The following is a 220,166-nucleotide window of genomic DNA, read 5'->3' as shown; positions in this document are numbered from 1 at the left end:
GCCCCTAGCACCTCCATGTGCTCCCTACCTGGGAGTTCTCAGAACCTAGTAGGCAGAGTTGATTAACTCATTGGCTATTGGCAGTTGGTTCAACCCCTCCAGTCCCTCCAGGGAAGTCAGAGGACTGGAACCTTGAAGTTCCAATCCTCTAATCACATGATTGTTCTCCAAGCTACCAGTCCCCTCCTTACGTGTGGTCCAAAAGTCACCATTGGTCAGTGCTGGCCCTCGAATGCACATGACATGTTATTATAGTCCACCCGGTCCTCAATTAACCTAGGAAAAAGATACCTTTATGGATTTCAATTACTTCGGGAATTCCAAAGTTTGTTATGTTAAACTTTTTAAAGATTTATTTATTTATTCAAGAGAGAGAGAAAACATAAGCAGGCGATAGGAGAGGGGCAGAGGCAGTCTCCCCCCTGAGCAACGAGCGAGACTCCAGGACCCTGGGATCCTGACCGTGAGCCAAACGCTGATGAGTTAACCCCCTGAGCACAGACCGGAAGGCACCCCCAGAAAACCCCAGTGATTTTAGGAGCTTCTTTTACTAGACCCTTCACTAAGACCAAATATATATTGCTTATTGTTTGTAAGGCATAGTTTTACATCCATTCATTTTGCTAATTCCATTTAATGAGTTACAACATTATAAGTAAACATTAACCACAATGCTGAGCTCTCATTATGCTGTTCAGAGAGCTCAAAAAAAAAAGTTGATTTTGTTGTTGTGTGTTGTTTGTTGTTTTGCTACCAGAGACTAAGGGAGCGGGTAGGGTATTAATTGACAGAAAGAAATGTATATCTTATCTTATTTAAAGGCTGGGAAGATCCAGGTCAATATTGCCCACTTGGTCGCGTTCTGATAAAAACCCTCCACCGGTTTCCATAGCTGAGTTACCTTCCTTGCTATTTTCCTCCTCACTTGGTTGAAGGGGCTTTGTGGTTTCTTATAAGAGCACTATCCGATTTTGAAGGCCACCTTTGCTACCTAAGTATCTCCTAAAGGAACCCTGCCTCCTTCCTAATAAACCTCATCTCTGCGGGATTCTTAGGGATGTGCAACATGTTGGAATTTGGGGGGAAAACAGGGGGGGGAACGGGGACAAAAAAATTTGAGGACCCATATCACTGGTCTAATGTGTGTATAACCATTTTTGTCATTGATCTTCGTATTCTACTTTTATCGATGATTGCAGTTGGTTTTTTATTTTTTTTATCAGCAAACATGTAGGTTTAAACCACTTTCCATATTAAAAAACGGAGTTTATAAAAGATTAAATAGGGGGGGTATGGGATTATGGAGAGGCGTGGTGTTGGGTTTTATTGGACAATTGGGGAAGGTATGTGCTTTATGGGTTGGGTGCGAGGGAAGTGTTGTAAACCTGTTGTAAAAAACCTGCGATTAACAGCTTTGTACGCTCTGGGGGATAATAATATGTTGTATGTGGACTTAAAAAATTAAATACTTTTTTAAAAAGAAAGATAAAATATATGTGTTCGTGCCCTCATAGAGTTTATATTCTGTAGAGAAAAATAGAGCAAAAGCAAAAGCTACACCATGAAATGTATTTAATTTCTCTGCAGTTTATAAATACCTCAAAGGAACATTTTTTTTCTAGGGTGTGTTGATATAATTTTGCTATGTCCTAAAATTCAACAACAAAAAAATAAACCTAGTTCAAATGGCATCTGGAAGGCAACACACAGCCTTTATATTCAATATAATCTTTTATGTATGGTATAATTCCACTCATTATACCCCACCACAACACCACACACACACACAGAGGGATTAACAGTGAGCTCTAGTGGCTTGTCTCAAAATTGAGGTCAGTTATCACATGTTTTCAAAATGTGAATGCCATATTGCTTTAGCCATCTGGGGAAAAATTGGGGCATCTTTTGTCTCTTAGCTTATAAACGTTTAAAATATAAATTTCTTTTTGAAGAAAAAGATAGTGAACTAATTCTGTTTATAAGATAGCAGTTGAGTATAAACGAAATGTGTAAATATGACCCACTGGGGCAAGGCCCTAGTAAAGATTTGTGCTTCAAGGAATTGAGTAGAGAGTCTGAGAGAGAAAGAAAGAAAGAGACAAAAAAGGTCAGAAGAAGAAAGAGACCACAAGGTGGTGCCAGTGTAGAGGAGAGAAAAAGAAATGGCACCAGTTCTGAGAGAAAAGAAACACGGAAGTTTTGCTGTCTTGATCAGGGGAGTAAGCTACTTAAACTTAACAAGGAACTTAAAGTATAAATCCTCTGACAGAGCCGGTTGGGAGAAGAGCTGACATGGATAACAGGGGTTTCCTTTCTTATCCTCTCCCGCTTACTGACTTTGAATAAACTCAGAAAATGCAACACAAATGATTTATTCCTTTTAAAGTCCTCTGTGCACGGCTTGAGGTCAGCCTGTCTAACAAGGCTAACTGGTTTGTTTGTAAACTATTACTGCGAGGCAGTGTTTTTCTAGCAGTCCTTTTAGGAGCATGTGATATCTGGATTACTCTAAGAATGATCCCTGCAAGGGTATCAAATAAGACTATGGACTTTTAATACCAGGTGTGAACTTTCCCCCTAAATACAAAGACTGTTTCCATGGGCCAGAGTATAGGGTTTTAGGTATTGTGAATTATTGACTATTAAGTTTGTGTACCTGACAACTTAATCATTGGGGAATCAGGAACAAGAGTTGGAAACCCTTGCAAAAATCGGGTACTAAATTCTTTAAATGTAAATGTAATTCTTTTATGTTATTTTTTAATCATTAAACTTTAAACATTAAACATTAAAATATTGGGAGTATCTTCTTTGTGCTCCAGCAGTACAATGCCTACCGTTGACAGAACTTTTTGATTCTGACCAAAAGCTTCTGAGTTACTTGTGTATTTTGACAGTGAGGAATGTATTTTATATCCTTTTGGTAGTCTTGGTCCTTCTACCTATAACTTAACTTGCAATTAAAAAATTTGGTCAGATTTATTTATATATTAGTTTATATGTAATATTACATGAATATTGGATGATACACATGATATTAAACAAAAATATCTATAAAAACCTACTGCATTCCAGGTACCCCAGTGCTAGGTTCTAGAGGTACAGTGATTAAATAAATAAATACACACATATAGCCATGGTTTCTGCCTTCATGACATTTTTTTATTGGCTATCTAGAGGATTCTTATTGGGGACTTTTATCGAGAGATAAAATCAGGTTCTTTGGTAAGAATTTGGCTACAGACATTTAAAAATAAATTGTAAGCTGAAAACGATAATAATTTTAAAAGACTTCAACTTCAAATGACTACCCAAACCTAAGCATTGATTTTTCTTACCCCATGAGATCCCATAAAAATGAAGAAAAAGAAGTGAGCTATGAGCAGATGAGATGATTTTAGAATGGAAAGAAAAAAGAAAGTAGCCTACCCAGCTTTATTATTTTGTGTTTTTTTATTTTTTTATTCAAGTTTTTATTTAAATTTAATAGTTAACATATATGTGATAAAATTGGCTTCAAGTGTAGAATTAGTAATTCATCACTTACATATATCACCCAGTACTCATCACAGCAGTTGCCCTCCTGAATACCCATCACCCACTTAGCTTAGCCCCCTACCTCTCACCCCACCTCCCCTCCAGCATCCCTCAGCGTGTTCCCTATAGTTAAGAGTCACTTCTGGTTTTGCTTCCCTGTTTCTCTCCCTCTCTTTTCTCCTTCCCCCCTATGTTCATCTCTTTTGCTTCTTAAATTTCACATATGAGTGAAATTATGCAGTATTTCCTCCTCTGACTGACTCATTTCCCTTAGCATAATACACTCTAGCTCCTACCTTTTAGACATAAGAGGTTTTCAAGTGAACGCGAGTGTGGTAGTGAAGAAGACTATTTGCCACGAAGCACCTCACGAAAACCTGAGACCCAGATGCCAGAGTCTGTGGAGCAGGAAGTGAGAAGGAGAGCTTCAGACTGGCAGATGCATTCAATATTTGTTGACAGAGCAACTGCATCACTCTGTTTGTTCTCCTTACCATTCCCTCCTCCTCTTTACCCCCCCTACCCCGACAGCAAGAGCAGCCCCTCACTGAAGTCCCAGGTATAAATCCAGAAGAAATCCAGTGAACCGCCTAAGCAAAAGCCAGAGAATCTGGAGTTGTTGCCCCCACACCCATATGGCTTAATGCGGAGTTCCATATGTTGTTTACCCTAAAGTGAAGGCTGCCAGCTTCCAAGCTCCATTCATTCACAGATGCTGGAGATGCTGTTAGTGTCCATTACAGCAGCGTGGCTAAAAAGACCTACGTGGAAATTCTCACCAGCTACACACAGAAATCCAGCCAGGAGTCAGTCTTCAACATGATTGAACAACAAAGGCCACAAACTATGAAGAGCGCCAGCAGGAGGAGCTAAAAAAAAAAAAATCAAGATGAGTAAGTAGACCCTACAAGTAAGAAGTTAGTGCAGGAGCAGAAGGGTGCTTAGAAACCAAACAGTATGAAATGCCACATTCCTGGTCAAGTTTGACACATCCCGAAATGCCTATGCCCCACCCCCAGGGCAGCTTCCTCGCCCAACACACAGATACTCTGTGTAAAATATTTTTTGAAAAATTCAAGTTATTAACTAAGTTTATTTATTTATTTATTTAAAAATTTTATTTATTTATTTGTAAGAGAGAGAGAGAGTGAGAGCGAGCACAGGCAGACAGAGTGGAAGCAGAGTCAGAGGGAGAAGCAGGCCCCCTGCGGAGCAAGTAGCCCGATGCGGGACTCAATCCCAGGATGCCGGGATCATGACCTGAGCCGAAGGCAGCTGCTTAACCAACTGAGCCACCCAGGCGTCCCTATTAACTAAGTTTAAAGGGAAAACCCTGCGTACCAAAACCCTTAACACTGACGTGCTTGGACAGGGATATCTGGACAAGATATGAGACTATATAGCCGGACTGAAGATCCCAAACTTGCCGCAGGTATGAGTTGATTCTCCTAGCCAGGAAGTGAAATAACTTGATCTGAGATATTAGAATAACAGCTGATGCAAAGCCTGTAAACCTCTTTCGGTTCAAAAAAAGAAGTAAACGTGAAACTGAAACTGACCCATGAGGAAACACATAGGAGCTCAGAGGATGAGTCCAGAGATTATAATTGTGAAACATAGGAGAAAGTTTAACACCGTTAAAAATGCCAAGGAATAAGGGGAAAAAATCTACAAACTTTTAGAGGTTAAGAAAAAAAAAAAAAAAACTAGGTCAATTACACAACAGGAAGGGTTAAAACTGGCCTTAGACTTCGATCAGCAGTAGATTCTAGACTATAACTGTTTAATACCTTTGTATTAAGGTATATGGATCAAAACCCTTTGAAACTAAAAATCCTGTGCACAGCCAAACCATCAGTCACCTCCAGGTTCTCAGGAAACCTACTTTGCAATTTCCTTCAGAGAAATGGATACATCTATTTAAAGATGTATCGATATTCAAGAAAACTTAGAATAATAATTAAAAAAAGTGGGACAAATTAGAAACAAGAAATAGCAGAGCTATCCCAGGAATCCAGTGCAAAGAAATCTCTGAATGACATTGTGTGTAGAAAGCGAGCCGTAAAAATTAAAACCAGAGACCATTTCCAGGAGGCTCCTCAAAGAAAATCTTTATTAAGGATAATGTCATGGATTCTAAGAAATATCCAATGACTGATGAGTTACATGACGTTATTGACTAGGTAAGGAAAAGGCTGTCTCTTTTTCAACAATAAAAGGAACAAAGACTGAGAATAAGAGAAAAGTAAACAAACAAAAAAAACTGTTAAGGAAAATAAAGTTTCAAATATGAAGCAAACAAAAATATGACATTATTAATTAAAATAATTGATACATTCAAGTATTAACCTAGGCACAATTCCTCTGAACTGATAGTTCATACCTAAAAAAAGGAATTGAAACTTCTGTACATTATTTTTACCTGGTTCTGGAGTATTTATATGTAATAATATGGTAAGTGCCCCTTACTGTTTTTCAATTTGTAGAATAAACTCCATTCTACATTGAATACTTATATATGTTTACATAATTGAATAAATATTCTGTCTGCATTGGGGTGCCTGGGTGGCTCAGTTGTTAAGCATCTGCTTTTGGCTCAGGTCATGATCCCAGGGTCCTGGGATGGAGTCCCACATCGGGCTCCTTGCTAAGCAGGAAGCCTGCTTCTCCCTCTCCCATTCCCCCTGCTTGTGTTCCCTCTCTCACTGTGTCTCTCACTCTCTCTCTGTCAAATAAATGAGTAAGATCTTAAAAAAAAAAGTACTGTGAAGTGTGTAAACCTGGCGATTCACAGACCTGTACCCCTGGGGATAAAAATATATTATATATTTATAAAAAAAATAAAAAAATTAAAAAAAAAATTTTTGTCCATGTCAAAGTAAAGGTAAAACTGACCAACATGGGGGGTGAAAGGATTTGGACAGGGGAGAAGTGCAGTTAACACATGAATATTCTCATCTAAAATGTTCAAAAGTTAAAATAGCCTGTTCAAATTTTAGGACAAGAAATACAGGATTATGTATATTTAAATACAGAAGTATAAAAGGAGAAATAAAACTGTTGGCTTTTGAAAGCAAAAGGACATAAAGTGAGCTAAGGGCTCTAATGAGGGACATCTGGGTCACTCAGTCAATTAAGCATCTGCCTTCCGCTAGGGTCATGATCCCAAGGTCCTGGGATTGAGTCCCAGATCAGGCTCCCCGCTCAGCAGGGGAGCCTGCTTCTCCTTCTGCCTGCCTCTCCCCCTGCTTCTTCTGTCTCTTTTTCTCTGTCAAATAAATAAATAAATCTTAAAAAAAATAGTCTCTAAGTTTTAACCATAAGTATTATCTTACTATTAGAAAGCAGTAGATAATATCTCCAATAAGGCAGTCAACATATAGAGAAAATTATTTCTAAAAAAATAGAGTACTTTGAAGGACTAAGAAAATAAATATTTGAAAATAATTTTGAGAAGTGGAATTGATAGCGTGGGCTGAAGGTATGTGAGGGGAAATGAATTATTGTAGCTATGTATCAAGCCTTTATTTAATTTTCATCTTGTGTATGCATTAATTTGATACCCATTTGAATAGGAAAACATAAACTGCTATTTAACATCCCCTTTATTAAGTTGCAAATAACCAGTTTTGGTATCTTCTGGGGCCTTTCATAAATGGCATTTTAGCTTCCAGAACTTCAAAACAGCGATAGATCCACATAGAATTATAAGAGAATTGGCTTCTCTTTTAACTTTTATTGAGTTTCTACTATATGATAGGCACTTATCAGGCGTTGGGACAATATGATTAGAACATAACCCCTGCCCTTAGTGGGTCTCTCAGAAGAACCCACCTCATTTCTTTTGTCCTGTTTCCTTTTAGGTACTTCGGGTCGACCCATTTCACACAGATGCTGATGAAACACAATTCTATAGACCTCTGCCTCTACTTCTTAACTTTCAACCCAATGCTTTCTCTAACATCTTTTTAAATTTACCCTCTTAATCTATTCAGAGGAAAGAGATTGCTGTAGGGCCAGCAGTTGAACAGGATGACATTTAGTACCAAAGCCCAACAGTTTTACCTGTCCTGGTTTTCTTTGGTATTAGAGAGGGTAGCAAAGAGAATTATCACAAAAGAGAAGGGAGACTACTATCTGCTGTTGCTGAGGGACAGATGAGTTTCTTTCTCCCTTTCAACTAATGAAAGAGGCATGATTTAGGCTGTTAGATGCTACAGTTTATATGCCTTACAGGGATTCTGAGGACTAATTTCTTCTTACAGTAGATATGGAATGGACATTAGCTGTTTTAACCATCTGTGCAATATAAATCTTAGGAAGAGATTGAGAGGACACAAATAACTCTGTGTGTGTGTGTGCATGTGTGTGGTCTGAGCCAACAGGCTAATTCCTAATTTCTAAGAATATGTGTTAAGCAAATTTTGGAAGTCATGGTGAGAAGCTGGCTTTTTCAGAGTTACAATTTTTGCCCAATATATAACTACTAAAAAAATCGCCTTGATTCTAAAACAAGAGCTGTGATTAAAAGGAAATTCTATAAAAAGAAAAGAAATGAAGTCTGTAAGTCTAACATGATTATACCCAATAATATTTCTCCTAAAATAATCCATAGCTGGAAATATTAGTCATTTAGTTACATCTAAAAGAGATTCCTATTCTCGAATCAGGAAAAACTAAATTAAAATCTGGGCTACATTTTCAAAAATAATCACACAAACTTTATATATAATATATGCTTACAATTTTAACATAGAATATTTTAAAAGATTTATAACTAAAGGTCATTTTAAGGGGAAACATTTATGTTTCAAAGTATATTTAGAAAAAGACTTGATATTGAAGATTTTAGTGCCACTATTTTATCTCAGTAAGTTGTTCCTCAGTATCCTTTTAAAATGCAGAATCATACTGCAGTGTTTTTGACCCATTTTATCCAGTGAATGAAAAGGTTGTTCTTACTTTTGGTTCAATTTAACAGAATAACAGAATCTTAGACCCGGGAGAAACTTCAGGAGGAAAAAAAAAATCCCTCCTTTCCCACACTAATGAACAGAGAAGGAGACATTATGGGTGTTGAGGTCTGCCTGATTTCCTAGCCCCTGTAGCCATCTTCTCTTTGTATCTGGAAGAGCTTGGAACTCATCTTGTCCCTAGCTCCAGCCAGACCTTCTGAGGATTAGCATTTAGCAGTCCAACTACTTGTTCTTTCTGCAGTCTAGACCCAGTCCTAACAATCTGACTTCTAACAGATTCCTGAGCCCAAGCGCTACATTTTTGCCATGTTTTGGTTATGTTCTTGGATCTAATTCTGCTGCCCAAGTCCGTCTAGAACAACCTTGCCTTGCCCTCACCAATCCCTGTCCAGTAATTAGAAACTGAATGTCTAGATACTGACTTCCCTGAGGCCAACTGCCGTCCTGGAAATATGGATATTACCTCCTACATCATTCTTTTTCATACATTGTGGTATTGGTATCTCTAGTTTTTATTACTATTCTGGATTTAATTGTTATTGCCTGTAACCATCTTTGAGTTCTACCAAGCTGAACTTCTGTAGTTAGGTTGTTTTTGTGTTTTGTGGGTTTTTGTTTTTTTTTTTTTCTTTAAGCACCTGTCCCTTGCCAAAGACCAGATTAATTTTAATCCTAATAAACTCTTCTGAGGCTGAGATAATAGTGTACTCTTTAACTAAGACTGTCATAAAAGATACGACTTGATGGCCCAAACAACAGAAACTTATTTTCCTCATAGTTCTGGAGGCTAGAACTCCAATATCAAGATATTGGCAGTGTTGGCTTCTTCTACGATCCATGATAGACGGATATGTTCCAGGACTTTCTCCAGAGCTTGTAGGTGACCATCTCCTCCCTGAGTCTTCACATTGCCTTTCCTCCGTGTGTGTCCAGATTTCCTCTTCTTATAAGGATACCAGCCATATTGGATTAGAGGCTATCCTAACAACCTCATTTTAATGTTTTTTTTTTTTTAAGATTTTATTAATTTGAGAGAGAGCCAGGAGTGGGGGCAGAGGGAACAGGACAAGCAGACTCCCAGCTGAGTTCAGAGCCCACCTTAGTGCTCAGTCCCACCACCCTGAGATCATGACCTGAGCTGAGGTCAAGAGTTGGACTCCTTACCTGCTGAGCCATCCAGGCACACCAGGACCTCATTTTAATTTAATTATCCCTTTAAAATCTGTGTCTCCAAACATGGTTACATTCTCACTTGGTTTGAGGACTTTAACATATGAATTGGGCAGGGGGCAGGGCACAGTTCAGTTCATAACAGTAACATTCAGAGTAGGAAAGAAACCAAGTCATCTGTATACTTATGTGCATACATGATAAATAGTAATGTTTGGCATTTGTCTCCACTGTTTTCCACACATAAAAAACATAAGAATATCAAGAATTTTGTTGAGGGGGAACCTGGATGGCTCAGTTGGCTAAGGGTCTAACTCTTGGTTTCAGCTTGGGTCATGATCTCAAGGTCTTGGACTCTAATCCTATGTAGGGCTCCATGCTCAGTGGGGAGTCTGCTTTGGGATTCTCTCCCCTTCTTCCCCTCCCTACCCTGCTCTCTCTCTCTAAAGTAAATAAATGAATCTTTTTAAAAAAAGAGTCTTATCAAGTACCTACTTTATGAAGAGAACTGATATCCAAGGTGATGAAGACACAGTTTTAGGCACAGCCAGAGACCAAATACAGTGTGCTTATTTCTTAACCTCTGTAAGCCTCCATTTCTTTCACTGGGAATAACTGTACATACCCCATGAAGTAGTTGTTGAGATTAAATTAGATAATTTCATATGGCTCCATATACCTAGTACCTGACACACAGCAAGGGCTCAACAAATACTTTTATTTCTGGTGGCCTGGGTGGCTCAGTTGGTTAAGCATCTGCCTTCGACTCAGGTCATCATCCCAGGGTCCTGTAATGAAGGCCCTGGACCTGCCTCCCTGCTCAGCCGGGTGTCTGCTTCTCCCTTCCCCCACTCTTTTGCTCTCTCTCTCTTTCTCCCAAATAAATACATTAAAAAAACTTTAAAAAATACCTTTATTTCTATGATACCATATAGGAGCTATAGATAATACATGCTACAGAAAATCAGAGGGAAGCCAGAAAGCTTAAGTTTTCATGGTGGAACTGGGGTAGAATTGGGGCAGGAAGATTCAATGTGGCATTCTAGTTAGAGAGCCTAGGATGAAAAATGAGAGACATACAGAGTATTCTGGGAACCGTTAGGCTTACAGACTTGTGGAAGAAAAAAAGCCTACAGGTTACAGGTCATGTGAACAGTTTCAATCCCAGTTTGTTCAAGAATTGAGTTACCTTGGACTCTAGAATGAGAGGGATGGATTATATCCGTGATCCTCATCCTTGGACATACCTTAAAATATGCTATAAAAATTGTCAGAGTAGCACCAGAAAGGATTCTGACTTAGTCATTGTGGAGCCATGCCCCGATTTATTTTAATGTGTGCAACTAAATTGAGAACTACAGGACTAGTTGAATACACTTTATAATCACTTGAGAAGCTTCCTACAAATGATACCAGTGGTTAAGCCCCAAGCACACAGATTCTGATTTAATTGTTCTGGGTTATGGCCTGAGGATCATTAATTGTTTCTTAAGGATCTATTATGCTAATTCCAGTGTGTAGTCAAGGTTATGAATGGCAGATCTTGACAGTTTTCATTCAAGGACTTTTCCAAATCTCAGCCCTGGCCCTTTATAAATTATGAAGTGCTGGCTCTTCCAAGAGAATTTTAATTTTGTATCATAATGTGAGAATCCCATTTTAAAAAGTTGCTTATGTATATGAACACGTATTTGATGGGAAAAGCAGCCAAAATGACACAACTTGTGATCTGAAATAATTCAACTTACGTTTTGGGGACAGAATAAAAAGAAGTTGTATGTATCCAGATACATTTTAGAACTCTGACCCTGGTACTTTAAATTTATTTTGTGTCAGACGAACAGGTATGAATTCTGTAGGCGACTGTAGTGCTTAGGAGCCCACAAATGAGAGGGATTGAAGAATAGAAGAGTGACCTTGCAAATGTCTAGGACAGAAACCAGAAGCCATGCCTAGGTAGAGACAATAGATAGGAAAGTAATTCTCAGAGTCTAGAGTATTATACAAATGAGAGTAATTGTGACTCTCCTAATCTTTGTCCCAGTTGCATTAGTGGTAAAGCTCTTACAGATTGGGTCATTTCATAGAGAATGAAATCCAAAACCCAAGCCAAGCCTGTCAGTCCTCAGTGTAGCACCAATTTACTGTCACAGACTTACTTTCTCTAACCCTGTGGTCTTCTTCTTCTTCTTTTTTTTTTTAAGATTTTATTTATTTATTTGACAGAGATCACAAGTAGGCAGACAGGCAGGCAGAGAGAGGAGGGAAAGCAGGCTCCATGATGAGCAGAGGAGCCCGATGAGGGGCTCCATCCCAGGACCCTGGGATCATGACCTGAGCCGAAGGCAGAGGCTCAACCCACTGAGCCACCCAGGCGCCCCACCCTGTGGTCTTCTTGATTAGCATCTACACCCTGCCCTTCATGCCTACCATATACTTTTCCATCTCTGTTCTTTGGCATTTAAGTGCCTTCCTATCTCTAGTTATGATTTGAAACTTAGACCAAATTTCAGTTCCTCTCTTGTTCTCTTGAACCAATTTTATGTTTAATGTTTGCAATTTTGCGTCTTTTCCTGAAGGAAACTGATTGTAAGTGTAAGTAAAGACAGTATGTTTCTGTGTTTATATAGCGCTTTATGCTTAGAGTAGTAGTTTATATTTACATACATAGAATGTAGTTGTTGGATTAAGTTGTGCACTGCTAGATCTTTCTCCATTTTTTAAATTTGTGGAGCTAATTATAAAAGTAAGAAGCTAATAAATTGTATATTTGAGTAGAGAGAAAAGACATACCCAAAAGTATAGTTAAGGATAATTTAGTTTGAAAAGGGGTAGCTTTTCTTGTCTTCTAATTCTTGGTGCAGCCCTTTAGTTTATTGAATTAATGACTGTGCATTTGGTAAAAGTACGTCAGTCAATAAGTACCTATTCATGCAATGGCAAGAAATTCTTTATTTCTTGTGTGATTACAGCTTACTTCTCTGTGCTCAGAATTCTATTTCTTTATTTTTAGTAATTTGGACATTACTTAATTCTTTAAACTATGAAAAGGAAACCACAATATTACTACCACTAGATATTAACTTACTGTATGTTTTTTTTTATATATAATTTTTTATTTTTTATAAACATATATTTTTATCCCCAGGGGTACAGGTCTGTGAATCACCAGGTTTACACACTTCGAAAGAAAAAAAATCAGTCATCTGAAACGGAGAAATTATAGTGTGAATTACAGTAAGGAATTGCCATTAGACTTAAAAAATAAGTAAGACAACATCAATAACATCAGCAATAGTAGTGAAAAGCAAAAGCAGTTAAAGGAGAACTAATAGTGGTCAGAAAGGACAGAGCTGAGAATTTATAAATTATAAATTATAAATTAGAGAGAATAGTTTGTCTAGGAGTTCATGAATTAGGTTAGAGATTAAGAACCTCTGGGAAACCGTGAGGTACATTAAGTACCATCATCCAAGACCTGGTATTTTTCAGGGTTAGGGTGCTTGGGATACTGATTGGAATTTCTCAAACTCAGTCTAGATGGCTGGAATCAAAGTCACATAAGAAATTATAGCCCAATTAATGAGTAAACTGTCAAATTTATTTAATAGCCAGGATCCTTACCTCTAAGTGACCTATTTGTGTTTTAAGTTTACAAAATATGTTTGCATCTCAAAGAGTATCTTGGCAGAATAAACTCTTCATGATGGATATGGATAAATATTTATTTATGTAATGTATAAATGTATAATGTAAAAATTGGAAGCTAGCTCAATTTTCTGATTAAAGGGCACTGTTTAAAGAATGCAGTGTAGCCATAAAACTTCTATTATGTATTCTCATGTTTACTTATAAAAATATATTTGTAATGACTGAGAGAAAGACATTGCTAATTGTATATATACTATATGTTTTTGAAAAAACATTTATGTGCACAGAGAAGGAACTGAAAGGAAATGTTGATTATACTTATATCTAAATGATAAAATAAGGTATATTCTTCATTTTTTTGTCTTCCTTATATTTTAAAACTCCTACCATAAACATATTCCTTTATACTAATTTAATTTGGGTTTTCTATTTACTCTTTCTTGCTTTGCTTTTCTTTTTCTCCTTTCATGCCTTCTGTTATATTGATCAAGTTATTTTCTTTCTTTCTTTTTAAGATTTTATTTATTTATTAGAAAGAGAGTACAAGTCAGGGGGAGAGGGAGATGCAGACTCCTCATTGAGCCAAGAGCCCGGTGTGGGGCTCAATCCCAGAACCCTGAGATCATGACACTTAACCAACTGAGCCACCCAGGCGGCTCAGTCTAGTTATTTTCTGAGCCTATTCATTTATTTTAGATCTTAGGACACTGTACCTCTTTTTTTTTTTTTTTCTATCCTTTAATTCAAACCTTAGCTTTTCAGTGCAGTATTTAGTTTTACAGTTTTTTAGCAATATCTAAAAGTTCTTAGAGCCCTCTATGAAGGAAGACTTTAGTATGCTTTAACTTTCTTCCAAAATTTACTGTTTTCTTTCTAGCCCCAATATTACTATTACCTGGAACAGGCCTAGCATGTTTTTGAACATTTGAATAAATAAATATTAATTTTATTTTTATTTTTAATACTTAGGTTTACTAACATGTTTACCATGATTTATTGACTTCATTGTTTATAATTACTTCCCATATCTCCTTTTTTTTCTGACTTCATTTTTCTTTTTATTAGAACTTATCTTTTATTAATTCTTTCTGTGAGAGTCTAGCAGTAGGAAAATACCACTAGTTTATCATTTCTTGAGTGGTAGTTCAGCTGAATATACGGCAGAGGCTTTTTCTCTTCCACGGTTTCCTCTGCTTCACCTTCCAGGCAGCAATCTTGGGAGGCTGACTGGAGTTGCTCTGAGCCGTGTTACCTGGGGAAGCGTTGGTCAGGGGGACAGGCCATCATGGTGGCAGCCGCCTCTACCCAGCACTGGTCTCCTTGTCAGCGGGTTCCACAGCTTCACCTCTGTGGTTTCTGTAAATTTCAGCTCTACACTTGTCTTATTTATGCTTTGTAGCATAGCATTTATTGTTTGGAATAAATATTGGACTGTGTTTGAGTAGAGGGAGGATTTTATGTGTGTTTTACTTGGACATGCAGCACACATACTGTTTTTAGGAAGGTCTTCTTAAAAATTAATTGAGGAAGGAATAAACAAACCAGTACTACTGTGGTCCTTTAGTCATAGTAGAAACCAGGGAAAAATGCTGCCCTTTTATATGGTTTGTTTGGAAATTTTATTGTGGTAGAATTTAGGGAGTCTCCTGTTCTGGGAAATCACTCATTCTGATTTGTTTCATTCCTGAAACGTTTTAAAAGTACTTCTAACAAAACAACAACAAATAAAGACAACAAATGGATACAAATAAATAGAAAAGGGAAATAGAAATAATGAAGTGGAAATGCAAGTTTCTATATAGCATTTAGTTAATTAGCTTATACATCATGTAAGTGATCATCTCTCTCTTTCCTTGACTTTGTGTCTTCTTTTTATTTATTTATTTATTTATATTATTAATTTTTTATTTTTTATAAACATATATTTTTATCTCCAGGGGTACAGGTCTGTGAATCACCAGGATTACACACTTCACAGCACTCACCAAAGCACATACCCTCCCCAATGTCCATACTCCCACCCCCTTCTCTCAAACCCCCTCTCCCCAGCAACCCTCAGTTTGTTTTGTGAGATTAAGAGTCACTTATGGTTTGTCTCCCTCCCAATCCCATCTTGTTTCATTGATTCTTCTCCTACCCACTTAAGCCCCCATGTTGCATCACCACTTCCTCATATCAGGGAGTTCATAGGATAGTTGTCTTTCTCTGCTTGACTTATTTCGCTAAGCATGATACGCTCTAGTTCCATCCATGTTGTCGCAAATGGCAAGATTTCATTTCTTGCTGTTTGAAGTCTTGTCATATGTGGCCTAATGTTTCTACTTAGCCTTTTTATTTGTTGTTTTCTTAGTGAAGTAATGTCCATGATTGTAGGAAGCTAGGTGTTTGGGCCACAGTATAATAAAAAAGTCATTACTACTCACTAGATAGCAGTACTTGAATTATATCCTATAAAGACAAATACATATATACCTTTGATGGCTTTTTGAACTTATAAATGGGACTTGAAACTGCCAACATATCAAAAGGGAAAAGTTACACAACACACTATTTGAAACTACTTCCTGTTTATGATTATATGGCTGCCTAAATTAAAGAAATGGAAAACAAGCAAAACTGATTTCCACTAAAAGAAAACCTATAAATGATGAAAGATAATGTTTATTTAAAAAGGTATACCTGAGTTTACATGAAGAGAAATCTCGGGAGTCAGAATAGAAAGGAGAAAGCCAATCCTGAAGTATATAGGGTGATACTTCAGCAACACCTCTGGTTCAATTAAGACTTGTAATGTCTCAAGGTTTGGGTTTAAAAACACAGGGCCACCAGAGGCAATTTTGCCCTTGTAAGAAGCAGGTAACTGGAACTGACATCTGTGCATAAGGTCATCACCCTCAGAGTGCTTCCCCCACAAAGAAAGGATTAATATTAAATTTTATACAGCTCGGATAGATGAGGAAACTTTTTTCTGTCTGAACCCTGGGTGAAAAATCAACAAATGTCTTGTAAGGAATTGAAACCTCATTGTGTTCCTTAAGTAGATTTTGTAGACTGAATTTATATTGCCTGTATTATGATTTAATCCCAGGACAAGAAATTAACATTAACTTTGGTCCTTGATCAGTGATACCTCATTCTGTAATACCTTTCCTATCTAGCTTCAAGTTGAAAAGCCTTCCCATTTTGCTATAATCAATAACTTAAGTTACAAAGGACACACAAGTGCTCAGAAATGGCACTCAGTATTTTGGCTTTGTCAGTTGGATTCCCTTTTCTTTTAGCATGTTTTTTTCTATCTTATACAGAGAAGTGCGGTAAATGGCTAAAGCATTTGTACCACGCTTTAGGCTGAAGGGGTCAATTTTTCACTATACTTCAAATATCTCAGCACCATGAAAACCACTCAGTTTCATATTGCCCTACTTTGCTAGGTCTCCTATAGAAAATGTGTAGGATCAGTCAGAGGGTATGAGTTGGAGAAACATTCTGGATTGGTGAGTCAGGTTTACAGGGTAATCGCTATCCTTAATACCAACCTGCCTTTACTTTCTGCTCCTCTCTTTAATCTCCCTTTCATCGCCCACTCACCTTTCCCCCTCTTCTCCTTAAAAAGGTCCTCTCTGAAGTGTTCCCTACCTCACCCTGGCCGATATCCTTCTACTCTCTGACATTTTGGCATATGTGCTATTCTTTTTTTTTTTTTTTTTTAAGATTTTATCCATTTACCTGAGAGAGAAAGAGAAAGAGGGACAGAGATAGTGAGAGAGAGCATGAGTGGGTAGGAGAGGGAGAAACAGGCTTCCTGCTGAGCAAGGAGCCTGAGGCACGCTCAGTCTCAGGACCCTGGGATCATGACTTGAGTGGAAGGCAGACCTCCACCAACTGAGCACCCAGACGCCCCCACATATGGGCTATTCTGATACCCAGTTTTGACTCAGTTTCTCCATGTGGTTGTTTCAGGGTCTGGGAGATAGCTAGCTTAGAAGATAGTCTCCCTAGCTTGGAGGATAGTGCAGATCAAGGCAGGTTGTACTGACCAGTTCTTCTTCTTCTTCTTCTTCTTTTTTTTTTTTTAAATAGATTTTACTTATTTATTTGTCAGAGAGAGGGAGAAAGAGCAAGTGAGCACAAGCAGGGAGAGTAGCAGAGAAACAGACTCCCCGCTGAGCTGGGAGCCCAGTGTGGGTCTCCATCCCAGGACCCTGGGAACATGACCTGAGCCGAAGGCAGCTGCTTAAACGACTGAGCCAGCCGCCCAGGCGCCCCTGACCAGTTCTTCGTGAAAGATTCTTTTCATGCATTCTTGTCCTCTAATACACCGTGAGACAAAAGAATAGTAACATTCACAGGGTGCTAGCATTCATTTATATTGCAAATGGTTTCGTTACCACAGCTTGAGATTCCCATACCTGTATTTCAGAATTTCAGAGCAATAAACTCTTTGAGTGTTTTTATTCTTTCAAACTTTCTCAGGCAAGGCATTATATAACCAGAGTGTCTTCTAGTATCCAACACAGCCTTGTAGGAAGCATAAATCCTGATACAAGATAGGTTGCAGCCTTATGACTCAGGAAATTGCAGGTATGAAAGTAGCTCTCAATCCTGGGGGGGAAAAAAAAGTTAATTAAATATATTAATCTCCCAAATCCTAATACAGTTCTTCCTTTACTTAGGATGGGGTTGCATCCTGATGAAACCATCATAAGTTGAAAATACTTAAATTGAGATGCATTTAATACTTAACATACTGAACTTCATAGCTTCGCCTAGTCTACCTTAAATGTGCTCAGAATACTTACATTAGCCTATAGTTGGGCAAAATCGTCTAATGCAAAGCCTATTTTATAATAAAGTATTGAATATCCCACTTAATTGAATACTGTACCTAAAATAAAAAGCAGAATGCTTGGGCACAGAATGGTTGTAAGTGTATTTTGTTGTTTACACTGGTGATCACGTGGCTGACTGGGAGCTGTGGTTCACTGCCAAGGTCTAGTATGATGACAGGCTATCATACCTTGTGTTTTTAGTCCAGGAAAAGATCAAAATTCAAAATTCAGACTGTGGTCTGTGTTGAATGCATATTGCTTTCATACCATCCTAAAGCTGAAAAATTATAAGTGAAACCATTGTAAGTCAAGGACTACCTGTATTTTATTCATTCTCATGTCTTTAGGACTAACCTTTTTTTGTTACTCCACAAAGTCCCCTAGTTGTATTTTGAATATTGGTCTATTCTATGTCCATCATATATACAATTAGGATTTCCCAGAATATGTCATTTGGACTTTGTGTTTTGTTTTATGTTTGTTTGTTTTGTTTTAGCTGAGGATCCTTCAGAACAGTTGCTTTAGTATGGTTATGTAGAAGTAAATAAATCGAAGACCTCGGTCCAGAAGCATATCTGTGTGGGTCAGGAAGGAGATAGGGGAGCTGGTGCTTTGTGACAGCAGAATCACAGATAGCACAGTGACAGAGGAGGACACAGAACAGCGCCTTTTACTACAGAAAAAACTACCCAAAAAAAACAACATGGTCCTCAAAAATCAACTCTGAATCTATAAAACAGAATGCAGTACTTCCCTCCCTTCCCATCTAGCATCTCAGCAAAGCAATAATAGTTTTAATAAGTGTGCTGCCAAAAATGAGTGTGATCAAGTTTGGCCAGTGCGAACTTTGGGCAAAATTTCTATAATTAAGGACTTCTTACCACCTTTAAAGGTAATATGCCCTGTGATTGTTCTAGAAAATAATACAATACACAGTGTGTCCTGAATACATTTGATCAGGGTACTTTTGATTCTGAACAATCCCTTAATATCTCTATAAACTAGTGTTCTGAGGTCAAGGCAAGGGCGCGCCATGCTAAAGTCTCGGGAAGGACCTCAGCCTGTAATATCCTATGCATTTTACCTGGTGTAGATTTGCTTGCCTCAATCACGAACCCCCAAGAACAGTTTTGTACTAGAAGCTACATAAAAGTTAGTTCCCATACTTAAGGATGTTGTGACCTAAACCAAGATTAGCTTTGATTTTTACTGTTATTTTTAAATTCAGATTCTTACTCTGCCATGGACTAGATATGTCACATATCATACTTAAGCCTCAGGTTCTTCATCTGCCATATGGGAATAATAATAGCACTCAAACCTTCAAGGAAGAGACTGGGGTAGCTCTTTTTTCTCTTTACTCTAGTGCTTAGCATATCCAATATTCAGAATTTTTGCTAGGTGAAAGAAATTATGAATGCATGCAGGGATCAATGAAACTTTTGAGAAATAATAGAATAAAGTCCAATATGGAACTCACCGGTTAAGACCTGAAGAGAAGTGAAAAACAATGAAGAGAACCACATGGATTGTTTAGTCAGTGAAAATGTTTCAGAAGAGGTACCTTGAAACTGAACTTGCATTTATGCCATAACTTTTTACAAATACTGTATTCTGCTACTGGTTGTAAAGATTAAGAACTGTGATTTTTTACTAAGATGGTGTAGAGTTTACACATGCATAGACTGAAAAACAATATATTTACCCTGTTTCCCCCAGAGTTTGTCCTGCCCTGGATGCCAAAATATTAATACAATGCAGTGTGGCTCACAAAGTGGCAGATACAACACGTTATTTCCACGTGGACAGTCTTCAGTTCGTAGTCCCACAGGGAATCAGATGCTTTATTTACATCCCACTGAGATTTTATAACCTAGACATCCCTGTTATGTACAATTACTTGATATGTTTATCTTTGTAGAGGTATACCCTATTTTTTTAATAAGATAATGATTGTGACCAGCAGAGGACGTTTACGTAGATGAGTCAGCTATAGATGAGCAGAGACGTTTTTTAACTTTTTAAGTATTTGAGGAGAGTTAGGAAATAAGTATATATTTACTGTATAGCATTTCAGGGCCATCTCCTTAATATGTATTATATGAAACTTAGAAATTCAATACAGCATTATTACTTCAAAGTGTACTTGTAAGAGATTTGTGATTTGAAATCAGTCTCTTGTTTTTTGTTGTTGTTGTTGTTTGGTTTTTTTGTTTTTTTGCATCAATGGTTAGGACTGTGGAGGGAAAAAAAAAAACCCGTAATTTTCAGGTTACTGTATATAATTAATATTTAAAGCTTAAAGGTACTGTCAGTTGATTGTAATAAGTTTTATCTATACTTTCTGGCTTTTCTCTTAGTACTGAAGTTTAATTAGAAAATAAAAATTTGGGGGAGGAGTCAAGATGGCGGAGAAGTAGCAGGCTGAGACTGCTTCAGCTAGCCGGAGATCAGCTAGATAGCTTATCTAAAGATTGCAAACACCTGAAAATCCATCGGCAGATCGAAGAGAAGAAGAACAGCAATTCTGGAAACAGAAAATCAACCACTTTCTGAAAGGTAGGACCGGCGGAGAAGTGAATCCAAAGCGACGGGAAGATAGACCCCGGGGGGAGGGGCCGGCTCCCGGCAAGCGGCCGAGCAACCGCGCACAAAATCAGGACTTTTAAAAGTCTGTTCCGCTGAGGGACATCGCTCCAGAGGCTAAACCGGGGCGAAGCCCACGCGGGGTCAGCGTGGCCTCAGGTCCCGCAGGGTCACAGAAGGATCGGGGTGTCTGAGTGTCGCAGAGCTTGCGGGTATTGGAGCGGGAAGGCCGGCTACAGAGACAGAGCCGACAGTAAGCTCGCAGCTCCGTGTTACCTTGAACCGGTCGCAGGCTCGGTGAGCTCGGAGCGCGGCCGGAGGTCAGGCCGACGGGAGTAACTGGGCGCGGTTTCTCTGAGGGCGCACTGAGGAGTGGGGCCCTGGGCTCTCGGCTCCTCCGGGCCAGAGACCAGGAGGCCGCCATTTGTATTCCCGTCCTCTGGAACTCTACGGAAAGCGCTCAGGGAACAAAAGCTCCTGAAAGCAAACCCGAGCGGATTACTCACCCCGGCCCGGGTAAGGGCGGTGTAATTCCGCCTGGGGCAAAGACACTTGAGAATCACTACAACAGGCCCCTCCCCCAGAAGATCAACAAGAAATCCAGCCGAGACCAAGTTCACCTACCAAGGAGTGCTGTTTCAATACCAAGGAGAGCAGCAGAATTCCAGAGGAGGAGAAAGCCAAGCACGGAACTCATGGCTTTTTTCCTGTGATTTTTTTTAGTCTTGCAGTTAATTTAATTTTTTCTTTTTCATTTTTTTTTTTTTTTCTCGCCTTCGGGTAAAATTTTTTTTTTTTTAACTGTTACCTTTTTCTTTTTTTAACGATTTTTTTACTAGTTTATCTAATATATATATATATATATATATATATATTTTTTTTTTTTTTTACATTTTTCTTAGGTGTTTTCTTTTTATAAAATTCTTTTCTTTTCTTTTCTTTTTTTTTTTTTTTTTTTTTTTTTCTCTCTTCCTTTTTGAACCTCTTTTTATCCCCTTTCTCCCCACTCACGATTTTGGATCTCTTCTAATTTGGTTTTTTTAAAGCATATTTTCCTGGGGTTGTTGCCACCCTTTTAGTATTTTACTTGCCCCTTCATTTACTCTTATCTGGACAAAATGACAAGACGTAAAAATTCAACACAAAAAAAAGAACAAGAGGCAGTACCGAAGGCTAGGGACCTAATCAATACAGACATCGGTAATATGTCAGATCTAGAGTTCAGAATGACAATTCTCAAGGTTCTAGCCGGGCTCGAAAAAGGCATGGAAGATATTAGAGAAACCCTCTCGAGAGATATAAAAGCCCTTTCTGGAGAAATAAAAGAACTAAAATCTAACCAAGGTGAAATCAAAAAAGCTATTAATGAGGTGCAATCAAAAATGGAGGCTCTCACTGCTAGGATAAATGAGGCAGAAGAAAGAATTAGTGATATAGAAGACCAAATGACAGAGAATAAAGAAGCTGATCAAAAGAGGGACAAACAGCTACTGGACCACGAGGGGAGAATTCGAGAGATAAGTGACACCATAAGACGAAACAACATTAGAATAATTGGGATTCCAGAAGAAGAAGAAAGTGAGAGGGGAGCAGAAGGTATACTGGAGAGAATTATTGGGGAGAATTTCCCCAATATGGCAAAGGGAACGAGCATCAAAATTCAGGAGGTTCAGAGAATGCCCCTCAAAATCAATAAGAATAGGCCCACACCCCGTCACCTAATAGTAAAATTTACAAGTCTCAATGACAAAGAGAAAATCCTGAAAGCAGCCCGGGAAAAGAAGTCTGTAACATACAATGGTAAAAATATTAGATTGGCAGCTGACTTATCCACAGAGACCTGGCAGGCCAGAAAGAGCTGGCATGATATTTTCAGAGCACTAAACGAGAAAAACATGCAGCCACGAATACTATATCCAGCTAGGCTATCATTGAAAATAGAAGGAGAGATTAAAAGCTTCCAGGACAAACAACAACTGAAAGAATTTGCAAATACCAAACCAGCTCTACAGGAAATCTTGAAAGGGGTCCTCTAAGCAAAGAGAGAGCCTACAAGTGGTAGATCAGAAAGGAACAGAGACCATATACAGTAACAGTCACCTTACAGGCAATACAATGGCACTAAATTCATATCTCTCAATAGTTACCCTGAATGTGAATGGGCTAAATGCCCCTGTCAAAAGACACAGGGTATCAGAATGGATAAAAAAAAAAAAACCCATCTATATGTTGCCTCCAAGAAACACATTTTAAGCCCGAAGACACCTCCAGATTTAAAGTGAGGGGGTGGAAAAGAATTTTCCATGCTAATGGACATCAGAAGAAAGCAGGAGTGGCAATCCTTATATCAGATCAATTAGATTTTAAGCCAAAGACTATAATAAGAGATGAGGAAGGACACTATATCATACTCAAAGGGTCTGTCCAACAAGAAGATTTAACAATTTTAAATATCTATGCCCCCAATGTGGGAGCAGCCAACTATATAAACCAATTAATAACAAAATCAAAGAAACACATCAACAATAATACAATGATAGTAGGGGACTTTAACACTCCCCTCACTGAAATGGACAGGTCATCCAAGCAAAAGATCAGCAAGGATATAAAGGCCTTAAATGACACACTGGACCAGATGGACATCACAGATATATTCAGAATATTTCATCCCAAAGCAACAGAATACACATTCTTCTCTAGTGCACATGGAACATTCTCCAGAATAGATCACATCCTCGGTCCTAAATCAGGACTCAACCGGTATCAAAAGATTGGGATCATTCCCTGCATATTTTCAGACCACAATGCTCTAAAGCTAGAACTCAACCACAAAAGGAAGTTTGGAAAGAACCCAAATACATGGAGACTAAAACAGTATCCTTCTAAAGAATGAATGGGTCAACCGGGAAATTAAAGAAGAATTGAAAAAAATCATGGAAACAAATGATAATGAAAACACAACGGTTCAAAATCTGTGGGACACAACAAAGGCAGTCCTGAGAGGAAAATATATAGCGGTACAAGCCTTTCTCAAGAAACAAGAAAGGTCTCAGGTACACAACCTAACCCTACACCTAAAGGAGCTGGAGAAAGAACAAGAAAGAAACCCTAAGCCCAGCAGGAGAAGAGAAATCATAAAGATCAGAGCAGAAATCAATGAAATAGAAACCAAAAAAACAATAGAACAAATCAACGAAACTAGGAGCTGGTTCTTTGAAAGAATTAATAAAATTGATAAAACCCTGGCCCGACTTATCAAAAAGAAAAGAGAAAGGACCCAAATAAATAAAATCATGAATGAAAGAGGAGAGATCACAACTAACACCAAAGAAATACAAACTATTATAAGAACATACTATGAGCAACTCTACGGCAATAAATTTGACAATCTGGAAGAAATGGATGCATTCCTAGAAACATATAAAACTACCACAACTGAACCAGGAAGAAATAGAAAGCCTGAACAGACCCATAACCAGTCAGGAGATTGAAACAGTCATTAAAAATCTCCAAACAAACAAAAGCCCAGGGCCAGACGGCTTCCCGGGGGAATTCTACCAAACATTTAAAGAAGAACTAATTCCTATTCTCCTGAAACTGTTCCAAAAAATAGAAATGGAAGGAAAACTTCCAAACTCATTTTATGAGGCCAGCATCACCTTGATCCCAAAACCAGACAAGGATCCCACCAAAAAAGAGAGCTATAGACCGATATCCTTGATGAACACAGATGCGAAAATACTCAACAAAATACTAGCCAATAGGATTCAACAGTACATTAAAAAGATTATTCACCACGACCAAGTGGGATTTATTCCAGGGCTGCAAGGTTGGTTCAACATCCGCAAATCAGTCAATGTGATACAACACATCAATAAAAGTAAGAACAAGAACCATATGATACTCTCAATAGATGCTGAAAAAGCATTTGACAAAGTACAACATCCCTTCCTGATCAAAACTCTTCAAAGTGTAGGGATAGAGGGCACATACCTCAATATCATCAAAGCCATCTATGAAAAACCCACCGCAAATATCATTCTCAATGGAGAAAAACTGAAAGCTTTTCCGTTAAGGTCAGGAACACGGCAGGGATGTCCATTATCACCACTGCTATTCAACATCGTACTAGAGGTCCTAGCCTCAGCAATCAGACAACAAAAGGAAATTAAAGGCATCCAAATCGGCAAAGAAGAAGTCAAATTATCACTCTTCGCAGATGATATGATACTATATGTGGAAAACCCAAAAGACTGCACTCCAAAACTGCTAGAACTTATACAGGAATTCAGTAAAGTGTCAGGATATAAAATCAATGCACAGAAATCAGTTGCATTTCTCTACACCAACAGCAAGACAGAAGAAAGAGATATTAAGGAGTCAATCCCATTTACAATTGCATCCAAAACCATAAGATACCTAGGAATAAACCTAACCAAAGAGACACAGAATCTATACTCAGAAAACTATAAAGTACTCATGAAAGAAATTGAGGAAGACACAAAGAAATGGAAAAATGTTCCATGCTCCTGGATTGGAAGAATAAATATTGTGAAAATGTCTATGCTACCTAAAGCAATCTACACATTTAATGCAATTCCTAGCAAAGTACCATCCATCTTTTTCAAAGAAATGGAACAAATAATTCTAAAATTTATATGGAACCAGAAAAGACCTCGAATAGCCAAAGGGATATTGAAAAAGAAAGCCAACGTTGGTGGCATCACAATTCCGGACTTCAGGCTCTATTACAAAGCTGTCATCATCAAGACAGCATGGTACTGGCACAAAAACAGACACATAGATCAATGGAACAGAATAGAGAGCCCAGAAATAGACCCTCAACTCTATGGTCAACTAATCTTCGACAAAGTAGGAAAGAATGTCCAATGGAAAAAAGACAGCCTTTTCAATAAATGGTGCTGGGAAAATTGGACAGCCACATGCAGAAAAATGAAATTGGACCATTTCCTTACACCACACACAAAAATAGACTCAAAATGGATGAAGGACCTCAATGTACGAAAGGAATCCATCAAAATCCTTGAGGAGAACACGGGCAGCAACCTCTTCGACCTCTGCCGCAGCAACATCTTCCTAGGAACAACGCAAAAGGCAAGGGAAGCAAGGGCAAAAATGAACTATTGGGATTTCATCAAGATCAAAAGCTTTTGCACAGCAAAGGAAACAGTTAACAAAATCAAAAGACAACTGACAGAATGGGAGAAGATATTTGCAAACGACATATCAGATAAAGGACTAGTGTCCAGAATCTATAAAGAACTTAGCAAACTCAACACCCAAAGAACAAATAATCCAATCAAGAAATGGGCAGAAGACATGAACAGACATTTCTGCAAAGAAGACATCCAGATGGCCAACAGACACATGAAAAAGTGCTCCATATCACTCGGCATCAGGGAAATACAAATCAAAACCACAATGAGATATCACCTCACACCAGTCAGAATGGCTAAAATCAACAAGTCAGGAAATGACAGATGCTGGCGAGGATGCGGAGAAAGGGGAACCCTCCTACACTGTTGGTGGGAATGCAAGCTGGTGCAGCCACTCTGGAAAACAGCATGGAGGTTCCTCAAAATGTTGAAAATAGAACTGCCCTATGACCCAGCAATTGCACTATTGGGTATTTACCCTAAAGATACAAATGTAGTGATCCAAAGGGACACATGCACCCGAATGTTTATAGCAGCAATGTCCACAATAGCCAAACTATGGAAAGAACCTAGATGTCCATCAACAGATGAATGGATCAAGAAGATGTGGTATATATACACAATGGAATACTATGCAGCCATCAAAAGAAATGAAATCTTGCCATTTGCAACAACATGGATGGAACTAGAGCGTATCATGCTTAGCGAAATAAGTCAAGCAGAGAAAGACAACTATCATATGATCTCCCTGATATGAGGAAGTGGTGATGCAACATGGAGGCTTAAGTGGGTAGAAGAATAAATGAAACAAGATGGGATTGGGAGGGAGACAAACCATAAGTGACTCTTAATCTCACAACAAACTGAGGGTTGCCGGGGGGAGGGGGTTTGGGAGAAGGGGGTGGGATTATGGACATTGGGGAGGGTATGTGATTTGGTGAGTGCTGTGAAGTGTGTAAACCTGGTGATTCACAGACCTGTACCCCTGGGGATAAAAATATATGTTTATAAAAAAAAAAAAAAAAAAAAAAAAAAGAAAATAAAAATTTGGTGAAGTAGAAGCTTTATTTAGGTTGATGGGTTAGGAATTTAGTTTCGAGACAAGTCAATCTTGGAGTATACTCTCATGTCTGTTTCTATAAATGGTTGATTATTTTATAATGCCTTTTATCCTGGTCACTTCTCAGATTTGTTTTAAAGCACATGAATATGCCTTAGGAAGTGTGATATACATGATATACCTTATTTTTACATTTTGCAACATTCTCTGTATTAAAATCCAAAAAGTAATGATTACTTGCAGAATAATATGCTTAAATTAAAATACACATTTCTGTTTTAATGAAAGGACTACATTATGACAGAGGAAAAGTATAACTCCTTTCTTTCCCCCATAAATTAAGAGTTTGCATTCTATCTGAAAGAAGGTACAGCTCTTCACAGTCTAGAAATGCACCAGATCACATATAGTAGGAAAAAAGATCCATATATATATTTAAAATTATTTGCCTCTACTAGGAAGATACAGCAATAAGAAGAGGGAATCTACCTTTAATAGTTTATGTAAATAGGAGAAAAATAATATATAAAGAATTAGTACATATGTTCAAAGATAAGCTAATTTCAAATATGTCTTCAGGAAGAAACAGACCTTTTTTTTTTTTTTCACAAATCAAAGATATAATAATAAGAAACTCTCTCATTTAATTGATTTTAATAGTACTAAACAAAAGAAGAGTTATGTTTTAAGAAATCATCCTATGGGCTAATGGCCATTTTGTTGTCATAAAAATCCTTTATTTAGCCCTCTCCACAAATAAGCTCACAGCAGGAGAAAGGCCACTAGTTAGAGCAATTTGGAGGATAAGTAAACAGAAGGAATGGCTAGGAGCAGAGTGTCATCTGGCAGAGAGCTTATTTCCTGAATCCTGTGGATCTGGTTAAAACCCAACAGAGATGCCAATATGCTTCTCCTCAGTAAATGCTACCAGTCTCCACACCACCAGGCCCACTGAGGCTTATGCGTGGCATTTTATCCAAGCAGTCCTTTGCATAGCTGCACAGTGCCTGCAGTGACCTGAGTCAGTCATGCAAAGAGACTTTCCTAAGCTCACACCAATATTTTCTTTTAGTTTCCATTTTCTGCTGCTCCTGACCCACGGGTTGGTGCTCTTGTTCAATGATGTAAGAGGAGTGGTGGAGGAAGCACTTTGTGCTCTTCTTAGATACGATCTTGACTTTGTTTAGAAGCAAGGCTGAAAATCCCTAGGCTGAATTTCTTTACAAGGTTGCTGTCATGTGTGCACCTGGGACACCCATCTCGTCAGAAGGGTGGGGAGAAGTGAGGTCCCTTGATTCCGAAGAGGAAAGAGTCAAGGCCCGAGGAGCTGGTGCTGGTAAGCGACAATGAGTTTGGGGCACGGGAATCCCACTTCATTATTTTTAAGAGTTGGACAGAAACCTATATTTTAAAAAAAAAAAAAAAAAAGAAAAAAAAAAAACCTCTATTTAACACTCCCTCTGTATCTGTTTTTCTAGTGTAATTATTCCCATTCTGTGTGTGTCAGGTATGGTGTGATTTTGTTCCATTTTCTCAACAGAGTAAAGTTTCTAGTTATCAACTTTATCTTCATTTCCTCTGGAAAGAAATTACTAGATTTGTAATATAGCTCTAGGGATTGTAAGATGATTAATCACATTCACAATTTATTTTCTTGTGTAATAGCCAGCCCCAAAAGATACAAAGATTAGACCGCCAGTATTCTCTGAAAATAAGGAAAAGCAATAGCAAGTTGTTTAATTGTGCATGAGTTTTGTTTTGTAGTCAGTGGATATCATGCTTTGGTTCATGCTAGTATGGAAAGTAAGAAATACTGGACAAATAAGAGTCATCATTAGTGGATAATTCAGCCCCAAAATAGGAAGTTTGTGTCACTTTTTCAAAATAATGGATCCCAGTTCTTGAAAAGAGCTGAAACGCTTCCACACAGGCCTTGACCTGGACCATAGTAGCACAAGGTCAAATGGCGTATGTGAAGCAAGCTCAAAATTGCAATTGATGTTAGGCTTTATGTGTTCTCTCCCCAGGGAAATCAGTCTGCTGATCTTTGAAAGGCTGTGGAGTCACAGCTGAGTGAGAGCCTATGAGATGCTATGAAATATATAACCCCAAGTTGGGATATGTGTGGTTCAAAATGGACAAAGGGATAGAAATGCTCTACATAAGTAAATATTGTAAATACAAATTTCTGAATTGACCAGATAAAAATGGAAGGGTTTTCTTTTTCTATGTATATGTGGACAGTGTCTTAGGTGACTGACACTTGTTACTGTGCATAAGATCTCAAGAGTATGTGGTACCCAGAAATAAGTGAAAGGATATTTTAAAATGAGGTCGATATTAGCCCCTTCTCATATTGATTCTGTATTTTAACTCTAGTTATGAAATCTATGTGTACCATTTCAGAGAACTTATTTGGTTTACCAAACATCTTTTGTTAGAAATACAATTTGTTACCATTTGATTAATTTCCTCATATGGAGACACTTCAGGGAATTCAAGATAATTCTACCAAATTAACATAAATTCATGACATGGAATGAGAGGAAAATATTAGATTAATAGCATTCAGAATGACTTTATAATCTCAAATAAATTCATACCAGTTAATGAGAAAAAGGGAAATATGAGAAAATACAAAAAAGAATTACCTCAAAACTCAGATACAATAATAGTCCCATGCAGTGAATTAAGATATTTTACTTCAGTTGGCTTAGCCTGCATAGGTCTATAAAGTCCATAGATTCTTACATTTCAATCAAACAAAATTGTATGGTATCACTTGGACCTAGGGGAAATTGGTGAATTGATTTTTGAAAGTTTGACTTCCTTCCATAGATTATCTTGAGTATACTTGCTGGGTCAGCAGTTCAGTTTCTAGACCTTGACATGTGTATGTGTTCTCTGTGACAGGGCCATAGAGAAAGAAATGTAAACTCAACAAGGATAAGAGTTCAGCCCCACAAACCGTTCTGGAAAACCCTCCCTGGCTTCAGATGTAGGAAATAGAGGTAGATGACTGTAGGCCCCTGCATCACCATGGTTTTCCACACCAGGTCACAGGCACCTCAGCTCTGAGGTAATCCATCAAAATAATTAACTCCTACTTACCGTAGTGTAGTGAAAAGCCTTTGCATGGACATTTAAGTCAGACAAAGTCAAGTCCAAATTCCAGCTCTCCTCCTTATAAACCATTTGACTTAGGGCAAGTTAATTAGCGATTCTGACCTTCATTAGTAATATGGGTTAAGTAATACTGATTTTGCCATACCTATGAGAATGACATGTAGTAAGTAAAATAACGCAGCACAATATTTGGCACATAACAATTATTCAAATAATATTTCTTTCTCTTTTCTCTTTTCCAAGCAGCAGTTTGGCCAGTCTTTAACTTAAGCCAGTTTAGGCATACTTATTTGGGGTAAAGAAAAGGCAAAGATTCTAAATAGAGACTAAAGACATGTTTCCTTAAGAGGTTGAAAACGTTGAGATTTGCTGATTTGTGTGAGACTGATATTTTGCAGTTCATTTGGTGTTGGTGAGATGATCCATGGTTCAATATTAATTTTTTTCTCATCAGATAATTATTTCTGACAGGTATATATAATTTAATTAAACACAGTGCATTTAGTTTAAATAAATGAAACATGGTTCTTAATTCTTCCCCTATTATCATTTGATCATTTAATCTTCTAAAACAAACTAGAAACAGTCTGCCTCTACTTTTCAGTAATATTCCCCAGTAATTAGAGAAGTGTATCATTGTTCATTGTTGTCTCTGGAACCTGAGTGATGTACCATGATAAAAATGAAATTTCAGGAGTGACATAATTTCACATCAACTAATATTTGTTGTTATTGTTGCTGTTGTTCTGTAATTCATGATATGGGGTTGATAGAATAAATATAGTGACCTAACAGAGAATGATTCTGTGTGAAAAAGACTATGAGTTTGTGACTCTACAATCATCAAAAAACTGCATCTTTTAATATAATATGACACCCCCCCCCCCCCCGCCCGCCCCTGCCACCGCCAAATCCCTGGCAAAACCTATTTGGAGCTGTCCTTTTGCCCCCTGGAGATGAGCCACTATTAGCACTAGGCTGGCTATACCGGAACACTTTTGTCTTGTTCTCAACAATCACTCCTGTACTCCTGGTTGATGCCTCCTGGTGCCGGTTGTTGTCATTGAGCTGAGTAAGACCTCTCAGGGAAACTGCAGGGGAAATGGTCTGTTACACAGAGCTTGGCAGAACCATTGCCAGTGACTGATAATGGGACCATATCATTTCAGGTGAGTTTTCTGTGGTCCACAAGCCAGCAGGGGTCTGCTTGACTTTGTAATCTTAGCTTATGGATATCTCAGTGCAGTGTCACTGGGGGCATAATAGGAAGAGCTCTTTAAGCATATGCCCGAGTCTTTTCTGTTGTGCTGGTTTTAAGGGACCACAGCATTTCATTTTGTTTCGTTTCGTTTCTCTGCCTATGGGAAGGTAACATCTTCGGAGCATTGTTTCAGGAAATGGTTAATTACAGACTTACCAGAGCTTTGGTGTTTGCTACAGTGGGAACCTCTTTAGTACAGCACAGAGCACTATAGATTAATGCGGTAATCAATGAGAATCTGTACACTGCAGAGATCTGTTTTGATGACAGCAGCACTTATGGCCTTGCTTAGTGTCACCGTTGTATAATGTTGGACACTGCAGCCTTTTTTTTTTTTTTTTTTTGTTTTGATTTAGAATGCAAGGACCATAAGGAATTTTAAAAGTTCTTTTGCATTTTTGGCGGATTTTTTATTGTGCTGTGGATTTGCTGCCTTTGCTAGCTAGAATTTAGTGCTTTGATGCCAGTAGCATTTATTTAACCACTCCGATGCTGCTGTTATGTTTGCTGGGTTTCTGCAGTTTCTCCTACTTCATACGTTGCACTCAGGAGCAGGTAAACTAAGCTATATTAATCTTATACATAAATGTAAAATTCATGGAATATATTGTTTAATTATCCCAAGAGTAAGATACTAAAGTGCTTCATTCAGAGCCTATCAATATAGAATAAGGAATAGTTTGCTTTTAATGTGGCAATTACACAAATATATCATCATTTTAGAATATAGTGGTGATCATCGAGCTGCATTTTATGAAGTTATTTTCATGTTTCAAGTGACTACTTGAAGCGTACATTAAATTGTTTGCTATTTAGTATTTAACTTCCAGCTTGATGTGTGTGTGTGTGTGTGTGTGTAGTACACAATTCAGAAAGTATATATTGTCCTTTTCTGATGGACAAAAGACAGTTGTTTTCCCTGTTTACTGAATTTCACTAAAATTAGAAAGCTTCAGAACTTAATCTTCTTAAAGAGAGAAAGATACCAGTTTCTGCATAGATTGTTATTTTGAAGTGTTTAGACAAAGGCTGCCAAGGCCTGGTTTCTCCTAATCGACAGTCTTGATTTTAGAGCACAGCATGGAATTGCCTGTGTTTCTGTGATGTTCAGCTGTGGATTAAAAGGAAAACTGTTCAGATATAATGAATAGAGAGCCCAGACAGAAAGAAAGAAAAGAAAATGCAGTCTTTGGGTCAGAGGTTTGGGTGTATGACCTTGAGTAAAAGAGTAACCAACCCCTCCTGACTCTTGTTTCCATTCTGCCTGTTTGAAAAGAGACGACTGTTACTCTCAGTGTGAATGACATAACGTTTTTCAGGTCCTCAGGATCCTCTGATGATGATTTCTGTGTAGAAAAAGACACTATTCAATTTTTTTTTAAAGATTATTTATTTATTTGTTTGTTTGTTTGTTTATTTATTTATTTATTTGATAGACAGAGAGATCACAAGTAGGCAGAGGGGCAGGGGGAAGCAGGCTCCCCGCTGAGCAGAGAGCCCGATGTGGGGCTCGATCCCAGGACCCTGAGATCATGACCTGAGCTGAAGGCAGAGGCTTAAACCACTGAGCCACCCAGGCACCCCCACTATTAAATTTTTAAAAGCATACATTTTTCTTAATAAAGGGAAGGGATAGTGCTCTTCCTGTCTTGTCTTTGCAGGGTTATCGCAGCTGAGGCTTTTTGGAAGGAAGATTATGGCTCTTTTAAATTAAACTGGTAAATCTCTTGGCTTCATTGTAACTCTTTTGCCAGACTGGCATTGAGCAAGTTTGAGGTGTCCTAGGGGCACTTACTGTTAGACTGTATTCCTTTGGGGAGAAGCGGCATCTCCAGGTATGCAGCAGCAGGGTAAGGTCCTGGATGCAGAGGCTCTGGGCCTCTCTGAAAGCCTGCCAGGGACACAAGCTCTCCTGGCTACTCCTTGCTCCCTCTCAGGTACAGCAAGTACTGCTGAGAGCAGCTGAAGAAAGCGCCTGCCTGCTTTTCCCAGCAAATAACTTTCAAGAGGTCCACTTTTTGCTGAGGACAAGCTTAAAATCCAAGTGATCAGAGGCAAAAGGAAAAGAAGAAGCCAGCCACCTCCTGCTTGTAAAAGTATGAATCAGATTGCTTGTCTATCAAATGATAGTTAACATTCATGATAAATAACACGTTCTTTCAAGAGGATAGAGGATTTTATTGTGAATTGAGCCATGTGCTTGCAGAGGGCTATAGTTGCTAGCTAATAAAGATCATGAATCTCGTGTTCTTGGTCACGCTTAATGTGTCTTCTTAATGATAGACATCCACTATTTTGAGATGAAGACTCAAGCAATGATGGTTCATGCTCCCATACCACTGCACCTGAGAGGTGAGAGGAAAATAATGTGATTGATTTCTTGTTCTCTAGCTTTGAGGGAGCAGTCTGAGTTTACAGTCTCTACAAATATATGTATAAAGGCAGTAACTTCATTAGTGAAGCAATTATCATACAGAAGATCGCCCACTCAGTTCTCTTTGAAGTTTGTGATATTGTTGGTTATTAACACGTGGTCGATGGGCGCCTGGGTGGCTCAGTGGGTTAAGCCGCTGCCTTCGGCTCAGGTCATGATCTCAGGGTCCTGGGATCAAGGCCCGCATCGGGCTCTCTGCTCAGCAGGGAGCCTGCTTCCCTCTCTCTCTCTCTGCCTGCCTCTCTGTCTACTTGTGATCTCTCTCTGTCAAGTAAATAAATAAAATCTTTAAAAAAAAAAAAAGAAAAGCTTTTCAGGAGAGGGAGATATTTTCATTCTGAATTATTGCCCGTGAATGGCCCTGAGGAAAATTCTCTTAGATGATGGAATTCATTTGGAAAACAAAAAACAAGACAAAATTAATCTCAGTGAACAGCAAGTATATATTCTGGGTAATCCTGGCATGTTAGGGAGAAGAAAATTTCTTTACCATTCAGAATTCTTCTAGCTGATTTAAGAATTAAAGTGACATGAACCAGAATAACATGGGGGAAAAAGAAAAGAACAAGATTTGATTACATGTGCATAGAGGCCCAATAAAGAAATTGAGACCTAAAGAAATGACCAATGCAGGCAGTTTTTATGCCTTTTAAATAATTTTTTCCCCTAGATGAAATGCTTTTATTTTTGGATCAGTCAAATATATAAAAATTCTTTAATATACAAACTCCAATCACAACAGCATCTGTATAGCAATGAAGGAGCATATCAGGGGTGGGTGAGAGAAGGTTTCCAGGGTCCCTACTGCTTCCTATACCTACACTAACTCTGTGACCTGTGGCCTCTGAGAGCGAGTCTTAACAGAGGGCAGATCAAAGCAGCCAGAGGCAAAGAGGCCCTGATGCTGACACTGAGACAGACTGAGCACAGCAGGCCCCTCCGCGATGCCATCTTCCCACTGTGGTGTGGCCTCCAGGGAAAACCAGATCCAATTAGGAGATAACAGGAAAGTGACTGTGAGGAGAGTCAATAATGAATAAAGTAAATATTTCTTCTTCTTGGTTTTCTAAGAAGAAGATTAAAAAGAAGCATATCTAATTATAAAAATAGAGATCAGTGAAGATTTACTCCTTATCTTATAGTAATATTAATAATCATCTTATTTTACTGTATTCAGTTTCACACTGATAAATGGTAGACTAGTGACATGGATTTAGATTTTGGATAGCCTGCTTCGAGTAGGCCGACTTTCGTCTTTAAGAAGGTAATTTTTCATAATCATATAATGAGTTGGTTAGTTTGTTGCAGAATTGCAGCCAAAAATTGTAAATGCCTACTTACTATAAATCACTCATTTTAAAGAAGGTTTTATGTGAGTTGCATGAGTTTTAAAGACCAGGGAGATAAATTCTTATTCTGACAAATTGTCAATATTGAATAAATTTAAGCTGACTTCAGAAAAGGGGGCATATTGATTGTAACAGATGTGGGTTCTAGCAAACATGTTTTCAGTTGTATAACATCTGTCAGATATTATAGACTTATTAATAGCTTTTGAACTTTTTTGTGGTAATAAGAAGCTGTTAACCTTACAATATTTTGCTTTTTGTTTTATTTGTTTTTCTCTCTCTACAGAATGCTTAGCCCTTGAAGCTTAGTCCTAACTTCTAAGTAGGTCCACATTGGAACAATTGTTTTATTCACTTTGAAGTTTTACTTTTATTTCAAGATTTTGTTTTCTAATAGTTTACTTAGATTACATAAAGTTTATTTTTTTCTAGATTTTCCTTCTTCATCAATGTCTTTGAAATTGTTTAAGGGACTCATCAGGAAAGAGATATTAGCACATCTGTGTATAGTATTTCTCTTGCCTGTTGATATTAAAGTCTTTTCAGAAATATGATTCATTAGACTCCTGATAGCTCATGAAGGTGCTTTTTGAGATGAATTTCTTTGCCCTCTCTATGTAATCATAAAGCTTATTTTCTCAGGGTATGGTTTCTTGATTTCCTAAGCATAGGGTTCTTAATGAAAGCATACGGCTGAGGCTGAGGCCCTGCAAGAGAGGATAATTCCGGAAGCTAAAGGTAAAACACCAAGGTAGTATACCAGTGTCCCAGTCACCCCTTCATCCAGTGACCATTTGTAATTTGGAGAATGATGATAGGCCCATTAGAGAAATAAAGGAAGCAATGGACTCTCAGAAAAATATTTACTGTGCACAAAATTTTACATACAATTTTAAACAGTATATGAATCCCCAACTCTAATTATTGGTCATGTAAAAGGACTCACGTAACTCAGGTTTGCCTTAAAGGTCACAAAAACAAAACACAAGGACTTGGCATTCCACAATAGAAAAAAGTCTTGCCCTATATGAAGGTAAGCCATTTCTCAGTGGTTAGTGAGTAAACCCAAGACTCACTTCAAAATGCTCTTGCTTCAAAACTTCATTTGAGATTTTCATGAGATTTTTATTCCACATCATAGGAAAAAAAATCCACCCCAAGCTTAACTTTCCAAAGGGTATATAAATGATAAAACACATTGATATAAGCAAAGAGATTAGAAATGATAGAAAATTCAAATGTGACGTATAGTGCTTTCATTTAGAGGAATGGGGAACTGTACTTCATAGGGACCCACATTATTTCATCTGCACCTGAAGGGCCAGCTAGGGCTATTTCTGTTCAGAATGGCTTAACAGACACTAGGCTCTTTTTCTGACATTAGGCTTCTTTGAAAAATATCCCTGATATCAGAGGCTAGTCTTGTTCCAGCAGCCATTTACTTATAGAGATCTCTTAAGGTTTGTTTTAGTGTATGAAAGTATGAAATGTTGCTGTAGTTGGAGCTATTCAGTGTGGACATGAAGGTGCTGAAAAAATTGGGTACAGAAGAAGAGCCCCCAAAATATCTAGACCCTTTAGAGTATTGGTAAGAAACCTATGGCTTATAATGAGGGGAAGGATCTGTTTGGGGACTTTTTGCTTGAAATTGTCCCTTTTGAATTTGCCATCCTTTGAACATAGTCTCCACATTTGCCATGGCTAGCTTATAAGGCTAAATTAAAATGGGTACAGTTTTCATGCCTGTGAACTAAGGGCACATGTGGATGTTTGATCTAAAGTATGATGCAATGTTAATTACATTGGACAAAGACCATAGTAGGCCCAAAGATCTGGAGTGTGTGTGTGTATGTGTGTAATTTTTTGTCATCAAAACTATTAGTATATCACTTTGGAAAACAAATGGAACTATAGAAATTATTGGTAATAAGTGCAATTTTAAAGGCTAGAAAGTTGTGTTTCATTATTTTTATCCCCTTCAACAGTAAAAAAAAGGCAAAATAGCCAGGCTAGAGTCATAAAGTTTCTCATTCGAAAAATAAGTATTTAGTCATTAAAATACAGTTGCAACAATTATCTTAATCTAGTTTCTTTGAAAGTGTATTTCAAACATGATAGTGTTTTATACCTAAAAGTAAAAGCTACTCACAGTCTTACCATATAGAAGAAAATGAGGTTGAGTTTAGGAGATCCCTGTCAATGGACTCTTTCATTTTTAAATGGAGATAAGCCTTTACTTTGAGTTAAAGTATATATAAAATAAATATATCCTTAAGCCATCAAAAAGAATGAAGTCTTGCCATTTGCAACAATATGGATGTAACTAGAGGGTATTATGCTCAGTGAAAGAACTCAGTCAGAGAAAGACAAATACCATATGATCTCACTCATATTTGGAATTTAAGAAACAAAACAGATGAATATAGGGGAAGGGAAGGAAAAATAAAAGAAAAACAGAGAGGGAGGCAAACCCTAAGAGACTTAAATTAACCCTTAGGAAACAAACTGAGGGTTACTGGAAGGGAGATGGGTTGAGGGGATGGGATAATTGGGTGATGGACATTAAGGAGGGCACTGGATATAATGAGAAGTTGGTGTTATATGCAATGATGAATCAGTAAATTCTACCCCCTAAAACTATTAATACACTGTATGTTAACTAAATTAAATTTAAATTAAATTTTTTTAAATAAAATAAATATCTTTTTATTTTGGGAAAGATTAAGGTAAATTATTTTTCTTTTTTTTTTTTTAAGATTTTATTTATTTATTTGACAGACAGAGATCACAAGTAGGCAGAGTGGCAGGCAGAGAGAGAGGGGAAGAAGCAGGCTCCCCGCGGAGCAGAGAGCCCCATGTGGGGCTCCATCCCAGAACCCAGGATCATGACCTGAGCCGAAGGCAGAGGCTTTAACCCACTGAGCCACCCAGGCACCCCAAATTATTTTTTTCTTAATATTGGAACTATTATAATTGCATTAATAATTTTATATTTCTCATGGGTTTTCTTCCATTTTCCCAGCTCATTCTTGCTGTGATCAGTAAGACACTCTAACTAAAGTTTGTGTTGATATATATCAAAATCAGGTGCAGTGTAATCTTATGTTGTTGTTAAAATCATTAGAATTTTTCAACCAATCTCAAATGTGCTCGTATTTATTATGAGAAATTACTTAAAGATATTTACCGTCTTTGTGAGTGAAATCACTATATTTTCATCAGGAAAGGTTTGTTATACATTTATGAAATTTGCATTAGAGAACACGTTAATTTGCTTGATTTAACTTTGTTGAAATAGCAATTTAATTTTTTTTCATAGAATGAATTTTGGAACACTGAAAAAAATAAATTAAATTTAAAATAATAAAGTAAAATACATCAGCATTTAAAAAAAGAGTTCAGAGAATAATTGACAGATTTAATGTCACTGGAAATTTTAAATATCAGTGAAAACAATATTGTTTCAATTTTTTTCACCAAACAGTTGTTAATCTCACAATTTAATTCAGTTATTTTACCAATCTCCTAGAAGAGTTTTGTTCACTTTACTCTTACTTTAAAAAGGAATTAATTTTGATTGAGAATATTTAGAAGATATTTCATCCACTCTGTGTGTAGGATATTTTGCAAAGAACAAGTAACTCTATATTTCCCATTTTTTTTTGTACTGCATTTACAAAATGTGAAGAAATAGGAATGTTCAAAGGGAGAAAATAAGAATTACTATTTATCATTCACTGAATCCTTACTTTAATACTCATAAATCTAAAGCAATATTGGATGAAAAGTTACTGCCATGTCTGTTTTTCGTTGCTTTTATGAGTAATGATTTAATTTTGGAATGGTGAAAACTCAGCTTCAAGTTGCTACTTCTCGATAGCTGAGTTTTCTGATAATGCCAAATATTTGCCAGCCAGCTGGTGGTTATTGATGCTATTTGTTTATGTTATTTTAATTAAAATCTTTTTCATCAGTATTATATATTGTGCTTTCATTTTTAGTTTTAAAGTAAACCAGGAAAGCTGAGAAGGAGATTTCATTCTGTTATCTTAAAAGTTCATATGTCACAAAGTAATTTTTTGGGGTTGTTCCCTAATGGGTATTGTTTTAACATCAGTTATTATGTTGCCCATTAGTACTGGGTATTGTTTTAACATCAGTTATTATGTTGCCCATTAGTACTGCTATGTTCATAGTGCTACTCAAGTATCACAGTATTGAGGACATGTATACCCTTAACTAATTTGCTTGATTTAAGTTTTGTTTGTTTGGTTTTTAATTTCCTTGTCCCCTTCCTTGTGAATTCTTACTGCTGTCAGTATGCTTTCCAATACCAACAAAATGCATCTTCAGTAGTCCTGTGGGGTTGAGTAATAGAAAAACTCAGGATTTTGACTGTAAAATTAGTGAGGATCTAGTGGGTTTTTGGAAGAATAAAGTCTAGGAGCTCAGATTTGTGGTGTTATTTATTGCTAAGTTAGAAGCCTTTTTTTCACTTGCTTTTCATTCTCTGGCAAGATTTCCAAATGATAGTTTGCTGAGATAATTTGCTCTTTTCTGAATTCTGCTGTTTAATCTATGGATAAGTGAACACCTGTACATTAATTGCATTTTAGTTGTTTCTTATTGCATCAAAGGTATTTTGAGATTGAAGGATGGAAAATGCCATATTTTAATGAAAACAGAAGTTATAATAAATTCGTTGAAACATGCTTTGTGCCTATTCTTCTAATTTTATTTTGATTTCTGCTTTAAAGTCTACCTTAATATCAAAAGTGACTTAAGGTCATATGAAATAAGTTAAAACGTTTAGAAAAGATTGACAAGGAAAAATAAAGGAAGAAAATTAGGCTGCAGATTTAACCATGAACATTCTAACACACGTGCTTTGAGAAAAGTACCATTAGTCATAAAACCTCAGCTTCCATAACATGAAAATAAACCAGTTAAATAACACTAATTTTTCCTGACACTGACATCAGAGAGAAATTTCTTTTGAATAGTTTCACAGAGAAGATAATCACCATCAGAGCATGATCTGTATGAGTAACACCATTACCATGATCCGTATAGTCCAGAACAATATCTGAAAAGAACTGTGGAAGCAGGGAGAGGGAAGGGACTATCTGGAAATGTCATGTAGACCAGGTGCATGGTTGTGTGATACTCTGGCTTAATTCAGAGTTAGATTTTTGAGTATCTAAGTTGACTACTGCATATCCCTCACAAAGACCTCTGTAAATACTTTAAATGCTTTAAGATAACGCATTCCAAAAAATAGTGAGAGAAACGTTGTATTTCAGAATATATTCTCTCTGAATTGCACTTGGGAGTAGTTCAGTGCCACTAGGTAATGGTGGAATCATGGATTTAAACAGCCAGGCACACTGGCCGTGAGATTGCCTTACATTCCTGAGTAGAAGACCATCCCGTCTTCTCTCGAGAGCACCTGTGACCCAGCCAAGAAACCCTATTGGGCCCATTAAGTCTAGGCCAGTGAGACTTATGATTTTTTTTTAAATAACAGTTTTTGTTATGAAAATGTTATCTAAGATGAAGCTATTTTGAAATTATTATATTGGAAACAAATATTTTTCATTTATCCAGCCCTTAAATATTTAGGAACTCTGGTAGAGAAGTCCTTTCTTGAGTCAGTAAGTTAATCTTTGATCAACCTTAATGTGGTTTGCTTTATAAAAATAAGTGTATATGTGATCTAAATGTATTGTGAGTATTGGTCCTTCCTTTTGTGCTTTCTCTTGCCTGATATATCTTCCATCATGTGCAGTTTGAGTAGAGTTAGAAGCCTTATACAGTCTGACCACTTTGACACTGTGACAGAGATTTAGATAGTGACCATGCAATATTTTGCAACCTGGTTTCCTGTGGCTATCATTTGAAAGTTTATGAATATGGATACTTGTTCAGATTTTTCTCTAGGACAATGTTGAGGCATAAAATGTTCTCAAAATTTCCCACTGAGAGTACAGGAATTTCCAAATTAAAAAAAAAAAAGTCTTTTAATACATAACTATAAATTGTTTGAATTAAATAAAATAAAACAAGCAAAAACAAAACAAAACAAAAGGGGGGGAACCCCAATATTTACCGTAACTTTTCTTTGCTAGAGCTCTGGTTTTAAAATATCTATTTAAAATATTTGCTAGAGTATATTTATTTCCTGCTATTTTTTATAACTTTACTACATACTTTTAAATGCTAAACACTATCAGTCCCTCATAAGTACTTCCATTTTGTTCCGTGTGCCCTTGGAATTCATCTTCAGCATCATCTATTGTTCTTGTTATTTATATCCCTAAAACCGTGATAATGTATCAGTCTCTGTATTTTTTCATTTCCATGTCTTTGGGATGTAGAGAAAGGAAGAACTTGATTTGACATTCAGAATTATTATTGCAGATTAATATTGTTTTGCTAGTGTTGCCGAGGTGTGAGGTCTAGATAAGGATTAACATTTTCCTTTATCAAAGATATTTACAGCTAGAATGCTTTCTTGTAATGTCTCTGCTGTGAACTTGCCCAGCACTACCATTTCTTAAGCCTGTGGTTAACATCCAGTCCCCAAACAATGAAAACATATAAACCCCAATTTTTTTCCACAGGGTTTCCTGGCTGGTTATTCCGAGGCTTTGCACATGACAACCTGTTCTCCCACGTGAATGGAATACTCAGTCTCAATGTGGAAGCCTGGTCAGTTGGAAAGTTGCAGTAAAATATTTCCCTCCTGTGTGCAGCACCTCCAAAATTCTTATTTATGTAGAATCATTGTGTTAGAAAAAAGAAAAAAGTTTCCCTAAATTTGTTAATTTTGTGCTTTGTTATTCAGGGTACTTTACTCTTTCATATTTAGCTTCTGGGAAAGAAATTTCTCCATCATTAGGCCTCAGACCATATTTACACATGAAAGGTATTCCTCTCTAAGCTATTATGTGTAGACATCTTTTTGCCTTATCATCAATGATCTTAACACTTTTCTTTAGATACATTTTTATTGTCATTTAATATAGATAATAAATACAACTTGGTCTAGATGTCCTGAAGACCCTGAACATCCTTATGTATTCTAAGACACAAAGGTGTGTGTGCGAGTATGCATGTGTGGTTTTTTTGTTTTTTGTTCAGAACTTTCAGCAATTTTAATTAATCTTCTTCTGAGGCCTGCAGCATGAGGTCAGTGCAGAGATAAAGAATAAGGGTATAATTACTCATCATGGTGTTTTGAAAGTGTTTCTGAATTCTGAAGCTTTGTATCGTCTCAAAAATCTAAGTTTATATACTTTTCAAAAACTAGGAAAAATTAAGCTGATGACCAATGTTAACGATCTCAAATAGCTTTTTACTTCTCAATGTCTTTTAGCTTACTGAAAGTAAATCCATAAAATTTTCTGTGCTTTTCCAAAATCCCATAATTTAGGGTGACTTAATATATATTTAAACTTCTAGTTGTTTTTTTAAGACCATCAATCTTGTTATTATTTAGATGATTTGGCTAGGAATATAAACTGAAAAAAAGGAATCTTAGGAAGTTAGGATGCTTATAACCTATTAAGATATAAATATTAAAATGTATTCCATAGCTCATATCTATACCAAATAATTTTTAAGGTATACTACAAGCTGGTTTCAAGGAAACATTTTCAAGGATTTCTTGAGTCATCAGGAAAAAAGATGAAGGGATATAAGAGCCTACTGGTTTCATAATATAGAGTAATTCAGTCACAGATATTTTGCTGATAGATGTGTTTTATTCTCCCACATTAAAACATGATCCTATAAAGAAGAAATGACAAAAATACCTATTTTTACATTGGGGATACATTGTGCATTCTGATAAAAATATTTCACAGTCCAGGTATTTTTAGTTGGGGTTAATCTAGATACTAATGTATAGATCATCTGACTATACTATAAAAAAAAAACCATTTTCTCATTATCTTAGGCTCCCCTTGGCTTTATGGAAAATTAACAGAAAGATGTATGTTACTTTTTTTATATGTGATGGCCCTTTCCCTCATCCTTTAGCAATTGGGATTAAAGAAATACTCATTCATTCTGAACACTTGAGCATTGGTTTTACACCAGGCCAATTAATAATTTCTGTAGACAAAGTGACTTTAACATTTTTCTAAGCCCATTTCAGAGCATACTTTGCAGAGATTACTGATACTACATATATTTTAGTTATGATAGCTAATTAACGATTAATGTGATCTCTAACACCTATGATTTCATATTTTTTATAAAGATTTTATTTATTTATTTATTTATTTATTTATTTGACAAAGAGAGAGAGAGATCACGGTTGGCAAAGAGGCAGGTAGAGAAAGAGAGAAGCAGGCTCCCCACTGAGCGAGAGCCCGATGCAGAACTCGATCCCAGGACCCTATGATCATGACAGAAGGCAGAGGCTTAACCCAATGAGCCACCCAGGTGCCCCTATGATATCATATTCTTCATTTCAGTTGTGTATTTATAAAATAAAATCTGTTTCTGAAGTCCTTTATAATTTAAAAAGCTGGCATATCTCATTTAATCCTCATGAAACTTTTGCAAGAAAGTGGCATTAACCCCCTTTTATAGAGGAGGACAAGGTTTATAGAGATTTATCAAGAATATGGCAGAGTTAGGGATAGAGTCACAAATCTCTAATGTCAAGTAAAATGCTCTTTTTATACAAAAGCTAGCTTTTATTTTTTATAGGGAAAACATAATTATTAGTTTCAGATATAATATAAAGTTATTAATAGGGGAATTAAATATAGAGTGAGGTTCTCTGATTATTCAAATTTTCAAATAAGTAAACTGTGGGAGCAATTCCTTAATTTTTATCTGGCATTAGAACTGATGGAGGTGCTTATCAGTATTATTATTGGAAATACTTTTCAGTATATATATTTACACTCTAATGACAACTTACATTTCTGTGGCACTCTACAGTTTGTAAAGCATCTCATGTGCTTTATCTCAGACTACTCTTGCAAGAGCAAGGGAATACTGTGGGAGTTTCCTGTGACATTGAGGGATAATCTGAATGCCTGAGCTCAGAGGTTAGTCAGATTGATTTTGATTCCACATCACTGCTTTGTAGAATTGTGTGGTCATAGGGTTGATGTTCCATCAGCACTCACATTCACCAAAAGGACATATAATAGCCAGAAAAGAACTAGCTCTAACAAATATGTTCATGAAATTCTAGATCAGCTACCAAGCCTCTGTTCACGTGCCCTAGCAGTATTAAACAGAGATGGCATCACAGGCCCTTACATCTTTCTTTGGAGGTAGTTCAGCTCTGGAGGTTCTATTGAGTATCAGCAATTTCTGAATATAAAAGTCCTTGGCACCTCATTAACTTAATAAATCATAGTGGATGCATTTACTTGAACATTTACCCCGAGAGAGAGAACTTCTTTTCTCAGTTCTGTTCTGTTGGTGGTTCTCTCGTAGAAGCAGAGCACATTGCTAACAAAGGGGAATTTTGAAAGTCAAATTTCTAACAAGCATTTAGAGAACAGCCACTCAAGTGAATCCCTACGGGCTGAATATATTGTAATTCTTCCATCAAGTGGCACCTTGTGTTTGTGTGTATTCTCAATCAAAACCAGAATTTGGAATTTTTAACACTTAGAACTTTTGAAGGGGTTCTTGCTGAAGACTACTGATTTGGAGATGTCTCTAACCATGCCTCAAGGGACACAAATTCCTTAATTATGCAGCATATGCTGTCAACTTATGGAATGAACCTTAGTGTATATATTGAATGAAATCACCAAGAAGTGTTTGGGGGATAATGTTTTCCCTATTCTAGGGACTTAGATAGTAATTCAGTAGTGAATGATAATTTATTGATTTTACATACACATAGTATTTATAGTTATTTATGACTTTAATATTTCACTGATTATATGATTCATGATTAAATTTAGCAAGTATAGCTTCCCATTTTATTTTAATGCCTGTATTCTAAGACCTGTCAAATAATATTTGTTTCTTATTCCTGACTGCTAATTTAACTTAAGTAAAATCAGGCTTTCTGGGACTTCGCTGTACTGTATAGCAAATTATGGCTTATTTCAAAGTTAGCTCCACTATAATTTTTAATTTAGGGGTGGGGGCAGACACACTTGACCTTTGTAGGCATGGGACTATTTGAAATAAACTTCTAAAATAAGAGGAAGTTATTTCAAAATGGTATTTTTATCATATTAATCAGAAGTTAAGAACTTCTTTTCTCAGTTCTTAAACTTTGGATTTTAATTCTTATCTATGAAAAGAAAGCCCTTGTAAAATATTAAAATGAGTTAAAATGTATAAAGTTTTTAATCACATTTTAACCAAAGCAATACTTACTAACTCATGTGTGTTGACCATGGTGCTCAGTGTAAAAAACACCCTCCCTTCTCTCAAATTAAAAACTACTTAGAACTTGAATTGGTTTTTTTTGTGCGCATGTATGTCTATTCAACATGAATGTCTTTTCAACAAACATAATTTTACTGAGTATTTTGTTTATGTACTATGCTATAATCAAATATATGAGGATTTATTTAATTTTTCTTAGTCCCAACATACATCCTACTATAGAGGATAAACAGAAATAAAAGAGGGAAGCAGTTTAAGAGGTATAGAAAACCTCTGGTAAAGATGATTCTATTGATTTTTGGTCTATGAGTTTTATAAGTTCTTTGGATATCAACAATCGATACTATATAGGAAGAATAGTTTTCTTTGAGATGACAAGTAGCACACTTATGGATATGTATTTGGAATTGCTCACAGTTACTGGGAGTCAATCTTGGAATCCATTTCAGTCCCATCTTTTATCACCAGTCATTATAATGAGGTTAAAAATCTGCGGTGTATTTCTTCTGCAAATGGAAAAGAAGTTCAAATTGTTTAATACATAAATGCTTTGGTGTGGATAACCTTTGCTCTACTACTTACACATTAGATAGCCATTCCACTTGGTCAAGTGTAATTATCATGTATTGTTAGATATTTATTGTGTGAAATCAGAATTATGGTTTTCTCTTTATGGTTTTAACATACTCACACACAGTCATGTGTCTGTATGATTTAGAAAGCATTTTTGTTCCAGTGACTTCGGTCTTATTGGAATCCATTGTGCTTTGACATTAAATATCACAGGATACAAAATTTTAAATCATAGAGGTGCATGTTTATACATTGTTACATTCTCTAGTCACCATGACCTGGGTTAGGAAAAGCTAGTTCTCTTTACAGAAGGCCCAGGGGTCCTTTAGCTGACTTTTATTCATTCAGTGAATGTTGTGTGCTTGTTCATTAAGTTTAATTAACTACTTTTTCATAAGGGATAGGATAAATGTCTATTTTTAAAGTCTTAACAAAAAATAATACTCAAAATTACAAAACTTCATTGAACTTTGGCTGTTTATGAACTTGAGCCATTTCAGTAGACTCAGACATCTGATATATTCCCTGGATCTAAGTTAATGCTAATAGTAAATTTGTTCTTTTATAGTTATATTGAATATTAGAACCAAAATGGTTTTGTATTAAGTCCATAAGAAAATACCCTGAATTTATCATTTTGTAGCCATGCTACTTGGAAATCAATTCCTTTAATTACCTGTTAGAAAAAAATCAAGGAAAATGATTTATATTAATGAAATACTAGATTCTGAATATTTTAGAAGAAAGTTTTGTCCAGTGTTGCTTAGTCCATTAATAATAGAGAAATGTGAATTATAAAGATAAATTACAGGGCTTTAAAAGTCAATAATATCTTTAAAATTTAGTGATTACATGGAAAGAAGAAAAATAAGTTTAAAAAATACATATTTAGATCTTAGAATTTATTTTTCATAAGTCTTTAATTAAAAATACTAGATTTTAATAGATGATAATGAAATTTGTGGTAAGAAAACTATTAGGAACTGTTCAGAATGTGAAGGAAGTATAATTGTATACTAAAATATGTACAAATATTATTGTATTTTTAAAATATTGAATCCCCTCTTAATTTACATTTAAGTAGCAATTTTTAGTAGGTATCAACAATACTATGCATGAACAAAATTATCCCATCTTAAACCATTTAAATTAGACTCTCCATTTGAGATCATTATGATACAAAGCTTATAGATGGTAGGATACCATTGCTTGAAAGCATTGTTTTTATAATAAAGTGCTCGGTATCATCACCAAAATGTACCAGAAACATCAGCTTTGGGTCCCTTGTATATAAGGAGCACTTTTTACACAGAGGATATTCATCAGATATGTATAACCAGATTTATTTAGGACAAGGGGAGTGAAACACAGGGTTGAACCCCACCATACAAGGAATTGGTACATGAACCAGAGAATGATCCCAATAAGAAGTTCCGTTTTTAAGAGCTAAGTTATTGAAGAATACAAAAAACTTCCCTTGAAATCTTTAAAATGGGATGGATTTTGTCATTTTTTTTTAAATCTCAAAGACTTCTCAGAGCAGTTCAGCTATCAACTTAATGACTAATTTTCTTCTTTAAAGCCCCACAAATCCCAGATTCTATTAATCTGTCACAGTATTTCAGAATGAGTCAGCATTTAAAAAGTCATCAGACTTTCTTACTCCTACATATATGAAAATTTAGGGAAAAAGCTTTATGAATTATTTTAATCTTTTGAATGAAATTTGTAGTTACTACTTAAAAGTACTTAACAGTTTTATTTTATGCTACATAGTTTTTCTTTCAAAATGAACAGTGTTATAATAGTAAGGACAAAGCAACTTTAAAAATAAGTATGTGGGCAGGGGATGGGCAAAATGGGTGATGTGGAGTGGGAGATACAGGATTCCAGTTATGGAATGAATAAGTCATGGGAATAAGAGGTACAGCATAGGGATTATAATCAATAATATAATAGTGTTGTATGGTAACTGATGGTAGCGACACTAGTGGTGAGCCTAGCACAATGTATAGAGAAGTTGAATCACTATGTTATATGTGTAAACCTAATGTTAACATTACCTGTCAGCTATAGTCAAAGAAAAAAATTAATTAAAAAGTAAAGTTTTTCAAACAGTAAAAGTAAAAGGGGGGAAAAAAAACCTGTTCTTTTACTACTTTCCTTATGTTCCATTAAGTGAGATGATCCAGAAAGAAGAGTAGAAATAGATAGTCTTCGACATCAAGGCATACATTATAAAGTATGTGATTTTGAAAGGGGTAGAGACTCTGTCCAAAACAGAAACAGAAACAGAATATAGTTTCTGCTAATGCAGTTTCTAATATTCAAACCTTTCCAGAATATACTTTCATGTCCATGACGTATTTGAAGAACATTTTAGTATTTATTGCACTATATATAACAATCTCCTTCAGCTTTTCTAAGATACTACCTAAAAGGAAAAGAGAAGCAACTACTAAGAAACTTAGGTGCATGGATTTTTTATGCCTGTAGATTTTAAACATTTTTACATTTCCTACCATATTTCTTTTATAGTGCCTGTATCAGCCATGCCTTTCATATATATACAGTTCTTTACTTATGACCTTCACAGATACCACCCAAATGCATTTTTTCCAACACTCAGCTAGATAGCTCACTTAGTGGGCATGCCTGACTCACTTTCTTAATATTTTTCTCTTTAAAGATCCATCAGGAGAAAAATATCCATTGATCTATTTAGTATTTAAAATGTAAAAGATCATTTATTCTCACATTGACCCATGCTGGCCTTTCTCCTATGCAAATACTAAACGCAAAGCACTGCGGCTTTCCACTATTTTTTTTCTTTTTTCCCTCAGGTGCTTTCTGTAGTATTTTATTTTTAAGCCACAAAAATCAAAATTAATGGTTCATAAATTCATGCTTATGAAATTAGGATTTTTAAAGTTTTTAAAGTCTTTTTTATGGCTTTAATAAAATTGAATTTTTTGTTTGTTGTATGGTACTATTGCTAAAAGTTATTCATGGTACTTAATTTATTCAACACTGTGCTAAAAATGTATGCCGTATTGTCAGCTGTTAAGGGAAGAGGATAGAGACCAGAGACTGATTATGAAAGGATATGATAACAGAAGAGGAGAAAGAGAGACACTAAGTTTTAGTATTTATTTCAGCTCAGTGAATAGATTTTTTGCCAGTATCACTAGATGGCAGGCTTTGCCTTGGAATGGTTCGTCTTTTGAGGGAAGGTTGAGTAGGTTAATCCAGCTCTTTCAGCACTTTTTATGTGTGTTTCTAGACCGATTTACGAGAATAAAAAGTAGTATATACTATTAAGTGCATGTGTAACACACATTCATTGCAAGGATTCAGGTCACAGCCTTTGCAATGCAAGGGTGTATCATTCTGGGATGTGCACAGTCAAGATTATGATATTTATAACCCTTTATTTTATAGACTGAAGAAGTCATACTTACAATGATGCATTTTCCACTTTAAATCATTGCACTTTTCATTTTTTCCTGTGGTGCAGGTGATTTGGATTATTACTGGTTGGATCCTGCCACGTGGCATAGCCGGGAAACATCACCTATTAGTTCGGTAAGCTTTTTGGAGAACTAAAGTTTGGAGCTTAGGAACAAAATGTGCTGTGTATTGTCCTATGTTCGATGTATGATAGATGGCAATCTTACTCAGTTTTAAGAGAGAAAATGTTCATTTAATTTAAGGCAGTGCAGTTTAGAAGAGAAATAGAAAATAATTATTAAATGATGAGTGTATATAAATGAGATATTATTTGTTAAAGGTATCAACATTAACAACTCATCATACAGATTCAGTTTTCTTTCTATTAGCAGATATATTTAATTCACTTATTTATTTATTTATTTTAAAGATTTTATTTATTTATTTGACAGAGAGAGATCACATGTAGGCAGAGAGTCAGGCAGAGAGAGGAGGGGAAGCAGGCTCCTTGCTGAGCAGAGAGCCTGATGCGGGGCTGGATTCTAGGACACTGAGACCACGACCTGAGCCGAAGGCAGCGGCTTAATCCACTGAGCCACCCAGGCGCCCCTAGAAGATACATTTTAAATTTCAATTTATTTCAGAGCAGTTGTCGAGAGATTCACTAAGTTGCTGACAACTTTTTGAACTATTTAGTTTAAGAATCTACCACAAATAAAATGTAGCTGTCAATGCAAAATTGTTGTAAGCCTACGATAGAACCCACCAGAATAAAGAATTCCCTCGAGAGTGCCTTTAACTGAGGAAATCACATCATGCTACAACCAATGATTATGTGTTTATAGGAAAGAAAACAACTTATCTTTTTTTTAACTCTGTTTATGTTTTAATAGCATCCTGTAACGTGGCAACCATCTAAAGAGGGGGATAGATTAATTGGACGTGTTATTCTTAACAAGAGAACAACCATGCCCAAAGAATCAGGTGCATTACTGGGTCTGAAGGTAAGTATGCTGGTTTAAAGTGTTTCTTAAAACTGGAGCACAGTGTGGGCTGCGTTCAACAAAGTTTCTGACAATGATTTTTAAATATCTTCCTCTCTTCTCTAGAATACAGTCCTCCTAGTGAATATATTTGTTTATATATTGATATCTTATGGTAGATTTAGTGTTTTTATCTAGGTTAATATTTTAAAATCATTGTATTAATATGGCATACTAATGTGTTAGGAAACTGCCATAAGAAGGAGGAAAATAAAGAATTTTTATCTGAGTATAAAGTTCAAGGACGATTTTTACATTAAAAAGGTTTTAATGGATGGTAGTAAAGTTAGATAATGTGAACTGCATAATTTTATTGTAACTTGATAAGCAACATAAAACATCATTAAAGAGATTGTTTCCTAAGTACAATAGAATTTATGGTAATACCAAGAGAGTAAAATGTATCTTTTAAAACTATTAACTGACTTCCAACAGATATAATGAAAAACTAATTAATTACAAAAGATTATGTTTTATTATAGGAAAAAAATACACATACATGTTTTATTTTACTATGTTTGTGTGCATGTGTATGTTAAATCACATGGTTTTGTTTGCATTCAGATCTTAGAGAAGCATTCAAAGATGGGCTTTAAAATTATTTACCAAGCAGGCACCTGGGTGGCTCAGTTGGTTAAGCAACTGCCTGGAGTCCCAGGATCAAGTCCCACATCAGGCCCTCTGCTCATCGGGGAGCCGGCTTCTCCCTCTGCCCCTTGCCCCTTTCATGCTCGCTCTCTCTCTCTCAAATAAATAAAATCTTAAAAAAAGAAATTATTTACCAAGCTATTGTATTATAATTGTGTGATAGTTTTGACCTCTTCAAAACTATTGACTGTTAATCTAACTAAAACCTCTCTTCAGTTAATGCACTTAATAATATCACCTTATTAACTGAGGGTTGCCGGGGGTGGCGGTAGGGAGAGGGTGGTTGGGTTATGGATATTGGGGGAGGTATGTGCTATGGTGAGTTCTGTGAAGTGTGTAAACCTGGCAATTCACAGACCTTTATCCCTGGGGCCAATAATACATTATATGTCAATAAAAAATAAAAAATTATAATATCAACTTATTGGTTATTGCCATTAATTTTTCTTGCTGTGAGATAATTCTGATCACCTCCACTAATGGGCATGTCCTAAAGAATTATGGATTAGCCTCAAGCTTTGAGAATATGCCTTGCACTTTTAATTACATATACTTAACAACTGCATTGGAAGAAATTAAACTTAGAAACTTTCAGATGTATTTAATTTTAGTTACAATGAAAAAGCCACATAAAAGTGTTAAATATTCAGTAATATAACTCAGACTTCATGAGTTAGATAAAATACATATATATTTCGGATAAAGTCAGTCAGATGGTTGTAGCAGGGATAAACTTAGGCTATTACTCATTGTATTATAGTAAATTGCTTCCCCAAAGTAGCCTATTCTTGGTTTGAATCCATAGTCTTTATGTCTTAGACCTGTATTCTACTAATGTTATACACAAGAGATAACTGATGTAACAGTGCAGCATCATGTGCATATGGAACTGTAATTCAAATGATAGGTATGAATTTTGAAGATAAAGGAAAGTGAACCCTAATGTAAACTGTGTCACACAGTAAGTAGGGAAGACCTGGCACTTCTCTTGTAAGAATATATGTTACTCATGGTCCCCCTGCATTGTTAGGTCAATATAAGTAATTAGTATATGAACTTCGATAGGACCTATGGTCATCTCAAATACAATGAGGAGTTTTCTTTTTAAAACTACACTGCCACTCTGTGGGGTGCCTGGACGGCTCAGTTGGTTAAATGTCTTTTTTTTTTTTTTTTTTAAGATTTCATTTATTTATTTGAGAGAGAGAGAGAGAACAATACCAGGGTGAGGAGAAGAGGGAACCTGCCACAGCTTGATCTAGGACTGATCCCAGGACCCTGGGGTCACAGCTTAAGCCCAAGGCAGCCACTTAACCATCTGAGCCACGCAGGCACCCCAAATATCTGTCTCTTGATCTTAGCTCAGGTCTTGATCTCAGGACCATGAGTTAAAGCCCTGTGTTGGGGGGCTACCTAGAAAAAAACAAAACAACAACAACAACAAACCCCAAAACAAACAACAAACAAACATACTGCAACTTGTTTAATCAAAAATATGTTTCATGTGCTTCTGGTGAGTGCTGTGAAGTCTGTAAACCTGATGATTCATAGACCTGTCCCCCTGGGGCTAATAATACACTGTATATTTATTAAAAATTTTTAAAAATTATAAAAAAATATGTTTCAGTTTATTAATACACCTACACTCAATCCTAAATACATTGTAAAAGACTGTAAGAGTAATTCCTCAAAGTAATAAACTTATGTTCTGATATGAGTTTTGGGCACTTATAAGTTTATTATTATTTAGGTTGTTGGAGGAAAAATGACCGACTTAGGACGCCTTGGTGCCTTCATCACCAAAGTAAAGAAGGGTAGCCTTGCAGATGTAGTTGGACACTTAAGAGCAGGTAAACTTTCTTTTTAACATTTAAACAGTCTGTACTCCTTGCATGAATTGGTGGTTTTCAATTTGGGGTAAGTTACATATGAATCAAATAACTAATTTTAGTGCATGAATAAAGACTTTTGTCCTGATGTGGGTATTTACTGATTGCAGTAATAGGCAATGATACATCAGTTTGGAGATACATCAGCAGTTTGGAGAGAGTAAGTTTAGGAATCTTTTTTTAAATTTTATTTGTTTAAAAATAGATACAAATGCTGCAGGATTCCTAGTTTTTGTAGATAACTACATAATGTTGCTACAAAAATCCAAAGCAATTTACTCTTATAGAAAAAATAGTATCCTACTTAATTCTTTAGTTTATATCTTAAACTATTAGAATTGCTAAAGGTTTTCACAGTGGTCCCAAACACTTGCAGTAGTAGTTTTTAGTAAAATACAACCATCATCACATTTCTTACACAGATGATGTAATAAAATATTTGTTAATTTAATTGTGGTGTGTATTGAACTCATGCAGGTGTGCTAATTCTTGGTATTTGGAAATTTACCTCCTGTTGCTCTGTAACCTTAACGTGATCTAATAAAATCATTTAATATATTCGGATATACCATATTCAGTAGCAACATACTTTAAAATCTATTTTGGTTAACTTGTTTATTCTTCATTTTAGTTAAAATCATATTAACTTTTTTTTTCTGGTTTACTTCACAGTTTAGTAGAAACCTTTTGGTTGGCGTGTCTGCTTATGCATTTGAAAGACAATTACAGTGAAAACAGAACAAGCTAAACTGTAGAATTGAGGATCAGTAACCCATAACACACAGAAAGAGAACATTTCTTGGCTGATTTCAATTTTTATAACTTAAGACTGTAATAACCGAGACCTCTAGAAAAGTGTTTTGTAACTGTTAAAGACATTTTTGTTGTAATCAATTACCAGGCTATCAGTTCAAAATCATTTAGGTTTTTTTCTTTGATTGAGACTTCCTATGCAGGTGTTGTATAGGGAGAAAAATCAAATCAAAGAGTTTATCCATCTGCAGTACATATGGCTTTGAAGATGTATAGAGGTACAGTGCACTGTTGTTTACTATTAGGGACTAGTTATGAAACTAGTTAGAAAATAACTCAATCAGCAGTGACTATGTCAATAAACTGAGTCTTTGCTTGTTCAAAGACTGAAAAATCAGCCTTAGAAAGTGAAAATCCCTTTAAAAAAAAGTATAAATCCCTTAAATCAATGTAATGCTCTAATTTTACTATAGAAATCTGAATTTGTTGGGGTTCCTGAGTGGCTCAGTCATTAAGCGTCTCCCTTTGGCTCAGGTCATGATCCCAGACTCCTGGGATCAAGCCCCATATTGGGTTCCGGGCTTGACAGGAAGCCTGCTTCTCCCTCTCCCACTCCCCGTGCTTGTGTTCCCCTCTCTAGCTGTGTCTCTGTCAAATAATAAATACAATCTTAAAAAAAAAAAAAAGAAGAAGAAGAAGAAATCTGAATGTGCAAATCATATCATAAACATATAGCTTTTGATTTTGTCTTTGTATTTTAATTAAAGATTATGTAAGAGAGTCAGTAAAGGGTTTTTTTCTGAAAAACCCTTCTAGGCACACTTAAATAACCCTTAGTGTGCCTAGAGCCTGAGAAACTTAAATCTAAATGCTAAAGCTCAGCTTAAATAAGTATAAAACATACAAGTGGACTTTTCACTTCAAGCAATTGATGCATTTGAAAAAAGTATTTTAATAAATTAAGTCATATATTCTGTTTGATATACATTGTCATTTAGGGATGGTTTTCCTTCTGTTTGCATATAAGCACCATTGGCCTATGCAATGCTGTATTTATTAGCGTGACCTTTGCTCCGCATTTGCATTGTTGCTTTAATCTTGCCTTAACTTTCTGTACTGCTTCTTTCCCTTAAATCCATGCACTGTGCCACAATTTGTTTAATCATCAAAAGCACAAAGTTGACGCTGACATGCACCTTATTAAAGCCTTTCACTGTCTCCACCTCTTCATCTGCTTAAGTCAAAGCTCTGTAGTTCTGTTCTCTGCTATCCAGCCATTAATCCATTCACCTTACCTTCTGCCAAGGCAGTCTGCCTACATGTCGTTGGCACGCTGCCTGTCTCTGAGACCTGGTCCATGCCTCTTGTCTACCTGGCTGCTTCTCTGCTCTGTGCTGTGTGTGTTGAAGTCCTTTTCATCCTTCAAAAGGCATCTAAAGTTGCCTTAATTCTAAAGTGTTTCCTGATACCTCACCTGGAACAGTAACTCTCCCTAGCTCTTACCTTCTACTTCTATTACTCCTATCATTGCATATGACATTTTAGTAAAGATAATCATTCCTGTTTCTCCCCCACAAAATGTAAGGACAGAGGAAATCTCCTTTTCATCTTTCCATCATCGTATTCTACGTCTCTGCCTGAAGAGATTATCCACATAAAAATACATATTGTTTAAAAAAACCCACCCACCTTCTAGTTTAGGAGGTATTGATTTGTAAAGAAACGCATGTATTAAGTTAATATGGTGTTAAAAGTTATACTTCCAGGTTGCTGTCTATAAAGAGGAGAATTTTATAATTCAGTGCTTTTGCAAAATGTTGACTGCAGCTCATTACCGGGTAGTTACATTAATTTAATGGTTTGTATCCATTTTTTTAAAAAAATTGAGATAGAACATGATAAAATAAGGGATATCAGGGTAAGTACTGTTTCAGAAAATATTTTTTCGTATACACACACACATACATATATATACTCACATGATGTAAACTTTATTTCTTTTCTCGGTCAAACAAATTTAAATGACTGAATATATTTTAAATTTATAATTATATTTTATTTCTTTTTAAAAAATGAAGTATATTCATTGCCTATTTAAAAAACCTTGCTGGATAACTTCTTAGGACAAACTATTAGATGTCATTTAACTGTTGATACTAAGCATACTCTTACAAACCAAAGCAGCATCATATATGCTTTAAAAAAAAATTTTTTTTTTAAATTTTTGAGTAAGCCAGCATTTGGGAAAAAACAATTTTTTTCTACTTCCTTTCACAGATGGACCTAAAAACAAAGTTTTCATGCTTACAATTAGCTTCATATGTATAACAATCATATTGATTCATTAGTTCAATCTACATTTCCTTACCTACTGAAATGTTACAGGCACTGAGAATAAAAAAATGAGTAGAAACAAAACAAATTAAAACACTTCAAAGTATCCTTAAGTTTGGGATATTTTGGTAGAGCCTACCATTGTGAATTGATGGGTACTATTCAGAGAACTATTTAGGATCTAAAACTGCTCTAAATATTCATGAAAATAAATAATTTTTCCCAAATGATCTATGGTGATATGTCTAATTAAAATATCAAAAATTAGCTCATGTATTTTAATATCATATTATTCTCCTTGATCAATCTTAGAATATTTAACCAATTTTAATAAGTACTATAGTTTTTATTATTATAAAATATTTCTTCATTTTATTTTAATGCTCACAATATATAATATGTATAGAATGTGTGTGTTATGAACATCTGGAAGTGGGTTAACTGTCATGCAACAGTTCTACATCTGCTTGCTTTGTAACTTTGCCATAGCTACCTGCGTTACCCTATGGGTATGAACTCAAATCCTTTCATGCATTTTTATTCTGTTGTGTGTCTGATAAAGACAATGAAGCATGACTCATAATTGGAAAATTCATGCTAATAAATGTTAATTGCTATTTCAACCAAAAACAAAGCAGGATTTATGCCGAGTTCAATAAGAATCTTTCACATATAGAGCCGCCTGCATTTATTATATGGAGGACATGCTGCTAATTATTATTTTTTAATGTTTCCAAATAGGCTGTGCTAATTCCATCCCATAGCATGAGATTATTTTTTATATTATTTCTGGTATATTTCAAAAGATAAAGGTAGTTTTGTAATGTACTGTTTCCTGTGACCAGTAATATTCTATGGAGGAAAGAAAAAAGGGAAAAAAAAAAAAGAAGAAAAGAAAAAAGTGTTTAGAAGAACCATTTAGCTGACATTATATGTCAGTCAATTTGCTTTTGAGAGCAGGGTCTAGACAATTAAACTATTTGTATATGTTTTGCATTTCTTTGTTAAAAAAAAAGAGAAAAGATAAGAAAAAAAGAAAGAGAATATATAAGGTAAAAAAATACCCTTTTTTTTAAATTCAAGGGGATGAAGTTCTAGAATGGAATGGTAAACCCCTGCCGGGAGCTACAAATGAAGAAGTTTACAACATTATTTTAGAATCAAAATCAGAACCTCAAGTTGAAATTATTGTTTCAAGGCCTATTGGGTAAGGCTAAAAAAACTTACTTCTTAAGTTTAGTAAATTACATGTATTAGCAGGGTTTTAAAAAGAAGTTTATACATTCATACAGTACATGTTAACATGGATAGTTTTTTTTTCAATTATGGGCATACATTTTAGATTTTTAAAATTTCTTAATTTTTTAAACTTGAATGCTGAATTTTCTTCACTACATTTTAGAAGCTCCACATTTAACACTTGTAATATCAAAAAATATTGATACTTTTTTTCAGAAGTGAACTATAAACTAAAATTATTTTCTTTTAATGACAAAACTGTTTATTTTTAGTAACTCTTACTTCATGAGTAGTATTTCCTTAAAGAGAGTCACTAACTTGTCTTTTTATGGTATTTAAAATAGTAATTGTTTCATATCTACATGAACTTTTTATTATTTTACTAAGAATAGAATTTTTTTTCTATAATTTTTACCCATGGGTAGTGCCAATTTTTATTTAGAATCAAGCAAGTGTGAAATATTTTAACCTTTTAGTTGGTCATAATAATTGGCATAATATTTTTTTAACTTTAATTTTTAGCATAATTATCTCTAGCCAATGGGATATTTTTTATATTTGTACATAAAGTTCCCCACATCATTAGCTTTTCCTGAATAGTCCACAAAGTCCAAATATTCTTTTTGCCAGGCTGTCATTTTTTGGAAGGCATTTAAAATTGTCTCATTATAGTTGGCTTGATGTTTAAATATATTTTTGGAAATAATTCCCTCTTTCCCTTATTCTCTAAAATATTGTAGAGCCATTAGTTCAAGACATTTTTTGTTGAAAAAGTAGTAGCCTTAAATTTTTGTTGTCCTCATGTATATATGTCAATGCAAAACATACAAGAAAATATAGTTATCCTAATTTTCAAAGGACTGAAACTGTATTATCATATATTTCAAAGAATAATATATATAAACTCTAAAATAAAAGCAAGATTATAAACAATTTTAAGTGGTGATTATTAATAATAAACATTGAAGACATTTGCAAAAGTATTGTACATTTCCATGCAGATTTTTTAAAAATAGCAACACTATATAATTTATTCTAGTTTTACATGACATGTGTTCTAGTGCTGAGGTAAATATGAGGCTGGAAAAGAGGTAAGTAAATTGGAAAATTAATCAAAGTATAAAAATAAATTAAAATCAAGCATTGTACACATTGCCAAATACTTGCAGATATGTAGAGGTTTAAAAGTAATCAGCTAAAATATTGATTCATGGTAACTTTAAAAAAATTAACAGACAATTAAGGTGGACTGGAATAACAATTTCATTATTTTTACTTTTGTATGAAAATAATTTAAAAGGTAATAATCTGCATAGCCAAATCCTAAATTGTCGTGGATTATGGAATTCAAAGAAATATGGAATGCAAAGATTATATTTAAATAAAAATCAAATTTTATATCAACCTTCCAGTTAATAGAGAAATTATTAGACTCCTAGAAGAACAATTCTAGCTGTACTTAATAATTATGTTTAATATAGTTCTGTGACTAATTTAAAACAGAAAGCAATATTTATTCATAGTTTAGTGGCATAGTAATTCCATAAATCATTCCTAATATAACCTATGTGCACATTGATCAACATGGTCTAAGAAACATCAGCCATCTGCAGTATTGACCAATTTTACCAACCTACCAATTGTCTTGGCATTTGTGCTTATAATTGGTATCAGAACTATTCTATTATCTTACTTATGAGTAGAATGAGTAGAACTAATTAAGAAGTCTTTTTTGTAAACATATAAATTTATGCCTAAAAATATTACTGAGGTAATTAACATTAATAAATTTGATTCAAAATCACCTTAAAGTGTGTTTTTACAACTTCTCCATCTTTCTTTCACAGACATATAAAATCCAAAGCTTGTGCCTGGTTTTAGAGTTCCAAATTCTAATTTCCATAATTGACTTCGGGGCTGGTTTAAAAAGTTGTACTATCTAAAAAATTATTCTTTCTCAGGGCATCTGGGTGGCTCAGTGGGTTAAGCCTCTGCCTTCAGCCCAGGTCATGATCTCAGGGTCCTGGGATCGAGCCCCACATTGGGCTCTCTGCTCAGCGGGAAGCCTGCTTCCTCCTCTCTCTCTCTGACTGCCTCTCTGCCTACTTGTGATCTCTGTCAAATAAATAAATAAAATCTTTAAAAAAAAATTATTCTTTCTAGATTTTCTTAAAAATATACTTTTATTTGCCTGGATGAATTTAGAATAAGGTAACAGAAGATAAGCCGTTGGTTTCTTGGGTCATACGTATTGAAGATTAGTTTCTTAATTATCATATGAAATGCTTTATATAAAACATTAGTTGTTCAAAAATTTGTAATAAAATGTATTTATAAAATACACAACACAGGATGTATTATCTTTGTAAGAAGTATAATATTATAGGTATGAAAATTACTTTGCACAAAACAAGTGAAAATGAGAAGTCAGGAAAATAAACTTGTTTTTATTTGTGTTCCCCCCCGAAAAAGTACAAAGAAAAGTCAAAGTGAAGTTAGGTCACAGGTAAGTGTTTAGAAATTCTTAAATAATACTCAAACATTATTGTAATAATTCTGTCAGTCCTAGCTAACTCCAGTCTGCTTTAATATGTCATATTAATACTTGCATATTATTAATCTCCTTAAACTGATATTAAACTATCTTTGAAAAACCAGAGGTAAAGTAGTTCTTTGTAGTACACTTCCCAAACCAAGCTGGTCCAGGGTGCTTAAGGTCACAGTGGATAATGGATTAAGCTGAGGTTATAGTAAACATTTATTCAGAGTAATTTGTGAGTGTGACAGGAATGGGTGTTCTCACAAGTCACTTTCTAATCATACAGTAAATGGCCATATATTTAGCTAACTTCAGTATAGAGATATAAATCTCTATATAGGGCTATATATGTGTATATGAATTATGTATTCACATATATAAAATATTTTAGCTTTTTTGTTGCAAGCTTGAACCATTTTTAATTTCCAAAGCAGCTCATCCTTTTTATTTTATTAACTTTGCCCATGATATTCACCTTATTATTTTATTATCAAGAAATGTTTTCATCCCTTTCATTCAGTAAACTCTTTCAGATGTGTTTGTAAAACATATTACTGATTTGTAAAATATGTGTCATTTTGATTTTCTAGAATTGAAATAAAATATTACCTTTAACATTTTTTTATTTCCAAAACTTGCTGTTTTGGTAGTAAAAATATTGTGGTCATTTTAGCCACAATATTAGTCTGATTGTTGTCATGTTGAAGTGTTTTGCTGTTAAATATATAAAAACTTATTTTTACTACAGTTTGTGTGTGTGTGTGCATGTGTGTGTGGTATTTGACATCTATGCACATTAGTAATTGCCTTGATAGTGACTCCTGTCCATTCCCACCTGTAAAGACCCAAAAGGATTGTTCACACCACTGAAATAAAAAGTGGTTGTGATTGCCTCAGGCAGGGTAATTTAGCTAATGGGATTTTCACCATACCCTATTTCTTTTAGTGACATTCCACGGATTCCTGAGAGCTCCCATCCTCCACTGGAGTCCAGTGAGTATAAGATTTATTTGTTGTTATCATATGTACTGAATGAAATTGAAGAATAAAGATTTATCATTTGCTTTAGTTATTTGATATAAATGAATTGGTATTAGTATAGTAAGGTTATCTTCAATGATGTCTGAAGGTGGCAACTGTGACAATCATTGAAAACCCAAAGTTCTACTTTAAGATTTTTTTTTTAAGATTTCTTTAAGATTTTTATTTTTTTAATGGCTATCCAAAAATATTAACTGGCAGTACCCTCTGCATCATAACAGGACCCTCATAGAGCTCAATTAATAAACCAGTACTAGCTATGTTTGCTGTAGGTAAAAATGTATTGTGGTACCGGATTATTCATTCTGTTTGGTAATTAGGCTGAGCTAGACTTTCTAGTTAGGAAATGAGCACATTAATAGATATTTTAAAAGCAGCATAATATAAACACTGGTATTGTATGTGAGTGATGAATCACTGAATTCTACTCCAGAAACCAGTAATGCACTGATGTTAACCACCTAAAATTTAAATTAAAATAATAATAACAGAATTTTAAAAAATAAAAATAATAAAAAATATTAAACTGTCTGGTAGGGTCATGGAAATGAGTGAGTGGAGTAGAGGTGAAGTTCAGTGGGCATAAGAGAGTCAGGAGACAGTGAGGCTAGAGGGTTGCATTATCTACATAGCCATTAAAGGCATTCCAGGTGATGGAAGATGACAATGTGTGCAGTGAAGTCTAGACAGGTAAGGAGGTGAAAGTGATGCAGATATTTACTCTGCAACGGATTGGCATTAACTTCACAATACCTTGGGCTTGATGAGCAAGTGTTCTTATGTAACCCATTTATGGAGATATAAAATACAAGTGATTTGAGAGGAAAACAAGTGTTCATAGTTATAAGGAGGTAGAAAGTATGTGAATGGGATAGACAAGGATCTGCATATCAAATGCAGACCAGTATGCATACTTGCTGGAGATGAGCCCATATTTGGATTTGAGCTTTCTGATAACTAATACAAAGAGGGAAATGGGACCTGTTGCATAATTTATAGCTGATACTATTTAAAAATAAACTGTTATAGTATTACAAACAAATTGATTATTAGAAGCAACAGTATTCTTGTCCTAGGACCCAAGAAAAAAATTATTCTAAGGATATTTGAAAAGAGAAACATAGTAACAAAGAATTTTATAGAATTCTATCTTGAAGGCTTTGGAGAGCACAGAGTGATGGTATGTGGCTTAACTTAGACTTAATTTGTGTGTATAGGAAAAAGTGTGTGGATCATACTCCATGTGAAGGTGAAGTAGATCTCTTGTGGAGAATCACTGGAGACAGCATTCTCAGCCATTCAAGAGATTCATTTTTAAGATCAGAACTGAGATAGATGGGGGCAAGGGGTTGCATAGGTTGTTCCATAGGTTAATTGTCTTACTCTTGGTTTTGGCTCAGGTCATGATCTCAGGGTCATGAGTCAAGCTCCATGTTAGGCTCCCCACTCAGTGGGGAGTCTGCTGGAGATTTTCTCCCTCTCCCTCTGCTTCTCCCCCAGCTCCTGCACACACTCTTTCTCAAAGTAAATAAATACATCTTAAAAAAAAAAAAAAAAACCTAAAATAGATGGTAAATCTTATTTTAAAAGGAATGAATTCTAGGCTTAGATGTAGCTCATAAATTATATGTGCATTCATTTTAATTTCAGCAAGGACAGTTCATAATAGATGATACTTTAGCCAAGATAATTAAAATAACAGGCATCATCTTTCTTAATCACTAAAGCATGAAGCCTTTACCTACATGGGAGGTTATGCCAGAACCTAAACTGTACAAATACCCCCCAGAAATATATAAGACCAATATTACATTGGAGCAAAAAAATATAAAATTTGATTACATCTTTTAAATCCTTTAAAATAGGCAATTAACCAAAGAAGACCGTATGATAATTTTCTGTGACTATCCAATTAAAAGTTGATTCTACTCTTATTGATGGTATTGAATTATAGTTTTATAAAAATAACAGGTACATTTAACATTTCGTAAAAAATATTCTCGCATGCTTATTATAAATGGGTCACTAAAAATTACTTAATTTTTTTCTCATTTTAGGTTCAAGTTCCTTTGAATCTCAGAAGATGGAAAGGCCTTCCATTTCTGTTATTTCTCCAACAAGTCCTGGAGCCCTAAAAGATGCCCCACAAGTCTTGCCAGGACAACTTTCTGTATGTATTTTTCACACATGTTGGAGACCACTAGTCTTTGCTCACTGTTCTGAATCTGTCCTTAAAAATGAAGGGATATTTGTCCTTTAAATGTTCCCCCAAATTTGAAGTCTGTCCTTCAGATATATGTCTTATATTTAACACCGTAGTCTATTTCCAATTTTTGCATGTATTTATTAAATTTAGATGAGTCTTTATTTATATATTTATTTGAAAATATTTGTTGAGTGCCTGCAATGTACCCAGGTGTTGTAAACAATCAATGATAAATGACAACATAAGTAGATAAAACACCCATTATGTTTTGTGTGCTGTATAAAAGTTTCTAAGGTAGGTAGTTGGTTCAACATGATCAACTCTGAAGGTCATGTTCCACTCACTTAACACCCTTATGAGCCTGGAGCCTGAAAAAAATTCTTTTAAAAATACCTATTTTAACTTCTTGAGTTATTTGGTGAAATACTTCATTTCTGGTATCAATCCAAAAAACTATAGTTTTTCTTACTGTTGCTTAATATATGATGTGGAGAAAGCCAGAGTAAAGAAACTATGGCAAACAATTACAAAATGCCACATCTATGCAGATTATGGTAGAAGACGGGACATTTATATTCATAAATAAAAGAAACCTTGCTTTCAAACTATTCTCTAAATAGTTTACTTTTTCTCCTTTGGTAACATGTGGGTTTCTATAATCTGTTCTTGCTACTTTCCTCTTGGCATTTAATTAAACAAAGAAGGTAACTGTAAGCTTGCTGTTATTTTTAAAACCATTCCTGGTTTTAACTTCTATTTTTAGTAAATTAAATACCTTTTTATAGTCCTTTCTGTTTATTTTATCTGCACTGCCCCGTGTGTGTGTGTGTGTGTGTGTGTGAATCTCTTATATACTCCACCAGTATTTTAGGAGGGATAAAAATCTGTTTTAGTTTTATGAAAAACACATCTCTGTTATTAATTGAGAACAGAGATATGGATTCATATGGATTCAGGTTTGAATCTTTAATCTGCCCTATACTATGAAAGACCAGTCATGCATGTTAAATTAGTTTATTTTTTTATAATAACTTTTAAATATGTTCAGTATATTCCCTTTAGATAACTTTTGCTCATAGTTCTTACTCAACCATAAAACTAACTTCTAAATTAAAGAAATAGTAATCTTAACATTGATCACTGCCAGCACAAATACTATATTGACTGCTGAAGTTCTGGTTTTTAGGAGTTTGCTGATATTTTAGTGTGCAGTTTTCCCATTTTTTCTTTATTCAAACTATTATGGAATCTTAGTAGAAATATCATTATTTGGCCTTCACTTTGTCAAAGGTATATAATGCCCCTTTCTTGCCTTCCTTGTTCTTTTCCTCTTTTCTATTATAGGTTAATTATAAAAATTAAATGAGGGGGGGGGAAACCCAGAAAACAGCAGTACCTGGTGTAAAGGAGGCCCACAGTAAATATGTTTCCTGACTGCTACCAAATCACTTGTGTAAATTGCTTATTCATTAAACCTCATTTCAACACATATGGTACTACAAAATGTATTTAGCTACACCATAATCATTAAGTCATTTATAATCACCAAACACTGGCACTTAGCACTTAAAGACAAGGATAATTATGTTAATATCCCCTTCTTCCTTTTTTATAAAATTTATATCAGTGTTATTTTCATAACCTGATATGAGAGAGTATAACACTATAGGCTTGCCCACTGTAAGTCATGTTTAAAATACATAAAGAGAAAAGTCACGTCATAAGTAGTTATGCTTTCAATTTGGAATTCTTTTCAGAAATAATATTTATAGTTGTAATTTAAAAGTTCTTCAAAAATGGTTTTAGTATTTTTTTTAAGAATTGTAATACTTCATGATTTTACCAATAATTCCTTTCTTCATTGATCATAGGTGAAGTTGTGGTATGATAAAGTGGGACACCAGCTGATTGTAAATGTTCTTCAAGCAACAGATTTACCGACTAGAGTAGATGGGCGTCCCAGGAATCCCTATGTGAAAATGTATTTTCTTCCAGATAGAAGGTAGTGAATAATTTCAGAAAAAATATGCAAAAATTCTTAGTAATAGAAAAAGTACAATAGCATCTCCTGTGATATAGTTTTATTTAGTTTTAAAGCCTTATCAAAGTAAAATTGTTATACAAAAAATTGCACATAATTAATGTGTATATTTTGATGAGTTTGAAGATATGCATATGCACACCTGTGATACTGTTTTAAAATATAGCAAATCATTCTCTGTAAGGGAATAAAGTATGTTCTCCCTGAAAAAAAGAATCCCTCAAGCTTTATATATGTTTAAAAAATAATGTTACCAATTTAAAAATTTTTCATTAACTTGTTTATACACCTATTTGCCTTGGATAGCTATACATCATTTAGAATGTACCTTTGTGTATATATACCTATTATCCTAACTACCGCTTACATTATAGGTAAAATTAGAATAGTGTTCAACTCTAGAGTCTTTTTAGACTTAGGTTAAAAGTTGTGGATTAAAAATAGTAAAAAAAAACAAAATCCCAGTAGCAGTACTACATGTCACTACAGTAGATGGCAGCAGATACTTCATTTTGCTGTTTCATTTACAAGACATACTTATTTTTCAGTGATAAAAGCAAAAGAAGGACCAAAACAGTAAAGAAAGTCCTAGAACCCAAATGGAATCAAACATTTGTCTATTCACATGTACATCGTAGAGATTTTAGAGAACGGATGTTAGAAATAACTGTGTGGGATCAACCAAGAGTACAAGAAGAAGAGAGTGAATTTCTTGGAGAGGTGACGTATGCTGTACAGATTAGCCAAATGCTTATTGAAGTTTCTGTGATATGTACTAATTACAGTTGCTTTAAAATTTGCTTTGGTCAAGACACTTGATTTAATTTAAGAACTGCCCTTTCAGATCCTCATAGAATTGGAGACAGCACTTTTAGATGATGAGCCCCATTGGTATAAACTTCAGACACATGATGAATCTTCACTACCTCTGCCTCAGCCATCACCTTTCATGCCAAGGCGACACATTCATGGAGAAAGCTCTAGCAAAAAACTTCAAAGTAGGTTAAAGTTATTTTTAGTTAACCAGAATTAGTTATGTTGCAATGATCCAATTAGAGATTGATATTCCAAATATTTTTCAAATGTTTATTAGAGATCAAAATATTGGAAAATTATTTATTTCTTTAAAGAGACTTCGCAAAACTATTTTCTCTGTTTCCCTAATGAAATGTATGTATGGTATAGTGGAGTGGTTCCAGAGCTGAAAGTTTAAAAACTCTGAATTACCATTCTTTGCCCAATACCCATTGAGTTGTTTTTATTATTAATGAGTTGCTAAATATATGGTTCTTGATAACTTTATAGTTGCTGGGTATTTGTAGTATTATTATTCATAAGAAACATTTTTAAACAAATATTGTAAAGTATGTTTATTGTTACTCATCTGGCGATTGGGGAAAAAAGAGTATTCTTTTCTGCATGTGTCCATTAAATTTTGAGATATGACTAAAAAATCATCTGAAACTTGGGAACTACATTTTGGTAATCTAGAACCAAATTGTTTTGTTCTAATGATTGAATATTTCATGTTAGTACCTCTCTGATCTCTCATTTTCTCAAAGTTAATGTTTCATGCAGTATAATGGCTAATTTTGAAGAATAAACATAAATATTTTATCCAGGGCCATGATGTCCTTTTTAATAATATGAGCTCAATAGATTTCCAGCCAAGAAAGTCTTTCACCCTTCCCCCATCCTCCCACCCTCCCTGAACAGTGGAGGAGGGCACCGAATTGGGCAGGAAACTGTATACACTTCACTGTAGGCTTATATATATATATTATATGTGTATAACGCATTAATTAAAGAAAATATGAAAATTTAAGTGATTAAACAGAGCAAATACTGAGAAAATGTTATCTTTGGAGAACAAACTTTTTTTTTTTTTTAATCAGCTTAGCATTTACTTTGTGTTATTCTTGTCCCAAATGTACTTAGTAGTAATGTCATTAGCCTTTAAAAAGTTTTTTTGACCATGTCCTTTACATTTCATAAACCAATAAGACACAGAGGTATCTGTTTGCCTTACTGTTGTGCAGGATCTCAGCGAATCAGTGATAGTGACATCTCAGATTATGAGGTTGATGATGGTATTGGAGTAGTTCCTCCAGGTGCGTGGGTGAAGAGCATGGCCCTGCTTCACTGTGCTTCTCATGCTTGTGTTCACTGTCAATTTCCAGACTGACTTGGGATACTGAGCTGGAGATTCGTAGCACAGAGAAATCAGTATTCTTTTATTCCATGGTGACTTGTGTTCCAAATTATTAAGAAAGTTTAAAATGGACTAGTAACTATTCATTAATAGTCCCACATATTTAATTCAGCCAGATTCTTTCTTAGAAGCTAAGATGGCTAGCCAGGTTGAAATCATTCTTTCACAATGCTCCAAGCATAAGCATAAATACAAATTTCATTTTGAAAGGATGTGGTTCATTTTCTCAAATAAAAATTCCATTCTTCTATGTTTTATATTATATGCCTATGATTTTTCCTTCCTCTCTTTCTGAAAATAATGTAGCCTTCCATGGAATATACTGAGAAAGGTGCATGGCAGGGTTTAAAATTGCATGTGGCATGGCTTACCTTTTAATGCTTTTGTGATGTGTTTACCACTTATTATACCTAGAATGTGTATGTACGTATTGAAGTAAGGAAATGCCTTAGAAAGATTCAGTATTCGTTTTAAGTTAACATCTTTTTGTCACTGTCCAGTTAGTAAAATTTTTGTGGCTTGTGTGATTCAAATCTATGTTTCTCATCTGACTCTTGTCAGAAAGTGAGTAAAACCAAGTAGTAAAGACTTATTTTCCTGGTACTAATCCTGTGCTATTTCCTTGACTTACTAGAAAAAATTAAAAAGTAAGGAAATATCAGTGCTTGCTATGGCAGCCCATATACTAAGAAGTAAGGAAATTTCAAATAAGAAGTAGAGAGACAATCTTAGAACATATTAATATGAGTTATTAAAGGCATTTCTTTAGGACATTAATGATATATGACCCCTTAATTTATGTGATTTTTCAGCTGAGATGCACTTAATTTGAGGGCAGTGATTTTGGGAAAGTCAGTGGACAGATTCCACACAAGTCACTAAATTCACAATTCGAAGAGATACATAACAACTTCTGTAAAATTAGGAGAAATTATGGAGAGTTCTCTAAAATTAGGTTTATTTGCTTCCTGTATAATTCAGAGAAAATATTGTATTTAATCACTATATGATATTAGCAAATATTCTTAAAAACAATAAGCCTAGTGCTGTTCATATCTGTATTCTTAGATAATACTCTGATATCAGACTGCAAGAGTTTTAAATATTAGTGGATTAAATTTCATATTTTGTTTTGTTTGTTTTTTAAAGTATCATAATAATTAGACGCATTCTTCACAGAAACTTTAATATTACATTCAACAGAATATTTGTTTTTTTTTTAATTGAAAGTGGAAGAGTGATTGTACATTAAATCCACTGACATATTTAAATAGGAATCAGATGAATCATGGTAGGAAAGTCATCAAGCCTTTCTAACAAGAATCGTGGCCATTAATCTTAATGTGGTCATTACCAACTCATCTAAACAGAATTTACTTCTGTGTGTGGTTCTCCAGTTTTATTCACCCAGAATTTCACATTTTTTAATGATGAGGCAAGAGCAAATGGATGAAAGAATAAATGGCCAATTGAATAGATACTGAATTACTAAAATGTTAAGTTTCCTGTCATTTTCCTGAGAGATCACACAGATAGAGGCCAAAAGGGGAGTTACAGGATCCACTACAATTGGAATTATTCATCTTTGGATACCACTAAAAAACACTGAGTTTCAAAAATGTTTGACATTCTGTACTGAAACAAACAATATTATGATTTTTATAAATATATGTAATCTTTTATCATGTGGAAGCAGTGCCTAAATTTTCATTTCAAGTAATATTCATTTTTATTTAGCATTTAAAAAGTAATGAGGCAGGACTTTTAAAAGAATATAACAAATCAGGGGTGCCTGGGTGGCTCAGTGGGTTAAAGCCTCTGCCTTTGGTTTAGGTCATGATCTCAGGATCCTGGGATTGAGCACCACTTCAGGCTCTCTGCTCAGCAGGGAACATGCTTCCCCCTCCCCCTCCGCCTGCTTCTCTGCCTACTTGTGATCTCTATCTCTCTCTGTAAATAAATAAATAAATAAAATCTTTTTAAAAAAATAAAAGAAGAATAAAAATAACCATATGCAGATTGCCCTTATATGGGCAAAACATGTGGTGGTAACCCCAATCTTTCTGAGCATTACTACAAATTCAGAAAATGAAAAAACAAACAGATAAACACACTCTAACTTTGAGTTAACCAAAACATTGAAATGAGCATAAATTAGCAATTTCCTTCCCCCTTTTTCTGAAGGTAAAGAATATGTGTTGTAAGCAGTAAATTAAACATAATACAAAGAAAACCAAATTCTTTTGAAAAGTGTCAAAAACCTATGTATACGAATTAGGATAAGATAAAAAAAAGATATCACTCTCTAGATATCACTCTCTACGTAAATACAAAGAACCCATGGGAAAAATCAGTTATACCCTTCTAACAGTAAGATATCTAAATTCTCTAAGTTATTTCTTAGTAGTTAATTATATCAAATATGAAAGGGTCATTTATATACCTTGAATTCTCATTGAAATCTTGAAATGGTGCTCCCAATTCAATCCTGACCTTCCATAATTATTGTATGATTGAAGTTATAAAGTGACAACAAATGGTAATTGAGATCTTGCATTAATTATCGTTAAAAATAACCATGATTTTTTATAATGAGCTGTGAAATAAATTTACTGTATGTAAATTTACTTGGTTTCTTTCTAAATTTAATATTACAGTTTATACACCTGAACAATGACAAAGAAACTTTCCTATGTGGAATTCAAAATAACAGCTTAATTGCTATGATTTTTGTTATAGAATGAAGTATATGAAATTATAAATTATAACATTTATGGTTACATTATTTGGTCATTATACTGATGTTCTTAGAATGACAGAATTGTTGGGCATCTCTGATCATGATATTGTCATTTTGAATTGTCACTCATAAACATTTATGAAATGTTTAGATACCTTTCTTTAAACTTAGTTAAAATATACAGTCACAGCAAATAAACTATTGGAGAATTTTACTCTGCCTTCAATAATGATGTTTCATGGCATATTTTAATATAATGTAGGAGTTACTAAGTAAATAAATGAAGAAAAGTTCAAACTACCCAGTTAAATTTAATGTTTTCATGTTTCATGTACTTTTATGTAGTTGTAAATATAGTTATTTTTCCTTTGGCCTCAGAATTTTTTATTTTCCTTTCAATAATGGCAAACAATGATCCTTGTGGGAAAAAAAATTAATTAAACCATTACTTCGATTTGAGATTGAATTATGGCTTTGTCTTAACTAAATCAGAGATGATATAAACCTTTTTGTTTCAGGGGAGAATGAATTTAGAATTTATTTTTAATTTTTAATTGCGATTATCTTAACTGCATAAACTAAATTATGTTATCAACACATTTGTGGAATAGTTTCAGATGTCTGAGGTAGATTTGGTGATTGGAGAGTTAATTTTCTCTGCATTATTGCCACAGTCATCACCATCCATACACTATATTCATTTGAAAATTACAGTATTATATGTAGTTTGCAAAATTCAGTGAATATTTGTAATAGTGAAGATCTAGTACTCTTCTTTGTTAACTAAAATTGATAAGATAACATTTTCTTTTCTTTTTTTTTTTTCTGCAAAGCCACCTGAAATCCAGCTAAAATAGTTTATCCTTCAGAAGAAAAATTCAAATAACATTTAAAAAGACCCCAGATTTCTAAGCATTGACTTATCTGTTAACTATAGTTCACTGTCAATGAAAAATCACTCACTCACTCACTTTTTAATTTAAAATAGTATCCCAGCTCATCCTAACATCTGAGACATCAGCTTTATTATTCATATGCAGTATCTCCATGGGCACCTTTGAACAAATCTGTAACCTGTTTTTATGCATGTATATGTTACACTCTGTGTACGTATACTTAATAGTTTTGAAGAGAAAAGCTAATAATACTGATTGCATGGCATTTGTTGTAGTAGGTCAGTGGCTGCTTTAGATAGATTTTGATATTTCCACATTAATGTTTACATTATCGAAGAATACTGACAGATTTTTTGTGTGTACTCTTGCCAGTAGGTTATAGGTCTAGTGCTAGAGAAAGTAAATCTACAACATTAACTGTGCCAGAACAGCAAAGAACAACTCATCACCGCTCACGTTCAGTATCTCCTCACCGCGGCGATGATCAGGGAAGGCCGCGTTCACGTTTACCAAATGTGCCATTACAGAGGTAGGCTTTGAGATGGGCTTCAAGTCTCTGACAGTACTTTTTAATTTTAATATACAATGTAACCTGCCTCAAGACTGTTACTGACATGAAATAATGGTTTAATCAGTCAAATTTTTTTTTTCCAAAATCATTTGTAAGCAAAAATGTCTTTTTATCCATTACTCCACCTGTATTACATTCTGTTCTTGAATCTTGAGAAATTTTTTCCAGGAGGTAGAAGAAGTTTATGTCCCAAGCACTGTTTTTGAATAACTATCTTGTATTCTGTTGGCTAGTTTTTTCTCCTGTTAGGAAAAATTGTATAATGGATAACTTGTGGAGAGAAATGGCAAAGAATAAAAGGTTAAGAGGCAGAATGTGTTTTTAAGAAATTTAGAATTTAGAAAAAAATTTTTTAGAATTTAGAATTGTCTTTTTGAAACACTTTAAGTGCTTCAAAAGTACATGCAACTTAGGTAATGTAGTGCTGTATTTTATCTTATCCTAAAATATACTTCTGAAACTTAAATTAAGTATGCAGACGAAAATTGTCATTTTTGACAGAGGTGCAAGAGAAGGTTGGAGAAATGTAGCACAGGCAAAGCACTCCTAGAGAATAAATACCTTTAACTCAATTGATAAAATATGTATTCAATTATGATAACAACACTTTTCAAGCCATGCCAGCCTTCTGCCAGTTACTGATAGATATTTGCCATTAGTCTGTCTGCTAGATTTGGGAAGAGTATACATTTTGATGCGTTTGTATTTTTGGAATCATTTTAGGAGTTTAGATGAAATTCATCCAACAAGAAGGTCACGTTCTCCAACTAGACACCATGATGCCTCCCGAAGTCCGGTTGATCACAGATCCAGAGATGTGGACAGTCAGTATTTATCAGAACAAGACAGGTATTTGTTCAAACTGTGATCTCACCATTATAACTCTTTATTTGCTCTGTTTTAGTGTATGATAAATATCTTTGACATAATACATCAGAATGTAAAAGTATTTAATCACTCAAAACTGAACTTTTAAGGAATAGCTGTTAGGATATTCTAATAGAAATGCAACTGTAGGAAATATTTGGCTAATGTTATATTGTCATAATGTGTGCATTTTTTTTACAATTGAAATTTATGTTTAGCCAGTTTAAAATGTATAGCTTATTGTTTCTAAATTGTAGAAGGAAGCCTATATAATCAATTTTCAAATATGGGATGTTATTGCTGTAATTATATAATTATTTTTTTATGTTATTAAACAATTTTGGATACAGGTCATCTGAAAGACATTGCAGAGTTTCTGTGAGAACTTCAATAATAATATTTTTATATACCTTATTTCCATAAAATGTCTATAAAGTATGAAATATATGAGATGGAGTTTTTCGTATAAATAAGTACTTTTTGGACACAATTACTAAAAATCTACATGACAACTCCTTTGTTCTACATGCCCATAGACTTTCTTCGCAAACGAACCACATACCTGTGTAATATGCCAGACCACAAGCTCCGGATCTGATTTAAGGTTTTAGAACACCCACCTTATTGAATATTCTCTTCTGGGTTTTTAAAAGTGGAGGAACTTTTGGGAAGGAGTAGGGAAATGTTAGTTGTGCTTCATGATTGACTTTTTGTGGTGTAGTGAAGGACACAGAACTCAGTAGAGCTGCTTAATCCTTTTTTGTCATCCTACTGTGGGAAGTGGTGCCAGGACCTTGAAGAGTGAAATCATATTGGGGACTGAGATAAGAACTGATCTGGGGAATGGGATTCTACACTGCTCAGCCTGAGTTGAGTTGAATGAGGGCCACTTGTCAACATCCACTTGGGTCACTTTCAATTTAGGTGAGGATGGAAAAAAAAAAATGACTTCTTGACCAGGGCATTTAATGAAGTGAAATTAATCTGAGCACAGAAAAAGTACCAGTTTTTAGAATAAAATAATTCTAGTCAAGTATATTCATGATTGGTTAAGAACAAATATTGATAATTGCATTTTTAGTATCCGTAAAAGCCAAGAGGACTCATGCTTTAAGTTCCAGTGAGCATCAGAAAGTCCAGATATGTAGGCCTTTCAGAAGTTTTAAAAATACCCAGGTCTCTGGAATTGGTCTTATTTGGGGAAGATTTAGTTTAGTTTTGTTTTAATATTCTTGAAAGTCACTTGGAAATACAATAGCAAATCAACAACAGTGAGGACTTTGACCATGATGTTTGTACTTTATTGTTTAAATTTTTTGAAATGCTGTCATGTTTATTTTTGTTTAACCTCTCGAGCAAATATGCTAGTGCAGACAATCTGGTTTCTTCCCTTTTCACGTTTTCATCGGCATACCATTTGCATTATCCATGTCATTTAATGCCTCATGATTTATCTGTTTCATCCACCACCCATCCTGTCTGTGCAGTGAGCTTCTTATGCTGCCCAGAGCAAAACGAGGACGAAGTGCAGAATGCCTACACACTACCAGGTAAATACAGGGATTTGGTAATGGTAACTGTGTGTGATGACTCTCTTTCCATTCTACTATTCTTTCTTCTCGCCCTTAAAGGTATTATTACAAATATGTAAAATTAATTTCCCGAGTATTCAAAATTTGTTTTGTTTTATTGGAGGTTGTGGAAAGGTTCCAAATATATTTTAATTCTAATCCAGGCAGACTGCTTTTCTATATGTTTTTTCAAATTCCAGAGACTGACGAGCCTCTGTGGAACTGTTTATGCATTCCTAAAACCGAGGAACCGATTTCCGCAATTACAATTCAAAATACTCACTGTGAGCGTCCCCACCCCTGCCCCTGGCAGCACACACACACACACCTGTCTAGTCACAAGAGGTCTGATCTGTGCATGGCAGTGTTATTGTTTTGATGATTATGTTTGTTTTAGCCTTTTTTTAATTTCCTTTTGGAATCTGCCATTGTTTATATTCTGTTTGCTTTTAATAAAATCTTATAGCAGTCACTTCTTACTAGCTGAGCATCAACTTCCTTCTTGATGAAGAATGAGAATGTTTGACCTTTAACTTCTAAACCCTCCCTGCCTTCATCCCCCCACTAGTTTAGCAGGGTTGCAATACAAACTTTCTCATATAAGCATGCAACAATATGCTGCCTCTTTAAAGATGAAAAGAAAAAGAGATGTAATATTCTCCTGTAATTTGGAGTTTAGAATCTGATACTTTACCTCTCATTCTGTCTTGGATTTCATAATCAAAATAAATAAGTTAATTAGTAAATCTCCTACAGATTACTCATAGGATGCAGTCTGCAAACACTTACTGTCAATTTAGAGTTAATAGAAGGTAAGGAAGTAGAAAGTCAGTGAAACAAACTGACAACCCAGGCAAACTTTTTCAGATATATTGGCCAATACGAGGACAGTAGGAAAGAGGAGGAAAGAGCTATGACTGGACAAATGGGGAGCGTATTTTGTCTGCATGGAATGTGTGGCTCTTCTCAGTTATACTAACGTGATCATGCTAATAAAAATTGTTTCAGCTTCTTATATATATAAAATTATCCTATTGATAACAACCTCCATGTCTTCCTGTAGTGCCACAGGGAGGGGAAAAAAATGAGGAAATACTAGTTTTGATTGTGAACTGGGGAAAAATATAAAATTATAAATATTGTAAAAAATTATCTCAGATTCTTAATAATGTTCAGCTGCCCAGGCTTACTATTAGTTGTTTTTCCTAGCAAATAGTTTGTCAGTAGGAACAATGTTTTTACAAATTCAAAAAGTTTTTTTTTTTTTCTCATAGTCCTATTGATTTGACTACGACTGTAAAAAAAAAAGTAAAATAAATTTAGACGAATGGAACTAGAACAGCTAAATATATTTTTTCTTTCCCATATTTTCTACAAAGGTAAAATATCAGTATATGCAAAATATGATATGCTGGTAATGTCATCATTTTGTACAGTCTTCAAATATATCATTTCATATTCACCTAGCAATTTTAAGAATAAAATTTGAGGATTTGCTACTTTCTAACAAGCAAAGAAAATAAAATTCATTGAACACCAAACATAGTGTTGACATTAATGTAGTTTATCTCAATTCTCTGGCAGTAATTATATGATACGAATGCTATTACCCTCACTTTACAGATGAGGAAAGATGCTGAGAAAGTTTAATTTGATAAGTAACGAGCAAGGATTCAAAATCAGGTCTATTGACATTTTCCACTAAACTAGTTTTTCCACAATTAGATTCTGAAGAGTTGGTGTGGTGCCAATAAAAGAGTTTGTGAGTCAAACAGATTTTGGAAACTTTGCAAATTATAGTCACTCCCTGAAGATTTAGTGTGCACAGCATGTTAGAGTCAAGAAATCTGTCTCATGTTGTTTAATCCATTTTCTGCTTATTTATTTTAATAATTATAATATTCAATTATAATTATAGCTAAAATTATTATAACTTAATACTTAAAATAATACGTATCTTAACCATTAAACCCTTTTTCATAAAAACATGACCCAAGAAAGTAATATTGTGCAGAAAATTCTATATATAACTGCCTTACTATGTCCTGGATACTTTATATCTGTTATCTAATTCTCTGAGCACCCCTATTAAGTGGATGTTATTTCCTCTTTTATATAAATGTATGGAAAGGCCTGACCTGAATTAGCCAGGTTCACTGCCATTAAGGGACAAGGCCAAGGCAGGAATTTAGGCCTTCATACTATATATAAATGTTATGCTATCTTCCATTCTGTTTCACACACTTTGCTAGCCCTCGTTTGAGTATTTCTGAATAAACAAACCACTTTTGATAATCTTTTTTTTAAATTTTTTTTTATTTTTTTTTAAAGATTTTATTTATTTATTTGTCAGAGAGAGAGAGTAAGAGCGAGCACAGGCAGAGAGGCAGGCAGAGTCAGAGGGAGAAGCAGGCTCCCTGCGGAGCAAGGAGCCCGATGTGGGACTCGATCCCAGGACGCTGGGATCATGACCTGAGCCGAAGGCAGCTGCTTAACCAACTGAGCCACTCAGGCGTCCCAACAAACCACTTTTGAACCGATTGCTTTAAAAAGTTGTTTAACAACCAGTTGCTGAAGATACTTGCTTAAGGTCGGGAGTTGAAAAGGAGACTATTGTCTGTGAAGCAAGCAGAATCCTTAGTTTCAGTAAAATTTGTCTTCAGTTAGTTTTCAAATATAGTACTCTAATATATTTTTAAATTGAAGCTTTAAGAGATTTCTTTTGATTTGACAGTTAGTAAACATATGAGTAAACCAGTGGGGTGTTTGAATGTTTAGTTTGTCCTCAGCAAATGTATATTCCCTTACCTTTTGTATTTTAATATAAGCTGAAATAGACTTGTGAGTTTTATAATCAGCAGTTAAATTTGTAGAAACATTATTAAATTGTAAAAAAAATTAGATAAATTATTTGGCTAGGACATTTAGCTGCAAGTTGTTTTCTTCCACAGAACCAGGTATAATATTAAATCAGGGATTAAAGAGTAAATTTAAATATTGATTTATTAATATTTATTAATATTAGTTTTGTTAGAAGATATTTTTCAAATTAAGGCAATGAAATTATAATTTCACATATTTATCTTAATTATGAAGACTGATGTCTATGATTCCATATTTTAAAAATTCTTATTCTACCTTCAAATAATTACTATGGTTATTCTGATAAAAAAACAAAAGAGCTGTCTTTGTTTGTAGCTTTATAGGCCTCCTATTTCTTTCCATGCCCTAGTATTTGCTTCATATATATTTTTCTGTTTCCTGCATGTATGTGTTGCCACGTTCCAGACATTTTGGTAGGCACTATAAAACATTACCACCTAAGATGCCTTTATTAGAGAACTGTTCTCACTGGAATATTTACAGGTAAGAGTCCTAACAGTGAGTCCCAGTTATAAACTAATCCTGAATCCCTGGCCTACTAAAAATAACAAATTTAAATTCTAATAAAGCACTAACATTTCTTCTTGAAAATAATTATGCACAGAGAAACATTAAATTAAAGAAACCAAAAAATAACTTTAATTATAAAACTTATGAATTCCAGAATATTTCTCTAAATGAAATCTAGTTACTCAAATATCAGAATTCTAGTTATCTTGTCATTTACTTGTTGTTTTACTTGTTGATTTTGATTATGATCGTTAATTTTATGTTATTTTATTTTTGGATAATTTTACTGTGTGAAGCTCAATTCTGCCTGCACATACCAAAACCAAGTCAGTGACTAGACAGGACTTCCCCTTTCATCATGAATGCTTTCACTCAAGAGTATTGAGATTTACTGATGAAATATTGGTTAGGTAAGACCATTTGGAAGTCATGCCTTCCACTTCCCTCGTCTGGTGTTGTGAACCAAAGTAGTTGAGTTGTAAATTTTTTCTTCTCCGATGTCCTTCATTTTGTTTTGGTGTGGCATCTGTTCTTGGTAACGAAGTTTTAGGCATTTTGTTTTAGTGCTTTCTGTATCCAGTTTTTTCATAAGTAGGTGTGATCTAGTCTCATTTTTTTCAGTCTGAGACCCTCTTAAAAAATTATGCAAACCAATTCAAGCATAATCTTTGTTTAGTTTCATTTCCTAAACAAAATTTTGCACTGCCATCCTGTCAGCTCTCTCACACCCTTATGAACTGAATCACAGTGATTCTGCATTTTATGTAAAGGGGACATTATTTTATGCTTTACTCTCTAACATGGTCTTCCTTTCTTTGTTTTCTTTGTCTTTCTCTTCTACCACTGGATGCAATGCACTGGCACTAGTGAACTGCAGCCCTCCCTTGACAGGGCTAGGAGTGCTAGTACCAACTGCTTGAGACCAGATACTAGTTTGCATTCACCAGAACGAGAAAGGTATAAAATAAAGACTTTCTTAATTTCCTATCATTTGTACTAGTGGTTCTTTTTTTTTTCAATCACTTCGTTTTGTTTCATGTGAGTCTCACAGGTTTATTCATTCATGTTCACTTTGCTAACTGTCTCCATCTCCCCCGCCCTTATTATACACGTGTAAGGAGAGATATGTGTATGTGGGTAAGCCCCAGGCTACACATACACATATTTCCATGAATGTTGTTGCAAATGGTGTGATGTAATTTGTAACTGCTTCTGGCTGCTGCTTTCCCCCTTCCGTTGCTGTTCAGTGGTTTCATTTACACAGGACTCAGGGAGCCTTCAGTATGCTGATAATGTAAGGTCCAGGGAGTTATCCGAAGGAAAGGATCACTTTCCTATTAGTTCTGATGATAAATAGTATTTATGGGTTTTACAGCAACTTACCACAAACTTAAAATAAGAATGCTGTTTACGTAGAGAACTTCCCTTGTGAATTTATATTCATTGTTTAGTCAGCTTTCTCTTTGACAGACAAATAAGTTATACTCTGACAACAGAAAAAGGGTATGTTTATCTTAGATTTTCTGATGCCTTACAAAAATAAATGCACATTATTTAAACAAACACACAATTTTGCTTAACACTTTTAATTGACTGATTATTAAATAATTATGATTTTAATTCAAATGTATTCAAAGTTTTTGTATTACAATGTCTCCTAATTCTGAGGAGCTAGTGGAACTTTCTATCCCAGTAAATTTGGTTATAATTGAAAGCCTTAGATGTAATTGCTATTTCTTTTCAGTTAGAAGTCATGAGCTGGAGATTTGTTTACTACCTCTTTACAAATCCTGAGGAAAAACGTTTAGCAGTGCTAATAGGTAACCCTCCTCTTTAGGGGCTGCTTTAAACTTTTCTTTAACAATCTTTCTAGTTTGGATCATTTATCTATTTATGGGATGTTTATCTCTGAACTTTAATAATAGGTACAGGTGGACACATCCATTTTTAACTGCATATGATTCTACTGAAGAAATTACTTTTTTATTTAGTTTTCTCTTGTATTTGTATATTTTGTAATAGAAAACAGTGGAATCGAACTTATGGTTTTTTTAAATATTTTTAAGAGAAATTTTAGTTGAAATGACTATAGGCCCTTCTAAAATCACAGTTGAAATTGTTTTATTTTTCTCTTTTTTTATATATTATCCACCCCAAGAAAAGAAGTAAATACAAGAGTAGCAAGAAAAACCTTTTTATATTTTATACTTATTTTTATTTCCTTGTGTGTTTCTGTCTAGTATTAAAACAGAATAGTATTGCTCAAGTCAGTAGAATATTCTGACAAAACAATACCATAACATTTTTGGAATCATTTTTAGAGCTGCTAATAGAAATATAATGCAAGCCACATGTATAATTTTTAATTTTCTGGTTGCCATATTAAAAAGATGAAGTTAATTTTAATACTTTAACCCAGTATATAGATGAAATATAATTTTGACATATAATCAGTTAAAAACTGTAGATCATTTTGCATTACGTTTTTGTATTCCTAATAGCCACTTGTGGCTCGTGGCTACTCTATTGGACAGCACAGGTTTATTCTTATGCTAAAACCTATGTAGTATGTGTTCCCTTGTTATACTAAAGCCATAGAGTTCACAAATATATGTGTTGGTTAGTTTCACCTCTCAGATAATATTCTTAAAATAGATCAGCCTGTAGACAATCTGGCCAGCCAGCGCTGGTCATAGTGAAGTCTCAGTGAGTATATTTATCATGGAAGAAAAATATCCTTGAAACCTATATTCACTCCATATGTTGAATAAAAAGTTGTTTTCTGTTAAACAAATGAAAGGGGATACAGGAGTAGAAATTCATGTTACCGATGATCTTTCATTTATAACAGTCAACCTTGTTGCCAAGAAGAAAATAAAACAAGTTTTCATCAAGAAAATTACACAAGTGGTAGATTCTTATTGGTTTGGAAGATAATGACCTCAAATGCTCTTTTGTGCACACTCTGAAGCAGAACATCACACTATTAGCAGTGGTGACTTTCCTGTCTTTGGAAAATGCACCCAACATCTCCAGGCAGAATGTGCAGAGAGTAGGGAGAAGGAGGCTTGGAGGCTCTTCCAGGTTACTTAATTTCTCTGATTGACCAGAGAGCTTCTTAAGTGGATGCCTAATTTATACATAGTAGATAAAATGTTAGAGAAAATTTTTTAAACATAATTTCATATTCTTAAGATGGCAACATGTTTCCACAGCCTCATGAACTATGAAAGTTAAATAATTTGCTGATTCGGAACCATTTGATGAACATCTGTATGCTCTTTTACCAACTCATTTCCCTTCTCTGAAGTATCTTCACTAAGTTTTTAAAACCAATGACGTTTTGTGCCAATGCAAAGGATGAAATTGTCAAGGTGGACTCAATATCCAATACCATGGTTCACTAATGATTCAAAGATAGAGGAGCACCAGGCACAGATGACATTTTCTTTTCTTCAAGGAGTCACAAACCACCGGAATCATTTTTCCTCCCTTATTAGGGTGGTTTGGTCCAGGTTAGATCATGCACGAAGAAGCACTGTTTGCAAAGGAAGCCATTTCAGTTTTTGAGTGCCTTCATTATATATTCTGTTGATTACACAAATAACAAAAATAAGTATGGATTAGCCCATTGCTCCATCTAGCCATGTTTTATAAATCAAGAAATTTGGGGTTTATTTGCAATGAAAGTTCTAGGAAGACTATTTCCTACTAAAGATGTCTAATAGAGGACTCTTCTTTATGTTTTCAGTAGCAAATACCACTGAATGTTTATGAGGAAGTCTGATCAAGGCTGATCCACTTTTCCTCCATCTTTATTCAGGGTCTGCTTTAGGTCATTCATTCCCGTACCCTCCCACCCTTCCCCCCGCCCCTGTTCCCGGTTTGGGAAAGAGTAAGTTACAGGCCGGCCACTCACCTTTTCTTTCCCAGGTTTTAAAACAAATTATTACTTAAGTGTTCAGAAACATTTATTTTTAGATCCACTGGAGAAGAGTTATTTTTCTTGGATGTGTTTTCTTCTTCTTTGATCTTTCATAGAAATCATAGCCTTATTGAAGGTTCATGAAAGGGTAGTCTACTCATCGCCTCCAGTTTTTTACCTCCTCATAAATTCTGCAGTCTGACTCCTGTTCCTTACCACCGCTCCATCACTGTGCTAAACTTCCTGTCAACTTCACTGGCTCCCCAGTTGTCCAGCAGCGTCTTGTAACATTTTGCGTTAACCACCCTGTCATTTGAATTTCTCCTCTACTCGGTACCATCTGCAAAGTTTCTTTCTTATGCCTGTTAGGACACAGTTTCCTCTTGCTGACCTTTCTTCCTATCCCACCGCACAAAGAGAGGTGTTTTTCCCAGCTCCATCAATAGTTTTTCTTGGCCCCACCCATTCTACCCCTGAAATTGTATTTCTATCAACAGTTTCCATTCTAATACACATTAAGACAATGCTCCACTGTAACTGACTGGCCAGAACTTTCTCTTGAGCACTAAGTCTGAATTTCTAAATGATTGCCATTTGTGTACATCAGAATGTCTGATTTAAATTCATTATCCGCCCCCCTTACATCCTTTTATAGCAAAATACTTTGTTTTCCTAAATTTTGCTCTTATTGAGTAGCTTTGACATATAAGCAGGCACATTTTCTGAAACATTTTTCCTGCTCTTTTGAGAATTCTCTTCTGAGAAACTCCCAAACAGATCCCTTCCCTTGATTATATTGAATTATATTAAAGCCCTTCCCTTGTCACTCTTGCCCCATTAATTATTTCATAAACTTTATTTATAGTTTTTATTACTTTTTGTTTCAAGTTTTCTTCATTAAAATTAAAATACCATCTTCCCTTTGTTGTCTGCTTTTAACTCATTCTTCAAAAGTGCAGGTCAGATAACTATAGCTTTTATATTAAACCTTTTTATATTACCTGCTCCCCCATACCTTTGGCCAGTTAAAATTATTCACTTTTCTGGGCCCACAAAATATTACATATTTCTGTTAAAATATTATATTTTATTTAGAAGTGTGTTTTCTTTTTCTGCTATATTTTATCCCTGGAGGAGAGGGATCGTATCTTATTTATCCTTGCCCTTTCTTGTGATAACATTACTATTTCTTTAGTAAATGTTCAATTTGGAGATTTGGGGTCTTTAAAAAATACCCCCTATTTCCTGTTTTCAAATTTGGGTCTACTTGTGAGCTAGACCCAGAACTAGAAAGTAGGAGATCTAATTATCACCATAAATACAGGGGACAAGTTTAGAAGCTATGACTTTAAGTCTACAGGCTTGTTAATAATTCATCCCAGAATCAGTCAGATTCACTGCACCACAAGACAGGTTCAGTCCCAGGCCTCACATCTTAGAGCTACTTTGTAAGTTTATGTCCTGTAGTGTTTGCTGTTTGCAGGTAGCTTGATTTGGAAGGAGTAATCCAGAAAGGACTAAGTCACCTGTGCCTACTCATTCAACAAAGTCGCTGATCTTATAAGCCAGTCCTCCTGGGGCACCAGGGTGGCTCAGTTGGTTGAGCCTCTGCCTTCGGCTCAGGTCATGATCTCCTGGGATCAACCCCAGTTCAGGCTCCCTGCTCAGTGGGGAACCTGCTTCTCCCCTGCCTCTGCCTCTCACCTTGCATGTGTGAAGTCTCTCTCTCAAATAAATAAGTAAAAGCTTTAAAAAAAAGATAAACATTTTTAGAATAAGCCAGTTCTCCTTTCCTGGGGTAGAGGATAGAAAGAGACCAGGAGCATTGCTTGAATGAATTTCCCTCTGTATGGAAACACAAGGACTAAGGGGAAAGGAGGTATTTACCTAAAACTTAACAACTGTAAATTGAATTAAAATAAACTTTGTCTCAGAGTAGAAGTATCTATATTAATTTTACTTTAAAACAATTATTGGAGCTTTTTTTACTTATTATTTTCTTTGTTTCAAGTTTTTAGTTAAATTCCAGTTAGTTAACATATACCGTAGTATTAGTTTCAGGAGTAGAATTTAGTGATTTACCACTTAAATATAACACCCAGTGCTCATCACAAATGCCCTCTTTAATGCCCATTACCCATTTTTTAAGGACTAAAATGAATAGTGGGATTAGACAATAAACATACATACTGTATAATGAGTTGTCTCATTTGTTCAGATTTGGCTTGTAATACAGTAGTTCACAAGTTTCTTACTTGTGCTATTTATGGAGTGAATGGTTTAAATTTCCATATAATTTCTCTTTTAGAAAATTGAACTGCTTAGCTATGTTCTGCCAAGAGATATGCACCATTGAAAGGTATACATATGCAAGTGTAAATATTAATTGCACACTCACACACATGTATGTTTTACAGTCTATCAGTGCTGGGGGTGGAAAGACATGACATAAGAACCATTTAATTGCTTATCAAGACCTGTCAGTTCTAATTCCTTTGTATCTCATCAATGAGCCCCCTCACCACTGTTAATCTCTTAGTTAAGGTTCTTATTATCTCTTATTTGTGATAATTTATTATCTACTTGGACATTCACAAATATATATTGATTACTTTTTTTGTAACTGTCAAAATTAAACAAAAACAAATAGTCTAGTGCCTTATGCAAGGAGCTCATAGCCTGTTAATTCAACCCTTCAACCATCAGAGTGACATTTCTTCTGCTGCTGTGATCACAGGGAAAGGGATGAGCTCTGAGCAAATAGAGGGTTTTAATTAATGAATATGGATACCTGATACTGAAATACTAATACTGTGACTAACCAGTAATTTCTAGGTAGGCTATATTGGGAAGAGAAATCAAGAAGGAGCTGATTCAACTTCATGATTATTAACTCCAACATAGCCTGCCATGCTACCTTCCAAGATGAAAATGGAAGCTGAACCATGTGTTTTTGGCTCAAGAATAAGGGTATAAAAAGTTCACTGTTGGCCTTTTCTTCTGTATCATAGGAGAGAAAGATATTGCACATAATTTAAAAGCATATAAGATGTACTAATATATTTGAAACTCACAAATATGTTATAGTCAAACTTATGTAATATCTAGTCTTTGGACAAAAATTGAGTGTAAATTGATCTTGCTCCCGTATTAAATATATGAGGGAAAAGCAAATGGATTTCTTATATTGGTACCATATATCAGCATATTCAGAAGGACTTTGAGTATACAGATAATACATGTATTATGCTACATATTTCATCAAAAATTACTTTTTAATAGCTTGCGTTCACAGTTGCCTGTTCCCAAATGTACACCTTTCCCTCTTGTAGCTTTCACTGCATGTTCCATAACTACAGCATTTCCTTTACTTTTTTGTTTAAACACAAGGACTGGAATTTTGCCTCAAGAAGCAAGGTTATTTATGATCTTGTCAAGCTAATGTGACTTACTACTTCACCAAAAAAACCCACGTTAACTGTATTTTTGTATTTTCACATACTGTAAACACTTCCAACTCTGTCAGTTTTAACACAACTAAGCACAACATAATGTAAGGGATATTGTGGTTGTGGTTGTTCTCAATTATTTTAGAAATATTTTTCTTTATTGTCTCTGCAGAACAAAAGCCAATAAGGTGAAATACATTTTAGAGCAATCAGATTGGACTGACCAACCATTTCAATAATCTAAAATTATTGAGTAATTTAAATTAATGCAAAGTATTTTTAATTTCACAAACATGTAACACTTAAAAGAGTACATGTCACACAGTTTGCTCCCCAAATTCTGCTATTGATACATTTATCTGCTTCATAATTTCCTTAAATCCCTACTTGAATCATGGCAAGTTTGTCTTTCTAAGGGTGACTGATGAAGCACAGACAGACTTGAGGGGGCTTTCAGAATCAAGTACCTGCCGATCTCAGGTAGCCTAGTCACATGTTGACAGCCTTTGCTGCTTTTGTCCAAATAATAAATCCAGTCAGCTAGGTGAAATGGCAAAGAAGATGGCTTTTTTTTTTTTAATGTTAGGACTAGTCTGAATAATTATAACTCTTGCAGCCATATGAGTGCTTAGAGACAATCAGTTATCCCTTGTTGCATACAAGGAAGCCAATATCCAGAGAAATCATCCTATTCAAAGTGTTCATATCTAATATATAAAAATTCCCAAATCTGGCCTGTTCAGTCCCTTATTGCCTCTTCTGAGTTTTCAACTAGGTGTTTATAATTTGTGGTTGTACACAGACAGAATCTCAAGGTAGTTTAATAAAAGAATGAAGATTCAAACTTTCATTTTGCTGTTGATCACAAAAAAGGTATTATTGTAAACATAGAAATAGAAAACTGTGTTTCTGCTTTATAATAAATCCATACACCTTATCTTTGCTGCTTTATCCAATAATTCCAATGCCTAGTATCAAAAAAGCATTGGTAACTTATTAAACCTATTTTTTCAAATATAAGCCAAGTTTCTAAGGGTGCATCTTTTTAACTTAAAGTCATATATTGTGTATGTGTGTGTGTGTGTGTACACACACACAAGCACATTTCAAAAGAACAAAATTACACACAACAGATCTCAAACATCTTCCCAAATTATTTTTCTATTTTTTCTATTCACTTATAGGGTGAAAAGATTAATTTTCTTACAATATTATAATCTATCTGCCCAAGGCTTATCAAAATCAAAAGTAAATTATGGAGCAAAAAATCGACACTTTGCCTTTTTGGGGTGCTTTTCCAGTCCTAATGTTCCATATATTCTTTTATTTTAGGAGTTACTAAATGTCCTGTTTTTTCCTGTCTTGTTCATTGGGCAAACAGGGGTAGATGGTCCCCCTCCCTAGATAGGAGACGACCTCCTAGCCCCAGGATTCAAATCCAGCATGCGTCTCCGGAGAATGACAGGTACTAGCCAACTCCTCCTCACAGACAAGTGGCTTCAACAGGTTGATAGGCCACCAAGTGAAGGAAACCAAGAGAAGTGTTGGTCATTATATGCTTCCTCTCAGGAGCCAGAACCAGATATGTTGTGATTCCATCACTAAATGCATCCCACCTCTAATAAAGCACCTCAGCGTGTTACTAAAATGAGGATGGCATGCAGATGGTGTAGTTTAAACACAAGAAAGTCAGATCCAGTGGAAGAGTTCTGTTTTAAATGAGCATTTGTTTCAGTGTTTTGATTTTCTAGAAAAATATTTAAATATGGTTTTTGTTTAAACATGAATAAATAAAAATTTTCAGGTGTTTTAAATATATTAAAATCTGTAATGGAAGCCTTTTCTTTGCTATATTGGTTGATGGTTTAATCTCAGTTGTCTTAGGTTTGGGGGAACATTAAAAATGTCTGATTGGAAGTAAAATAACTGGTTCTTATATATTGTATGTATATGGTGTTTTTAAATCAAATATTGTCGAAGGCTAGTGTCAATCTACAAGGTAGGTCTTTAAAAGTAGCATCAGTCCTTTGAATGTTCCTCATGCTGATAATGTCAGAAATGCTGTGTTATCCTTCTCACAGGTGTAGCTAACCCTGTTCTCCTATTTTACTTGGTTCTTACATATAGTCATTGGCTTTAAATATCTTTTTCTGACTGGTCACAAAAAGTTATTGGATGTTTGGGGTGCTTCTTTTCTAGTCGAAGCAGAAATTCAGTCAGCATATTGGTATATTGATTGAAGTGAAGCGTATTTGGTAGCTCAGAAACAGAACAACTAGTAAAGCATTTACAAAAGGTTCCTTTTGTTCATTTCCAGTATGTGTGGATATAGATAGCAGAATAATTGCAATCTTAGTTAAGAGTGATGTAATTTTTTTTTCTGTTATCTGTAAATTATCAAGATAACTTCAGGATTTCAATTTGGAAGAAAAACTAAGCCTTGTCACTCAAAGAAAATTAAGTCATTTTACCATTTTGGAAAAGACTACAAACTGGTAGCTTATAAAGACTTTAAGAGTATTTTAATCATGTTTTAATCTTTAAGAAGTTTACATTTTAAGATGACTTCGTATTTGAAATTTAAAACTAATTTCTTTTGGTTCCTAGGACAGAATTTCATAGAGTAGAACAGTTAGCAAATCTCCAATCTAAAAATTATTCTAAATTTAAAGTATTTTCAAATAAAAATATAAAGCAATCATATAAATTAAACAAAACTTACATCCACATTGCTACTCATTCATTCAACAAATATTTATTGTGGTCTGCAGTGTGCACTCTTACTATGGCTAGAGACACAGAAGTGTTTAAGAAAATCAAGGTTCTGGCCTGGCCATCAAGGACTTAGAACTTCCTTTTATAAAACACAGTTCTAGAAAGCCTTTGACTTTATTCCAGACAAATGAGTCAGTAAATTTCATCTCATGTAATGCTATTTGAGTACAAGACAATTAAATATAACAGTATTTATAATGAATATAGATGTAAGTCTGTTGGGCCACAAATTAAGCAAAATGGAAGTCCAAATAATAGTTTCGCAGTTTTTATATACATGAGATGGAAATTAATTATCATTTAATGACATATGAATTAATTATGTTATTTGATTTCATAGATTGTATACATAACTTTATGAGTAAATTTTAGGAGCAGAAATGATCATTTTAGATAAGATCACCAAGGAAGTTTTGCTAATACATAATTCTGAATATACATTTTATTTTTTATTATGACTTATTTGCATATAAGATCTATGTTCAACCAAAAAGCATATATTTTAAATGGCTTGATACTATGATTTATTACTATAGAGAACAGAAAGTTATTTACAATAAACTTTTACTAAAATATAGAAATGATATGTGCCCATAAATATGACAGAAAAATAGCTAAATCAACAGATGCTATATTTGTAGATAACCATGTCAGCCACTAGGCAAAACTTAACACTTGCATTTTACCTCTTATCAGCGTTATTTACTTTTTCAGAAGTTTCTGCCAATTTCCGAAAGAAGGGAAGATAACATCAGATTTGGAGACACTGAAAGCTCATGATGATTTGGGAATCATTTGACTTTTGCCCTAGATCACTGACAACTAGGAAAATATTCTAAAATCAGTGACAGTTTATATAATCAGCCTTTGGATGTCTTAAATCAAGGTCCTATTTGATTATTTTGAAAATAAGCAAAAATTTTTGCTTAAGACAGTTCTCTAGTTAAGTTGGAAAGCATTTAGTTGCCCCCTTATTTCTTACAGCATAAATATACTTGAGGTTATGTCTGCACACCCACGACTTTTAACACACACACACGACTTTTACATACCATTTTTCCACAATTTAATTTCAGTTTTAAACAATCTTGATGTCATCTCAATTTGTGTAATAGATTTATTTGGAATTAACATGGAAGCAGGTTTTTCTTGATCTAGGAAGATTTCCTAGAATTTATAGAATATTTAAAACAAACAATGATGAGGAAAAAATACATAAATTTAGAATCCCAGGGGATGATTCTGACTATAAAATTGTAGGGAAAGTTTCCCTGCAGTTTTATTACTAAAAATGTGAAGATGGTTTAAAATATAATCATTCCAATAACAAAATACCTCTTTGTAAATGGCATTGTTTTAACATGTAAAAAGTAACTTATGAACCTGAGTATACATAATTCTGTTTGTGAATTTAGTAAGATTTTCATCTTCTTGTGGCTTCAGATTAATCAATATTTTTGTATTCAAGTTAGAAAAGAATGTATTTTAATACATCCCTGAAGCATCAAGGTTCTGAGTTTAGTGCTCACAGTTGAATCAATCATTCTTAAATGTGAAAGGCTAGTATAAGTAATCATAATTGTTACTATCTACTTCTACTTTAAAATATTCTTGGCATAAATGCTTTTTCAGGAAAATGCAATATATTCTTATTTGATAATTTTTGAGATGTATTTTAACACTTCATTAGCTTGAAGTTGCAAACTCCGTCTGATTGAGAATATCTTTGCATCATTATACATGACATCTTTAGGGTGTGTGACTTAAATAAATACTAAAAATATTTGATGAAATAACCCTGTTTTCAAGGACTTTAAATTGTTGGCAACAAATAAATTATTGCCACAAGTAAAACATCCCACTGTATTAAAGATTAATTCCTGAGTCACTAAAGTAGGTCCTATTTTTTTTTGTAAATAATCACATTTGTATAGTTTTCCACACTTGTAACTTAGTAGCAGCTAATTGCGTATTAGAATCTCTGACCAAAAGTGTCAGATGGATTCCTTTGATTCAAACTGAATGAATATTCTTTCTACATTAAAAATATATCTGGAATAAAGAGGTCACCTACTTTTTTACTTCCAGAGTTCATGGCAATCGCCAGAGTGATGCAGAGTTAATGTAGAACCATTTACAAATTCAGTATTTACTTACCATTTTTATTTGCTTGATAACATCTTTTGTTATCTGTGCTTTTCAAAAATATTCTTTATTTGAATGAGTGAAATATACTCATCCACTAAAATACTTAAGCCTGTTTAATAGCTGTTGTCATATACATAAATATCGATACTGTACAAAAAGGGTGCACACATCCTAATCGTATGCAGCCATCTTCACTGCATATGGACATTTCTTACTTAGGTAGATTCTATTCAGATATAAAGTTTTCTTACTAAGCTTATTAAGAGACAAGATGATAGACGTTTGCATTCCACAATCAGCCATCTAGGTAGTTAGCCAGCATATATACAGATATTTTCTTATGATATCTGTGCTAATTCTAATTAAATTAAAATGCTGTGGGTTTAAAAACAAAACAAAACAAACAAACGTAATTTCATTTTATTATGAAATAATCTTAAATAAGGGTGCCTAGATGGCTCAGTTGGTTAAGTTTCTGACTCTTGATCTCAGTTCAGGGGTTCAGGTTGGATCTCCGGGTCGTGAAATGAGCCCTGTGTGGGGTGCCCCACCCAGCACCCAGTGTGCTTAAGACTCTTTCCCTTTCTTGGTCCCTTTCCCCCACAACGCTCTCTCTCTCAAAAAAAAAAAAATCTTTAAAATAAAGTAGTCTTAAGTAATACTACTATTTTATTAACATATTGATTTTAGACTTAGTAGAATTTTAATACCTTCAGAAAAGCTGTATTTATCAATGTCTTCAGGGAATTGCTATAATTGAAATTAGTTACTGAAGAGGAAAGGAAAATAGCACAGAAATAGGTTTTAACAATTACCTCTCTTCATTAGTACGTTTTATGAGTCTTAGCATTTAAATTAATAGAACAATAATTAAAAACGGATTTTTGAAAAAATTAGATTTAATTAAGAACACTCCCACTTCTCTGATTATTACTTACTCTTGCTTTGATTTAATAATAAAATAATTGTTATACCTCCATTTGAATGTAGCTTTATAACTTTTAAAGAATTCTATTTGTGCCCTGTGAACTAAGGATCATAAAGCTAAAACCATATAATGATTAAGTTGTGAAGAGAAAAGAAAGCTTAGTATTTCTGATTCGTGCACATCTAGACCAAAGAAACATTCTTTATGAATAATAAAATGATAAAAATTTTTAATAGAACAAAACATGTTAAAACCCAAAATAAGTAAGACATAATGGAAATGCTATAACCCTGTTTTATTCACTTCTCTCCAGGGGTCCCTCCAGTAAAGTCAAATCATTCAAGTCACTGGATGGCAGAATGGGCAGAGAACCAAAGTATATGAGGACATGATGGTGGTGTCCTCACCAAATAATTAAGGCCAGTACTACCTTGGATAAGCCACTTAAACCTTATGGGACTCTGTTTCCTCATCTGTAAATTTAGGTAGTTGTAGGTGGCTTAGCTGAATACTAGTGTCCCTTTAAGAATAAAATTGTGTCTATGCTGCCTTGTTGCAACATGATAAGCATATAAGGGGCCAATAATAATGACTGACACTTCATGATGTATAAGTCAATAACTAAATGCCATTTTTTGTTTATGATATTTTGTATTTTACTGAAGCCCAGAAAACAATGAAAAGTTCTATTTCTAAATTTACTTAATTTGATGTAAAGTGAACTTTATAACTATAGTTATTTTTTTACTTACTGTAATTTTTTTAACTCTCAAATTACAGGATAATACTCAAAATAATTACTTTTTTAACCATGCATTTAACAAATACTTACGAGCAGCAACCATGTGCTAGGTATTGATGTTACAGTGCTAACTCAAGACAGATGCCATTCCTGATCACAGGGAACTTAGAAAGAGTAATGTAAGGTAGAATATAGCTCATTTCACTATGATTCATTTTATGATCATATGATCAGTAGTTTTAATAGTGTAGTAGTATGTAAATATAAGTTGTTTGTTCTAATCATTCCTATTTCACATATCACAAACCTCTATTCTAAGAAATAGCTAAAGACAGCTATTCTAAGAAATAGGTATCTTTAAAAAATATAAGCTATAACTTAGGATTTGAAGTGGAAAAGACGTTAGAATTTTCTATTCTGTATTCTTGCTTTACACTGAATGATTACAATTAAGTGTAACTCAATTTGAAGATTTTCAGTGGTTAAAAAGAATTATGAAGACCTATCCTTCATAGAAATCTTTAGGTAAGTAAATGTAAGTTTCTATAGCATTTGGAGAGGTAAAAAAAAGGTCATTCTTAACAAGAGGGTTAAAAATAGAAATAAAATAATAATAAATAAATGAATAAAAATTTAGATGTATGAACCTCTCGTGAGTTATTGTCATCTGATTACAGAATACTGACTGAGCTTGGCACTGCTATAGACAAAAGTCTTTACCTTTAAGAAACAGATATGTGTTGGGGAGGGTATGTGCTTTGGTGAGTGCTGTGAAGTGTGTAAACCTGGTGATTCACAGACCTGTATCCCTGGGGATAAAAATATATGTTTATAAAAATAAATAAATAAATAAATAAATAAATAAATAAATAAATAAATAAAAGAAATCTAAAAAGGAAAAAAAACCAATAATTTTTCCTGGTGCCTAAAAGAAAAAAAAAAAAAAAAAAGAAACAGATATGTGTTATTATCCGTTTAAATAATACTTTCATAGCACTACCACTTGCTAGTTCTGAATAATTAAAATTCCCAAACTACTACAAACCCTTGTTCTCTGTAATGTCACAACTGTAACACAAGTACTGAGCGATATCGATGTAGAATTGGCAAGTCTGTGAGAGGTTAGTATTATCTCCACTTCACAGGTCAGAACAAAAAATGCAAAACCGAGGCACAGAGTGGTTAAATATCTTGACTAAAATCACCTCGCTAGACAGAAACAGTAGTTAAACCCAGACGGGCTGAATCCACAGTCCATGCTTTGAACTACTGGGCTCCGGCGTCTTCTCTGCCGTGGATGCCTGTGTTCACTGCTGTTGAGATTGTGGAGTCTTCTTTCACCTCCTGGTTTCATATATAATGACTTTGTGAATTAGAGGAAGTTATTTAATCTCTCTAAGCCTCAATATTTTTATTTTTCAATGGGATAAGAAAAAAAAGAAGTCCCCACCTCACAAGACTGGTGAGATTATAGATGAGTTAGTGCAGGTAAAGCTGTCATGTAAGCACCCAGCAAGTTCTCCGTTAAGTGTTAGCTTTCCTTGGTATTGGCATTGTCGTGGTTGTCATTGCCCTCGTTATGGATTATTGGGATAATCAGTCTAGCATGTGAGTGTTTTATATTGTAAGGATGAGAAGAGGAGGGAGAGTTGAAAGTTTTACAGAAGTCAAGTCTCAATCGAATCTAGAAAGAGTAATAGAAATTAGTAGGGATAGAAACAAAAACACGCAAGTTCTACAAGATGTCCATAAGCCTATTTGTTGTACAGTAGTAGAAAGTTTGTACGAGAATCTCTAAGACTCTACATGTCTCTCTTCCTCCCCCGCCCCCACTCTTCCCCTCTTCCTCCCCCACCATCACCAAACTTGTCATCTGACTTCTCCCTCTCAGAACTTCCCTTTCCAGTTTCCTTACTTTGCTCAAACATACCAGGCACACATCTGCCTTAGGGCCTGTGCACTTGCTGTTTCATTTTCCTGAGATACGTTTTCCATGAGAGATACAGGTGGCTAACCCCCTTCTCACCATATGTCACCTATTCAGGGAACCCTTCCCTGATCACCCTGCTGAAGATGGCACTCTGCATCTGCCCCCAAACTGTACCCTCACACACATTTCTGATCCTCCTGGCTCTGGTATTCTTTTTGTTGTTGCTAGTATTTGCCACCTTTGATTATACTATATAATTTAAGTAAGAAATAAATCTGGGATAAGCCCTCAAGATGTTGAGGGCTTTTTGTTGTTGCTGTGTATTATTTTTCTCCTACAGATAAAATCAATTGCTTAAAGGCAGAAAGCTTTTTTTTTCCCCCTACAGACATATACCAAGCACTTAGAACAATCTAGCTTCTGTACATGTTCAGCAAATATTTATTGAATGAATAAATGGGTGAGAACCTTTATGACAAGGAGTTTCATGAATTGACCTAAAACTCTGCTCTCATTCCGCTGAATATGAGAAAAGAAACATTTGTCCTCTCAGTCCTTGGGCACTCTTGTGGTCCAGGAATGTGAACATTAGCTTGTCACTTCCTCTGCTCTACAGGATGGAAACAAAACAAAACCACCATCACAGGCCTCTGGTGGGGTTCAACTTTACCTTGACATGTTTAAGATAAGATAATGTCTGAAGAGCTTTAAAAGTGTCATTAAAAAAGCATCAGTTTCCCATAATGGTATTTTTTATTAATTATTTTTATTAACATATAATGTATTATTAGCCCCAGGGGTACAGGCCTGTGAATCATCAGGCTTACACACTTCACAGCACTCACCATAGCACATACCCTCCCCGATGTCCAGAACCAACCAACCTCTCCATACCCCCCTCCCCCTAGCAACCCTTAGTTTGTTTTATGAGATTAAGAGTCTCTTATGGTTGTCTCCCTCCCCATAATGGTATTTTTAAATTTTGAGCCCAGATGCCTACCGGGCCTCCAGCAGCTTCTCCTGCTATCTATATGCCTGTGTTCTGTGTGCTTCAGGAACTGGCTTTCCTTCCCAGCAACCACCTCCCATCGATTTCAGGCATGTGCCATGCACTTCTCCAGTCTTCTACACACTACAGTGCCCCTTCCTCATCACAAGATAACAAAGTAAACAAGAATATCAGAGATATTCCTTTAATATGACATATAATCTCTTAGTGCTTTCCAAGGCCTATCCCCATATTTCATAGTTTCTTCCCTTCTTGAGGAAGGGTGCAGCCCCAAGGACATATATCAGACCCAACTTCCTCCCTTCTCTCTGCTGAGAGTACATGACAGAAACAGGTTAGGAGCTAGACATATCTACATTCTTATCCCAGGTCTACTTCTTACTGGGTGGGCTTGTCCTGAGCCTGTTTCCTTATCTTTGAAATAAAGATGATACCTGAAAGGATTGTCATGAAGGTTAATAAGTCAGTACCTGACCTCGAGAAATCCTTCCATATATCCTTTTTTCCAATAATTCAAGGACAGTGGTAAGCAAGAGATGTTTCTCTCCTCTGCGTCAATACTTTTTTTTATCAGTTGTGAGATGAAAGTGAGACGTCGTGGTAACAGAAAGCCTGAGGACACACAGCTGAAGCCCTGAATTAGAAAGGCAACACAGGATGGACCCAGTTTGGGCAATAGCAAAAGATACAGGGAGAGAGGAGCAGCCCCAGAAGTCTGTACACCCGTTGGATTTCATACTTTGACGTGTATTTCTAGTGGGGACAGCAGGGCTTGGCATATATGAGACACTGATTATCTGGCATTAGTAGGGAATGACAGTTGTCTCTTTGTCATTGGAAGGAAGTGAAATCAGGAAAGAAAAATAAGCATAAATTGTAAAGAATCAACTATTGAGAGAAAAATATAAATTATCAAGATTAAAATGCATGTTACTTTCAATGTTTCTCTGGGACTTTTTAGTAATAAGTTTTAGTTTCTTGACCATAATATTTTATATTTATTTCAAATACATAGTAGGTGAGACACATTTTAGGTCAAATAGTATATATGAGCTGCTGCTTAGGGAGGTAAGCTCTCTATAGAAACATTTCTTTGGGAAAATGCATTTCAAGTTCCAAATGTTATATATATATCTCTGTCTGGGACATGGAGTAAATTGAGACCTTGATTCTTTGATTGGTGATATGTAATCAGCTTTTTAAAATGCTATATGGTTTCAAAAGCATGTTTATAATAACAGGATATAATTTTAATACTTGATTTAAAATGATTACGTGAAGCATATTTCATTGTGGTATTTTTCTTCTCATATTTTGTGGGAGAAGAATAACAAACAACAAATTCTTGCAGCACCCTGTTTCAACTCATAAGCGCAGAGGACACGTCCCCTTTGTAGTCTTTCAGCACCCAAACCATTGCTGTCATCACATCTGTCCTCGCTCCATTTCTCCCCTGGACTTGTTTATTCATTAGGAGAGGCAAAGTTGCTCAGTGGGGGTCCATACTAAATCATTCCCGCAGACAGACCTTTTTAAACTAAGGGAATCCCCGCTTCTTGGGTCTCCTGTTGGGCAACTTGTGTCTCCCACCAGTTCCAGTTCAGATTTTTATTTATTATTTTTTGTTTTTATTTTTAAAAGCACTGACTGACAAAACCATCTAAATAAGATAGTTGTCATTTTTCATGTCTATTGTTTTTATCATTGTATGAAACTACTGTAGCTGTATTCATCATATATTTTGTATTTCTTTAACATTTCATTCCACAGGCACTCCAGAAAGTCTGAAAGATCTAGCATCCAAAAACAGACTAGGAAAGGCACTGCCTCTGATGCAGAAAGGTAGGCTTGGTGTTGTGCTGTGTGGCCATCTTCTCTTTCAACCGATAAATTCAGGGTGCCTTAAACTCTCATTTTACATGATCAGTTTTTAAACATAGCCTGTGATGTTTAAAGACATTCATGTAAATAGATCTCCCATATGGGAATAGCCTCAAAAAACAAGAGGAGGGTAATCTGAAGGTGGCCCTTAAATCTTAGGGGTTAAGAAAAATCTCAGATATGTCTCTTAGTCATCACGCTGATTACTAAAGAGGACCATATCTGTGCTCATTACTGTTTACATATTAGGACATTAATATTTTGTTTCTGAGATTTTCTGAGATTCTTAAATGTTAATGAATATAATACTTGGAATATGCAAATATTTTGAGTGTCTGTTATTTATCTGAATGATGTCATCCTTTAAATCTCTTTTCTGCAAGTACATCTAAGATTCTACTTGTATATGAAAGATATTTGTTGAGTTAATATAAAAATTAAAGGAATTACTGACCTTTCTTTGTAATTCATACAACTTTATAATTTTTTTTTTACTTTTTTTTGTGTAAGATACTAATACATTATTTTACATAATTGTAAAAAAACACCTAATGTCCCATTAACACATTATTCATTCATCCAAAAAAGCACTGAGAACATGCAGGGGGACACAGATGTAAATGAAAGAATGGACTGAAGTCTTATAGCTATTACTATAAAGGTATGCACAAGATATAGTGAAAACACAGGAAAAAGAGTATAGTGCAGAAAGGAGATATCTCATAAAAGGTGTAACCTGAGCGAAATCCAGATATATGAAAGTAGATGTGAAGAAAATATTCCATGAGAAAGAAAAAAAAATGAGAAAACACCGAGGCTTAAACTTTACTCTTGGTTTGGGGGATCCATATTTTGAGAGGGCGAGTTCTTTCAGGAGATGGGAGAGAGCGTTGAAAATAAAGCTGGAGAAATCCGTTAGATGTTATGTCACACGTGACCTTGTGGACTGTTTAACAGAATTTCAGCTTCTGCTTTATACCTCCATGAGCCTTTGATGGCCTTGAGAGGCTAGTGACTGGCTTTGAGTTCCAAAATTATAGATCACTGTAACAACATTTTGTAGGGTGGATTGGAAGCTCCAAGGGCAGATACAAGTCACCACTAGGCTGTCGCAGTAGGCTTAATTGAAATAAACTCTGAACAATTCAGTTAGTCATTTAAAAGATGTGTGCAAAGCGATGTGCTAAGTTCAAGGAATAAAACAGGGAACAGCAAAAGAGGGAATCTTCCCAGGAGATACTACTTCTGAGTTGAGATCAGAAAAATGAGTAGCTATTAGTTACGTGAAAGAGTGTGGATAAAGAGAGGATGGAGCTTACTCTTAGCTACTATCTATGGAGATATTGACAGTTTAGGGACTCTAATTTACAATAGAACAAGGATTTAGAGAATTCAGAGAGTGTTCAGTAGAAATTCAGTTTTACAAAGGAGCTATGCTTTGAGAAAGGGAATGAAGAACAAAGTTCTAGCACTTTAGATAGATGATTGATAGATAGATAGCCTGTAATGAAACAGTATTATGTTCCATTTACATATTCTTTAATGCCAACTCAGTTAACTGCATTTTCTTTACTAGAATTATAAATGACTTGAGTTGCTTAGACAAGTTTTTAATCTTCAACCATACACTGCCCGTCTGCCTCAGAGACAGACAGAATTTCAATTACTTCGACATGATTGAAATTTTTCCTCCAAGTCTTATTCTTTTTGTTCCATTCAGGCTTTAATTCATTTAACAGTTACTAGTTGAGTGACTACCATATGCAGTTTTATTTAGGATATATCAATGAACAAGACTTTTTGACAATTGGATACTGTTTTATAAAATGCTAGATGATTCTAGAATCAACTAATGGTGCTTAACTACAAATGAGTAATATTTGGGCGTTTCCTCTACAACATTGAAACTATCTGTAGATAAACACAAATCCTCCATCCCTGCAAAAAGTGTAGCAAGAATTTGATTGCTTCCCAGTCAGGTTATTTGCTGCTTAAGGACCATACTCATATTACTCTCACTTTATTTCCTTTGCTAACAGGTTTTAATATAGACAATGCAAACCTTTTAAGTGTGTAGATTTGTTTGATTATAATTAAATCTCTCCATTGATTTGTAATATAGTGTAAATGATATGCCTGGTTTTTAAGTGAGTTGTTGAATAACTGGTTACAAAAGAATTGGCCTGGATTTTCTAGGTTTGTGCCACTCTTAATACTTTAGAAGATACCATGAGTTGATATCTAACTACAGGTGAATTGAGGTTACAGTGTGAATGCTTTGGACATTGATTCAAGGTCTTTGGGAAATTAACAACATACTCCAAGGATCCATATTACACAGTCACCCCTTGGCTTCTGGCAAAATTTACTATTTAACGGTCATCATTTTGAAGGCCCTTTCTTGGCCTTAACAAATTTGGCCTTATGGGGAATAGTGTTGTAAGAAAATATTTTGACAAATATGGTGACTAGTTATAGGCAGAAGATAAGCAGAACTCGTATCTGACTTTTGTGTCTAGCATTTAAAGCAGTGCTTTACATGTCTCAGGAGCTCTGTAGTAAAAGTCTGACTCTTCACTCTCATACGAATTCAGCTATATGACCTGCTTGGTAGCAGGTCATTTCCCCTTTCTACTCTAGTGACTTTTCTTGTTGTGGAACCTGTACTCTGCAACCTATCCAGGGGATGTTTTGTCAGGACTAGTATTTGGGATTAGGCAGTTCTAAGAAGGAAAGCTTCCCAACATATATGCATTTTATGTTGTGCTGGTGCTATTGGAAGGAGAATGTGTAGGCCCTTAATGGCCATTACAGAAGGAACCATTTTGAACAGTTAACCTTAAATACCACGTGCATGTCCATCCTTTAACAAGCCATAAAAAAAGAATTATATTTTTAAGCTGCATTAGGAGACACTAACTATTGCAACAATAGGAATGCCTGAATTAACAACTTCAGATTTTGGTAAGAAATGTGTTTTACTTAAGTTCAAGTCAAAACACTAGTCTTGGGTGAAGAGAGTAGGCATAGACTGGACTCAGTGAATACTTAGATACACATTTGGAGATGGTGAACTAGCTTCAGATATACTTGGGTTTTCATTAGAATTTTGCTCTAGAAGTCTTATATTTTGTTTTTAAAAAATGTGGGCTATTTACAGGTCTATAAAATGGAATAGGTATTCATTAAATGCCATTTCCCATATCTTTTATTCCTACAGACTTTCAGGAGACAAATCTGTTAACTCTTGTCAGACAATTTGACATTTGAATATATATTTAGATTTTGTTTACAATATAAACAATATATCCAAGGATTTGCCATTTTTCATCTTGTGATATAGAAAGAGAGCCTATCTCAACAGGTAGCACAGGAAGCAAGTGTTGGCACTCAGTAGATCTGTGTGGGTCCTTTTACCACACCTTAGCTCTTTGTCTTTGTACAAGTCACTCTATGATCCTCAGTTTTTCTGTCTATAAAATAGGAATAATTATATTTCTCAGAGTTGTTATAAGAATATCAAGAAAGAACATACATGTATGTGTGCACATACACACAGACATTCAGTGCCTGGCTCCATATTGATGCTCTGTAGAGAATAGTTGTGACTGTCATTTTATCTATCTCCCATGCACTCCCTGTTCCATTCTCTAATATGGTGGCTCCCCATCTCTTCCATTCTTGCAACCTTAACTTTCTTAACCCATCCCATTCCACTGAAACATCAAGGCTCAACAGCCTGGATTCCCAACATTTCACTCCTGTACCTCAGAATTTCTTGGTTGATTCGCCTTTCCTCTAGTCTGAAATGAACTGTATTGGTTCCATTATCTCTCACCTCCAAAACCTTGCTCTTCTCAATGTTTTGCATTTTCACTCTCCTCAGTTTTCCTTCCTGGAATTCCGACGTACTGCCACCCTCCTCTCTTCCTCAGACAGAGTGGTTTCTGATGCTGCTCCTTCGGTCTGTGCTTTTGTATTTGTTACAGTTCAGCTGGCAGCAGGGACTGTTGTCATTGTGGGACTTTTAGTTCATGTCAAAGAAAGAAACAGATCTGGTGCTAAATGATGCACCTTAAGCACTGTGCAAGGTGTCCTCAGACCCTGCCCACCTACCTGTGACTTTGGAGATGGGAACACTAAGTCACGGAGTCTCAGGCTGTATAATACTCACCTGTTATAGAAATAATAATAGGTGAGTATTGGCTTTCTCACCTAGAAAGCCATTTATTTGTCTCCAGAATTGCTTTTTATATCTTTACCATTCAGTTTGGTGCCATATAAGGTCCGCCTAATTTATTTATATTTCAAGTCACATTTAAGTAGTCCTTTTAGTTCTTATGAAGAAATGAAGTAAGATTTTAGTGAAATTGAAATGCAATTTCTCAGTACCAGGATGAAAACCGTATTCACTTTTTAGACCAACTTAGAAAGTGTATTTCAAACAAGGATGGCTTGAAGTTTATTTTCATGGTAATAGCTTGTGAAGAGTAATAGATAAAAACTCTTTCTTTACAAAGGAAAGGACTTGATCATGCAGTGCTTTCCATATAAATTAATGCTGTAGGGTTGAGTTATGTGAAAAGTCAATTGAGAATGAATGAACAGTCTTAATATGTATTGTTAGTTCTTTTTTCTTTTAATTTAGAAATTGAGACAACAGTCCAGGTTTCAGTATTTGCATTAGGGCCTAATAAAGCATTAATCCATAGGTCAAGAAGATAAAAATGCAGCTTTATTACAGTTCTAAGTTGTATATTTTTCCCATTTTATTGTGCTGAAATAGAGGAGATACCCTGAATTAAAATAATTATAGCTGTGAAAATCATTTTATTTAAAAGAAAAATTGTCAATATAAATACAAGTTGAATAAAATACTCAATAATTAAAGTACTTCTGGTGACCAATATGTTATTTTTTACTCTCACACTTCAAATCACTTGATAAGTGGATTTATAGCATTGTTTTAAAAAGGATGAGGTATTATCCCTTTGCTTCTACCACTGTAAAAAATAATCCATATTGGGTATTTTAAACATCCATCTTATTTAAAATACATACTGGAAATGATTTTTTTAAAAGGCAAAAACATGTATCTGTTTTAAACAAGATACTTATCAGTTTTTAATTCTTAATCCTTAGTTCATAAATTGGCTTCATAAAAATTTTGAACCCTATATTAAGGTACTGTTAATATATGGACAAATATCTTTTCAGACTTTTTTTAATCTTAGAAGATATGTTATTATCCATACATCAGCCATTTGTATTTAGTCAGTTCAATAAGGAAACATATTCCATCTTATTGCATCATTTTAATTTGTTGGTCTGCTTAAATTAACCTCGAAGACATCTTCCTTTTGCAGCCTACTTGGAATAAACTTCCTATTGCAGATTAAAATTATGAGCATTGTAAAAGTATACACAGAGTCCTACAGTGCATTATTTCTTCTTGAAGGCAAGTGCTTGAAGTATCACTGTATTCGTTATTCTAATCATATTTATTCATTCACTCAAGGTATCTGTATTGAGTTCTTGCTCTCTGTGTGGCTGTATTCTAGGCACTAGAGATGCAGCTCAGTAAAAACCAAGAGACAGAAGTCTCTTCCCTTGTACAACTTAACAAGAGGTTTGTTACATTGGAGGAATCTGGATTAGTCCTCTAAAAACCACATGGCATGTATTTGCAATAACTTGTCAGTTTCCTTTGAATTCCATTTCAGTGATTGCATGATGGTGGGTTTCTTCTGGTTTTTAAAGTTGCTGCCTTGTAAGAGTAACCAGGTTTTCTCCTTGGACAAATGTGTTGGTATCAAACTTAATGTGAACCTGCTGACTGAAGATCTTTTTTGGCCCTAATGTTTTAGGGTTCTCCCACCATGCCTTTCTAGAAGGGGATACGCAGCCCTAAGAGCGACTGATCAGCCAGTCCTTAGGGGAAAACATCCCGCTCGCTCAAGGTCGAGTGAGCACTCTAGTGTCAGAACACTGTGTTCTACCCACCACCTTGCCCCCGGAGGGTCGGCGCCACCTTCTCCACTTCTGACAAGGTCGCTATTCAGTGTCCAGCCCAGCATTCATGTTCTGCCTCCGGGTGTTGGTGTGGTGTTGTACTTTCCTGAGCACTTGATGCTTTCACTCATTATGACACCATAATTTTTAATCCTTTCTTTGTGGCACTTCAACCTCTCCCACATCCTCTATTACTTGCATCTATCTTCACTGTGCTGATAATAGTCTATAGTTCCTGCCAATTAGCTCTCATTGAAAATTAAATTTGGCTGTTTTATGTCCTTCCATCTGTTTGTGGCATATTCATATATATCTATATCTATTTTAATGATGTAAAATTCTTTATGAGCAGTTGCCTGGAAAATTAAGTGTGTATTTGCTTTCAAAAGTCTAAGAGAAATTTCTTTACAAAAATCTTTTGTACGTGTTCAGTTAAATCTTAGTGTTTAAAAGTTTTTCAGTTTAAAAAATTGAATGCCAGCAGATGGAGGTCAGCTTATTCCTGTGCAGTAGTAATGTATCTGCACGCTTCTCAAATTTATATTTGTAGTTTTGATCCTTGCACCAGTATGTTTTATAGCCAAGGTTATTTGTTTAAGTACTGTCAATTTTTTCCAATTTAAAAATAAACAACAAGTGAATGGTAACTTTTATAAAAGTCTACAGCTAGAAGTATTCTAATCACTTATAAATGATTTTACTTATGATAATTGACTTAATAGTAGCAATTTAGACAACAGCCTTTTTAAACTAATTTATCTACATTGTTAGGATTCAGAGGCTGTTAGTAGATACATTGGTTCAGCACTACCAAACATGGATAACTTAATGGAAAGCCACAACTTCATATGTAAGTTAATTCAAAGAAGTAAGTCTCATTTTACTCAATTCAGGAATTTGTTATGCAAAAAATGTGTGACAGACGTTACCCTGTCTCTTTTAGCCCCTTTTAATAGTATTTCTTTTATACATATCATCAAAAGCATTTAATTTTGTTTCCAAAGGCTGAGTTAGGAGGTTTATGTCTGTTTTAATAGTAACAGGAAGGGGGGAGAGGTATTTGTCAGGCCCTCTTGGAGTTTCACCATTTCATTCCCCCTTTGTTTTTTGCCCACAGAATGCACAGACAAGCAAGTCCAACCCATCCTCCTGCAGACACACCCTTCAGCAACCGGAGGGGACGACAGCTCCCACAGGTGCCAGTGAGAAGCGGCAGTATAGAACAAGGTATCCAATAAAGAGAGATCATTGTCCAAAAACCTTGGATTTGAGAATCACCTCTTTTTAGACACCTTTTATTAAATGAATACTACTTTAATTTATGTAGTTTACTGAATCCTAGGATTTTGTGTCTTAGAATTCTGTTCCCAGAACCAAGCTTCAGTGGTTCATGGCATATACTCTGTTTTTTGCTGAGTGAGTGAATGAATGAATTTTAGATTATCGATTGGGAGAATGAATTGAGCCCTAGAAATACCTTTTTTCAAAGGGGGAAAAAAAAAAGAAAGTACAGTTTTTAAACTCTCAGTAAGATATGGCATTTTATGGGTTAGAAAAAGGTTTATTTAGGCTCATTTTTTAAATGTTTTTAAACAAGCATTTGATCATATTGAAGTCTTTACCGGTGTTTTTTTTTATTTTAACTTACTTGCAATAACCTGGTTTTTTATACAAGTTTTATGAAGAAAGAATAACTTAGAGCACACATTTTAGCAATTTGGGGTTTTATCCTTTTTAACAGTTCATCCTTACTTACAGGTTCTCTTATTTAAGCACATACATGTTGTGTTTATTTTCCTAAAAAGAGAGAGAATGAAAGAGAAAAAGAGAGAGAGTGTGAGAGAGACAGAGACAGAGAGAGAGGAGAGTTTTGATAATGGAAATTAGGTTCCCTAAACTATCTGGGCCAGATTATTTCAATACTGGGTTAAAATAGTTACTGGTTTTTTTTTCCTCATGTGACCCAAGGTCTATCCCATTTCTTAGTAGGTGAAAAGATTTATCAGTATATGTTATCACACAAGTATTATCAGGTATCCATTTAGTAATGTACTGAAATAATTTTTAATTTGGGATTATAAATACAGCAGACTTCTGTTTAAAACATGTGTTCAAAATCTTCATCCCCATAAAACAACTAAAAGGTTAACATTTTGAATATTTTTTTCAGCAGTGTTGGTTGTTGCTGATGTGACACTTCTATTTAATTCTATATTGAGGGAGCTGCATGCGTGTTTTACTTACTTAATTGAAGTAACTTACTGAGTGTATCACAGAAATGTATCACAAGAAATAATCTAAGATAAATACATTATTTCAAAGACTGAGATGACAGAGAATATAAACAGAATACTTGGTTTTAGAAAAACTAGTGTAGACTTTAAGAAATACCAACTTACTAATAGAGGAATGCTATTATGGTAAAGTCTGGATGTGTATTATTTTAAAAAATTATACGTCTCATTAATATGTCATGCTTCAATATTCAGGGTTGTTATAAGAGTATTCATTTAATTAATAAGGAATCTATGATGCCATGTGAAACTCTGACTTTCTTTTCTAAGGTAGCAGTTAATTCATTGGAATTCTCAATTCGCGTGTTTCACAAACTTTCTTTTCTCTTCTGGGAACATTTTGAGAAGATAACTCATAATTAACGTTTTTAAGACTCTAACAATAGCCCAGATGAAACTGCTTTAAATAAAATTTGGTGTTTATTTCAATTATCCATTCGTGAACTCCTGTTGCACAACTAAACGAACCATAAATTCTGGAATTTTGCTACAGATTCAGTGGCCATATTTTGCTAAAGATCAATATCCAAAAAGTCACGGGTTCCTAAAATTCTTTGCATTTCCTCCAATTGTTAAAACACTCTATAGGTTCAAAAGCATGTAAGGGTACTCCATATAACTCTTCTATAGTGAGACTGTAGTTATGTTATTTCCATAGAAATAAGAATTGCTTATATGAAATCAGTTGGATTGTATGCTGGATTTGGGTTTTTTTAAAAGGCTATGTTCTATTGTTAATATCAACATTACTGTTTATGATATTCCTATTCACAGTTGTCTTTCAGAGAAATCATCAATTTGTAAGGATTGAATTGATATGGGAAGAAAGGAATGACTGAACATGAAATTGATGGAGTTATTTTGAAATTTAATATAAATACACTAGTCAACACTTTTTGTTACTTGAGTTTCCTGAAACTTGTGGTCTCAAGGGTCATGTACATAAAACCTTTTTAAAATATGAGAACAAACATGTATTATTATTTCTAAGTGTTCTTCCATAATTAAAACAGATCTGGTTTACTTTTGATTTTATTATGTGCTCTGGGACTTTGGGAAAATGTAATAGCATCTGCCGTCATCATATAATGGATCTGTTTCAAACTGAACAGACATGACATCTTCGTGTGTCCTAAAATATGTTTTTAAAAGTAAACTTTTCATTTCATTCATAAATTAGCCAGAATTTAGCACGTTAAATTTATGAACAATTTCATTGTTTTTGGTAGGGCTATAAAATTATGGATTTTTTTTCTTTTGATAGTATTTTTTAAACAGTTCAATCTTCTATGAAGTTAATGCTGAATGCAGTTCATTTGCAATTAAGCCTCTGCTTCCTTCTTTCCAGTCGTCTTTTTTGTTGCTATTTTTAAAAATTTTTAACAAAAGTTAGTTTTATTTATTTATTTATTTATTTATTTATTTATTTTGAAAAAAATAACTGAGTTGATGATAAGTAGTTGTTGGTAAGAGCAAATATTTCAAATGGTTTAGATTCCTGGATCGTGATGCAACTTCATGATGTACTTGTAAAATAATGTTATTCATACACTTTCTGGATACATTGACCTACTTGATTGTTTTTAGGATTTGTGCCAGGATGATTAGATTATTTGACTGGGTGTGTGTTTTGTTTTGTTTTGTTTTCTGTAATTCAGTTTTACTACTCTGTCTTTGTACCATAGAAGCGATATATGGTCTTTTAAAGGCAAACACATCCTTTGAAAAGACATTTTTACTTAATTTTTGAAAAAGTTGTTTAAAGTTTCTTTTAAAAATTAGGAATCCTAGCCTGTTTGCTACATGGAATCTGATTACATTCAAGTATACTTACAAGAAAAGAAGAGGAGTGATTACAAGACAGACTTTGAGATAAAGTAGCCAAAATAGTAGGCTTACAATTTAGGTAACTAACGGTTTGTGACAACTGAGCAAAGATTTCTAAGAAATTTCTCTGATTATATTCCAAAGTTGTATTCCAACATAGCCCTTATGGAGAGTGAAGCTGAAAACAACATAACTGTTTGCATAAAAATGTTGTATGGTTTTGTGAAACCAAACAAGTGATTTTTTTTTTTTTTTGCTCAACTGGATATCTTTTAAAGAAGTATTTAAAAATTACTTGAAAACTAACACTTGGTGTGTCAGCTATATTTTATGTGTTCTGTTATTTTATCTGTGACTTAAAACTGTGATGATACTCCCCTTTAGAAATATCTAGGTAGGCCATTATTTTTCAATAAATAGTATACAAATAAGGAGGTAGATATAAAGCTTTATGAAATTTCTAAGAATTACATTCTCCAAAGAACAATTTCACTTTGAGATATTTTAATATAATTAATTGGAGAAGGAAGAAAAGACTACTTAAATTAGGATAATCTTATTCCTTGTGGAAAATGTTACTGAATATTTTCACAATGAAAAGAAAATGCCTACTACCTAGTAAAAACTGGAATTCCGTTTTTCATGAATTATGTGAAATTTCAAATTACCTGAAATGCTGTCATTTTTGAAATGATAAAAATGTTTGTTATGAGTATTAAGAATGCTTTTTAATACACTAGCAATAAAAAGTCATAATGGATTAAAATCAGGATGTTTTAGGAAAAACCGGTGCTGAAATATTTTGCAGTTCTTAAAAGGCAAGAAAAAATGCCACACAATGTATTTTTCAATGCCAAACATTAATTTCTCAGTGTTTCTGTTTTTATTTTAAATCTTTAAATTGTTGTATTCATTCTTTGATTAATTTTAGTATCATATTTGAGACTTCCTTATGGTTTGTCATTGCGATTTATCATGTCACATTATATGTTGTACATTTCTATTATTCATGCCATTGTGCTTATTCACATTTCCGTGTCTAACTATAAATTTGCTGATTTCTTTCTTTTGTTTCCATCATTATGTGCATTTAATTCATAGAAGAACAAGAAAAATATAACTCTTCCACAAAAGGTAAATATTAATGTAACTTTTTAACCATTTAATATTATTCCTTTTCTTTTATAATATGTTATATAATTTATTAAATAATGAGCAAAATTATTTGCTATAAAGGTAATTTTCTCCCTGCAATGATTTTGTAGGGCATTTGGTGTTAAGCATTTTGTACTATTCACATCGAAGAGGAAAATATTAAAATTAAGAGTGCTTTTGTTTCAAAATTGATCTACAATGACAATTCCTTTTGAAAAATAACATATTTCTTGTATGTTTTTGTTTGTTTGTTTACATTCCTCCTCGATTCTGATTTTCTATTCAGGGTAGTATCTGCTGCAAAGGAAGAGAAAATCTCTGGATTTTCTCTTTTGATAGCAGCAACATTACAGAATGTTTGGCCCCCCATTGCAGTCATGCATCTGGAAAGCAACAGCCTAAATGTCATTTCTTTGGCCTCAATATCATTATAACAACCACCAGTTTTGTCTTCCTGAGAGACAGAGGAGGAGAACCACTCAGCCTGCTATGCTGGGCACGGTGGTGACCTCCGGCCTTATTATCTTTTGGATCACAGTTGGTTTTTGGTCTTTGGACTTGAGTTTCAAGTAGATGCATATCTTGTCCTGCTTTCAAGTGCTGCCCATTATCATTTTCTATTCAGTATTACTGTTGGCCTGATAGCTAAATATTTGAACATGAGTTTTTAGCTTAATGAAATAATATTATTAATAATAATTAAAAATTAAATAATGCTGTATAGCATATAAATGTACATTTACTAAGTATTTGTGGACTAATGATTGAATTTATTTGTTGGATATAGTAATCCTAAAAATTCGTCCTGTGAGTAACATCATCCCTTTTTTTATGAATGATAAAATTCAGATTCAGAGAGATTAATAAAACATACTTATTATATACACCGCTGATGAATGGTAGACGAAGCCCAGGTATCTCACGTTTTTACCTCTTTCTACTATAGTATATCCTATTTTAATAGGCGCAAATCCCAAATATATTATCCCTAATTTCTAGTGTATTAAGGTATATGTTATATATCTCAGTATCACAGAATGGAAATGGGAGGCATATTCAATTATTTATTGAATTTGAATTTATAAAAATAAATTTATATTCTGGCAAATGCATATTCTGGCAAAGTGTCTGACGCCCTAACCAATCAGTAGATATTAATAAAAAATAAAATGTTATTCAGCAAGATCAAGATGTCTTGGTCCTTAGATTTTGCACTGATTGCTGGCCATCCTGCATTTGTAATTCAGGTATCAGAAACACAACTTTAGATCCAGTGATTCAAATACAGCCAATGCATTTGTGCTTAGATTCAGAAGCACTTAGTTGGATTTGCATGATAAATTTTAGTGTAATAAAAACATCAAAATGTTATATTATAAACAGGTCATGACCTAATTAATTTAGCCAAAAGAAAGAAAAATGTAATAATTCCTCATGTAGAGAGATCTCCCATATATTTTATTACTAACCCAAAGCTATAATAAGCTAATCAAAACAAAACAAAATTCATAAGTTATCCAACATGAAGTCTCTATGAAGAATACATTTACAGCCTCACTGCAGAGCATGACCAATTATTACATTTCTGCAAGGTCATTGTGTTCTGGTTAAGATGTGTCATCACTCTGCCAAGTCTTCTTTGTGCAAAGGACACAGATGTGCTTCACAGAATGGACCATGGGACTGAAAACAGCCAAAGAGGCACATCCCAGAAATGCACGCAAGCCAGGCAGAGGGCAGCAGAGGATGCTGCAGCTCTCCTGGAATTGACACTATTGCTCAGTCACAAAAAGTTTGAGAAGCCCAGAAAGGATAGAAGCAAATTCAAGAAATTTATTTTCAAGTCAAATTCTAGGTTCACATACCCCAAAAGAAAGAAACAGTTTTATTTTGCATAGAAACCCTGCTTCTATGAGCTGATCTTTTCTCTGATGGATTGTACTGGAGAACTAAGTCCTTTTGAGTCCTCTCTGCTAGAGGAAGACTGGAACAAGCTATGCTCAGCCAACAGTATAAGCTAAAGGGCTCCTTGTGAGAGCTTGTTTTTTTTTTTTTTAAATTAAATTTTTTATTTTTTATATACATATATTTTTATCCCCAGGGGTACAGGTCTGTGAATCACAAGGTTTACACACTTCACAGCACTCAAAAAGCACATACCCTCCCCAATGTCCATAATCCCACCCCCTTCTCCCAAATCCCCTCCCCCCAGCAACCCTCAGTTTGTTTTGTGAGATTAAGAGTCACTTATGGTTTGTCTCCCTCCCAATCCCATCTTGTTTCATTTATTCTTCTCCTACCCACTTAAGCCCCCATGTTGCATCACCACTTCCTCATATCAGGGAGATCATATGATAGTTGTCTTTCTCTGCTTGACTATTTTCGCTAAGCATGATACGTGAGAGCTTGTTTTTAATGGATTGCCAACAAACTTGTAGGACGACTAATGGTCCCGGTTTGTGGAGGACTGAGAGGTTTGCATCAGGTTCAGATGCAAGATTTTTAGTGCTAGAACTTGGACAATTACAGGTAAAGTGGGATGGTTGGTCACCCTAACTATAGGGGACCAGTATATAATTTTCCAGCATACGATGTTCGTAAAGCACATGAACAAAGATACTAAATACTACTAACATTTTTATGTTAGATAGAATTTATTGAGCACTTACTCTATGTCACACTTGACTTAAGAGAGCTATATATTATATCACATTCTTAAAACAACCTGAGAGGTAACTACTAATATCGTAAATTTTCAACTGAGAAAGCTAAGGCTTTGAGAAGATTAAAAACTTGACCCTTCATCAATCATCTATCTGGTAAGTGGTAGAACAAGGAATTACACTTGAGCCTTACTCCAGAGACCTGTTCTCTGCTCTACATTCAGACAGCCCTTACCGAGCACCTGCTGTGCTTTCAGTACCACCTGATTACGGTAACCACACGTGCAGTTGTAAGGAAGGGATTATTACTTGTTTCCTAGAGAGGCAGGGGGTTGAGCGGACTGCCAACAGTCACAGAGCTGCCTCCACAGTAGAACCAGATTTTGAGTCTGCAGCCCATGTTCTCTCCAGTCCTGCAGGTTGCTCTGCCTCATCTCCCCTACAACACCTCAGAGGGGCTCACTGATGGGTCCCACCTCCCCCCGTGGGCCTGGTTTTTTGCCACTCGGCTAATTTTTCTAATACTTTTAATACCTGGCTTGTCCCTCAAATTACTATGTAATTTGAGAAAATAAAAGCAGTGTATGAATAATGATAACACATTCTTGGGGTTGAAAAGTTAACTGAGGAACTATAAATGTTCATACTACGTTATTTATCTTTTCCCTCTTTTATGTTGAAAGCCGAGAGACCATAACATTTTAGACTTCAAAAATTGCTTTATAGGCATATTTTAAATTATTCATTCTAAAAGTAAGCCAATCTTTCCCTCTCTGCTACATTTCTTGGACAGTTTTAAAGAGCCCATGAATGTAGTTTGGGGGCATCGCAATAATGATATAAGAAGATCAAAACAGAACCAGAAATTAAATGAATTCAAGGTGAGAAAAAAATGTTACTATCATAATAAATTTCTAATTTATATGCCTTTGGATACTATTTCTTAAGTGCATTGAATTTTGGGGTTTTGGAAGCAATTTTGAATCCTAGCAAAATACATCACATTCTCTTTTATACAAATATGAATTGTCTTTATTATAAAAACGGTGTAACTTGCACACATGGAGAATGAAAAACAATTTGAGTTCAAGTTATCGAATGATTTAAACAGGAACAAAGAGTAAGTGGCATTTGTTGCTTTTTTGTTTTCCTGTTTCACAATAAAATCTATAATAATGATTGCAACCAGATGATAGGGGCTATGTAAGAATTGTATCTAGATGAGTGTATTTTAAAGTATAAGGTTTCTATAAAAAATGCTCAAGTCAATTACTTGTACTTTCCTTAAACGTTTACAAAAACAGTTGGAATACTAAGTTTTGCAAAATATCATTTTTTATAGAACTGTTAAGCATTAACCTTAATTAGGTGCAATTCATATAAAAAATTGAAAAACATGATTTTAATAATTTCCTGTTACCTAAATTATTATATAGATGATACTTATACGTTTACTTTAACAATATACTATGGTTGTGAAACACATTATAAGAAGAAATCATGTAACTTAAATCTTTGCTAAAACAAGTAAGCTAATTTGTCTATTCTTCAGAAGCAGCACTATTTTAACTGTCACTAAGTAGGAAAGGATTTCAGTTTTATTTAATATCCTTTTATTAGCTGCATATTTAGTAGGTGCATATTAGGCCAGGTGATTAATTTCTTGTTGTTACATTATGTTGTGATTTCGAAGGTTTAAGCTTCTTTGTCTTCTAGGGCTTTGCTTTTCTTGAACACTATGAATATTTATGAATAACTGTTCATAAATATTTAGAGCTCCATCAGTAAAAGTGTCTAATTTATCCATTTCTCTTTTTTTTTTGCCACAAATCCATAAATATAGTTGTCATCCTAGCCTTCTCTTTAAACTTTAGAGACATAGCATGTGAAGCAGCTCATATAAAACAGTTCAGAACTCGTGCTTTTAACCCTGTTTTCCCATTCTGCTGATTCACATGTGGTTATTTATAATAGTATATAGACTTTACAAACTTTAAAGTGTTTAACACATATATCATCCAAGGCTCAACTTACAAGATATGCCTTGTTGAGGGAGAACATCCTTTCTTCCTGGGATTTGTGGAGAAAGTGTAGAGGAAATAATAAAAGTCAGACTGATGTCTAGCCATGCATAAGCTCTTCGACTTTTTTTCCTTTAGTAGCATATAGTTCCCTTAAGTATTGTATTTTTGAACAAATTTTAAAATTGGTAAACACTTTTTACAGGAAAAAGGAAAGAGACGGCCAAAAAATTGATATTGAATTTAGCAGTTATGCTACATCAAACCTTTCAAGATAGATACTGTTGCCATCAGTGTAATTGGAATGAGGATGGATAAACATATTGGAGGTCACCTACCTGGAATAAACAACATGACCCCTCAAGGAACGATTTTGTCATTCCCCCAGAGAAGTCTTACTTACATGGGATGCTCTTCAAAATGACTGTATTCTCAGAAGCGTCTCATAAGGAAAACAGTGCTCCCTTTCAGAATAGAAATACATTTTAAAAGCTACCCCTGTGAAACACAACAGGGCAAGGTAAAATGACAGATGCTTTCATTCAGTAAGCTAACGTTCTTATCTGTCAAGTATCTTACTAGTATTTTAGTGTTACTCTGGCACTCGGCAGTTTTGACACTGAAAGTGATGTCTGGGGTTGGTAATCCTGAGTTTGTTTTTGACAGTTCAGTGAAAATCAGCATGCTAAAACAAGAGATGGCCTTGTGGCTTTGGCTGCAGTGAGATTTGAGTGACTGTATGTACAAATGACCTATCCCGCCTATGTTGATATTCCATTTCAATGATCTGTACCAAAACACAAGTTATTTTCCTTAAAACTTTATAAAGGAAATGTGGTGTTTTCATTTAATTTGTTATTTACTTGTGTTTACTGCTTCTCATGCTGGATAGATGTTATCTGTTATTTGTATTGTTTATACTATGATAGCACAATCCTTAATGTCTGAGAGAATCATACAAGAGCAAAAGGAAAACAGTTTGACACATTTCTGCCCTTGCAAATTGAAATGCATTTTATTCCGGGAAAATGACCCAGAATTTGGGCATTTATGTGTAGTCAAAAACACTGTACACATTTATCTTCATGTAGATACACTATATATGTGTGTGGAAGGAAGAGAGCATGTAAATATTACATCAGAGTTGCTTACTACACTTGCATGCCACCAAAAATAGGATGAACATGCAAGGAATACATTTTTTAATTGGAAAAAAAACAAAATCATAAATAATAACATAAAATGCACTGGTGATATTTTCCTCCTTAACATCTATAGTTTCAGCAAGTTGACAAATTTTAAAGTGCTGGAAATTAGGTAATAGAGCAAAAGAGAAAGATATTATAGTTTTCTGTTTTTTGAAAATGGGGGCAGAGTACTAATACCCTATTGAAATAATACAAAATCATGAACTACAACAACTGAAAGTTACACCGAGCCATCTTATCGCTTTACAAATAAAAACTCCCTAATGAAGAGATGTGTCAGGAATTGATCAAGGCTGCACTGATGAACTGGTGAATGGTAATCAGTTCAAGATTATAATCTGTTTCTCGTCATTCCCCTTCCTGGGGTCTTTCCGTTTTGCCACATTGCTTTAGATGTATGGAGAATGTTTATATATCTTAACAGTTTGTTTTGCTCTAAAGCCTAAAACACTGTTAGTAAAAACTAGTATTTCATCTTTGAATTTTTAGATAACAACCCATCTTTCTATTCACGCTGTGTATAGTTTATAATCATTACAAAGTCAGTAAGCTAAATTTTTTCATTTTTTACTACTTTATATAAAGTGTCCATGTTTCATATGATATTGGTTCTTAGGTTTGAGTTCCCACTATCAGTGACTTTTTAAGTGCTTCAGAGATATTTTTTTAAACTGAGGCATCATAGGTCTTTCATTTATGTATTTTATTCTACCTGATGAATTCCAAATATGTGGCCATTTATCATTGCTCTTCTGACACATACATTGGAACAAAGGTGGGACTCCATTATTACTGAGCTCTCATAGTGCTACTAAGCAGCAAGGAAGCAGAGGCATTAGTCTCTCTATTCATGAAGACTTTGTAAGTTAACGAATTAATTAATAATTAATTAATTAATTTTATCACCTGCAAAGAGAATGTAACTTTTTCTGGAAAATTACTTCGACTTACAGTCATTTGTGATCTGCTTAAAAATATTTTAGATATTATAGTTACATATAGTTAAAGATAATTATAATTTAAGCATTACACATTCTTAAATGTTTAAATTATTCATGAATTTACAGTTACCTAAAGATACATTTGTTCTGATCCTCAAATCCTTAAATCTTCATTCCTTTACACTCATGTTTTACCTAGAATACTTGAAAGTATTGGAAAGTTTAACAATATATTGTATGGATTTTCTTTTTTGCCTATAAACACAAACATTTGAAATTCAAAATTCATGTTAATCTGTAATTTAATTAATTAATTAATTAATTAATCAAGGTGTTGATGTAGTTGACTTGACAAGTTTAATTATCTTGGGCAGACATTGTCCTCTGTCACCATTGACAGATGTACTAGCTAATCTTGTTACAAAGTAAAATACTCAATGATTTTACTTTAATATATTTAGTAATATAGAAATTTTTATTATTCCTGTTCTCCTTTACACTCATGTTTTACCTAGAATACTTGAAAATATTGGAAGGCTTAACAGTACATTGTATGGATTTTCTTTTTTGCCTAGAAACACAAACATTTGAAATTCCAAATTCATGTTAATCTATAGATGCTTAGGAAGCAATGAAGATTTAAGGATTTGAGGATCAGAGAAAATTATCTTTAGGTAATTGTAAATTCATGAATAATATTTTAAACATTTGAAAAGGTGTAGTAATGCTTAAATTATAATTATCTTTAACTATATGTAACTATAATATCTAAAATATTTTTAAGCAAATCACAAATAACTGTAAGTCAAAGTAATTTCCCAGAAAAAATTACATTCTCTTTGCAGAAGGTGATACTATAGAAATTTTTCAGTGAGGGTTAAGGAAGAAGATTTGTTAAAGATTCTTAAGGTTTTTTTTTTTTTAATTTTTTAAGTCAAAGCTTCTTTAATAATCTTATGAAAGGGATAGAGCTAAAAGAAATGCATGTAGGCACAAACACAATATTTGCAAATGATTTCAGCTTCTTTGTAGTTTCATCGAAGATCATCCATACTGTTAGAGTAAGAATTCAGAGCAAATATGGGGCATGAGAAGAGAAGCAATTATTTTAGTCTTTTTAATAATATCTAATACTTCCCATTAGAAAATTATAATACAGACTTCTAAAATTGTATTTACTTTTCTCACCTTTCATGCTCCAGAATCCTTGTTGAGTTTCAAAGAAAAGTTTTCCTAACTGTGGTTTTAAATTAACCCATAAAATTCTAGTTTTATTCTTTCTTAATTACAATATTAAGTTGAAATTTCACATATGTACAAAAATGTCAGAGTTTAAAAATAATAGTGTAAATGAATCTAAAGAAAATAGGTAAAATTCAATACAAGTTTTTTAGCTAAGTTACTACCTGCTTTTTAGAAAAGTTTTATTCAGTGTCAGACACAGCATTCAGCTTGTAGAAAGACAGTGAAAAATTCCAATGTAAAGAATTTTTGTATAAAATTACAGGGTTAGTTGCACCTTAGAGGGAGAGAATTGTCTACTTGTATCACTATCTGCAATTATTGCTAAAGCTCAGTCTTAGCAAACATCCTTCTCTTTTGACTATGTTGTATCTAAGCTATATGTCCATTAAAAGACTAAATGCAATTACATGATAATTAAATTTGTTGTAGAAAATAAGGTGTTTTTTTTAAAACTCTCTAGTATGTGGCAGTTTTGAAATTAAAAAAAAAATTGAGACCCAGAAGTCCCCCAATTTTAAAATTCTTTTTATAGCAGAAAAGCAATTGGCATATTAATGATTTTGCTAGTTTACAATGCTACCAACATTCAGGATGCTCCTAAAATGTGAATTTAGTGCTAGGATTTGTGGGAGAATTGGAAGGTATTTCATATTTTGGTTTTGCTGTTGGCATTAAAAGTGTCAATGCAAAAATTTTAAATGATTGTTTTTTTCAAAGTAAGATACTTGAACTCTGGCTGGTGTTAATTTTACTTATATTGAGATACTTAATAGATAACTGTATTCCAAGGATTCAATTTACTTTTAATCACTACTGAATATCTTTTATTCTATATAAATCATGTACCTTAATAATCATGTTCTCTGGTTCAAATTTGTGATATTTTAATTCATATATTTGTTTCTTTATTTAGATAGACACACCAGTAATTCAGAAGTAATGTCATTTCATCTGACAATAGTAGGCTTAAAAATAAAATGCTAGTAATCAGACTCTATGAAAAAAGTTAAAGAATTCTCCAAATTCACACTGAAGCTTCTTCAAAGATGTTTGAGAAAAAAACTTTTACCAAAACACAGTCACTTGTATGAATAATTGTTTTAGAATACACACTGATGTACATACCATAAGGAAATAATGAGAACTACTAAAAATTGTGAATTTTATGTAATTATCTGGTCTTGTGATATGAGTATGTCAATCATAAGCTATCGGCATTTTGCTTCTGTTCTTAGAATCTGAGAGCAAGCCATGAGGATAGGATGGCAACTAGATTTTTGCTGTCTAGTCAAGGGAGTCTACTCACAATTTTGAGACAAAATCTAGGGGTTTTCTTTCTTTGATGGATTAAAAGATGTCAACTTTCATCCCTTTAAGAATAAAGATAGTGTATTAATCATTTTGGGAAGGTCAAAATAAGGTCATTTAAAACCATCCTAGGATTCATTTTAGTTAGACTACCACTGTCTCCTTGTGATTTAGTTTTGAGTTTTCCAAATAATGATTTAAATACAGCCATGTCATAAATTGAATAATTCTGTATTTAGAGAAATGAGGTGTCCTGTTGGAGGTAAAATCATCAGAACTATTTCAGATTGCTTCAGACCAATAGCTCTTAGGAAATTCTTTTCAGTGCCAAGTAACTGTCTTCCCTAAGAATTTCATTGTACTAAAAGTGAAGGTTACAAAGCTATGGGCCAATCAATGTGGAACATTTCTTAAAATTACTATCATTTTGTGAGAAAGTTAAGCTAATGCCACTTAAGTTTGCTTTTATAACAGGTAGAGATGGCTTTAAGCTTTAAGGGTTGAGTACAACTGATTACATACAGGTCATTTGATTTCCTCAAAGCTCAAAGCAGATGAGTGAGCAAGTATCCAGGGTTACCCACACACAAGCAGAAGGCAAAGAACAGGTATTTGTACATTTTCATGTATGCCACATAGCTTTTTTAAATACAAGTCATCTTAATAATTTTGTCTCAATTTCTAATTAATCTCAAGTAGCCTTTTACTGCAAATACTCATTACGACCCCTATATTGTCAAGTATTTTATAAATTTCTATTACTTCTCGCAGGATCCCCATTGTATCATCTTTTAATCATAATAGTCATCATTAACTGTTTCTGAAGTCAACATTTTCAAACCAGGTGTGCATCATTGCTTAATTCACTGAACTATGATATCAGGGATGGATGTCATCTACCTAATTTAATAAATTTAAGCAAAGCCTGACACCTAATAATTTTATGCCAAAAGGGTAATTAAAACATTTACACACACATTTCAAACTAGGTATTTATCTCTCCTGCTATTAGTCTGTACTTGAACACACAATAAAAGCTACATACTCACTTGCTTTTTATAATTGGTGTCAGTGTCTTTTACTGAGGCTGATAGGTCTTTAATCATTGCAATGGAAAAATTTGCCAGCAAATGTCTTATAAACTCGTAAGAGGTGAAATCAGTAGCCAAGTCAGTCACATATATCGACATTTATATTATCCTTATAAGTCACTAGTCCCTCTTGGCAGAAGCCATAATGCTTTAATCACACAAGGAAGTGTTTTTTTTCTCATAAATATGTGTATATACACAACTTAAAAATGTATCTTAGCACTGGTCGCAGAGCTTGAATAGTGTGGGAAGTCATCAAAAGATTGTAAAAAATAAACATAGGTCTCACATAACACAGGTGTATGTCTTGAAGAGTTTATGCTGCACACAACTGTGCCCTTAGCTCTCTTTTCCCCTTCATTTGTAAAAATGTATCAATTAATGGCATGGTCTTGAAGCTAAGCTGCTTGTGATGGATTCTGACTTAAAATAACTTTATTTTATCGAAGTCTGTAATTTTCCCATCTGAACAGTCACACTTGCTACTTAGGAGATTAAGAAAGATTTAAATGTAATGCATTTCTTTTCCTATGATAAATTAAAGAGCTAAAAATTTTATATTATATTTTCAAAACATAAGAATTTCATATATGTGATCAGATATGGCCACCAAATATAGACAACTAATTTTTGATCTTAGGCCATTTTAAGACTGGCAAATATTCATGAAACACTCTGGTAGAAATTAATGATTTCATAAGAATGCCTCAGAAAAGTAGGTGCTTATCAATTAAAGCCGTTTTTCGGTGACTGCTGTTCGCTGAGGTTGTTAAGTGGGTGTGTGCATGCGTGTTAAGCATGTGCATATATGTGCGATGTGTTCAGTATGCCTATTTGTTTTCTCTATATATGTACATGCAACAACCAATTGATTAAATGGAAGGCATATTTTCACGATTAAATCTGATTTCACATGGTCATTTAAGAGTGGAATTGAAAATATTTCCTATCAGATGAAGAAATAGAGTACTTATATTTTGTTACTAACATCTGTGTTCCCCATTTTGTGTGATTTGAGTCATGTTCATCTTTAGAGTAACAGGTGCTAGCGTTGTATATTCTGCATTTTGTTTATAATAGTCATGTGTTATTTTTAGATTTCACTTAATTGAAATCATATCAAAAGAATTGAAATCTTAAAACCATTCAGTTCCAAAAGCCGCTTCGCCTGTGTTAATAGGCTTCCATTGTGTGTTTTTGCAGCAAGCTTAGTAGTGGAGGAGCGAACAAGACAGATGAAAATGAAAGTGCATCGATTTAAGCAGACAACAGGGTCTGGTTCTAGTCAAGAACTTGATCGCGAGCAATATTCCAAGGTAAAACTAGTAGTATCCAACCAATAGTTTCCCTTTTGAAAATGTACAGTGTGTCTAGCACGTAGGACTAGCAAGCGTCAGTTATGGTAGAGAAGTTATCATTCACCTCACGTTGTTGCCTCATAACCTCTGTCCTCTTGATATCTTCACAAGATCATAGCTTTGTTAAAATATCAGTTAACTGGGATTTAATGTTTTTTCTAAAAAGAAAATGTAAATACTTCATTTTAAGGTCACTTAATGATTTTTGGTCAGTAGTCAAATTCACATAAATAAGCAAGATACATGAAGCTGTTTTATGGCTTGAATTTCATTTAATATTGCATTTAAAATACTAAGATATACATAGATGTATAGTCTAAATACTATTTTAGGTTCATATTGACTATTGAGATTTATTAGTGAATGACATAAGTTATGCAATGTGAAATTTCTTCTTGATCTGTCTTTAGTAAGAAAAGTAAATGATTTCAAAATCTTAGAAACTGAAATCCAGTTTCAAGTGGCAATAAAACATTTAATTTGGGACGCCTGGGTGGCTCAGTTGGTTAAGCAGCTGCCTTAGGCTCAGGTCATGATCCCAGCGTCCTGGGATCGAGTCCCACGTCGGGCTCCTTGCTTGGCAGGGAGCCTGCTTCTCCCTCTGCCTCTGCCTGCTATTCTGTCTGCCTGTGCTCTCTCTCTACCCCCCCCTCTCTGATAAATAAATAAAATCTTAAAAAAAAAAAAAATTTAATTTATATTTCAGTATTATTTTGTAAGGATGCACTAGGAGTTTATAAACTGCTAATTAGCATCTAATAATTTTAATTAAAATATGTGTAGAATGTTTTTACCTTGTGAAGCAATTTTTAATAGATGGTTTGTTTTAAATATATATTTTATTTATATATTATATTTTAATTTTTATCTTTATATTAATATAAAGATACAAATTATATTAAACAATTATATTATTTATATGTAATATGTATTAATATTATAAAAGTGGCAGCAGCCGTTATAGAATAACCCGTGTTATAATTGGATGTCAGGAAGCCCTTTTGGAAGTAATGATGTTTTAGAAATCCAAAATTAAATAAAAACTATACTAATTCAATATTGTGACCTTGAAATATAAATGTAGAAAATCCTACTTATTGGGGCGCCTGGGTGGCTCAGTGGGTTGAGCCGCTGCCTTCGGCTCAGGTCATGATCTCAGAGTCCTGGGATCGAGTCCCGCATCGGGCTCTCTGCTCAGCAGAGAGCCTGCTTCCCTCTCTCTCTCTGCCTGCCTCTCCATCTACTTGTGATTTCTCTCTGTCAAATAAATAAATAAAATCTTTAAAAAAAAAAAAAAAAAAAAAAAAGAAAATCCTACTTATTAGTAAATATTAGAGGTTGATCTTTAATAGCTAGATATCCAGAGACTAATACAAAAAATAGAGGTGGTCACAACATACGACTTGTCACCAGACTCGAAAAGAGTCCTATGTATTGGATGCATTTTACCACTTTACTCTTAGTCAGCTGCAGGAGGATTTCCAACTAAGACAATGCCTAAGGTCATGGATTCAGTGAGGCTCAGTACCCTGGGACTCTGAAACAACACTTTAAACGGTAAAGTTATTTAAAACAAAAAACAAAACAGTGAGCAGAATACCCTGATGTGCCATAGAATTGCTGATTCCAGCTCCACAAGTCTTCTCTGTGGCTCATAATTATCACTGAGTCAGCTTATTTGTCTGTCTTCTTTATGAATATCATCATCATTTTTGTTTCTTTTACAATAAATGCAGTAGCAACTAGAAGGCAGGATAATTTAAGTTTTCTTCCTCCACCGTTGAATGTAGTTATTTAGAAAGGCTCTTCAAATTGGGACTGCTTCATTAAAGCTGGAAATGCCTTGTTAATTTCTTAGCATTATGTGAAAGGATAAGGTCAAATAGAACAGCAAGTCAAAGTTAGGACCAGTATAGGAAACAAGTGGTAAGCAATCAGGGTTCCATTGAAAGCCATTCTGGATCATTCTGAAGTAGGATTCTAATCATCAATCAGTTGATCAAAACAATTTACAAAATGAAGTGCCTTAGAAGTCTAAACATCCACTAGGGGCACCTGAGTGGTGCATCACTTAAGCTTCAGACTCTTGGTTTCCACTCAGGTCATGATCTCAGGGTCATGAAATCGAGCCCCACATCCGGCCAGGCACAAAGCCTACTTGAGATTCTCTCTCGCCCTCTGTCCCTCCTGCTCATGCTCTCTCTCTCAGATAAATAAATAAATCTTTAAAAAAAGAAGGCTAAACAACCACCAATACTTAATATTCATAATAAATCAAAAGTAGGTTTATCTCAGTTGGGAGAGTCCATATTCTCTGACTCATAGAAATTTAGAACTGAAAATACCTGAAATTAATCTTCTATTCCAGCTCTCTTATTTACAAAATTTGTGAAAACTGAGGCTTACCCAGCATTAGTAAAGCCTTTCTATGGTGTGATGAGCCCTAGATCTCCTTATCTAAAACTTGGGTAATTGCTCTGTTCTGCTTGTTACATCATTGAAATGTATACATCATTCCAGTTTGATTCAGAAGTTCTATAACTTAATTTGCAAGCAGTTAAATTACCATATTCTGTGTTGCTCCCTCCTTTTCACCTTTTTCTTTTTCTACCTCATCACACTTGGCTATTAAAAAACTCATTACTTTCAAACATATTACTGTTGTTCTTATTATATAAATTGATAGTACCATGTTACCTAAATAAAATTTTGATATAGTATCAATAAATGTGAGACCAAGGGTATGATATCTTTAAGAACTTATAATAAGATAGCAAAAATATATAAGATAAAATAACAAATAGTTAGCCTATTTTTTTTCTTTGTCTTTTTCTTTTTCTTCTTCTTTTTCTTTTTTTAAAATTTTTTATTTTTTATAAACATATATTTTTATCCCCAGAGTTAGCCTATTTTTTATTTTATATGTCAAGTTAAAGATAAATCCTCCACAGTTCTAATATCCATATTGTGGCCTAATGCTTATAGTAAAAGTTCCCATTTCATTAGGAAATCATTTAAGTAGTTTTCCATTTTAAGTAGTTTCATTTCCAAGAGAAGGCATTTCAGTTAAACATCTCTTATATACTTGAGAAAAGTTTTTCTCATTTTTTGTACTTTCCCCTAACCATTTTATAATTTACCTTATAAAATCACATGATTAAGAACTAATATTGTCATAAATTTAATATTCATTAACTTTTGGACTTTATTCCTTTCTTGATTCTTTTTTAGTGTTTTAATCCATTTGAAATTTTGGTTGAACACCTTTGTTGAAATTCTGCCAAATTAGTAAATAGTTAACCATTCTCAAAATATTTAGAACCAAATACTAATAGAACTAGATTTTCTTCAGGGCAAAAAATTATCAGGCAAATGTACTATAATTCCTAAGATGTTGCAAACCTGGCACCTCCTTTAAAATATGGAACCTCCCTAACTCCATCTTGAGTAGGGAATTGGTACTAACTTTGCTTTTGAAAACACACAAGATTGCTTCAGGATCCCTGAAATGTGATGCCAGGCTACTTTTTTCAATGATGTTATGCAGTGTTGCATTCCTTAATGATGGGGTGAAATTCATAACTGGAGGGTGAGTATGCATTTAGGCACTCAAAATTTAAGTGTTTATGTTTCTGTAACCCAGGAACAGCAACAGAGATTGATGTGATGGGTTTTGTAGGTAGCTGCTAAATGTTTATTATTATTTTTAAAAATAGCTGCCCTATAATTAGAGTCTCCCCTCACATGAATGACTTATTTTCCCTGTATGGTTAGTATAAATTCCTCCTACTGATATTCTATTTCTCAAAATACAGTTAATTCATTTCCATTAAAATGTTTAAGTGTTAAATAGGAAATTTAGCAAATTATGCTTGATGAAATTTCAAAGTAATTATTTAAACTCCTAACAGAGTTTGGAAATAAGTAAATATAGTAGTAAAAAGTGAATATAAAAGTCATTAATTTCCTTCATATAACCAAATGCAAAGAAAACTGTGATGCATTGTTCTTTAGCCCAGCGTAGAAAAATTTAATATGGTACACAGTCTTTTAAAATCCCTTGTTTAATCTCTTCGCTGAAATAGCAAAAGTCTGTATACAAAAATGTCAAGGAAGAGATGGCTTATAGAGAAGGTAGATTTCTTTAGTTGGAGAAATAGTATTGTGTATACTCACATATCCTTATGCTATAGTCTGCACTGCTTATTACGGGCATTTGCCAATAAGGGGAACATTTGTTCTGGCTGTCAACACAGTGGCAGAAAATCTCCTACAGCTGGATACATTTTTACTGTATTAGAGCCCAATTCTTTCATATCCTCTCATGAACAAGCTATCATTTCAGTATGTTTGGAAACATCATAATAATTACACGATATATGTACTTAGCAAAATAGTTTCCAAGGCAAGTAATATAGGAGTTATATTTGGACCCCACTAACAGTATTAAATTCAGACCCTGCTATGTGAGGATAGCTGTGTAAAGCTGTGTAAAGCTATTGTACCACATCTACTCTGTAAATAAAAACATCTCTGATTGAAATCATGCCAGGACTGAATGCCAGGACTGACCTTCTACCAGGATCATGCTATAAGATATAACAGAACTTGATGGTAAAACATTATCACTTTACTTTAAAAGACATGTTCTGTTAGATCATATTAATATCAGATCATGCATGATTTGTGTAAGTAGCTCAATTCTGCACATATCTGACTATTTTTGGATTATAATTTAACACATGGCTTTCATAAACAATTTATGCAATTATGAAAAAATTCTTTGTAAAGATAATTTCATTGATACTCTAGAATTTGGAGCTGTTTCCATACTTGATGTGAAATTCTTTGCCCAGTACATACACATGAGAGGTGAAGAATTAAAACTCACATAAATATCTCAGGCCTGAACTACTCTTATCTGAGGAATTATTAAGTAAACATGATTCTATTTTCTAGGATTAAAAAAAAATAATGTCTTATACTTCTTTTTGTATATACAGATACAGGGTTTTAGCATCATTTTACTTAGTATACTTTAGAATGACAATTATTATAAAAATTTTTATAAATAGTGTTTGGATTATTTTACATTCATTAAAACTCATCTGATATGGAGCATCAGAGGGTAGATAAGTTTTCCTACAAGTTTAATAAACATTTGATATTTTTACATCTTAATGCATAAATGTAAAATTAAATTACTTGCTAAGAAACTTCAATACCCAATGTTTAGTCATACGTTCTTATATTAATAAGTTATATTAACTTCCAGTACCAAAAATAAGAGAAATCACTTGGTGTATTAGTATTTTAAAGCTATATATAATTAAGTTTAAGTAATTATTTTATAACCAAACCATTTATTATAATGAAAACACATATATAAAATAATAATATGTAAAGCTACTTGCTGTGTCATCCACTGTAGTAAGAGTCAAGTAGAAATAAGAGTTTATTAACTGCTCTGACAACTTTGCATGTTTTAATCTTCTACCTAACAGTTTCTAAAATCTTAGGTAATGAATACCAAAGACAAATTTAAAAGGAAAATATATAGTACATACTCAAATGTTAATAAGAATCCCATTTTTGTTACTTTTGACTCTGATAGTGTAAATCTGAAAATGTCTAATTAAAGTACAGTAGAGAGCTGGCGTCCAGTCTTTGCTTCCATCGCTTTACTCCTCTTTGGCACAGGCCCTCAACTCTAATATCAGCCCTTCTTTGTGAAGAGATCCATTTTTGGGGAGAAATTTGAGACACTGTGGTGTCTTTTAAAACAGGGAAAATGTGTCGGTAAATTGAACAGTTGTGGAAAGAATCAAAAGCACAGACAGAAGCAGTCTGTCCAATGCATAGAGCAGAGGTGAACACAATGGGCAATAATGAAAGCTAAAGCAAGAATAGAGAAACCCATACACTGGGGAAAAAAAGGACATTTTGAAGTTTCAAGTCTATGCCAGTAATTTATTGAACAAATTTTCCACCCAAGCATTTAAAGTTTCATAAACCATTTTTTACCACTCAAAGGAAGTAGGATTTTTGTATTGGAAATCATATACTACCTAAGTGTTTGTACTGTTTTAGATTCCACACCTGCTTTTATGAAGGTGCACATTTACTTGGCGTGGGCTAAGTAGTCATTAACCTCACCGTGTATGTCTCTTTTCCCACAACCTGATGTTGGAGCTCACACTTTCTTGTTTTTAATCTTTAGTATAACATACATAAAGATCAGTACAGAAGCTGTGATAACGTCTCTGCCAAATCATCAGATAGTGATGTCAGTGATGTGTCCGCCATTTCCCGAACCAGCAGTGCCTCACGCCTCAGCAGCACAAGCTTTATGTCAGAGCAGTCTGAGCATCCCAGGGGTAGAATCAGGTGAGTCGGCAATACTGTTTATATCAACTGGGTCTGTATCCATGGTAGACAAATGCAACTAGCTTTCTTGATGTTCTTGCTAAAACACACTTTAGGTGAAGCAGCAGAAACATTTCCCTAACATAACCCAGGGTGGGAGTGGGCTGAGTGTTTATTCGCTGTTATGTAATATCGCCTATACACTATTCGGTATTATCTAGTTTATAACTGTGGTCATAATTTTAGAGATTGATCAGAGTCACATCTGTGGGAGTTTCTTCTAATATGTTTAAATCCACAGAGCATCCTTTAGTCCAGTGTTAAAAATTCTTTCCTGTGCAGGGCCAGATAGTAAATATCTCGGGCTGTACTGGACAGCCTCTGTTGCATTTACTTGGGGATGTCCTTGTAGTGTGAAAGCTTTGCAAACAAGTGAGCATGGCTGTATTCCAATACAATTGTATTTGTAAAAACAGGAAGTGGGCACCATTTGCTCATGGGCTGTAATTTGCTGAGCTCTTCTTTAGTCCCATAGCAGTTGGCCTGCTTGCAGAGTAGGATTGGGCAGTCGTGATACAAAATACACATCCCTAGCTTACATTCCATGAGTTGTGAGAAATCTGTGTGAAGTTTGTTTAAATCACCCATTGTGCTCTTGTCTTTTTACAAGGCAATTACCCCGCTGAGAGGGAAAAGATCACAGGAATCCAACTGCCATCTTGCCTAAAGCGGACAAGGCGTATTTTATGTTTGTTCTTAACTAGTTTTCAGAAATACCAGAAATAGAAGTCTCATTGAAGGAATTTGGGGCTTGAGGAGAGGCCCAAGAAATATAAATGTTCAGAATAGGAGCAATTACCTTTCTAATACTCTGAAAAGGCTTTTGTCATGCATTGTGATGATGTACAATAAAATATCTTTGAGCATTCCTTCTTCCTAGATTTCCCTGATTGAGAGTAATTATCTTACTGTTAATTAACAGTGTCATATTCAGATAATCTACATGAGCAATTTCAACTGATAATGATGTTTCATAGAACATGCTTATCTCTATTTCTGATGTTCTTAACATGGGTCCTAATGGAATATAAAGTTCGCTAAAATTTAAGATAGAAGAAGAGCTAATCACATTGAGCTGCCTAATATCAAGGGGTAAAAATCATTCTAATTATTTTTTTGAAATATTAACAAGATAATATGTTTCAATACCTAATCAACTGAGCAAGATTATTGATTAGTAAGACTTAAACAAGGACTTTTTCACTTTTAATCAGTAAAAACAACTTACTAGACAATTATAAAACCATAAATCTTGAGGTAATTTTTATTTATATTCACAATAGAGCCAAGCACTCTGAGTCCCTGGCTAAAAAATATTACTGGTAAATAGAATTTATGTTACTAGCCAATTGCAGTAATAATCTGTGCGTCCATTTTCATTCTCCTGAAATTTTAGGAATAGTATTCTTCAGAATTTGGATCTTTTGGAAAAAATTGGCTATGTGATTTTTGAGGAAGAAAGTAAAGAACAGAAACGTTTAGGCAGTGGGACAAGAGACTATGATTTCATACAAAGGGGTTCAGAAGAAACTACATGGTAGTTTATTAGAGCCAGTGTTACTTTGTGGGAAAATGCCAGTTTAACAAATCAACACTAATTATAACCATATCATGACAAGCAGCAAAAGTTGGAGGATTCTTTGCTCCTTGATTCATATGACTTTTCTTACTTACTGAAGGTGGTGGGGATAGGGGTGGATTTAAAAAGGGTACAAATAAATTTCCTGGTGACAACTCCGTTCTTAAGAGGTATTTCTGTTTCCACCTTCCCTTTCAGTCCTCTGAAATTTAGAACACATAGGATCCCAGAAGTTTTTTTTAATATATATGCAAGTAGATTAGGTAAATTTAGGTACTAAAGATAATGGCTAAACAAGTTTTCCCTTAAGCTAACGTGAAGAACTACTTTTCTTGCAGTTCCATACTTTCGACCAGTGATTGAGTCTCTGTATGTGGTACACATGTGATTTCTTAGAATACCTAGCAGGAAATAGAGAGGAAGAAAGAGATATGGGATAAGCGTAGCTCTTTCTTCTGACATTCAGTCTCGTTATCTTTTCATATCCATTCTTCCTCCTGAATATCCTCATAGGCACACAAGCACACCTGTGCACACTCATACACGCACACAGAGTTATCCTGCTTCCGTCATCAACCACGGGGTGAAAACCTGAGAGTAGGTTGTGGAATGAAAAAAAAAAAAAAGAAGAAGAAGAAGAAGAAGAAAATGACACCAATATAAAAATGCTGTATCTCACTAATTGGAACAATGGTTCAGGCTCTTCAGCCTTTAAATAGTCCCTGTTCTTGTAACACTATGAAGAATGATTATTCTCCACATAATGCTGCTTCTTGTTTCTTTTTTTTTTAACTAACATATGTGTAGGTTTAAAAATTCTATTTATTCAAGTTCATGAATAAAAGATGAACAAGTCTAATCAATTATGATGATAGAAAGTACTTATATGTCATAATAAGAATCAATAAGAATCAGCAAACTTTTGAATTCCTATCATGTGTAAGGACATCATTATTTTCCTACACCACCTTAAAGTATAATACTTAGGTTACACACTCAAGGAAATTATAAACTATTTAAGAGTTTAAATTTATTTTTGTTTTTATATTCTCATTATATATATATTTGCTCTCACTCTCTATATATTTGTGTCAAATTTTCCTATGACACAAGAAATGTTTTACGTTGCTTTGGATGACTTTTATTCTGGAAGTCAACAAAAGGATTTAGAAGACATTATAGCATTTCCAAAGACAGTGTTCAGTATCCTAAAAGTCAACCAAGTACCTAGTATTCCCACAAAAGACTGTAGGAAGAAATTATATGACATAATCTTACCCACATTATGTAAAATAATAGTATATAGACACAGAATACCATGTACAGTAAAATTTTGATTTCTTCTATACAAGTATATTATGAACCAAGAAAATGTTGAGATAGACACATCTGAAATGAGCAGTGGGCTACAAAGCCTTCTGTATAATTTCTAGTTTTCCAAACACTGCTTACTACATTTTCCTATTAATGATTTGCAATACATGCTATTGTTTTTAAGACCTTGAGAAGTTCTCTCTTAAAACAACCTGTCTGTCTTTGCTTATTCCAATATGTACCAAACTTACTCCATTGCACAATGCTGTTTTGTTTTGTTTTGGTAAGGACATCTATTAATATACTGTATAGGTCTTGCAAGCAATTTGGGAAAATCTTTTTTAGGTAATTAACATCTTTCCACCTTAAAGATAAAATGCTTTATATAGTTGCTTCAAAGCCTGTTTGAGGACAGATAGAGTTGCACACTTATAGGATGTTTACAGGTTAAGAAGTATAAATACGTTTTGATGAACAATTTCTAAAATATCATTTTCAGAGAGTATTAGGGATTCATGGGCCATCACTTGAATCCTTCATGTTTGAGATGATTATGCACCAAATATCCACTCAAGTATGCCACTAGCTAAACTTCATGGTTCTGCGTGAATTGAGAAAGGGTATCCCTTCCTCCAGCATTCTGAATAGTTCATTCAAAATAGTCCAAAACATGTCTCATGTTTTCAGAGTTTACATATGCAGGGGGACTATAGTAGGAAAAACATAGACTATGAGGTTTGTATTTAGGATAAATAACCTTGTGTAGATATAATGAATTAAAAGTTATTTTTTAATTGTCATGAATTATAACAATTTAAAACTTAAATAATTGTCAGGTTGATTCTTACAGTATAAAATAACTTATTACTTCAAAATAATAAGCATCAGTAAAGATTGAGGTTCTTAGTTTTTTAGATTTTTCTGCATGTGCCTTGCAATTCTAATTTAGTATTTGCTTAAATGTTCCTCAAAGAATGTTTTGTCATCCAACTACAGTGGATGTATTAGTATTATTAGTGTATTAGTAGAGATGGCACAATTGACAATAAAAATGTGTAGAATAGAAGTCAGAAAGAATATGCTGAGTTTCTTAGTTCTCTGTGTTTACATTTACATCCGAAGAAGATGTTCATCCCAGAAAGGAGATGAATTTTCTCGGTCTAGCTCTGAATTTTTTTTTTCCCATCTTTATCATATATCAGGTTTTTTTTTTTTCCCCAGGTAGACAAATTTCAGATGTTTTATACAAAACAAAGCTTTAAAAGCAAATGCAAGCATAATCTTATAGATGTTCTCAGATGTTATACAATTTTAGAAGCTTTGCCAAAACCAACTGTTTTCCAGCAGCATTCACATGTGTAACATATGTTCTCCTGGATCTACAAGGTTGGCTTTCTAGAGCTAGATGGATTTTAATAAACAAACTTGAAAAGCAATTTGATGCAAATAATTGTGGGCCTTTTTATCATCTCCTTTTTAAAGAATATTTTCAAAAGCAAAATTATCTTTGTTTTCTACGGTCATAGTTTGAAAGGTGGTAAGAGACTTTATTCATACATTCATTCATTTTTTAAACCTACTTATATAAGTACTCATTATGACATAAGGTTTTTTTTTTTAAGAAACATTATCTACTATATACAAATAATAATCTTACAATTGTAATTTTACTGAAATTTGGCATTTGGAGTCAGTAGGCATAATAATTACTAAGCTTGTACTGACAGAAATATGTTTATTTTTATGTATTTATATTTATTTATAAATTTATGTTTATATGGGGTTTTAAAACATTATAGATTATATTATTTGATATTTTAAACTGTGTTAGAAAATAAATGCATAGGTTATTATTGTCCAGAAAATCAATTTGACACTGCAGTTATGTTTGGAAAATGTTGCAGAAAATTTCAGATGTATCTTATTTCACAATTCTTCAATTCAGCAAGGGAATACAGGAAAGCTTTTAAAAATAATCTTTGGATTTTTTTGTGACGGCATTTGAAAAATACTTAACTGCAAAATCACTTGCTACATTTATAGTTTAGAACAACAAATTAAACTTTCTTTTTATATACTAGCTATTTTTTTAATGATTTATTTATTTATTTTAGGAGCAGGGAAGGGAGCGTGAGTGGGATGAACGAGAGGAACAGAGAGGCAGAGAGCATCCCAAGCCGACTCAGGTCTGAGCACCTGGTCTGACGTAGGGCTTGATCCCAGGACCCTGAGATTATGAGCTGAGCCAAAACCAAGAGTCAGATGCTTAACCAACTGCACCACCCAGGCACCCCTTATACTTAACGGATTACTAAGTCTACTGACAATGAATATATTGAGTGATCTAGAGGGAATTTTTTTTCTTGCAGCTATCCACCCTTAATTTTGCATGTTTTCCCATTGTACTATGGAATAGCATCTCTGTTGAGATCTACAAAAGTACTGAAAAGAAAGAGGGGAAAGTAACATGGAAATTTGATGATGGGGAGAGAATGAACTGGAACACAATGAAAGATAATGGATATTGAATATCTGAGAAAGGAAAGATATTTTAGTGATCTTCTCGTGGCTTCTTTCACAGCGTCATCTTAGTTTTAATAGTCCAAGGTTGATGACACGTCACCACTCTTATTTCCTGTGACCAAGTTAAAGGTCTAAAGAGAGGAAAGAATGTTCTGTGTGCCCTTTAAAAAGGGGAATGGTAAAACTACCATACTTGTTAATATACCATATGACCGAGTGTGCCATATATTTAAATTATTATGCCATGCCATTCTCATAACATAGATAAAATTCTGTTTGCCCTGTGAATGAAGTGACACATGTCTTGATAATGGCAAAGCTACAGAGCTCTTAGGACAGGGGAGTAGGTTTTCCTGGTGACCTTCTTCTTTGCAAACCATTGAAGACTGCAGTTTGAAGTAAAGCAGCACTAGTCTTGTATGAAACACCTCCAGCATGCTTTGTTTTTACCTTTCTACTCTGCAAGATCATTACAGATTCACTAAGGTGTATTTAGTTAAATTCTGGGAATGAAGTAGGATATTAGATAAATGTTTAGTATACAATAGACAATGAAAATGGTCAGTTATAATAACTTTTTGAAAGTTAACAGCAACCCAGAATATCTTATAAAGATGGAGTTATTTGTAGAAGTGATTGTAATTAGATCTTAGTGGGGACTCATTGGGGGAAAAGTAAATATACACTGTTCATGGAGGGGGTTTTTGGGTTTTTTTTTTGGCCTTGAATTTTTTTTTTAATTTATTTTTAAATTTTTAAATTTATTATTTTTTTTGTCCCTGCTGGGCTTTATATTAATGTATAATGTATTATTTGTTTCAGGAGTACAGTCTATGATTCATCAGTCTTACACAATCCACAGCGCTCACCATAGGACATGCCCTCCCCAATACCCATAATCCAACCACACTATCCCTATCCACCCCCACCTCCCCAGCAACCCTCAGTTTGTTTCCTGAGATTAAGAGTCTCTTATGGTTTGTTTCCTTCTCTGGTTTCGTCCTGTTTCATTTTTCTCTCCTTCCCCTATGATCCTCTGTCTTGTTTCTCAAATTCCTCATATCAGTGAGATCATATAATAATTGTCTTTCTGTGATTGACTTATTTTGCTTAGTGTAATACCCTCTAGTTCCACCCATATCATTGCAAATGGCAAGATTTTATTTTTTTATGGCTGCCTAGTGTTTCATTACATATATACCACATCTTCTTTATCCATTCATCTGTTGATGGAGTTTTAAAAGTACATTGTAACCTGTTGCTATTTGTAGAAATCTACTTCCCTGTAGTTTAATTTCTTCTGTTCAAAGTGAATGATAGATTCTTTTTAAATTTAAAATACTTTAAAGAACATGTTCAGTGGAGATTATAGATAATTATAATTAGAAAAAATTTTCTTTAGAAAAATAAGTCATTGTGTCTTTGGAAGAGAGTATGAAAAATTTATCCAGGTCTATGATTGTGTGTAAGTCTTTTCCAGTAATTTTCTAATTTAACCTAAAAGAAGTTATGCATTTAATTTAATATTCTGTTGTTAAATAAAACAAGAATATCATTCTCCCTGCTGATTCCTATTTTCCCCACAATATATAAGAAATTAACTTACCTGCTGCTAACAGCACATCTTCAGTATGACGTATTATTAAAAGATGCATAAAGTTTAAACATCTTTTAAGTACAAGGAAAATAACAAGTGATTAATCTTAAGGTGAATTGGCAATATTAGAACAGCTTTCAAATGCAACCATTTTATTCCCTGGGAATACTTTTTAAAGAAAGAAAAACCTATCCCCCAAATTCAAATTCCTCCTCACTGTACAGGATCTGTTTGTAGTTGTGATCTCTGCCATTGACAAGAGGTAAGAACCGTGCATTAAATGTGGGAATATGACCAGTGTCCAGCAGTAGGATTCATGCCAGCTATGGGAATATTTTGCTTTTATAAGAGATCAGTCTTAGGTATAAGAAATCCCCCAGTTGCTACGATGTTGGCTAACTTTGCTTCAATGCTATATAATTTTCAGAGCACAGGAGGACTTCCTTAAGGGACAGTTAAGTCACCTTTTTGTCTTTGACGTGCTGTGGTTAACACACAAATCAGCTGTATTAAGGATGCTCAGTGCTACAGCAGCTACCAAAGAGCAGGAAGACTGTTTTGAGAGGACCACAAATTGTTACTATATTATTTTTTGAAATTTATAAAAGATTTTTAATTTATTCGATAGAAATCACAAGTATGCAGAGAGGCAGGCAGAGAGAGAGGAAGCGAAGCAGGCTCTCCGTCAAGCAGAAAGCTCGGTATGGGGCTCGATCCCAGGACCCTGGGATCATGACCTGAGCTGAAGGCAGAGGCTTTAACCCACTGAGCCACCCAGATGCCCCTGTTACTATATTTTTATGCCAAAAAATATATAATGGAAAATTTCTAACAGGTTCTTTGATTTCTATTTAACACACTGTGTTTACATGTTTATATTTGCACATTGGAGAACCAAGTGGGGATTATAAACCTAGCTGTATTTCATTCACTGGCAGCTAATTGTTTTATTGGTCACCAGGCATGAACTCTGGTTATCAACATTAAATATCCTCTCTTTGGGTAAATACTCCTATTTCTGTGTCAATTATCCTATTATTTGGAATGAATATAATATCCTTTTACTCTGAACCAGTACTCTCCAAACTTCACGTATTTCATTTGTCACTTTCATAATTTTGCCATAACTGTGCAACATGTTTATTATTATATTTTAGTGTATTAAAATGGCCTCATGAGACATGGGATATTAAAGTGGCCTCATGGGACATGGATGATTCTCCCACTCTTGGGATTTGGCCCAGCTGCCAATCTTTTGGGGGCATTGAGTGGGAAGGCGGGAGTCCTGTTTTCTGTCTCAGCAGTCCCTCCAAAAGACGGATTCCAGGGCAGAGTCCCAGGTACGGGAAACCAGAAAAGCACACCTTAGTTTAGGATTGTATTTAAGATGTTTCTCATCCAGTCATATTGATAGATAAGAAATGTGTGATATGAGATTATTTGTTAATGTTTTAGTATTCACTGAATATTGTACACCAGCTTTTGTTGAACTGTGTGTGTGTACAAATATTTATTTAATTGTGTTTATAATAGCCTGGAAATACATGAAGATATATATTTTTAACTAGCTATTTGTAGTCATTGAGATCCTAATATACTTCTTAAAAGAAATGTAAAAACATATCGGCTTACTTAGTATTTGTACAGAGTAATTATATTCCTCCCACTGCATAATCCACCTAGTTCCCAAATCAAAATAACTGGAAACCACCCTAAATTTTAACTCTCTCCTGTCCTCCTTCTAATGCTTTGTTCCTCAATGTTTTTATACCATTCCTAACCCCCTAATGAGCCTTTTACATGTTATTTTCCTGTCCTTCCCACGTGACATTTTAATGTCATTGATAACACTGTATCTGTTTATATACTGTGGCTCTTTAGAGGAGCACAAGCCATTTTATCTGAGAAATGTTTACCCCTCTTACCTCCACCAAGAACCAGTTATTATTTGGAAGTATATCACTCCCATTGAGTCGTCAAGACTGACTGATTTTGCTTCCTACAAAGAACTCCATGATCATACACTGGAGATTACAGAGAACAGAGGTTTTTATTTCTAATTGCCAGCTGAAAGCTACCCAAGTTTTCTAAGTAAGATACTAAAAACCTCATCTAGCATGAACCTAGAAGACCCACATCCTTAAATTATAAATGATAGAAAACAACTTTCAAATTCAATGAAATCTGGTCTAAAATCAGGAGAAGCATCAAGAGTAGATACTGACTTATTCACCTCATGAGTAGAAGGTAGAGCTCTCTAAAATAAATGGCACAGCGTTGGAAAGCCCAATCAAAAAATTTCTCACCTAGAATCTGTGAGAACTTGGGACAGTTTTAACACTGGAAAGCACTGAAACAATGTTTTATGCTTCAGAGTAGCAGTTGACATCAACTCAGAGGAGAAGCCTCACAGGTTGGCTATGGCAGAGAGGCTGTTGGGGGGACACTTAGGGATAAATATAGCAAAAGCTATTTGATGTAGTTCACAAAGAAATAAACTGCTATAGCATCATTATAATGCATAAGTCTTCATTACTGACCTTATAGAGATTTTGAAAACATCACTGGTCTGGATAATTCTACAATTATTCAAAAATAAGCAACAAGATGACGCAATCCTTCTAGTTCCAGGCATGACAATATGGTTTGCATCAGACTAAACTTCTCACCTCCAAACCAACAAATACAAAAAGCAAATGTTTGAGGGTATTTGGAAGGAGTAAAACAGAAATAAATTTGAAGGGCTTCTATCTTTGAAAGAAGGGAAGAACATGTTATGAGTGCCAAATTTACCCAATTTTCTCTGAAGGTACTTTCTGATTTAGTTACATGGGGGTGTAGTCCAATCAGAAAGCAGGAGTCTTACTGGACTGAGGAGGCAGATCACAGGTCAGGAACTGACAGAGGAAGGAGTGAAAAACTGTGCGTGGAGGGCTCCAAAACTTGCCACAGATTACCCTAAATTAATTTGTTGACTCCTGAGATGAGCATGCACAGGGAAAGACTCCAAGAAACCAAAAAGTGGTTTCTTAAAGAGCTGAGCAAAGATTCCAGTGGGTGCCCAGTGCTGGGGAGACACAGATTGCCTTCAAGTTCCACAGTCAGAGGGGCTTGAAAAATACCTTCAATTTCTTGTACAAATTCCAGAAAGGCCAAACTCTGGGGCTATGCATTACACTCTGTGAATAATGGTAAAGCTTTAAACCCAACTCTGAACAGGAACAAGATAACTTCTCTCTGCCAACCAAAAGAAAATTTTACCCTTATTGAAGGAAAATAAGAAAGCAAACATTCCCAGTGTCTGGCATCTAATTAAAGTTTGTGAGGCATGATTTAAAAATTAAATTAATAAAAAAGGACCAACTGAATAAAAACCAACAATAGAGCTTTCATATAAAAGCTTTAAAATATCCATGATTAATATGTTCCAGAAAACATAGGATGTTGGACGTCTTCTGCAGAGACCCGGAATCCATTCTAAGAGTTAAATGGCAATTCTAAAACTAAAAGATACAAAACAAAAATTTAATAGGTGGATTTAATAGCATATTAGAAGCAGTAGAACAGGGCGCCTGGGTGGCTCAGTGGGTTAAGCCGCTGCCTTAGGCTCAGGTCATGATCTCAGGGTCCTGGGATCGAGCCCCGCATCGGGCTCTCTGCTCGGTGGGGAGCCTGCTTCCTTCTCTCTCTCTCTCTCTGCCTGCCTCTCAGTGTACTTGTGATTTCTCTCTGTCAAATAAATAAATAAAATCTTAAAAAAAAAAAAAGAAGCAGTAGAACAGAGAATTCTTGAGCTGGTCAGTGAAGAGTATGTAAATCTATGTACAAAGAGAAAACAAGGAAGTAAATTGGAGGAGGACAGAAGAGCCATGTGGGGCAAATGAAAAGATCTAATCTACATGTAATTTGGATCCCAGAAGGAGAGGAAATGACAGTAACAATACTTGAATACCAAGGTACTGGCTGAGAGTTTTCCAAAACTGATGAAATACATCATATTACAAATCAAAATATTTCAAAAAATCCCAGCATGTAAAAAGAGAAAAAAAAAAGTCTATCAATATCAGGATCAAAGTACTGAAGACTAAAGAAAAAACATTTCTTAACATAATCTCGGGGGAAAGAAAGAAATATGAAGTTCACTGAAGCAATAAGACTGGCTGAAATTTTAACAGATAATAAGAAAAAAAACCCAAAAACTATGGACTCACTGAAAGGAGAATGCTGTAGGAAAAAAAAATCAAACAAACAAGAAACAAACCAAAGAAATCTCCCAGCCTAAAATTTTATGCTTAGCAAAAACATCCTACAGGCAAGAAGGAAGGAAGGCAAGAAGGAGGAGGAAGGAAGGGGGGAGGAGGGAGAAAGGGAAGAAGGAATAAAACAGGAAGGAGAATTCATCACCAGTAGACCCACATTCCGTGTTGAAGGAAAATGTTCCCAGTTGGAAGCACTAAATTTGAGGAAAGAATGAACACTGGAGAGAGTTAATGCCGATCAGGACATCTTGTGGTAGTTGAAACATGTGGAAGTGAGTACCTGGGTGGTTCCCTCAGTTAAGCATCTGACTCTTGATTTCAGCTCCGCTCATGATCCACTGGGCATGGAAACTCCCTAAGGTTCTCTCTCCCTCTCCCTTTGCCCCTCCCTACTACGGATGTGTGCGTGTATGGGTGCATGGGTTCATGCCTTCTCGTGCTCTCAAATAGAAGGCATAGAAGTAAAATATCTAAAAAACCTACATAAAAGATGGAAAGGAAGGAAAGGAAATCAAGCTGTTCTAAAGTTTTTGCATTCTTCTGTAAGAAATAAAAATGTCTAAGGAAGTTTCTAATAAGTCAAGGTACGTATTTTTTTAACCCTTAGGGTGTCTGTTATTTATTCTCATCAATAATAGAAGAATACATAACACAGATGCTAATAGTGGAGAAAAATATACAGAATTAATCTACTTAGGCAAAAATGGAGAAGTAGAAGAAACATGGTGATTAAAAATAAATGGCAAGTGATGGGGTCAATTCCAGCTATCTCAGTAATTGCATCAAAAGTAAGTGGACTAAATACTTATAACCAATGTCATGAAATGAAAAAAGGGAGATATCAGTGTAGGATACACAAACAATTGTATGCTGGTAAGTTTTGCAGTGGTTATGCAACAAGCCAAACTATGACCAACAAGCCAAAGCTGGCCCATTGTGGATAAAGGTTTACTGGAGCACGTCTATGCCCATCTGCTTATATATTATCTATAGCTCTTTACCCACCATAGTAGTAAGTTTGAGTAATTGCAACAGAGACAATCTGGCCCACAAAGCCTAAAATATTTACTACCTGGCTCTTTACAAAATAAGCTTGCCTAACCCTGACTTAGATGAGATGTACAAATTTCTTGGAAAGTACAACTTAGCTGAGAATGGCATAAGAAGGAAAAACACTTTGAAGAGTCATGTATCTATTTTTTTTTAATGATTCTGTAATTATTTTAAGGTTCTCCACAAGGAAAACTCCTCACCCATGTGGATTTACTGGTTAATTATTCCAAATATTTAAAGAATAAATGCTCTCAGGCATATACCAATTACTCTAGAGAATTAAAAAGTCAGAATAAAAATACTTCCTAAAACTTTTTGTGAGGTCAGCCTACCCTTGATAAATTTGATAAAGACTTTAGAAGACAGGAAAATTACAAAACAAAATCTTTCATTAAAATAGATAAAAATTTGGGTTGACTTTTGGTATTTTGGTAAACAGTATTGTGAATTTATGTATATCACAGCTGTCTTTTAATATGCCTTATATTACTGGTCCCTTTTCAGGCTTACCATGCAATCTTGGTAGACATGCAGATTCTTTTGGTGTGCTGAACATTTATAAAGTGTTTATCATTTATCAACCTTTTTAAAAAAAATTCTTGTTTGAAATGAGTTTCTAAATTGGCTATTACCACAATTTCATTGATTCACACTTATTTATACTTTATCATATATGAAATTGGTATGTATTTTACAATGATGGCATGCCATAGTTTAATTAGCAGCACTTTTTTTTTCTTAAAAATACTTGGGCTAATAATGTATCTTAATATTGATGACATCTTCGATTTGATCAAATGCGTATAGGTTATCTTACCATCTTAGCCATTTTATGGTAAATTATATCACACCACGACCTGTGTGTTTTTTACAGTGTGAGCAAAAGCTATCATGACCACTAGACATCATTTGCAGTACCTATCAGTATGAGATCTCTAAAATTCTGCTAAGTTCAGGATATGAACTTTTTTATTATCTGTAGTTCTAGGATCCAGTAAGCCATAGAACAAATACTAGACCAGTTTCCTATGCAGGTTTTGTAGGTTTTGGTTCTACCTGTAAAGTAGAACTCTTGTTCTTTAATGGTCCTCTTGCTGCTTCTGATTAAATGAAATTTGCTCTCAACTAAATATTCTAAGATCAATTAATCATTTTAACAGAAAACCTAATTCTAATGTTGCATGAATATAACTTTGTCAGTAAATGACTCACACACTTTTCTTATTATATCATGAAGATTTACATAAAATGAAACCAGTTTGTCAAAGTTTTATTTATTTATTTATTTATTTTTACTCTTCAGACTTATTGTTTATAACCACAATGAAGCAGGGCAAATAATTCACTTTCCCTCAAACCTTCTACACTTTAAGGTATCCATTCAAGTTCTGTCTTTTACTATCTTCATCCACCTTCCAGTTGCTTTACTGTAAGAAATGATTTCCTTCTTTTCCTTTGATAAATAAAAACACAGCTATTACCTTGAATATCTATCCATGTATTTTAAAATATATGCCACTTTTGTTTCTAGTATAGAACCAATCACCAATGGGTTTTTTTGTTTGTTTGTTTTTTTGTTCTTGTTTTTATTTATTTGACAGAGAGAGAGAGAGATCACAAGCAGGCAGAGAGCCAGGTGGGGGTGGGGATGGGGAAGCAGGCCCTGCGCTGAGCAGAGAGCCCGCTGCAGGGCTCCATCCCAGGACCCCGGGATCATGACCTGAGCCGAAGGCAGAGGCTTAACCCACTGAGCCACCCAGGTGCCCTGTGGATTTAAATTCTTATATTAAAATTCTTCTGAGTTAGCAATTTCTTGAAATTTTTTTTTTCTTAAAAGGTTCTCATATTCAAAGTTTCGGAATTTCAGTTTCTTTTTTTCCTCTAGGGAATCTTTAGTTACCTATATTAGAATTATACAAGTACATACTCATCTGTATAGATTAATCAATCTATCTGCCTGGACAGCTATCCCTAAGGTACACAGAAAATAAGAGATTTTTATTATCAATCAAAAATACTTTTTAAGCATTCAAAAAGAACTAGCAACTCAGTTTTACACTTAGCCATAGGACCAAAATTAACACTGAAAACCCAAACCCAGACTTTAAAGAGCAGTTCTTTTTTCAGTACGCACAAGACATTTTCATGAGCGATGTGAACTTTTAGTGCCCGGCAGACAGATATGTAAAAAGACTAACAAGCCAAATTTTTTATCATTTGCCACTCAACTTGTAATATATCCTGATTTCTGCCACCCAACAGATTTAATTCCAAGGATGGTTTTCCTCATTGTTGGTGCCGTTAGTGAGGAATGTGCTCTTAGCTCTTTGAACTAATGAGCTCTTTGCTCAACAAGCAAAATAAGAGCCAATTTACAAAGAACCAGAAACAAACAAGCAAAATAAAGAAACATAGAAAACCAGAGTCAGAATAAAAGAAGCAGAAATTGAAAGTCCCTGTTTATTTGCCACTTGATTAAAGGCAATCTTGAGTTTAAGGTGTCCATGGGTGCCCTGCTCCAACAAAATCCTTTAATTGTATCCAGCAGGGTGTCCATGTAGACATTTTGATGGGACTCCCCAAAGCAATCAGAACATAATTCTCAACATTAAAACATAATAATAAAAAAATGGATAGCATATGTTGAAATTTTAACTCGTTAGTGAGAAAACCAACAGGATGATAAACTGATTGTAAAGATGATCCAAGAAACTCAGGTATACACACACACAGACACAGACACACACACACACACACACACACACAAAGTAACAGTCATTGAAAAAAGAATGAATGCTAGAATAAGATTATGAATTTAGGTTCAAAACTAGGTAATATTCTCTAGATCATAAAACCATAACCTTTGGAGTTACCCTATCTTCTACATAGTAATCCTTTGCTCCTTATCAGTTTTATTCAAGTTATCATCTCACTTTAAAGAGTTGTAAAATGTTTGGATCATAATACTGTCAGAGTAAACAGTCAAAAATTTTACATTTCCCTGGAGGTCAAATGACCTTTAAAGTGGGCTTGTTAGATAATGCTCAAGGAAGGCATAAAAAGTAAAGTACTTTTTTTTCGTGGTCTCAAATCCACATTAGAATTTTTTTCTAGGGTGAAATTATTCCTCTGAGCAATTGGGGAAATGGAGTATCTTGAGTGTGATATGAAAGATAAACTATAGGGCAGTTTTTCTGTTGGGTTGAATGTATTTTTTTTTAAAGATTTTATTTATTTATTTAACAGACAGAGATCACAAGTAGGCAGAGAGTCAGGCAGAGAGAGAGGAGGAAGCAGGCTTCCTGCTGAGCAGAGAGCCTAATGTGGGGCTTGATCCCAGGACCCTGGGATCATGACCTGAGCTGAAGGCAGAGGCTTTAATCCACTGAGCCACCCAGGCGCCCCTGAACATGTTATTTTTGAGAGACCGATCCAAACAGTAATGTCCACTGACAGCTGACTATCTAAATCTGGAGTTCAGGACTGAGTACAGGTGGAGAAAAACAACTGGAATTTGCAGCACATGGATAATATGTAAAGCCCAAGACCAGACTGAGACATCTAGGCAGTCAGTCTCATATGGAGGAATATAGGTCAGAGGGCTAAACACTGAAGAACTCCAGTATTTAGTGATGAAAGAAAATAAAGTTCTTTTCAGTGAGGCACAGTGAGATCATGAGAATCAAGTGTTCCCTGATCGTAGAATCAAATGTTTTGCCACATACATGATTTATTGAGAGGTCAAAAGGGTAAGGACTGTGCAGTGATAAGATTTTGCCATGTAAGGTCACTGGTGACTTTTAAAAATGTCAGTTAAGCATCTGCCTTTCAGCTCAGGTCATGATCTCAGGGCTGGGGGTGGGGGGACTGAGTCCCATGTTGGGCTCTCTGCTCAACCAGAAGTCTGCTTTTCCCTCTCCCTTTGTGTGTGCCCTCTCTCTCTATCTCAGATAAATAAAATTTTTAAAAGGGGGGGGCAACTTTGGTGAAGTAATAGGGACAAAGCCTGATTTAAATTAGTTCAGGTTAGAATAGGAAGAGAGGACATACAGTCAACTGCTTGAGGAGATTTTTAGCCAAAGTCAGTAGCCGGAGGGAGAGGGAATATCAAAGAAGAAAGGTAGGGTTTATTTTGTTTGATTGATTTTTAAAGATGGACTATATCATAGTCCATTTTTATAATGACATCACTTTTTGTTTTACTTCCTTTTCATAAATCTTTAGTTCACTCAGCAATGGGAGGGCGCTATGGCAAATCTAGTGATGCATAAGGTGCATGCTGATATAAAATATCCAAATCTGAATACAACCAATGGAAACTAGAAAACAGAGGGCTGGGAAACGGGAGTCATGATACTAGAGAGACTCTCAGGAACTTTATAAAGCAGAAAGCATTAAAGTACATCCTGAAGTATTCAGGCACTAAATTAAACTGAGTGACAGGAATAGTTTTCCAGGCAATGGAAGCAGAACAAATAAAAGGATACAAAAAGGGGAATAGAAAGCTTATTTGTACTAAAACAGTAACCTTCACTTGGATTAAAGTAAGCTGATTACACTCCAGAAACCTCTCCCCTCAATTAGGTAAACAGAACTGAAAATGCCTTCACATGTTCTCACTGAACATTATGATATTCCAAATTCTTTATATCGTATAAGAATGCTTTTAAAATTCTAAATAAAGTATTTTACTTTTTGAAGAAAAACTACAGCATTTATTCCCCAAAATCATTTTACTATAACTTCTTAACTCCATGAATGGCCATCACTATACAGATTTCCTTAAATTTTTTCATAATTTTTGTCAACAAAGTATGTTGGTGGTATAGTGGTGAGCATGGCTGCCTTCCAGAATTTTTTCAGATAGTGGAACATTTCATTGCTGTGACTAAATGTCCATGAAAAAAATTTTGAATCTTCCTAGTTCATCTCAAATACATTTTCAGAATAGAAGTATTATTGAAGACATTTCCCTATGCTTTTAAACTTTTCTATAGCCCAAAGAACATTCCTGAATATTTTACAGTAGTATTTTTGTGAAATAACTTTTAAGATACAAATTGAGAGTTATAATAGAATTCAATTTTGTGGAAATAATTGGGAGAGAAAAGGTAGATTCTAGTTTATCCAGACTTTATTAAGGTAAAAATAAAATCATCAGAAAAGAAGTTTTCAATAACCCTGCCACAAGTGTTCTAAAAAGAGTGATGAGAGGGAAAAACTACTGACTTCTCAGTCACCAGCATTTGATTGAAGATGGACATGATCACTGCAAAACTGAACAAATTGTGACATTGCTTCATATCCTCCAGTGGAAGTCTGCAACTAAAATCATAGGAAAAGCAGGTAGTAAGAGTAGACTTAAGGAGAGGTGACAGATTTAGGTGATGCATTGAAATAAATTGTGAGGACACAGAAGAAATCTATTGTAATATTTCTCAGAAAAGAAGGTCAACTGGAATTGGGAATAAAAACCCCACAGGAATCAGTTTTGAACCAGCTATATGTAATACCATCTTCATTAATGTTTCGAAAAAGAGTTTGCATAAAGTGCATAGCAAAACTACCAGGTTTGCACATGGCTTTACAAACGTTGAGTTAAGGGAAAGCTGATTAGAATAAATTGAAAGAATACAAATTTTAATATTAATGATGTGGACCAATTCAGGTAATACAGCTAGAGGTTAAAAATTCCAAATGATTCCTTTCAAATAGGGGTCTCATTTTTCAATTCAGTTCATGGAAGCATCCTAAGGATCAAACAGTCTTGTTTCTTTTCCGTAACTTCTAAGGCTTCCACAATCTCACTCTTTCTGAACTCATCCCGTGTCAATTTCCCTTTCTACTGAAACACTCATGTGACCACAAAAACGTTACGTGATCCCAAGAATTTCTGTTCCATCATTTCTAACCATATTAGGATTTATGTCAACTTGAGTATTGAATGTCATCACTATTAAAAGATGCTCTATTAATGTATTTTGTACTTCAAAACAAGAAATAGAAAATCAAGGTGGTGGTGAGAGTCATGTAAGCCATTTTTGCAGATATTTTAAGGAACCATAAAATAAAGAGGGTCGTTTCAGATATAGCAAACCAGGTCTTAATTGGACCAAAAGAGGCCAGTTTAGATGGATAATATAACTGCATATGCAGTATAATTTAAAAGATATGAAGAATCCTGACATCTGTGACTCCCAACTTGTTTGTCCTACCTCTCTCCCCAACTCACAGACATACGTTTACTTTGGCAAGTTAGAGACGGTTTTTTTCCCCACCAACCTTCCATGTTGTCTGAAAGTCTCAACAGTAATTTTCTCACTTAGGAGAGACGTACAGTAATTTACTCAGATAAATTAGTATAATCCAGGAACATAGATAAGGAAGTTCTGATAGGGAAGAAAAAAGAAACATCTCAGCCTGAGCATGTGAAATTGAAATGCTAACAGGGAAAAATGAGTTGAAATTTGGGAGAGATACAACATGAGAGGACAAGGAAGGAAGGAAGGAAATGTGATTTTGCGGTGGGGGGGCTCATTAGTAGTCTGTCCAAACTCATAAAGCAAGAGATATCAAATAGCAAGAGCTCTCTGTTAGTTGGAACTAGAACAGATAACTGTTTTCATTTTTTCATCTTGTATGGCAAATCCAGAATATCCATTTTTAATAATATTTTTTTCTGAGGAGTGTATATGAACTGGTCTAATTGATTTAAATATTTTTGTTTTTCTCTGAAAGTAACATTAGTAACTATAAACTTAGTAACATTAACCTCCCTGTAAATAACATTGGTTGCATTTCTTCTTACTAAAAGTTCATAGATTCCTGTATGGAATTACTATTGTTTTAAGCTCAGATCTAGTCAATCATAGCTATAAGACTACTACTCAATTGACTCCCCACCCCCCCCCCAAAAAAAATTGCCTGGATTATTTCAAAATAAATTAGGTTTCGAGCTTCAGTTATGCTGACCTGTAATTTATGGATGCGTATATGTTTTTACTTTGTAAATATAGTTCATTTACCCCTAAAATGCAAGGCAGACGGATGGGGACTTCAGGAAGAGCCATCATGAAGAGCACCAGTGTGAGTGGGGAGATGTATACACTGGAGCATAATGACGGCAGTCAGTCCGACACAGCCGTGGGTACAGTCGGAGCAGGTGGAAAGAAGAGGAGATCCAGCCTGAGTGCCAGAGTGGTTGCCATCGTGTCTAGAAGGAGTAGGAGCACATCCCAGCTAAGCCAGACAGGTGAGTGAAGTGAATTCCATTTGGACACCTCGAGTTCTTGCTGGAGAGACAAAAATGGATCCTCGTGCTATGGCCTGTGAGTGATGGTAGAGTGTACGGATTCTTCTCTGCAAAAGTTTATTTTTCTGTCTCTAAAGATCTGTTACATGTGTGCGTTTATTTATGTTTTTTTCCTGTACAGCTGTCTAACTTGGTACCATTTGTCGATCTGTAAAGTGGTCAGATACTTTTCATAAGTTTAAAAAAAAAAAAAAGTAAAGCCATATTTATAAATATGCAAGGAAATGCAAAGAAGTATTAAAGATCCAAATTGATTTATATGCAAGAAAAGCAACAGGATTCTCCTTTTCAAAATGTTCCATAATATAACTACCTATAATTTAGGTTCTATCTATATTTTTATGGAAAAGAAGGTCAGTTGTGCAACTTGAAATATAGTCTTCAAGGTACTGTATGAACATAATTATTGAACTGTAATTGTGTTTTCAGTGCAAGTTAAAACCCCAGCACTTATTTTTACTTTAGAAAAATGGGTCAGTGGATTTGTGCAAAGAATGTCTTAATACAAATTTGAGTTTCAGATATTTTCTGCTGCTTATATTATAACCTTAAAAGCTTCATGTCCTCAAGGTATATAGAAAAAAGCAAACACAGCAAGGAGGATGGTTCTTTCTGTGCTACGAAATACTTTTTAAATTGCCCCAAATTACATAATATTTGAACAGACATACCAGATAATTCATTACTATGCTCAGTACTGTGGAAAACTAAAGGTAAGTGAAATATTGGATTGATTTAAATTGCCAGCACTTCTTTCTCCTGTTATAACCATTCGCTCCATATTTTTGTTTCCTAGCAGCACAAGTCTTGTTGTAACAAAATTTACTCATGCCAAAAAACTTTCATGAAATTCTTTTTATAGTTACCTTGGCATTCTGGAGAGTATCTATTTTAAAACGTGCATTCTAGTGTACTTATTTAACAATCAAGGTAGGAAATTGAGCCATTGAAAAACTGAACTGGAGTGCACAGCTATTTCAGCAGAGGTTTGTCTTTCTGAGAATCACAGGATGAACCTAGATTCTCGAGTGTCTCTGTATTGGATCAGCTGCTATGCTGTCCCACTGAGATGAGCTGTTCATTGCAAAGGAGAATCTTTTCTTTTCCTAGGGTCAGACTTCTTCCTGAGGAGTAGGAGGCATTGTTCATTTGTGTTGTTTGATTTGTCTTATTTTTAATGGTGATGCTTCTTGGTTTTTGGTATCAGTGTAATGATAGTTTACAGTGTGGGGTGTGGATAAGGCTTTCACCACCAGATTTGAAAATCCTTCACCACTTAGATGAAATGGAAATGTTCTTTGATCAACCTGTGCTTCCTCTGTGAGGTTTAGCAGATAATTTATCTTCTTTATCTAACTATTCATAGTCTCTCTTCTTTTATTTGTCCCCTATAGTTAGTTCCCTCTCTATTATTCACTAGTTACATAGAATTATATTTTCTTTTTCTTTTTTTTTTTTTAATTTTATTTATTTGACAGAGAGAGATCACAAGTAGGCAGAGAGGCAGGCAGAGAGAGAGAGGATGAAGCAGGCTCCCTGCCAAGCAGAGAGCCCGATGCGGGACTCGATCCCAGGACCCCGAGATCATGACCTGAGCCGAAGGCAGCGGCTTAACCCACTGAGCCACCCAGGTGCCCCGAATTATATTTTCTTAGAATAAAACACAGCAGTAATTTTACACAGGAACTGTACTTGCTACACGGCTTTGTAGGTGATAGGTTCATATGGGTGTCATGGAAACACTTAGCCTCTTTGCTTTATTACTTTAAATGTTATTCCATTTGTGCTCATTGTTGTATTTCAAATAATATTTACCTTCCTAAAAGATGCATTGTTAATAACTTCCATGGAATAACCTACTTGAGGGGATTAGGTTGCAGTGTAAGGGAGCAAAAAAAGACACAGGGTCCCAAAACCAAGCTAACAAAACAATCCTATTCCAAGGTGACTCAGTGAATCAACTTTTACTTCATCTCTGCAGGACTCAATTTGCTTATATACAGGGTGGGTTGGACTAGATGTCCTCCTACGAACTTTCCAGGTATAAAGTTTTATGTCTCTTTTTCTATATCCTAACTTTACCTGTTATTTGAGAACCTATTCTCATTCTTCTATCTGTCTAAAGCAAATGACAAAGGGTGACAAACCTTGGTCATCGTGCCTCTTTGTCTCAGTGCATGGCCTTGTTTTTCTCCCTGTTCCGTGGAGAAGAAAACAGCCTTACTCATAGTTTAAAACAAGCTGTGTATTCTTTGGACTAGAATGTATTATGTTTCATGTAAATGTTTAGTTATTTTAATATGAAAAAAAAAAAAAAAGACTGATTAAGCTAGGGCTTCTCTTATGGTGAACCTCTAATCCAGACAGCCTGGGTTACAATTTCTCTCTCCTCTATCACACCCACAACAGATAATCAGGAAAATGTGAAGTAAAGTTTAATCAGCTCTTTTTAGAGTGATTGATTACAAACACATCAGTTTTTTTGTTTTTGCTTTTATAGCCTTTTACTTGCTCAAAGGAGTATATTTGTGTCTTCGAAATCAAATAAAATTTTTTTCAACAAATTGAAGAGCATAGTAAATTTTATGCACACACACATATACTCACATAGGTATATTTACTATGAAGAGTATTTACTATGCTCTTTAATTATATATATAATTATTCTTATATATAATTTACTAGTCTCTTCAATTATGTATAATTACTCCTATGGGATATTTCAATTATAAATAATATTAATACTTTTAAATCATCTGTACCTCGCTGTTTATTCATAATGAAAAGAACTTCTTTAAATATGTATTTTTTTAATAGGAAAGTGACACAAACAGGACATTTCCAATGACTCTAGGTGTTACCTCTGGCAAATGTCTTTAGGCGATTCACATACCTAGCTAAATACCTATTCAGTAAGTACTAGCTGAATTAGATTAAAACATGAAGTAGTGAAAGAAAGGAAAATTATAAGAAAAAGCTCCTGATCTATCAATATTTTGGAACTGAATGAAGCTCTGAGTAAACTTAATGCTAGGCTTTAGAACTCAAGATAGATTTTAGCTTATGCAGGTTTAGAGGCCCATCCTGTGTACTGTGAGGATTTGGTCCCTCACTCATAGACTAACTATATGACATTCCCCCAGTGGTAATCCCCTCCTTACTTAAAAATAAAGGCATTTTTGAGAAGCATCTATACATTTGTGAGGGACCATCCCTAAATGACACCCTTGCAATTACCTACAAGTATAATTATTAGTATCATAAAAATGTGTCTAAGTGAATAAACCTATTGATAGAGTTACATTCTAGAGCCTTTTCAATGCACTCTTCAGTTATATACATGCATGTATATGTACACATAATTTCACTTCTTTATTGGTCACAACAAACTTGTAAGTACCATTACTTTTATTCCCATTTTGAAACTGGAGAAACTAAGGCATACAGTGATTAGGTAATTTGCTCAAGTTCCCATTGTAAGTGATTGGCGCAGAATGTAAGCCCAGGCTTCCAGGTACCAAAGCCTCTGCTCTTAACCCACTGTGCAAAAAAGAAGAGTTTGAAATAAGGTTCAACAAACATTTAAGCACAGTCCTGTTGCTAATGTATGATAGACTCTGTGCTAGAACTGGGCTAGGAGCTGAATATTAGAGATGGATGAAACCCTGTTGCTGCCTTCAAAGATATCAAAATAGAAAAGAGTGAGTTACATATAAATCTTCCAGTTCAGAAAGAGCAACTATCCAATTATCACTGTGGTACAGAGGGAGAAGAGAGTGTGATCCACTCTCATGAAATCTTGAAAGACTTCTTTGAAGAGGTGAGTCCTGTGCATTAAAAAATAAACCAGTGGAGTGCCTGGGTAGCTCAGCAGGTTAAGCCGAGCCCCACCTCGGGCTCTCTGCTCAGCGGGGAGTCCTGCTTCCCCCTCTCTCTGCCTGCTGCTCTGCCTAGTTGTGATCTCTCTCTATCTGTCAAACAAATAAATAAAAATATTTTTTAAAAAAATCAGTAATGTTTTACAAGGAAGCCCATTCCAGGATAGAGGGAATCTTATCAGCATACCGATAAATGTTGAAAATGATGAGTGCTTACTCCCCTGGGAAATGCATGCATCCTAAAATCATATAAAAGATTTCTTTAATGGATAGTCCACCTTACTATGAGAAACAGATCACCTTAGGACAGATTTTAGATCAAATAAACACTGTGCATCTGAGACTGTGATTTCTGCTTAGAACTTTTAGCTTTTATGAAGAAAACATCTACAAATGTAAAATAACATCAGCTTCATAGACTAGAAATTGCTCAATTTACTCCATCTTACATTATTGAATAACTGTATCTCTAGTACTACACCAGCCATAGTAGGTATTTCAAAATTAAAATTGTCGTTCCCAGGAGAAGGAAATTATTCACACTTGAAATAAACATGAACCAAAGAACCAAATGAGAAAATACAAAGCAAGCACCAAATGTAGTAAACTCAAGCCACTTTGCACGTTACCAAAAGAAGTGGGAAATCAGATTGGCCTAAGAGCTGTGTCTCAGGATGAGAGCACATGCAGAATTGGTAAATAATATGGTCTAACCATTTAATAAAATTATTATTTATTATATCATTAACAGCTGAAGATACTTTATTAGATTAATATGTTAATGGCTAAACCATTGATTAAATTATGGAAAATGTTGTAGGACGGTTTTATAATTTTCAAACAATTAAGAATCTATTATCATGTACTAAGAATGTACTGAAAATTCATTTGTTTTTTTTTTAATTTTTCAAATTTATTTTCAGCATAACAGTGTTCATTATTTTTGCACTACACCCAGTGCTCCATGCAATCTGTGCCCTCTCTAATACCCACCACCTGGTTCCCCCAACCTCCCACCCCCCCCGCCCCTTCAAAACCCTCAGATTGTTTTTCAGAGTCCATAGTCTCTCATGGTTCACCTCCCCTTCCAATTTCCCCCAACTCCCTTCTCCTCTCCATGTCCCCTTGTCCTCCATGCTATTTGTCATTTGTTTTTTGTTTTTGTTTTTTGTTTTTAAAGATTTTATTTATTTATTTGAGAATGAGAGAGGGAGTGAGAGAGAGCATGAGAGGGGAGAAGGTCAGAGGGAGAAGCAGACTCCCCATAGAGCTGGGAGCCCGAGGTGGGACTTGATCCCGGGACTTCAGGATCATGACCTGAGCCAAAGGCAGTGGCTCAGCCGACTGAGCCACCCAGGTGCCCGTCATTTGTTTTTTTAATGATACTCTGTACCTTTCTAAAAATTTTCCCCATCCCAAATTTCATTTTTCTCTGTCTAATCCTTCCCTTCAGGACCCTGCTCAAGACCCTTTAACTCTTTGAGTTGTCCCTTGTTACTCCAGCATTTACCAGTATCTTTTTCTCTAAATTCCTGTTAGATCAAGCTCTCTACTACTGACAACTTGCTGCAAACACAAAAATTTGGGGACTATTGCCAGTATTTTGTAAGGAAACATATCTCGCATGGAGATGGATAAACAAAAGTTTCTGTGACCTCTAAAGGACGCACACCCCTTCTGAGTAAAAAAGAATCTCAACATGTACAAAAAATGCCTTCTGGTTACATGACGCTCCTTGCATATTCTTGCTCTCTTTTTGTGCCACAGCAGGGCTCCTGGATCAGGACCAGGGTTCCTGCAGGTTCCATCCTGGGCTATAGGCCCTGCAGAGCCTTCTCCTGGCTCTGCAGATAATTAGCATTATCCGTTTTAGAGTTTAGGCATTTAGAAACGACGAGAGTCAAAACTGCCTTCTGGCTGCCCTATATTCTTGCAAAAATCCTTGAAGCAAGGGAGCATAAAATAATTTTGTGGAAATTATTAAAAGGCTAATAATTTTGTGGAAAGAGGAAAGGAAAAATAGGGAGAAACATACACACACACACACACGTTTATTTATTTATCAATAAATGGTCCCGGCTGACAGACACAGTTGGGTGAAAGCAAAGGTGTATGAAAGGGTTGCAGTGGGCAATACATTTAGAAAAAAGAAAAGATGAGGCCAGGTCTTTTTTTTTTTTAATATAATTTTTTATTTTTTATAAACATATATTTTTATCCCCAGGGGTACAGGTCTGTGAATCACCAGGTTTACACACTTCACAGCACTCACCAAAACACATACCCTCCCCAATGTCCATAATACCACCCCTTTCTCCCAAACCCCCTCCCCCCAGCAACCCTCAGTTTGTTTTGTGAGATTAAGAGTCACTTATGGTTTGTCTCCCTCCCAATCCCACCTTTTAGAAGCCCTTTAAGGGACTTTGCTCACAGTTTGATGGAGATGTTTTAAATAAGAGACTAGAAGAAACAAAGTTATGCTACTGGAAGTTTAAATGGAAGCCAGGTGTAAAAACCAGGGAGAAAGCCAGGAGGTCAGTGTGGGGCTAACAGAGGAAATGACAGAGGATGATGCAGGGAGGTAGAGAAAGAGCTGCGGAAATGGAAGAAATGAGCTTACTCAGAGAAAGGAATGCACTGAAGATGAAATCAAGAGAAGGCAAGGTGAAACGCCCTGATTCAGGAATAACTACTAAGAGAAGAGGGAGAACGTGAAGAAGTGGGGAGGGGAGGACCAGGATCCAAAAAGAGTGAAGGGTAAAGACAAAGAGAAACTGAACCCCAGGAGAGGAGAGAACTTTGTAGAGAGGCTGGTGAATCCTACAGAAAGATGGAACGGTCTGGGGAGTGAGAGAAGACCATTGGACTGGGGAACCGAAGCATTCTTCCTGACCTTAAGTTTGAATAGATTTACGAGTTAGGAGGGAGGATAGAGCATGCCTTGGGTGGGCATGGGATTCAGCATGGGCCACAGCCCACTCTCCATGCCATCATTCATCTCAACTTTCTCTCTGTAACAGTCATCTCATCCACACCCACTTAATTACTCCCCATCAGATTTGGGATGGGATTCTTGTCATGGATGGAAGGAACTAGAACAGCAGAGACTGGGTAGGAACTCAGGGGCATGGAGGTAGAGGGGTTACATTGGGATAGCATGAGGCTGCCCCTACTGCCCCAAAGCCTATTTAAACACATGGGGCTGGGCTGGAAGGATGAATACATAGAATAAATTATTTTGACCTTCTCTTCAGAAAGCTTAGCATCAGGAAGGGAAACAACCAGTATGAGCAATCCTTTCATTCATCCTTTCAAAATTCATAAAATATTTTTTATGTACCAGACATCATAATGGAGGCAGTAGTGTTGGGTCCATAATCAAAGGAGCGAGACTGATACAAAGCGAAAGTCAAGCAAAGCTTTATTTTGTGCCAAGCATCAAGAATCAAACTGACTGGCCAGGGCTGTCTCTTGCAAAGAGGTGACCTCTCTCTGCCTTACAGACTAGCTTTTAAGGGCAAAGGCCATGTGGTTGGGCCTGCCACGCACAGGTGGGCAATGAGATTGTAACACACAGAGAAAGCTGCACAGTCATGCTAAGTCACACGTAAATGACCAATTGAATCAATTGAATTACAGTTTACCCTATAGTAGATATTTGAACTAGCCTATCAGCTTGGTCAGAATTGGCACCCAAAAGGTGCCCAAAGGGTGGGGCCCATACTCCTTGGTAGCTAGGGAGACAGTATGCGTCCCCACTGATTGGATACCTCCACCTGGCCTGACCCACCCCTGTATTTGGGCTTTGTTACCTGGGACTGGTTTCCAGGACTTATTTTTAAACAAGTTCCCTGGGCGGGGGGGGGGGGGGGGGGGGCGCCAGGGTCAGTTTAAGTTTTACTGCATAAACAACAAAATCACTGTTTAACTGGATGGAGCTGCTCTGGTTAAATAGGCCCTTACAGTACCAGGAGTAAATGGGGTGTGTGTGTGTCTGTCTGTCTGTCTCAGAAGAAAGGAGATCTGTACATTTTTCCAGGATGAAGTTTGGAAAAAGTACATCTGGATGGAGAGATTGAAAGATACAAATACAAAATGTTTGAATTAACAGAGCAGAGTCCCAGAGAACAGAGGGTCTAATTCAAGGACACTGATGTTATTCTTGGAGAGAGGGAAAAATGGTTCTCTCCCTGAATTTGACAGAAGAGAGGATATGGTTGGGATCCTGAGGAGTATTGTAATGGTAATATGAAGGCTGAAGGAACCTGAGTCAGAGGCCTTTGATCTCTGCGCACAGGAGGCCAGAGGGAGTGGAGAGAGTGAGGATACTGGGGTGAGGAATGTGGAAATGACTAGGATAAAAGTACTGCTGCGCAGCCCTGGAATTCCAGCCCAGTTGGATAATGTAAAATCTCTGTGAGATACCTTTCAAATGCAGTTACCAGAATTTGCAAGAATCTCCTTCATGTTAGTTTTGATGGTTTTTCAAGACTGTCTGTCACCCCCTGCTGTGTGCAGTGTCAATGTTCCCACCAGAATTTCTGAGATCATCATAGGACTCTTTGAAACCACACTACCCATCTTGAAGATTCTGAGATTAAAATTTGGTCATTTCTAGATTATCGTATTGATTTTGGAGATTCACCTGTTTTGGGCCGCCATTTACTACTTAGTTCAACTCTTCTCAGTATGATTTGTCTCACTGGAGAATGTTGAAACTCTGCCTTCTCTCTTACCTATTGATAGTTACCTCTTCCTCAGGCAATGAGCAGATCTTTTACTTACTCTTACTCAGAATACAGGTTAGAAGGCTTTTTTGGGCGGCAATTTATCTCAATGAACTCAAACAATTCTTTCGTTATGATCATGGGAATGAAACCTTTCAGAAGGTTTATAGTAGAATTATCCCACAAGACTATATAGGCAATTTGTGACGACATGGATGGAACTAGAGGGTATTATGCTTAGCAAAATAAATCAATCGGAGAACGACAACTATCATATGATCTCCCTGATACGAGGAAGTGGAGATGCAATGTGGGAGGTTTGGGGGGTAGGAAAAAAATAAATGAAACAAGATGGGATTGGGAGGGAGACAAACCGTAAAAGACTCTTAATCTCACAAAACAAACTAATGGTGACCGGAGGAAGGGGGGAATGGAGAGGGTGGTTAGGTTATGGACATTGGGGAGGGTATGTGCTATGGTGAGTGCTGTGAAGTGTCTAAACCTAACGTTTCACAGACCTGTAACCCTGGGGCTAATAATACATTATATGTTTATAAAAAAATTAAAAAAAAATTTAAAAAGATTATATAGGCAAAAATGTAAATATTCTAAGTTTCAGGTACATTTATGGATGTTTGATTCAAAATAACTTAATAAGAGTTAATGAATTTCCAAGGCATATCACAGATTTCTCAAGAAGAAATATAGATGGAAACTAACAAAATTACCCTTGTACCATTGTCAAGAAAATAATACACATGAATTAAACTGTAGCTATAACTCACTTATACCTAATGGGATAGTGCTTCATTAAGTTAATTTCCCTATGACTTTAGGGCATTTTTTAAAAAGATTTTATTTATTTATTTGAGAGAGAGAGGATGAGAGAGAGAGAGAGAACATGAGAGGAGAAAGAGCACGAGAGGAGAGAGGTCAGCTGGAGCAGCAGACTCCCCGCCGAGCAGGAAGCCGGACCCGATCCTGGAACTCGGGACCCGATCCTGGGACTCCAGGATCATGACCTGAGCAGAAGGCAGTTGCCCAACCAACTGAGCCACCCAGGCGCCGCTAAGGCATTATTTTAAAATTCATGTGGTCCTTAGACAATAATCATGCCAAGAAAATGTCCAAGATATTAAATCCCCTTCTGCTATTCTTTTCTGATTTTCTCCCCAAAAGTCACACAGGTAAAGCAAGTCATAAAGTAAATCAAGTGATCACCAGCTTGGACTTCATAATTTACTTACCTTGGGAAAATGAATGTCTTATTTTGCCATAGGACTTATTTTGTCTCCTTCCAGCCAATCTGGTTTACTAAAATATTTTCTATGTTTTATTTTACTTTTTCTAATGATTTGAGAGAGAGAGAGAGCATGAGCAGGGGGGAGCTGGAGAAGAAGAGAAGCAGACTCCTGCTGAGCATGAAGCGAGACACAGGGCTCAATCCCAGGACCCACAGATCTTGACCTGAGCCAAAGTCAGCTGTTTAACCGATTGAGCCACCCAGGTGCCCCTGCATTTTAAGTTTAGTGCTGCTTTCTGAAGATTCTCAGTATTTTCCTTTATAAAAATAAGTTGTAGCTCCAGGGAAGGAAGGCTAAGGTGTTCTCTTTAAACATTTTAAGAAATGTTTCCTTGGGGTATCTGGGTGGCTCAGTTGGTTAAGCAACTGCCTTTGGCTCAGGTCATTATCTCAGGATCCTAGAATCGAGCCTCACATCTGGCTGGTTGCTCATCAGGGAGCCTGCTTCTCCCTCTGCCTGCTGCTCTGCCTGTTTTTGCCTTCTCTCTCTCTCTCTCTGTCAAGTAAATAAATAAAAATTCTTAAAAAAAGAATAAAAAGAAAGAAATGTTTACTTGGCTCTGCTGATCATTAACAATGAAAGCAAAGAAGTTCTCACAAAGAATAGGTGTCCCCCCAAGTTTCAGACATGGAAAGCTATAGTTACCAGAATCTTGCTGAAATCCAGATTCCTTGTCTGTATCTCATTTATTTGATTCATTTAATAACACAAGAAAAACATTCTGAGGAATGTAATGTTTCATGTTCTTTGTTTCCTGAATGCAAAATCATGGTGCCAGAAATGATTCTCAAGTCTGCAAAGCCATCAGATGAATGTAAGCATGGGTTCTTTTATTTACTGTTGCTGTCTGGCTTAGGAATTCACTACTGTTAATAGAGATTCAATTCAGCTATAGTAACTCATCTTCTGAAGAGATGCCCTAATAAGGAGTAGTATTTTCAAACACATGCCAGCTGCTCTATTTTTGTTCTTTTCCTCGCTCTGAACTATAAATTCTGAATTTGGCTAATATGTGTATATACTTTTAGGTTGATTTGTTAGAAAAAAAACATTTATTTGAGTGGAATTAATTTGTGTTTAGGATATGAAGGAGGAAAGGAAGCTAACATTTATTAAGGGCCTTCAAAGTATAATCCTAAGTACTCAGATAATTATATATGGTGATAATTATTGTTAACGATACTAAAATAAATTTTAAACATGAGATCAATTTCAGAATGGGTATTATAAAATATTTTGGGTAGCTCAAATGTAATGAGAAACATGTCTGATTGTTTTCACAGCAGATAACCAGTTTCAATACATTCTCATTTAACCCATGGTGATTTTATATAGAGATCTTTTTGCTCATTTATTTTAATAATATTTTTCAGATCTTTTTAAAAGACTTTATTTACTTATTTGACAGAGAGAGACAGCAAGAGAGGGAACACAATTAGCGGGAGTGGGAGAGGGAGAAGCCAAGCAGGGAGCCCGATGTGGGGCTTGATCCCAGGACCCCAGGCTCATGACCTGAGCCGAAGGCAGACCCTTAACGCCTAAGCCACACAGGTGCCCCTATTTTTCGGATTTTTAAGCACAGGAAAACAAAAAGAAGGTAAATAAAACTCCTGCAGTGCCACCACTAATAGCAAGTTCACTGTGAAAATACTAGTATATTATTAGCTAATCTTTTTATGCATTTGTGTTATTGATAAAGCCCCCAGCAGGGATAGCTATTATTTATTAATTACGGCAATGCCATCTAGTGTTTAATTGCTTTCCATGTATTAATTTCTCCAGTCCTCAAAACACAGTCATAAGGTGCTATTATTATGCCCATTTTATGATTACATGACTTGCGTGAAGCTGTGCATCTTCTAGAAGTTGAAGTAGAGTTTATGTTCTTAACCACTTCACTGTAACTCCATTCAATTCCATGAAAACAGAGAGATGCTTTTATTATGGAGCTTTTAAAAAATATTTATAGATTAATAATATTTCATTTTGTTCTGTAATACTACCATTTTTTACTTAAAAAAAAAATAAAGAAAGAAAGAAATGTTTAGGAAGACCTCTTAGGACACAATTGCAGAAGGCTTGTACCAGGCTAGATTTGGAAAAAGTGGTTGAGTAGGAAAGTGATTAAGGTCTTTCTTATCCAAGCGTCTGTTGGGGAGTAGGGAGGGGAGGAATGTCAGGGTAAGGGTGCATCTTGCCATTTACTGAGAGAGCGACTGCTGGGCAGGGATACTGTTTCTTACTTCTGGCCATGATGAAGTTGGGACAGTCATTGGATAGGTTATTAAGGCAACTGAGGATCATCAGTATATAAATGGAAATTGGGGTGAGTGAATGTGCTTAGGAAGGAGGTGCAGAATGTAAGGACAGAGGATCTAGAAGACTCCAAAAGAAAACGAAAAGTTAAAGGCCTCTTTGAGCCTGTTTCTTCAACTATAAAATAGGATAATAATTGGTAACCACCTCGAAGACTGTTGTGAGCATTAAATGAAAATTTATGTTAACACTTTAGCAAAGTACCTGGCATATAGAAAGGGCTCAACAGTAATACCAACTAGCAATCTTAGTAACTCTGAGAAACAAATAAAAGGGCAGTAGATAGAGAATAGATGTTGGTGATGTCATTCATGAATGGTGCTGAGAGGCGTGTTAACCCAGCCAGTGTTTTTCTCTGCTCACTATGTGTAAAGAGGTTAATGGAATATGAGCTCTTAAGGTCTAACCCCATTTCTTCCCTATCAGTGATTCTCACACTTCCTCCTGTCAAGTCTCCCTTTGAAGATCTGTTAAAATCTGTCAGCCCTGGCCTCAAGAAATTGCTCTTGGTCACATGTACCACATTGTGCACACACTTAAAGGGCTTTTGTGCATCTGTTTATCCTGTGTTAGGTGTCATCTGCAAGAGAGTGATCCAGCCAACCCTCCCTGTGCCCTATTACCCAGCCTTTCTATACTAGGTCAGGGGCCAGCAAACTCTGGCTCAAAGTCTGTTTCTTATGGCCCATGAGCTAAGAATGATTTTTCAGTTTTTAGCAAATAGTTGAGAAAGGTCACAATAAGAATAATATTTTGTGGCACATAAAAATTTATGAAGTTCAGTTTTGGTGTCCATTAGTAGTTTTACTGAAATACAGCCATGCTTATTCATTCCTGTGTAGTCCTTGGCTCTTTTCATACTACAAAGGCAGAGACTTTATGTCCACAAAGTCCAAATTATTCAGTGTCTGATCTTTTAAAGACAAGCTTTCGTGACCTTTGCTCTAGGCCAAGAACTTGGTGCCTACAAGATAAAGCTATTAGAGAACAATGATCATTTCTATAGTTACCTAAACACATCCAGAAGTTGATTTATACTGCTACAGGGACATGCAGTTCCCATCCCCTTCTTCCTGCAATATTGACTTATATACTATGTGCCTATTGGTGTCATCTCTCAATAGACAAAATGATTGTTCAGAATGAAGCTTATCTACCCCCCACAAAGATAAGAATCTTCAGCTCTTCAGCCTTGCCCTAAAAATTGATCGTTGACTTAGCTGCCTATATAAAGTAGTGAAACCACTTCCCCCAACTCTAATTTTCCCGGCTGAGAGCTCAGGAGTTGTGTCTGTTATTTCTGTCATGATTACTTCCCCAGAATTTAGCAAAATGCCTGAACTAGGCACCCAAAGATTTTCTTGAATAAATGAAACTTTTTGAAAGAGATTTCTGTGTTCTGTATTTTCCTCACAAGCCACTCAGTCCTCCTCACACCATAATCTGAATTTTGCCCTTACAGGCCCCTCAAATTGCTTTTGTTAAAGTCACAGAAAATTCATAGACATAAGTTTGATTTGGATAAAATTTAACTTATGAGGTCACAGGTATTGTGCATATGAAACCAGTGAGGTATGTGTAATGGAAAATACTGGTTTAAAAAAAAAAAAGGTTTAAAAAAAAAAAAAATACTTGTTATTTGACATGAGTAAATGATCTTATTTACTTCCCATCTCTCACAGATGTAACTTCATTTCTGGCAGTGCTCCGACTAGATTTGACTTCTTTCAATGTAAAGCTTCTTTCTTTGTACCTTAACAGGTGCTAAACCCTCCACTTGGAAAGTTCTTAACCTGTCACCTTGCCTGACAAAATCCTTCTCTTCATTCAAGCCCTATCCAGATTCCAACTTCCTACCGGGCTAATAGTGATTCTCTGAACTCCTCTATGACATTTTTTGGTTCTCATATGGTGTGGGTTTTTTTTTTTTTTAAGATTATTTATTTATTTATTTGAGAGAAAGAGAGACAGAGTGAGAGAGCATGAGAGGGGAGGTCAGAAGGAGAAGCAGACCCCCATGGAGCTGGAAGGCTGATGTGGGACTCGATCCCAGGACTCTGGGATCATGACCTGAGCCGAAGGCAGTCACTTAACCAACTGAGCCACCCAGGTGCCCATATGGTGTGGTTTAAATACTTCTCTGCCCCATAAATATCTGTAAAGGTCTTGTCACAAAATGAATTTCAAAGTTACAAGACTAGTAACTGCTACAGGGTGTTTTTTGTTGTTGTTGTTTTTGTGTTTTGGTGGGGAGGCTAGGGGAGCAGTGTCTTATACAGTGCCTTAATGAAAAAGATTCTCGAAAAAAGTCTACCAGATGGGTATGATGTTTGCTCAATCAGAGTATCATGCTTAGATGGTAATTAATTGACCACATCATGGCATTTCATTCAACATTATGACATCATTTTTAGTGGGTGAATTTTGAAGGCAATTTTTCTTCTAATTTGGGTTTTATTATTTTTTAAGTAATCAACACATCTCAATTTTAAAAATTTTAAAAAGTACAAGTGATTTTTAAATTATTTTTCTGCTTTCTTTTCCCTTTCTTTCCCTTCTAAAAATCACTTCAAAAACCCCTGGAAATTAATCTGGTTACATTTCCCTGGATAAGTCCATCTTTTTGCTTTTAAGTTTTAATCTTTCTATAAACAGCAAGGAGATATTATCATTTTAAGGTTTTGAGACAGTAAATGAATTGTTGTAACAGTAACTCCTTTACCATTACAGTAAAAGTCAAAGCCACATTTTATTAGAAAATTGCTAAAAGGTGAAATTTGCATTATGCTAATTAATAAAGATATTACAGTTTTCAGTGCCCTCTTACATATATCACTTCATTTAATAAAAGTATCAATTAGCTTTGTGAAAATACTTCTGTAAGAAAAGTGAAAATGTCTACATTTTTTTGGAAATCTGTCTTTTCTTAGGGATAAAGACAAAGGATGTCTATTATAATGGACTTACCATAACCATTTTGCAAGTCAGCTAGTACATTCTTATGTGGAAAATAAAACTTCTGTTATCAGGCCAGTCCATAGTGATACTTATTAAAGTAATCATTTACATTTTAAGAATTCTTATAACTAAAGGATTTGGTACACACAATGTTTAGTCAAAGCTTTAGTGACACTGAACAGACTTTATGTTCTAGGATTACAGGAGAAATAACAGTCAGTATTCCAGATTCAAACTCAGTACCCTAAGGTGTTTTTTGTATGTTGAAATAGCACATTTCTTTAGCTTTTAAGTTGAAACTATTAAACTTCCGACAGTCAAGTAGTAAATAATACTATGTTTAGGAAAGTTTCAAATGAAAGGAATTATAAATTATATGTAGTATGTAAATAAACATATTTGTAAATAAACATATAGTTGCATTGTAACACTTTGCCATTATCTAATGAAGTAAAAGTATGTTAATTAGGAAAAAAATCAATGAATATCTTAATTTAATATTTTTATCACTCTGAATTTGAAAGTGCAAGAATCTTTGATCTGTCTACCTGAATTATGGAAACCGAAAAGAGATGCAGTGCTTCTAATGAGGGAGCGTTCTTGAAAGGAAATCCTATTGATCAGAAATCCACAGGGAAATAAATTCAAGAGATGTCTAACTGAGTCTATATGATTCAACCTGCTACTAAAAATGCCAGTTCCAATTAGAGGTTCTACCTCAGGAAATTTACCCAATAATCTAGTTGTTTTTAAAAAGAAGAGAGAGAGAGAGAGAGAAAGGGAAGGAAGGGAAGAGAAGGGGAGGAAGGAAGGGGAGGGGAGGGGAGAGAAGGGGAGAAAGAGAAAGCAAAGAAAGGGAGGGAGCAAAAAGGAAGGAGGGAGGGAAGGAAGAAAGAAAGAGAGAAAGATGTCATTTTAGGAAGGATTGCATAAAATTTCGTGGGACTTCTGGGATCGTCAGCAAATCATTAACCAAAAAATGCCAACTGATGTTTTAAGAGACTTACCGAGAAGATTGATATGAATAGCAAGCTCACTTTTATCTTCAAAGTAAAAACTTACTTCCAGTTCAGTTCTTTGACTTTTTATAATGCCTAAGGAAAATACTGTCTTCTCGTGGACCATTCTTTATTATCTCTTTCAAAGTAAAGCCTCAAAAGCATTATATTTTTGTGGGGAAAAAACCATCCACTTTCATAAATCAGGTAATTAATTTTGAAAATCTAATCCAAATTTTATATACAGAAACACGAAGGAAGAATAGCTGAATTCAAGTATTTTAATGTAATGCATTACATGCATTGACCAGGATGAAAAAGCAAATTTTTACATATTCTTGAATTTGGTCTAAGTACAGTTACAAATATTGGTTTTAATATTCAGAATGTAGGTGGCCTGAATTATGGGTTCCTCGGTGAGCGTTCCCAAATCAAAGGGGCTCTATAATAACTGAGATCTGTTTCTGCTCCTTTCTGCTCATGATGCTGGATGCGGAAGCTGTCTCCTCAGTGTCTCTACCAGTGCTTTTCAACTCACGTTCAGCACGTCCTAAATTCTCTGGCCCAGATAGCACAGTTTGACCATTTAGTGCACACCTTTTTCCTCTTTAAGTGGCTCAGTGATGTTACTCAAAGTAATGCCAGTTGTCTGTTCTTTTGTTCTGCTTTTGTATTTTTGTGGTTGTTACTCGTTGCATACCCTTTAGCCAAGCATTTGAGAAAAGCCTCTGCCCTTTAGAATTCTGCTGTGAGTATTCTTCATGGTACACACAAATAGAAAGCATTTTCCTTGCCCTCGAATTGTTTACAAGCTCATTTTTGATTTAGTGAAAGGCAGAGGACTAGCTTGTCTTTTTATAGTACTTTACAGTTTACAAAGCCTTTCAGGCTTACCATCTCATGAGTGCAAAATTATTTAAAGCTCTTAAAAGCCCGATCGTATTAGGAAAGATGAGGAATGCGTTAACTGTTGAAGGATTCCTGAGGAAAATTAGTGTTAGAGTTAATCACAATATAAACACATGTTCTTTATTTCCCAAAGTTTCCACAAAATTTAATATATTCTTTAAGCAGTTTTTTAAAGATTTTATTTATTTTATTATTTGAGAGAGAGAAAGAATGAGAGAGAGAGAGCATGAGGAAGAGGTGGGTCAGAGGGAGAAGCAGACTCCCTGCCAAGGAGGGAGCCCCATGTGGGACTGGATCTTGGGACTCCAGGATCATGACCTGAGCCAAAGGCAGTCACTTAACCAACTGAGCCACCCAAGTGCACCAAAATTTAATATATTCTTAATAATTTTCCTTTCTTTCCAGTCAGAAAACAATTGGGAGAATTAAATACAGTTGTGAAGAGCCCAGACAGTTCAAATCTTGCTTATATATCACTTGAATTTTAATCTTTAAAACCACCTGTTTTAGGGGCACCTGGGTGGCTCAGTGGGTTAAGCCTCTGCCTTCGGCTCAGGTCATGATCCCAAGGTGCTGGGATTGAGCCCCGCATCGAGCTCTCTGCTCATTGGGGAGCCTGCTTCCTCCTCTCTCTCTCTGCCTGCCTCTCTGCCTCCTTGTGATCTCTCTCTCTGTGCAGTAATAAATGAAATCTTTAAAAAAAAAAAAACAAAAACACCACCTGTTTTAGTAGGATACTGTACTAATATGTCTTGTTCATCTTGTTTCAAGCTTTCCCCTTTTTTTTTCCTCCATTAACTCGTTGGGTCAGGGGTGCCTGAAACCAACAACTGTTACCCCCATGGATCTTAAATGGCTACCGTTGTTATTCCCACCTAGTCCTGGCAGTAATGTTTATGTGATGTCAAACACTTCATTTACTCCACAAATATTTATCAAGTGGTGATCAATAACTAATAAGAACGGTGAATACTTGTTCTGCCCATACTATGTCACTGGTCCTGTGTAAAGCACTTAATGTGCATTACCACATTCAGTCCTCTCAACAAGTCTGTGAAGTTGCGGGAGAGTTTATAATATACAGTAATTAGCTCTTGATTTTCAAGAAAAAACAAAGGCTGAGAGAACTTAAGTCACCTGCCCAAAGTCAAACAGTTAATAAGTGGTAGAGAGAATCTGAATTTTTGTCTATGCCCAGAATCTTATATTTGTGTCCCCTAAAATTCATTTATTTAATGTAGTGGCCAATATGGTGGCATTAGGAGGTGGGGCGTTTGGGAGTCCTGATGTGAAGACCTAGTCTTATATTCATAAGAGCCTTATGAATATCATTGCCCTTATAAAAGAGACCCTAGAGAGCTAACTGCCCTTTCAACCATGTGAAGTCACAGTAAGAAGACAGCTGTCTATAAGGAAGTGGGTCCTCACCAGTCACTGAACCTGCCAGCTCCATGATTGTGGACCTTCCAGCCTCCAGAACTGTGAGAGATAAATATGTGTTCTTGTTTAGACACCTAGTTTACAGTATTTTTGTGATGGCAGCCTGAATGGACTGAGAGTCCTTAACCATTGGACTACATGGTCTGGGTATATTTAAAGTGCTCTTAGTTAGTTAAATGAATAATTATTTATAAATATCCAGAAAAACCGGTATCAGTGGTTAGCATTTTGTTATTTTTATATAAGTTTATATAACTAGGAAAATATTTAATTTGGATTTAATTTTCCTTTATGGGGAGAAAATGAGAAAATGTGTATTCACATAATTTAACACATTAAGACTGACTTAATGTGCACCACTCTATTTGTCTACAATTCTATGCCTTTACTATATTTTAGTCCTATTTTGCTTGTCAGGAAAGTGAAACATGGAGAGTTAACTTGCCCAAGTTCACACTTAGTGAGGGCAGAGCTGGAACTGAAGCTTAACAGTTGAGCTACAGAGTCTGTGCTCTAAGTGGGGCATGGCTTCAGAGCTGGCCTGGGTCGTGACAGCCAGCCGGCCGTGTGGTGCCAGCACCATAATACTGCATTGCAGCTCCAGCCATTCGGTGGACTGGTCCCTCCTGCTCTCGTAAAATGTGCAAAGGCTCAAACACAGTTGGATTGTATTTCTTGTTCACTTGACAGAAAGGAGTCTGTTGGGCATCTCTGGATTCGGAAGATTTTCCTAGGTTTTTCTGCAGAGAACAGAGTATGTAAAGAACGGACCGTATCTCAAATTGTATAGTCTTCCCTCAAACGGAGAGGTCATGTTCAGAACAGTACTTGTTTTCCCCTGCACCATGTCACTTCTTTCTGAGCACTGACGAGGTTACCAAAAGAAGGAAAGGGTTTCTTGGGATAGCCGAGAAGGAGTAGTAAAAGAGACGCGAAAGAAGAAGAGAGTCAAGAGACTGTTCTGCACATCCACATGGGAGATTCTCTTTGGTCCATATTGTCCAGACTGTGTGTCGTGAGACACCAGTAGAAGAATGGTCCCAGGGAAGAAGGTACCATGGGTATAAGGAAAGTAAGAGGCAGTTGTCTACAGGGGTCCCCAACAGTGCTAAGTCTAGAACAAGTTGGTTGTGTTGGGGAGAAGATGGGAAAATGCTATCAGCAAGGCACTGATAGCTTGAGGACTGTGACTCTATACTTAAAAGGAAAGTAGAGTTTATTTGTCCTGTTCCCTAGTTGATTCATTTATCCACAAAGATAAGCATAATTACAGATATTAATAAAGTCTGAGTTAATTGGATACATACTATGAGCCAGACTGGCACAATTCTAGCACTTTAAAATAAGTACCATGGTGATAACCATCTTTTAGATAAGGAAACTCAGGTCAGAAAGATTAAATCATTTTCCCGGGACCGCATGGCCAAACACTGGTAGATTCCGTGTGCTAGCATTTATATTCTTAGTCATGATACTGTGCTGTCATCCATAAGTAACTTAGCATCGTAGTTACAATAATTCTACCTGCTAGAAATGGACCTTATAATGTATAGTCTCAAGTTCGATAAAATTCTGTCGTTCAGTTAACAATTGCGGTGGATCTTCATCGTTGACGATCCACTCTCCTCCCTGCAGAGGTTTGGGCACCCAGGCTTTTTACATTCTGTGCTTTCTTACCTGAAACCATAGGGCGTCCAAAGGATAAAAGAAGAATAGAGAGAGTGCATACATCTGCTTCTTAAAAGCCTTGCTCTAAATGTGCCATACATCAGGAGTCATATGACTGTGCCTACGTAGAAAATTATTCATTAAACTAGGGATGGGGACTGGGAACTACAATGCTGGCTTAGTATCAGTGTTATACAACAAAAGGGAACTGACTGGTTCTTGTACATGTGACTTGAAATTTCCTTCACTATAATTAATTAAATCATTTGAGAGTTTCAATTAGTTTTTCTTAAATGGAGTCTAAAAATATTGGTGCTTTCTCATGTTATTTTAAGACTTGTGCCCCACCAGTGTAATCTGGGAGCCTCTTTATCGCAGTCCCAAAGCCTGTCCGATTCCCAGACTCCTCACAATTTCTGTTCCCTCCTCAGTTTAAAACTTGCCTGGCCTCTTCTGACTCTTGGAGTCCAGCTTCCTCTGTCCCCTACCACAGAGACGACTGTCTGAAGCCATTTCTGTGCTTTCTAAAACAAAACAAAATTTGTGCGTGCCACATGCACGAGTCTTACAGACTTCGGTGAGGAGAGTATTGGGGAGCAAGCAGGAGACGAGAGGGAAGGAGGTGGTTTGGAAGTGGTTATAATCGCTGGGCACACAGTACTTGGCCATTTCTTTTTCTCTTTTTTCTCTCTCACCACTCCTCAGTTATTTCTCCTGGATTCTGTCAATATCTCTAAATGACAAACAAGTGCATGTGTGTCATTCTTCAAGTCACCTTATCAATATCTATTTAATCTTTAAAGCAGATCTATGAAGTGGGTTCTAATATCATTCTTTCTGTTTGTCTGGGAGGAAGCAGAAGTGGAGGCTGGCAGAGCTAGGATTCGAACCCAGGCTGTCGGGCTACAGAGTATATCCTCTTAGCCACTAAATTGTTCTGCCTCTCAATGGGGGAAGCTGCTTCACTAAGGAAAATTCTGGTACCAGCTTTTAAGGTAGAATTCTATTTTATTAAGTTTATTTCTGACATTAAGCTATTTTTTAAATCCAGCTGTTAAGTACTTGCTGTAAAATAATTAAGGCTTTATATGTTTATATGTTAAAATAATTAAGGCTTTATACTTTAACAAAAAAGTTAAACTGTGTTATGCAAACTGGCATTGGAAATGACTTACACTTTGTTTCTTAGATGCTCCATAAGCCCGTGCTCAGGGTTCGTTGTTCAGAGTGATCAAGGTGCCATTGATTGTTTTAACCACAAGAGTTATTCATAATTTTTCCGAGTATTCTTTTGCTGGTTTGAACAATGATTTAGACAAAGGTACTTAGTTTCGTATACCTTGTATATGTACACCCATAAGGCACACAGCCACATCCCAAGTGTGGTAACTTCAGTAGTTCTTTAGACTTTTGTTTCTTTTTAAAGATTTTATTCATTTATTTGAGAGAGAGAAAGATCACAAGTAGGCACAGAGGCAGGCAGGGAGAGGGGGAAAGCAGGCTCCCAAGCAGGCTCCCTGCTGAGCAGAGAGCCCAATGCGGGGCTCGATCCCAGGACCCTGAGATCATGACCTGAGCCAAAGGCAGAGGCTTAACCCACTGAGCCACCCAGGCATCCCAGTAGTTCTTTAGACTTTTTAATGTCTTGTCACACAAGTCAGGGTTGAGACACCCCCTAAGATCCTGCTGCTGTTACTTTGTCCATAGACTCTAGCTACCAGTATCAGCTTTTGTTCTATTTTTTTTTAAGATTTTATTTTTTCATTTGACAGTGAGGGAGAGGTCACAAGCAGGCAGAGCAGCAGGCAGAGAGAGAGGGGAAGCAGGCTCCCTGTTGAGCAGAGAGCCCGATGCAGGGTTTGAGCCCAGGACCCCGAGACCATGACCCAAGCCGAAGGCAGAGGCTTAACCCACTGAGCCACCCAGGCGCCCCACAGATGATTTTTTTGATGTAGGTATTATTATTAAGCCTTGAATTCTCAAAAACAAGGGAATATATGTATTTACAGCTCAAGCACCTAAAGCAAAAATAACTCAAATTATAATGACATTATACATAAAGTATAATGAAAAGATTTTTTAATTCTTAAAATTATTGTTCCTTGACTGTTCATTTTTCCTTTAAATGCAGGAGCTGGGGCACCTGGGTGGCTCAGTGGCTAAAGCCTCTGCCTCCGGCTCAGGTCATGATCCCTGGGTCCTGGGATCAAGCCCCACATCGGGCTCTCTGCCCAGCAGGGAGCCTGCTTCCCTTCCTCCTCTCTGCCTGCCTCTCTGCCGACTTGTGATCTCTGTGTGTCAAATAAATAAATAAAATCTTAAAAAAATAATAAATGCAGGAGCTAATCCTTTTATTCTTTTTTTTTACATGAATAAAGATAACTAAAAACACCATTATAATAAGCAATTAGTTTTTCACACTGGTAAATCGTGCAGCAGCTACTCATGTTAGCAACTCACACCAAGAGGTACTGGATATTTCTACCTCTCAGACTGCATGGCATTTTAATGAATTATAGTATATGTCTACTATCTGTGGCTTCCCAGGAGTTGATTGCTTTGGTTAAAAAGCATTTGGGGTTTCGGTTTATACTTTTCTTAGATCTCAGTTCTATACCCGTTATTTATATCCTCTCCCCTCAAAAGAATGGAGTCATAATGAACATGAGCTCAGATTTGTTAATAAAACAAACACACCTTTGACATATTTGTCATACACATAATGACTCCTGGTTGAGTTTCAGAAGATTATATTGATAAGTACTCGACAGTTCTTTGGCTTAGTCTCAATACACATAGAAGAGATTGGATATCATCACTGACATGATTCTTCCACATAATCTGGAAGATTATCCCAGCCCAATATGTCAGGCCATCCTGAGATACCCCAGAGATGAGTTGATATTCTATATCCAGTGAATTGACATATTGATCTCTAAGGTATTCCCATTTTAAGCTGATTGCAGACCTTAATGCTGTCTTCAGTATATAATTGTTTCCTATCTGTGGAATTCATGAACTAAGAACTACCTTCACTCCAAATCACTGAGCGCCAAAGAGATTTGAAATTCCATCATTTGCCTTCTGGAATTTGAAAATGTGCTACCGGGATAGATAAAGAAATGACCCAGGGGGCCTGGGTGGCTCAGTCAATTAAGCATCCAAGTCTTGATTTCGGCTCAGGTCCTGATCTCAGGGTGTGAGATTGAGCTCCACGTCAGGCTCCAAGTCCAGCAAGGCTTCTCTCTCTCTCCCTTGACCCCTCCCCGCCCCCCCCAAAAGATCCATGTTTCTTAAACTTTTCAACTGAATCACTTCTAATGGCAAAGGCAAGTAGTGCTTATCTCCAGAAGGCCTGAGGGCATAGCCTCAAACAGTAGCCAAAGGAGAAGGATTATTCGAAGTCTTGAGTTTTATCTTAAAAATTAATGAGCCTTTAGTCTACCTATTACATCCTAATGTTTACTTTACTATAAAATTCTCCAAAATCTTCCAGTAAATATAAAAGGGTGTTCTTCTGGAAATTCCATGTTTATCGCATATCTTCAAACATCCTCTAAAACACTGCTTAACTCCCCCACAGGAACATAAACCAGAGTCTTAAGGCCAGATGTCCACACATGTGGGTTAAACAGCAGAGATTTTCAGTGCAGTCCATGACTATAGAATAAAGCACAAGTAATGGGACACAGATATCAAACCAGAGATGATAACCTAGCACCAAATTCTAACTGTCTAAACTTATTCATTAATTCACATTGAGTTCAGATTGGCTTTGGAGCCTAAAGAACAAAGATTCTTTTCCATGGACTTGTGTTTCACCTTTCTGGTTCTAAGTGGCTCAATGTTTAAACTTCCTGGAGGCTCCCCTGTGGGACCAGTGGGGCGAGCACTGAGAGCTGAAGGCTTCGGGGAGCAGCCTGAGGGCATCCTGGGGACCAGCACTCCTTGCATTCAGAGGAAGGAGCAGTTTTGCTGCAAGGTGGTCCTCACACAGGAAGAACTCCACAGCTTCCTGGCTGGGAGAGCAGTACTTCATGGGTAGAATAGTTTTGTGTATAAACAAGAGACTTACAGGATTGTTCTGTAAGCATGTATGTTTACTGAAGACGTACTGAACCGAGGGTCAACAGGCCTGGGTTGTAGGGCCTCCCTCTTGCACTGGCTAGCCATGGGACTGTCCACAGTGTAATTCACGTTCGCAGCCCCAGTTTTCCCAGCAGCAGCAGAATAGGATGGGATATACATGGTGTCAACTGCCATATAATCTAGGGTTCCGTAGGTTGTTCTGTGTAACAATGATTTCAGTTCAGATTTTCTCTACCCGAGTCATAAGCCTGAAGCATTTCTATAAACCTGGGGCAGAATTTTCTAATAACCCAATGAGTCATAAGCCCACTTTTCTGAAATTGGTAATTGACAATTACAATGCTAACGGTTGTGTAACTTTTTAATTTTTTCTAAGCACGAAAATATAGTGAGTCCGAATACTTACAGAGACTGAGAAATCAAGAAAACAAACCATTAGTAGTTTTTATTTAAGGGTGATGCTCAGCTCCTTTAAGTTTCACTTCTGCACAGCCTACTTTCACACATCCTACACTGATTTCCCTACAACACGGCTGCCCCCGACAGAAAACAGTTGACTCTCTTGGCGGACCAGCAGTGTCACCACTTGGCGAACCAGCACAGCTAAGTATCGAAATACTGGCTGGATTTGTACAGTTATCTAAACATGTCCTTCTTGTTTGCCTCTCATAGGACTCAGTGAAGAGCAGAAAACAGTAGTGCTAATCCTGATGATAAAAAGCCTAGGCATCATAAAGTATACTTCAAAAGAATGTAATTAGATTGTCTAATACAAGGTGGGGTAAAGACGTGACAGAGGAATCTTTACACTATTGGTGTGAGGATCATTATCTCGAAAACATTTCAGTGGGTCTTTTTCTTATGCAAAGTAAAGGTCTCAGTCTGTAGGAGGACTGGAGGAAATATTTAGAATGCTGCCATTCCAGAATTTCTGATTAGCCAAGGCTGCTTTGATAAAGTCTCTGGAATTTATCAAACAAAATATTAAACTTAACTTGGGAGTATGTGGGGACAAATACAGAAAAAATTTATTTCAATATAATTCTCTGAGAAATGAACACAGACAAAGAGCCCCATTAAGTTGGTCAGAAAAGAATAGAGGTTTTGAAATACTTATATTCTAGTGAAAGGGACATTTTAAGAAGGAGAGAGAATGTAATCAATAGAGGTTGGTACTTGCGAAGGTAAGGGGGAGAGGTATTGTGTCCGGATAAGAGGGGAGACTCCCTTCGTACTGTGGCAGGAGAGGAGGAGGAGAGATGACTGTGGAAGTTCCATGATCTCCTTGTACATCAGGCTCCAGCTAACTACCTGTATGCTACCTAAACCCACAGATAGGTCTTTAAATAAGACACTGTCTTAAGGGTGTGTAACAGAGCCCCAGCCATTAATATCAGATGAGGTGAGACATCTTAAACCCAATATCCACCTACGGCATTTAGAGAGCACCTCAGAGGGGGCACCTGGCAATCCAGTCAGTTGAGCATCGGACTCTCGATTTCGACTCAGGTGGTGATCTCAGGATCCTGGAATGGAGTCCTGCATAGGGCTTTGAGCTCAGCAGGGAATCTGCTTGAGGATTCTCTGTCTCTCCCTCTGCACCGGCCCCCCACCCCCGCCACCTCGAATAAATCTTAAAAAAGAAAGAAAGCTCTTTAGGGTCACTCCCACCACCCATTCTTCTGTGCTCTCTAAACTTCATCTCTACTGTAAGTTACATCATTAGTAAGCAATTTACCTTTTGTCCCCCAAAGAATGACCTTCCCAAATATCACAGTGCCTGTTAGGCACATCTTTAATGGCCCTCCTTAATATACTGAGCATTTTAGGTAGTAACATAAATAATAAAGCTCATTAAATTAACATTTACTGCCCATAGAGTCACCAGAACCTCCTGATGACAAGGAAATTACATTTTCACATGCATTCCTTTTCACTAATGTGTAAAATAACAAAGGTTGCATGTCTGTTTGAGAAGAACTTTCCTTCAAGGGTCACATGAAATAAATAATACTCATAAGATATAAATCACAAAGCCAAAGTGCTTCCCAAGGTTGGGTTTCAAATATATGTTAATGTGTTTTAAAGTAATTGTTTTCCCATTAGCACATATCTGAAAAAATTATTGTTAAAAATCATGAAAATGACCCAACATGCAAAATATTTGTCTTACTAGTTTTCTCGAAGCATCTTATATTCTTCTATGTCAGCCTTTACTAAGAGACTTTTAATATGCAACAGTTTTCATAAATTTTTAAATACACATTGTATAAAATTTTATCAGGTAGATGCCTTTGCTTTAATTGGAGTGCCTAGGCTAAAACAGAATAATTTACACATCAGGGTTTTGTTCACCTTCCGGATTCAAATGTTTTGTTATAGCCACCCCAAGGTCCTGGGCCGACGATTATTTGTTCTTACTCTGCTGCTTTCCTTCATTGTATCCCTGCCTTCACATTCCTTAAAAGCAACAAGTAGCATCTAGCTTTCCTAATATTTTAATTTGTGTCAAATAATAGAATATAAACACCCTTAAATAATCATACTCTATGCTAATTTTGAAGTTCCCCTTTGTAGAAGGTTAGCTTGTGTTATATTTTATTACCTAGCTTCTAAAACCAGAGCACTGTTTCTTGATCTTATCAACTATCTTCCTATTAACAAATTGCTTTCAAGCATATACAGAAATGTTACTAGTCAAAAGGTCCTTATTTGTGAGAAAATAGAGAGGGTCTGCAGTACAGTGTTATTCAGTGTAGAGATCTGCACGAAGTGATCATTTTATTAATATAATAGCTGCTGGCTTTTTAGGTGTCTTATTCTTCCCTGGGTGCTTTACATTTCATCATTTCTATTCCTTCCAGAAAACTAAGCTGTTTCCACCTTTACATAGAGGGAAACTTAAGGTAAACAACTTACCAAAAATTATATCCGTGTTACTGGTTGCCTTTAAATGTAGGTTTGGGTGTTAAATGCAACTATAAACCATTGAACATTATGTCAAAAACAAATAAAATGGATTCTTCACTCACACACACACAAAGAAAGATAAGTGTAGGTTTGTGGAATGTCTTAAGGGGAAACGTGTGTGTGTGTGTGTCTGTGTACCTGAGGATAGGAGAAAAAGTATTTTATTTCTGTGTGTAGTTATTTTAAAGTGCTTAACAAATATTTGGCTAAGTGGATTATGATAGATTGTGTTTCCTGACCTTAGAAATCTTCCTTATAAATGGTAGTTTTTTCAAAATTATTTGCAAACTGTCCATAATTATCCTAGGATTTGGATCATGAAATCAGTTTTATAAATAAGAGAAAATTTTCAGGAAGTCTTTGGTAAGGTAATAGGTGTGAGTAATCTCCTGATGCAGAAGCAGTGTATTAGTTCTGCTGCTGTAATAAATGACCACAAATGGAGTGGCTTTAAACAACGTAAATTAATTATCTTGCAGTTCTGGAGGTCAGAATTCCTAAATGGCTCAGGATACCAGTAGGGTTCTTCCTTTTGGAGGCTCTAGGATAGAATCCATTTTCTTGCCTTCCCAGGCTTTTGGGGGCTGTACTCATTCCTTGGCCTTCAGCCCTTGTCTGTCTTCAAAGCCAGAAATGGCTAGTTAAGTCTTCCTTTTATCACATCTTACTCTCATCTTTCTGTGTCTCTCTTCCTCTTGTAAGGACTTGATGATTACACTGCTCCTGACCCAGACAATCCAGCGTCATCTCATTATTTTAAGGTTAGTTGGCTAGCAAACTTAATTCTGTCTGCAGCCATAATTTCCCCCTGCCATGTAATGAAGCACAAACTCTAAAGATTAGGACACCAACATTTGTGGGAGGGGCACTTATTCTACTTATCACAGGCCAATTTAGATTTTTTTAAAGTTTACAATCTGAAGTTTATGGAAAGCCCCCTTTAGGAAAATGAACAAACAAAATTACAAATGCAAAAGGAGATACTAAAGCACATACTTTTGTAGTGAGAGAAAAAATGACACCAAATATATCCCAACTTAACCCAAACTAATTTTATCCTCAATTGTTTAATCTACCCATTTATCAAATAAAACAGCTGTGTGATAAAAATGCCTCTTTTAAAACTTCCATTTGCTGGGGCGCCTGGGTGGCTCAGTGGATTAAGCTGCTGCCTTCGGCTCAGGTCATGATCTCAGTGTCTTGGGATCGAGTCCCGCATCGGGCTCTTTGCTCAGCGGGAGCCTGCTTCTCTCTCTCTGCCTGACTCTCTGCCTACTTGTGATCTCTCTCTCTGTCAAATAAATAAATAAAATCTTAAAAAAAAAAAAATAAAACTTCCATTTGTTTTGGGTAAATGAAAAATAAATAGGTAGAACCCTTGCCAAAATTATGCCTTCAAAGTTTGGTTTCAAACCAACTCTTTGTTCATTTTTATTTTTGTCATTTTTCCCCCATCAGTTTAATTGTTCAATTCCTTGTGTTCTGGGAGATGTGACACAAAGAATATGGAATTTGGGGCCAGAAGACCTTGAATCAAGTCCCTGTTTATTCACTCATTCAAAACATTTATTAAACAATCTAATGTTTACCAGGCACTGTTCTGGGCTCAGAGTAAGAAGCAGGATGGATATGGTCCTTGCCCCTGGACAGACATAGGAAGGTCATCTCAAATGCATTAAACATTATGAAGAGGTCCAGGGCCTGTGAAAGTGAGCCCTGCAGGGTGGCTCAACCTAGATGCTGGTAGTGATTTACTCCAAGGTCTGAGGGATGCGATAGAGCAATCCAGGGGAGTCAGTGCAGAGGAAAGGGGAAGATTCCAGGTAAATATTATGAACAAAGAACTCAAATGGCAAAGCTAATGCTAATTAGGCTAATTAGCCAGAAGAAGGTCAGAATATACAGGGGAAAGAGTGATGTAGCAACATTCTTGAGAGCAAGTTGAGGCCAGGTCTAAGAAGGCTTATGACCATGCTTAAGATTTTGATTTCATCTCAATGCAGTAGCTGAAACTGAAAACTGAAGGGTTTTGAACCAAGATGTGGAATGATCAGATAGGAAGACTTAGAGTTTTTTCTGTTGGTTTTGGAGCATGGGGCCGGGAAGGGGGGAAAGGCAAGATTAGATGTAAGTGTATGAGTTAAGATAAAGAGAAGTATTTGGAGTTGGAACATAAAGACGTGTTATTAACTGCCTTCTCTTCAGAAGGATTCTGGTAGGTACCTTCGCATTGACAATGACTGCTTTTATAAAATGTTTTAAAATGTTATTCATTAAGCACTTCTTAAGACATAGAAGAATAGAAAGCACACCTGATTGGTTGCTTTTATGCTGAGAGACGCATTCACACTCTTTCTTTGACCAGGTGTTCGCATTTTATTTCTAAATGTATAATGAACAGTTTCCTAAATACAGGCATTTCAGGTAATGGTGAAGGGGATAATTGAGGAGTTGGAGAGATCCTTCTGGCATCTTACTGAGCCTTCTCTACCTGACTTGGTGGTGGAGGGGAAGGGAGGCATCCACAGGCAGCCTCCCATTCTTATGGACTTAACCCTCCTTCTAGGAGTTGTTGATCATGGAATCACGAAGTACGTTCCTCACCAGCTCCCAAGGAGCATACCTTGTCTTCAGTCCAGTCTTCTGGCATTGACTTCTCCATTCCATGTGTTTCCTTCTCCCTTTTCAAGCTTAGCCCTTGGCCAAATTCCCTCCCCTACTCCTACTGATAGAAGGCAATTTTGGATTCCGTATTTTTCTGCCCTAAATTGGCGGTGGCATCGTTTATCTTTTCTTCATGATTTTTCATATCTTTAACTAACCTTGCCACATTCTAGTGTCCCTTCTGATAGAGCTTCTACCTCTGCTTGCTACATGATGACAAGGAAATATATCACAGAGATATGTTTCTCTGTTGATGGAGGTATTATCATACCTTTGAAAAAAGCCAAGGAGGGTAGCCAAATAAGAGTTTTCATTCTGTAAAGAATGAATATCTGAAGAAGGCTTTGTTGTATTTGTATTTCCCACATGTTCTCTATGGAAAGTTTGTCTTTTATAGTTTATGTCTAGTAAAACACATCACTCTAATATTTACAAAATTCTAATCAATGGACTCAGTAAGAAAAATGTCCTACATCTCCCAGATATTGGCTAAGCCACAGAGCTCTCCAGCCTCGTAAAATAGAGTCCTCTTCTCTTCGGCAACTGTGTTGGTTGAGCGCCCCTAAGAGATGACCCTGGGGCAAAGATTTAAGAGCAAGTAGTTCCCAGGGAAGCAGCAGTTTGGATTATAGGGAAATGAGCCAGGGAAAGCAAGTCAATAAAAGGTGTGTTATGTGGTGGATGAGTGCCCTGGCTGATTGGCTAATGGCTTGATCCCACTGAATGGCAGACAGTGTAGAGGTATCTCCCCCAAGGGTAAAGGAATTAGCATTTATCTAACAACTTCCATTTGTCCCTGGCTGAGGACTGTTTCCAGGATCATTGACTTCCTGGCTCTTTGGCTTCTTTTCCATGTGGACCCATCTGACTGCAACCACTGGAAGTCTCCCTCAGCAGAGAATTGCAGGTGCCTGCTGTGCTAGCTATCTTTGCTTACAGGAGCTGTGAGTGCCGGGGAGTATGGGCTGGGCCCCAACAACATCTGCTACCACAGCCTACTACCCAGGGTCTCCACCCGGAGTCTTATAGACTGGGCTCTACACAAAGGTACCCAGCCAGAGGGTGTGGTAGGGAGGAGGGAGCTCTAGAACACCACCACAGCTCAATGTGTGCGACTTGTACCAATGTCACAGGTTCTGTGAGGTTATCTCCACTTTTTCTTTTGCTTCCTCTCTTGGTGCCTTCCATTCTTCCATTCATTAGGGACCCCTGGCAGGACTTGACCCCTTGTTGATATTTCAGCTGTGTTCAGGGCATTCCACACAGATAGGGCTGCCTTTCTCCATCAGCAGCCTCCATCACTCTGTGATGCATAGTGAATTTCCAGTAATGTTAATATCTATCTTCAAATCCCTTTAAGTGGTTTTCTATATATTAATTTTTGGCTAGCACATGGAATACATCTTATTAAAGAGATTCTCTAAATTGATATATTAAATTGAAAGTTCAGATGGCTTCCTATTATTCCTTTGAGGGGATCTGCATTTTATTCCAGGGATGAAATTCTCAAGGTGGGATTTTCAGGTGTCACCCTCTTTAGCACATCCAAAGGAATAAAAATAGCAGCTTGAGATGTGCTGGTAATGAAAGATGGACCATGTACTATTTTATATTAGAAAGTTATGTTACAAAGCACCTGGGTGGCTCAGAGGGTCAAAGCCTCTGCCTTCGGCTCAGGTCATGATCCCAGGGTTCTGGGATCGACCCCCGCATCAGGCTCTCTGCTCAGCAGGGAGCCTGCTTCCTCCTCTCTCTCTACTTGTGATCTCTGTCTGTCAAAATAAATAAATAAAATTTAAAAATTAAAAAAAAAAGAAAGTTATGTTACAATTTTGTACCTTTACCAATTACTCTGGCCCTAATTTAACTAGCTTTAGTTGTACCAACAAAGGTGACTCCATAACACACAGATGTTTCCTGATACAAGAAACCCAGTTAAATTCTTCAAGTTCTAGGGATGCCTGGGTGGCTCAGTTGGTTAAGCGGCTGCCTTTGGCTCAGGTCATGATCCCGGTGTCCTGGGATCGAGTCCCACATCGGGCTCCTTGCTCAGCAGGGAGCCTGCTTCTCCCTCTACCTCTACCTGCCATTCTGTCTGCCTGTGCTCACTCTCTCCCCCTCTCTCTCTCTGATAAATAAATAAAATCTTTAAAAAAAAATTTTTTTTCAAGTTCTAAAAGAAAGATATATTGTTTACCAGGTGCCATGAGGCAAACACTTTGGACTTAATGTCAGTTTCCATTCCTTGCCATTTCAATTCTGATAACCGTCTAATTGGAATCACAGGACACCTGGTAACTGTTTTGGGGCAGCTTTCATTTAACTTGCATTGCTCTACTCCTTAAATGTACACTGACTGTATAAATCATCTTCCAAAGATTAGGACATGTGTTTGAGAGTAAGAAGAGAACACTGGTAATAATACCTTGTACAACAGGTATCAGGCATGATTGCCCTGAGTTGACCAGAAAGTGTGAAGACCCTACTTCCCTTTACCTATTCATGCTCTTAACACAGCACTGGAGGGAAGAGGAGGAAAAAGCAGAACAGTCTAGACTCTAATTCTTTGGTGCCATTGTGGTGAGGAGGAACCACAGGAAAAACACAGTCGTGGTAAAATGGTTCTGTTGCTGCCATTTAAAAACCCTTCCTCAACATAGTGTCATGAAAAGAGCTTAAAGAATCATATAAGTTTCAGAGGATGTTGGGCTTTGAAATTTACTTTGGTGGGGGAGGGGTACTCTATAGGGGACGATAGTTTTGCTACTTATCATTTCTTCAGTCTTGAACCAGTTCTCATTCTTTTAAAATAGGGCAACACCAATACCAGCCACTTAGGGTGCCGGTTAGTGGAAATGTGTGTAAAGCACTGAGCCTAGGGCTTAGTTTATAGAAAGCACTCAGCAAAAGTTGGGCCCTTTTCCTGTTCTGCTTTACCATTTCCCTTGCCCTAGTGCTCCTCTTCTGGCAGAAGGATGGGATGAGAAGAGGTGTAGTGAAAACAGCTGAACTCTGTAAGTGCCTAATAAGTGCATTTTGAAAGTGATCATTTTGACACCTTGAGGGTTGCATGTGTATTACAAAGGCCAAGTAGGTCTGATGCCAGAAATCTATACGGGCCTTCCTCTCGCCCACATACAAGCTCCTGGAACAGGTTTACCCTGGAAACCAAGTATTAGCCCTGAGCTTCACTTTTCTGATATCTCTTGCATAACAACAGTATTTAATAAAGTAAGCAACATATTTTCATTTCTTTGGATTTAAATATGTCTCCATTATATAGTTTAAGATTTTGTGACGATGTGGCAGTTTTCTAATTGTGGCTGGCTATTTAGCAGCTTTCATATTTATGAGATGATACATAGCAAATTTACGGAGTGATTTTTCACTTCATGGTCTTATAATAAGCTAAAGAAAAAACACTCTTGACAGGAGCAGTTTAATCATACTGTGTGTTTGAGCTAGAAAGAGAAGGGAGGGAGTCTGAGGGGGGAGGAGAGAGAGGCTGAGAAAGAGAGAGACCAAGATTAGGAGAGAGAAAGTAAAGACTACAGAGAGCTCCAATATTCTACCCAGAGACAGGACAATTTATTTAAACCAGGTCAAAGCTCCGCTGGCTTTCACATTTTCTCTGAGAACTTCATGCTGATTCTTAACTTTTTCAAGATAAACACGGTAAGTCTACATTCCATGTATGAATTTGCTAAGTTCTAACAGGAGGTGGCTAGTTCATTTACAACTTTTTATAAAACTAAAAACAAAAGTAGAATTTCTATGTTTGTCTGAAGCTTTCAGTGATGTGTTAACATTTTCAAAGGTGGTGTTATACTTGAGATTACTAATAATTGAATGAGAAGGAAAAAAATGCAAAAAACTGTTATGTAGTACATAACTGACTTACAGAAGGATGTTGCAGGTATATTTATAAAATTGTAATGTCTAACATGATTAACTCTAGACCTAGACTTATTGCACTGTAAAGCTTGATTTGAAATCTAGCAGTGCTTTGAATCATTAGTTCCAAAACATACGTCTTAATGTTCTTACAAAGTTATAGTTTTCTTTCAGGTAATTTCATTTATATTTAAAATTGTACCAACTGCCTTGCCTATCATATAAGCGTTTTACACACAATTAAATGCAAATACTTTATATGGACATTTACTTTGGAAATTAAAAAGTGTATTTTTTGCATTTGGAAATTATAAATCATATTTTCTATTTAGGCTCCAAAAATTTTGCCTTTCATTTGGTATGTTTGGGTAAGGATCAGGGAAATGTAACTTTTGTGTGTGTGAATAACTTACAATGACTCACACCAGCTGTTGCTTAGGATAGGTTATACTTTTTTTTCTAAGACTACCTATTTATGAAGATCTTTCCCAGAAGTATTTCAGAGAAGTCACTCTTAAAATTCTCAAATGATAAACACATTTTAATTATCTTTAGATCAGCAAAAAACATACATGTTAAGAACTTGAAGAAATTTCAAAAATAAACATATTTTCAGATAATTTATAGGAAGACGTATAATCTGGTAAAAAAGAATTTTGCCTAATTCATTTTTTTAATTCACTCATATGCTGATGTCACAACAGTTGGCTGAGACTGAAAATGTAGTATTGTTATTTCTAGAGTTTGTGCAAAAGCCATCTGAGATCTGTCTGGAAAAGGATAGTCTTAATGGTATATATTTTAAAACAGAGGCGTTCTCCAAAGACTAAGCATATAAACTGTATGGTAAAAATCAACACTTATCGATAACCCCCTTTCTTCTTTCTAAAAAACACTCTAAATCATAATCTGGTGGAGGACAATTTTGTGTATGAAGGTCTTTATACATTAGCAATGAAGAGAATTCTATACATTGCTTTTGTTATGTTTATATTTTTATTTTATATTCTGAGTAATACTTGAAGTTAATTCCTTATTTTTAGTTTTAACACTTAATATTTAATTTCAGCAGCAGGGCTTATCCATGGAAAGAAGGCATAAAAATACTTGGGATAGCTGGGTTACATTTGTAATTCATATCTTTCCCTCCCCTAAACCCCAGTTTAGTTTAAGTCATTTATCTTAAAAGGAATATTAACATCTGTTTGGTTTTATGCCATCCTCATGTTTAACCAACTGAGTGAAATGTCCCCTTGCCTCTTATCTGTGCTTATCTGCACTTATTGTCAGTGGGCATCAAAAAATTATTTTTCCACCAAAGTTAAAATATTTATTCACCCCCCACACACACACACATACACTCTAAGCCTGATGTAAGACCAATACTACAGAATGAGTGTGGTCTCAAATATTTTTTTACCCAGTGGACTAGGAACCACTGTGGGCTTCCATGAAGATATATACACAGTTAACACTGTAAGCTTTAGTTAGTAAGCTTCATTCAGCAGCTCACTGAGTAAACATTTGCAAGCATCCTTCTTCCACAAAGCACTCTGACAGGAGAATGCTGAAGGGAGAGGTATAGGCATATATATTTAGATGAAGTTACATGTAAGTGAAATTTTAGTAAAAGTCTATCACATTAATCTAAGAGTTTTCATAGAGCAGTTCATAGTCAATTACGAATTTAGTTATAGGGAAATAAGTGATGTAGGAGTTTAGAGAGCAATATGATTGCAGCTTAGGCTGGTCAGACTAGGTTGAAAGTAGAGATGCTTTGAGGTGGCCTTAAAGCATTGGTAGGGAGAAGACAGGCGAGGAGAACATCTCAAGTAGATGGGATGGTATAAGGAAACGTCTGGAGGCAGAAAATTATTATAAACCTCTACCAGTTTAATTTATTATATTAAATTATTAAATTTATTTTATTAAATATTTTTAATAAATTTAATAAATATTTTATTAAATTTTATTTAATTTATTATATTAAATTATTATAAACCTCTACCAGTCCTGGCTCAACCAGAGAAGCAGAATCTGAATCTGTAAGAGATGTATATTAAGAAGAGATTTATTACAAGTTATTGTTGGCTTATGTGATTATGGGGGAGACACGTTAGATATCCATCAGACCCTGAGAAGGGCAGTCTAGAACTATCAGGTACTGGCAGAAGCTGTGGAATTTATCAGGGAAGCCATACTTCAGCTCTTAAACTCCAGCCAACTGAATTGGGTCCATCCAGATTATCTGAAGTAGTATCCCTTATTTAAAGTCTACTGATTATGGACTCTATCACACCTACAAAATACCTTCACAGTGACACCTAGATTTGTCTGATTGACTAACTGGGGACTGTAGACTAACCAAGTTGACACATCATAAAACCTTTAAAAATCTCCAAAGTGCTATATGAACTCCTAGGTGCTGGTAGGATTTCTTAGGTGAAAATGGCCAGAAATATATCAAAAATTCAGAATTGAAAGTCAGGAAAGTCATTGAGATTAGAGAGACCAAGATGGACATGATCCACATTGAGATGATATCCATGCCAGTCAGTGGGAGACCCCCAGAGAAGCCTGTAAACTTCTGTACCAAAGATGAGTTTTGGAGATAAAAGCATTTTATGGGAGAGAAGAAAGAAGAATTAACTAAAAGATAAAGGGAAAGAAGGCTTAAAGAGCTTAGAAGAGAACCACTATAGCCATCAGCCTTGGCTATCTCTCTCTTTGCTACACTTTCTCACTGGTTTCCTGACATTTCCAGTGGACCCTGGGAGCATTGCTGTGGTTCCCCTACTTTCCTCCTGTATTTTGGGAATCTTGCTTCAAACAAAATTTGCACTGAGAAAACGTCAGTTGTTTTTACTTCTAACTTTGGAAAGTACAAGTAGAGCAGATGAGAAACACTCCAGATTGCAGGTGTTTCAGACATAAAAAAATTAGATACATATTAAAGATGACAAGGAATTAAAGGTACAACTGTTCTGATTAGTTAATAGAGAGGTCTTTCAGGGGCCCTAGAACCCATAGTCTTGAATGCTCTTTCCCTTCCTCATTTGTCCAGCAGATTTGCATTTAACCTCCATGGTATGGCTCAAGCATCTCCTCCTCTGTAGGAAGTCCTTCACTCACGCCAATAGAGATGTTAACTTCATCCCTTGTCCCATCACTCACTTTGGCATATTTGACACTTCTTATCCCGCTGAAATAGAATTGCTTCTATGCTTTCCTCCCCCACCAGGTTGTAAGTAAATTCCTTTCAATTTTGAACTGACAGCATCCATAACAATACTATTTAAGTGTTCAATAGGTATTTGGGAAAGGAAGGATAGCCATGTATGCATGTATATGAGAAAACAGTGTAAAGAAGGCAAACCTATGTATGTTTATTATGGGGGGCAGGGCAGGCAGAGGGAGGAGGAGAGAGAAAATCTGAAGCAGGTTCCATGCCCAACGTAGAGCCTCAGGCAGGGCTTGATCTTATAACACTGAGACCATGACCTGAGCTGAAGTAAAAAGTTGGACACTTCACCACCTGAGACACTGAGGGGCCCCCAAAGTTATATGTTTATAAACAGTTCATAGAAGGAGAACTTTTGAGAGTTCTGCAGTTCACAGAGTAAAATGTAAGGCAGTAAGATAGAGAAGAGAAGGGCGAGTATATGGTAACAATCCCAAGGAGGAAGAAGAATACCATTTTCCTAATACAGGAAGGAAAAGGAGAGGTTTGGAGGGAGAAAGGATGGGAGAAATACATCTTCCCAGGAAAATAAAAGACAAATGGATGTGATGTGAGAGAAAATGTGCCTTCTCCTAACAAGAGATTCTTAATGTGAAAAACTTGATATTTCTACACTTTGTTAATTTCACTTTGGTCAGCAGCATTTAAAATGCTTGTAACAATGAAAGCTGCTATTCCTATTCTCTGTGTGAGAGAGAGAGAGACAGAGAGATCTGAGGGTCTATTATGGGTAGTTCTTATGCAAATTGACATTTCACCTCTATTTTCCCCCCAACCATATGCTATCTTAGCACTGATTACAAATGCAAGTAAGTCAAAATATGGTTCCCAAATCTGTAAGCTGAAATTATTTTGCAAATGGTGGTATCCTTTATGAATATAACTATTACCCTGTGGGTTGCAAGAACCAGAGAATGACTTTGCACATTAACATTATATTGCAGTGTTCTTGAAAACCAAATTTAAAAGTTACAAAGTTATATCTTCAATTAAATTGCTGGTACATATTTCCATGGTATTTAACTTTCACAAAATTAGATGTCATCTCTCATCAGAATTGTTTAATGTATTCCTGAGATAATTATTTTTGCCTGTGCCTTCCAGAGTTCCATCTTTTAAATTTTTTCATGTTTTTTTGCCTTTAACTTAGCAAATGGTAGATGGAGCTTTCAAATCCATAAACATGCTTTTCCCTCTCAGACTGGTTTAGAACTTGACTGCTTATTATCTTTCAAAAAATATGAACTTACATATTTTGTAGAGAAATACAGCTGAAATCAACTTACTGAAATTTTAGGGAACCAGTGGCATACAGTACTTTTCTCCTTTTATACTTTTTTAGGGGCAATATCAAGAAGCATTACTAAAAGCTTTTTACTGTAGTCCTTCAGAATTAGATTTGGAAACAAAACCTTCTTGTCTCTAGGGAGAACAGCAGAACTAATAGTGATTTGTCTGGACTGTGTCTAATCTTCAGTGATTGGGTTTCTGTTCATTGCAAGGACACTATAATGGCTGCCTCCAGGCTGCACCAACTGTAACATCACAATTTATTGTAGTAGAGAAATGCTGAAATCACTAGAGGCTGGACTTGGCCTGTTAAAGTGTGAACAAATGGAATGTGACAATGTGTGTTCTCTCTGAAATAAATAGGAAAAAAGGATACATTCCATTCACTGCTTTCATGATGAAAAAAAAAAAAAATATATATATATATATATATAATAGGAATTGACATTTCATTTGCAATAAAGGCCAGACAGAGACACTTTGGAGCAGAAAAATTCAAGCCCTAAACCTCACTCACTGTGGCATTCGGGAGTTGTGTAACCACAAGCTAAGGATTTACCTTACTGCACCTTCGGTTTTTTTAGAGAGTTTAGATGAGACCACTTATTTCTAAATTTCCAGTGCTAAGTTTCAGATCTCTTCTAAAATGATCAGTTTGGTCTACTTATCAGATACATTTCAGTATTTCATCTCAATGTTTATTTTTAGTATCCTTTTAATCCTCATTTGATATGAGCTGAAAATAAACATTGCCAATGTGAAATTGGTTTACTGCTTTAATAGTGATAAGGCTCAAAATATAATAAGACTTAATGTTCTTACAAATTTACTTCTGCTCTAATGAAAGAATGTCAGGTTTGCTTTTTAACTTACAACTTTGTTATATCACAGTGTTCCTTCTAGAAAAAAAGGTATGAACCCTACAATGTTGGTCAGGTTCATTTCCTCCCACCTGTCAAGGTGCAATGTCTTTGTCTGTTCAGGCTGCCATAGACTAGCCAGTTTATAAACAAACAAACAAACAAAAAATTATTTCTTATAGTTCTGGAGGCTTGGAAGTCCAAGATGATCAGGTATCCCGGTAAGGGTCTGCTTCCTAGTTCATACATAGATCGGATCCTTTTTACTATAAACTCATACTGCGGGAAGGGCAAGGGAACTATTTAAGCTGTCTTGTATGAGGGCACTAATCCCTTTCATGAGGGCTTTAATCTCAAAACCTAATCCAAAAGCACCACCTCCTAAGACCATCACATTGGGTATTGGGCTCCATATATGGAAAGCTAGGGAAGACACAAACATTCAATCTATAGCCTGTAGCTGAACAACAATCAAACATTTCTCTGTGATTAACACCCAGTGCTTCTCTAACTCTTCAAACTATCAGGATTATCTCTATTTTATAATTCAGTTAGCCAGGACAGTGCCTTGAAAGTAATAAGCAATATCTGATAGTAATTGACTTTACTAAGGATGTCAAATTAGTATCAGTAATATGTGCATAATTCCTAGCCCCATTGTGTTAAGATAGTCCTTCTGTTAATGCTTAGGTATCTGGTTAAGCACATTTGTTCTTTGCCTGCAGAATCTTTAAATACTGTGCTTGACATAGGTCAGTTAATTCCTTATATTCCCTGAAATACAGGTAATGTACTTCTGGCGATCGGTAAGCCTTTGTCTCTAGTTAGGCTTTATTGTATTGTAGACTTCAAGTTCTTGTCTGCCTGATTTTCTAAAGGTGGAAGGTAGTGGGGTAAAAATTCAAGACATAAAATTTTCAATATTCTGTTGTACCAATTTTCCCACCAAGTATTTTCTCTTTATTTCCGAAGGGTTTTCTTTTGCTCTTATGGTTGTGTTACTTTACATTTTGTTACTTAATACGTCCTCTATTCACAGTCAGTAGAGAAGCAGCCAGCAGTTTCTCAAATCTCTCAAGCACACAGGCTCAAATTCACCTTTTGGTACGTAAGTTGTATTCTTCCCAGTCATGGAATCATTCTTCATCAGCGGCATGCAACCAACCCCCAAATTACTCCCAAGACCTATGTGGCCAGACCTCAAATTACCACAGTTTACATTTGCCAGTTTTGCTGCTTATTATATTCTGAGGTATGGTTTGATCTTAGCGCCAGCCTGGAATGAAGTATGTACAGCATTTTGCTCTACAAGGACCAGCTGCTCAGAATCACATTGTGCTAATGGCCACCCTCACTCTTGTCAGTTTTTTGTTTTGTTTTGCCACAGAAAAATTGGTCTCTCTTCCTCTCTCCTTCTCCCCACCTCCACTTAATTTATTCTGCCCTCTTCACTCAGAATCTGAAAAATTTCTCCTGAATTTATTAACTCCTTTTTTGCCTACTAGCTAACCTTGATACCCACCCCCACCTTAAACCATAAATTACCTTTCTAATTACTCAGTAAATAGATATAACTATTTTTAATTTTTTTTTATTATTAATTTTTTATTTTTTATAAACATATATTTTATACCCAGGGGTACAGGTCTGTGAATCACCAGGTTTACACACTTCACAGCACTCACCAAAGCACATACCCTCCCCAATGTCCATAATCCCACCCCCTTCTCCCAAACCCCCTCCCCCCAGCAACCCTCAGTTTGTTTTGTGAGATTAAGAGTCACTTATGGTTTGTCTCCCTCCCAATCCCATCTTGTTTCATTGATTCTTCTCCTACCCACTTAAGCCCCCATGTTGCATCACCACTTCCTCATATCAGGGAGATCATATGATAGTTGTCTTTCTCTGCTTGACTTATTTCGCTAAGCATGATACGCTCTAGTTCCATCCATGTTGTCGCAAATGGCAAGATTTCATTTCTTTTGATGGCTGCATAGTATTCCATTGTGTATATATACCACATCTTCTTGATCCATTCATCTGTTGATGGACATCTAGGTTCTTTCCATAGTTTGGCTATTGTGGACATTGCTGCTATAAACATTCGAGTGCACGTGCCCCTTTGGATCACTACGTTTGTATCTTTAGGGTAAATACCCAATAGTGCAATTGCTGGGTCATAGGGCAGTTCTATTTTCAACATTTTGAGGAACCTCCATGCTGTTTTCCAGAGTGGCTGCACCAGCTTGAATTCCCACCAACAGTGGAGGAGGGTTCCCCTTTCTCCGCATCCTCGCCAGCATCTGTCATTTCCTGACTTGTTGATTTTAGCCTGACTGGTGTGAGGTGATATCTCATTGTGGTTTTGATTTGTATTTCCCTGAGTGATATGGAGCACTTTTTCATGTGTTTGTTGGCCATCTGGATGTCTTCTTTGCAGAAATGTCTGCTCATGTCCTCTGCCCATTTCTTGATTGGATTATTTGTTCTCTGGGTGTTGAGTTTGCTAAGTTCTTTATAGATTCTGGACACTAGTCCTTTATCTGATATGTCATTTGCAAATATCTCCTCCCATTCTGTCAGTTGTCTTTTGATTTTGTTAACTGTTTCCTTTGCTGTGCAAAAGCTTTTGATCTTGATGAAATCCCAATAGTTCAGTTTTTCCCTTGCTTCCCTTGCCTTTGGCGTTGTTCCTAGGAAGATGTTGCTGCGGCTGAGGTCGAAGAGGTTGCTGCCTGTGTTCTCCTCAAGGATTTTGATGGATTCCTTTCGCACATTGAGGTCCTTCATCCATTTTGAGTCTATTTTTGTGTGTGGTGTAAGGAAATGGTCCAATTTCATTTTTCTGCATGTGGCTGTCCAATTTTCCCAGCACCATTTATTGAAGAGGCTGTCTTTTTTCCATTGGACATTCTTTCCTGCTTTGTCAAAGATTAGTTGACCATAGAGTTGAGGGTCTATTTCTGGGCTCTCTATTCTGTTCCATTGATCTATGTGTCTGTTTTTGTGCCAGTACCATGCAGTCTTGATGATGACAGCTTTGTAATAGAGCTTGAAGTCCGGAATTGTGATGCCACCAACGTTGGCTTTCTTTTTCAATATCCCTTTGGCTATTCGAGGTCTTTTCTGGTTCCATATAAATTTTAGAATTATTTGTTCCATTTCTTTGAAAAAGATGGATGGTACTTTGAAAGGAATTGCATTAAATATGTATATTGCTTTAGGTAGCATAGACATTTTCACAATATTTATTCTTCCAATCCAGGAGCATGGAACATTTTTCCATTTCTTTGTGTCTTCCTCAATTTCTTTCATGAGTACTTTATAGTTTTCTGAGTATAGATTCTGTGCCTCTTTGGTTAGTTTTATTCCTAGGTATCTTATGGTTTTGGATGCAATTGTAAATGGGATTGACTCCTTAATTTCTCTTTCTTCTGTCTTGCTGTTGGTGTAGAGAAATGCAACTGATTTCTGTGCATTGATTTTATATCCTGACACTTTACTGAATTCCTGTATAAGTTCTAGCAGTTTTGGAGTGGAGTCTTTTGGGTTTTCCACATATAGTATCATATCATCTGCAAAGAGTGATAATTTGACTTCTTCTTTGCCGATTTGGATGCCTTTAATTTTCTTTTGTTGTCTGATTGCTGAGGCTAGGACCTCTAGTACTATGTTGAATAGCAGTGGTGATAATGGACATCCCTGCCGTGTTCCTGACCTTAGCGGAAAAGCTTTCAGTTTTTCTCCATTGAGAATGATATTTGCGGTGGGTTTTTCATAGATGGCTTTGATGATATTGAGGTATGTGCCCTCTATCCCTACACTTTGAAGAGTTTCGATCAGGAAGGGATGCTGTACTTTGTCAAATGCTTTTTCTGCATCTATTGAGAGTATCAACTATTTTTAAATTTTAATCCCATCCTCTAGATTAGGATGTCAGGTGAGTGTTAGAAAAAACAAGCCGATGAGCTAATTTGTAGCAACCAGAAGTAATTGGTAATCAGAAATCCAAGTAAACTGACAATTATGATATAACAAACGGAAGTGAATCATTTCCACTTCCGTTTGGGAGCGTGCAGCCACCTCAAGTAGTCTTTACCTTTTCACAATTGATTTTGCTTCTTCCTCTACAATGACAAAATACACAAAATCTCCTATGGCCGTATGCAGTTCTCCAGAGGTGGTAGGACATGGTCTGGGCAGAAGGGGGGCAATGAGTAAGGGTTGTTTATAACTGATATACCACCTGTATAGGATTCTGCAGTATTTTCTGGCTGCTGACTCCCTGGAAGTTTGCTAGTTAACGTGCCTGTAGTCCTCACCTACTGAGTTGAAAGTATCCCATCTGACTGAATATTTGAATATCTTCACTAATAAAAATGGAAACTGGATTATTTTTTTAAAGCTACCAGTAGTAAAATTGTCTCTCTGAGCACCTTTATTTATTATCTCTTTGTTTTATAAATGCAAAAGGAAAGAAATGGCTGTTAGTGCATCTGACTTGACCTTTTTTTCTCCTGAAAATTCTTAAAAGATTTTAAGTGATGGCTATTAAGGGTGGCTCTTGTGCTGACCACTGGGTATTATATGTAAGTGATGGATCACTAAATTTTACTCCTAAAACCAATATTACCCTATATGTTAACTAGAGTTTAAATAAAAACATGAAACAACAAAAAAATTAAGTTAAAAGAAGGTACAAATGATTTTCCAATTTTATAGTTTTTTTTTTTTTATGGGTTTGTGTCTTTTTTTTTTTTTTAGATTTTATTTATTTATTTGACAGAAATCACAAGTAGGCAGAGAGGCAGGCAGAGAGAGAGAGAGAGAGGAGGAAGCAAGCTCCCTGCTGAGCAGAGAGCCCGATGTGGGACTTGATACCAGGACCCTGAGATCATGACCTGAGCCGAAGGCAGCAGCTTAACCACTGAGCCACCCAGGCGCCCCATCCAATTTTATAGTTTTAAAGACTGATCAGGTCGCCTGGGTGGCTCAGTTGGTTGGGCCGCTGCCTTCAGCTCAGGTCATGATCCCTCCTGGGATTGAGTCCCGCATCGGGCGCCTTGCTCATCAGGGAGGCTGCTTCTCTCTCTGCCTCTGCCTGCCTCGTGTGTACTCTCTCTCTCCAGCAAATAAATAAAACCTTTAAAAAAAAAAAAAGAGAGAGAGAGAGAGACTGATCTCAGTACCCCAGTTTCTTTTGAATCTCTGCTTTAATCAATTCTTACCAAGTAATGCTTTTACATTCTATTAAACATGCACAAACACCCAATCATGTGAAGATCATAAACAAGACATTACAATATGTGCTAGCACATCCTGTCTTCTTCTGTGAAGTCTAAGCTCCGCTATACTGAAACTCTTTCTCTGCTACCCCACCTGGTAGACTTGAGAGATAGTCTGTCTAGGTCTGTATGGCTTTGGAGTTCCATGTGTGCCAACGTGGAAATCACCAACCAAGGGGCAGAGAAGTGAGCAGTGAGGGTTCAAAGATACACATACTGGGTCGCCTGGGTGGCTCAGTTGATTAAGCGACTGCCTTCAGCTCAGGTCATGATTCTGGAGTCCTGGGATTGAGTCCCACATCGGGCTTCCTGCTCAGTGGGGAGTCTGCTTCTCCCTCTGACTTTCCCCCATCTCGTGCTATCTCTCTCATTCTCTCTTTTTCAAATAAATAAAATCTTTTAAAAATAAATAAATAAATAAATCTGTTTTTTTAAAAAAAAATGATATATGTACCCAGTAGAATGCCATTCTACACATCCTCTCCTTTCTTCTTGTACTCCCAAGTTTCCTGAACTGATGGGAGATAAAACTCTACCAAAGAGAATAGGATTTTATGACTCACGTAAGACTTCCTTGGATTTTTACCATGAAAATTTATCCCAAGTTTTTCAGAGTCTGACCAAAACTCCATACAAAAATACCCAACAGATTTATCCTAATGATAATTCTTCAAATATATCAAAAAAGGGGATTTGTGGTATTATGAAGCATGAGACAGTTTTATACATGAGAGATTCTTACTTGCCCAAAGACTGCTTCCATGTCTTCAGTATTGTAAATAATGCTGCAATAAACATAGGAGTGCATATAGCCTTTCAGATTAGTGTTTTGTTCGGGTAAATACACAGTAGCAGAATTTCTGGATCATATGATAGTTCTGTTTTTAATTTTTTGAGAAACCTTATTTTCCATAGTGGCTGCACCACTTTGCATTCCCACCAGTAGTGCATGAGGTGTCTTTTTCTGCACATCCTCACCAACACTTATTTCTCGTGTTTTCTTTATTTTAGCCATTCTGACAGGTGTGAGGTGATACCTAACTGTGGTTGTGACTTGCATTTCCCTGCTGCTGAGTGATATTGAGCATCTTTGCATGTGTCTGTTGACCATCTGTATGTCGTCTTTGGCAAAATGTTTGTTCATGTCTTCTGCTCTCTTTTAATTGGATTATTTGGGGGGGTTTGGTGTTGAGTTGTATAAGTTCTTTATAAATTTTGGGTGCTAGCCCTTTACAGGATATGTCTTTTGCAAATATCTTCTATTAAGTTGCTTTTTCATTTTTGCATTTCGCATTTTTTATTTTTCCTTTGCTATGCAGATGCTTTTTATTTTGATAAAGTCCCAATAGCTTATTTTTGCTTTGTTTCCCTTGCCTCAGGAGACACATCTGCAAAAATATTGCTACCATTGATGTCAGAAAAATTATTACTTGTGCTCCCTTCAAGGATTTTTATAGTTTCATGAGGTCTCACATACAGGTCCTTAATTCATTTTGAGTTTATTTTGTGTCTGGTATAAGAAAGTAGTACAGTTTGATGCTTTTGCATATAGCTGTCCATTTTCCCCAGTTTGAAGAGACTGTCTTTTTCCCATTATATAGTCTTGCCTCCTTTGTCAAGGATTAATTGACCATATAATCATGGGTTTATTTCTGGCCTCTCTGTCCCCTTTATTGATCTATGTGTATTTCTGTGCCAGTACCATATTATCTTGATTACTACAGCTTTGTAGTATTTCTTGAAATCTGAGATTGTGATTCCTCCAGTTTTGTTCTTTTTCAAGATTGCTTTGGCTATCCAGGGTCTTTTTGGTTCTGTACAAATGTTGGGATTATTTGTTCTAGTTCTGTGAAAAATGCTATTGGTATTTTGGTAGAGATTGCAATAAATCTGTAGAATGTTTTGGGTAGCATAGACATTTTCACAGTATTTGTTCTCACAATCCATGAGCATGGAATATCTTTCCATTTGTTTGTGTCATCCTCTGTTTCTTTCATCAGTATTTTATAGTTTTCAGAGTGCAGGTCTTTTAGCTCCTTGGTTTTCACCTCCTAGGTTTATGGCTAGGTATCTTACTATTTTTAATGCAATTATAAATGAAATTGTTTTCTTAATTTCTCTTTCTGCTGCTTCATTATTAATGCATAGAAATGCAATGGATTTCTGTGTATTGATTTTGTACCCTGTGACTTTACTGAACTCATTTATGAGCGTTAGTAATTTTTTGGTGGAATCTTCAGAGTTTTCTATATATATAGTATACCATCTGCAAATAATGAAAGTTTTACTTCTTCCCTACCAATTTGGATGCTTTTTATTTCTTTTTATTGTCTGATTGCTGTGGCTAGGACTTCCAGTACTGTATTGAATAAAAGTGGTGAGAGTGGACATCCTTGTCTTGCTTGTGATCTTAGGGGAAAAGCTCAGTTTTTCCTTATTGAGTATGATGTTCACTGTGGGTTTTTCATTTATGGAGTTTATTATGTTGAGGTATGTTCCCTTTAAAAACCTACTTTGTTGAAAGTTTTATTGTGAATAGATGTACTTTGTCACATGCTTTTTTGCATGTACTGAGATGATCATATAGTTTTTATCCTTTCTCTTATTGATGTATCATGTTGATTGATTTGCAAATACTGAACCAACTTTGCATCCCCAAAATGAACCCCCACTTGATTGTGGTGAGTGATTTTTTTCATGTATTGCTGGATTCAGTTTGCTAATATTTTGCTGAGGATTTTTGCATCTATGTTCATCAGAGATACTCACCTGTATTTCTCTTTTTTGTAGTGTTTTTATCTGATTTTGGTATCAGGGTGATACTGGCTTCACAAAATGAATTAGGAAGTTTTCCTTCTTCTATTTTTTGGAATAGTTTGTGAAGAATAGGTACTAGCTCTTCCTCAAATGTTTAGTAGAATTCACCTGTGAAACCGTCTGATCCTGAACTTTTGTTTATTGGGAATTTTTAATTTGTTTGTTTGTTTTGTTTGTGTGTGTGTGATTGATGATTAAATTTCATTGCCTGCTATGGTAATTAGTCTGCTCATATTTCCTATTTCTTCCTGATTCAGTTTTGGGAGGTTTATATTCCTAGGAATTTACCCATTTCTTCTAGGTTGTCCAATTTGTTGGCATATAATTTTTCATAATAGTCTCTTACAATCATTTCTATAACTGTGGTGTCAGTTATTTCTCCTCTTTCATTTCTGATTTTGTTTAGTTGAGTCCTCTCTCTCTCTTTTATTTTTTTATGAATCTCACTGAAAGTTTATTGATCTTGTTGATCTTTACAAAGAAGCAACTCCTGGTTTCATTGATCTGTTCTACGGTGTTTTGTTTTTTTAGTGCTATTTCACTTATTTCTATCCTAATCTTTATTATTTCCTTCCTTATACTGGTTTTGGGTTTTGTTACACCTAGCTTCATTAGGTATAAATTTAGGTTGTTTGAGATTTTTCTTGCTTCTTGAGGTAGGCTTGTATTGCTATAAACTTTCCTCTTAGAATAGCTTTTGCTGCATCCTAAAGATTTTGGACTCTTGTATTTTCATTTTCATTTGTTCCCATGCATATTTTGATTTCCTCTTTGATTTCTTGGTTGACCCATTCGTTGTTTAGTAGCATGTTATTTAACCTCTATGTATTTGTGTTCTTTCCAGACTTTTTCTAGTGGTTGATTTCTAGTTTTATCTCTTTTTTTTTTTTTTTTTTTTTTTTTTTTTTTTGTATTTGTTGAAATTTGTCTTGTGGCCTAATGTGTGATCTATTCTGAAGAATGTTCCATATGCACTCAAGAAGAATGTGCATTCTGCTTTTAGGGAATGAAATATTCTGAATATATCTATTAAATCTACCTGGCCCAGTGTATCATTCAAAACCTCTGTTTCCTTGTTGATTTTCTATGTGCATCCTCTGTCCATTAATGTAAGTGAGATGTTAAAAATCCCCTACCATTATTGTGTTACTATTATTCCCTATATGTTATCAGCTGCCTCATGTATTTGGGTGCTCCTATGTTGGGTGCGTAAATATTTATAGTTGTTGTATCTTCTTGTTGGACTGTCTGTCCCCTTTATGATTATATGATGTCATTTGTTTCCTGTTATAGGCTTTGTTTTAAAGTCTATTTTGTCTGATATAAGTATTGCTACCCTGGATTTCTTTTTACTTCATTGCATGATGAATTATTTTCTATCCCTTCACTTTCAGTCTGCATGTATCTGTAATAGGTAGTGTATAGACCGGTCTCTTAAGAGGCAATACATAAATGGGTCTTGGCTTTTTTTTGTTTTTTGTTTTTTTTTTAAAGAGTTTATTTATTTGACAGAGAGAGAGAGAAATCACAAGTATGTAGAGAGGCAGGCAGAGAGAGAGAGAGAGAGAGAGAGAGAGAGGAAGAAACAGGCTCCCTGCGGAGCAGAGAGCCCAATGTGGGGCTCGATCCCAGGACCCTGGGATCAAGACCTGAGCCAAATGCAGAGGCTTTAACCCACTGAGCCACCCAGGCGCCCTAGGTCTTGGTTTTTATCCATTCTGTCATCTTGTGTCTCTTGATTGGAACATTTAGTCCATTTACATTTAAAGTATTTATTGATAGGTATGTATTTATTGACTTTTTAAACTTGTTTTATGGCTGTTTATGTAGTTATGTTTCATGTTTTAACTTGTTTTATGGTTTATGTAGTTCTTCTCTGTTTCTTTTCTTGTGGTCTTCTCTTCTTGCTGGCTTTGTTTTGTGATATATTTGCATTCCTTTCTGTTTTTTGCATGTCTATTACTGGTTTTTGATTTGTGGTTACCACTGTTTTTATAGATGTACTTAATTTTATGGGTTTTGTGCTGCTTACTTGTCTTTTCTTTCTCCGATTTATGGTCTTTTCCTTCCCACCTCAAAGAGTCCTCTTCAGTATTTCTTGTAGGACTAGTTTAGTGGTCAGGAATTCCTTTAACATTTGTTCGTTTGGGAAACCCTTTATCTCTCCTTCTATTCTAAATGATAGCTTTGCTGGATAGCGTATTCTTGGCTGTAGGTGTTTTTTGCTTTTTTTGTTTGTTTGTTTTCATTCAGCATTTTGAACATATCATGCCACTGTCTTCTGGCCTGCAAAGTTTCTACAGAAAAATCCACTGATGGCCTTATGGGGCCTCCCTCATATGTTACTGTCTTCTTCAGAGGCTTTTAAAAATTCTCTCTCACTACTTTTCACCATTTTAATTATTATGTGTCTTGGTGTGGACCCTTCACTGAGTTGATTTTGTTGGAGGCCCTCTGTGCCTCCTTAACCTGGATTTGTTTCCTTCCCCAGGCTGAGGAAATTTTAAGCTATTATTTCTTTAAATAAATTTTCTGCCTCTTCTGCTCTCTCTTCTCCTTCTGGGATCCTTATAATGTAAATGTTATTACTCTTGATGGTGTCGCTGAATCCCCTTAGTGTATTCTCATTTTTTATTATTTTCTCTCTCTCCTGTTTGACTTGATTGCTTTTGATAACTCCGTCTTCCAGGTCACTGATCTGTTCTTCTGTGTCCTCAAGTCTATTATTTATTCCATCTAATGTATTTTTAATTTCAGTTATTGAGTTCTTCATCTCTTATTGGTTCTTTTTTATGTTATCTTTCTCTTTGTTGAGGATTTCACTGAGGTCTTCCACTCTTTTCTCAAGTCCAGAATCTTTATGACCATTATTTTAAATTCTCTATCAGGTGTATTACTTATCTCCATTTCATTTAGCTCTCTTGCTGTGACTTCGTCCTGTTCTTTCATTTGGGATATATTCCTCTGTCTCATTTTGTCTAGCTCTCTATCTGTTTCCATGTTTTAGGAAAGTCAGCTACACCTCCTGCTCTTGAAAGTAGTGGCCTTATGAAGAAGAGGTCCTGCAGTGCCCTGCAGTGCAATGTCCTCTGTTCATCAGAAACTGGCATTTCAGGGGTGTCTCCTATGTATGTTGCATGTGCCCTACTATTGTGGCTGAGCTGCTTTTGCCCTCAGTCATCTGCAGTCGCTCTCTTTCCATGTTGTAGGCAGGGTTTGGTCCCTGTGTTGTTAGTGGACCAGTCTGGGGCCACCTTGGGTGAGTCAAACCAGGAGTTTGCCAGAGATGAAGTAACACTGAACTACATGGCATTTTCCCTTTGTTGTTCCTGAGAAGCTTTCATTGATGGGTGTGGCTTGCAGTCAGACTAGAATTCTGCTCCCAGCCCACTGCTGGGGCCAGCTGGCCTGGTATATGTAGCTATTTTACCCTCTCCTTGGGGCAGGAGTTACTTTGGAATGGTGCCAGCCCCTGTTGGGACTGCTTGCTTGCTGGGCTTCTGGCACCACTTGGATGGGCTCCTGCCAAGGATGTATTAGAAGGGTCAGGTGTGAACAAGAGCACAGGTGGGACTCACCATCAGCAAGTTCCATGCCTATTTGTTGTGAGGAGAGAGCAGGAAAACTCAGGGAGTTTTCTCTCCTCAGGGAGAGCAGGAAAACTCATACCTACGGCTGGATGGAGAGAGTGAATCCACAGAAGTGTGTAAGGGCGGGGCCTGCTATTAGCAAGCTAGGTGGAGAGTGTTCATGCTGTGCTGGTTTCCATAGGTGTCTGTGTATCTAGGCTTGGGGATGGAGGGGGAAAATGGCACCCACCAGCTCTCTTTTTCTTGCAGAAGTCTCCCAATGATCTCTGCCCTTCTACCATGTGCTCTGAAAGTATTAAACAAATCACCTTCCTGCATATCCTAGGTGTTTTTTAAACTACACTTCTATGCTTTATCTCAGTGGTGCTGTTTGTTGTGCTGTCTCTTTAAGGGTAAGGACTCAGTTTCCTCTTGCCTTCCAGCTCTCCCAGAGCCAAACCCACTGATTTCTAAGGTTCTAGGTGGTAAGCTCCACTGATTATAAGAACTCAAAAAGTTAGGACCCTCTGCTTTTCCAAGCCAAATGTTATGTGAATTCATTTTCCCAATGTGGATTCCCATACCTGGGAGCTCTTCTCCTCTCTTCATAAGAGTCTTGTAGTATTCCTCCCTCTCATAGACACTCCTATGGATCCATTTGGCTTCCAACACATCTTCGCTTTTCCTACCTTCTTCAGTGTGGACTGTTCTCTATATTTAGCTGTGGAGAGTCTGTTCTACCAGTGTTCGGGTCATTTTCTAGTTATTTACATTGATGTGGGTATTATCTAGGTGTATCCATGGGACAAATTGAGCCAATGATCATCCTATTCCACCATCTTTCCCAGAAGTCCTGTCTACAATAACAATATTTAATGAACATTATTTATTGCTAGTTTCTCCCTTTCTAACCCTAGATACTCTGACACTTCATAGAGGAAGAAAAATTTCCATTAACTTTATTGTTAGAAGAAGAGCCTTAATTTTCACCTATAAAACTATAGAGGAACAATCCAATATAACCCAAGTTTCATATCTAAAGTTAAAGAATTGACAGTACTGTTCATAAAATTACTATTTTATTTTTTTAAATGTTTATTTATAGTATTTAGAATACTATGTACTATGATATAGGATAGGCTGCTGTAACAAGATACCCTTAGATACAGTGGCTTAATCAAGAGTATCATATAACAGTCCAGGTGGGGGGGGCACCTGGGTGGCTTAGTGGATTAAGCCTCTGCCTTGGGCTTAGGTCATGATCTCAGGGTCCTGGGATCAAGCCCCACATTGGGCTCTCTGCTCAGCAGGGAGCCTGCTTCTCCCTCTCGTTCTGCCTGCCTCTCTGCCTACTTATGATCTATCTCTCTCTCTCTCTCTCTGTCAAATAAAAAAAAATCTTTAAAAAAAAAAACAGTCCAGGGGTTATAGTGGGTCCATCATGTTAGGCATCCACGCTGTGCCAACTTCAACAAGTGCTTCCATCTTGAGGTCCAAAGTAGTTACTACAGTTCCCACCATTACGTCCTCCATGCCATCAAGAGAGGAGAAGGAAAAGGATATGTGGTTGGTCTTTAGCTAGTAGGCTGGGGGAGTTCTATCTCTAAGAGAAAAGGGGAAAAAAAAATGGGTATTGGGAACACAAGTAGTCTCTGTGACATGTTACAATTTATACTTTATTCTAAATAATATTCAAAATAATATTTTGAGTTAAATATGAGGCACAGAAACATGTGTTTTGAGTAGAGCAAGGGGGAATTAGCATCACTCAACTTGGAGACTTAATCTGTACAAAATACTGAAGATCTTACTGTGTAATGCTACATAACTTAAATAGGTGCTGAACACTGTCCTGAGTGCTTTACATGGATTATCTCACTTACTACACAAAATCATCCTGTGAGCTAGATGTTATTATCCTCCTCCTTTCATAGATAAGGAAGGTAAGGAATAGAGACAGGCCAAGGAAGCTGCTGTGGTAGAGCTGGTACTTGCATCCAAACATGCAGGTTTCAGAACTGCCTAACAACTTCCTATTCAGCCAGCACTTCGAATGGTAGTCTTCCTTTTGAAACTGGATAGGAGGAAAGATTCTCTAAGTAGTAATACCTTGAATTTAAACAAAAATTTAAAAATCAAAACAAAACCCAAAATATACCCTAAAACAAGGTTTACCCTAAAGTATTGTTTTATTTTTACAGTCAGGATTGTAGATAGTAAGGAGATATTCTAGATTTATAATCAATACATAAAACTCAGATTCATCTATGATATTAATTTAGACTAAAGGAGAGTTAAAAAACAAAAAGAAAAATTGATCCAAACGTGATATATTTACTACTCCTGAGATAATAAATCTAAGACCTTATTTTCTGAACATTAAGGGTTGTTAATAAATGATATAGGTATATCCAGGTACACTTCAGACCAACAAGTTAATCCCAGTGTTTGGTGCTTAATCTCACCCTCAGACTGTTTAGGTGATTATATATCCCTAGGTGCTTTAAATTACACTTAAATATCACAATTTATTAAATTACAAGATGGCCTTAGAGTATTAAAGTAACAGTATCCACTCCCTAGATGTATTAGTTTGCTAAGGCCACCATAGCAAAGTACCAGAGAGAGGGTGGTTAAAATAACAGTTATATTCTCACAGTTCTCAATGCTGGAAGTCCATGATCAAGTTGTGGGTAGGTTTGCTTTCTTCTGAGGCCTTTCTTTCTGGCTTACAAATGGCTGCCCTCTTCCCATGGGGTTATCTTTCGGTGTCCTAATGCCTTCTTCTCATAAGAAAACCAAAAAGGTGGGGATTGCGGCCTCCTTAGCAGTGTTAACTTAATCACCTCTGTAAAGGCCCCGTCTCCAAAAACCCTGAAATACTCAGGGTTAGAATTTCAACCTATGTATTGGATCAGGGGAGGAGTCCATAACACTGAAACACTGTGGAAACACCAAGACTACAAAATCAGTTTGCAGCAGTGAGAAGTTCCGCATTTGACTGCTCCCATTTGGCCAAAATAGGATATGGTGCAGATGGTATGTTTCAGTGACGGTAAACCTCTTCATCTAAATATTTTTTGGCAGCCTTATCAAATTCAATATGAAAATTATTTAAAAGAGCATCTCAAACTTGCTATTGCTGACATTTTCACCAGCCAGGCAGGAGGGAAAATCACTGTGACTTTGGCAGATATTTTGCTGAAAAGATCAAGTGTGGTTGAGTGAAGTGAGCGGCTATGACAGGCAGGCCGTACAGCAGCTCGGAGCAACACCAGGCCTCTGACCAGAGAATTATTAGCCACAGAAGAGCTGGAAAAATACAGGGTAGTGTTCAGTTCAGATGAATCCCTTTTCTAAAGTCGTAGCTTCAGAGAACTTAAAGTATGGCAGCAAAAGAAAACATTTTACCTCTTGGATTATGGCAGTGAAATAAAAAAAGGATAGGCACATAGCTAACAAAGATTTTGAAGTATTCTGAAAATATCATCAAGGGAATTATTCCATTGTCTCACAAGAAAATTCTTAATGATACTATTTTTATTTTTTAATTTTATTTAATTTATTTTTATTATATTTATATATAATATAATATAGACATATAATATATGTAAGTACTTACATATAATATAATTATATATGATATATAATTATGATTATATTTTATTATTATTTATTATTTTATTTTCTCAACCACTGTATTTCTTTCATTTTAAGTCTCTGGAAAAAAGAAGAAGAAAGGAAAATTGTGGACTTTATGGCTGTAGGATTAACATGGAGGTTAAAGGAGGGAACCCATAAAGTCAAAGAGCCTTCATGCAATTTTCTAAAAATAATCTCCAGATCTATGAAGTTTTTATAAGTTGTACTTATTTGGATTGGGACAAAATATATTTTAAAAACTTTGGCATTACTGAAAAGGAACATTTTTGTTTGTTTAAAAACTTGGAAAGAAAAGCCGTGGCACTATTAAAACAGATTACCTCCAAGATTTCTACATGGTTATGACAACATTGGGAGCATCGGACATCAAACAAAGGGGTAAAGAATGATTATTGAAGACCTTTGAGTCTACCTCTATATCAGGTTGTATGTAATACAAATTACACATAACTTTATATGGGTAATATTGGCATTATGGAAGACCAAGACCTTGAGATGATTAAGAACATTAATAACATTAATTAATAACAGTACAACAGCCACCCAAATGATACGTAATGGTACATCTTGAGAGCCTTAGAGGAGAGACCTGTGTGAGCCTGCCCTGGCACCCTCTCTCACCATTCACAGAAGTGTGGGCATTCTGGAAAGGTAGCTTTCTCAGGGGACTATGTTCTTTATCATGTCAGGACCTTTAAATATGCTGCTCTCTTAACCTAAAATACAAATCCCACCCCACCCCCCACTCATCACTTGCATGGAGTTAAAATTCCCTTTCAAAATCCCTGGGATACTGATCTCGCCTCCCAGTGTATCCAGTACTGTCAGTTTGTCTGTAATTGCTGCTGCTTCGTTTGCACACCAGATAAAGGGGTTGGTTGTTTTGGGGTTTTGTTTTTTTTTTTAGGAAGCCTCTTTTAGAGATCATAAATACCAGATTCTCTTCAGGAACTGAAACAAAGTAAAGGAAGAGAAGATTTGCATTTCTCATCTCATGACCTCACCAGGTTACATGTTCGGTTAGTGGCAATGCCAGCGCAGACACATACTCGCTGTTTAAATTGTTCCTTCTCTTCCCTTTCTCTTCCTCTCTCCATATTACTGAGTATATACATAAGACAAATACCTAAGGCTAGATAAATATAAAATAAGTCCTCTGTGTTGTACTTAGACTGAATCACAATTAAACGTCCGCTTGTCAGTCTGTCCGGTTCGGCAGTGACGTGGCTGGGGTCAGGGCCTCTTTCCTTTCTACTCTTCCATATACTGCCCTGGAGCCAAAGCACTCAGAGAATAGTTTGTTGAGTAAGTAACCAAGGGAATGAATGACCAGAACATATTAACTATAACAACTTTTCTTTTTAAAAACACAACTGAATTTTGTCTCTGTACATAAAAAAATAATAATTTTTATCACTGATCTCAGTTTCATTTTCAGACTAACCAAAAGACTCTTCTTCTCTATAGTTTTTCTTCATGAGCTAGTAGGATATTACTGCATTTAATCTTTTGGATCCAAATTGTTTAATCAACTAAATGCTAGTCTTTTACTTATTTTTCCAATTAATTGACAAAATTGACTATTCATTGGACATTAGAGAATACTTTGATGGAAAGACGATTTGTCAGACATGATCTATGTTATTTTTTGTTTTATATATATATATTTTATTTATTTGACAGAGAGAAATCACAACTAGGCAGAGAGGCAGGAGGAAATAGGCTCCCTGTGGAGCAGAGAGCCCGATGCGGGGCTCAATCCCGGGACCCCGGGATCATGACTTGAGCTGAAGGCAGAGACCCTAACCCACTGAGCCACCCAGGCGCCCCGACATGATCTATTTTTAATCTACCTTTCCAATCAATAATATTAGATCTGAAAATGTTATGTTTTATCTTATGCATTTAACCATTCCCATCCACATAGAAACAGGCTCTAATGTCACATATCTTAAAAAATAAACAACCTTGGGACGCCTGGGTGGCTCAGTTGGTTGAGCAGCTGCCTTCGGCTCAGGTCATGATCCCAGCGTCCTGGGATCGAGTCCCACATCAGGCTCCTTGCTCGGCAGGGATCCTGCTTCTCCCTCTGCCTCTGCCTGCCATTCTTTCTGCCTGTGCTCGCTCTCTCTCCCTCTCTCTCTGACAAATAAATAAATAAATAAAATCTTTAAAAAAAAAAAATAGACAACCTTTACATATCCTGTGCAACTCTTTAAATAGTACCGCTCAATCACAACAAACCTTTTCAAAACCTGGTGATTCACAGACCTGTACCCCTGGGGATAAAAATATATGTTTATAAAAAATAAAAAAATAAAATAACAATAAAAAAAAATAGTCATAGGAGCTCCCTGTAGTTACTTATTTCTCATTCTCTCCTCTGATTGGCCATTTCTTTAAAGTCCCAGCCCTACTTCTTCACCAAATCTATGCTTAAAATCAGTCATCTCCGGGGTGCCTGGGTGGCTCAGTGGGTTGGGCCTCTGCCTGGGGCTCAAGTCATGATCTCAGGCTCCTGGGATTGAGCCCCACATCAGTTTCTCTGCTTAGTGGGGAGCCTGTGCCCCCTCCCCACCTGCCTCTGCCTACTTGTGATCTCTGTCTGTCAAATACATAAATAAAATCTTAAAAAAAAAAATCAGTGATCTCCCTGGAGCTGGGCCCTTATCATCACTTCTGTGCCTATTTTATTCTTTTTAAGATTTTGTTTATTTATTTGAGAGAGAGAGAGAGAATGCTCAAGCACTAGCTCAGTGGAGGGTAGAGGAAAAGTAGGCTCCCCACTGAGCTGAGAGCCCGATGAGGGACTTGATGACCTGAGCCCAAGGCAGATGCTTAACTGACTGAGCCACCCAGGCACACTGTGTCTCTTTCTTACTAAAATTCTAAGTGGTAAACAACACTTTTGTTTTGTTTTGTTTTGTTTACCTATAACACTTTATTCTTCCGATTTCTGCACCATGACACTTACCATTTTCCCCCATGCCTTAAATTGCCTTCCTTTGTATGCTCTTTAACAGTCTTGACGTTCTTCAGGACCTCTAAATATGGAAAATAGCCTGGGCTCTATTTTGTCTATTATTTTTTTTTAAATTTTTTATTTTTTATAAACATATATTTTTATCCCCAGGGGTACAGGTCTGTGAATCACCAGGTTTACACACTTCACAGCACTCACCAATATTTTGTCTATTATTTTTATCTCTATCTATACTTCCTCCCTATTACATTTAGTACTATTGATTTTTGTTATTAACATATACTGTATTATTTTTTTCAGGGGTACACGTCTGTGATTCATCAGTCTTACACAATTCACAGCACTCACCACAGCATATACCCTCTCCAGTGTCCATCACTCAGCCGCCCCATCTCTCCCACCCCTCCACTTCAGCAGTTTATTTCCTCAGTTTATTTCCTGAGATTAAGAGGCTCTTACGGTTTGTCTCCCTCTCTGGTTTCATCTTTCCCCTCCCTTCCCCTAAGATCCTCTGTCTTGTTTCTTAAATTCCTCATAAGTACTGTAGATTTTTAATTCCATCTGTATGCCAATATATCCTGTCTGTGTGTCTAAGTACCACTTGTCCTAATTCCAACCCTAGCCTGTCCCTGGTGGTCCTGATCATACACCCACTTCCTCCTTTACTGTCCACATGGCTATTTAGGAAGCCCCTCAAACATCTACAAGGGAACTCATCATTTCCACCATTTACTGAATTCTTCCTTTTCAGTAAATGACACTACCATTCAACTAGTTATCCTGACGAAAAACCTCAAAGTCAATGGATTTGTTCTTCTTTCTGAACCACTTAGACATCTAATTGGGCAAGTACTGTCCATTCTGCTTCAGAATATAATCGAAGCTTACCCTCTTCCCTGATCTCTGCTGCTACTTCCCTAACCTAAGTCACTATTTATCTCTTCTTAGTTCGGAAAGTAACTTTCCACTTCTAGTTCCTACAATTCATCCTCCACACAATAGCTAGAACAATGCTTTGAAAATGTAAATCAGATCACAACCCTTCTCCGTGGCTTCCCATTATACTCAGAACAAAACCCGGGTTGTTTTCCAGCAGCTCCCCCCCCCACCCCCAGGTCTTACAGACTCTCCCAGTCCCATCTTCTCCTCATCCATCTTACTTCAGCTTTTCAGAGCTTTCTCAGACGAGCCAAGGAAAGTTCATCACTTTTCAGGCTCTTGCACCTGGCTCCTTCTGCCTAGATAATACTTCCTTCAGATCCTTGCAAAGCTGGTTCCTATTTTACGTTCTCAGAAGTGGCCTTCTCCAGGTTCCTGGGTGGCTCAGTGGGTTAAAGCCTCTGCCTTCAGCTCAGGTCATGATCTCAGGGTCCTGGGATCGAGCCCCGCATCAGGCTCCCTCCCCGGCAGGGAGCCTTCTTCCTCCTCTCTCTCTGCCTGCCTCTCTGCCTACTTGTGATCTCTGTCTGTCAAATAAATAAATAAAATCTTAAAAAAAAAAAAAAAAAGAAGTGGCCCTCTCTGCCCAGTGGATCAAAAGTAACTCACTCCACTGGGAGAGTCTCTTCTTTTTGTTTTTGTTTTTCATGATGACTACCAGCTCTAAAATTATCATAACTTATTTAATTGCTCATGTGTACTATCCTGTCTTATGACTGTTGTGGCTCCAACATCTAGAAAACTACCAATTAGACTATAGGTACTTGGTGCTCAATGAGTATTTACAGAATGAATTAATACATCAAGGGGTTGTTTCTAAATGTAACATATATCTCTTACTATGAAAAGAAAGAAATAATTAATATGTAAAGAAGACATTCTGGAAGGGAAAGTTCTTCCAAAGCAGGGGAAAATAATTGTTCCCAAATGATAAGGATTTTACTGATTTTTTTTCATGTGTTTCTGAATACAGAGTATTAAAATAGGTGAGTTTTCTAATCCTTTTGTTCTTTGTATAATATTTGGGACAGTATTTTCAAGTCAAAGGTTTCATATCAAGATTTGATAGGAGACTTCATGTCTTAACCAGGTAAATGATTCTTCAATGGATACAAATAATTGTTAAATAATGGTGATGTCATTTAGTAGTTTAATGCATGGTATTGATATTTTTAAAATTACATATATGGAACATATATGTATGCTATAGTCACAACATATTTACAGAGACAGATTTAGATAATTATATACCTTTGTACTTGTATAGACTATATGTGCTTTTAACAAAATTTTTAAATGAATTTGTAAGCCCATATGAGAATGTGTACATGAAAATATCTGTGTAGCTAAACCACTGTTCTGTTTGTAAAATGAAATTAGACTGTGTTTTCCTAAATTGTGGTATAAAGGAATGGTCACAAGACTGATCCAATCCAGCTTCTGCTGCTCACTGTCATAATTTTGAGCAAATCATTATACTCACTAGAGTGTACGATCCATTAGGGCAGGGATTTTTGTCTGCTGCGTTCATTGCTGTTTCACCAGGATCTGGAAAAAGCTCAGTGTAACCGCTGAACAAGTATTTGTTGCATGAGTTAAAATTCTCCAAAATGAGTTTCCACATCTACAAAACAAAGTTTTTGCAACCCTTGCATTCTTAATAGTCTTAAAGCTATTGTGAATTTAAAGAAGACAAATTAATAGCTAGAACTGTTTATGCAGTTTTTACCTGGGCCTTTGTAAATTGTGTAGTTCATCAAATCTCTTTTCATTGAATATTTATTAATATGAATAAGACAAAAACTAGGTATCAGTCCATATTTGCTGTCTTCAAAAGGACTAAAACGAAAACTTTAAAATTAAAAATATATTCAAATTCATAAAATTAAGTAACTCTAAAAGAAAGTTGAATAACCAGCTTGTCAAATGATGTTCTCTCAGAGTGGGTAGCATTTCCATTTTGGAAGCTATTAAGTTTTAAAACTACTCTAAGAATGTTAGGGCACTCTGTAAATATACCCTTTGTTAAGTATACTTGATGTCCCAATTAAATTATGTAAACAAATTAGTAGACTTCACTTTTAATTTTTCATTCCTTGAACAAATATGTATTAAGTGACAACCTTGTGAAACCTGTGTTAGGAAATGATAGCCTACTTGATGAGCCCACTCTGCATCTGTCACCTGCACTGCCAGGTGCACACAGAGCCCTGAGATCTCTGGCCACAGAGCGTTTTGGCCAGAGTCAACATCAACATTGGAAAGGCTGCAGAGGAAAGCTGTGCACGACTGAGAAGACAGTGGCCCCCTCCGATCACCATTACTCACAAGCCTCCTCCCACGCAGTCAGCAGGACCAGTCCCGCCACCCATGTTGCTTCGCTGTTCCCTCACAGCCTGTGTCCTCACTTGCTCCGGACTGATGATTAATGAGACCATAACCCCTTTATAATAAAATCATTGCCGCTCTACCCTGTCACTCTCTCTCCCCGCTTATCATTCATGGTTTTTTTCCATAGCGCTTATTACCAAGCATATATTTGTTTATTTGTTCATTACCTTGATTGTATACACACATGAGAATGTAAGCTCCATGATAGCAGGAACTTTGTCATTCATCAATATATCCCCAGCACCAGAATCGTGTGTGAAACATAGTAGGTGCTTAGTAAATATTTGTTGGATGGGTACATGAAAAACTGAATGAACAAGTAACCAAACTTCCCCACTACTGATTGTCTTAACTGTTTCTCCTCCAGTTTCCAGAGTCACCACACCATTTAGATTTCAAGTTTGCTCTCGTTTTTCTAGCTATGATAGTCCTTTTTCTCAGTAAGAATTTGGTGTCCCACCCTGGGTTTATTGCCTCCCACAGCTTTGGGGAAACATTTGCATAACACTGCTTAGCTCCCTTCAGTAACACAGGGCTGGAGCTTGCCTTTTACCCCCGAAGTGGACTGTAGCCAGTATGGGTGCATGAATGAAATGTTGCTCTACCATAGTGACTTCATAAAGGAGCTGCATTTGAGAAGAAGGCACAATCAGTCAATCAATCAAACAGCACTAGAAAGTCAATAAATGAAGTCACTACCTTCAGTAAGTGTACAAATTCTACAATGACAAGTCAAATAGGCAAGATAGCGTCTAGAAGGGGGAAGAGTAAAGAATCCCATCTAAGGGTGGGAAAGTGGGTACATCCATATGAATGTTGGTAGGAGTGATTTAAATTACTATGTTTCTAAATGGCAATTTAGGAATAGCTATTAAGACAAAACAGATTCCTACCCTTTCACTGGCATGCAACCTCTAGACATTTGTTCTATAAAAACTCTCCTGTAAACTGGAAACATTCCAAGAGCTCATCAGTACGGAGATGCCTTAATTATGACACCACCTAATGGTGCAATCATTTTAAAAAAATAGAGACATGTTTGTATTATAGTTACATTAAACGGAATGAGGAAAATGTGTGATCTTGTTACTGAGTTTCTAACAATGTTCTAGACACTAGGGATAACAGTGAGCAATATTCACAATGTTCCTCTCCTCCTAGAGATGAAATTCTAATTGGGGAAACAAATAATAGAAGTTTAATGCAGAGCAGCGCTATAAAGAAATACCAAGCATGGCAAGGAGATGGAAAATGATAAGGATGAGAAAAAGCCTCTCTGAGGGGGTGACATTTGCACAGAGACCTGAACAAAGTGAGGAAGCAAGGCAAGAAATTCAGAAGGGAAAGACAGGAAGGCAGGCCCTGAAGCAGCATGCTTGGAGTGTTCAAGAAAATTCAGGAAGACCATGCAACGGGAGAGCAAGGACAGGAAGACAGGCAGCGCGTGAGATCTGAGAGGAGGCCGGGAGCATTTTACGAACCATAGTAACAATTTTGGCTTTTCTTTTAGTTTTGATGATAAACCGGCACAAGATCTTGAGCAAGGGAATGACATATTCAGATTTATGTTTTTAAGGAACTGCCATGGCTCTTATGTAGAGAATATTCATCACTGAGTCCATATAGCATAATCAATTTTTTTTTTAATTAGGCAAAGTACAAAAGGATTGCAGTGACCAAATAGGAGAGGAAAACAGCAGTCTTTCCTATGGTTAATCTAGGAATGTTTGGGGGCACCTACTTCACAAAGGTTTTATGGGGGTTGGAGCCTTTCTGTGTTTATACACATACATAGATGCATACAGAGCATATATTAATGGGTATTAAAGGCTGCTGTATGGAAAATTGAAAGAAAATCAGAAATGTGTATCAAATGTGTAGATGTTAAAACTGGGGCGGGTATTAAAAGTCTAAGTATTTGTCTAACACTTTGATACTGTTCTAATCCGATAAGTGTTTTAGAATTTCATTTCCATGGTATGAGTAGAATGCCGGTTAGTGTGTCTCAAAGTGGCTTGAGGAGGGTTGCTCTGAACTTAGAATTTGTCAAGAAAATGATCGGTCATTATAATTCAAGATACAAAAAGAGACTCACACCCAAAACTGCCAGTCAGAAGTCATGCAGCTGAGGTGACAAGCCATGAGAGAGCCAAAAGGCTTCGAGTTAAGATAATACCTGTCCTATGGAGCATAGGTATGCTCTGTGCCATCTCAAATGAGCCTGTGTATGGTCAAGTGTTTCAAAAAGCATTAAACGAAATACTACCGTTTCTCTTTATGGGATTATTGATAAAATGGTCAAAACTGTGCTATTTTCCATGTCTGGTTCCCTGCGCATCTCCTCCTTTAAAGGACAAGGCCCAATCATTAGGTCTGTTCCCATACATTTGGAACACTCCAGACTGAGGAAAAATCTTTTAGGTTCTTTGGCCTCATCTTTCCACATAATGCCGTTCAGTGCCAAATCCCGCTTTTCACTGCAGTGGTCACTTCAGCAGCAATGTTACAATGAGCTCATTTTGGTTCACTGAGGTTCAGGCCGTCTCTGGGCCTGGGGCAGTGGTCTGCCCTCCACGACTACCCTCTTGGCCAAAGCATATGTTGGCAAAGAGATGTAGCTAACCAGATCATTCTCTTAGACTCTCTTTTTCTGAGTAAACTTTTAATTATATGCATCATTGTTTTATTTGCAGAATCAGTCAGTATTTGGGGAGAGATGGTCTAAACAAAACTTAGAGTTTCTTTTCCTCTCTCTTGTCAGAGTCAGGCCACAAGAAGTTAAAAAGCACCATCCAGAGAAGCACAGAAACAGGAATGGCAGCCGAAATGAGGAAGATGGTAAGGCAACCAAGTCGAGAGTCTACTGATGGCAGCATCAACAGTTACAGCTCCGAGGGAAAGTAAGTGATGTCAGCACCTCTGTTTGGCTTTAGAACCACCAGTTGTGTGGTCAAAGGTAAAAATAACAGCTGCCAGCGGTTTCAGTGGAGCTTCTCTACTTAACTAGGGGTTCAACCCTCCATGTTTTAAACAGCCTTACCTATTATGATATGTATACAGGGACACTCTGCTGCACCTGGTCACTCAGACTTTTCAAAGGTATGAAGAAAAGCTGAGTTAACATAAATAAACCGGTCTCCATCATCCAGAAAACTCACAATAGTCCCTTCCTGGATGTTTACTGTAGAAATGCTACATTTAATGGGTTATTTTCATGTGGGAAAACTCATTATCTGGTCCAGTCACCAAAATCTGAATTGAAATTTAGAATTGAGAACTGATTTCCCATATTCCTCCTTCTCTCCAAACTATTTTTTTGTTTCTGAGTTGTTGGAAGTCTAACACTCTGATAATAAGCAATTATAATTTTTTTGTCTTTAAAACACCACTCATTTTTATCTTAGAAAAAAAAAACAGAATTTATCTTCCTCATTACTTTTCTTGTTAAAGAGTTTTAGTTAATTAATCTTAAAATATATCTTAAAATCTTAAAAATATATAACTAGATTTGTGTTTTACTTACATGCTTTTACATATAGATCTCGCAAAAAAGAAAAAACCTGCATTTTTCTACGCTTGAGAATTTTTCTGATAAAACTAAACTTTTACTGAGGTGATAGATCTTATAATTAAGAAATTATTAGTCTGCAGTGGATTACTTGGGGATTGATCATGTACAAATTTTCTATAATTATTCACTTACTGCCATTCAGAAATCTCATTTACCAATCTAATAGTAATAAATTATTACTATATTATTATTATTTTATTAATAATATAAATCATTACTATAATAAATTATTACTATATTTACTCTACTGGCATTTTTAAATTTTGTTCGGAAGATGAAATAAAATTATGCCAAGTTAATGTTCATGACATGCTTTCCTATTCCTGAAACTAGTGTTTATTTGATCAAATGATTTGTATGTATGCTCCCAGTAAGATATAGCTAAGAGCAAACATCAGCAGGAATGAAAGTTACAGAGATGAACTTGCTGACAAAGTGTCACTATTTGATGAAGTATTATAATGTAATGTGCAAATGAAAGACAGGAGACATTATTTTCTGATATAAAACTAATAAATAATATTTACCTCCACTGTGGATAAGCCACTTAGGCTCTTACAGATTGATTTTCATAGTCTCCGAATGCAATCAAATGTGCCCTATCTAATTCCCTTGATTATGAGGAAATAATACGTGAAAAAGCACATTGGAAACAATAAATCCCTATAGAAATGTGTTTATTGAAAAATGCTCACTGAGGTCCCGCTACATAGCAAGAATGGTGCTTGTTGCCCAGGATACATCAGTGAACAAGAAGAGCACACTCACTGTGTGCTGGAGCTTCCAGCCCCGGGAGTTCAGGCAGTTGGGTGGAGTAAGAAATGGACAGCGCCTGGGTGGCTCAGCTGGTTAAGTGCCTACCTTCTTCTCAGGTTGTGATCTCTGGGTCCTGGGATTGAGCCCCGCATCAGGCTCCCTGCTCGTCGGGGAGTCTGCTTCTCCCTCTCCCACTCCCACTGCTTGTGCTCTCTCTCTCTCACATAAACAAATAAAGTCTTTTTAAAAAAAAATGCTTTATTTTGAAGAAAAAAGAAATGGGCATAGTCTAATCAATTCTCTTCCATTTGAACTGAATGAAAATCTCAGATAATATAAAAATGTAGTTCATTAAAAAATGAATAAATGAAACATTTTTACCTGTAAACAAGAATTTATACTTTGCTATAACATATATTGAAGACATTATCAGGCACATTTTGAATTTAGCATTAATGTTACTGAATGTTCATGAACAATTATTTATGTAAAATTCATGATATAAAAATTAGTATCTCATATTTTATGTCAACAATATATTTATGTAGGGATTTGTATTTGTAAATGTCCAGAAAACTTCATATATTAAAAACTATAAGACACCCTCCTGAATAGAACATCAGCTCTTAACTTGAGAGTTTATTTCGACCTTTTCTCAGTCAGTGATGAACTTCACATACTTGGTTCAGAGGCAGTGAATGCCAAGAGTCTATGTAAACTGCCTCATGTTTATGATTCGTGATCAGAATTAGTAGTCAAATGGAAATTAATAAAAGGAATTCTAGGAGATCTAATGTTTTGATTTTTATCCTTTTGCTAATAGCTTAATATTTCCTGGAGTACGACTAGGAGCAGACAGTCAATTCAGTGATTTTCTTGATGGACTGGGACCAGCTCAGCTTGTTGGCCGCCAAACACTTGCCACCCCTGCAATGGGTAAGAACCATTTTTCCCACAGGAAAACTGATGTTTCATGACCGACAAGGTCATTTAAAGTATCATAATAGTAATATAAGTAAGAAGCAACATTTGAGCAAGGGTATTGCTGGCTTCAAATGACTATTCTAATTTCTGATGCATGTTTCTAATTTGAGACATGATGTGAAATGAATAAAGTTAGTCATAAATCTTTGAACTGTCAGAAAACTTTGTCAACATAGAGAGTCCACAACAGACCCAAATGTAAGATGAGGGTAGCATTTCACAGCATAGAAAGATGATGGATTATTCAGTAAAGAATGCTGGCAAAACTGAACAAACAAAAAAGATTAATGAAATTGCCTCCCTACTTCAGAACCTATAAATATATTTTATACTCAATTATAAAAGAGAACATGTGTGGAGAAAGACACTAGAAAATACTAAAAAATACTTGATGTTTCTTTGCTCTTGGAATGGGGAAAAATCTTTCAAAGGATCAAACCAAAGATAGATAAACTGAAAACTTCTACTAGCAAGATACACCCTAAATTAAGTTAAAAGGAAAATGATGAAAGGAGAAAATGACATGTAGCATGTGCAATAGCTATTCCCCTGAAGGACATGAGATTCCATGGAATTCTCAGCAAAATGCATAAAAATAGGTCACCACAAAGGCACATCATCATGGACTCTCACAACACCAGAGATCGGAAAATCCTCTATTTTCTAAGAGGAAAAATAATTCTATACGGAATTATCAAAAGTCAGATTCCCATCAAAAGTCAGATTCCTCAATAATAATACTGGGATCCAGACGACTACTGTGTATTACCTTAAAAATTCCAAGTAACAGTTGATTTCCAACGTAGAGTACCACAGCCAGTCGAATTATCAGGTAAGTTTCAGGCTGGAATAAAAAATAACATACTGACAAAGGAAGGTCTTGGAATATTTTCCTCATACACAACATTGCTCAGAAAGTGACTAGAGGATATACCTCAATAAAATGAACTAAGTGAACTTAAAAATATAGGAACTAAAAAAGGAAAAAAAAGATCCAGTAAATAAATGCTTTAACACAAGAGAGAAATGGTTGGGATACCCAAGACAATAGTGAGGAAAAATCTGAAGATAACAGCTGCAGCAAGCTTCAAAAGCAATTTGCACTAGGTGTTGTACACAGCTGATGAATTGTTGAGCTCTACATCTAAGTCTAATGATGTACTATATGCTGGCTAATTGAATTTAAGTAAAATTAAAATAAAATAAATAATAAAATTAATTAATTAATTAATTAAGATTTTGTCCAAATTGCCAGAATCCATAAAATAAAATTACAGAATACCTAATGTGTTTGATTTTTTGGAAGAGGTCAACAAGCAGGAGAGAAAAAGGGGTTGAATATATATACATAAAAATGTATGCAGATGCTTTTTAAAAAGACACTTATTTAGTATAGGAAAAAGGAAGAGCTGTCCAAGAAATGAGACGTAAGCACAGTATTCTAGTTCATTCATTTCTAAGTAATGTTACATAATCATAATTATAGAGTCCAATATTGGGATAACAGTTAAGTGTCAAGCATATGGCAGCGGTAGGAATACAGTGAGAGAAAATGAAGTTAGAAGTCAATTAATAATATCTAAAACTGAAAAATATAGAAAAATACCTTATATGTATAGTATTTAGAAATAGGGAGGTAGATGCCAAATAGTACAAAATAAATCAGATAAAAATATTGAAAATCTTGAAAGCAGTGACCTTTGGAAGGCAAGAAGTTGAGAAAGATAATGGGACTCTTTTTTACTAATAAGAAGACTTATAGAACAGTTTTATTTTTTAACTAAAATAAAATAAAAACAAAAGAGAAGTCTGGGAGCTGAGGTCTAAAACAGAGTTATAAAACTAATGAACAATCCAGAGCCACAAAGTTGATCAACTGACCTGTCAAATAAAGAGAATTCACAACTGAGAAAATGGAGAGAATTTAACTAAGAAAAAAATTAGAAATAATTACATTTAGCATTTTCAGAAACTAATTATCATATCAATCAGAAAACGATGAGCACTTTAGTAAAAATGGCCAAAGGACATGAACAGGCAAAATGTAAACAGATACAAACTGAAAATATTTAGAGATATGTCTATTAATATGCAAATTATCACTTTTTAACCATCCGATTGGTAAAAATTAGACATACTCCTAATACCCCTATTAGTGGGTGTGGAAAATGGAAGGATAGATACTTCTGGTGGTAGTGCCAATGGGCACAAGCTTTCTGAAGGGTACATAGCAATATGCATGGAATTTTTGATTGTCCATTTAACTAGACCCAATAATTTAAAATCTGTGCAAAAATTCTGTATAAAGCTGTTCATTGCAATATTATTTGTAGTAACGACAACATAGATAACTTGTATTTCCATCAACAGGGATCTGGTTGAGGTAATGACATGACCATTCACTGGTCCCTACGGTCAATGAATTGAGGATGTATGGTCACGATAGAGATAGATGAGAGATAGAAAGATAGATAAGAAGGAATAAAGGGAGAAAAGGAGTTAAAGAAAAAGTATTTATGAGGTTTCTAGGGATATTCACCAAAACATTAATAGTGGTTTTTTCTAGGTAACAGAAATACAGATAATTATACTTTTACTAAGTATTATACACTAGATTATATAAAGGATAAGAAACCCTACCAGACTAAAAGAGTAACTAAAATACTTCAGTTTTGTTGTTATTAAGTGATTTATAAAGTAATATAGGACTCTCATAACATGGATTAGTACCAGAAAAATGAAGGAAAACATTTCAAAACCTGATTTGGAGGCAGGGGGAAAAATGTAGAAGCAGGGAGCTCTAAATGGGAGGGGTTTTATCAAAATCATGACGATCACAATCTGGAGAATGTCGTGTACCTCTATTTTTTTTTTTTTTTAACTGTGTGTAACTGCAAAGAAGCTGAGACATTTGCTTCCTTTCCACTTGCAGGTGACATTCAAATTGGAATGGAGGATAAAAAGGGCCAGTTAGAGGTTGAAGTTATTAGAGCACGAAGTCTCACGCAAAAACCTGGGTCCAAGTCCACACCCGGTAAGGAAAGGCGGTATTGAGTTTGGACAGGAGACTCTGACATAAGCAAAACAATCAAAATATTTGCTGCATTTGAATTCTGTGTTCTCCATTTTGCATCATCTGACTGATTAAAAAGGCAGCTTTTCTGTATTCTTTGATTCTATAAAAATGGATCTGGGTTTTCCTTGTACAATTATTCTGTCAGAAAGTATAAGGAAGAGTATTATTATTATTTTTTAAAGATTTTATTTATTTCTGTGGCAGAGACAGATCACAAGTAGGCAGAGAGGCGGGCAGAGAGAGAGGAGGAAGCAGGATCCCTGCCGAGCAGAGAGCCTGATGTGGGGCTCAATCCCAGGACCCTGAGATCATGACCTGAGCCGAAGGCAGAGGCTTTAACCCACTGAGCCACCCAGGCACCCCGAAGAGTATTATTAAATTAAGAAAAGTTTAGCTATGATTGTTTCTTAGCGTGTGTTGGTTATTTTTTTTCTCCACATTTACAAATGGAATTTTTTTTTTCAGTTTTAAGCATAAAAAGGAAACAATGAGCTTTCAGTTATATACCTGAATCGTGATGCCAGCTGTACCCCAGATCAGTCAGTCTTAGATTAACTTGGCAGAACTTTACTGGGAATGATGAAAATGCCACTTGTGGTAACATTAAGAGTCTTAAGAAAGAGAATTTATGGAGCACCGGAAATTTGAAATGATTTAAACAGTCAACAGGAAACTTTTCACTAAGCATCTCTAATTCTCTAATAAGACATTCTCTAATCAAATCAATTTCACTTGAAGGATTAACTTCTTATATGTTAAATATTACTTTGTTCAGCTCCATACGTCAAAGTGTATCTTTTGGAAAACGGGGCCTGTATAGCCAAGAAGAAGACAAGAATTGCACGAAAAACCCTTGATCCTTTGTATCAACAGTCCCTGGTGTTTGACGAAAGCCCACAGGGTAAAGTTCTTCAGGTCAGTAACAGTGTGACTGTTTACATAGTAATGTCCACATTATTCATATAAACACTAAAGAGGTGGTCAAACATGAAGAGAATAGATTTCAGGGAGGAGAAATGTGACATCTTTGAGTAGAAAAAAATAGATTGTTAATTTACAATACAAACAATATGTAGTATTGAAAATATCTGATGGATCTAAGGGAAGACATAATTTTTATTTTCTCTCCTTTCTTTTTTGTCCTCTCTCCATCACCTCCTTCTGCTTTTGCCCTGCTTCCCATATCCCCTCTTCTCGATAAGTAAGTTGGTAGGTAGGATGGTAGATAGGTAGATAATCAAGACCAATGATGCTAATGGTTTATTGAGCATTACTGTGTGCCGGACATGGGATACAAAGAGGAAGGAAGGAAGGAAAAAGCGAATATTCAGGACTGGTGAATGTCAGATACATTGTTAAGTAACTGCATACATTAATTACTTCTTTCCTTTTTTTTTTTTTTATTTATTTATTTGACAGAGAGAGATCACAAGTAGGCAGAGAGGCAGGCAGAGAGACAGGGGGAGCCAGGCTCCCCGCTGTCAGAGAGCCTGATGTAGGTAGGGGCTCGATCCCAGGACCCTGGGATCATGACTTGAGCCGAAGGCAGAGGCTTTAACCACTGAGCCACCCAGGCGCCCCCATTACTTCTTTTTTTAAAGATGTATTTATTTTAGAGAGAGCACGTGGTTGGGGAGGAGGAGCAGAGGGAGAGAGAATCCCAAAAAGACTACATGCTGAGCACAGAGCCCAACTCAGGGCTCCATCTCATAACCCCAAGACCAGGGGTCAGATGGTCAACCGACTGCACCACCCGGACACTCCATTACATTACTTCTTTTAAACATTTTAACTATCATGTGCCTAAAATATCACAATCCGCATTTGAAAGATTATGTATGAGGATCACAGAGATTAAATAATTTGGCAAAATTACTCAGTAAATTGAAAAGGCATGGTTCGCCACTCCTGCCTGTATAAGCGGGTGAACGAGTTCAGTTGAGAACCTTCACAGATGACCAGAAGAGTGGAAAACAGAACTTAGGAGGAGGAATAAGTGTAATCTGACTCCAGTGACTCAGATGACTGAATAAGTCATCTGACTCCGGTAGGAGCTGACCCAGATTGTACTGCCTGTAAACTCTCTGACTTCTTAATCATCTGATCAAATCAGGATTGTCACACAAATTTTCAAAAAGCAATGACTTACAATTATTTTTCAACCTGTCCCTTCACTACCAAATACATAATATAAAAGAAATGTAATGCACATTCTCATTCTTTATACATAGTCCATCGTATACACACTCCACTGGACATTGAATTATATGTTGTTTTGCCCGGCTAATTTGCACAAATTTTAATTTCTATATCTCTCTGGCCCTCACATCATTACTAGATAGTAGTTACTCAAGAAGGTATTGAATTTGTATATTTATTTCTTTAACATGTTTATGTAGCTAAGACCCCTCATTGACTAGGGAAACATTACTTGAATTCTATCAAATCTAAAAGTTATTGGGAAGTGTCTCTTTGAGCACCTTATTGTTAGTATCTTTCTGTCTGTTCTACCTTCTTGGTATCAGTTACATTCATTTCCTCTGCTTCCCTGACTGGCCCACTTTGACAGAAGAGTTGCTTTCAACTCTGCAAATGTGAAAGAAAGTGACATTCAAGTTTCATTGCGTTTTTCTGTCTCACAGGTGATAGTCTGGGGAGACTACGGCAGAATGGACCATAAATGCTTTATGGGTGTGGCTCAAATCTTGTTGGAAGAACTCGATCTATCCAGTATGGTAATCGGATGGTACAAGCTGTTCCCACCATCATCCCTGGTGGATCCCACACTCACTCCCCTAACCCGCCGGGCTTCCCAGTCATCTCTGGAAAGTTCAACTGGGCCTCCCTGCATCCGCTCATAGTGAACTCATACCAGAGTCATTCCAGTGAAACTCTACCTTTCAGGATAATAATCTGAACCAGATATTTCATGATCAAAAGCATTGTTGGAGACAGACAATCAACTTGTGTTTTGCCTGTAGTAGTTTTTCAATAATATGTCCCACTTGTTGTTTAAAACCTGGCTTCATATGACAGAACAAGGCAGTCTATCAAATTACAGTAAGAGTCAACATGCTAGTGAGAGTCACTGATGCTTCTGACAAACAGAAAAAGAGGAAACTTCAAATCCAGACACACACGCGCACGCGCGCGCGCGCACACACACACACACACACACACACACACACAGGCATGCACACACCCCAAACTGAACAAACTGGAAACTCTCACTCTGAAAAGTTGTATTTTACATGTTTCTGCACAGACCACAAGCAGTGTTATTTCCCTGGTGTTTGAGAAGTTTTGTTCTTCTGTGTGTTTTATTTGTGTGCTATCTGTTGGGTTTTGGTTTCTTGATTTATTTTTCACTGTATTTGTTATTTCCACTTGTTTTTGGATGTCATGACAGGCCTCATGATGCTTACAAAGACCCTTCCTTTCTTTCCTGAAAAGCACCAAAAAAGGGCTGAAACAGTCTCTGTGGCATCTCCCCAAAGTGTTCAACATCTAGGCAAGATGAGGCCAATGAAGGGTTTCGCTGGCTTTCATTTTAGAATCCTTCAGTCTTGTGTGTGGAAATCCAGAATACAAAAAGTTATATTCTAAAACAAATAATCACAGAACCACTCTTCTTAAATGAAAAATAATCTGTGTTCTAAAAAGTTAATTTATTTTTATCATTGTCTTTTATGGAAGACTTTTAAAGAAGTCAATCTGCAACTAATGCTGGGAATTAAAACTAACTGCATAACTGTACTTTGGGAAACACTCCTTGTAATAACTTTTTCTTCCTGATATCTCCCCAAAAGAGTATATGCTCATATGTTTAAATCATACTTTTGACTTCCCAGAATGGTGACTAGAAACAGATTTGAGCCTAAGACACTTTCAGCTATGCCCAGGCTTCTCAGCCATGTCTCAGTGTGGACACACCCATCTGCCCTGGAAAGAGCATGGTATGAGCTGTCCAGTATTCCACTGGAAATTCCAGTTGAAATATTCTGCACTAAAGTAATGTTTTTATCCAATTTTAGTTTACATTTCTTTGAGATTGATGCAAGCACAAAGCTTGATTTTTTAATGCAAAGTATCTTACTTTGGGGGTGGGGAATAAAACAAAATCAAATTTCAACTTGTAGTTTCTTCATTTGAGTTTTTCTTGGCCTTGAATTTCCCTTGTGACATTCTGTATACGTGCTACAAACTGCAGACTCTGCAGGTGCATTGATATGTTCTCCCTCCTTTTATGAGTCATTCAATTTTTGTGATCACACAAATAGAGCAGCATGACTTGGAACTGTTCAAAGCTGCATGCACATTTTGTAAAAAAAAATAAATAAATAAAATAAAATTTAAAAAAATTAAAAAGAGAAGAAAAAATGAAAAAAAAACCACAAAAGATTATTTAATAATGTATGTTAGTTCCACATTAGGCCAGCTTGTATGTTGCATGTACTTGTACAGTTTGCTCGTTAATTACTATAATGAAATAACCAAGAAATCTAAGCCATCCATTTTTGTTATAGACATTTTGCAGATTTTAGCCAGACTCCGTCTGTGAGTTTGGGGTGAAATGTCTATAGATGGACTTTATTTTTTACCCTCTGGAAAACGTGATGTAGTATGGACCAAATTCCTTCTAATTAATATTTTGGTGTAGATTCCTACCGTGGGGCTGTACCACATGTAGACACTGTGTACACACTAGGTTTTAATCCATAGACATACTGCCTGCACCAAGTGAATTATTTATTATTATTTACACATGCCAGATTTATCTGCCCGTCATTCCACAGGGCACAGACTGACCACTCCTCACCATGCTGAGCAGGAAGAACTGGAGCATTGGTGCACTTCTACTAGATTCCGTTCTGTCTTAGTGGCCAACAATCAACTGATTATAATTGGATAGTATCTTTCTATTTTGACCACTTGTCTTAACACTCCCCTGTGCTTTTAAAATGAACAACTCATGTATGTAAACATGTTTAATAAAATTTACTTTTCATGTCAGTTGGCAGCCATCCGTGTTCTATGTTTTGCCAGATTTCCATTGCGGGTTCTATGGTGCAAAATTGGGAGCCAGATCGTGGGAAAGGGAGAGTGGGGTTTGTTGTCTGCTGTGGGCGTTTGAGTTGACTTGTCACTGCACTATATATGTCTTCATCTATGCCCAAAGGGTACTTTGCATCACATACAAGTTTTCACTTTGTCAGCCTGTCTAAGTGAGCACATGACTATACTTCTGAAAAGTGGCATCATTAAAAACAATAAATCTCAGTAAGAATCAAATGGAAGGTTGTTTTTCTGCTGCTGTTTGAGTGTGCTAATAAAAGAGACAACTCTCTTGTGCAATTGCCAAATCATTTCCAGTTATGTGACATAGCAGAATGTTAACTCCTGCGCCTCTC

At 35.8% G+C, this 220,166-nt stretch overlaps 1 protein-coding gene across 50 annotated transcripts; it reads left to right on the top strand.

Annotated features, from left to right (window-relative positions):
• Positions 1-28,107: 28,107 nt before the first annotated feature.
• Positions 28,108-219,768, top strand: LOC101689183 (regulating synaptic membrane exocytosis protein 1). Of its 50 annotated transcripts, none has more exons than XM_045074795.1 (29): positions 28,108-28,322; positions 49,627-49,694; positions 50,453-50,563; positions 53,001-53,100; positions 57,310-57,433; positions 60,951-60,997; positions 63,103-63,215; positions 65,123-65,253; positions 65,841-66,012; positions 66,137-66,290; positions 67,332-67,403; positions 71,516-71,669; positions 72,435-72,560; positions 74,066-74,128; positions 77,438-77,515; positions 78,410-78,499; positions 86,298-86,381; positions 96,219-96,290; positions 102,197-102,379; positions 103,459-103,568; positions 107,564-107,596; positions 119,298-119,410; positions 125,673-125,839; positions 145,220-145,455; positions 209,130-209,268; positions 211,519-211,631; positions 214,612-214,713; positions 215,531-215,670; positions 217,398-219,768. In XM_045074795.1, exons 1-29 carry the CDS (start codon positions 28,223-28,225, stop codon positions 217,614-217,616), a joined length of 3,414 nt encoding a protein of 1,137 aa, XP_044930730.1. In that variant the 5' UTR covers positions 28,108-28,222; the 3' UTR covers positions 217,617-219,768. The 50 variants fall into 50 exon arrangements, with proteins under 50 accessions (XP_044930730.1, XP_044930770.1, XP_044930729.1 ...); XM_045074794.1 differs by having other exon boundaries at positions 28,109-28,322; positions 71,513-71,669; XM_045074808.1 differs by lacking the exon at positions 28,108-28,322 and adding an exon at positions 31,159-31,281 and having other exon boundaries at positions 71,513-71,669.
• The last annotated feature ends 398 nt before the right edge of the window (positions 219,769-220,166 follow it).

Source organism: Mustela putorius, unplaced genomic scaffold (genome assembly GCF_011764305.1).
Source record: "Mustela putorius furo isolate JIRA1106 unplaced genomic scaffold, ASM1176430v1.1 tig00000135_pilon_pilon_pilon, whole genome shotgun sequence".
Lineage (NCBI taxonomy): Eukaryota > Metazoa > Chordata > Mammalia > Carnivora > Mustelidae > Mustela > Mustela putorius.
Note: the sequence above shows the minus strand (reverse complement) of the source record. Positions and strands in the feature narration are given on the sequence as shown.

Coding starts and splice junctions, on each gene's coding strand:
- LOC101689183 (XM_045074794.1), top strand. CDS start 28,223: ATGTGTGCACCTGGGACACCCATCTCGTCAGAAGGGTGGGGAGAAGTG. Junction 145,456..209,129: donor ATCCCAGCTAAGCCAGACAG/GTGAGTGAAGTG, acceptor CTCTCTTGTCAG/AGTCAGGCCACAAGAAGTTA. Junction 211,632..214,611: donor ACTTGCCACCCCTGCAATGG/GTAAGAACCATT, acceptor TTCCACTTGCAG/GTGACATTCAAATTGGAATG.